General features: G+C 39.9%; 1 protein-coding gene across 2 annotated transcripts; it reads right to left on the reverse strand.

Moving 5' to 3' along the window:
• Positions 1 to 36,087: 36,087 nt before the first annotated feature.
• Positions 36,088 to 212,771, reverse strand: ARID5B (AT-rich interaction domain 5B). 2 transcript variants are annotated; one of them, XM_069460027.1, is made up of 10 exons: positions 212,740 to 212,771; positions 212,046 to 212,300; positions 181,044 to 181,269; positions 127,011 to 127,241; positions 78,889 to 79,001; positions 72,516 to 72,720; positions 70,507 to 70,559; positions 61,583 to 61,680; positions 45,931 to 46,129; positions 36,088 to 42,181 (listed from the first exon to the last, which is right to left on the reverse strand). In XM_069460027.1, the coding sequence occupies exons 1-10, from the start codon at positions 212,758 to 212,760 to the stop codon at positions 40,016 to 40,018; spliced, it is 3,567 nt and encodes a 1,188-aa protein (XP_069316128.1). In that variant the 5' UTR covers positions 212,761 to 212,771; the 3' UTR covers positions 36,088 to 40,015. The 2 variants fall into 2 exon arrangements, with proteins under 2 accessions (XP_069316128.1, XP_069316129.1); XM_069460028.1 differs by lacking the exons at positions 127,011 to 127,241; positions 181,044 to 181,269; positions 212,046 to 212,300; positions 212,740 to 212,771 and adding an exon at positions 80,426 to 80,636.
• Between the last annotated feature and the right edge of the window lie 75,587 nt (positions 212,772 to 288,358).

A 288,358-nucleotide genomic window follows, 5' to 3' on the forward strand; every position in this document is an offset into this window, starting at 1 on the left:
TTTTAGAATGGTATTTTAAAATGTCACTTTCCTGTTTGAGGGTGGGGAAGGTGGGAGTGTTGCCAGATAAAATACACGATGCCCTGTTAAAATTGAATTTCAGATAAACAACAATTTTTTTTTTTACTGTAAGTATGCCCCCAATATCACATAGGACGTACTCATACTGAAAAGTATCCATTGTTTCATTGTTTATCTGAAATTCAGATTTAACTAGGTGGCCGGTGTTTTTATTTACTAACTCCGGCAACCCTAGACCGTGGGAGGTGCTCATCAGAATCATCCGGGGAGCCCTTTTGAACCTGTCCTCTGTCCTCAACTTAGATGAGTCTACCCACCTACCTGCCAGCATTCAAATTTTGAAAACTTCTCCCGAGTTTACCCCAGACGCGGTGTTGCGTTGGGGGGCCGCGCAGCGCAGCGTGCCGGGGCCTGACCGGGCTTTAGGAGTATTGCAGCCATGTCTCTCCTGTTCTCCCAGGTGGAACTTAGTGCATTCGACACTGTGAGGACAGCTCTTTTGGAGGCTGCCAGGCCCTCCTGACTGTGTGCCGACTGGCCGGGGCTCTCCCACCCTGCTGAGGCTACGGCGCAGACGTGGGCAAGCTGGCTGGCGAGGAAGCTCTCTAGGCTGCCCTGAGGCCTCTAGCCTTGAAAATCCAACCCTGGATGTCTGGGTGTCCAAAGTCCCTGGGGTTAGACCAAGGGAGGGCGGCCTCCCGAGAGCACAGGTGTCTGGCAGAGCCAGCCACTCAAGGCCAGGAAGCGACTGAACTATCCCAGCTGCCTGTAAACTCTCTCCCCCAGCCTTGCCACCCCGGCCATGGCACGATGTGCTTCTGCCAGAGGACAAATGTGTCCAGAAAGAATGATCTTCTCTCCAGAAGGAGGCATCTGGGACCCATGGCCAGTGGCCACACACTGGCTTGACACCTTTGGAGAGCTGTGAGGAATCCACTATATTGTCCTTTTAGGAGACCATTGCAAATGGACTTGAAATAACCCCAGGTGACCACACTTCACAAAATAATACTGGAGGAGCTAAAAATTAGCCAGGATTTGTGAACATGGACTTCAAAAAGGCGGTAATTAATGAGGTGAGAAGAAAGAGTGGGCTTTGAACAAGGCCGCTGCATCCTCTAGACCTCAGTTTCACCATCTGCAAAATAGGTGGGATGAACAAGGTGATATGTGCCTTTTAATTTCAATGCTCTGGAATGTTAATTTTGGGAGTTAATTGGAGGTGTGGGAAGTCAGTTTTTCTGAAGCAGAATCATGACTCACATAAACCCAGCATCACTTACTAAGTCTTGCGGTATGGGGGAAGGAAAGGGTTAATATTTCTCAAGTACTTACTTGGTGCCAGCCATTGCATGTTTGCTCTCATTTCTGTGCTTTAGAACAGCTCTGGGAGGTCACTATCATTATATTCATTTTATATCCAGGGAAATGGAGCCACAGAGATGTTAAGTGATTTTCTTACAGCCACACAGTTAGCAAGTGTAGAGCCAAGATTTGAACCAGAACTATCTCCTGCTGAACTTGATGAACCATACCATGTGGACCTCCCTTGGCCACTTGTTTCCCAGCTCTCGCCAACACCAGGTGAGGTACAGAGATATTATGACATTGTGATATTAGCACAGGATAGACATGAACAGAATAGAGAGGCCATAAATAGGCCCACTCATAGAAAGTTACTTGGTTTATGGAAAAGGTAGCCCATTCAGTGCAGAACAGTTGGCCCTTTTAATAAATGGTGCTGAAACACATACTCATATTGTTAAAAAGGAATCTCAATCACAATTCACATCATGTACGAAAATTAATGCAAAGTGGATATAGACCTGAAGCTGAAATTTTCTAGGAGAAAAAATATGTGAGTTCATGTCAATGATTTTGGATTTGGCAAAGAATTTTTAAACAGGACACAAAAGTATTAATCATAAAAAGTTAATAAATTGGAGTTGATTTAAATTGAAAACTTCTGCTTATCAAAAGACTTCATCAATAAGCAAATAAACAAGAATTTGAATACAGACTATATAAAGAGCTCCTACAAATAAATATCAAAAATCCCAAAATAAAATTACAGTTAAAAATTAGCAAAAGATTTGAACAAGTAATTTACAAAAGATGATATCCAAATGATTAATAAGTATATGGACAAGAACTCAACGTTATTATTCATCAGAGAAATGAAAATTTAAACCTCAATAAAATACTAGTATGTATCCATTGGAATGACTAAATCAAAAAACAAACTGGAGATACCGGCCAGGCACAGTGGCTCACGACTATAATCCTAGCACTCTGGGAGGCCAAGGCGGGAAGATCACTTTGAGCTCAGGAGTTTGAGACCAGCCTTTGCTAGAGTGAGACCCCATCTCTACTGAAAATAGAAAAAATTAGCCAGGCATAGTGGCGTGTGCCTGTAGTCCCAGCTATTCAGGAGGCTGAGGCAAGAGGATCGCTTGACTCCAAGAGTTTGATACCATGGTACTCTAGCCCAGGCGACAGAGCAAGACTCTGTCTCAAAAAATAAAAAAAATAAAAACTGGAGATACCAAATGTTGTTGAGGATGTGGAACAACTGGAATTTTTATACATTGGTGGGAATGTAAATAAATATAAACACTTTATAAAATAGTTTGGTAGTGATCACTAAAGATAAGTGGGGTATGCCTACCTATGGCCTAGAAATTCCACTCCTAGATATATACCCAAAGTAAATATATCCACAGATAGTCATATATAAGAATGTTTGTAGCACTTTTATTCATCAAGCTCAAACCTAGAAATCATCAAATGTCCATCAAAAGAAGAACGGATAAATCTACTGTGGTCTCTTTATATATTCTGAGTGGAATATTCAGCAATAAATAAAGAATAAACGATGGATACATGAAACAACATGGACGAATATCAAAGAATTATGTTGAATAAAAGAAGTAAGGCACAAAATAGTGCATGCACTTTGATTCTATATATGAAGCTCAAAATAGACAAAGCTAATCAATGTCAGTAGGAGTCAGAATAGTGATTACCTCTGGGTCGGGGAGATGACCAGGAAAGGACTCCGACAGGAACGTCCGGTGATAAAATGTTCTATGTATCTGGGTTGTCTTTCAAGTTTGTAGACATATGTAAAAATTCATATGTCTACATGAGTATAGTACATACAGTGCATATAGATTTGTGCACTGTACTACATGTAAGTTATACCTCAATTTTAACAAAGAAGAAAAAATAGACCTGAATGTATATGTACCTTAAACTAGTGAGACTGTTCATGCCAGTTATAAAGTCAAATGTCAATGAGTGAAGCATTAAATAGATCATGACACATCCACACTGTGAAATATTATATTTCCTTTGAAAAATACCTTCAAAGAATTTTTAATGACATGGAGAAGTGTTCAGGATATTCTGTTAAAAGACAAAATCATTAGTATACAAAATTATACCAAAGTTTTATCCCAATTTAATTTTACATGTATGGAGATTTTTAAAAAAACTGCTAAGAAATAAACCAAAATATTAATGGCAGTTATATTTGGTTGGAGGGATTAGAGATTACGGCAGTTTTAATACATAGCTTCAAATTCTTTGACACTCCTCACATCTACGGGTGGTAACTGTGCCCCTTGTTTTTGAATCTGAGTGCACTTGGGACTACTTTGGCCAAAGAGTATGGTGGAAATGACACCATGTAATTTCTCGTATTTGTTCATAAAAAGACTTGCACTATCTGCCTTGGTCTCTGGAACACTCATTCTTGGAGTGCAAAGTAAAAATCCAACTCCCTTGAAAGTACCATGCCACGAGAAAGCCCACGCTACGTGGAGAGGACACGTACAGGCTCTCCAGTCCTCACCCCCAACAGAACCCAATCTTTCATATCCCAGCCCAGGTGCGAGTCATGCGAGTGAAGAAGTTTCCATCTGGAGATGACTCCAACTCCCAGACATTCAATCTTTCTACCTGAGGTTCTAGATATCCTGGAGCTGAAACAAGACATCCTCACAGTGCCCTGTCTGAATTCCAAAGAACCTGTGAGCATAATAAAGTGGTTGTTTTAAGCCACTCATTTTGGGGTGGTTTGTTATTCAGAGAACTGGAACAAAGATACTGTTTATTGTCTTTTTGTAGTAATTAGTAAGCAAAAACTAAACAAAGTTTTTTTTTAAGTACACAGAGTCTCAGCAGCTTTCCACAGTAGAACTTTCATTAGATAGGAAGGAAGAAGAAAGAGTTGTGTCACCCAAAATGGGCTTCCATATAAAATGTGTCTGATACCTCCTACTTGCCACCATATGACACACCTAAGGATGCATGTTCCCAGGTAGAAAGTGCTTGCTGTGGTGGGGACTTGATTTCTGCTGTCTCTTTTTAGGGCTATCCAAGACATATGATGAATTTTTCAGTTGGAGGACTGTTTGAGAAAGCTTGGAGTTGATTTCACAATACACTGAGTACATACCAAACAGCTCTGAGAATCATAGTTTCTCCAAAACACAACCATAGTTAATCAGAATGTTTGAAAAAATCAGCTCCACTTAATAAAAACTTATTAATCCAGGGTTAAACCAAAATGTCCCTGGTAAATCTTTCTGATACATATGGGGTTTAATTGTTAGGGTAATCATAGCTGCTACAACAAATAAACCCCAAAACGTACAATGCTTGAATCCCATAGACATGCCAAGCATTCTTATATATGTTACTGTCCTGGCAGGGTGATCAGGTTGGTGGTGCATCCTTGCTGACACAGGCTCTGCCATCTTCAACGTGCGGCTTCCAAAGTCACCTGGTAATTTTCTCCATTTCTGCCAATCACAAGTGGGGAAAGAGCACAGAAAAAGGCTTATGGAAAGTTTGATTGAGGCAGGGAATGGAACACATTCCATTCTGTTGGCTAGGACTCCCCTCAGTGTAAGCAAGCAAGGATTGGAGAAGTAATCTCTCTGTGAGCCCAGGAAGAAGAGGAAACAATTTTTGGTAAACATTTAGCAGGTTCTACCACAATAGTCTGTATGCTGACTTCCTAGGTGGATCAACAGAATAGACCCTTCTTTAAAGAAATAAAATCTGGCAGGTCTCCTACATTGTCATTCTGAACATTGATGCTTATTGTTCAAGAGTTAAGTGAATAAATAAGGTTAGCATGATCCCATTCCAATTCTATAGGTTTTATCTTTATTCAGTATTTTATTGTCATCCACATCTTTAAAAAAAAAAACCCAAAAGACCTAATAATTGCATTGCATATAGCAAGGAACATTCATATATATCATTTTGCTTCACCCTAACAGCAATCCTGTGAGTATACATTTTTACTCCTCCCATCCACATTGTATATATTAAAAAGATGAGTTTTACATAGTTGAATGGTTTGCCCCAAATGGTGAAGCTAAAATTCTAATCCCCATCTTTTTATTTCTGAATCCATGATCTATAACCCTCTTTAGAGGGTTCTAAGTAATAGACATAAACTGTCAGGGAACTACCCAGATCTGTCTGGGCTCTTCCATTTCAGTACAGTCTGCCCAGCTCCAACTACCAGCACCTGCCTCTCCTCACGTGAGGACTTTCTCTTGCTGCTAGAGGAGTGAACCCTCAACTAGTGAGACAAGGGTTGTGGTATAAATATCCCAATTTCTTGCCCCTGGGAATGAAAGTAACTCTGAGGTGCATTTTTACACTGGCTCCCAGAGTTCCCCAATAGGATCAAGCTCCAATTTCCCTCAGTGATGACTTGCTTGTAATGCACACTTTATTGGCCGCCTTCCCTGCCCTGACTCACTTTCCTGCTCCCTTGCTGGTATTTCCTTCACCTCCCAAATAGACTCTATTTACACTTAAATGCTTGTCTTGGGTCTGTTTCTGGGAGAACTCTAAGACAATCGAGTTCCTTGGAAACAATGTTTCTTAAACTTCCTAGCACTCATTACCATTGCTGGTTTAGTCACTGGGTGTGATCTTAATATTGGTCTTCTCATCCTCTGGTGGAAATAAGAACACAATCCCTTTCCTTGTCCATGAAGGCATAAATTTAAAAAGATACTAGACAATTTTTTTTTTTTGCCTTTTTGGTTTTCTTTAATATTAACTAGAAATTATTTTTACAACTGGCCTTTTTTATTCTGGTATAATTCACATACTGCAAAACTGAGCATTTAAAAACCTACAGTTCAATGGTCTTTAGTATATTCACAGGGTTGTATAACCATTACCACTGTCTTAGACCATTTCTGCTGCTATAACAGAACACCACAGACTGAGTAATGTATAAAGAATAGGAGTTTATTTGGCTCACGATTCTGGAGGCTGGGAAGTCCAAGTGGCCGCATCTGGTATGGGCATTTTCCCCACATCATAACATGGTGAAAGGCATCACATGGTGAGAGACGGTTAGAGTATGTGAGACAGGGTGGGAATCAGCCCAAACTCAACCCTGTTCGATAACTAACCACACTCCTGAGATCCATTCATAAAGGGCAGAGCCCTCATGACCTAATCACTTCTAAAAGGTCCCATGTCTTAATACTGTTACATTAGGGTTTAAGTTTTTAACGTGAACTTTGTGGGGAGGGGGCACATTCAAATAGCAACTACTATATAATTCCAGAATTTTTTCATCACACCAAAGGAAAACCCATACCTATTAGCAGTCTCCCCATTTTTCCCTATCCCCAACTTCTGGCAATCATTAACCTAGTTTTTGTCTATGTAGACTTGCCTATTCTGCACATTTCATATAAATGAAGTCTTCCAATATGTTGTTTTTTGTGCCAGGCTTTTTTTACTTAGCAAAATGTTTTCAAAGTTTTTCAATGTTGTAGCATGTATCTGTACTTCATTCCTCTTTGTGGCTGAATAATATTCCATTGTGTAGTTATACAATATACTTATTTATTCATCAGTTGATGCACACTTGGGCTGTTTCTACATTTTTAATATTATAAATAATGCTGCTATGAACATTTATGTACAAGTTTTTGCTTGAACATTTGTTTTCAGTTCTTTTGCATATATACCCAGGAGTGAAATTGTTGGGTTCTATGGTAACTCCATGATTCACCAGACTGTTTTCCAAAGTGGTTTCATCATTATACAGTCCCACCAACAATGTATGACAGTTCCAATTTTTCCATGTACTTGTCAACACTTATTTCCTATATTTTTGTTTTTGTTTTTTAAAATTATAGCCATTCTAAGGGGTATGAAGTGGAATCTCATTGTTTTGATGTACATTTACCTAGTGACTAATGATAGCATTTTTCAAGTGCTTATTGTCCATTTGTATATCTTATTTGAAGAAATGACTATTCAAATCCTTTGCCCATTTTTAAATTGGGTTGTTTATTGTTAAGTTGTAAGAATTCTTTATATATTTCTATTATAGATACTAGACCTTTATCAGATATTTCGATTTGCCAATATTTTCTTCCATTCTTTGAGTTGTTTAACTTTCTTGATAGTATCTTATGTTTTCTTCTAAGGGCTTTATAGTTTTAGCCTACATTTAAATCTTTGATCCATTGTGTTAATTTCTGTATATAGTATGAGGCAGGGGGTTTAACTTCATTCTTTTGCATGTGGACATTCAGTTGTCCTAGCACCATATATTGAAAAGACTGCTATTTCTCACATTAAATAGTTTTGGTATCCTTTTCAAAAATCACTTGACTATAGATATATGAGTTTATTTCTGGACTCTCAAGTCTATTCAGTTGATCTCTCTGTCTATCCTTCTGCCACAACCATACTCTCTTGATGCTGTAGCCTTGTATTAAGTTTTGAAATTAGGAAGTGTAAGTCCTCCAACTTTGTTCTTATTTTTCAAGATTGTTTTAGCTATTCTGAGTTCCTTGCATTTTCCCCACAGCTGGAGTCCCTTAATTCCTCCTACCGGACTCTTTAGCATGTACTGTCCTAGCTAAGAAAGCCTGAGTCCATGCGTCTTCTAGGAGCAGGTCTTCTAATTAGAAAGTGTTGTGTGGCCTCAGATATCTGCTCCACTACCGGAAACTCCGTTATTATACTTTTATTCCTTTAAATCAGAGACTGGAAGGACCACAGGAGCCAATCAGGGCAAAGCACAAAGGGCATCCAGGCAAGAATCCTGCTGAAGGGTTAAGAAGCAGTCTTGTTAAGGGCACAGGCTTCAGAAGCCAACAGGCCTATCTCCCCTGAAAGGCTTCTGCAGAGGAGACTAGCACCTGGGAAACTGTGGGAAGAACCAAAGGCAAAGGTGAGCAAATGAAAAGTAGGAGAGCTTCTTTCTTGAAGAGTCAGAATTAGGAAAGATGCAGGGAAGGGGAAAGGGGTCGTGGCTTTCAGAACAAGATTGAAAGAAAAAGAATTCAGTAGCACTGAAGATGGAAGATCCATAAGGAGCCTTCTGCCTTCTCAGTTCTTGTAATAGAAGAAAAATATTAGCAAAGAAGGCTCACACCAACACACAGAAAGCACTTTGGGGTTTGGGTTTTCTTCCTCAAGTACTATGTAATATAATCTTATGCAAATTGCAGGAGGAAAATGAAATTAATGTTGATTTTTATTTATATCTTCATTTATTCACTGGTACTTGCCTGATACCTAAGACTTATGTAAAGATCTGGCTCATGGTTAAGCCTGGCTTTGGATTCTTGTGAGACTACAGACCACACATCACCATTTACTTACAGAACACAGTAGTCAGTACTCACCCCTCCTTCTCCAGTAGGCCACATCTCCTGATATCAAAGCCAGCCTTGGGTTTGAATGTAATGCCAGCTGCCTGCAAACCCTGAAACATGCCCTCCATACCTACTGATGGCAAATTACATTTTGGTTCATGCTAACACCCATTTACTTGTAGTTGTATAGTTACAGAGATGTCAAGAAGGATTCTGAATCTGGATCTGGTCTCAGTGGGAAGAATTTGTGATTGATCACCAATGTCTGGAATGGTAGTAAGGAGTTACAAGTATAGGTCATGATTGGTCATGACTGAACTATGCAAGAACAATGGTTATTAAATCAATAAATTAACATGTTATTTGTTCCATTTAGAAAGAGAGGGACACAAAGTTTAAAGAATGCATTTAATCCTCAGGTTCCAAGGCAACAGGTGATATATCCACGCTAGACCCAACCAATCCCTGGAGGAAAGAGGATTTTGGAGAGGAGAGTTTCCCACAGCAAGGAGAGGGGTTATAGGTCCATGTTCTCTCTGACTGAGAAGGAAGGAAATTCCTCTCATCTTCTATTTCATATTTTAAAAGATTCAGTGAAAAAACAAGTTGTTTCTACATAATTTTATTGAATTTTTAAAAGTTTATCACCTCCTCTTTGTTTTGTTTTTTTGTGGCAAACTATACATAAAAAATTTACCATCTTAATCATTTTAAGTGTACAGTTTAGTGACATTAAATGAACCATCATCACCTTTCATCTCCAGAACTTTTTCATCCTCCATCACCACTATCCATTGCTAGAAATTTTTCAAATTCCCAAACTGAAATTCTATAATCATTAAAAAATAATTTCCCATTGCCCCCTATGTCCAGCTCCTGGCAAAAATTCTATTTTCTGTCTCTATTAATTTAAATACTCCCTCATATAAATGGAATCATACAGTAGTTGTCCTTTTGTGTTTAGCTCATTTCACTTAGCATAGTGTCCTCAAAATTAATCCATGTTGTAACATGTGTCAGAATTTCCTAGCCCTTTTAAGGTTGACTGATACACTATTATGTGTATATACAACATTTTGTTTATCCATTCACCCAGTGATGGGCACTTGGGTTCTCTCACCTTTTGGCTATTGTGAATAATGCTGCTATAAACATATTTTTAAGTCCATGCATTCACTTTTTTGGGAGTCTATATATCCAGAAGTGAAATTGCTGTATTATATGGTAGTTCTATGTTTAATTTTTTTTTAGGAACCAGTACCCTATTTTCCACAGCAGCTGCACCATTTAACATTCCTACTTCCTACCAGTGGTGGATTCCAATTTTTTTTTTTTTTTTTTTTTTTGAGGCAGAGTCTTGCGCTGTCACCCTGGGTAGAGTACAGTGGCATCATCATAGCTCACTGCAACCTCAAACTCCTGGGCTTGAGTGGTCCTCCTGCCTCAGCCTTCCAAGTAGAAGGGTTCTAATTTTTCACCAGCGCATGTTACTTTCTATTTTTTGTTGTTGTTATTTTTAATAATAGCTAACCTAATGGATTTGGGGGAAGTTTAAAGATCATACTAGCTGTTCCCAGAAGGTTGTAGGAAAACCAATGCAATAAGATATTTTTATAGAGCATTTTTCTTCCCCTTAAACTTTGAAATATCGTGTTATCATTCTTTGGGTAAAACACTGGATGGAGCATATGACATTTTTAAAAAATGTGCTTACAAAGTTTTTCCCAATAGTACCTGCCTAAGTATCTGCCTAAGCAGATAATTCTAAGAGCTTTTAAGAACAAAGAATGAACTTGAAAAAATTCCATCTGTCTCCCAAGTTCCTTAAAGCCTTAGAGGACATGTTGCCTTTGGAGAGGTTTTCCAAATGCAGATCTGGGAGTGTTGGCTCAGAGTTAGGTCATCATTGACTTCCCTCCCTGCCAGAACAGAAACTTCTAGTTTGACCATGAACCTCATGTTTATGGGGCAACTTATCATTTGAAGTACTGAAGGATTGACATTTGGACAAAGATGCATCAGACATCATCCTTTCCTTCAAGGAGAGCTGCCAATTTTATGAGATTAAAAGTGACAGGTGAAAAGTGTAGTTCAGGTTACTAGTGAGAAAGTAAATGCTGTAGGGCTTCTAAGGGCTCTCCTCAGGGCTATGGTCATTTGGAAAGGCTACCTGCACATAATAGAACACATTTTGAACCTTTGGGGCTGGGTAAGTCTGAGAAGAATGTGGTATAATGAGGGGAGAATATTCCTAAGAGGAAGAAGATCCTGAGGAATGGGAGGAAGAAATAAATCTGAGCTATTTGCATATGCTGCCTAGAAGCTTAAGGAGTGACCTGGCCAGTGTCCTCATCCCCAGCAAAGCTGTGCTGCAGCCTCCACAAACAACAGCAGCCTAGGCCACTGAGGCATTTGTAGACACCACTTATTTTGATTACAGCTGAAGAAATAAAGAGACTACACTACTGTGCCCACCCAGAATCAAAGCCAAAGCACCCTACTGAATCAAAACCATAAGACACAAGAAAAAAGTCTTTCCCAATGAAATCTACTTTGTAAAATTGGAAGAAGGAACTATTTCATCAGACACAAGAAACATGAAAAAGCAAAGAAACATGACAACTCCAAAGGAACACAATAATTCTCTACTAAAACATCCCAAAGAAAAGGAAATCCATGAATATGTCTGAAAAGAAATTCAAAACAATAATCTCAAGGAAAGTCAAGATTCAAGAAAACACAAATGGGAAATTCAAAAAAAAAAATCAGGAAAAAAATTATGATCTAAATGAGAAATTCAACAGATATGAACCAAACAAAAGCCCTGCAACCAAAGGATTCAATGAATGAATAAAAAATACAATTGAGAGCTTCAACAATAGGCTAGATTGTGTAGAGGAAAGAATTCTCAATTTCAAGATAGATCTTTCAAAGTAACCCAGTCATACAAAAAAGTAAAAATAAAAAAGAATGAAGAAAGCCTATGTGAGATACCATTAAGTGATAAAATATTCACGGTGTGGGACTTCCAGAAAGGGAAGAGACAGGAAAAGACATAGAAAATCTATTTAATTAAATAATAAGTAAAAGCTTCCCAAGCTGTGAGAGAGATATGAACATCCAAATGCAGGAAGTCCAAATATATTCAACCCCAAAATGTCCTCTCTGAGACACATTGCACTCAAACTATCAAAAGTCAAAGACAAGGAGAGAATTCTACAAACAGAAAGAGAAAATTATCAATTCACATATAAAGGAATCCCTACTAGACTAATAGTAGATTTCTTAGCAGAAAACTTACAGGCCAAGAGAGAATGGAATAATATATTCAAAGTGCTGAAAGCAAAAAAGTACTAGACAAGAATACCATTTCCAGAAAAGCTAGCCCTCAGAACTGAAGAAAAATTAAGTCTTTCCATAGACAAGCAAAGACTCAGGAAATTAATCACCATTAGACTAGATCCACAAGAAATGCTTAAGGGACTCCTACCTCTGAAAGTGAAAGGATGATGTCTACCATCATGAAAATACATGAAAATATAAAACTCACTGGTAGAACAGATACACAAATAAGAAAGATAAAGAAATCAAACCTCAGCATATATAAAACCACCAAACATCAAAGATAAACAATAAGAGAGAAAGAAAGAAACAAAAGATATGCAAAAGAACCAGAAAACAATGAACAAAATGGCAGAAGTAAGTACTCACCTATCAATAATGATCTTAAAGGTCAATGGTTTAAATTCCCCAATTTAAAAATATAGACTGGATGAATGTTTTTTTTTTTTTTAAAAAGACCCAACTATATGCTGCCTACAAGAACAAGAAACTCACTTTACCTGTAAAGACCCACAAAGATTGAAAGTAGGTGATGGAAAAAAAAATTCCATGTAAACACCAACAAAAGGAGAGGAAGAGTAGCCACATTTATATAAGACAAAGTAACCTTTCAGCCAAAACACATAAAGAGAGACAAAGAAAGTCATTATGTAATGATAAAGTGGTCAATTCAGCAAGATGATATAACAATTATAAATATATATACACCTAACACCAGAGCACCAAGATATACAAAGGAGATATTATTAGGGCTAAAGAGAGAGATAGATCCCAATACAATAATATCTGGAGCCTTCAATCCCTGACTCTCAGCATTGGCCAGATCTTTTAGGCAGAAAATGAACAAAGAAACATTAAACTACCTTAAAGGCCAAATGAACCTAACAGGCTTTTACAGAACATTTCATCCGATAGCTACAGAATAGGCATTCTTCTCACCAGCACATGGTACATTCTCCAGATAAACCATATATTATGCCACAAAACAAATCACAAAAATATTTTAAAAATCTAAATCCTATTGAGTGTGTTCTCTGAACACAATTGAATAAAATACTTAAAAAATCAATAATGAGAAGTTTGAAAAAAAGGCTACACAAATATATGAAATGAATCAACATGCTCCTGAATGATGATTGGGTCAAGGAAGAAATTAAAGAGGAAACAAAAAATTTCTCAAAACAAACAAAAATCAAAACCCAACATACCCAAACCTATGGGATACAGAAAAATCAGTGCTAAGAGGGAAGAGTATAGCAATAAATGCCTACATCAAAAAAATAGAAAGATTTCAAATAAACAATCTAACCATGAACCTCAAAGATGTAGAAAAGCAAGAACAAACCCAACCCAAAATTGGTAGAAAAAAAGAAATAATAAAAATGAGGACAGAACTAAATGAAATAGAGACTTAAAAAACAATTATACTGTTTTCTTTTGGTCAAAGAAATTAAAGCTGGTTCTTTGACAAGATAAGAAAAATTGACAAATCCTTAGCTAGTCTAAGAAAAAAAGATAGAAGACCCCCAAATAAAATCAGAAACAAAAAAGAAGACATTACATCTGATAATACAGAAATACAAAAGATCATTAGAGACTACTATGAACAACTAACTATATGCCAACAAATTGGAAAACCTAGAGGAAATGGATAAATTACTGGACACATATAACTTACTAAGATTGAACTATGAAGAAATTAGAAAACCTGAACAGACCAATAACAAGTAACAAGATTCAATCAGTAATTAGAAGTCCTGCATCAAAGAAAAGCCCCGGACTGAATGGCTTCAGTGCTGAATTCTACCAAACTTTCAAAGAAGAACTAACACCAATTCTTCTCAAAATATTCCAAAAAAATGAAGAGAAAGGAGTTCTTCCTAAATCATTCTACAAGGCCAGCATTACCCTGATACCAAAATCAGACAAGGATGCAATAAAAAAAAGAAAACTACAGCACAATATCCATGATGAACATCATAGACACAAAAATCCTCAAAAAAACACTAGCAGCCTGAATCCAAAAGCACATCAAAAAGATAATACACTATGATCAAGAAAGACCCTTTATAAGAACCAAAAATCAGGTAAGCATTCATGGTACCTGGTTTTAACATCAAAGAAAGGGACACTGAAGAGAATATGAAAGTCTTGCATTGCACATACCACCCCTCCACCATCCCCCAGCAGCACCATATTAGCAGCGGGTAAAGGGAGAGAATCTTTGTGCTTGGGAGAGGGACAGTGAAATGATTGTGGGACTTTGCATCAGAACTCAGGGCCATCCTGTCACAGGGAAACATAAAAGAGGGAAAAATTATGCCAGTGCCCAAAAGGGGGCATTTAGACCAGCCCCAGCTAGAGGAGAATCCTGTGCCCCAGTTTTAGGAATCTGAGTTCCAGCTAGCTCCATCATAGGCTGATGAAAAGCAGCCTGGATCCTGGAATAAATTTTTAAGGCAATCAGGTCACAAGACTGTAGTCCTTGAGCAATTCCTGCATTACACTGGGCTCAGAGCCAGTGGACATGTGGTGCATGTGACCCAGTAAGACCAGCAGAGGTGGGCAAGTGAGTGCCTATGTCACCCTTCCCCCAACTTTGGGCAGCTTGGGAAGAGTCTTCTTCCACTTGGGGAAAGGAAAAGGAATAGTACAGAGGACTTTGTCTTGCAACTAGGATACCAGCTCAGTCACAGTAAAATAAAGTACCAAGCAGATTCCTGAAGCCCATGATCCATGCCTTAGCTCCTGGAAGGAATTTCAAGACTCACTCGGGACCAGAAAGAACTGACTGCACTGAGGGGAAGTACTCAGTCCTGGCAGGATTCACCACCTGCTGACTAAGGATCCCTTGGGCATTGAATAACCATCAGAGGTAGCCAGGCAGTGGTTGCCATAGGCCTTGGGTGATACTGTGCTGGCTTTAGATGTGACCCAGTGAAGACCCAGCCATGGTGGTCAGAAGGGAATGCTCACATCACTCCTCCCCAACTCCAGGAATCCCAGTATAGGGAGTGAGACTCCTTCTGTTTGGAGGAATGAGAGGAAAGAGAGTGAGAGATTTTGAATGGTAATTCAGGGAATCTCCCATATCTTAACCAAGTCTTAACCAAGTACCACCAGGAGTCTACAAAGGTCATAGCATTACTGGGCTTGGCGTGCCCCCTAGTGCTGACATGGCTGCAGTGACCAAAGACTTAGATCACAGCACTCAATTCCATTGGAATACACAGAAAGCCTTCTCAAAAAGGATGGATACAAACAAGCCCAGATTTCAAAGATGAGAGTAAATATCTAAGTCTTCAATGTCCAGACATTGATGAACATCCAGAAGCATCAAGAATATCCAGGAAAACATGACATCACCAAATGAACTAAATAAAGCAACAGTGACCAATCCCAGAATGATGCATACATGTGACTTTTCAGAAGGAGAATTCAAAATAGCTGTTCTGAAGAAGCTCAGTGAACTTCCAGACATCACAGAGAAGATATTCAGAAGCCTATCAGATAAATCTAACAAAGAGATTGAAATAATTTAAAAAATCAAGCAAAAATTCTGGAGCTGAAAAACTCAATTGACAAACTGAAAAGTGCATCAGAGTCTCTCAAAAGCAGAATTGATCAACCAGAAAAAAGAATTAGTGAGCTTGAAGAAACATCATATGGAAATGCACAGTCAGAAAAGAAAAAATAAAAAAGAATAAAGCATACTTACAAGATCTAGAAAGTAGCCTCAAAAAGCCAAATCTAAGAGTTATTGGCTTTAAAGAGGAGGGGAGTGGGGGTGGGGGCCTGGGGTAGAAAGTTTATTAAAAAAAAATAATAACAGAGAGTTTCCAAACCTGGAGAAAGATATCAATATTCATGTACAAGAAGGTCATAGAACACCAGGAAGATTTAACCCAAACAAGACTACCTCAAGGCATTTAATAATCAAGCTTTCAAAGGTCATGAATAAAGAAAGGGTCCTAATGGAAGAAATGAGTTCCAATATGTCTGGCAGCAGACTTCTCAGTGTAAACCTTACAGGCCAAGAGAAAGTGGCATGACATATTCAAAGTACTGCAGGAAAAACTGCTTAATCCTAGCATATTATACCCTGCAAAAATGTCCTTCAAACATGAAGGAGAAATAAAAACTTTCTCAGAAAAACAAAATCTGAGGGATTTGGTCAATGACAGATGTGTCCTATAAGAAATGCTAAAAGGAGTTCTTCAAACTGAAATAAAAGGAATAATAAATCATCTGAAGGTGTAATACTCACTGGTAACAATAAGTACACAAATAAATGATGCTCTAGCACTATAATTGAAGTGTACTAACCACTTATATCTTGAGTAGGAAGACTAAAAGATAAATCTATCAAAAATATTAACTACAACTTTTTAAGAGATAAATAGTATAAAAAGATATAAATGGAAAAAACAAAAAAATAAACAACAGGGACATGAGGTTAAAGTGTAGAGTTTCCTTTAGCTTTCTCTTTGTATGTTTTTTTTTTCTTTTGTAAGCAGCATTAAGTTGTCATCTATTTAAAATAATTGGTTATAAGATTTTTTTTTCAAGCTTCATGGTAATCTCAAATCAAAAAACTAAAACAGATACACACAAAATGAAAAGCAATAAATTAAAACACAGTACCAGGAAAAAAATCACTTTTACAGGAAGGAAGGAAGAAAGAGAGGACCACAAAACAAGAAGAAATCAAATAATATTATGGCACTATTAAGTCCTTACCTATAAATAAAATTGAATATAAATGGACCAAATTCTCTAATCAAAAGAGGTAGAGTGGCTGAAAGGATATAAAAAACAAGACTGAACTATTTGTTGTCTACAAGAAACCCACCTCACATATAAATACACATATAGACTGAAATTAAAGGGATGGAAAAAGATATTCCATGCAAATAGAAACTACAAAAGAGCAGGAGTAGCTGTACTTCTATTAGATAAAATATATTTCAAGAATAAAACTCTAAAAAGAGAAAAAGAAGGTCATTCTATAATGATAAAGGGGTCAATTCAGCAAGAGGATATAACAATTATAAATATATCTGTACCCAACATTGGAGCACACAAATATGTTAGAGTTAAATAGACAGATAGGCCACAATACAATAATAGTTGGAGACCTCAACACTCTGTTTTCAGCATTAGACAGATCATCCAGACAGAAAATTAACGCAGAAACATTGGACTTAAACTGCACTGTAGACCAAATGGACCTAATAGATATTTACAGAATATTCATCCAATAGCTGCAGAATACACATTCTTTTCCTCAGCTCATGGATCATTCTGAAGGATAGACCATATGTGAGGCCACAAAACAGGTCTTTAAAAATTAAAAAAATTGAATGATATCAAGTATTTTATCTGACTGCAATGGAATAAAACTAGAAATCAATAACAAGAGGCATGTTGCAAATTATACAAACACATGGAAATTCAACAATATGCTCCTGAATGACCAGTGGGTCAATGAAAATATTAAGAAGGAAATTTAAAAATTTCTTGAAACAAATGAAAGTGAAAACACAATATTCCAAAACCCATGGGATACAGTAAAAGCAGTACTAACAGGAAAGTTGATAGCAAGAAGTGCCTGCATCTGAAAAGTAGAAAAATTTCAAATACACAGTGCAGAAGTTGAATATTCCCAACACAAAGAAATAATAAATGTCTGAGATGATGAATAATCTCCTGTTTTAGGTGATGAATGCGCTGATTATACTAATTTGCTCATTCACATTGTAATGCATGGTATTGAAATATCCACTCTGTAGCCCATAAATATGTACAATTATTATGTGTCAACTAAAAATAAAAATTTTTAAAAATCTCAGCTATTTGTAGCCTCAGTATAATGTTGCCTAAAAAATCGATCAATAAGAGGATCTTTGACATCATCTTTTTTCAAGGAGGAGGTTTTTGAGGAGAGGAGTGATACCATCAATCTACTGTTCAGAAGAAAGTTGCTAATAGCAGGGTGTGGATTCATCTGGCAGAAAGTAGAGAGAGGAGGAAGGAAGGTCTTTATATTCTATGATGGGAGGCTCTAAACTACAGAGTTGGCTGGCAGTAACACTAAAGGTTTCTCGTAAACATCCCCCTTTTTGCATATTTACTGTCTACTTCTGACACCTGGTGTCCTTAGGCCTCCAGCCCAGGCCCAGCCTCTGGTGAGCCAGAGCATCCACCTGCAATCTGCTCTGCCTTCCAGTTCTATACACAAGTTTTCTCCTCCTCCCTCCCTAGAAAACCACCCACTGCAACAGGGACAGGCCCATGGCCAGCCTAGACAAAGAGTCAAACTAGTCCTTCCAGTTTGGATACCCCATAATAAGACTTTAGGAATAATGCCTAAATCCTGCCCATAGTTTGGCCCTTAGCCAGAAGGGGGAAACCAGAAATTACAATAACTAAGGTAAAAGAAAAAAATAAAAATCAACTGTAATTTCTACCATCAGGAGTATAGATTAGGTTTTGCTGAGGTAACAAACAATTCCCAATATCAGTGGCTTAAAACCACTGACTTTTTTTCCTTCAATTTTTTCTTCATTTTTTTTTTCTGTCATGATCATCATGACAGAAGGTTGATTGGGGCTTCTAGTTAATGTCATCATCTTTCTCTCTCTAGGACCCAGGTAGACAGAGCTGCCATCTAATGTTTAGAACATTGCTGGTTGTTATGGCAGAGAAAAAAGAAGAGAGCTATGGAAAGTCTCACATGAACAATGAAATACTTGACCTAGAAATGATATCTGTTACCAGCACCCTCACATGGTCCTACCCAATGGAGATAGGAAGTATAACTGCTACTCCATGCCTCAAAGGTGGGAGCCAGGAATATTTAGTCAGGAGCACAAGTAACCATTATACCTGGGGCAATTAGAGTTATACAGATGCTCCTTCACTTACGATGGATTATGTCTTGATAAACCCGTTATAAATTGAAAATACTGTAAGTTGAAAATCCATTTAATACACTGCTGTGGTTTGGATGTGGTTTGTCCCCACCAAAACTCATGTTGAAATTTTATCCCCAATGTGGCAATGTTGGGAGGTGGGACCCAGTGAGAGGTGTTTGGGTCATGGGGGCAGATCCCTCACGAACACATTAATACCCTCCCTCCGAGGTGAGTGAATTCTCCCTGTAGGGAATGGATTAGTTCCACTAGAGTGGGTTGTTAAAAAGATCCTGGCTTCCTTGTCTTCTCTCTCTTGTTTCCTCTCTCACCTTGTGATTTCTTTGCACAGGTCTGCCCCCAGTGCTACTTTCTGCCACGAATTAAAGCAGCCTGAGGCCTCACCACATGCAGCTCCCCAATCTTGAACCTTCCAGTCACCAGGATAGGGCACCAAATAAGGTTCTTTTTTTTTTTTTTTTTAATAAATTACCCAGCCTCTGATATTCTGCTATAGCAACACAAAACTGACTACTAAGCATCATAGCTTAGCCTCACCTATCTTAAACATGCTCAAGACACTTATTTTAGCCCACAGTTGGGCAAAATTATTGAACACAGTGCTTATTTTATAATAAAGTGTTGAATGTCCCATGTAATTTCTTGAATACAGTAAATGCTAAGTGAAAAGCAGAATGGTTGTATAAGTACCTAAGTATGGTTTCTACTGAATGTGTGTTACTTTCTCACCATCAGAAAGTCAAAAAAAAAATCACAAGTTGAATCTTTGTAAGTCAGGGACCATCTATGCTGATAACATTTCAGTGCTTATTTTCCAGGCCTTTCTCATTATGCACAGGGGCCTACTTAGTTATCCATACATAGAAACACAGACGTTTTCGATTGACTTTGGTTTTTGTTTATTGTTTTTACAAAAATTGGACCACATTATTTGTACTATTTTGTAACCTGCTTTTTGCACTTAATATATTTTTGTTGTATTTGCTTATCATTGAACACATTTTATGACTGCAAAACATTCCACTCTATGAGTTCCATTATGTATTTAACCAATTTCCTACTGTTGGACATTTAGGTTATTTTCTAACTTTTATTATATTAAATAATTATGCACTGGACATCCTCAGACATATGTCTTTGTACTCCTGTATTATTATTTCCTTAGGATACATTTCCAGAAATGAAATTGCTGAGTCCAAAGATATGCCATGTTTTATATTTTAATAAGTACTGCAAAACTGCACCGTCACAATGCCATGCCAAGTTATGTCCTCACAAATGGCATTTAAGAATCCTATGAGCCTAGATTCCTCAGGAATGACTTGATTTCCCAGCAAGAGCTTTAACAGTAACAGTGATATTAATAACTCTTACTAGACCAGGACGTGTGCTAAGTACAGGTTGAGTATCCTATAACTGAAATGCTTCGGACAAGAAGTGTTTTGAATTTCAGATTTTTTTTGGATTTTGGAATATTTGCATTATATATACTTATTGGTTCTACATCCCAAATCCAAAAAAATTCAAAATCAGAAATGCTCCAATGAGCATTTCTTTTGAGCGTAATGTCAGTGCTCAATAAGTTTCAGATTACAGAGCATTTTGCCTTTTGGATTTTCAGATTAGGGATGTTCAACCTGTATTTAATCTCATTTAACCCATGCAATGTGTAAGAGAGATAGTATTACATCTACTTTCAAGATAAGAACTCTGAAGCACCAAGAGGTTAGATAACTTACCCAAACTTACCCCGCCAGGAAGTAACAGTTGGGAATGACAGAAACTCTCTCCTTAACCAACCTTTAGTCAGGCTCCTCTGAATCCTCTTTCTGACTAGACCTCACCCTTAGGGCTCTGTTCTTGGCTCATTTAGTCCAGTTTTAGTAAGAATCCTACCGGGTTAGTTTAGCAAATATCCCCCACCCTTGATATCTGATCAAATCACTCATCCCCACCTCTCCATATCTTGTCACTCTGGCCTTCCTTCAGCGAGAGCCCTGTCAAGTTGGTTTCGCCAGAATCTCCTACCCCTTACTTACCTTTAGACGTTTAAGATGTAAACTCTAAGATGTTTCCTTATAGTAATTTTGCATCCACTGACCCCCATCCTGTTTCTTGGCTATAAGTCCCCAATTGTCCTTGTTGGATTTGGAGTTGAGCCCAATCTCCCTCCTCTACTGCAAAACCTCATTGGACTAGTCCCCCCTTGAATAAAGTCAGCTTTACTATATTTAACAAGTGTCAGGCATAATATTTTTCTTTAACAAGGATTTAAACCTAGTTCTGTTTGACTTCACAGCCATTGTTACCTTTTTGAAAGATTTCCAATAAAACCATGAATATGCTTAAAAACAAACAAATTTTATACTTAAAAGGTGCACAGCATGATGGTGAAAACAAGTGACCATGGAAAACAAACACCACATGTTCTCACTAACAAGTGGGAGCTAAATAATGGGTACACACAGGTGCAAAAAGATGTAAAGGACATTGGAAACTAAGAAGTGGGGAGGCTGGGAGGAGAGTGAGAAAAACTTACCTATCAGGTAGATACAATGAACACTGTCCTGGTGGTGGATACACTGAAAGCCCTGACTTCAGCATGTGTCCATGTAACAAAAATATTTGTATCCCCGTCAATATTTTGAAATTTTCAACAAAAGTGACTATGGTATCAGACTGCCCAGCTCCAAGTCCCAGCTCTGCCACTCACAAACTGGACACATCACTTACCTGGCTGTGCGTCTGTTCCTTCATCTGTAAAATGGGAATAACAGTCTATACCTCATAGATTCATCAGGAAAATCAAATGAGTTCATATATGTGAGCACTTTGAACAATGTCAAAGTACTAGCAAGCACTGTTAAGTATTCACTATTACTGTTACCCCAGCAATATACCATATTTGATATAAAGAATACTCACCCCCTAAAATAACTCCAAAATGATGAGATTAAGAAAACTGATAAAATAGAAGTGCATTATTTTCTGCCTGCCTTCCCCGCTTGGCTTGCACAACCCCCAGCTTCCTCGTGCTCTTCATTGGCCACTGCTAGGTTTGCCGGCACCTGCTTCGATTGTTCCAATGGGCCATGACGAACCACAGTGTGGACCCATTAGGATGCCATCATGGACTTCGGTAATTACTTGGGAACCAAAAGACTCAAGGGAACAGGTTTGCAGTGAGGGTGAGTCTGAGTTCCCAGTCGAAGATGAGATGGGAGAAGGGGGTTGCTGGCTCCTCATTTCCCCTTCCCTGACCTATCTCTTTTCAAGCAACCCCCTCACCCTCAATCACGCTCTCTTCCATTGCCTAGTTATATTCTTCACTGTTCCTCTTATTTTCTGAAATTATCCAATTTCTTTATTTGTTTGCTCATTTATTGTCTGTCTCCCTCATTGGGACATAGGATGTCATCTATATTATTCATGATGATATTTCCAGTGGTTTAACCAGTGCCTGGTACAGGGTAGGTGCACCATAGACACGTACAGGATTAATGAGCAATTGAACGTCCTCTTCTGTGCCCCAGAGACTGCAAGAAACTAATAAATAGAAAAGAATGAACTTCAGAGCTCATCTATGTACTCCTTCCCTACGGCCCACCCCCTTCCACACACTCCCATTTTACAGATGAGGAAACTGAAGCTCAGAGAGGTTAGGAGACAATCAGAGAACACACACAGGGCAGGACTTCAGGCTTCTGACTCTTTATTTGACACCCAATGGCTACATCATGAGGCTTTTTCCCTTTGGGAGGGAATAGGAGAACACAGAAATTTTCTTTGTGGGTTCAATAGATTAGAAAGTTGAAACGCCAGGCGCCCTCACCTATCCATTTGAGTCAGAACTAATTGTGTGCGCCCTGTGTGGTTTTGAAATAGTTTTGATCTAGGAAGGAAGGAAAGAAGGATGTAAGGAAGGGAAGGAGGGAGGGAGGAAAAGCAGAAAAAGAAGCAAGGAAAGAGAGAAGGGAAATGCTAATGAGGATGTGTCTTTCCTTTTTAGTGATGGGAATTCTCCGGAGGGTCTGCTGTCCTGGGCTAAGGCATACCTTCTTCCGGGAATCTCCGGGGCCACAATTCCATTTGCCCCAAGGTTTCTATGGGAGACTAGATTTCAGGTCTATTTCAAGAGGCAAGATGATTTGCTCACTGCCCCTTTTTGCTACAATTTCTTGATGTTTTCCCATATCGACTTCTTCTGGGTTACATTCTACTTCCTCTTGCTCTATGTGTATTCCAGTTAGCCCTCACTTCCTCAATGTCCTTCCAAGTTCTTAAGGAAAGATTTATCAGATATTTATTGAGCCGAGACCTATTATGTACAGTTACTTTCACTTCCTCTTTCTACGGAGACCTCAAACATCTGTTCGAGGAGCTTTATTAGCCCCATTTTTTACTTATGGATACAGAGACCCAGAAAAGTTAAGTCATAATTTGCGCTTTTATATAAGCCACAGTACCAGAATTTGAAGCCAAATCCTTCAATTCCAAGGCCAATGCACTTTCCACTACATTGGAGCTACTTCCTCTGAAGACCAAGTGAATCAGTTAATAATGGATTTGGCTACAAATCACAGAACATCCAATTAGCAGCACCTTAAACAAATGGGAGGCTTATTTTTCTTCCATAATGACAAATCTGGATGAGAGTTATCAGGGCTGGTGCAGAGGCCCAGGGACGTGAGGGGAGACTCAGGTTCTTTCTGTCCTCCACGCTGCCCTCCTTAACGCGCTGGCCTCACCCTCACAGGCGCTGCCCCTGGTTGTCAGATGGCTACTCTACCTACAGCCTCGTGGCCACACCCCCAAAAGAAGAAAAAAGGGGAAGCAGCAAAAGGCCAAAGGAACATGCCAGCTGGGTCTGTCCTTTTTACACCACCTTTCTGGGAGCCTCATCAGAGATTTCTGCTTATATCTCTTTGCCCAAGCAAAGAGGTATCACAGGGATGGCCCTTGCTGTATGGATACAGAGGAGGAGAGCTAGAGGTTGGGCAGTCAGCTCAAAGCATGGCTGAAATGCTTTCCTTAGTCCTTACTTTCATATGGCTGCCTAATTGTTTTCTGAGCACCCTCAGAAGCATACAACAGTTCTCAAAGCACAGAGACTGAGTTTTATTATTAAATATCTCCCGCACCCCATATGGTGCTAAGCACAGAGCTGGTCTCAGAGAGTGACCAGTAGGGATTGATTGGACAGAACTGCCTTTACAGGAAGAGCACAGGAAAGGAAAAGCCTACGGAATGGGTGATGCAGGGGAGAGGACCCCGCCAGGATCACAGGACACGTCCCTGGGGTCCTGGCATCCAGCTAAAAGCTGCTGCATGGTTAGGCCCATGAGAAGGTAGGAGGGGTGTGAGCCATCTTTGTCTGCCCAGCCAAAGGGAGGAGAAGAAAAGGCATGAGGCCAGCCTGTATCTGTTTTTGTCATCTCGCTCAAGTTTATCTATAGAGAGGAAATGCTTGCACAAATCATAAACGACATTCTTTTTTAAGCCTGATTTCCTTTCATTTATTTTAACTCTCTTGATGCTGAAGCCAAGCTCCCTGACGATTATGTATGGGACGACCCTTATCTTGGGAGGCAGGTGGGGAAATCTGTGAGATGTTGGAAAGTCTTCTGTTCTCAAAATACCTCCTCCTCGGACCCTTAGCAGTGTCGAATGAGGCGCCCTTTGAACTTTATTTCTTTTGGTCAAATCTTACCTGGTGTCTTTTCCTTTATTATTCCTTGCTTGACCCCATTTTTTTTTTTTTTAACTATAGACACTTCAAAAAGAAGAAAAAAGTTCATCATCCCACTACCCAGGTAATTCATGTTCATTTTTAAATAAATGAAAGTAATCTACCTATGTATTTAATAACTTTCAACAGTAGAGCAAAGTTTAAAATGAAACATAAAAGCCTTCATCCCTCAGCTCTGCACCTCTGCTCAATGGTAGCCATGGATGAAATATTTTTTATTGCTTTCAGAGAATTTGTTTATACACTTACCAGTGTGCATGTCTGTCTGTCTGTCTATCTAGTCCTATAAAATTGACACGAAAGGAATGATTCTGGACATGCAGTCCTCTCTCTCTCTTCCCCCCCCCCCCCATATCTCTGTATACACAAAACTATGTCATTCTGGCTCTACAACCCAGTGTAGAGTGCAGTGACATCATCGTAGCACACAGCAACCTCAAACTCCTAGGCTCAAGTGATCCTCTGGCCTCAGCCTCCCAAAAGCTGGGACTACAGAAATGTACCACCAGGCCTGGCTAATTTTTCTATTTTTAGTAGAGACGGGGTCTCGCTGTTGCTCAGGCTGGTCTTGAACTCCTAAGCTCAAGCAATCCTCCTGCCTTGGCCTCCCAGAGTACTAGGATTACAGGTGTGAGCCACCTTGCCTGGCCATTCTTTTTCACAGCTGTTTAATAATCCATCATATAGGAGTGCCCCAGGCTGTCTAACTATCTCTTAAAGGTAGGTTCGTTCGTTCGTTCGTTCTTTCTTTCTTTCTTTCTTTCTTTCTTTCTTTCTTTCTTTTTTTTTGCTATGCTACAGTAAACCCATATCTCTTGACTAATATCTGTAGGTGAAATTATATGGGTAAATTCCTAACAGAGTAATTGCTGAGTAAAATGATATGTACCTTTAAAATTAGATGTATTTTGCCAAGTTTCCTTCTAGAAATGAACCAGTTCACCACCGCCTGCCCCACCAGCGTCTAACAGGGCTTGCTGTCCATGGCCTTCTCAGAATGGGGCCTCATCACTGTAGTTTCTCACAGTCTGAGTTAAAAAACAGTCTCTTGCTACTGTTTAATTTCCATTTCTTCCCTTATGACTAATATTGAGCATATTTTCATATTTACTGACTACTTATTTTCACTTTCTGGTTATTATTAACTACTGATATCCTTTGCCTATTTTTTTCCTTATTGGATTGTTCAACTGTTCTCTATTATTATATTTGCATGAGCTTTTTGGAAATGAAAGCAATTAATTCTTTTTATGTCATATAAATTGTAAATATTTTCCCTATTTGTCATTTTTTTTCTTTTAGTTTATGGTCTATTTTATTTGTTCCCCCCCCCCAAAAAACCTGCAATTTTTATATAGTCAAATATAAAAATATAAAAAATAGCTTCTGGGTTTTGAGTCCTTCTTAGAAAGGCCTTTCTTATTCTAGGAACATAAAAGCGATTTATCCTAGAACCTTTATAGTTCCTTTTTGACATTTAAATCTTTGATCCATCTGGAATTTATGTTAATATAATAAATGAATTAAGGATACAGTTTTATTTTTTTCTCTGATCAGTCAGTTGATCCAACGCTATGTAGTTCTTGGCTATTTTATTATGTCACCATTTCATATCTTAAGTTCCCATGTGAATTTGGTTTCATTTATGGACTCTTCATTTTTATTCATTGTTTCATTTTTTCCTAATACCAAACTATTTTAATTATTATAGCTTTAAAATAGCTCTAGTATCAGAGTCAGCTAGGTCTTCCTATTGTTTTCATTTGCAAGAATTTTTCTGACTTATCTTCATCATTAACTTTGCAAACAAACTTTAATAGTATTTTGTTAAGTTAAAAATTGCTATTTCAGTTGAAATTTCATTCAATTTATATATTAATTTAGGAGGAAATGATATATTTCCATCAAAGACCACAACTTTTCTTTCAATTTCTTAAGTCATTTTTAGGTCTGTCAATAGATTATTAAAGTGTTTTTAATAAAGATCATGTCTATCACTGTTACATTTATCCCTTGGACCCTTTTTGGTTGCAATTTGAAATGAGATCTTTTCTTTTACCACAATTTCTACCAAGTTATGGTTTAGGAAAAGCTATTGGTTTTATACATTTACTTTGTAACTCTTCTCTGAATTCTCTCTCTCTCTCTTTTTTTAAAAATTGTTTTCCAGTTCGTTCTCTCGGGTTTTCTGGGCCTGGTATTCTCTTTTACAATGTAAATTATCCCATGAGGGATAATACTTGTCAAATCATTTATTTCACTGATATTTGACAAGTCCTGTTTTATGTGAGGTTGTGCCCCAGCTGTAAGTCAGCCCAGCAAGTCTGTGCTTCTCATACTTTCCTACTTAGGGACTTCCCCTGAAAGTTCTGCTTTCCCACCCCAACCACTGCCCCTCCGCGCTCTCTCTCAGTTCCTAGAACACCTCGTGCTCTCTCTTGTTTGTGAGATTTCATGTATCTTATTTCCCTATTCATCACTTCCCAGATCTCTGCTTAAAAGTCACTTCCTTCAGAAAGCCTTCCCTGAGCCCTAGTTGATGTTACCGTCACCGCTCCCCCTGCTCTAGTCCCCTGTAGCTCTTTGACTACTTTGTTTTGGAACACTCCACACACTGAGAAGTACTGCTTTCGTGTCTGCTTTGCTCCCTGGACTTCAGACTCCAGGAGAAATGGAGGCACTGCTGTAGCCAGAGCTCTCACCCAGCCCAGCACACCAGGGGCGACCAATGAGCATTAGCTGGATTGCAGCCTAGAGCAGCCTGCGGCAAATTTGACATTTGTTTTTTTGATGTCTTTGGTTTTTATATTAAAACTCAAGAGAATTTTGCCTTCTATTATATAATATGTCTCTATTATTTTAAATATATAACTAAGGTTTTTTTTTTTTTTAATGGTTGAGTAGATTAACACAACAGGAGATGGACATGGTTTTTCCATGCCTTTGTGAACCACTAGAAATTTAAACTTTCCACCTTTAAGTTAAAAGATTAATGTTGACTTAGCTTCTCAATAAAGTTATATTATTGTTACGGACTGAAGTGCTCCCCGCAAATTCGTATATTAAAATATGGTCCCCGATATAAGGGTGTTTGGAGGCAGGGCCTTTGGGAGGTAATTAGATCCTGAGGGTAGACTCTTGTGAATGGTGAGTGTCCCTGGAGGAAGAGAGATGAGCTGTCTCTCTGTCGCGTGAGGACACAACAAAAAGATGGCCATCCAGGAAACAGGCCCTCAGCAGACTCTGGATCTGTAGCACCTTGATCTTGAACTTCCCAGTGAACTGATAAAGGCAATTAAGGATTTTTTTTTTTTTTCCCAAAATATTTGTTGTGAGGATCAGCATACCCAAGTTTGAGATGGGTGAAGGAACCGTATCATTCACACTGTTCTGTGGGCCTCTCCATGCCACCCACACGAGCCAAAGTGCTGATGGACAGGTAGTGGGCTACAGGCTGGCTGAGGAAACAGCACACACATGCCACAGACTGTGTGTGGCGATAGGGCAAGAACATTTGACGAATAAAAACTGAACTTTCCAAAGATGAACTTCCTAAAGTTGGGATGATAGACCTAGAGAAGCTAAGAAAAGAGCAGTCACCATGAAGGCTGGAGTGAGCCCAAGGGGACTGCGTGCAGGCCTCACCCTCCTCATGCAAGAGCCTGGTAGGAAAGGTGCAATCCCAAGGAGTGATTCTCTCTGTTTCAGTTCAAGGTAGAGGTTGGGCAACATGGACACTGGAGCCAGATGTCCCCTGTTCACAATCACAGCGCAGACACTAGTTGGGTGACTACGAGCCAGTTACTTATTCTTTCTAAGCCCCAGTTTCCTCATCTATAAAGGTTTTAATGGAAACACGAAATAATGTGTATGAAGAAGTTAGGGCCTTGCTTGTGTTGCAATACAAGATCATCAGATATTACTATTGCAGATTACTAAATCAGAACTTTCACAAAAGCCCATTTTTCATTCCCAGACATTGATTCCCCAGATCTGAGCTGGTTACTGATTTAAGAAGTTGCCCAATCTGGTAAAGACCATTGCCCGAAAACATAATTTGCCCTTTGTCTATCTTGCAGAATTTCCTGAATTAAAGCAATCTTGGATTCCTGAGTATGACTTAGTTTACACACATGGATAGAGCACATTCCAGGAATTACACAGTATGTTAAAAGTCGGGGAAGGATTCCAGTGCTCAAGGATTAAAAGAGTCAATAGAACATTTATCTTCTGTACAGGAAATCATCCTCCCTATTGGGGCCTCTGTGAAATGGAAGAGGTGTTGGATTAAGGTGTGCCCTTAGATTCTGGGCTTGAATTCCAGCTTTGCCATAAATGCTCTAGAGCTGTGAGTCCAAACTCCTAGATCACGGACTGGTATCCGTCAGTCGGTGGCCTACTAGGAACCGGGCTGCACAGCAGGAGATGAGCAGCGGGCAAGTGAGTGAAATTTCATTTATGTTTACAACCGCTCCCCATCACTCACATCACAGCCTGAGCTCCACCGCCTGCCAGATCAGCCATGGCATTAGATTCTCACAGGAGCGCAAACTCTACTGTAAACGGCGCATGCGAGGGATCTAGGTTGCACACTCCTTATGAGAAAGTAACACCTCATGATCTGAGGTGGAGCTGAGGTGGTAATGCTAGTGCTCGGCGGTGGCTGCAAATACAGATTATCATTAGCAGAGAAGTTTGACTGCACAATAAATGCAATGTGCTTGAATCATCCTGAAACCATCCCCCTCCCCAGTGTGTGGAAAAATTGTCTTCCCTGAAACCAGTCCCTTGTACCAAAAAGGTTGAGGACTGCTGCTCTAGATGACATTTGGCAAGTTATCTAACTTCTCCAACTTCAGTTTCCACATGTGTAAAGAAGGTATAATAACATAACCTCAGAAGATTGCTGTAAGGAGAAGCACTTGGCACAGTACCTCTGTGTGTGTGTGTATGTGTGTGTGTATTTACATACACACATATGCACACACACGTATCTGGAGAAGAAAGTGTAAGTGAATCCCCAGGCTTAAGGAAACCAGTCCCATTAATTTGCAGCCTGGGTTTCTTGGGAGAAAGTTTGCAGACCCTCACCTCCCCTGTCCTGAGCCTTCATTCTGGGCTGGCCTGTTTGCTGCCCATGCACATGGATTAGAAGCCTACCTTGGAAATCATTCCCGTCATAAAATTTTGCCACAGTAGAAAGCAGAAAGGCACTCCCCTTCAATCCTTGGGCACAACGGTCAGTCTGACTGTGAGAACTGCTTCCCAGCCCCACCTACCCTAAAGCAAGGGCCAGCCTGTTGCAGCCATGAACTGTGAGGCGTGAGGGGCAGGGTCGAGGTGCCGAGTGAGATGCTTCGTGGGGCATCTGAGGCCTCCTAATGTGATTGCAGGAATCAGGCCCTCATCCTTCTCTGGATTTGGCAGCCAGGAAAAAGTCCCCCTAGCTTTGAGATATACTAGGAGGAGATTAAGAAGAGAAGAGGGAGGAAGGATCCTGATAACACAGGCCAGAGTGTTGGGAGGCGTCTGTGTGTGAACACTGACGTGCCTGGGCTGGGACTTAGCCACCTAGTGATCCAAAGTAAGGGTTTTGCAGTGAAATGCACCAGGACCAAACCTTGTCTGTGTCCGCTCATTTTTCCTGGGACCTTGGGTCATGTACTTAGCCTTTCTATGTCTGTGTCTACTTTGTGAAGTGCGGGTAATGTTATAATAGCGTAGTACCTATCTTTTGGGGATGTTGTGAGGATTATGTGGGCTAATGCGTTTGAGGCTCTTAGCAAGGGGCTGACTCACGCTGGGGACTTGATACGCTCCATGGGAATGGAGCCTCCAGAAGTGGTGCAATGCAGCAATCCTGAACACCAGCAGTAATAGTGTTAGACCAGGCATGGGTTATTTATCCCCAGTTTATAGATGAGTTAATTGAAGCTCAGAGAATGCAAACCCATATGACTTTACTCCATGTGCAGTTAGTTTTAGAAAGTGGAGGCAATTTCAAATATATAAAAATGTGTCATATCACCATATTTTTTCCACTCGAATTCAATAAATATTAACATTTGCCTTTTGCTCCAGATTTTAACAAAAATAAAATTAAAGATCACTTCCTCCCCATCAGAGTCTCCTTCCTCGCTCCTGGAAATAACTTGATGCTGGTGTGTTGCTGCTTATATATTTGTTAAACATATCCATTAACAGTAATACCATATTAATTGATGGTTTTAATTTTTATTATACTGTGAGAATCTTTTTGCAACATTTTTTTCATTCAGCATTAGGTTTTATCGATACTTCTGTACATTGAAACGTAGATATTTAAAATACTCATTTTAAGGACTGTATGTTATTCATTTACTTATTTATCAATTCTTCAATGAGGAATTTTTATGTTTTTTTGAGTCTGTGTGTTTTCCTGTATGTGATGAGAACCAGCACTGCAACAAACATCCCCTACTTACACCTTCTGTCAGTAACACCAGTGTGAGCCCTCTCAGAGTATGCCTAGAGGTTCCTTCTGAGTTTATAGTAAGCCACAAGCACATCTGCAACTATACTGAATTTTGCCAAATTGCTTTTCAAATTATTTTGTGAGATTTATTTCTAGGTACCTTTTTATAGTATCGCTATCATGAATGGAAATTTTTTAAGGTATCATTTCAATTGTTGCTGGTAGATACAAATGTTATGGACTTTGATATTTTAATCTTATATCCAGAAAATTTGCTGAGCCTCGTATTCGCTATTATAATTTACCCCATAAATTCTCTAGGATTTTCTAGATGGATAATCATATTGTTTGTGAAAAATATCAACTTTGTTTTTTCCTTTCCAAATTTAATACCTTTTGTTTCCAATTACAGTCATATTATGCTGTAAAGAACCTACAGTGCCATGTTTAATCAAAGCAAAGATGTCATAGTAAATATCTTTATGTTCTTCAATTTTTAAAAGAATACAAAAAACAAGCAAAACAAATCTATACTGATAGAAATCAGACTAGTGATTGCCTTCTGGGTCAGAGTGGAAAGCATCATGAGGAGATGTCCTGCCACAGTGGAAGTGTACTTACTCTATTTTGGTTTTGGTCATGGTTATGCTTGCCAAAATTCATTGAACTGTATGTATAAGATTTTTGCTGCCATTTGTTCATTTTCTTCTTGATTTCTAGGAGCTATTTGTATATTAGGGATATGAGACCTTTCTGATATGAGTCACAAATATTTATTCCCAAAGTGAAATTTGTATTTTGGATTTGCTCATTTTTTGCATATAGAAATTTTTTATGTAGAGAAATGACCAATCTTTTATATTTTCTGAATTTTGAATTGTGGTTAGAAAGACTTTGCCCATGTCAAGGTTCTAAAACAGTCATCCCATATTTCTTCAAGTTTTTTTTAATAGTTTCATTTTGTATATTTAAATCTGTAATCCATTTATAATTTGTTTGTGTATTATTTGGGGTACAGATCCAACTTTATTATTTTTTTCAGATGTTACTTCATTAATAGAATTTCTAATATTTCACCATCCTTATATTTCTAAAATAAACTTCTTGGTCATGATGTAATATTATTTTAATACATTTCAAATACATATGGTATTTTAGCATATGTATATGTGCATACATACAATACATATGTATGTTTGTACATATGTATAAATGTAAACTTTTATAATTTGCTAATATTTTACTTAGGATTTCTGCATCTGGTTGAGATTGGTGAGATTGGTTTATATTTTTTCTTTCACCATCCTTTTTGAATTTTGGTAATGAGGTCAAATTAAACTCATAAAAATAATTGGATAGTTTTTCCTCTTTTTCAAGTCTCTGAAATGGTTCTTAAAACCATCTGGCCCTGGTGCTTTTTTGTGGGGAAATATTTGACTACTGATCAAATTTTTAATCATTACATGACTTTTATATTTCTTCTTGAAAAATTTTGTTTATTCTATTTTTTTCTAGAAAACAGATTTTTCATCTAACTTTTCCAATTTTTAATCTTAATACTATTCAATAATAGTTAACAAGTCTCTGCTACATCTGTTCACCCCCCCCCACCCAATACTGGCATCTTCTCTCTTTCTTCCCTTATTAATTTACAAAGAACATGAGGGAGTCCTGGCTCAATGTTTTTAGCCAATCACTTGAATTTCAGCGTTGGGGTGGGGGACAAGGAAGGAGAGGAGATGCACACAATAAGAACAAATGTAAGGAAAGAATCTTCTAATACTGCAGGGCAGGTACTGCTCATTTTGATTGGTTATCAAAAGCTCAATTACACCTGGTTTTACTCAACTGTAAAGTAGGAATAAATATAGTATCTACATCATGGGATGTTGAGGATCAAATGAATTAATTCCAAACAACCACGTAAGACAGTGTTTGGCACATATGGAACTGTCAGTCAATATCATTAGTTGTTGTTATCATTATGTGTAAAGGAGAAATAAAGTAACAGATTCAGGTTTGAAGAACTAGGACCAGGACACTCAAAATATGTTTGCTGTGGATTTCTCACACTTGGCCCCTAGATCCTCCTCTGCCCACCTGGTCATGTCCCTTGCACTGAATGCCCTCCCCGTCCCCATAGATTAACGTTGAATTACCATAGAGTGAAGCAGGGTGGCTTGAAAGATGCCACATCTAACCTTTCACTGCCTTCCTGGAGGTTGCAGTTAAGCCTCACATGATCAGATTTAACAGAGAAAGCAGGGCTGTATTACAAGATGCCGTAAGTGTAGACTTTTCTTAATACTTTCTCCATGATTTATCTGTTTATTTAATAAGTATTTAAATGCTGACGATGTGTACATTATAAATGAAAAAGAGTGCTACATCTGCTGTCACCTCTATTAGATTAACAAAGTTTTGCTGAGAAGAGGCACAAAATTGCCTGTTTTATTTTGTATGTTAAAGTTTATGTGCAAATATTGATCTATCTGTTAATTGGGTCTATCCATATTTGCACGTTGGCCAATTGGACCTTCTAGGGCAGTGCTATCCAACATAGTAACCACTAGCCACACGTGGCTATTTAAATTTAAATGAATAAAAATTAAATAAAATTAAAGAGTCAGTTCCTCTGTCACACTGGGCACATTGCAAGTGCTCAGTAGCCACATTGGCTACAATATTGGACGACTCTGAATTATAAAACATTTCTAACATTCTAGAAAGTTCTGTTGGACAGGTCTGTTCCAGAGGGAGTTTCATCAATAATTATAGTAGTAGTTCCTGCATAGGTACCTCAGGGAACAGATCACCTTGTTCTTACTATGTTGGCTGAATGCCTGTGGTTATGGCCAACATGATTGAAAATAATGTGTTATTTTAAGCAGGTTAAACAAGTGCTTTGGAACGTTATTTGCCTTGGGAATTAGCCTGGAGATTCAAAAATTCAGGGATTCTGAATTAGTGAAGCCCAAATTAATGTGATTTACTATATTCCCTAGGTCAATCCTGGAGGCTGTGCTTTCTTTCACAATGTTCCTGGCTAGAGGTCGCCTCCCACCTTACTCCCACCTTCTGCCACTTACATACTTGTTGATGTAAATAACCCCCTATTTCCTAGTCACTATCAGTCCTGAAACATTTGTCAACTTTGGCCACTTTCCTAGAACACATCGTTGGGCATCGTCATTGCTTTGCTCTATGAGTGACATCTTTAGCAAAGGCACCTCCTTCTGGACAGTATTTGCCAATTAGGCCTGGCAAAAATGGGTAACGATCTACAGATGCTGAGTGTGTCATGGATGGAAGGACATTCTGTTGATGTACTTGTAGCAAGTCACATGAAATGGTGAAATATACATGAATCAGAGTGAGGGCCAGGGCACTGTGGGGCAAGGGGTTCCTCCTGTGTTTGGTAGGTGCTGCATTAGCAAAGGGATGACAGCCAGGAAGAAGAGGGTGAGGGTCCTAACACGTTGCTGCAACTCCTGCTGACCTGAGAGGGCTGGGCAGGGTCCTTCAGAGTCAACCACGGTGCGAAAAGGGCCCCGTGTTTGTTACAGAAATGTGTTTTTCTTGCCCTCCCAGAGTTGTCGTGACATGCTTGCTAGCAGCCTACTCTCTCTGTCCTGTCTATTCAAAGCCATGCTGGTCGTAAGCCAAGGCACTGACCAAACTCCTGTCCCTGCCCCATCTCTGGGACTCACTCAGTAGGGAGCACACAGGGTGTTACTTTGTGAATGCCTCATTTCAACACATAACCGGAGCAATGCCAGGGGAGGTGGAGGCAGAGGATCAAGGGAAGGAAGGATCAGAAATATCTGTTCTTCACATCAGGTCTATGAACAAAAAGCCCAGACCTGAGAATATGCAGAGTATTTTCCTAGACTTCCTAGATTTCCAGAACATCCCTCCATTAATTGTCCCATTTAATCCATCACCAAGTCCATTCATTCTTCCTTCTGAGTACATCTGAAATGCGTCCATCTCCCCTTCAGTCATCCCCATCGAAATGCCCACCACCTTGATGTCAGGATGCTCTCAATCTGCCTTCACACAACCTCCAGATAATGATATTTAAGAAGATGAACTTTTCTTGCCTAGGATAAAGACCAAATTGATCAATCTTGTCTACTGGACCTACCCGGCTGGCCCCTGCTACTCTCTCTAACCTCACCTAACTTTACTCATTCAACATTGCAACCATGCTCCACTGGTTTTTCCTCCCAACTCCTCTATTGAGCCAATCCCGTTCCTGCCTCAGGGCCTTTGCACACGTGGTACCCTGTGCTTAAACTACTCTTCTCCCAATTCCCTCTTGCCTAGTTAACTCATACTCATCATGTGTCACTTTAGTCACCACTTCCTCTCTGTGGGTCATTTTAGTCATCACACGCCTCTCTCCCGGAACACAGTCATATTAAGGTTTTGCATTTATAACAGTGACTATTTGATTAACCCTCTTTCCTGTAAGATTTATAAGCCCCACAGACAATATTTACCTTTTACTTACCATTGTATTCCCAGCTCCTAACATTATGCCTGGCAATTGAGGCGTGAGTAAATCATCTTTGACCAAATAAACAGTAACGTTTGGGATCTGCCAGCAGAGGAGCGTGGTATACAAAGGAAGTTCACAGACAAGAGCCCTGGGTTCAAATCCTAACTCCACCATTTGTTAGTCAAGTGATCTTAGATCAATTCAGTTGATTTCTCTCTCTAAGCCGACCTTTCTCATCAGTAAAATGGGTATAACCAAATCTACAAGAGGTCGTGAAGAGATAATGTACGCCAATTGGGCACCCTAGACATTGTCATCATTATTATTGCTATCCAATTTAGAAATGACAGGGTGGAAAGTCCTCTGGTGAGGTCATAGGGCTCCTCAGGAAGAAGTGACAGATTACTCACACCCAAAAGGAAACAGATAGTAACATTTTTTATTAAATATTACAGTGGATCAAAAAGTACAAAATATCTCTTGCCTGCTATGTGATTGGGAAACTATTGGCACGTAATACAGTATCAAAAGCAGTAATAAGTACAATTTGGAAAACATACAAAATTGAGTGTTTATAGTTGGCTCAGCATTCTTCTGGTAGTGTTTAAACTAATGCAAAGGTTACTCAATAACCTCTCCATTGGGAAACTATATAATATCACTGGGCCATGTTGCTATATACAAATAATCACCTTACAGAGCATAGAGGTTACATAGCTGGAATCACCAAAAGTATACAATATTTACAACACAGGAAAGTTTAAAAAAGTATAAACAGCCAAGAGATTATGCTGCTATTCTTCAGACATATTTCAACCATGGGGAGACAAGCAGAATATCAAATACACCAACAGCCAACACTGGACTTTTAAGTGCTCAAGATAATCATTGCAATGGTGTGGGTCTCACCAGGGCGAAATCGTTCCCATTTCTCTTTAAAATTGGGACAAGAGTAAAACTAGACCAGATGGGACTTGGCTGACCACCACCAAATGTGACTTTGTGGGACAATAAGTGAAGAAGAGAAATAAATGGTTCTCTTTGAAGGCACACTACATAAAATATTTTTGTGGGACCACCTCAAAATTTCCATCAGACACACCAACACAGTGAAATACAGTACTTGAGAATTCATGCACCAGGTCAGAAAGTTGTAAAGTCAACATTGAGTTTTAACAAACCCTTCTGTATATGCCCTGATAAACAAGTGAACTTAAGAGCTTCTAGCTAGTAAATAAATAAGTCAGTCCTGTGGCAAATATTACAAGTTCGAATCACTTACTAGGAGAATACTTAATTCTGAAACTCTGTTGGGCTGTTTTTTTTTATTATCATTATTTTTTTTATTGAGTTGCCAAAAGTTAAACCAGAAATTGCATGGAAAGGTTTGTAAAAAATATTATTCAGAATCTCCAAATCTCCAATAAATCACAGACTTAGTGCATTTTGAATTGCAACATTTCTTGGAAGCCATACTCAGTAAATAGATTTATGACTCCATTGCCAATTAGATTCCACAGTTTCCTTTACAGAACTACCAATAACAATGGTTTGACTGCACAAAGAAAGGTTTGTGCAATTCCATTCAATAATAAGACCCCTTGAACTCAAACAATGCAAACAAAGCCCTATTAAGACTTTTTAAAAACGTAGTTCTCAGCCAATGAAGAATTCAATGGTCTTTTTGACAGATTTCCAAGATCTCTGTTCGGAGTTTTAAAACAAATAACACACTGCTTCTGTTGGGAATGTGTACCCCTATTTCTCTTTATTCGTCCTGATGTTCTGCTGAGGGTATGAGCTTCCTCGGACAGAAACAGTGAGTCTCCTCTCGGAAGAGATGAGAAAAACAAAAGCTGGACTATGTTAACATTGTTTGAAAATGGTGTGATCGAATTCCAACATGATGAAACCAGACTGAAATCATTGCAGTGGGGAAAACAAATGCCCCATATTACAAATAGATAGGTGAGCTCCGCCGGGGACAGACCTCTCCCCACCTTTTTTCTTTTTTTTTTTTTTTTTGAGAAATGAACTCACAGAAACCAAGTACGATCTAGCCCATGTCTGCTGCAGAACCACCGGAGTTTCCTTTTTCTTCCACGTCCTCTGATTCTGTGACCATTCCAACTAGTGCAACTTTCATACATGTGTCCTGGCTAACATTTTGCCAGCTGGAATTTGAGATTTTTTCCCCCCCTCTATCTTGTGCAATAGCAGGATAATCTGCACTCACACATTTATAATCTAAATTCTACTAGTCTACCTATGGTACTATTAAATATATATATATATATTATTCCACAGGAAGGTAAATAATTAATTGAAGCAAATGGAACTCTTAACACTGGATCTCTACATTCTTTTGTTTCCACCTTTGGATATTAAGTATGTTACATGGAATATTTGGCTTCATATCATGGAGACATTTCAATACAAATGCACGGCATGCATGGCTTTGTTTACGAGCCGCAGTTTCACTGTTATCAGTTTTTGATTATTTTGCAGTCGAGTTACCTATTTAGAAGTTGAAAATTGTCATCAATTTTCATAGAATTAAATATCTCAGAGGTAAAAGACTTGGATAACTATGGTTCTAAAGTCTACTGGTAGTGTTGGGGGAGGGAGAAAGTGGCCTGGGGAGTTCATCCAAGCAGTCTTCAGCAGGGATGGGACTTGGGAAGAAAATCCACTCTCTGTATCCATTGACCTTTAACAGGATTAGAAAATGCATCCACCCTGATGGTACATCCCGGTAGCAAAAGGAATAAAGTGGCAAGAATGACCATGGGCATTCTCCACCTCTTTTGACTGCTTGAACAGCTTGATCATTTATTTCCAACAATAAAAAAAATCATAAAGCATACTGTATTGCCAGGTGGTTAAAAACAAGACACAAACCACCTTACGTGTGTGCACACACACGAAACTCATGCCCCATAAACCCTACGAGGATGACTTTCTTGTGAGATGGCTAATCCAGTATGCCAATTATCCCCAAAGATGTGGCCTGGGAGATTCTTCTTGGGAATGACAAAAAACCAACTTGATGAAAGCAACGTGACTACTCATTACTCAAAAGACAGAGGCCCAGAGAAGCTGGGAGGACTTCAGCTGCTCCTCTTCTGATAGCTGAGCTCCATCCTCTTCCCAACCCCCTTTCCCAGACCATTTAAAGGGATCAGTGCCAACACCAATGTAAATCATTTTGGCTCCTGTTCTAATTTCTGAAATTCCTAAAATATCTGTGCAGCCCACAAATATGTCTTCTAGACTCTGTTGTTATTCGGCAGCTTGCTGCCAGTGAGGTTTTTGTTTTTATGATTCCTCTGGTATGTAGGACAGTTTCACAGCCTAGATAAGGTAAGTACAATGCTCAATATTTTCACATAACCCAATACTTCAAAGCAAAGCATTTGGCCGGGTAAGCAGTGTATAAGCTCTTTCAACTATGCCATTTATGAGGAACAAAATCCTTAAGTTGCGGATCTGCAAAGGAACGTTCTTTGCACTATTGTGTGCTCGACTGTTTCTTTTTCATTTGTTCCACTGAAATCAGTTGCTTCAATTTGTAAACAATAACTTTACCACCCAAAGCTGCTCAAAATAAGATGTGGAAAAAGTACAAACACACATCAACAACTAGGACAGTCAGTCAGCCTTTAAAACAGAACAAAACCAAAAACAAAAAAGACTTGCAAACAAAAGGGATACTGTTTAATTAAAAAAAAAAAAAAAAAAAGACAAGAAGGAACTGGGAGAAAATGGAACTACCTGCATATAAATTAGGTAAGCAAACAGTGATACTGGTAGTTTTAAGAAGCAAATATATACAGTCAATTGAACAGTGTTTACTTCTCTGGATTGTTTAATAGTGTCAAAATGAAAGATCTATTGAAGTTCACTATACATTGCATTGATTGAACCTTGGAGAGTTTTAAGAAAAGAGGGGCATCCCTTGGCGCCTGTTGGCCAGTCTTCCTCGCCCCTTCCTTTGAAATGCCTGCCTCCCTTTTTTTTGCCTAGATTGTTTCCTGACCATCGAACTCAGATGGGGTCCTCTAAGTTCTTCCTGGATATACACAAATCCCTTCACAAGGCCCACATGCAAAGTGAATAATCTGGAGGTGCCAGGGCATCCATCCGTGTTGGAAGGGGGTCAAGACTGACCAGCCAAGGCTGGAGTTGTCCCAGAAAAATGAGGCATGTTCACCTCCCCTCTCGGCCCCTACAGCTGGGACTGATCGTACCCCCAGATTAGAAGAAAAACTGACTTCTAATTCTACAAGCCATCACTCCAGGGTAAGGAGTGAAGCTCTGCTAGCCCCCTGCTCTGGGCTGCTGGGCCTACAGTTTTGTGCTGGGGTGTACAGACGACAGCTGGGAAGATGGAAAGGCAGCTTGAGGATTTATAGCAGCTAAAGGGTAAATGCTGTTGTGCAAAAGGTCCCCGTACGAACTTCCTACAGGTGTGGCCGCAGCCAAGTGTCTGTACAGCTGCTGAGAATTTGTCGGCGACGTAAAAATTCCTCTTTGCATCACAAGCGAATGGAAAGCCAGGGGTTGCATGAGCGGAGAAAGCACAGTCTGGTTTTTCAAGTACTGCAGAGAATGAGAATACCCAGCCGGGAGCCTGGAATTGAGGCCCGAGTTACACAGGCTCCCGGAATACAGACCTGGGAAGATAGGGGAGGAGAGGGGAAGCTTGTGGCCTTCTGATCCGCCCCCGGGATGCCCACCGTGCGCTGCCTTGCTGCCTTCGCTCTCCTGCTCGGAGGTCTTCTCCTTCCCAGAGACCTCCTTGGACGGGTCCAGGGGAGACACGGCCCGGGCCTTTTTCCCGGCAATCACGAGGTCCAAATCCTCCAGGCTGCGCTTTATTGGCCGCGCTGCGCCAATGTTCTGCGGGCTCATTTTCCGGTGCAGGATGGGGTGCACCATGCCTTCCATCTTCCTGAAATTCTCCAGTCTCACATGGTGAGATTTTCCTGATCTTGAAAGTGATTCGGGATATTTTTTAGGGGCCGACATGGTCATGGGCGATACCCGACAGGCTTTGGGGTGACAGTCTCGACTCTGGCTGCTTATGACCTGGAACTGGGGGACGCCTTTGCTCTCCTGGGGCCCTGGGGCCGAGTGGGCCAGGCCCAGGACCTTGCCGGTGGGTTTGTGCAGGTTCTTGGGGAGGCTCAGATCCGTCGGCTGGTCATCCGTAGAGGCTTCTGCTGCAGCTGACTTTTTATCTTGCAGATGCAGAGACGCGAGATAATTTACATGGAGCTTTTCTTGGTGTTTGTGGGAAGGAAAAGAACTGTTTTCCGATTCTCTGTACATGTCCCTGGCAGGGTACTTGGATGTCTGTTCATTGTGAAGATGGTGTTCAGTGTGTCTATAGAGGCTGTGGAGATGAGGGGACGAGTAGAAGTCTGCCAGGAAGCTAGGCACGTGGGAATGGGGGAGTGCCCTTTTCTCCAACAGTTTGTCCTTGCCCTCCTGAATTTCTTGCTTCAGGACATACGAGTCAGCAAGGGGGTTAAGGTGATGCTTGGAGAAGCTGCAGCGGTGGGGATCAGATCGACTCAGCTTCTCATGCTTAAAAATGTCATTGATGCTCTTCCTGTCTTCCGAGGGCTTGCTTTTGAAACTCTGCACGTGCTGAATCACCGATGGTCTGCTGACCGCCATGTGGTCAGCGCTCTGGCCGTGGTGGGCCTGGGACAAGCCTGAACACAAGTCATCCCTGGCAATCAGTTTCTTTTTGCTGATCAAAGGGGGTGGGGAACCATAGGGGTAGCTGCTGGAGAGGCCGGCCCCGCTCACTTGGGACAGAAGCTTTTTCTTGGCCAGTGGGGACATGATGCCTGGGTTGCCCCTTGAGTAGAGCAGGGGTGTGTAGTTAAGTCCATGGTTTTCGTTCATGGGCCCAGTCAGGTCTTTGTCTTTGAACATGTCAAATGACTGGACCACAAGGACCTTCGGGGTCTGCTTTAGTGCATTGTGGATGTCATCGCTGCCCAGCTGGTCCACCTTCACAGTGCAGTTGGCGATGTAATCTGCCATCGCGGGCAGTTTGTCATCCTCCATCTCATTCTGGTTGGCCAGTGGTGGCTGCGTGGCGGGGTAGCTGGGAAAGGATGCTTCTTGGAGGTCATTTTCAGAACTCTCTGTAAAACAGCAGGGTTTGGATTCTTGTTTGGAGTCCACCAGGGCATTGGGAGAGGTGAGTGACTGTTTACCTGCCCCAGGGACCAAAGCTGGATCCCTTTCAGGGACCAGAGGAGCACTTGGGGGCCGAGGTGCAGGCCCCTTCTCTCCCGCCTCCTCTGCTGCCTTCTCGCTGTTGGAACCTTGGTCGGTTTCACTGTCCTTTTCTGGGTCTGCTCTGGACGCCAGGGGCCTCACTGCAAAATCCTGGTACCCTTCCATTTTTTTCTTTATGTCTGCCGCTGGGAGAGGCTCAGGGATGCTTTTCTGGCTTAGGGTCTCTTGTTCTTTCTCTTGCTCTGATGAAACCTGATAAAATATTTCAAAAGACAGAAGAAAAATCAAACACACTGACATCCTTTGCTATGAAATACAGTATTACGCACAGTAGTTTTTCTTGAAAACAGGCTTGTCAATCAGCTCATGGAGCTTCTGTAAAGCTTTATTACTCCTCAATCATGGCTCTAAACAAAGAAATCTAAATTACAGAAACATTAGGGGAAATATGCATATTCGCTTCAGTCCCTTATGAGACACCTATCAAAATAGCAAAGTGTTATGTACTGATGGTATACAATCATATCACTCCTGATTCTAATATATAGTTTAATTCTAAGGTTGTCTTCTTGTCAAATCAGTCAATTATCCAAATGGGTTTTAAATTACATGTTGTGTTTTATGACACTCCTGAGAAAGATATTTTTTAAGCATCTCTCTTTCAAAAATCCAACCAACCCTGTGTCAACAATAAATAACAAACTTACTGTAACTCCTTGCCTTTTTTGGAAAGGGCAAATTCCTTCCTAATGTGTTCAATATAATGCATTGAAAATTAGTGATGCTCAAATGTTAATAATTTCTACTCAGTGCCAAGTGACATGTAGATAATGCTAAAATATTGAAGAAGTATGCAGATGCAATGACAGCCTGTCTACCTGAGGGACTGAGGACGTTCTCGGTCCTTCTAGGCTGTAGCAAACTACATTTCTATTAAAGCCAACAATAAAGTTGTTAAAATTCAGGCAGTGGGTGCCACCACAAATACAGCTTTTCTGTTCAATGAAATAAATTACAGTCAATGAGATGGACACTCTTTATCTACCCCTACTGACAGAAGTTGTGGTCACAATTCGACTCATTTAAATTGCCTTATGTAGCTGTGTAAATGGTGACCTTAAAAGGTCATCTTAACTTTCCATCTGTGACCCAGCTGGCTGACAAGCCCTTTCAAAACTGCTGTCCTTCTGCCCTGACATGTCTCAATACAACAGTCACAAAACAGCTATGTTGGGCTGGTCTCCCCCCACCCCCAGCTCATCCCTTGAACTTTGTTCTTTTCTGTTAAAAAAAAAGAAGTGTCAGCCACACTGGCATCTTTAGATGAGATCGAGGATGCTGGTTTAGGGATACATACGAACAAAAATTTTAGGGAATCATGCCCATTTCATAGATATTTCTCCTCAAATCCACTTAAAGATATGCCTGCTTTTTAGGGATGAGTTGTACCTGAATGCCTTTGCTTAGCTTCATATCTTTTTTATTTTTTATTTTTGGTAGTAATAGCTGCCTTTTCTGGTACAAACAAACATCATTACTTGTTCTAGATTAGTAATTATCATCAGTCTCTTGAGCTTATACACTACATGAAAATAGGGAAAAATGAGTAAGGGAAGGGAGAAAGGCAAACTGCATTTAATTGTTAGTTTCTTATGTAGCTAGAGTTTGCTGTGGGGTGATGGGGACGCTTGGCCCCACTGAAGTTTCTATGACCTAGGCCTTCAGTTATATCAGAGGCCCATCCTTCTGGTTATAACACTGGTTTAGGACTTTGAAAAGCTGGGCAGAAAAAAAGAAAATACCCTTTTTTTAGGATGACATTCTATGATCTGCTTTAGTATATTAGATGTTACCTTCCTACCAGGTGCCTTGCAATCCAATTACCCGAATATAGTGGGTTTGACTAGAAGGGGTTTATTACCCTTCCTATCTCCATTGTGTTCACTGTGTTCATACTGAAAACACCAAAAATTAAAAACAATGAAAACAACAATGACAACAATGAAATCCAAACCAAAAATCCCCAACACAGTCATTGAGAAAGAATATACCTGGCCAATAACATAGGTCTATGTTAGAAGTGGGGAGTGGTTCTTACTACAAGGTCAACCTCAGAGAGGGTGGGGATTCCATGAAGCTGAGATACCTCATCGTGACAACTTTTGAAATCTAAGACACTCACAGGTCCCCGAAGGGAACAGTTGGGGCCTACATGGAAGAGACAGCCTAACAGTTTTAAGGGGTTCTATGGACTCAGGGAGTAGGGCTCCACTCTTGGGAATGGTCATCTCCAAAGACGATGGACGCTAAGATTCCAGCCACAACCTCCCAAACCTACCACCTCAAACTCCATCCCCAAAGTGGAGTCATTCAAAGGTCAGCTGGCCCTTTGGTCTTCAGTTTGTCCCCTGGTACTCTGGCAACACTATACATATGGTAGGTAACAGAACTCACTGATCTGAATCCCTAAAATAAATCACCAGGCTAACAGAATAAAGGAAAAATGAAATGTAAGTCTTAACTTGGAATTTGCTTTTGGCCTTTTATGTTGCAAGCTTGCAGATGTTTAAAAATCTACATCATCTTCCCCCTGCCCCTTCTTTTAATTACTAGAGCTTAAAATAGTTATGAAACTTAAAAACAAAAACTAAAATTCTCCTCTTGCTATTAACACTATCTTCTCATATAGAAGTCAGTTTGGTGACTTAATGTCTGAATAGGAGGTTGGGTCTGTGTGTGTGTGTGTGTGTGTGTGTGTGTGTGTGTTTTAAGCCAGTGTTTAATTAGGGAGTCTCTTATGTGTTCATTATAAAGCTGATTTTTAGGGGGTATTTAATATTAGCACCAAAATTCCCTCTAGGGTTGAATCCTAGAACATGCTGTCTCCAAATGTGGCTGCTAAGTTTTTTTATGGGCAGCAAGGTTTTTTATTATTCATGTTGAAACAGAGCCCAGATCAGCCTACATGACTGGCTATAAGCTGATGGTAATGGCTTCTACAAAAGGGCTGTTGGGGGTTGTGGGTAGCTGGGGCTTGTTTTAAAAGGTTCAGAAACTACCTGTTAATATGAGAGATAATAATGGTTTCAGAGTAACCATTTTCAAAATTCCCCTATAAATAATATGCACTTATGATATTTCTAAATTGGTCTTGACCCAAGGCCGTTGCACAGAGGTTATGGAAGACAAACACATCTCTAAAATTTTCAGGAGAGTCCTGCAGAGAAAGAGCCTGTTGATTCCCATGTCCCTCTTTCCTAGACTCCCCCAAAGCATGTCACACCATTTAAAGTCACACCAATTCCTCAGATAGATTGGCCATGAAATAAATGGCCAAGAAACCACATTTCACAATGGAATCTCTTGATTTTAGAGAGCTGTAGCTCTTGCTCCTTCTCTAAAAGTCTGAGCACTTGCTATCAGTTTTCTTTTCTTTTTTATTTTTTTAAAGACAGGGTCTCTTACCCAAGCTGGAGTGCAATGGCACACAATCATAGCTCACTGTAACCTCGAGCTCCTAGGCTCAAGCGACCCTTCAGCCTTAGCCTACGGAGTAGCTAGGACTACAAGTGTATGCACACCTGGCTAATTTTTAATTTTTTTTTGGTAGAGTCAGGGTCTCACTATGTTTCCCAGGCTGCACTCAAACTCTTGGCCTCAAGCAATTTTCTTTCCTTGTCCTCCCGAAACACTGGGATTAGAGGCATGAGCCACCGTGCCCAGCCCTGCTATCAGTTTTCTACTGGATGTTTTCATCTTTCTTCTAGATTCTATTATTGGCCTACCCCATTCAATACCATGCATTGCATTTCAGCTCCTGAACAAACTGAAAGGTTTTTAGGAGTTGGGGAACTATTTGGGGAACTGTGAAGCTTAGATTTTTTGATTTCTTAATCTAACCACGCAACTGAGCAAGGATACAGCTGTGGATTCAGGCTTCCAGAATACCTCAAGGCAGGATATGTCTCATAGAGCTATTTCTGTGCAGCGAAGCAACTCACCTCTGAAGCATCCTGGGGCTTTGGGGCATTCTCTTTTTCTTTCTTGCTCTTAGGCATTTCATGTTTGATGCGTTTGGTTCCTGATACTTTTGTTTTGTTCTCATTTTCCTGTGAACTGTTCTCCTGTTTCCGAGGTTTGATTGGAGGAAGGGGCTTGTCTTCCTCTCCTTTAATAAACCTTTCATATGGTAGGATTAATCTAAAAGGATAGCAGAAGAGAGGATCAGTCAGTTAGGTAATTCCAGCAGCATCAATGCTATGGAAGTTTACTTTCTTTTTTTGAATACAAGCAACTTATTGAATGACTTCATCCCCAATGATGCTGATGCACTTCTAGAAACTTACTCCACAGTTTAGTGATCTACTTTCTTGGTCAAAATCAGTTACTTGGTAACTTATACATTTCTCTGCAAGACCTCTTTTTGGTTTTGTGGGTTCATTTACCAAGGATACCAATGGAAGCATCTAATGTTAACGTCATCACTGCCCATGGCACTTGGCTAAGTGCCAACAACATCACAACAATAATCAGTCCCCAGCCTTTTTGGCACCAGGGACTGGTTTCATGGAAGACAATTTTTCCGTGGACTGGGGGTGGGGTGGGGGGCAGGAAGAGGAGCTCAGGCAGCCAGTTCCTAAAAGGCCACAGACTGGCAACTCCTTAATCTGGGGCTTGGGGACCACAGACAATAATGATAGCTGCTGTCTATTTACCATTCTATCAACAGCTACTTATTGAGCACCTACTATGCACCAGGTAGTGTTCTAGGCAGTAAGAAACAGCAGTGAACAAAACATTCAAATGCCCCTGGCCTCATTAAGCTTACATTCTAGTGGGTATTACGTTGTGCCAGGTACATTACAAAGATGATTTCATGTAATCTCCACAACATCCCTATAAAGTAATATTATTATTATTGTTCCCTTTTTAACGTATCAGGCAACTGAGGTCCAAAAAGGTTAAACAATTTTTCTAAGAGTCACATCATTTGTTAGAGGGGGAATTTGAACTTAGTTCTGCCCATTTCCAAAGTTTTTATTTTGATTCAAGTCAAAGTGCAGACCAAACACTTAAGATAAAAAGGTGCATGGCAAGCACAGCATGGCAGAGAGAGAGCTGTTTCATTGCCATCAGTGTTGAGGGGGCAGGTGACTCCAGTAGGAGGAGTTCTGTTTTAGGGTGCCAAGTAAAAGAGGGCCCCAGTGAGAAGGAAAATGGACAGACTACTCAAGCCGCAAAAATCAGAGGGGCAGCAGATTTCGAGCATTTTAATTATATAATTTTTTTTTAAGCAAAGTACATAAAAATGCTCTAAAAAGAGAAACATCAAACAGCTCTGGTTTTAATCTGTTTTCCCTTTGCGACGTAGCTCTTTATCTGAAAGGGAAAAATAGCTGATGTAATTAAAAGGGATGGATTGCATTACAATCTCAGTTTCAACTTCAGTGATTAAAGTTTTTATAATGCATTTGGTATGATTAATGACTCACTGTGGGATTAATACAAGACTCAGCCTTAAAAATATGAACTTTAATACGGCAAACATAATTTGTTTTAAATAAGACAAGTTGACTCAATGAAGAAAATGTACTTGGCTTATAAACAACATAAATCTGTTCAAATATTGGGGATCCTAATTATTTTCAAACTAAGACTCCCAGGCAAAAATTTCTTTGGTTTGAATATTTGTTAGCTATCCTAAAATTGGTTTCTAACTCTGCGATTTGGATCTCAACTACTTAACCACACACGAGGGGTTCCGGTTTGCGAGTATGGGCATGGGGGACATTTGTGATCATAATATTTCATTCTTTAATAAAATACCAAGAAAATTATGGGAAAATCAAATCTTAATTTATAGCATATTAGAAACAAAATTCATTTACTGAGCATGCTCGGACAAGGTATGTGCGAGGAGGCATGAATAATACTTTGGAGCCCTACATCTGGCAGTGGGCCAGCCACGAAGATCAACACAGCCCATGGGGAATAGTTATCTTCAGATCCCATTACAAACTGAGTTTAAACATGTTACAGCTGCTAAAACTGGAAACTGCTCTCTCTGTGTAGACTTACTAAAATAATATATGGCTGCCAAATACCTGCTTCCCACTGTAATATTACAGTTAATGTTTATATAATAAAAAGCATAACTAAGCAGAAGAAGAGAGAAAAAAGCAATCTTGTTCATACTTGAATTTATTCCATCTCATCTGTGAAGTCCTCAATATTCCCCCCAATTCCTTTTATCTGCCTGGTTCTAACAGGGACTTTTATCCCCTTCAATATCAGCAGGTTGGGGATTTTTGTCTGGGAGCAAAATGCATTGAATATTTCAAACTGGAAAAAATCTTTTAAATGGACTTTAATGAAAACATATTTTATTGTTGGGACAGATAGGTTTGTTTTTACTTTTGTTTTGTTGCCATGGGAACTCGAGGAGCATTGAAGTCTGGATATTCCAGTGGTTACTGTTTGCTGGTACCACCCTTCCCCCAACTTCATTCCCTAATGGAGATGGTGACACTGGTAAGGTACCCTATTCACTGAGATAAAGGACAGCATTGCCTCTGAGTGTGGGGGGAGGTTGAGAGAGAACAGAGAACTGGGTGGGACAGACACCCAGTGGACCCCACAAGACTCCTCCCCCTGGGTTCCGATAATCTTGGGCCAACCCCCAGCTCTCAAGATGGGTGCTAAGAAGACTCTAATTTCCTTTTACAATTTTGCAAGTTCACAAGGCAGGGCAGCATTTTCATTTCAGGTTTTTTTTTTTTTTAATATCTTTTTTCATTTTTTTCTCCCCTTCACTCAACTCAGCAGCTGGCTGGCCAACGGCAGTAAAAAATACATTTCACTTTGCTGGTCAAAGGCCTAAAGCCAGAAGCAGGAAATCTGGAATTAAATGTTTCTTGTATCTGGAAAGAGGCATGACTAAGGTAAAACTGAATCCAAACACAAGCCCTGCTTGTTCAAGGCTTCCAGAGGGAAAGAGTTTGTGTGTGTGTGTGTGTGTGTGTGTGTAAAGGTCAATTGTTTTTTTTTCCTCCTTCTAAATCATTGAAAGATAATTATAGTGGCTTGGGGAAAAAAGGCTCCCAAAATAAAACAAGCAAGGCAGCGGCTTAAAGAAAGCAAGTAGAAATATGACCAGCTGAGCTTTGAAGAACAGGGCATGGTCTCACACGCACACAAACAGTCGCTGCTTCATATAGTGATTTCCGTTCCGTTTGGTGTGATTTTCACTGAATGTTTTTTCAGTTATCCTGTCATGGTACAACACAATTACCCCACAGGATGTGATCTTATCATTTGATTATTAGAAGTTTTTACAGCACAAGAGGATGAAAGCTATTATAGGTTTCTGAACGTTTAAACGTTCACCGTGCATGCCATATCGTTAAAAATAGGTTAGTCAATATAAGGTCAACATTGCCCAATGTAGGAAGCTGAGTAGGCTGGTATTAAATAAAGAATTTAGTATAATGCAACATGTTTGTGCCTTGAGGATGATTATTCCTCAAATATTTGTAGTACAACAAAGATGTAATCAGGTTCTAAACTGTACAGATAAAAGCAAACATGCGCTCCAGCCCCTAAGAATTCATGACACAGGAGAGATATTTTCAATGGCCTGCAAATCTAAGAGTGGGGTCTGGGTTTTAGGAGGGTGGAAGTAATGGGGAGGAAATGCGATATATTCATTAGAAAATCCAGAGAGGTTTTCCCCCCTCCTGATCTACAGCATGTCTGGGGATTGAAAGCTGGACAGATAAATGGGCCTTTATTATTATCCAGATTTCACATTTCAGATTAGCAAAATGCTTATTTACGATGCCATTAATGGATCTGAAACAGGTAAGCCATTATGTATTAAAAAATAACATCTTTCCATAGGCGTAAGATTTGTAGCAGCATGAGATTTTATTTTTCCCTAGGAATAATACAAGAATAACATTTTCCATCCCAAAGCAGAAACAGTAGGGGAGCTTTTTGCTATCATGGAGATTCTTATTAAATTCAGTCACTGTGAAAAGCAAGATTTTTTTTTTCTTCCTTCTCATTCTTCTTCTTTCTTTTTTAAAAAATAAAGAGGACTTAAAATCAACCCAAGTTAAAATTAACAAATCAATGAATGGCATTATAACCTTGATTTATTAGCATCTGAGCCATTAAATTATCATCAGACATGAAATTGCTGGTTTGAAAAGATTTCGGCTTTGCTAAATCTCAAGTTAAATAATGGTGCTCGGTATACTAGGTTTTTAGATCTGCCTCATCTGATATTATGAAAAATTCAATACATTTCTCTACAGCAGAAGTCAGAGGTCAGCAAATCTATTACTGTAATGTAAGTAATCTGGCAACCTGCCAACTCTTTCTCCCTTGTATTATTTTTTTAAACTCCAAGGCAGATAATTTTATATTTACAAAGTCTAAAATCCTACAGGGCCAGGCCTCTTTTTCTCAACAAAAAGCAGCAGCCTCACATTAGAGAAATGTATATCACACATGTGCTCATCATTTGCATTTCACACAAAAGAAGAAAAGACCCTTCATCTTTATTAGGCAACATTCCCCTCCCCTCATCATAAGCACGGGAAAAATAATGTCAGATCTCATCTGAACGAGTAACCACTAATGTCTCCTGTATTGATTAATGCTTGCATGGAATGACTGAACTTTTGGGCCAAAACATTTAGCAAACGGTGCCTAAGAGAAGAAATGAGAATCCATCTATTTATAGAGCACTGAAAAATGATATTTTAATAATGTCTGGAAGTGATTCAATCCAGAGAGTGGGGAAAAGAACTGGGAAATCTTTAGGGTTGCATTTGAATCTCAAACTCACCCCACCTGCTTTGTAGGCACTTTCATGGTGTCAAACCAGTGAGAAATTCCAGGAATGAAGATTTGCTAGTGTCCTTGGGGCAGAATATTTTAGAGGCAGAGGGAAATAAAGTTGGTGTGCATGTCAGGTCAAAAATGCTACTACTATTCTTATACTATTAGGGTTTCTTTCTTTCTTTTTTTTTTTTAGTACAAAAGAAATGACATATTGGTTCCACTGGGGCTTCAGACCTGATCTGATCCCAAATGAAGTCATTACACCTCTGAGTTGATTCCAGTCTTGATAAATTCTAAGGCTTGGCCAGACGTTTCCCTTCTCAGCCAGAAATAGAAAATACAACTTCCCTGTGAAGTGTGGGAAGCAATCTTTCACCAAATATGAAGCCAATAAAAGGTATATTTTTCCCTTCTCAAGATGAAGTACACACACTTGTTAAAGTTCCAACAAGTCTAGAGAATTTCTCATCTCACGTACTGCTCACCTTTCAGGGTGCTAGACCATGGCAATAAAAATGGCAGAAGAGCTTTTAGGGATAGGGAATGAAACCAAAAACCAAATACACAAATGTGCTATGTAAATATGCAGAGAAATGAGAATATTTCCTCAGTGGGCATAAGACTTGCTGAGCACGATAGCACCTATGACACTCTGTTCCTGTTCTTTTAAAAGCCAAGCTCCATCTAAGAAAGATGTAGGCTCCAGATAAAGATCTCTTCCATTTTGTGGTGTGAAGTTCAGTGGAGCAGAAAAAATAGCGGTGCCATGTGGAACAACAGATATGTAACTGACAGAGCTGAGAAAGAAGCCTCCAGTGTCACCTTCCAACAGACAAGGATGTGAACCGAAAGCTTGCAGCACCAAACCATGGAGTGAGCAGCCACACCAAGGTGGAGGCTGTGACAAAGGAGCCTATGGCAGGTCCCACCTGAGCCAACAAAATGGCACAAGAGTCCAACATGGATTCTGTGGGAAAGACTTAACTTGCCCAAGAGCTATCAAAGGTAAACTGTCCTGTGCGCTTTAAAAAGGAAAGTATAAATAGAATCATGTGCATTCTATGCTGAGACACCTAAAAGATACTGGGTCCATTATTACCAACAGGGAAACATGACCACTTGTCATCAGAAAAGCTCTCTTCCCTAAGAAAATGATCTGCTCACCAGGGGCAAGAAAATTTTTTGAAGGTTTTAGTACTCTCCATTTGCCCCTGGAAATGGTGGGAGAGTTGCTTCTTGGGCGGACTGATAATTCTCACACCTCCCTTCACGGTCCCCGAGTAAGTGTGACTCTAACTGAAGAGAAGAAAGGGACGTGATGCTGGACCCAGCAAGACGGTGGCTTGGCTCCCATAAGCATATATCAGGGTGGGAGAGTTAGCTCAAGGATGACAGGTCCCCTGAACTGGAGTTACATGGACTTTAGGGGCTGGGTTAGTGGCAACGTGGGAGGGTAGAGAGAGAAACTTCAGGTTGTTCTTATGTATTAATTAGGCATTACAATATTAATTGCAGCTACCACGCATTAAGTTCCTATTAACACTAGGCACTTTGTATTACAAAAAGAAATATCCATAGGTATATTATTTTATCCACATTTTATGGATGACAAAACTGAGGTTCAGAGCTATTAATAAAATGATTAAGTGACTAGTCAACAGCATACAGCTATTACGTGCCAAAATTTGAGTCCAAACACAGATCTGCCTGCCTCTGCTAGCCTGAGCTACCTTCACCTCTGTGAGATAGCTGTGCATGTTCATATACTGTCTGAGAAGTACCAATGTCAGGGAGATACTGCAGTGATCACCCCTGCCTGGGTTAAGTGAATTCCAAGCTCCTAGGAATTGCCTAAGAAATCAGGGTGAGCATTCTCCTTTCTCAGAGGCAACAGACCTATGGAATACACAGATGGCCATTCCACTAAGGGTCAGCCCACTGCATCAGAAGAAGACCTATGGCTTGGACACTGGGCACACTACTTCTCTTAGAATATGCAACAATACCCATGCCACACTCTTCAAAATGTGGTGACCTTGGTCGGATCAGGTCCAACTTAGGATTGGATAGTAAGAGAAACTCAACAATCATATCCTCCATGAATTCTGGCTTGTATTGATGTTATTCCCATACCTTTCAAATGATGACCACATTGAAGAAGGTTGGAATGGACTGAAGGAGGGCTGACCTTATGCCCCGCAGGGATTAAAATACATGCTCACAACAGAGACCACGGACCACAAACAGCACCCACCCCTCCACAATGCCAGCCGGCAAAGATGGCAGCAGTTACTCTTCTCAATGAAAAAACAGTGACTAACTCAGAATCAAGTTGCATGGATCCATTTCAAGGCCAGATGAACATTATTTCAAGAATAATAAACAAACATACATAGTGTTTTCCATGTGATGTGTGCATCCCACAAATGAAGGCAGGCAGTGTCCTTATGTAAAAATAGGCGAACAACTATTGCATTTAAGTCCCATGTATGTTAGATACTACTGGTTCCAGAGCTCCTGAAATGTTTAACACTCCCCCCACAACAATGATTATTTTGGTCAAACTTTATAATAACTTGTACAAAAACAAAATGTTCCAAGAGTTTTTTTCAGTGGAAGAGTTAAAGATATATTTTAATGGTAAACAATTACATTCTTCTGTCATATGATACTTTTTTTTCCTCTTTCTTTTTTGGAAACATGCTTTCTGAATTTTCAATAGTTCCTTTGTGAAGGCATCTGTTACTCACATAATTGAAAAGATGTTTGTGCAGTGGCATGCTTGAGAGTACAGTTATTTAATCTTAATGATAAAGCCCCGAGGACAGAAAATCATAAGTAGAAACCTTTTGCTATTTATCAAAAAGAAAAGGGGCCAAGATACCTAATATATTCTCAAATTTAAATTCATACTTGATAAAAACTATCAATAAAACATGGGACCTGCAAAGTTTCTTAAATACCATAGTTAGGCTCAAAGGGTATGGGGAGTAGAGCAAAAACAAAAATGAGACAATAAAGGAGCCTGACAAAGAAAAACTGCTGTTTGGCAAGCTTTTTTTTTTTGGGGTCAAACAAAGAACTTGCTGTAGTTTACAGCATGACATACACACTTGATTAGTTTGTGCCTGAGGGTGTTTTACACTCAACAGTGTAAACTCTAACTTCTATTAATTACAACTTACATTTAGAGGCAAATTTAAGAATTTTTAAATAGAGATTTTTCAAAGGCTGTTGTTTATTTTTTTTTAAATAGAAACCAGTTTTTCAACTCCAGGGTCTGGCTAGGGTTTTGTTTTCCTTTTTTAAAAGTTTCTTGAAATATCCAGGCCTTGGAAAGTTATCAGAGCATTTTAGGCATGCTGAGCGAGACAGAGCATGAGGCTCTTGTGTATGAAATTACCTGACTGTCCTTTGGAGAGAAATTCTTTACAGATGATAAGAAGAAGCTTCTCTGGGTGTAGGGCACTTGCATTGACCTGATTCAGGCCCCTGTGAGAACAAGCTTGGTGAGGTGTAGATGGAAGAGAAGCTGTACAAACTCCGTCTGCCTAAACCTGAGCAAGTTGCATTTGATTCCCTGGGCTGCTGGTTGTTGAAAAGGGCTAGGGGGCTTTCTGCGGATTTGGGCAAAAGGGAGATGAGAGTGCCTGGGTAGCAGTGTTGTAGAGGTAGGACCCACACAGTGGCCACTGGCCAGGACTCCCATGAAGAAAACAGTATCTGGAAAGGAGATGAAAGTCCACACGATTGGGCAACCCCACCATGGGTGAGGATGGGCATACTCTACCTGTTGGACCTAAGGGCTAGAGAGTTAATAGATATTGAGAGGATAAACTACAATACCTGCCTTTGGGGTACCTGGTTTGGAAATTCAGCCTTAGAATTTCCTGAAAGCCCCTTCTACCACCTCCTTCTACCACCTCATTCCCTACTTCTTTACACACATTTTCCAGAGGGAATTGTTCTTTCTGTTTGGATTTAATTTAGTTCATTCAACCCCTATATCCTGAGTCCCTGACATGTTCATGATGCTGTACTGGGTACACCTGGGAGGTTTCAATGAAGGCAATATCACATGGTCCTTGCTCTCAAGAACAGTCACTATTCTTGAATTCTATAACTGAATTATTTTAGGCAACACATAATATCTACCCTAAGTTCTAACCCTACGTCTTTAAGATCCAGTTCAAATTCTAGATCCTCTAGGAAGACTTTGCTCATTTCCACTGGAAATTCTCTCTCCTTCTTTGAATTCTCTCTTCCTGTTGAACTTATTATTTCTATCTATCATGTATCTGGTTTTTATAGACTTCAATATTTAACTCTCTTCCATGTGTGTATGGTCTTGTGATAAGATCTTGTGACAAGTTAGATAAACCAAGGATCACAGCACCTTCCAGGTCTAATGAGTTGGTAGTGGCTACCTGGGGGTGTCATAACCAGAAGGATTCTGAGGCTGAACCTGGGCTCAGGGGAAGTGGCAGCTCGTTCTCTTACCCTCTGCTGTAAATGTGGTAGAAAGGGCGGCACCTCACTGTTTGCCAAGACTATTGTAAACTCTTTGGTTCATACGTCCTCACTACCCCTGAGAGTGCTTTGCACGTGGTAGATGCTCAAACAACACCGACTGGCTCTTGAGAACAGCAGCAAAGGAAAAAGTCAGTTAATGGAGTGGCAAATCTATCCTACCCAAGAAAAAGAAATAGGCCAGTAGGAGAGGGCTTCTTACCAACTTCAAATGTAATCTTGGGCTGCGTTGATAGATTGACACCGCCTGCATCCCAAGAAGCGCTCACTATATGCCACATCTGGAGCCGCTTTGGGCATTCTGAGTGACACGAATTGGAGGCTTCTACGTGAGAGCAAGCCAAGCCGGGGAAAGTCCATAAATCATGCTCTGAGGCTTGGGTGAACGGAATAGGAAGACTGGCAGTGAGAGAGGAGCTCTGACAAGCATCTGGAAGCCCATCACAGACAAAAGGGAGCACACACGAGTCAGCCCCAAAAGGCAAGGTAGGGTCAATGGAGAACCACAGAAGGCCCTTTGCTCAGCACGTGGGCAAGTGTTTCGAGGAAGAGCACCTTCCACAGTGACGCCTCCTCCGAGCGCTCCCACTGCAGGGAGCTGAGACAGAGGCTGGGTGTCCTCTTGTCAAGCCAAGTTCAGTCCTCGGGGAACTTGGCAGCCTGCAGGCTGTATTTTTCCACGGGCATGTTCGGTTTAGCTTATATAAAGCCTTTTCAGAAATACTGGAGCCAATATTTGTAAGTTAGGTGCTATCACATAAATGAGAACTTGAAAACATGAAAGGTCAGGAAGCGCACAGACTGCACCTGCCTACACAGCAGGAGTGTCGGCTGGTCTCGATGGGCCTTTCCAGCCAAGGCTGTGTGAGCTGGTGTCCCACCTTCCCGGCTCATCCTTGCGCTCACCTATGCGACCTGCCCCCGTGAGTATCTGAGTTTGTGACTACGATGCGGACCAGCGCTTCTCCAATGACCTGGGTGACGGACTAGCGTTCTAAATTTCCCATCTGTTGCTGACTGATGCATTTGCAAACTACCATGAAAATGAATTACTAGAAAAATGAAGTTTAAAAAGGCATACAAAATACAAGCCCCGATTTTTTTTATTAGCTTCAACGGACATCATGTTATTCTGGCAAATTTCAGTGTTAAGTGTATCAATGCCTATTCGAAATTGCCGTGCTTAGCTCATTATGGGCTGGTGGCAAACAGGTCACAGACGGGTCAGAAAACCTCATTTGAGTAGCATTGGTCTCGGGAGTTGCCAAGGGATCTCGCAAAATATTAAATTCTGAGATCTGCTCTGTGACTTTCTGAATTGTATATTTATTAACTTCAAGGGTGTCAAAATGAGCAAGAATGCGCAGAATCATGTCCTGCATCATGACGGGAACAGAACTATAATTTCCCTTCCCTTCCCCTTGACCTTTTGCCATGATATGATTAATTGAGTTCCTTAGACCAAGATATATTTGTGGTCTTTATCTTAAAGTACATGCTTATCTTACTCAAAGCACGAAGCCTCTCACACCCTGCCTTCTGCCTTCGGAGTAAAAAGACAGAAGCAAGTGCACCTGGTTTGGGCACGGCCCACCCTAGATCCCTGCGAAGGAAGCTGCCTCAGCCAAGCAGCACGACAACCTTGCCTAAGAAATGCTTATGGGAAAAGCAAGAGGTTAGAATTTGAAATTGGGCATTACGTATGCAAGGAGATGAAGCATAATTGCTCATTTCCCTCACAAACAAATACATTTGTTTATGATTTTGATTTTCTAAATACTCAGAAATGCACATCATAAAGTACTTTGGCCTTAACGCTCCTTTTAAAATCTCTAATAACAACTTCATGTGCTCCACAGAAAAAGACCATGTAATTTATTCAGGAAAATTAAAACCAGTAATCTAGTATTCTGTGTAAAGATTTTTTTCCCCCTGCATGTGCTCAAAAAACATTTTTTTAAAAGAAAAGAAATCTGCATGTGAAAACAAAGCCTTTAAGTGAATTACCATTCCAGAAAATCAATCTAAGAGAATTCCGTAGAAGTAGCCATTTTCCTTTTTGTTCCTTTACTAACTGATAGAAGAAAGTGATTCAGTACCTAAAGTAAAGGGTTAGACAAGAAAGAAAATGTTCCATTTACAAGGTCCTGCCTGGGAGGCAATGGGCACTTTTCTTTGCATCATAATCTACAGGAACTTTATCTATAAATCCTGAGCAAGAAATGTCCAGAATAACCACATTTCATTAGCTTTGCTGAGTTTGAGACATCTACATAGTAACAGCCTTGCGATGGGAAAACATTAATGCTTTTTATATTGGTAATCATCTGTAACACGAGCAATTAAGTACAGTACTAATGGACTATGGCCAGGAGCCTGGTACTAATATTAAAAACTGACAGAGATGAATAGGTTTGGAAGCAAAACCAGGCTGACAAAGACATTTTTATGAAGTGCTTGGACCTATTTGATTTAAACCAATCAGAGGCAAGTTTGGACGAGTCAGGCCTGCAGTTGACAATGATGTATTCACAAGCATTGTACCATTTCTGCTATGCCTTAAATAAAAACACTCATTGATTCTTTTCAACAACCCACACTTTCATTATTACACTCATTAATAAACCAAAAGTGCCCAACTAATATACAAGTAACATTTTACTGAGGAACCGGCTACTTTTTTCTTGTTGTAAAATGAAAACATTTACTGGAAACATGGACCACAGTGCATAAAAAATAAATCAGTGGATAATGCATAGATCATTCATTTCTTCTTCATCTAGAGAGCAAAGTTGGTGGTAGGGAAATAGGAAGAGGAGCAATTCTCTTTAATAGAGTGAAAAGAATGAGAAACCGGATGAACCACCAGCCTACTGGGGACTCCAATCACTCTGATCTCTTTAGGAAGGCTTTAAAAATTTCCAAAGGCATCACCAGACTAGATGTTTGCCCACAAAGTCCTGTCCCTTCTCAACTCCTTGAACCTTCTTGAAAACAGTGGCTCTGCACCCATCCAGCCAGCTCTGTTTTATCTGTGTTCATGCAGCCTTTGACTAGCAAGAATGGATGAAATCCACCATAATCACAAAGTTTTAGCCAAGAGCTTCAGCCTCTTCTTTGACCAAAGTCCTTGGACACATCGGTGTGTCCTCTGCCCTTCTCTGGTAGAACCAGTTAAAGAGAAGACATCTAAAGCAGTAATTCCCAGCCTTCCCTTCCCATGCAGGAACTGTGGGTGATTCTTTTAAAATCATGATTGGTTCAAACTTGAGTGAAAGCGGTATTATTGTAAATAAAAGCAATGATCTTCAAATTTTGGTAGTTAGCTATTTGCATCTGATTACAACGTGAGGAGAGGGTCTGGGTGGCAAAAGGAAATGCCAAGGAAAGGTTAAGGACCTTGCCAATCACCCTGGAACAGCTGTGCTCTAGCCTGGATGTAGGTTCTGCACTGCCATTGTTGGTGTCACCACACATGAAGCAGGGCTCTGCATATGGGGGTTCCCACTTGGCAGAAGTACTATTGTCCCTCAGCACCACATCCACCCTTCTATCCTCTGCTTGGTGATGCCAGGACTGGGACTCTGTAAATCACATGTCCATTTTGTCAGCCGTCCTCTTGCTGGGGTTCTGTATGTGTAGGGGACCCTGGGAAGCAGGGAGAGGGGAGAAAGGACCGCCTTTTTTTCTATTTCTCTTGCTATTCATATCAGTGTCAACCCCAAAATAACGATGCATTTCCTCTGAGGTCTAGCAGCAGCCAGGCAGCACTGCTTCCTCAGGGTTGAGCCTGCTCTGTAGTGCTCCTCCTCTGAGCTCCTCAAGTACCAGGGCTGGTTGGGTGACTCCCTTTTTCCAGGGATCTGAGCCCCAGCTCTTTGAGGCGCAGTCTCCAAACTTTGGGGTGGTGATACCCCAACCTCTTCTCTCTGTTCTCTCAGTCCTAGGCAACCCAGATTACTATCTCCATCTTACCTTAGTGTTTCACACCAATACCTGTTTAAACCACTGCCTGCAGTAAATTCTCTTTGTTGAATACTTTGTGTGATTTCTGTCTTCCTTCCTGTACCCGGATACACGGACTACACAAATTCTAGATTTGAAAAAGTGACATAGCTCTTCAAAAAATTTAATCCAGTGGGAGATCGACCAAACCTTTATTAAATATCCATTCTACTCCCAAGAAGGAGGAGAGGAATTTTTAAAAAATTTTTACTAATGTTTCTTAGTTGCTAAAGTTTGTGGTATCTCTACTAGAATTTCCCAATTTGACTCATCCAGGGCTTTTGGGAATCTGCTACTCCAAGAAGTAAATCATGAAACAAAGTATACAATCTTCAAAAGACTGTATCTTGGCATTTCCTTTAAGACTGAGGCTACTTCTATTCACACAACTGCTTGAGTAGATTAAACACACGCATACAGCATCCCCCACGCACATAATACTACTGGGTTCAATCCTCCTCTCCCTCCCAAAACTTATCTATTTATTTTGATCATGTGATGCTTTGTAATTCACTTGATTGATATTTTCATTCTTTAACTAGGTGAGCTAGCTAACAGCTGAGATACACTTCTTTTTCTTTCATTTTTTAGAGATAGGGTTTCACTCTGTTGTTCAGCCAGGCTGGAGGATAGTGGTGTGATCACAGCTCACTGTAACCTCAAACTCTTGGGGCTCAAGTGATCCTCCCACCTCAGCCCCCCAACTAGCTAGGAAAACAGGAACATGCCACCACACACACTGCTAATTTTTAAAACATTTTTTTGTAGAATGTGGTCTTGCTATGTTGCCCAGGCTGGTCTTGAATTCCTTGCCTCAAGTGATCCTCCTGCCTCAGCTTTCCAAAGCACTGGATTAAAGGTGTGAGCCACCATGCCCTGCCTTCCTTGTTTAAATTTTAACTGCTGTCTGATCCTTTGAGTTTCATGGTTCAGGTGTTGAGAACATTTGCACATGGAGGAAAGGGATGTCCACTCTCAGAACAGCAGCTATTTGAAAGTGGAGATGGTGTTTCTAATAAAAATGTTCTGACGGAAGCCTTTACTCATAAGTCAAAAACAAGGAGACGATGGTAACCTTAGATGTTATTTTCAGAACACTCACCTGAGGTATCAATGCTATTTTGTACCAGCACATCAGTGGTGAGTGAGAATGTGTGAGCTTTCGTATTAAATATTGAGAGAAGTAACACTCACATTTAAAAAACTGATGCACTGTATTGAAAAACACTGTATTATAAAGAGTAATAATTTGAATGTCTTTGTCAATTTTTAAAAATCCTTCTGGATTACAACACTGCCAAGTAAGGCAATCTCTTGGGAATACTTCGTGGGAATTTTTCATGGTGTACTAAACCCAACTCAATGTACTCTGATTATTCTTACAAAAACATTTTAAGTTTTATTGAATGATCATACTAAAGAGGCTGAGTTAACCATAGTACAGATACAAGTACAATTGAACAAAAGAACCATGACTGAGAATTGATGTGTTAAATGGTATTGCCTGAAGATGCCCGTATAAGACACAAAGGGAAGTGCCAGTTATAAGGAAGTTGTCCTGACCTAAACAAATTCCGTACAGGCTTGAATCACAGAGGAAGGATAATGCATGAATTTGCTACTGGTCTTCAGGTGTGGGTAACAGAGTCCTTATGCAAAGGGGAAATCTCCTGTGGATACAGCCTCCACAGTAGGCTAATTTTGCATTACTTCTTATCTGCATTATCACCACTTTTCTGAAATAGGCTGAAAGTGTTAGAAAACTAAGCCACACAGAGTTTGGCAAGATTTCCTGGGTCAAAAGCATAGCTGAAGAAGAAAAAATACCAAGATAGAAAAAAACAACAGCTAATCTGAGGCCATTTCTCTTATTATAAAAATGTTTACTTTTCAATGTTAGTAACAGTTACACGGCAACCTCCCAGTAACATTGCAGATCTGTGTTTTCCAGAAGCTAAAGGTTCTCATGATAAAAGAACCTGCAAAGAACATACTGAGTAATCTATGTTTGGGGGATGGGGAGGCATTGTCAGGCAGGTGGTCACAGGATAAAACCAAACTAAAGAACATCTAATTTTAGCTCCTGTAACCAGAGAAAGCCATGTTCCCTGAAAATCACAAGGTGGTATGCAAAGCAAAATGCCAGAGGGATATTTTCTGTTTCCCAAAAGGTCCTTTAAACTTCCTCTGTCTTATCTTTGACCAGAAGCTCCTTCCAATTAACACACTTTTAATTATGCAAGGACTTTCCAAGAAGCGGTTTCTTACCTTTCATAATGTCTGCGGGTACAAGTGGCGGCGCTGGTGCTCCCAGGATTACCGCCTAATTCATCATAAATATGTTTCCATTGACGGCGGGCTGTTATCTGAAAAAGCGGCAATGGGAAATTCAACCTTGCATCATAAGAGATTCACAGTTCCAGGCTTCAATACATATGCAACATTCAGAAGGGAACAGTCTGTTCTGGAAACCCAGAAACAGAGAAGTCCAAATGAGTATATAGGGAGACTTATGGTTTTATAGCGAGATCTCACTTTCAGCACTTTTCCTTTACAATAAAAATGGAATTCTACTTTTGGATCTATATTTTGTCACTCTTGGTGCATTTCATTTAAGGCACCTCCCTGGATATTCACGTAGCTATTTGTCAAGGTCTCAAACTCATACCCTGTTCCTTTATGTCCTATGATATAAAGTATCAAAATAAAATCAGATTTTAGCTAAACTATATCTTAGTTCATCGGTTCAAATGAATCAGAATTAACACTGGTTGCCTGAGGCATGTGGAACTGGGTGGCAGGATACACCGGGTAAAAACAAAGACTTTTCACCAAACCTGCTTTTGTATCTCCTGATTTTTGACCCATGCGATGCATTGCCTATTTTAAAAACTAAATAAATTTACTACACAGATTAATTTAAATAATCAAGTTGGTTGTGGAACTTACAGTCATTTCAGGCTATATTTTTATGCCAGCTTCTCTAACCACCAAAACAAAACCAAAATCTGAAACTGTGTATGTCGCAAGCTGTTTATTTTTATTCACTTAGGTCAGGAAAATGGGATATCGATCAAATCCTAGGAAAACTAATGAATTCCAGAGTTAAAATGCTAGTTATGTATATTATCGAGTGAATAAAAACAAACAGCTTGCAATATACTGAGCTGCACACTATGGTCTCGTTTTATTTTTTCTTTAATTTTATTTTTGTACATAAATTAAGATTTTACAAAATAACAGATGCAAGATCTGGCAAATGATTAATTTGGGGAAATCATATCATTTACTACATCCAAGCAAGTCTACTGTTCCCTTGAAATTAGGAAGACAGAACAAGTTCGGAGGTCCTTGTGATCACTTCTAAGCAGGGTTACAGAAAAACTCTGTTATCGGAATGTGTAGGGGACAGGGCGTGGCAAAGGTGCCAGTGGCACTTAATACAATCAGAGCAGGAGGCTTCTTTTGAAAAATACCCACAGAGCTGCCAGTGGAGTTCACCCAGGAGCTAAAAGCAGCAATCAGAGGGAAAAAAACCTCAACTTGCAAGCCGGGCTCTGTAATTGTAATCTGAGGAGGAGGAGATGGTGGTTAAATATTATAGGGTAAATGGTACCTTTTCCATTTCAAATAAAAAGAACCCCTTCATTTCCATAAATCCTTCTCAACAGGCCCAAGTAGGACCTGAGACAATGTTAGTTTTGCATTGTTAGATTTCCCACGAAGCATTCTTGAACCAATTGGTTTCAATAGTTCTCATTAGACAAAACCACCTCTTATATCTACTAGCAGGTATAACTGGAAATAAAGTCCTCCTTATTTATGGCTTGGCTTAGATTACAACCAATGGTTTCAAACCTCTTTCAAAACACTCAAAATACATATTTTGGTAATTATTTTATATTTAATTACAATCTCCCTCTAACCTTTAAATGACACAATCTCAGGCTGATTTATTCAAGGCCTACCTATCAAGGAAGAAGAAACAGGATCTCCTTACAAGAGTCTACATTATTCTTCAAAGCCCTTAGGATACCAAGACCCCTTGAAACACACGTCCATGTTCCTGTCACTCAGATGAGGTGTGCGGGCCCAGGGGAGCACAGCAGGGCCGGAAGACAGCCTATGTGTGTCCCCACAATCACTCCAGAAGAAACCATCACTCGTCATCCTTGCGTCTCTTGCGTGCACTGTATTTTATATTTTATAAAGGACTTTCACATCCATGATATCATTTCATCCTCCCATGGCCTGTGAGGCCGGGTACAGGAATCTCGTTCACAGATGAGAGTCAGAAAGGTTGCACACTTGTCCAGTGACACACAGCAAGTGTCAAAACCAGGACCCATACTGGTTGTCGTAGAGTCCCAAGAGCAGACTTCTTTCCACTACATCAAAGCACCTTCACATCAGAATGACCTGATGAATAGCCCATGTTTGTAGCTAGAACTCTGGGGGACCTTTACTTAAAATGAGGCAGAAGACTGCGGGAATCACAGCTTCCGCTACGAGTTCTCAAACTTCAGCTTTGGGTCTCTCTCAATTGGGAAATATAGCTAAGAGGACAGCAAGAATCTAAGGGGGTGGGTTGGCTTAACAGTGCTCTGACATTTTCCTCTTAAAGTATGAAGTAAAATCATGGTTTCTTCCACTCTGACCACTTGTGTCTCTAGTTAGAACAGATGTTCTGTACCATGTCCATCACTGAGCTGCAGATAAGTCTCAATTACATCAGAATCCATCCACTCACACTCATCTGTTAATTCACTGAAAATCCATTGAATAGATATTGAATCTCTTGTTAGGCCCTGTACTAACAAATGTGGCAGCTCGGATGCAACAATGAAAAACAGAACCAACTCCTAAGACAACTGCATTCTAGCGGGGGAAACCCAAAATGAACAAGTGAGCAAATATACAAACAAAATAATACAGGCTGTGAAAAATGCAATGAGCAGGAGAGAGCCACTGCTGACAGGGACATTCAACGTGCAAAACTGCCCACGCCTCCCTCCATCTAGGCTAGGAAATGCCCTATTAAACACTCACCTATTGCAGAAATGACAACTGCTTAAGAATAAATAATGCATTATCAAAAGGGGGAAAAAGTCTACCTCACACCAGGTTTTAAACTGTGGCTGCGGGAAGCAGGCAGCAAGCATGGATGTTAATAAGCCGTGCGCAGCTTCCCAAAGGTCTGTGTGAGCTAGTAAGTGCTGGTGTTTAAATACAGTCTTTACCAGCAAGGGTTCACGTGGAGTGAAGACTGGGCTGGGCCTTCGAGGAAGTGCTTCCTCTGTTTACCGAGCTTCCACTGACCAGCCTGTGTGAATCAGGCCATTTTGATATATTTTCTTTCCACAGGAAAGTCATAAAATGTGCTCTTCCCAACGGTTAAACGCTTTTAAGTACACAGTTCTCCTGGGCACACATTTCTTTCTTTTTTTTTTTTTTTTTTTGGCCTCTAGATGTACTTTTAATTGGAATACTAACCGTGGACTCTAGATCTAGAAATGTCCAAATTCTCCCCCTTCATGTCAAAACCCACAGTGGATCTCAGAGCCCCATCAGGGAAGAGGAAAGGATGTGAGAACTTTTCCTGGCCCATCTACTGGGCTTCATGTAAATTTGCCTTCTGTATAAGATGTTTTATTTGTGCCTAATTATGTATTTGCTTAGGGTTTTTATTCTGTTGTCCAAAGTCCTCTCTGGATGTGTGTTAGCTTTGAAATTCCATCCATGGTAAAACCAATGTCTGCCTCCCAGTTTTCAGTCCCCAGCCCCATTCAGCTGGAAAATTTGATCTAGCGAAGGGGCCAGTTTGATCAACTCTCCCACTAAGTCTTAGGCCTCCTGGTTATGTTCCTGTTTCAACCTGCTCTTCTATTACATTAGGCTTTCAAGGGAACAGACAACTTTTCTGGCTCTCTGTTTCCTAAAGAAGATGGCCAAATTCATCCAAGCAGTGATTTCTCTTGGGTCGTTTCCCCGGTCTCCCCTTCAAGGTCCTCACTTAAGACAACAGGGATTCATGATGTCACCGTCTACCACTGCTTACCATGTTAGGGCACTGTACCGGTTGGTACAGAGGCATAGGGGTAAAAGGAGGGGATGGAGATGGTGAGATATCATGAAAAGAAAGAGAATGTTAGTGCTTTCGAGTGTTCATAATTTAGCAGGAGTCATAACCCCACACAATTAACCATAAAGCATGGTGAAAAATTGAGCAGAATACACCCAAGTGAAAGAAACCAAGCTGGGTGCATGTGAGACTTAATCTGGCTTTGAAGACACTTGAAAGTTATTTCTTTCCCTAGTGTAGGTAAGACCCAAAGAGCTCTGTGAACATCTATTATGTTCATACAGTTTTCATTGCTTATAAATATAGTGGTTTTCAAACTGGTCTTTAGAACCCAGGTGGTGTTTTAAAGGTAGCCTGAAACTAACTCCTCGCACTGCCAATCTTGGCCAAGAAAACAGATCCAGTGAGTAGAAAAGGAATCTGTCCCTTCCACAATTTTATTTGATGAAAATAATCCTGTCACTTTAAAACAAAAAACATTTGGAAAACCACTATTTTAACCCAAGACATGCTCTTGGACCTGGATTTCCCTACGTTTGAGAAATCAGAAATGACATAATCCTGGTATTTTTGTGGGCTGGTGAAGAAATAGAGATCAGAAATCTTTTTGGGCCTAAGTTCTTCCAATGGTTTAAGGATGTGTAGGAAATATGCAGTCAAGGGAAGAGTTTGCCTGCGAGCAGTGTTGCCCGGCTGGTCTGAGAAACAGCCTCTTTCTCAGGACACCTTGAGGGCGGACTGAATTCAAGGAAGATGACTTTTTTTTCCTGGTAGTACTCCAGGAACTGGAGCCTTTCAAAACTACATGACATCATCTTTGGCTTCGAGAATTCTGAATTTAAGCAAGAGGCTTTGTCTGTCCAGAGAATGAGGGTTAGATTCAGAGGATGTCTTGGAAATGATGTCAAAGCCAGAATTTGATGTCAAAGCCTAATCCTTCCAGCAAGAAAAGTGACTTCTTCTTCCAGATGAAAAATAATGGTCTTGTTTTCACGGGCGGGGAAAGGAGGGACTGCAAACTGACATTCTTAGAAGGCACCACTGTGCATCGTTTTCATCCTCAAGGATGACACTTACTCAAGACCCATTTCCCTACTTTACCTTCTCTCCAAATACTGCCTCTGGCTTGCCATCAAATGGTTAGCAAAATGGAAATCACTTTAGCAAACCACCCTCCATATGCTGTATCCTGGTAATACCCCGAGCTGCTCCTCCAGCGTTAATTGCTTCACCAGACACTGAAGCGAAGGCCTCTAGCTCATCAGCAAAACTTAATCCAGTTCTGCCTCTTCAACTGTAGGTGATCCGTACTCTAATATGTTTAGAAGGAAAAGTTGGGTACACGGCAAAGGAAGGGTCTTCACTGCCAACCAACCAAAGTGCCAGAATATTGGTTTTTAGGAAATCCAATCCATTCAATGTATTTATGATTTCTAAACCTAAGGATGAAGAGACACTCTATACATTTCCAGCAAAGGCAGAGGAGGCTGAGAGAATTGTGTATAGCCATTAGTCAAATGCTACAAAGGCTTAAAATAAAATTTCTACTCCTTTTTTTTTTTTAATTCAATTTGAGGGTTGTGGAGGACTGGAATGAAATAATCCATAATCCGCAATTCAAATCAGAAGGTTTGGAATAGTTTATAACCACAAACAAAAACAAGCCAATTAAGATGGCCTCTTTTTATAACCAGAAGGGATTCCAGAGAGATGTCTTTATCCAATCACAAGTTTTTAGCAGAAGTTGATGTATCTACAAATTTTACACTTGCAGTTTCTTACTATTATTGAATATTTATATTATCCAGACTTCTTGACCCATCTCCCAAATTCACATATATATATATTTTTAAGAATCAGATAAAATCTCAGCTAGCATTTAGTATATCTGGGTAAGGCTCATGTTAGGTGCAAAGAACAGACTGAACGATGCTACTAATGAAAGTGGGTTATTAGATCCCTTTTCCAAAACATCACCCAAAATCTACAGAAAGCACACTGGATATATGAGAGATTGCTGGAGATGGAAGGCACAAAGAGTGATCATTTATAACTCTCTCTCCTCCCGGTGATGCTATGGAGAGTAGACAATTGTGCACCAAATTCTCACCAAGTCAGAATGTGAAGAAAGCCACGAGGGTCCCATACAACTCATTCCATCTCCCTGTGACCCAGTTTTCTCATTTGTGAAATGAGAGTATGGAATGGAACAGAGCAAGAATCCTTTTTTTTGCACAAAGGCCAATTCAGAAAGAATAAAAACGTCAGAGCACTATACTTTCTCTCATTCAAAATGAAAATAGCTTACTGAGTCCCAACTTAGACTATCACTTTACTGAATGGAAAAATACTCATCAGAAACTTTGTGCTGCTCTTGAGCAGAGGAAATGTTAATATTCTCACTTGTCTATATAGCAATAGCATGAAGACAACTTTCTAATCTTTGATATTTGACCTAGACAGGGGCCACGTTTTGAAGCTAGAAGCCATGGGAACAGTTAGCTGAGTGTTAATAATCATTGTCATCACTGGCTTTGAATTAACATCACCTGCGGTAGCTTAAAAGAAAAGGATTCTCTGGTTCTCAGGCCCAGGCCCCACTGCAGAGTTTATAGCTTGAGGTTGGGGGTCTAGACAACTACTGATACTTTAAAGTTCCTCACTGAAAACTTAAGCCCCAGTTCCCGAGTAGCCTTTGGGAGCCACTGATCTAGAAGACTCTAAGATCTCTTTTGAGCTTTAAATGACTACAAGTCCACACTGGTTTCTGACATCAGATAATCTCAGAGGTAAGTGTCTTCTAGCAACACTGTGATGACAGCTTAAGTCGTCAGACTTTGGATATTATTCATACATCTCCTGGACGGATTTCAAAATTGAAAGCTCACTGAACATCTCACAGTTTTATTAGTCAAAATAGGCAAGAGAAAAATGTACTCTATACTTAGGTGGTTCAAAAGCTTAAATGTAGAATGGTAGTGGAAAACTTAAGTGCCTACAAGGCCAACAGCATGAAACAAAAGAAAGAAAAAGAAAAGAAAAGAAAGAAGGAAAAGAAAAGAAAAAGAAAGAAAGAAAAAAAAGAGAAGGAAGAAAAGGGAGGGAAGGAAGGAAAAAAGGAAGGAGAAATTTCTTCTAAAATTCTGGAGGGCAGTGAGCCTTTCTTCCTTCATCTCTATATGGGGAAGTCTCTCACCTGTACAGGGCACTGATCTTTTTCCACCTTGTCTAATAATTATTATTACTGCCTCTCCTGAGAAGAAAGCATCATAAGGACTGAAATCACTAGCCTAGGTATTTTTCATCTCCCACGGTGTCTAACACAATGCCTTGTACACATAAGATATTCAGTAACTATGTGGTCATCCATTCATTCAACAAAAGAATAAATACTGTTTGTTCAAAGGGTACTGCAAAATGCCTTGAAACTTATCAGAAGTTTCTTCTGTATGTTCTACACCAACTTGCTGTTGCATGGGGGAGAAAAACATCTTTGTGAAGATACAAAAGCAGGAAAAACTGATTCTGTGAAATTTGCTGGCACTCTCCCTTATCAGTGAATAAAAAACAGTTCCTGAGTTTAAAAAGACATTTCATAATATTGTGCAATATATGTAACTATCTGTAGTCACAGTTCATATAAAAATGTGTATTCCTATTCTTAACATTAAAAGCTAGACTTAAAAGTCTAAGGTTATGGGGTTTGACTCTTGAATTTATAAGACTAACCCCTGAATAAGTTATCATCTATTTCACATGGATGAAAGCTATAATTAGCTCAAGATGTTGCAAAACTATGAGCTGCAGTGGCAAGGATTCCATATCCTGCCCCTATCAACAGACCCAACCAAGTAAAAAATTACAGTATTTATTTTCACACAGGGCATTTGACAAAACAAATATTTCAAGTAAATTCGTGTCTATGAAATGCACATTTTATATGTAGTTCATGTATTATATTTCTTTATAAACACATATGTATACCCCATACATTAAACATATTACATGCACATATATTCACATCAAAGGATTTTTAGTCAGAATTCATAGCAGGTATCTTTACAGTAAATACCAGATTATCTAAATCACATAATGCTTCCCTTCTTTTCCCATCCCAAGCCCCTGACGTTAAACCATTATATTAGTTTGTGGAACAACATGTTTTATCTGGCCAGAAACACTGGTTATTACGTTTGGGCTAAAATGAATTTCATTTTCTTGATTTTGTGTCTTTTACTGTCATTTTACTATGGTACAGAGATATCCCAGATTACTTCTTAAGGAAAGAAAAAATAATTTCTTATTCAATTGCAGAAGAAACGACACAACTTAATCTGATCATTGTGTGGAGGAGAAAATATTTCCAGTGACGACATCTTCCTATGTCAATTGATTTTAGTATAGATGTCATCTCTGTGTGCTGTACTAACACAGCTCTTTCTTCTTATTTCAAGATTTTAATCTCAGTTTGTTGCTCTAACATTTTATTGGTTCAAAATACATGCTGTAAAAATCCGTGGCCATCAAATTTTCCTGTGGGCTAAAAATAACCCATTCCTGTCAGTTAGAATTAGCTGATAAAGACTGTCAGAGCCTGTTCTGAATAAGTTTGATAACTTCCTGTTTATGCAGCACTGACCCTTGTCTAATAAAGCTTCTTTGCCCTAGAATGAGAGGAGATTCTGCTGCATTCTATTCCTTAATGGCCAATACTGATTACTTTTGAAAGCCTTTAATACATTTCCCATATTAGACATGAACAGATGTCAGGTACATTGCCAAGGGAAATTTCTTTTATGCAATCTTGGCTTATTGTACAATAATAGCCCTTTCTCAACATGGGAAAAAATTACAGACCCAACTAATTTCCCTGACAGGGGAGAGTTACATATGTTTTCCACTTGTAGTTTTTACGACAAGTTTACAATTTTGCCAAACCTGGAACTAATTGGGACTGTTTCCAAAAGTGGCCCAATAAACCCCCAAAAGTATAGAGCCATTTGAAAAGGCAGTCAATGATGGTTTGCTTTTGTATTTTCTCCATTTTGGTCAAAGACAGGGGGAAAGTTAGATTGCAAAATTATTTCATTTAAGTTGCTTAAACACTTACTGTTTCATATCCTCCCAGTTTTTGAGCAGCTTGAAACATAGTCCAAAGGTTAACTGTTAGAGGGACAATAAGTATTTAGATAAGCATTGCATTAACATATTTCCAAGAAATGTCAATTAAAACATTTTGTTTTTGTTTTTTTTCAATGAGAAAGAGAAAAAAAAAAAAAAGAAATACTAAAGTACCCCAGAGAGCTAAGTTCTTAGGAAACAATTTGCCCAAGGCCATTCAACAACAGGATCTGTTATTACCGCTCAAAATATTTCTTAAGAAACAGTTACAAAGCCATGAAAATGGGTCTACTTTTAGGATAAGGGAAAGCAAAGTTTTAGTCCTGTTGCCATCAGCAGAGGAAGAGAAATTAAATTACAGTGTCTTTAGGAAAAACTGTGGGATTTCAAAATTGAAGTTGGTCTTGTTCAACCCTTAGAAGCCATTGATTAAATGGTAATATAAAAAGCTTCCCTCAGATAAGAACTCTCCATAATCAATAAATAACAGCCACTTTAATATATGACTACTTTCTTAATAAGATGTCTGATGGCAACGCTATATCAAAGGCTCTTACCATATTTCACTAACACATAGTGCCTTACAATCAGTAGGAAGACAAATATTTCACATGCAAGGCAGCAGTGATACAACAGATCAAAGGGAAGGAAGACATTCATTCAGAGAGGAATTGAGTCATGAGCCCACTTAGTCCCCTAACTGGCCTGTGTGATGTTGTAAATATACTTTTATTCAAGTAGATTTCTCTTTGCAGGGCTTGCACATGTTTATGCTGTTAAACAACTATGCCAAATTGCTAGCAACCCTGTTCATTTATGCCAAATACCATGGAATGGGACGGCTATGGATTGGCTTTTTTTTACAAGAGAGGAAAATTGAACTTCAAGTGATTCCTTGGTAAGGGAAATGAAGAATAAAATGAATTTTTTTTTTCTTTTTTAAAAAGGCTCTTTGACACAACATGTTCGCAAAGCCTCAATGAACCTTGCACTATTTCAAAGCTATCAAGAGCCCTGCCTCGGCCTTGATTTAATCTGAACCAATGCATAATGCAACAAAGCTGTTCATAGTACATTAATTTTACTTCTATTTCAAGCAACCAGTTTTCAGACAAACATTGTAATCATTCGTAGTTATATAAGTTTATAATGGCTGCGAGTGTTCTCTTGCAATCAGTGCCAATTGCTATTAGGTATGTAAATTGTTATGTAAAACATACAGGTTTGACATTCTTCATCAAAATGACACATGGTTTTAATCTAGGAAGATACGTTTGGAGAAAATACTATTTCAAGCCAGAGGCTCATCGCTTTGTGCACCACTAAATCCAGACAGAGGCAAAATATATGTTCAGTTGCAAAATCAAGGCAAGATCTGGATTTTTTTTCTCTTTTAATATGGAATTCCCCCCAGCTATGAGTTCCCTGTTCTACTCACAAATATACAATGACATTTATACTTAAATGTACATGTCAAAGCCATGCAAAATTAGGCCCCCTGTGCAAACTGTGTATTTCTTGTTTGCTCTGAAGTGAGATTTTCGTGATCTTTTAACAAATCTGGGGCTTAGGAAATGTGTTTTCTCTTTGTGGTTGTTTTGTCCATCTTTAAATGTCCTCCCGTTAAAAGCTGTTTTTTCACAAGCAACATCTGTGCCTGATAAAGCTACGTCATATTATTATCTCACAAGAAAGGCGTTACAGACACTCAAGATTGACAAAACAGAAAATGAGAAACTTTCAACATGTCTATTTCCAGTCATAATCAGTGGATTCAAGCCTATAAATATCTTACTGCAACTGTCCCAGAAGGGAACAACGTAGCGGAAAGAGGCAGGGAAAAAATTCTTGGCTTGGACCATTTGTAGATTCAGTATAAACAGAGAGCACCATCCCCAGATTAGGATTTCAACATAATCCTGAGTCAAAATTATTTCTTTCCAATTCAAAGCATCTGAGCAGTTTTGATATTTCAGAAATGAAAACAAGTATACTCACTCTGTTTAAAACCTAAATAGGGTATTCGTTCTATCGGCGTTTTCCTTTCTTTCATGTATTTATAAAGTGCCACCAGGAAGGCCTGTTCATCTGCCCTGCACTCTTCACCAATTGCAAGCTTTGGTTTTTCTTCATTTGAGACTTTTTTACAGTTATTATGGTTATTCTTCGGCTTGGTCAAGGCTGACCTGGCCTCACATTTCACCTGGAAAAGGGAAAATAATAGGTCATTTCAGACCAGGCACAGCCCTGGAATGCTTACAAAGACATCGCTAGTGACAGAGATAGTGACACTTTTCACTGGGTGGGAAGGGTGAAACAGTAAATTATCCCTCCTTTTAATAGCTTTTTAGAGGCACCACTGAAGATGAACTTAGACCAGGAGATGACAAATTTCTGTAAAGGGCTGCATACTAAATATTGTAGGCTTTTGGGGCCATATAGGCTTTGTGGCAACTGCTCAACTTTAGCAGGACAGCACCATAGGCTATATGTAAGTGAATGGGTGTGGCTGTGTTCCAATAAAACTTTATTGACAAGAACAGGTGGCCAGTGGACCATAGTTTGCCAAACTACACCAGCTTCTTTTAGGCTCCTTGTAAGTATGTTGATGTGAAACTAGAAAATAGCATTCGTACCTGGCAGGAACATTCTTCTGCCTCTTTATCCCCTCCTTCCTAAGGGGAACCAACAGTTAATGTCCTTGAACAAACCCTGCCTTCTTAATAAATAGTCCCATATTTTATACTTTGTATCAAAATGAAACGCAAGTTTATTTCTTGATAGTAAACTTATCTTGTTGCTACTCTGTCCAGCAACCTGGAAAAACAAGTCAATGCCAGTAGTTGTGCCGGCATCAAGAATACCAGCAAGGTCTCTGCTATTTGTCACCCGAGGGCGATGCCTGGATACACCCTCAGTAGGAAACAAAAGATCCCACTCTTTAATGAGGGCCTCTTGCTTTTCAGTCTGCTCTGACAATATAATCAGAGATGTTAACTTGCCACAAAAGAAAGAGCAGAGGTCAGCTCAAAACCCAAGCAGAGAAAGTATAACATAAAGTTCCATAATTAAAAAATAAATGGTGGTAAATGCTCCAGATGTTCTTCCTTCCATACTACACGCAGATAGGGAACTTGGCGTATCGAGTAGCTAACCTAATGTTCCCTCCTCACTGCCATGTTCTACAAGAGGCCTTTGATGGTTGTTAAATATAACACTAAGTTGCTGAGCTATTTTAATTGTAAAAGGGGGAAGTACAAAGGGTCAGACTCTGAGTTCAAGTGTGCCCATGGGGAATGTGTACATTCCAATATTCTTTACATCTCCATAGTTAACAGGGAGAGAAGAGGGCAAGTGGTAGGGAAATGTTATGAATAAAAATGCCCCTCATTCCTACAACATTGTCCATTTCAGATTTTTGAACTCTTTCTTTCCCTACAGAGCCTCCTACCACAGCACAAAAAACAAGAAAGACTATGTTTACTTATTAAAGGGAAGTGTTTTCTCTGTAAGGGTTTTTTTCCTTGCTTATTTTCTCAAGTGAACACACTAGTTTAATATCTTTAGCCTAGTCCTGGAAAAATAAAACTTCCTGTGCAACTCATTCAATGGGGCCTTCTAGATAAGATTTTAATTTTTAAGGGGCTGTGGAAATAGGATTAAAACATTTTTTTCCATGTAGAGTTTTTCCTTACAATATATTCAAACTTGAGTACTTTGTAACGTTATATGAAGGTGAACATCTTGTGAAACTTTATGTTGTCATCATTTTACACTGCCAAATTTTAGGCTGTTAGGCCTAAAGTTCTGATGACATCTATAATTTAATGGCTTATTAAATCATAAAATCACTCTAGTTTTCATCTGTATTGCTTCCTACGCTTTTTTGAGTGTTTACTAGGAAGCCAGGCTCTATTCTAAGCAGTGTTTAGATATTACCTCATTTCATACTCACAATCCTAATAAGGTGGTTCTTATTCTCATATTAGTGATAAAGAAATTGAGGTAAAGAGGATGAGCATCATCTAGAAGATCACAAGATCGTGTAGACATTAGTAAATGGTGAATTTGGCACTGGAACCCAGGCAGCTTCACTTTAGGGCTTACAGCTTTAAACATTACACTTTACTGGCACTCTTGATAAAAAAATATTAGATTGGTAGTCAAAACAAACTTCCAATTAAAAAGCATATCTTACTACTAGGCATTGTGAAACCTACTGCTTAGCAATGTGATTTATGAAATGAAAAGTAAAAGATAAAACTAGGTGGTTTCCAAAGTATAAATGAGCTCTATTCCTTCTACTGTGTATTGAGGAAAGGGAAGGAAATCATTATAAACTGAGCTCCTACAATGAGCTAGATACAGTGCTGTGTGGGCTTCACATATTCCGCCTTCATGTTCTTAAGAAGTATAAAAGGGAGATATTTAGCCCCATTTTACAGTCAAGGAAACTGAAGTTCAGTGACGCCATGTACCTTGTCCTATGGCTAGTGAGGAGCAGAACTCTGGGTTTAGAACTCAGGTTTTCCCCACCCCAAATCCCAATCTTATACAAGAAGGAATAGATCTAAGATTTGTGTATTAAACAGATGGAGTCTTAAATCGGGAGTGATAATGGGCCAATTATCCATATTATTAGGTCAGATGCACCACTGCCAAGAGTATGAGGTTTGCTCCTCAGTGTCTAGATAGCTGCTTAACCCTCTGCCTCTCCTGTGTAGAAACACCCAGAAACAGAAGGAAGGCACAGAGGAAACAAAATAGACCCAAAGTAATTCACACTCCCTGCTTCATTGCAAAGTCCCCAAGTGAAGCCAGGCTGCCACCTACTGAACTCCATCCTGAATCTCAGTGGGCCTCCCAGCACACTGCTCTTGGGGAGGCCGAGTACGAGGTAAGAAGTGAACAAGTGAACAGTGGCTTCCTTTCTTGTACCAGTTTCACACATTTTTTTTTTTTTTTTTCAGTTAACATAAATGAGCTCTTTAGGCTATGAACGAAGTCAAATTCCTTTCTAATGTTTTTTTTTACATTTACCCAAAACATTCTCAGCATTTCAATCTACTGAATTATCATAGTGCAGGTGTTAATGGAAATGGGAGCTGGTCTTCATGTTGACCTTAGAAAGCCCAACCTTTTGATGGCGATGGTTAACTATTAGATCTGTTCTTCCTGACCTGAACACTATGCACCCGTTGAGTTCACTGAGCGTTTTAGGGATTCCAAAATGATTGAGAAAGTACTAATTAAAGACTAAACATTTAATGTTTTCAATGAACCACCACCTATTTGATATTAACCATATCCTTCCACGAGATCGAGTTATAACTAATCCGGCCTTCAACTGGGGCCACAAGATGTGCTGAACCAGCAGTAAGAAAGCTAGAGTTCTAATTTTGGTTCGGTCACTAACTTGCTAGGTGACTCTCAGTTTCTTCCTCAGTAAAGCAAGGAGGATCATCCATGTGGGTTGTTCCAAGGACCAAATGAGAGGGAAAAAATTGAAAATAATATAAGTATCACATTTGTGAAATATTGAAAGTATGTTTGTGATTTAAATGAACATACTGCACACCATGGTTTCCGTTTTTTTGGCGTTCCTTTTAGAATATAAACCACCTGTTAAACACTTCTGGCCTCTGGAAAATGCTTACAGGATATGAGAAATCATTTGCCTTCTATCAACATAGGCCTTTCATTAGAGACCTAGGCCAAGAGGATTTCTCTGGCATAGATCACCCTGTGAACAGGCCTGGGCCCCAGATTTGCTCCTTTTAGACGATCCCAGGGAAACGGTAGGATTTGGTCTGGACTCATTCACAATGTCTTCAGAGAACTGGTAGTTTCCCTCCCCATGTGACTTTTGCTGTCTTTGGGAAGCCATGAAATTCTCTCTGTCTCAGAAAACGGAGTCTTACAAAGCTAGTTTTTGTGTTCTCATTGAGAGACCGCAACATTTTGATAGTGACAGGCAAATTACTTGACTTTTTTTTCCAGTCATGAACACAACAAGCCCAGTGGGTCCTACTGCAAGAGCTTTGCTGTGTAGAGCTGCATGAAGCTGGTGCTTATCAATAGCTAGAAATAGTCTGTTTGAGGCACTTTTGGAAAAAAACAGTCACATATGTCTTGGTCATAAAGTCAAACAGCTCACTGTCGCCTAAAATGCTGCTTCCAGTTTAGCAAACGATCGGATGGTCACAGGTTTATAATCTCTACTGTAGTGTTCATGGAAAAAGACCACATGAAGACACAAATGCCTTTTTAATGGCTGTCTCGGTCCCAGATGTGGCTTGTTCATTCTGTAGGAATTTTACATTTGTCTCTTGGTGCCAACAGACAAGCCATCACACTTCATCCCTACTCATCTCTTTCTTTTAGCTGAAGCAGTCTTCCCAGCCCCACTGGAAGGAGCCAGAGCAGGCCTATAATCCAAGACTCTGACAAGAGCTGAGCCATTAGACCAGTCCCCAGAAGCTGACTGCAGCAGGACATTCACCCATTCACCACCGAACACCAACAGTGGAAGGATGATCTGTCAGCTCGTAGATTCTGAATGGCAGCACTGTGGTGGCGGGTGGGGGTGAAGGGGCCACTCAGAAAACACAGGCTTGACTTCTTTTCCTCCTAAGGAGGATAAGTCAGTGAACATCGAATATAGCCCGTCTGTAGAGGAGGCTCCTGTCCTCAGTTTTGCGGGCCTGAGTGTGAGTTCTAAGCTGCTGTCCATGGAGAGAAACATTGGAGGTTCTGTTCTTTCATATGAATTGTATGAGTTTTGTAAAATTCCCAGAGGCATATCTCGGTAGGGACTCCAAAGGACATGGGAAGAAGATTCCTCCTGCCAGGCTCAGGTACAGACTGTGCTGGAGTAAACACATGGTGGCATCCCAGAGTACCGGCGGGGCAGGGTGCCAACATAAGGCATAGGCAGCAAAAGCTCTGCTCAGTGTTACGGTCCTAAAACCTTCTTGCTCTGTAGTATCTTGCAGGGACTTGCAAACTACATCGTAGGGAATGAGCTGTTCCTGCTGGCATCCTTCAAGACCATGGAGACCCAAGTCCTAGGTAGGTAGTTCTAGGGCTGAGACGTCCAACTTACAAGAAAATGTCATTCATGGTATCCATGTCGACTTACAGAAGGTTAAACGTGCAGAACAAAAATAATTTTAGGGAAAGACAGATGTTCTTTTAGCCAGAAAATGGAAAATACACATTTCTAGTAGTTGATTTCTTTTTAAGTCTTTGGAATCTTAGAAGCATGAAGAAATTATAACCAAAAAGCCCTCAGAACTTCCTGGCAAAACAATCACACTTGAAGATAAGATTTTTAGAATATCAATGGCTAGGATTTACTTCATTATCCTGGGCTGGGAGAGGGGTGGAGGACAAGACAGACAAATAGTAGATTGTCTACACAGAACTGAATTCATTTTTTTTTTTCCTACATCAGAATCTTCCAAATTCTCCACTAATCAAAATGCTCCCATTTTCAGAAGTTTAGTTTGTGGATCTGGAAACTGGTATCAGCTGAAATCTGGTCTTCAGTTCAGGTCCTAAAGGGACTATTGCTGTCTTTGGCACAAAAACAACACCTCAGCACAGTAAACGGAACCATGGAAATCTGACCCAAGCCCACAAAAGTCAAAAAGATAAGTCTAAAAATATGAAGTGATACTTCACCCTTCATGGTGCTAAATACTTCAGGCATGCACTTTCAAGATTCCAAAGAATGCTTAGGCAAAATGCGCCTGGGCCTTAAAAAACAGTCTAGAATTTAGGCATTTCATTCTGCATTAATAGAGATCTTTAAAAGCATATAAATTCTTTGGGGTCTACGTATACCAATAAATATTTTGCTATGTATCTTTAAATATACTCTAATGTAAATTAGAGGTGACTTTGAAAAATATGTAACTAAAAAGATTAATTCTAGCCATTTCTAATTTCATCCTCTGTTAATCTCTGAAACACATTTAGATGAACACATTTAGAAAGAGGATGGTTCAGCTGGTCTATTTTTGATACAAGCAGAGTAAACTATGTCATTGTGTCACCCACTATGAAATCTCAGCCTCAGTGACGTAGGTGCTTAATCATCTGTCCTTTACCCAACAGGCCAAGCTGGGAGGTGGGAAGTCTTTCTGTTGACTAATCAAAATGCCTACATCCCCTCCACCCTCCAGCAACAGGGGGGAGGGGAGGTAGGGGAAACAAACACAGCATAGAGAGCTTCAAAAGCTCTGAATACCAAAGTCAAATTCTGAATTGAAAACTGCCACCAACACACAAGAGCAGAGAAATAAAGAACAAAAAGGAAAAATAAAAAGATGCAGCAAAATGAATACCATGGAGTGAATGACTGTACCTTGACAACGGCTTTGCCATCAGAATTATTGTTGGAATCCTTAACACCACTGAATGAATCTCTTCTTTGTGGGCATGGTTTCTTTTTGCGTGGTCTGCCTTTAAGATTTGGCGCTGAAAACAAAGGGAGAACAATTGATATACATTTTCATTTGCATGGGTTTCCTTATTAAAGACCAAGAATCTTACTACAGTGGTCCCTTCTAATTGCTTTCAGAGAAATGTACACATCTGTGGCAGCCTTCATTATGTTGCTTTTCTTCACTTTCTGAAGGGCTGCATCTTAGTAGACTATACACTTCTGTACATGTTTCCCAAAGCTAGTCTATCACGCTTTAAAATATCTAGTTAATACAAATAAAATGAAGCCCTTTGCTCTAAAGGATGATGATAAGACAAATGTCCTTCCCCATTGTTAGAGAAGAAGCATTTGGGCTGAAAGACACCCTTAAACCAGGCTTCCAGATCATTCTTTGTTTTTTTGTTTTGTATCTTGTTTTCAGAAACCTAAGTGATATGCCAGCCCATTATGGTATCATAGTAATGTAACATTTGAAAACATCTCTCTTTGAAAGTGTTTGGAGACATGAGCATTTTCTCAAATTATCATACAGGTAAGTAGAGAAGATAGCTATAGAGAGGAGCATTCATGATAACACTGTGGAAAATATTATTACATGTATTTACTAATAATACTGCCACCAGCACGTATCAAATCTCAACAAATCTGGCAGATACATTTAAATCAGCATGCTGTCTTTTCCTTTTCAATGTAATTTTATGAAGATCTTGAGGGTTATTTACAATAACTTCCTAAGATTACACTGGGATTAGCCTGACAAGGGGGGGGGGGAGGTCACACTTTTTAAAAGCCGTAAACAAGATACAAATCAAAGTTAGTTTTCTTCCTTGATGTACAGTTCGGTTCCTTTTAAGATCTCGACAGAAAGTAGGGGAAAGGCTGCTGTTTATTGAGAGCTATGACTGTCCGGCATCAGCTTCCACATTTCATTTCATCAGTCACCCAAGTCAGGCAAAATTAAAACCAACCAACGAACCAACCAGCCCTTGAACCATTCCAACAAACGAATTATACCCTAAACAATTTCTTTCAGACCTTTCAAGGTACCAACACTTTTTTACTACTTAAGGGATGATTAGGACAATGTCAAATCTGAACCACACAAACCCTGTTAATTGTTGTTAATCTTACTTATGTCACGCACTTCACCAGTGGTTTCGGGACATTTTACATTGTCCTCAGTTTTGCAAACACAACTAATCCTACTAATTTGATTTTCTACTCTGGATAACAGTTTTACTGTTGGCAAAGCTCAGCAGAGCAGAGCTGCCTTTACAGTCAGAGACGCAAAAGTTTTAAAAAGCGGATTCAGGGCTCAGGCTCCCCTTCCCAAACCCGCCCTCCTCTCCTTCCCTTAAACGCTGGGTCTGAAAGTCCATCCCAGAAAGCCAGCCTGGAATTATCAAAGGTAAACAAGCTCACAAACAAAATCAAGCAAAGAGAAAGTAGTGATTACCCATTCCAGTCGACAAACATCTGCCTGATTGATGTCTGTGCTCATGAAAGCTACGGCATGTGACTGCTCCCCGGCCACATCCCTGGAAGTCTCGACTCGGTGTGGATGTCAGCGTCCCTCCGAATGCGAGCGGCGAGGCTCAGCGCTCTGCTTACAACTCCCCTCCCCCGGCAGCTCCATTACTCATGTAAACACACAGCAGTGACTAGCACCGAGTGTGTGGGATGAGCCTGAGGACTCTGCGAGTTGCCAGACTGGCAGGGAGGGCTCTGCTCTCCCCACCTCCCTGCACGGCACGGGGTTGGTGATTTCATCCTGCCTGTTTTGTGGATCCTGACCTCTTGCTCCCCTGTCAGAGCACGATGCCACGTTCCTTGAATCTGACACGGCCCACAGCCTGGAGCCAGGGCGTGGACTGTTTTGTTTAGAAGACTTTGTGTAGCACAGAAGTGTTTCCACAACTGACCCAAGTGCTAAGACTTTAATGACTGAGAGGGAAGGATGTACTTTCATGTCCCTTATCAAAATAATAGCCGAGCAGTAAGCTGACAGAAACAAACAGAACTTGGGGAGCAGGTCTGAGGCATTTCACGAAAAGAAACAAAACAATATCGCCTCTGTTCTAAGACTTGTTACTATGATCTTCCCTTTCTAGCATTTTGGTGAAAAGCACTTAGACCTAACAGGCATTTATTTCCAGAAAAGCTTTCAAATCCCAAAGGCCTTTTTGATAGAGAGAACTTGCATTGAACATGCTGTTTTTAAATAAAGGCAAAAGTTCCAGGAACCAACAAGAAGTCATCTCCAAACTCGGTCTATTTTCTCCATTCTTTGAGCTGTTTTCAGAACCCAGAGAAGCACATGTCCTCCCCCGGCAGATTCCGAGAATTACAAATTTAGAACAGACTAGCACCTAATATTCTGGTCACACGAACTTAAACTCTAAATGGGATTCGATCAAGAAAAAAAAAAAAAACCCTTTGTTCTTAATAAGGCAAATATAGAGGGATATTTCAGGTATGGTTGGGCAACTCTCTCCAGTAACTCGGGGCTCAAACTCAAACTCACATGCCTCTTTCCTTCTCTTTCTCTTACGGAACATACCACTGTATTCCTGTACTTTAGCTGTGGTGTGTTTTTTTTTTTTTTTTTGGCATATTATTATACTAGACTGGAGAATCCTTAAGGGCAAGACTGTGCAGGACTCACCTCTCATCTGCCCCAGCACAACACCCTGGAGGCAGCATTGCATAACGTGAATTTGTTGAATGAACAAGTGACTCATGGAAATAAAGATGCCCACATATTCCTCCTTCCTGTCCTCATGAGCTGGACCCGCCAACCTGACCACGTGGTATACGTGTCACACTGGACATCGGTAAAACCACAATCACCTTTACTACTTGCCTTATACTCTGGGAACATAAACCAGTGCCTTGAGTTTGCACTGGGAATGGAGATTAGACACCTAAGGCCTTTGGCTCCTGATAACAGCGAAGCCATTGAGTCTGGCATCTCAGTGGAGCCCACAATCTTGTCCCACAGGCAATGCACAAATGCCTGAAGAGTACGAATGTTCAAAGTCCCAGGAGACTGGAGAAGGCAGGACTAGGCAGGAGCCCCCATAATACAATTAGAGACCTTCTGGAATCTTAAGGCGAAGCTTTAGCATTGAGGGGCTAGCTTTTGGGGACAGCAAAAATTCTGCTCTCAAGTCATCTCGTTTTTTTTTTTTTTTTTCCTTTAGTGTCTTGAAAACAAATCATTTGCTAGGCCAGTGAGTAAAAACAAATGTGTTATTGTGTGGTGGTGTTCAGGGCTGAGGTGAGGCTCTGGACTTTCACTCTTTTACATAAGAAACAGCCACACCTCCTTCCAGACACCCTGGAGGGATCTATACTTGCCCTCTCCGTAAGAGCTCAGGGCTGTGCACCTACTGAGAGCACTAAAATCTTAAGACTCCAGAACTAGACCAGCTCTAGGGTTTTCGGTGAGACTGATCTCTATCAACAGTCTCCTGGGAAGCCAGCAGTGCCCTTACCAACAGCATACCTCGTGCCAGTCAGCTCTACTTGGGAAAAAAAATAATAGTGTAAAGTAATAAATGTACTGTTACTTTTACATGTGTATGTAATCCACTGGGCCTGGCTCATCAAAAAGTTCAGTAAATGCTCATTGCATAAATGTTTTCAATAGTATACACAAATATTATAATAAGAGTAGCTAATGCCTTCTGAGCACTTTGTGCCAGTCACTGCCCTGAATGCTTTGCATACAATAACATTTAAAACTCTCACAAGCCAATGAGGAAGGCACAATTGTTATCTCCATTTTACAGCCAGGAAGCTGAGATAGAGATGAAAGTACTTGTCTCCGGTCATGGAGTTGGTTACTGGTAGCAGGGGGACTCCAACCCAGGCAACTGGACTTTATCCAGAGCCCCTACTTTAAGCATCTTCTCTCTAACAGATACAGACACACACACACACACACACACACGCACACACACACACACACACTCTCACTCCCTCTGCCTTGTAATGAGGCTGGCAGTAAGCAGGGAGCTCTCCCCACAAGAAAACACTCTCAAATACCACACAGCACGCAGGTGCTGCGGTCCATCCCAGGCAGCAAGCAGCACCTGACACTCTTGCCAGCCAGCAGGGTCCCCATTAGTCCTGACTCAGCAGTAGGTGACAGGACTTCCACTAAAGCCACAAAACCCAATAAAACTTGGTCAGAGTGGGCATGCACATCACCTCCTTACCGTGGGCCACTAACTCGACTGCCTAATCAGTGAAAGATCTCTGTGGTTTTAAAGGAAATCTTTCCTCACTGACTGCCCATCTGTTCCTCTTACTCAGTGCCAAGAAATTAACAAGTATTCACCTTTGTGAAGTCACTGCTATTTCTACAGGCGTTAATCCCCGGAGATTCAAGCTACCTCCAGTGATCCAGGCTTCTGTGACATCTCACCCATGTTTGTTTTGTTTTTTTCTTTAATCCTTTCAAATATTAATGAATTATAGTCCATTTTCTTGACAATATAGCAAAACAAGTTTGTTTTTCTTGAAGGGTCTAGAAGCTCAGAGCTGCAAACATTCATTTATATATTTACTTCACTATGTGTTCAGACAAGTTACGTGGCAGGGCAGTGCAGGTGTGGGAAACTTTCATCTCAACCCCAAGTCTTGCAATAATAATAATAAAACAAAGGAAATGTAACCAGTTACTGGCAAAGTCAATTGCTTTTGGCTTAAATGTTCCTGTTTTTTTCTACTGTGTTCTTCCTGTCATGACCGTCTCTTTTTTTTATAGCATTTATGCTCTTGGAAATACCGCGAAGATAGATAAACTGCTATAAAAGCTGGATTGACTCATCAGTTAACAACTCTTTCTTCCCATTCTGCAGAGAGGATTTTGTTGCCAACGCAGCTACATAGTCTCTCGAGAAATTCTTTGTGAGCTTCTACTCAGAGATAGCTTGCTTGTTGGTGGTGACTGGAATCAGGGGATGGAAAACCAGGCATAATTTTCCTAAGAGTTTGACCCCCAGGGTCAATGTCTAGAGGAAGTTGGCAGAGCGTTAACTCATTTGATTTGCAAGTTGTGTGTGTGTGTGTGTGTGTGTGTGTGTGTGTTTTAAACAGGAGCCAGAAAACAAAACTCCACTGATTGACGTATTAGAGATGGATAAACATTGTTCTATGTATAGTATGCATTACTGATAATACTTTGCATTTCTGTAATGCCTTTCCTCTGAGGATCTCAGTTCTCTGGTACGTTTTCTTTACAGACAATAATCTTAAAATACTCTGGGCAAGTTTCAGCATGGAGCACTGCTCTTTCTGGAAAAAAAAAAAAAAAAAAAAGCCCTACCCTAATTTAGTTATCATTTACTGTGTTCTATTTTCAATGTTTCCCTTTTGACTATTCAGAAACTTCCTCTTTCACTACAACAAAAATAGGATGACTGTTTTTAAAGTTATTAACGTATGAGTAAAAGATTTAGAAACCAAGAATGGCAGAAGGCTTGATCAAAGCCACTCCTAAAATTTATGGGCGTAATAAAAGAAAGGCATTTCACAGATAATCTCTTACAGAATTTCAGTTTTCAAATATAGTTGGGGAAAAATGGAAAACTAGAAGCTCTCAGCCCTCATTTTGGCTTTAACTTAAAGCTAATATTTTTAACTTAAAAATTCATAAATGATTCTTTGAAATTTTTATTTCAAATCCAGTTATATTCCATTATAGGACCCCTTGGTGCTTGACTTCTATTTAATTGATTGAATTTTTCTGTGAATTCACAGAACACTGCTCATATAAAGATTTAAGAATATTCAAGTTTATTTTTATTCTGTTTTCCTATAAACAGTCTTCCACACCTAGAAATGTTTGAGAAGCAATCATATTGTCTGAGATATGAACACACAGGGCCATTAACAAGCACAACTCGATCTTGTGGGACATTCTAACTTAAATGATGAGTTTTAAACAATAGACATGGTGAAACAATGCTGCTAAAGTGTTATTATTTGGTAATTGTTCTGACAGTTCCCTTTTAAAAGCAATTTTTTTTTTCTCAAAGAAAGCCATTAAAAAAATGAGCCCAGAGTCTCAAAGCCAGACGCTAGAGCCAGACTTAAATGCCTTCATGTTCCAATGCCACCAAGACCACACAGCTCTGAACAACAGTGGCTGGATGTGCCATAGAGAAAGGATCACACTCGTCACACCGGGTATTGTGGCTGTCGGAAGACCTGGGCTTTGAGCTTCCAAGTTTGCTTTAGCCCAAGCCACACTCGAATGCTGCTTGAACCACAAACACGCTCTCACAGAATCCAGGTCCCTGTGCTACCTCCTGAAACAGTGAGCAGTTGTGTTGTTACAGGATGAAAAAAATGAAGCTGTCTTTATATGAGGTCCATTCACTTTGCCTTTTTCTCAAATCACTGAGATCCCCCAGAGACACTAATGAGAGTGAAATGTATTTACTGCCTTTGTCATACCTGGACTACTCGGGGAGTTTAAGTCCAAAACAGCCGTGGACTTCATTGACTGCTCAACAAACCATGTAAGTAAACACTCTTGTAATCCCTTCCCAAACATGCCCAGCTTTACTCACTCTTGTTTCATACTTGTGAATGCCGGAGCAATTGTTAATGCTCCAATCAAAGTTTTAGTAATTTCATAGGCATGCAATTTGCATAGCTATTTCCTGATCCGCCTTCTCTCTCTGCCCTGGAGGTCTTCATTTCTCAGAAACACTTAAAAACACAGATTATTTGACTTCAACCCTTCCCCCACCCCATAAATGGAACCGGACTTGCTAGCTCATCTATATTGCTAATTGGCTTGAAAGCATGTGACTCCATGCGTTCTTGCCATTAAAAGACAAGCAAACCTCTTTTGGAGTCAGGTTTTACCTGCAGTGATGGGCAGATTTCTAACTCTGTTCCCCCTCTCCCTTGAGGGGAGAGAGGAACTTAAATGAACAAACATTATTTATATATTATTTTGAAATAATGAAGTGAATTCCAAGGTGATACAAAAATGTTCTAGAAGTCTGTATAACAGGATTGTCCACAAGGACACTGGCAAAGAAGAAAGGGACTATAGGTGCTTTTCACTACCTCTTGAGGAATAAAGAGAAAATCTGGGAGCTGAGTCTAGGCGTGGAGTTTTCGGAGGATTGATTAGCTAAGGGTACAATCCATGTCAGACCTTTCAAACTCTCAGCTTTGCTCTTGTCTGTTTCAGCTACCCCCAGTATCCACAGAAAGAAGCCATTCTCAGTGGAGGGTCCCACTGAGGACTTGCAAGGGGGTGGTGGTGTAACTCATAGCTGTTTTGCAAAAGCTTATTCATCTCTGGGATACTGGGGACTACATACCACAGCACAGACAGGGCTGTGGCCCAGGTTTCCCTGAGGACCGGAGCCTATGGAAACGCTCCTTTGCCTTAGAATTCCACATATTCTAAAGAGACATCAGGGCAGAATGGACACCTGAGGACTTAGCTTGGTCCTTAAGGTGAGGGTGGCAGTGCTGTGTAGGTGCTAACACTGCACACACAGGGTCTGACCACCCCCCAAGCTCCCGCCTCGCCAGCTGCAACATCTTGTTATGAAGTCACAAATCCGGCAAAATCAAAAGTGGACTCTAAAGATGCCACAGTGGCCCGAACTTCCACTTTCACATTTACCTGGCAACTCTTCTCTCCTACTATTCATCTCTCCAGATGCCAGGTGTCCTCTAGCCATGTCCAGGCCCCAGGCTCCTCTCTCAAAGGAGAAGACCATGGACACAAACTGTTACAATCAGAATGAGCACGTTGTTTCAATGCTACACTACCTACTTCTTAGGATTTTGAAACATGTCCTGCATCCATTTTTTGAAAACTATTGTGTAAACACATATTTAGTCTTTCTTAGTATGGTACTATATATTAAGAATAGAATATTAACTTAAGATAATTGTCTCTCTCTTTTTTTTAAGGCTGTTTAAGGATCCACTCTGGCAATGCTTTTTAAGGACTTTTGATTTCTACAATTTCTGAAGGTTATAAAGACAAAACCTCTTAAATATAGAAAATTAATTTTTTGTCTCTCTCTTTCTCTCTTTTTTTCTTTTTGTTACAATCAATAAACCCACTCTTCCTAGTCTATGATTGATATGTGCTGTGGTGTTAGTATTGAACAGGACAACACAGAAGTGAAAGCTACATTTTTGTATTGAATATCCTTGCAAGGAACAAGTAAATATCAGAGCAGTTTTTAAACTCATATATAAACAGAACATTCTTGTTCAGCCATTCCTCCAGGTTTGGAAATGAGATATTCCATTTTCAACATTGAGGATAATTGATTTGCTACATCTCTAAAGAAAACATTCCCCACTTGGAAATAAGTAAAAGAAGAGGGTTTTTTTTTTTTTTTTTTTGGGTGTATGTGTATGTGAATTAACATGGTGATATTTAACTTATTACAGACTTGGATGACTATGTTATGAGAGACATTTTAGTATTTAAAACACATACACATAAGAGAAAAGAAAAAGTAAAAGGTCACCAAGTAATAGGCTTCCAATTTGTTTCTTAAAACATCCAAAAAGGAATTTGTACCAAGAGGGGATTTTTCACTCTCTTTATGGTTTTTTTCTACCTTTCAGAAAGAATAATTTAAGAAGTAGGATAGTCTCTGACTTAAAAGTAAAAAGATGCCTATTTTTGGTTGTCTGAGATTCTGAGACAGTTTTCTTCGTTCAGGTAAATTCCTCTCACCCTCCCTCCTTTCTGAGGTGCCAGTACCGTCTCTGACAAAGCACCACAGCGGTCACCGAGCTTCATTTGTTTGTGGAGGCACAGGAGCTAAGACACTGGAAAATGACTTTAAAACCTCTTCTGTGGCACCAAGGAACTCACGGATTGCATAGAAAAATGTGTGCATTGGAGGAGGGTGGGCTGAGGGGCCAAAGGAGAAAGGAAAGGGGACTGGAGTGAGAGAGGAAAGGTAGCAAGGTCCGTAACACCTGGTGACACATTAACCAAGAACAGATGATTACAGTCAGCAGAGCAAGCCAGAGAGCTCAGTTAATGGGAATGAGAGTGTGTCACACTATAGAGAAACAACAGATACCATCAGAAACCCTAAGGTAAATCTAACGATAAACGCAGAAGAGGTTAGAACTTCTTCGAATTTTTCTCAGTATCAGATAAAACACGTGACTATTGAGAGTTGCTCTACCCAATGTAGTCACCACGTGTGTCTGCTGAGCACTGGAAATGCTGTATGTCAAGTCCAAATTGAGATGTGCTATAGTGTAAAACACATACTGGATTTCTAAGACTTAGTACGAAATAAAAGTAAAAGATCTCACTAATAACATTTTATATTGATTGCATATTGAAATGATAATATTTTGGATATACTGGATTAAATAAAATGTATTATTAAAATTAATTCCACATGTTTCTTTTTACCTTTTATAATGTGGTTACTAGAATATTTTAAATTACATGTGGCTCGCATTACCTTTTTCTTGGGCGATGTTGGTTTAGTCAATAATTCAATGTTATGATTACAGATATGTTCTTGGAAATATGTGTTAAAGAGCAGACAGAACAAGATTAACATCCGAAGCTAGGATAATCAGCAAGAATCACAGTTCAAAGTTTCAGTACAATTTAGAATTTTATTCACTGTTGATGGAGGACAGTCACATAGAGATGTTAGTGTCTGAAAATTTTTCCAAAGCTGAGGTCTCTCCTTTGCTATAAAATTCAAATCTGGTAATCATTGACTCCAGGCTACTGAGTAGCCCTGATGAAGATGTTATTTCATTAACTTCCTTAACTAAGATGGCAACGCAAATGTTAAGCCTTGACAATAGACCGGAAGAAAGAAAGAGAGAGGGAGAGAAAGGGACTACATTTGTTTCATGACTTATTCTGTCCTGCCACCAACATGAGTAGAGTGTAACGTAAGCCATTTTCATCATCCAGTGCAAACTGAAGAGAAAATGGAACTTGTTAATAGTCTGACTATATTTTCCTTTTTGGGGATTTCATCTGAAAGTATGCAGAGAGGTTGGTAAGGCCTAAAAGCAAGGGGGTAGCCTCCTGGTTCCCATGTTTTTATATGACAAAAAGCAAGATTGTTCATTGAAGACAGGCATTCCAATCAAGCCCAGAAAAATGTGAACAAAACAAAAAGGTTTGAACTGTGGGGGGAAGAGACACATTCTTTCTCCAATCATTCTTGGCACCAAAAGACCACGAGGCATCACTCCTTAAAAGTGGCTGCCCAGGGCTCAGTGTGCCCAATGTCCCATCCTCCCGAATCACCAGTCACGTAGCTGAAATCAAAGCCAATTCCCGTCAGCTCCTCACCTCTTGATCCCTGTAGCAGCAGCAACACAGAAAAACATAACTAAACATTAACAGCCCTCCAAACACTACATGACAAAGGGCTACACACCCACCTGGTTAAAGGGTTTGCACTGTAAAAATAAAAAAATAGCAATGGTGGCAGCAGAAATAAGCTTAGGAAATATTTTCTTTTCTTAGAAGACAAGAGTTGCTATAGCATTTAAGGCAGTAACATGCAGAGTGATTAAGACCAAAGTCCCTGCAGCATCAACAAAACATGCAAAGAACAGTATACATCCTACTGTATAATGCTTATAACACAATAACTTTTATGAAATTATTTGGCTGGTTCAACCTACATGCAGTGAAGCAGTCTGCACACCTCTGGTATGTTTCTGATATCTAACTATAGAAGTATTTGCCTTTGTCCTCCAAACTCTTTTAGAGCACATGGTATGCATATTTCAGCATCCAACATTATTAACTCATGGCCAACTGTCAGTTGATGGTTATCTAACACATGGGGTCTCCACAAAAGGGATCCTTATTTGGGCAAAAGCTCTTGTCTGCACCAGTCTGCCTATATTTTCCCTCAGAAGAACTTTATTTGGATTATTATTCGCTGTTAGTGGAAACTCAGAGGCTGCATGTGTGGCAATCGGAAGGCAGAGAAATAAATCCTTAGCAAGTTAAAACACTTAGCTGATATTAAAACCATTTCTAGCTTTGTTAGCTGAAAGCAAACTCTCCATTGCCCTCTCGTGGTGAATCTATGTGATGCCGTGGGGTGACTATAAAAACCCAGAAACTAACAAGAGACTTTAATCAAATACAGGTAAGGACATTCATCGTGGATAGAAACAGCCACAAATCACAACCTTATGTTGTTTTATATGTTTTAGAATTTACATTTTGCAGCCCTCCTATATGGAGATGGACGGGGGTGGGGGTGAGAGTGGGTGGGGCTTGTAATATGGAAATTAGAACTTTGTCTTTCTAGAACACAATGACTTCACTATATTTACAACCCTAGCTGCTATAGATGTGGCAAATTGATTTTTATGAGATTTAGGACCTTAAAAAAAATCATGCTCACATTTTGAAAATTCCTTCATAACCAAAAATAGACTGATGTTCCAACTGGTTTGGAATTATAGGAACCAAGGAAAGAAGTCTGAATAATTCCCTAATATGGAAGAAAAAACGCTTTTTTTTTAAAAAAAAAAAAAAAAAGAGGAACCGTTTATTTGTTTCTGACAATAGGCAACATATGGGAACTTGAAATTTATAGAACCAAGTGTAGGTACAAAATTTATCTTTCCATAGTCTCTAAAAATAAAATTGTATAAAATTCTGGCCTGTAAATTTAATAATTGGTTACCCAATTTAGTATTTAATTTTATTTTTTTAAAACCCCATTTAAAATTTCTGCTGTATGCCTTTCAACAATTTCCTGCCTAACAGGCCCATCCCCAAAAAGCAAACAAACCTGGTATTAAAACAGACTGAGGAGCTTAAGAAAAAAGCTGGGGGAGAAGTCGGGGCAAAGTCCATGAGAACATAAACTATTTTTTATCTTATTACCAGTAAATGTACCATTTCTCTCTTTTATGTGTCTTCTTTTTAGATAAAAGCCACTCCTCCAACCAGCATTAACAAAAATGCTCTGTATTTTTAATATGATTTTAGGGGCAGATTAATTTTAACTTGGCTTTACTACTCACACGTGGAACTTCAGTTTTGCAACAACAGTTGTTTGATTTTTTGTCTTTGAATTAGCAAAGTTCTTAAAGCAATTTTACTATAAAATTAAACAGCTGGGAGTTCTTTAGCAAAACATGACGATTCTTGTTCTTCTTTGTACTATTGTGCAAGCTGAAATACCCTTTCTTTCATGTCTTTTTATTCCAAAATGAATTCCCTCGTTAGCCTTGTTCAGCTTTTAAAAAAATAATAAAGAAGGGGGGTGGTATTTGCTGACCTCTGAAATTCATCTGCTTTTAAGCACAGGGCGTTTACACAAGGTGCGTACTCAAAGGGCTTTTGTTTAATTCCTATTATGGAATGAAAAATGATATTCTGCCCCAATATAATGCCAATCCTTGTGTGCAACAAAGCTGTTTGCAAGTAATTCTGTGGAGTGAGGCAACCTATGCCTATTTTGCAGATGGGAAAACTGAAACATCGCTAAATGGTGAGGAAATACGGAACTAAGATGTTCATTCGAGGCTGGAATTAAATTTAGAATTTGACTCTTAGCCCAGGACTCTAACCACGTGAGGGCTTTGACTCTTTGGAATCAACAGAAGAGCAGTTTTAAAACATTCTTTTGACATTATTAACCACAGCCTGAGGGCTCAGGGAAGTAGGGGTGAGAGGCGGGGCCTGGAAACATAATACAGAGCTGCTAGGTGACAGCCTCTGTGACATTGCTAATAATATAGATTACTTGATCCATGCTGCTGTATATTCCAGGATTATTCAGTGGCTTAATGATTCCCTTTGTATCTCAGAAAATTAGAATCTGGATTGGAAGGCTAGTGTAGACAGCCTCTTAAAATGTGAAGCCAGAGAGTCATGACAAGACATGAATTGTGGAACGTGGTTCTTGGCTTTTCAAATGGATTTGGAACCAAAGACCACTGCTAGGAGTTAGTGAATCCACCAATGTGATGACAGTAGGATTCTTCATGTGAGTTATTTATAGAATGATGAAATTCCACAGCTTAAGGAGAACTTAAGGCACCAGCCAGTCCAAACCCTCTTTCTATGCATCAGAAAAGGCAGGCATAGTCACCCAAAGTCACACAGCAAGCAGCAGGGCTGCGACAGGCTCTGGCCTCTGCTGGCCGCGTGAGTTCGGTGGCAGCACCTTGGCAGCAGATGGCTTTTCAATGGCCACTGAGCACCTCCACTTGGGTCTCTCTCTGCAGGATGAGCTCTGTCATCCCCAGACCACGTTACTGAAACACACTTTCCATGGAACTGCAATTAATAAAGTCAAACGGGAGCTGACAAGGACATGCCCACTGTGTTCAAATGCCAAAACATACAACCGAGAAAGCTCACTTGGAGCGCAGGAACCGTGGGTCCTTCTGGCAGGACTTCTGTGCACCACACTCCCAGCTGTTTGCTCACACCCACATGTGAGGGACTAAGAGCAAAGCTTGTGAAGCCACCCGGACGGTGCTCCAGCCTTGGGTGTCCATGTCTGCCACCTGGCTGGCTTTTGTTAGGCTGGGCTGGGAGTCCTCCTCAGGGTGAGGAAAGGCTTTGGAAACTCAGGACCTCTGGCAGCAAGAAGAATTGGACCACAGTCTATCTTGCCATGGAGCTTGTTCCTTACCTTCCAACAGTACCAAATGACTTAGAGGTTCCAAGCACATCACACGGCTTCACACCTGTGTACGTTTGTTCCTGGGCTTCCTCTGCCAATACTCATCCTTTTTTCAGCTTTTTCTTCCTCTTGCCCCAACTCCTACTTGTTCTTCTAGACCTGCATTGTTTATCGCATCCCCCGCCACATCTCCAGCTGGGTGAGGAAACCTTTCTCTGTAGCTTCTGTATCTAGTATGCTTCTATCCTAGCACCTACCACCCTCTATTGAAATTGTCTGTCTGTGTATCTGTCTCCCTCCCCAGATTCTAAAGAGATTATGTCTGTCTTGGTCACTGTAGCATTGTTATATAGGTGTTCAATGAATGTTTACTGAACAAATGACTCTATGTCATGTTTCGAAATCAGTGTCTGGTACTTATTAAGAGTCTGGTAAATGTTTGTTAAACTGCACTGACTGCTGTTCCCACTAGAGAAAATAAATACCTCCGAATAGAGCAAGGTATCTGGGCTATTCTGGGTGGTTCACCTTCCTGTCTATATAGCACCTTCGCCTGACCCAATTACCATTGATAAGGGAAAGACTTGCATACCCATGTTTTAATTTCCACTATGTAACTCTAACACCCAGCTATTGTCCACCACCTAAATATTTAACAGAAACTTGCCTTGCCTGTGGACACACAGAACTGACCTGTTTTGCCAAGACCCTCAAACCCACAGAGACGCTGGCTCTCCTAGAAAGCCCTTAAACCAGGAAAAAGTCAGCAACATCTCAGAGAAAAAAGTTCCCTGGGGAAGATGGCAGACTGCCTGGCGAGAATTACTTTTTTAAGGAACCCCATCTCTGCAAAGCTGCCTAAAAAAATGTGCCTGCAGATGAAAGTCTGGGCAAATCTATAATGTACAGATTAAATTTAAATTCCAATAAAGATTTTTAACAAAGATCAATAAAATAGGAGATTGATCTGCAGTTAAAAGTACCCAGTAATGGGATAGTCTAGAAATTTCATAAATAATGCTTTTATCTTGATTACAAAATAATTCCCTGCCACAAAAACAAGGCGAATCAAGGTAGGAAATTGTTCAGCGGGAATTAAAATGTCACACTTTACACAGAATAAAGCGTTGCAATCACCAGGGAAACACACATTGCAAATGTGTTAACACAAAATTACATACATCACTTAATTATATAAGCGCATAGCTCCTGAGTAACCCATTAGCTAAACATGTCGGCTGCGGTTGAATATATACATGTAATATTTTTAGCACAGAGGGGATGTAACTATGTCAGGCCTGGCACCATAAAGCCTGAGATGGCAAGTGCTATTAAACTGAGATGCAATCATGTTGAAAAGGAAACATTAACAAACAGCAGACAATTGAGAAGAAAATACAGTGAGCTTGTGTTCTACTACATGTGCTTCCAAAACCTTATATAACTATTCATTGTCTATTTCATCTGGCTTGCATCCCAGGTTTGTTCTATGCTATACTAATTTTATAATAATAAACTGCTACACCAGTGTTATGAAATCATGCACGCACAGAGGTTGCAGATGACATTACATCTGATTATCTTCACCGGCAAAGGACCTCATCCTGAAGTGACACACAGCCTCGTGCAAAACCAGCCACTTCATTTAAAATGGCCCCTCTACTTCGCTGCTGAAAAAAGGGATGTCATATTTCCTTTCATCATCACAACACTGGTGAAGTTGGTAAAATTACTGCTGGATACCCACATTTCACAAGGAAGTAGAGAGGGCACAGGCTTGGAGAGCAGGCAGCTCTGCAGTCACTTTATAAATCAGGTAACTATATGACCCTGGGCAAGTCATCGTCTCTCTCTGGGGCTGAATTCACGCCTTCATAAAAGGGGGATTATATCTTTATCTTGAAAGAGTATGATAGAGAAAGAATGTAAATGAGGTGACATTACACGACATGCCCAGCACATTGTTTTATCCGGTCTACTAAGACACTAATAAATGGGGGATACCACTATTATCACTATTACATGAGCAGACATGTATGCAGATAAAGTGATAACAGGCAATAAATGAGTTGTTAAAAGACATGTCACATGTCACATGTTTGGGGATAACCGATTCTGTGTTTTGGGCAAATTTAAATCTCAAGGCAAAAAGTGAATAAAGTGTCGCATGAGAGAGAGACAGACAGACAGACTCTGACCATGCCAAGTATCTTCCTTCTTTAATCACTGAAAGAAGATTAATCTGAAATGTGCTTGGAAAGGCACCAGTCAACGCTTAAGTCCCCAGGCTCATCTGAATGATCTGAATCCCCTATATCTAGGAATCACCATACAAAGGCCTTTGCATGGTGTAGAAGATCAAAAATTAGACAACAAATTGAACAGAATTGAATATGGCAGACTAAGAAGAAAGGCAACCTGTCATTCGTAAGAATCCCAGTATAGACAAATCTATTTTTTATGAAGGCTGAGTCCCAGATAGGGTTCGAGCCTTTTCCTCTGCAGTTTTCACTAGAACATTCTTATTAATCAAATTTCACTTTAAACAAGCCCCTACGTAGCAAAAGAGAAGAGCAAATTCTACCCATGTAGAAGTTCGGGCAGGTCCCTTAGGAGAAGAGAAAAAAAGGAGCCACTTAAGAAACATTTAAGGTTCTGATTTCTACTGGCCAAACCAAGCCCTGGTTTTGCTTCTAACATCCAATATTCATTGATTCCATAAATATTTATAAAATTGCCATCATATGTCTGATACAGTGTTAGTCCAGCTGGGGATAAAATAGAACACACAACATAGTTCCTGACTTTAAGGAATTAATATTTTCATGATTTTTTTTTTTTTTTGAGACAGGGTCTCACTATGTTGCCCAGGCTTATCTTGAACTCCTGGACTCAACCGAACCTCCCACCTCAACCTCCAGAGTAGCTGGAATTGCAGGTGTGTGCCATCACACCCAGCTACATTTTCGTTGACTTTGAATAAGTATCCTCACTCACCAAGCCTCAGTTCCCTCATCTGTAAAATTACGGGTTCATTAGACAAGAGAGGAGGTCATGAACTGGCAGTCCACGTGCCAAATTTGTCTAGTGGTATAGTTGCTTTAGCTCGCATGATTTTTTTAATTATTGTCATCAACTGAAAATCATGAGATTTTCACATTAAACTAGGTATGTCTGGCTTGAGTTGGGAGATCTGGCAACACTGGGCTATTTCCACAACACAACAGAAGACTGGAGCTGAGAAGCAGCTGCCTCTTTCCACAGAGCATGGGTGTCTCTTGCTTCCCGTTATAGGTCTCCTCCTGCCCTTCTTCCTCCAGGTTCCCTGCTGACATCTCTGGGCACCTCAGTTTGTAACCTCTGACCTGGAAGGTCTCTTAGGTTTTTTTCATTTCAAATAAGAGATGACTGTGAAAGCCAACCAATGGTATAAATCAGTTGTCTGCAGTGAAGAGGCAATTCTTGATTAACCTACGTTCTTTACCTAATGGTCTCAGTTCAAAGGCTGCAAAATCCCAAAGAGAGTTACCAGAGGAGGTGTTATAATCCTGCTTCTTAAGAGTTTTCCAAAACTCCTTTGTTACACAACCATTTGGGATTAGGCAGAAAGCAGTCCTGCACGAAGGCGGAAAAATGGACTGAGGTACACTTAGAGATCCCTCTTAAAGTTTACATTTTCCCTTTTTGCATGTGTCCAAGATGAATAGGGCATTTCAGTGGGTTTCTAAGGATGCCAGACCAGACCTCTTTACTCTTAAAGATGCATGACCCCTGCCTGATTCCTGGGGCATATGCTTTGAAAGTATTATCAGAAACTCGGTCATCTCAGCTGCAAGTCACTGTATTTGCTCTTCATTCATTTTTAGACCCTTTGCACTCCCAAAATGCTTCTTGATGGTTGCTAGGCAACTATTGTTGAATACATGCAAGAGGCATTAATTGTGTGAACATTTTCAAAAACAGAGAAAAATTGTTTAAAACTGAGGACATTGCCATACCTAAAATAAAACATTTCTTCTTTAAGCAGCTGTCCATAATAGGGTCACTACAGGCTGCTGGCTTCCATACAGCAGGGCGGAGTGGGGCAGGGAGATAATTCACCAAAAATTATTCACTTACATTTCTTTGTCTTCTGTCTTCTCTCTTCAGCCCCTCCCCACTCAAATATATAAGTAGCCCCACCTTATAATAAAGCCTCACGCACAGGATAACCGGGACTTGTCTTATTAAATATTTTCTGCTTTTCCTGTTGCGTGGTTCCTCACTGCCTGCATTTCTCCTGACATGTGTATTTCATACTTGCATATCCTCAGGGCAGGACAGCCTGTGGCTCCTCAGTTATTACCTCTAGCTTTAGGACCCACAACACTTATCATGGAGCGATCACGTCTTTCTCTGACCCAAATGGAAACAACAAGAACTTTTCTATTTTCCACATCAAAGACAGGTTTCCGCTGATGCCAAAAGCTCTGTGTGCTTCTTACCAGGAAACGCAGATTTCATTTTATAGTGTTTTCCCTACATTTTTTTTTTTTGACATTCCAATGTTATGATTAAGCTACAAAGACTTCAATAAACTGATTCAAATATCTAAACTCAACAAGGGTAGAATGTGTCCCAAGGTGATTTCCCCTTTGTGTTGGATGTTAAGTGGAGTGGCACAAATTTTCATCAGGATGGAGTCGTAAGGGCAAACTAGGCTGAGTACACACTCTTTCCCCTACATGGTTCCCACAGGTAACCAGTTTTCTCATCTGCAAATTGGGGAAAATGATTCAGGGCTCAGATCAGTGCCTGGCACATAGTAAATAGTTTATAAGCACTAGTCATTATCATGATTTTATAATCATTATTATTATTATTTCTGGGTCTTAGATCCAACTACTATATTTTGGCTATATACTCTCCTTTTGGTTAATTCCAATCAAAGATTATGTCTTCCCTATGAAATTAATCTGGAAAAATACTGAGAATAATTAACCTGCCACAGGAAAGAGAGAGGTTATTAATATTGTCAGAGATAAAATATATTAAATAAATAAATATGATTCTCAACTTCCAAGCTAACTGTTGGGGGGCCATAGAGATCAGAGAGGACATGGCATCCCTGGAAGTGAGTCTAAGAGTTGGGGTGGCAGGAGGGGAGGAGGAGAATAAAACTGGAGGCAAGAATGTCACAGCTCAGGATTCTGGACAGATAAACCTTAGGCCTCTCCACGCACCTACTGCCACCCCAAACTGTCCCACCGACAGTTCTGGAGAGCAGACAGAGGCTGGCAGGTCTCCCCTGATGTAGTTGTGGTATGTACTGTAAATCTTTTGCAAGTGTTTTATGCTAGGCACTGTGCTAAGTGTTTTATGTGTAGCAATTCACTTAATCCTCACGTAATAGCCCCTCGAAGTGGGTCGTATCATGAGCGCTAATTTAAAAATGAGGAAATTGAGGCTTGGAGAGCTTAGGTGATTGCCCAGGGGGGCACACAGCTGGTGAACAAAGTGAGCGGAGACTGAGATGCAGACCCATACGTATTCAGAGTTCTTCTTCTTGGCGCTGGGCTCCCTGCCTCTGCAGAGCAGCCGGCCTCAAGACCCTACCCCGGAGTGGACTTTGTTCCCTGAGAAGTGGTCAAGGAGGAGAGAGGCTGGAAAGCAGAATGCAGTTACAACTGGAGCACACTTATCACAGGGTTGCTCATTCAATTCTATAAACTAGTATTTCTCTACTTACGTAACTCCTTCAAACTAAGAAAGAAAACAAGCCCAAGCTCGTTCATTCTTCTCCCTGTCCCCCACATCATTAAAGGAAACTCCTCTCATTCCTTGCTAAGGTAAACATCATGGCAGAATTAAGAATTATTTTCAGCAAATATTTCTCGGTCACCAATTAGCCTTGTGACCAAATATTTCTTGAGTCACCAAAGAAATATGAGATAGGATTCTTGTTTTGCAGGGACATAGAATCAGGTTTGTTTGCTGACAGTCAGAGTTGACACATCCCGTCCACATTCCTTGCCTACCTAGGATCAGCGGGCTAGACCCTGGGGCACAGTGTTTCCAAGGTGTCCCTTGTCCTGGCTCCCACATAACTGAGGTTCTGGCATGCAAAAGAGAGAGTCACAGCGAGGTGTGATGGGTTGGTGTGATAACATGGCAAGAGGAACTCTCAGGGCTACTGAACTCATTGGGACAGAGGGCGGTCCTCTCTGAGGACGTGGTATTGGAGCTGAGATCTGCAGGATGGAAGGGGAAGCTGGCCAGGTTGAGGGGTGAGACAATGATGAAAGGATTGCTTTTCCAGGAAAGGACATATACAAGGGTTTAGATTCAACGGAGAGAAAATCAAGTTCAAGAACTAAAAAAAAAAAAGGCCCACACTGCCGGCTGTGTCGAGCACAAGACAAGGGCTATTATCTTCCTATGAGATACTGTGAGAAAAATGCATGACTATGGCAAAGACCCTCCATGCTCCAGGCCTCCAGGAGACAGACAGATTCAAGGGCGCCGGTGCAGGATCTGTGGCAAGATGGGGCTTGATGGATTGGCAGGACCAGGAGAGATGGAGGAAGAAAGAGAAGAACACGGACTTTTCTTTCCTTCTGTCTTATGGACCCAGGGTGAAAGTAGCCCTGGCTGCCCACCCTGGCAAGAGCTTTCCCCAGCACCTTGTCACCATGACACAACCTGCATGTGTATGTATCATCCTTGGTGAAAAGGGCTCACAATTACTCCTTTCGTTCCCCAGTAGCCCACATTCAGTTCCTTCTGCGGGCTGAGGTTGCCTATTTTAATACATGATTCTTCATTTATTCATTTTCAGCCAGCAAACAATTTTTAATTAGCTTGTTCTTTATTAAGGACATGGAGCAGGTTATTAACTAGGTGCATCTTTGGGTCTTTAAAAAGAGTGGAAAAGACATAATCAATCTGCGTGTGATGTTTGGGGGTTTAAGTGGTATTAGTCAACATATTTAGAGCAAATCTCATCAAGCTTCATTTTTAAGCCCTGACTCAACTGATGATCCCACAAGGCAGAAGGGAAGAGTGGGATTAATACATTAGTCACTTGCAAAACCTGCCAGTCCCTCCATTACATTAGTTCCAGTAAAATATTCAAGGGAATAATAAAATTTTTTTTAAAAAAGTATATCCTCTATTTACCGAACTGGACAAGAAGGAGTCACTTAGCTCTATCAGAGTACTTAAATCCTGTTATAATGACTTAATTCAAGGGTTCCTCCACTAGAATGTGAGCACCTCTGAGGTTAGCATTGCATTGTGTTCTTTATTGTACTAGTTCTATATCCTTACAGGGGGCAACACACAATTACACAGTTGATAATAAATGTCAGTTGGACCCATAAATAAACAAACAAATTGATTGTCTACACTGCAGGTATCTGCTAACAGGTAACACTAACACAGGAAACTGGGGGATCAAAAGAACCACATGAGCTTCCCGTGAGATGGAGGAGAAGGTTTTCAGGACACTCCATTTGGCAACTCTGCCCTGGTCAGTTGTTCCCTGTGGTTCTGTTTCTTGCAACAAGACGAGTGTAAATACTCAGCATGAGTCTAACTCCACTTGTGGAAGAGCCCCGTGGAATCTGAACTGAATTGAAGGAAGTGAAAGAGGGAGGTAAATGCGTGGTGTCACTACCTTATCCAAAAGCCAGCCCATTAGCAGCGAGCTAAAGAAAGTAAGCAGTTTAGCTTTAGTATCCACCCGAGGCACCATCAGAATTGGCAAGGCCAGGGCCTTTGGTGTATCTTCACCAGATACAAACATTTCTTGAGCTTCCACTCAATGAAAGCCATTTTGGAATACATTTACCAAACTATTGTAGAAATCCTTCCAATTTGCCAGAGTTAAAAAATGCAAATAAGCTTTTTCTTTGCTTCAACTCTACTGGCCCTGGGTCAGCCTGCATGGAATTCCCTGCTTGATTATACACATAAAACTTGAAGGACTTATATAAATAGAGGAACTATGATATGGTCACAAGTTATACCTATACTTCTCAACGTGCAGTGACTTGATCAAGAGCGATTTGTATTTAGCATGTTTTTCTAATTACACCTCTGTTGTAACATCTAGCAGCTACTGCTGGAAGCACACAGGTAAACATAGGTTATTTAGCTAATTTCCAGGCAATAGATGCCAACTGTGGATACAATAGCAAGATCAAAACTTAACTACAAATGCTCAAGCTTGTTATAGGGAAATTTATAACAAGTAAAAGCAGACAGACACACCCAGATCACCTTTCCAAAAAGCCATTAGAAATGACCCCCAAATCTCCCTCTCTAAACTCTCTCTAAAGATAACCATGTAAATCTTCCCAAAATAACGTCACTGAATTCTATGGCCAAGATAAAGAGGTTCCTTTACTGTGAGATTTGTTGCGGTAAAAATAAGTCACAAATGAATCACAAAGATGTAAGATAAGAACTGGGTGGAAAACACTGTGATAGATGACACATCTCATTAAATATAATTTTATGTGATCGGTTACTGTATTGCCCTGTTTAATTGATTTATATACACTTTAAGAAGCTTTTTACTGTTCAGAATGCAATTATATACTTTATAATTGAGTACATAGTTGATTAATTACAATGTTTATGGTCATTTCAATTAAAAGCTGGTTATCAGGTCCGTGGTCAAAAACCTACTCTCCCTACCTCTAAAACACTGCTCCTACAAGTAATGTTCTGTGAAAATGAATTATACTTAACCTACAAGACTTTTACTTACAGCACTGTTTCCAGTAGGACATTTATACATAGTAATCAAGAAGCTAACTTCTCTTTGGATATTTGTCTATTCCTAAGTATCTTTGACACAGGGTCATTCTCAATATTTTGAAAGTTCTTTCCAAACAATTTTGGAACTAGAAAAGAATAACAATATGGATGACAATTTGCATCCAGTGAGAACTTGGTCAATATCTACCCATAAAAAGCTTTTCTGGATTTTCTTCAATTCAGTGGTTTGGTAGCTTTTGTGCTCTTTAATAAGAACAATGGGAAGTTAATTTCCCTTTTGAAAGAAAAAAAAAATCATAAAACATAATTTTGTCAAATCTCCTTCAAAGGAATTTCTTTCTTTGCTTCTTATCTGTTCGAAGCTGCTTAAGATATGGTAGCCAGTATCAATCAGGAAACATTTGACCCAAAGAGATAAAGTTCCGAGGTATGATCGTTTGATGAATGGTTTGCCCTTATCAGCTTGTAATTGCTATTATAAACTCAACAGAAAGGTTCCCTTCTACTCTCCTTTCTGAAATAAGCCTCAAAGAAAAAGGAGTGGTGGTGTCACCATTAAACCTCGAGCACGTGAAGTAGTCCCTGGCTGCGACAAAGACAACAGGTGTTGCTTCAGTAAAAATTAAGAGTCTCTTAAGTTCTACATTTCTGTGTGCATGTGTGTGCATGTGTGTGAATATAAATATATATATTTACAAGTTTACCATTCACATCCCTAGACTTGAGAATTCATGAGGGAGGGGGACTTGCGTCTGTTTAATTCAAGTAAGTTTTAATCAGGGCTTAATGCGGTGTCTGGTCCCTAATAAGTTTTCCCTAAATCTTTGCTGACTTGCTGAATGGTGGCCTCCACAGAAAGAATAGGTGGATGGATGAATCAGGCACTCTGTGCTGAGGAGATTATCATCCCCATTACAAAGCTAAGAACACTGAGACTTGGAAGTGAAGCTGCCTGTGCAGAGGGGACATGCCCTTAAATCCGTGTCTTCCTTATTTTTGTGTGTATGCTGAAGATGATGCTGGGCAGCCTTTTATCTTCATCCAGGGCTCGGATGCGTTGGGGCAGGAGGGGACACCACCAGCGTCATCTCTGTGCAACCTGGATCATAACTATTTTGATAGTTTTTATTTCAAGATCACTGCACCAGGGGCACAGTGTGAAACATTTCCTGTACTTCATCTTGGTCAATCCTTACAACAATCATGGGAAGCAGGTGCTGTTATTCTTGTATATGAGATGAGAAAACTCAGAGAAGTTAACAAACTTAGCAAAGAACAACAACAGAAAGAACATGTAAAGAAAACCAAGCATTAGGAAAACCGAGGGTAGTAAATGGCCCAAATACCCATTATCTATTATCTGAAGGTAAGTAGCCAACAGCCATGGAGAAATGATGGCTTCATTTCTAAAGGCCACAAGAAGCCTCGACTCAGCATCTCACTATCAGAATACAAGAAAGGTAGCAGTGGTTGAATCCACTCTACCATTAATGCAGTTTATTCCATGAGTCTCAATAACACTTTCTGTATCTGTGATAATGGGCTCATATTACGAGGTCTGTCCGGAAAGTATCCAGCCATGTAATATGAAAAATAGAGACATATTTATTGAAGAAGATACAAGATACAAGAAACATTGTACATAGGAAAATGATGTCTCAGTCCCCTTCAAAGTGTGAACCTTGGGACCTCACACACATAGGACAATGATGTCTCAGTCCCCTTCAAAGTGTGAACCTTGGGACCTCACACAGTTCTCCCGGCGTCCCTTAACCTAACCCGTGCATGTTCAACATTCTCAGGTGTTCTGCTTGTTGCAGGCCTTCCAGAACGTGGATCACTTTCAACAGATTCTCGACCATCTTTGAAGCGTTTGGGCCACGCTTATATTTGTGCTGTACTCATTGCGCCATCCCCGAAAGCCTTCTGAATCATCTGAATAGCTTCTGCGGAGGAATGTTCAAGCTTATTGCAAAATTTGATGCAGATCTGTTGCTCTACCCCTTCAGTCATTTTGAATGTGAGGGCCACACAGTACACATCTTCACTCAACGGTGTCTAGCGCCCCACTGACTAGCACAGTGAGGTCATCAGTGTTGATGCATGAGCATCCCAGTCTGCTGTTCTTGGCTGTCAGGTTATATCAATGTCATGCAAACCATTCTCATTATATTAACAATGGCTGGATACTTTCTGGACAGACCTCGTATTTTCCTCTGGCTACTGAAAGGACTCCTGGAGGAACAAGGAGAATTCCCTTTGCCAGCTAAATGCTGCCGTGGTAATCTGAAAGGGAGGTGGGGCACCCATAATCCAACCAAAGGTTTTATCTCAGTGGATTAGTGTCTTTGCATTTCACAAACCAGTTCACCCACAACTCCAACAATCCCAGTAGCATACAAAGAGCAAGTGCACTGACTGCCCTCCTTTAGAGGTGGGACACAGAGTCTCATCAGGTTCAAAGTTATTATCAACATCAGTGTGCCAACAGTGTGGACAAAGCTGAGGCTCTCTATCCCCTTCCAAGTTAAAGACCCTCCAGGAAGCTGCTCTAACCACCCCAGCCACTAGTATTATTTTTTTTACAATTGCATATAGTCTTCATACACAACTAGCTCCTTATTCTTCTATAGAAAATTTATTTCACGAATCAGTTCAAATAGATTTACTTAGTCTCCCAAATAGGCTGTGTTCTTCGATATATCTAGGGCACAGTTCAGGGCAGAACACCCATCATTCAACAGGTATTTGCAGCTTGACTGAGACATCAGAAATAGTCCTCTTGGCCGGGTGCGGTGGCTCACGCCTGTAATCATAGCACTCTGAGAGGCCTAGGTGGGCGGATCGTTTGAGCTCAGGAGTTCGAGACCAGCCTGAGCAAGAGCGAGACCCCATCTCTACTAAAAATAGAAAGAAATTATATAGACAGCTAAATATATATATAGAAAAAATTAGCCGGGCATGGTGGCACATGCCTGTAGTCCCAGCTACTCGGGAGGCTGAGGCAGGAGGATTGCTTGAGCCCAGGAGTTTGAGGTTGCTGTGAGCTAGGCTGATGCCACGGCACTCACGCTAGCCTGGGCAACAGAGTGAGACTCTGTCTCAAAAAAAATAAAATAAAATAAAATAAAAATAAATAAATAAATAGTCCTCTTAACTTTTTCAAAAAGGGCTACTGTTATTAATTTTATAAGAAGGTTTTCCTTCACTTGATTAATATCACATGTCACTATTTGTCTTTCTAATCAAGGTTGAAGTTATCTAGTTTTTCGTGTTTCCTTTTTTTTCCCCCCTTTCTTGTTCTCACCAAGAGTATGTTATCTCTGACTGGACAGTCTGCTAAATCCCTAGCCTCTTCTCCTTTCCAAATTCACTTTAAACTAACCAATCGCTTCAGCTCTGTAGTACTTTATTCTCCTGGTACAAGAACATGACTCAAAATGTAGCAATGACCTGTGCACATGTGCTTAAATAAGGCATTTGGCCAAGTCGGTGTGAAGATACTAAAAGGGACTTTATGCTATGTACATACATACATGGAACTCTGAAAACAATACTTCTTTCAGGGCTGGTCAATCATGTATTATACTAGGAACGATGGGTAAAGGAGGTAATATGGGAAAGAGCTCCCTAACCTAATTTTTAAGAGCAAACCCATGGAAAATCTGAGCTGATGAATAAATATTCTAGTAAGCATTTTGTTACTTTTAAACATTCCACTATCTGGTAACAAAGCTCGTCTAAAGAGAAGTGTTACTTTAACGAACAGATAAGAGTTGTCCACAGCAAGGGGTGTGATATGGTCTTCTCTGAATGACTGACCAACCGCTACTAAGTGTGTTGGGGAAAAGGCAGGAGACTTGGCCCACTGTGTGGAAACTCCAGGCAGGGGAAAGAGACAAGCACAGAGGCATGACTCTTTAACTGGTTACCAGAATTTCCTTGACAAGAGACCTCATCCAAACCCTTTACAACTATGGTTTTCCTTTGCTTGATTAGAAGTGAAAGAAAATGGATGGGAAGTTAGTGACACTGGCTCCATAGGTTTTGCTGCCCTGGTCAATGAACAAATTTAACCTCGTATTGCAGTTACAAAAGATCTCTGTGCATTGTTCACACTGAGGGTTTTCTTGGGTTTGTTTTTAATTTACATTTTGAGTCAATTTCCCTGACAGAAAGTATGCTCCCAGTTCTTTTCTGTCATTTCAGTTCTTTACAAGACTGAGGGACTATCTGCCCTAGTTAATATTTCTTTGAGGATGACCTCCAATCATCTGAATCCAGAGCCAAAGTCACAAATGAGGGATCACAAACGAGGGTGGCTGTGCAACACAGGTAAAGGGGTGAGGTTTTCAAGGGACCCCATGGCCTTAGAGGGTTAAAGAAAAGCAAGAGTGTCCCTTAACTCAAATCCATATGCCATCCAGAGAACCTCACCCGTAACATGGGTTTTAGAATCTCAAGAAAGTGGTGTTTGGAGGATCTCAGAGTTCTAGTCCAGCTCGCTGGACTACACTGGCAAATTTAATGGACTCTGCTCATATCACAAAGAACGAATTGTATTTCAGAAAAAGAAGAGGATTAGAGAACATGCAACAGGGAGGATGGCCCTGGGGCTTAAAGCTACTAGAGTGGTGACAAAATGTAAAATTTAGAAGAACCGAAAAGAGCTACGTGATATTGGGTCTTATTTCTACTTTTCCCAAAAGAAGAAAATATGTATACTTCGTTAATAACTTCTCCTCTCTGGTTCCCCTCTATGTTCTGTCATCTCCCAATTGCTGGGATTGTGCTTCTGGTGCCAGCTTCTTAAAGACCCAGCTATAAAATATATGGACTAATTGCTGAACAGAACCAGGGGCTATTTACACTGGAGTGGTGCAGCCCTTCTGGCGGTACTCTATTATATCTATGCTATTGGGTTTGCAAAGCTCCAACTTAAGCCTTGAAATGCTGAAATAAATTAACTCCTTTATTTAGACATAAACATCACATCACACCCAGAAAAGGGGCCAGAATGGACGTTTCTGGTTCACACGTTCAGTCCAGGGCAAAGGGAGATACTTCTCAGTAAATACCACTAACCATAATCTGGATTCTCTAATTTCAGAAACCCATTCCTCTGACACAGTAATATTTATAGAAGATGAAATTTGGGTTTTCAATTATGCCAACTTCCTTTTTCATATTCAAATGCTACATATATTTCAGAACATGTTTACAGAATTTTCCCATATTTCTAAATAAATACACCAAAGAAGTTCTGAAATATACACATTTTAAAGATGCCTTTGCGCACACCAAGTTATTCCCAGATGTTTCACATTCTGAATTTCTCAATAAATGAATAACACGCTAGGAAAGCAAACAAGAGCTGACAGTATTTAGTCTAAGATTTTTAAATGGTATAACATGTGCAGCTAAAAACAATTTTCAATAACTACATATCAGCAGTTATTAAAGATTTCAAAGTGAGCATTTGTAGATTGGGCTCTGAGCTCGATATAAATGTGCAATTCGGGATGAGTGTTTTGTGTTTCCCGCAACCACACTGCGGCAACAACTTTTGTCTTCTATCTTCTGAATTTTATATATATATTACATATATATATATATTCATGTGACAAACCCATGATCCCAGTTCACTGCCACAAGTGCTCATTAACAAGCATCACAGTCCCACAGTCAGTTCTGTGAGCTTTGAACCAGTTCCAGAATGAGGGATACAGCAAATGGCAACTTGGCCTTTTCACTTTTTCCATTTTTTACACTTAAAAAAAAAAAAAAAAGCAGAAAACTCCCAATAACTGCTCCTTTCACACCTTTTATCTCCTTTATAAATTCGTAATATTCACTCATTAAATCTCAAACTTTGCTATGTTCTTATGTAATGCTTAATTCTCTTCTCTGGCGTTGGCTTGTGAAATGTCTTTAATTAAAAAAGCTAAAAGCACTCTAAATCTGGATGGCAGACTCATTTCCAGGGCATTCAGGCATGTTGTCTAATTTTAAAACTCTGACAGGATACATGTAAATTTATGCAAGTTTCATAAAAGTCACAATTTCCTCCTTGAATTCAAGCTAAAGAAAATGCCCCTGAGCTCTTTTCAAAGCTGTTTGTTTTACTGGAGAGCTCATTTTGCCCATTGTGCTGGAGGTGATTATTCTGAAGAATATCCGATGTCAGAAGTCCCATCAATCCACTAAGAATTAAGGAGTTAAATTTCCCCAGTATTGATCAAACAGGCTCTTTGATCATTATTTTATGGCTTTTAAACACAGATGGGTGAGGGGAGAAAGAAATATCAGCATGCAAATTATTTTGGTTGACAGTAATTAAGAAATTACTTGTTAAGAAAATCAGTTATTGTTCACATGAGTCATTAATGTGTTTTCATTCTTTGTAAAACTTTCTGGCACGCCCTTCCTTTCTTGCTTTAAATAAGCAAGGACTGGAAAATATGCATAGTATTTGGAACCCAGGGGAGTGACATATTAATTCAAAGTTTGCTTGGAAGTGTAGCTTTGTGTAAGCTCAAATGTGTTCCCATCCTTTTTGTTTCTACCACCCTTTACCCAAGAATCCTCTCCAGAGAGTTGGGGTAGCCTTTTTAAATGTGAGGCAGGGTCTTTTATGGGCTGGGACCCTCCTCCCTTCAGAGGGTCAAAACTAGAAGACCCACTGCCTAGGAAATCTATAAGAAAAACCACAAAATGTGGGACTCAGAACCAGCCCAGCCCTGGGCAATTAACCAGTCCTAATTCTGTCGCTCCCTGGAAGCAAATCTTGACTCTGAATTAAACCTCTGCCAAAGTTTGTTTTGGAAAGGTCTTAAATCCACAGGAAAGAGACTAAAAGTATATGATGGAAGGCTCAGACAAGCTCCCAAATGGTTGGGACACCTTTGAATGAACTCAGGTTAGCTTACAAATCGCCGATCCTTAAAAGAGCACAAACTAAAATTACATTTGTTTTTACTGAAAGACAGCCTCAAGTGCTGACATGTCGTGTATGACATGTGATACATAATAATACTCTTAAACCAGTTCTGACATAATATCTCCGGCGGCCTAATAACCACAAATGATTGCTTTAGTTAAGAACTAGCCAGAAGCAAAATAGATCCATGTAAAAGTAGCTTGAATCATAAATACCTCAACAATATTTTATGTCACTTTGTAAAAGTTAAAGGAGTCCTATAATAATTAACAACAAAAACGCCATGTTCTTTACTATTGTATAGTGGTTGTGAAAGGTTAGTTCATAGTCCCCGGGCTGCCAGTGCCGTAAATTATGCAGGCACCAAGAAGCATTAAGGAGAAATAATAGCAATTTAAACGAAGGCTGACGTAATTCATGATAAACAGTCATTGGAAAATATTACAATGTTGTCTTTTTTGAGTGGGTTTAATCAGAAGAATGTGACCATATTCTAACATAAACCACTTCTCTTTTCCATTGTGCTAGCACTTGGAATGTTGGCACTCACCCTAGCTGCAAGGTTCTTATTCACAATAATTGCTGAATCCAGAGCTCCAACACCTCCAGGGAACCTAACAATGTAAATTTGGTATTCTGATTGATGGAAGGAGCTTCCAAGACAAAGCTCCAAAGCTCCGGGCTGCATGGTGGTCCAAAAGAGGAACTGAAATGTGAGACTCACATAACCAGGATACTTTAAATACATATCAAAAAGATGGCTAAGTCATGCAAACAGTGAAGGATTACTTTATTGTACATCTAACAGAACCTAGAGATGTGGTATAAATCCAGCAGCTGTCTTGATAAAAGCAAACCTTTGTCACAGATTGTTCTGGGTAAACCGTACACACAGCAACACATTAAGAAGCAAATACCGTGGGGAAGACCAAACCTGCCAACTTTCATTAATGCAAAATGCGGCCAGGTCAGGATCATAAGACACGATCATAAGATATGGTGGTCAAGCAGATGTTTCTATCTGAACATGCACAAGCATTACCTTCTGTGCATAAAAGCTGACTGGAGGCAGGTTTGGGAAAAAGAAAAAAAAAAAAAAAAAAAAAAGCTCAAGAACACATCTCATGCCAACATGGAGACTGGGCAATATTTACCTCTCTGGCATCCACCCAGTCTTTGGAAGTGTAAAGAGAATAATGACATTGCTATTATAACTGTAAAACCTTCCGACGTAGAGTTCATTTAAAAGTCTTTAAGCCAACTATTGATTATCTGTGCCGACGAAGGAAGGCAGGGATAAAAGGAAACACAGAAAATCCAATAGCTTATTTTTCCCACTGGTTTCTATTTCATTCATGATCCATTCTTTCCAAGGGCCATTAAGAGCAGCAGAAGTGATTTCATTTTTTCTTCCTTTCCTTTTCTCTGCCAACCTTCGGGTGGAGGTGCTAATGAGCTGGAATAAACTCAAATGAAGGGAGAGGAGGCCTGCCCAGGAAGTCAGGGACTTGGATAATCTACATAGTGGGGCCTGTGTCCCTGATAATCAAAAATTAATTGTCACCTTCCAAAGATCATTTAAAATATCCATTATATAGCAAAATAGATTATTTTGGATGCTGGATCTTTTCTTCTGCATCTATTTAAATAGTGTCTCAGAGGTCAAATATCTGGCCACTCCTTTAAAAATATTATTTCAAAATAAGATAAATGGCTTTCTCTGGCATTTATACTAATAAAAACGTATTTTATCTCCTCTTACCACACAAACCTTACTTTCTCTAAATAGCCCATTTCGAACATTATCAGTGAATTTTGCTCCGTGTACAAATATTTTATGTATTACAATGAGTGGCAGAACGCAAAACTTGCAAATATTTATTTTTAGACATATGGGAAAAAAAGCAATTAGAGCTAAAAATGTGAAGAATGAAGAGCTCACTTAGAAGCAATTACATTGGACATGCAAACTGTTCTGCCATCAAACTTTTATTCCAATGCTGTCGAGCATATTAAGAAATATCAGTTGCACACACAAAAAAAGAAAATATTATTTCACAACTGAAAATTTCCAATCACTATAAACAACATCTGGTGGTCATTAATAACTTACTCTGCCACTGAATTAGCCAAATAATATGTAGCCTGACTCAGAATTCCTAAATTTCTATTTTTGAAGGAAAAAAGAGAACAAAACAAAACACCATGACTTATTTTTGCAAATATGGATGCTCTCTGGGCAGTTTATGTGAGTACACAAACGTGTGGACATCATGGACAATTTGTGTACACATACAAGACATATATTATTTATGCATTAATCACTACTTCCCCTTACGTGGTGTCCTGTTTTTGTTTTGAGGAAGTTTAAAATTGTAATATTGAGTTCACTCTCTCTGCTCAGAGCCTTGTATATAATTAGCATATTTTTCAGACTAGTAAGAATCTGACCATAAGCGACAACTGAGAAGCTTCTTATTCTAAATTATTACAAAGCCTTTTGTACATAGCCTCATAACACACTTTAAGAACAGGCATACTGTTCAAATATTCCAGCCTTAGGATGAAAGAACTAACAATTTTACTGCCACACAACCCACAGTATTGAAACACCCCAAATATTTACACTAACAGGAGTTGAAAATAGTATCAGAGGGCAATGACAAAGTATTTCTCCCACTGATTAGTAGCAATAGTCTTTGGGAAGACAGATGCCAAAAAGTTGGCATTTTTCTAATTCATTGGGTCCCATCGCATGGTCTGTTAGTATAGGTTTCGTGGGGAGTCAACAGACTGGTTGACTTACGGGCAGAGTAAGATTGTCTTTACGACAATCGTCTTTACAGGTGTGTGGGTTTTTTTTTTTTTTTTAATGCCTCTAAAACATTACTCTGAAAAGTATCAAATTTCAATTGTTAGATGCACAATTCTTTTCACATTTCAACATCTCCAGAATTGGTGGCCTCTCCTTTGATGGCATTTTACATTTATAATCAGCAATACGTTTCATTGTATAGGCAGTATAGCACGCATAAAAATGATGTGTCTTACAAATGATGTCTTGAATTTGATGAGTTATAGTAAGTACCTCGGTGGTCTATACCAGAGGTCAAGACATTTTTCTGTAGAAGGTCAGAGTGTAATTATTTTTAGCTCTGTGGGCCCTACTCAAGTCTGCTGTGGGAGCACAAAAGCAGCCATAGATAAGACATAAGCACGTGAGTGTGGCAGTGCTCCAATAAAACTCCAACGGTCTGGCTGTGGCCCGTGGGTTGAAGTTTTTGCTCTGTAAACTAGACTGCAGACAGCACAGTGACCTACAAGAACGGACCCAGCCATGCACAGTGATGGCACCTTAGCCCTGATGCTGAACATGCTAAAGGCAGAAACTCTGTCATCCTCTGAGTCTGCCCCGTCTAACAACCCACCTACAGCAGATGCTCAGCTTATGTCAGATAAGGCTAAGGTGCATGACTGTTTAACTCACACAGTTCAGGGGTGGACAAGCAAAGACTGCACAGGTGAATTCAAAGAATGTACCCAGCTTCGCCTGTGGGAACATTGCCTTACATATTTGACAAAAGACAGTCCCAGAGATTTTGAGCACAAGTCAGATTCTTGTAATCAGTATTTAAATGAATTAGAATAGTTAACAGGTTCCTAAAAAGAGCAGCACCACACAAGCTGTAAGAGCACTACTCTGAAGTTCACAGAGCAGGGACTGAATCTCAGGTCCACCACTTAACTAGCTGTGTCGGGTGACTTCTTTAAACAGCTCTGAGCTTCAGTTTTCTCATCTGCAAAGCAGCAATAACAATAGCTACCTCAAAGTATTGTGAGAGTCAAAGGAGATAATGTACATAGTAAGTGCTCAATAAATGCTAGGAAAAATTAGCTTCAGTAAACCTTTCACTAATGTGATTGATCCTATTAACCACACATTAAATGGATTCATTAAATGGGTATCTTTTAGGGACAAAACTATAGGCACCTAACACAGTACCTGACACATGGTAAGCTGTCAGCAAAAGGTATACTTATTATTATATTTTAATTAACCAAAACTCTCAGGAAATGAGTTGCCTTAATTAATGAAAAGTTTATGGAGAATCATTAGAAATGCTTTTTTTGTTTCATTGATGGAATGCAAATATGGGAGAACAGAACCGGATCTCAAAGATCACCTAGCCCAGAAGTCCTTACTCTAAGGTTTCACATACTCTATGAATCCTGAAAAATATTACATATGCAGAATGTCCTATAGTTATTTGCTTGATATGTTAATTTTCACTAATAACTTTCTTCAAAGCCATTAGTATTTGCATTATGTTTGCATACACATTTTTATGAGGGGAAGATTCATAGCTTTCATCAGATTCTCAAAGGGACCTGAGATCCAAAAAAGCTTGAATACCTGGTCCAACATTCCAATTCACATATAACACACAGAGTCCTAGAGAGGTAAACTGAGTGGCTGAAGGTGCCCATTTGGTATGAGGGTCATATTCAGAATGCAGTTGTCCTGACTCCCGGTCAAGTGCCCTTTCTGATTTTCTTTGTCATTAACAGCATAGAGCATATCCCTCCAAAGTCATGGCTCTGCACTTTCCCCTATACAAAGCCTTTTGCCTGAGGCTGCAAGTGTCCAAGGAACATACCACTACCCTGGCCCAGCTCTGACTGATGCCAGTACCAGCTGCAGCTCGGCAGTTCCCTCAACACACCTGAACAGGAGCAATTACAGGAGGAGCCGGTGGAAATAATTACTTTGTCAACTGCCGTTCTCCATCACCATTGCAACCGACTTCAACTTTGAGGCATGCCTACAGCGCTGAGTCTCAGTCGTAAGTGTGCATAAAAGTGTGATTAAAATATTGGTAACAAGGGAATGTAAATTAGTACAGCCATTATGGGAAACAGTATGGAGGTTCCTCAAAAAATTAAAAATAGAATTACCATATGATCCAGCAATTCCACTACTGGGTATATATCCAAAGGAAATGAAATCAGTATGTCGAAGAGATATCTGTATTCCCATGTTCATTGCTGCATTATTCACAATAGCCAAGATTGTGAATCAACCTATATTTTCATCAAAGGATGAATAAAGAAAACGTGGTATATTGGAGAAATGATAAATGCCAGAGGTGATGGATATCCCAATTACCTTGATTTGATCATTACGCATTATATACTCGTATCAAAATATGACATGTGCCCCATAAATATTAACATGTACAACTATTATGTATCCATAAAAATTCAAAATAAAAAAATTTTTAAAGGGAAATATGGTATACACACAATGGAATACTATATAGCCTTAAAAAAGAAGGAAATTCTGTCATTTGCAAAAACATGAATGAACCTGAAGGACATTATGTGAAGTGAAATAAGCCGGGCACAGAAAGACAAATACCGCATGATCTCACTTATATATTGAATCTAAAAAGTTGAACTCAAAGGAGTAGAGAGTAGAACGGTAGTTACCAGGGGCTGGGGGAGTTGGGGAGAAGTTAGTCAAAGGATACAAAATTTCAATTAGATGGGAGGAATAAGTTCAAGTGACCTGTTGTACAACATGGTGACTATAGTTATTAATAATAACAATGTATTAATATCATATTCTTGAAAATTGGTAACAGTAGATTTTAAGTATTCTGGCTACAAAAAATATAAGTGTGAGGTAATGCATAAGCTAATTACAATTAGGTCAATTTAGCCATTCCATGATATATACATATTTCAAAACAATTTGCTGTACATAATAAATATACATAATTTTTACTTGTCAATTAAAAAATATTGGTAACAAGACATTACGCATTCAAATTCAGGAGGTCCCAGGCAGACCCCAAGAATCAAGTTTTTGGTAAGTTCTTCAGGAGAGGATGCGGGAGTGAAAATCATTTTCTGAGCTCACTTTCTCGCCCATGCCCAGTATTCCCTGAAGAAAGTTTCTCCTGTCGTGCTTTAGAGCCATGCAGAAACTCTAGATCTTCATTCTGAACACTGATTTGATCATTACACATGATATGCTTGTATCAAAATATCACGTGCGTAACAATGTGACTATAATCAACAGTAAGTTAGGGTATGCTTTAAAATAACTGAAAGAGTGAAATTGGAATGTTCCTAACACAAAGAAATGATAAATGTCTGAAGTGATGGATACCCCAATTACCCTGATTTGATTAATTCACATTGTATGCCTGTATCAAAACATCACATGTACCCTATAAATACATGCAACTATACACTAATAACAATTAAAAATAAAAAATGCATTCTTAAAAATACGTCACATCTTCCCCAAAATAGCTCAGTGTCCCCACCCACAGCTGTAAAAAGTTCAGTAGATATCCTAAGTCCATAGTAGACTCTGATTATCTGATCTCTTTGCTATTGCTTAGAAGCAAAATAATTTTGGCAATAAGAGATTCCTGGAATCTATCAAATGCTGATGCTTTTATGTGTAAAGATTTTCATTACAGTATTAATTATACATTGTACAGGACAGCAACAAAAACAAAACCATGGAGGAAATGATCTAGCTTTCTAATAGAAAGTGGTTTTGTAAACTCTGATAAATTCACTTTATGCAATATTATGCAATCATTAAAATGGTGTTCATAAAATATTTGTAATAATATGGGGAAATGTTTATTTTATAATAAGTAAAAATTTAAGATATAAAATTTGCATATCAAAATGTTCTCAAGTAAATAAAAATGCTTTGGAAAAAGACCGGAAGGAACTAGATAACATTGATGAGATTATAGATGCGATTCAAGAGCACGAGTGGATACACATACCAACTTTGAAGCCAGACAGACCTGACTAGGATCTGGCTTGACCACCCACTCATGAGCTGTGTGACTTTGGGCTTATTTAACTTTTCTTAGCTGCAATTTGCTCCCCTGTTGAAATGATGGTTAATATGAGCTTCCATATAGGAATGCTATAAGCAAGACAATGTATGTAAAGGGTTAACATAAGGCCTGACATACAGTACATGCTCACAGAAGAGTTATCATTGCTATACTTGCACTTTTCATAATGAAATAATTTCAGAATGAGAAAAATATTTTGAAAAACATATGAACTGTTTCTTACCATTCACTTTTTTCCCTCCTTGAAATATTGTACCAAGAGGATGGGGGCTGGAGCTGGTTAACAGAAGATTCTGGCGAATCAGGGTTTGCTGTACGTACTCGTGCAGCTGTGATGCCATGCCCTTCAGCCCTGGGCTGCCGTCGTGGGGATGGCGGTAAGAACACAGGCTGAGCAGCTGGCGCCCGAGTCCCGTGGCGTTATCACCACTACTGCGCCAGCATTTAGCCACTGACTCATCTGATCAGCTTCTTCAACTGCCCAACGGGGTCAGTGACACTTGTCCTCCAGTTCGGCAGGGTTGTGCAGGGCAAGACTGGGTGAAGGTGCTTTGAAAAGCGTAAGGAGCCCTCTTAGACATGTGTTTGGACACTCTTCTTCCGAAGTGTCAACAGCAGGGCTGAGGGTGTGATGAGCAGTCACCAGGGCTGGGAGTGGCATGGCCAAGCTCTCCGCATCTCTGAGACACCCTCCTCAGCTCACATAGGGGGAACTGGCACCCAGGGTCAGCGAGACAACTTAATGGGGGCTCCACAACAGTCCCTAGGTTTGTTCTAGTCCCAACACATTTCAACTTCCTTTCTTTCAACAGCTGCGGGATGCAACGCATTCCCTGTGACATGGTACCTGCCATCTGTGCTACAGACCTCAAGAAAACCAACTAGCACCAACATCCTCTCTCTTTCTGAAGGGAAGTGTCCTGGGAATGGAGCAGGACTCAGCTCCCTGATAAACGACTGTTTCCGGTACTGTGTGCATACCCTTGTGCTATAGTTTGGATATCTGTCCCCTCCAAATCTCATGTTGAAATCTGACCCCAACTTGGAGGTGGGCCTGGTGGGAAGTGTTGGCTTGTGGGGGAGGATCCCTCATGAACAGCCGGGTGGCGTCCTCCTGGTAACGGCACCTCCCTCCCCTCTGTCCTCTTGTTTCCTTCCTCGCACCATGTGCCGTGTGATGTCTGCTCCCCCTTGACCTTCTGCCATGAGTGGAAGATTCCTGAAGCCCTCACCAGAAGCAGATATTGGCACCATGCTTCTTATACAGTCTACAGAACCGTGAGCCAAATAAACTTCTTTTCTTTATAAATTACCCAGCCTCAGGTATTCCTTTATAGCAAAATGGACTAAGATGTCTTGTTAAAATATTTGATCTCCTACTTCAAAGACATAATATTCATGCCTGGGAAGGAGGGGAAGAAAGCGTGACCTGCTAAACCATGTGTGTTATGAGTTTGCCTATACAGGATCTTCCGTGGAGCTCTCCTGAGAGACATTCTCATCTTCACCCATCCTATAAATAATGTGGAGTGAGGAGATGATCCATAAAGGATCCTTGGGGTGTCAGTGCCATCCACCAAGTAATCTTCCGTATAAGCACTTTATATTGGCTAAGGCTTTTTTTTTTCTTAGCACTTTCTGATATGATTCTAGCCTGAACTGTGATCTGTATTATGTTCCTGACCCTCAGATCCCACATTTAATTGGAACCTGACAATGCCCTATATGCGAATGGACCAGCCACTGTTGCTTGACTTCCACAATGAATTCTGATACCTGTGAGTAAGAAGATGGAAAGGTCGACATGGTGACCTCTGGATATAGGATACCATTTGTCCTAACGTAAGGATGCTTCTTTCTAGAAAGAGCACCATTCTAGGTTGTGCAGACTAGGGGGTCTTCTAAGTATTGTCACAAATGAACAATTTTTAGCCAAAGACACTGACCAATTTAGGAACAATATCTCTGTGGTTTGAAAAGATAAGTAAATGCTGAGAAAAACCCAGTCCCTTTGAGTTAGACACCCTGCCTTGAGAATTAAATCAACTGGCAATAAACTAAAGCTGAAAGATGAAGGTCAAAAAATACTTGACTTACCTAAAAAAGAAGACAGAATGGAGATATGAAGCCCTCTAGAATCAAGCAGAGTTTTTATAACATTTCAATAACATATGTTGATACAAAGATGAGTAAGCCACAATTCTTACCCCCTCAAGGACCTTAAAATCTAGTAAAAAGAAACACAATTGAAGCCTTTAATTTTAATAACAGGCAGAATGGGGGGGGGGGGGCGGGAAACAAACTTTGGAAAAGTACTGAGTAACACAGAAGGAACAAGGAGTGAAGTACTAGAGAAGATTATTCTGAAGCGACTCTTGGAGTCTAGAAGCAGCCTGTTAAGCAGCCAGGAAACCAAGAAGACGCCTCCCTCCTTTGCCCACTACTGCAAAGTTGGTGAATTCCTCCTTTTCCTTCTCACAGACCCAAGGGAAAGATCCAACTTAGTAAGAGACAGGAAGATTTTTCTTCCAAGAGGATTCCCCTGGTCCTAACCGTGATGGGGTCTATGAGAGAAGGGCCCAGGGGCACCTGCCCTCCTCGTGGGAGTGTAACATCTCCTGGGAAGAAAACAAGAGTTTTGCTGGTGGAGGCTGCTCTTTGTGTACACAGAAAGCTAAAAATGGCAGGGGAAACAACTTCTTTCTTTGAGCTTCAAAGTCCAGAGTATTTACCTCCTCACCTGAAATAACTTCCTCCTTCAAGTTCCAGTTGAAGATCTACTTCCAGTTCCTCTAAGAGGCTTCCCCCGACATTAGGGGCCTCTTTCCTGCATCTTTTCACTCCAGCAGCACCTACAGTTTGATATCCTCTCTTAGCCCTTAGCAGACTGCTTTGCAGTGTCTGTTATATGGCAAATTTTCCCATTTATTATATAGAGCTTTGGCAGATATTTTCTCCTTTGAACTTCAGAATAACTCCCGACTCTTACTTCCATCACTTTGCAGTAGAAAAGTGTGCCCACTGGAACCAGCAGACCTGGGTGTGTGTGGGGGGTTTGCTTTGCTAACCTCCTACTTCAGTAACATGCTAGGCCTGTGACCCCTAAGGAGCTGCTTAACCTCTCTGAGGCCACTCATGGGTAAAATGCAGGACTGTTAGGAGGATTACAGATAATGTCTACAGTGGGCCATTGCTCCATGTCTTATCTCAGACAACTTGATTTTTAAGTATCTAGACAGCAGAGACCAATACCCCAACAATGCCTGGAATTCTGTCTTTAATACAGTCGGTGCTCAATGAATGGCTGAATCAGCACCCAAGGAGCATTACTGCACCAGTCTTCTGCCTAAGCCCCATCTGCTCTTTGGTCCTCCAAGATGGCGACCAGAGAGCCAAAAAGGCCGCTCAGAGGCGAGATTCTTAGGGAGAGAATTTCTAGGCAACTTCCAAAGGGAGCATAAAGCCCAGATGATGGAATCAAGGCCCAGGCCAGCCAGCAATGAGGAGATTTCCTGAGCAGGCAGCGCAGCCGGCTCTTGTGCCAAGAGCTTGGCTCCTCTGCCTCCTTTGAAAACCCATTACCAAATCATGGCCGGCGAAATTTAATTTTAAAAAGGGAAATGATTTATGTGCTACAGGAATAAAGAAGTGACAGAAGCAGGAAAGCTTGCATACATTTCATTTTTTGAAATTAGACCTATAATTTTTTCATTAAAGAAGGATGCCAAGTTGGGAAAGCCAATGCATTCTAAGCAGAAAATTACGGAGAGGTGCATAATGAAAGTCCTGTCAGCATGGAAACCCCATGTCTTACAGAGTCCATGAGAACACAGGGAAGTTCACTATCTGCCCCCTTCAACTCCTACGTAGCTCCAGCTCTTAAAGGGCCCTACCCTCACTTCTGCTTCTCTGATGAGACGGGAGCCCCGGGAGGTGTGAGCAGGGAAGTCACGCTCACCTGTGAACTTGGGACAGTAATGATACTGACACACAATATACATATCCATCCATGCATTGAACCAATACCCATCACATGCCTACTATGTGCCCAGTACTGTTCTGGTCCTTGGACACACTGTTGTGAACAAGACAGAAAATTCTCTGCTAACATTACAAACAGCTTAAGTTATAGTGTGTGGGGGGAGGGGAGAGACAGACCATCAACACGTGAAGAAACAAATACAGGAGTTAATATCAGACAATGATGAGTTTCAGGAAAATAATGACACTCTGGGTGATGGGAAAGCATCAACTTGTGGAAGAGGGGCGGTCAGAGAAGACTTCTCTGGGGAGGAGACATTCGAGCTGGGCCCAAATGACAGCAAGGAGCCAGGCAGACCCATATCTGGGAAACACTCTGTGCAGAGGGACAAACAAGTATTTCTGGAATGAATGGATGTCGAATGATTTTCATTAGCAAATGATGCTTCATTTTTCCCCCCAGTCTATATAAGTATGAAACAATTTTGTGGGTGTTTTTAAGGAACCATCAAGGAGCCAGTATGTGGTTAAGGTTCTGTTCGGTGGTATAAGGACTATAAGATGAATTGGTTAACAACTTAAATAGTACTTGTTGTGGGCCACCAAAGTGGGTGTTTTTTCAGTAACTCATTTAATCTCCACAACCATCTTGTGAGGTCAATACCTGTGAGCTACGGTCCATGGTCACTTCACATTTTGTCATCCCCTTTTCCACATCCTAAAATGTATGCTCTTTATGAGTGGGGGAAATTTCTGTCTTGTTCACAACTGTCGTGCACAGGGACCTAAACAGTACTTAGTACATAATAGGTGTGTAACAGACACTGGTTAAATGCATGAATGAATGAGGGTGTACCGTGTGTCAGGCACTGTACTAGGCCCTAAGCATCCCCAAACAGCCTCACCTACAACCCAAGGAACTCAAATCCATCTAGTTCTCCTGACAGGGTAGAATAAAGGGGATTATACAGAATCTTCATTATCAAGAAGATTTAAAATCAAGTATATATAGACTTATTCTGAACCTCATTCCACCACCCCTGACCAGCACTTTTGCCTGTGATTTTTCAATGACCTGGCTCTTTCCTACGGTGTGCATGTGTATTTCTTAATTGATAAAAATATCTCTTTCGCCTTAGAGAGGAATATGTTGATCTTGCTAATGTAATGATATATAACTTTCTTGCTTTTCTGGGTGAAATGCTAGGTGAAATATTAGCCAATATAGACACAAATCCTTTCTTCTGGGGTGAACAAGAGTTTATTGCACCCATGAGTCCAAATAGTTTTTAATAACCCATTGAGTCCACTCAGCTACAAAAGGGGTCCAGAGTTATTTTTAAATCTCCTTTCAAGCTCCAAAAATAGAAAAGAAATCCACTAATCCTACTCATTGCATATATTATGACTCTGCAAATTAATTTACAGTAGCAACATAAAAATTCTTTTTCTAAATCTCCAAGAGAGATGGCATCCTAGCTTCCAAGGCCTCTGCCCATATGGAACAGAGGCCTTCTCTCTTTTCATCCTATTGTCTTGGAAGCTGAGCCCGTATGTTAATCATTCCATGTACCATGGAGCGCATCCAATACACCTCTACCAGCCCATTGTGTGGGGCTTGGTTCACTATGTTGTATGGTGACATTAACATTCTTTCTGCCCCCACTTTGGCAGCACATGCAACAAGGAAAAGGTACTAAGAGTGACTTAGTGTGACCATTCTCCAACAATAAACAAAACCTCTAGAAAACTTCCAAGACAAAGCAGTCCTCCAAGTGAGGTCTCTGAAGGTTAAGGTCGTCTGCATAAACAGCAATATATAAGAAACACGCCTCCTTTCCCACTCAGCTCAATGAAAGAAAAATGTCTGCCTTGTTATCATTTGGGAGATCAGTGGGCAGCATAGGCAGGCAGGGAAAGCGTGAATGTGGACAGGGGCCAGGGACACAGCCATCTGATCATCAAAATCCACTGTGACCATGCAACCTACTTTGGCAAGGAAAAAAATGTTTACTCAATTACAAATTCCCATGATCCTTAACAAAACAACTCCCTTTCCTTTCATTTCCAGCAAAACATGTGATATTTAGAGTGGAAGAGGCAGAGCCCAGCTTGTCCTTTATGCTTCAAAATAATTTCTTATGTCCTGAGTTTTCTTTCATAAAAATTCAAAGTTTTGTCCTCTCATATGTTCTCTTTCTCCCTTTGTTTTTTTTCAACCTTTGGTCTAGAATGTCATTATTTCAGGAAAAACGGGAATAGAAAGTTCAGTGCAGAGATAGAAAAGCTTCTTCAAAACATATTGTAAAAAGTAGAAAACTTTTCTTTTCCAGCAAGACCCCAAGAACCTTATGGAATTGGGTTCCTTTATTATTCAAAGAGCAAGATAGCTTTTGGATGAATACAAGTTATCCAAGACTGAAGGCTCTGATAGAAACAGTAAAGAATCTCCATTTATCAAGAGGATTTTTTTTTTTAAATCAATGAAAACAGACTTATTCTGAGTCTGGTAAGTGGCTGTTATCACCTGATTTTATAGATGGGGCAAGTGAGAGACCTTATGTCCTGGCCCAGAGGCACAGAGAATGCGATGATGGAGCCCTGAATTAACCTGGGCTTTTTGCCTGTAAGCGTAGCACTCTTTTTACTATACCCTGCTGTCCTCCTCTCGGGCCCCCAGCAGAGTGTGTTTTAATACTGACATAGCCAACTTCTTCTCCCTGAAGATCAGCATTCATGGTGTCTACACATGGACCAAACACCTGATGACAGGCCATCTCATCTCTTTTCTTTCTAGGGGAATTACCACATCCTCCCTTTTACCCCATCCCATTCCCTGGTCAAGAAACACACGCACACACACGCACACATTGCAACTGCCAAAAAATTTAGAAGCATGACTTGGACTTCTTATGCCTTTTTGCAATTCAAAACTCAGACCAAAATAAACCATGCCTCCTTTTTTAAGTCAACCATATCTTAATCCATTTAGTCCCACACACCTTTAGGAACTGATTTCATCTCACTTATGTATATTGAGCCGCCCTCCCTCTCTCTCTGATGGAAGCCAGTGCCTCAACGTTATCCATTTATCTACTGTACTGCGCGTGCCCCTGTTTGGAGTTAGCTGTCAACACTTCACACATGTGAAATCAATCTATGTGATATTAACGTAAACACTGCGCATTACAAAGTGGTGGACACTTTATTGTTCTAACAACAAAAATAGGCAAAAACGTTTGCCTATGTGTGTTTTCTCCATGGCATAGATAATAACACAATATAAATGACACTATGCATTTTATAAGAGAGGAATCATAACATAAAAAAAGGTAAAAGCAAAGTAGGGGGTTGTTGGAAAATGCCTGATGTTAGGACGTTCTAACAGGACAGCGACGGCAGGAATTATGCACAGGGTAAAGATTTGTATGAAGAAAATTACCATTCCCATTCCTTTCCCCTCGTTGGTATTACGATCTCATTTCCTAATTGCAAGTGTAATACAATGAGTTTTCATAATGCTTCAATGCAATGGGGAGTCTGTTGCTTTAGTTTTAAAATAGACAATTCTCTGGTGCTAAGAAAAGAGCACATTGCCTTTAAGAGCAGTGTAACTGACAAAATGCAAGAATTTGGGTAGGATGTCAAGGCTGAAGCTTTTCAATCACCTGCCATTAATATGATTCAATTTATGCTTATGTCATAGGTTTAGACATTGCACAGTGCTGTGAGTGAGGAAGGGGCCTGAACAAAATACAGTGAAGAAAGCAGATGGTATGCTATCAAAACCCTTCAAGCCTAAAATAACCTTTTCCAAATAAGGAGGATAGTTAATTAAAACCAGGATATATTTACTCTATTCTGAATATCTCAATGTAAATAAAAATCAAAATGACACTACTCTAATGTCGGACTAAATGATGAAATTTCATCTATTCTATTTTTCTTTAATAGTTTCTAATCAAACTTTTCATTAAATAGCTTCATAAAATTCCACAGAGGGTTTATTTACAGGGACTCGTAGATTTAAAAGCCTTACTTTTATTGTTCAATTAAACTTGTTATTCAGTGGACAACATTAAAACAGCAGGGAGGGGGAGGTGTCTGGGCAGTTGGGCAAGGTCGTACCACAGAGCAAAGTCTATTTTCAGAGACGAATCCGGGGAATTTAGGTAAGTTATTCGGTGTACGGAGGAAATGTGGGGGTCATCTTGAGCCAAGAAAGAAAGCCAGTTCCAGGTTCAAAGCCACTGCCTGGGTTCTTGCCAGGCCTAACCCACTGATTCACATCCATGTTCCACTGGTAAGAAGGACATCAGGCCAGTTATAAAACCCACCCAAAGGGTAGTGACTCAGGGCAGAATAAACCTAAGGGTAACCAACAGTTGGCCCAGGGCAAAAGCAGCCATGACCTAACGTGGAGAGTCAGCACATGCTTTTTAAACAATCGTGACCTTTCCAGCAGTTTTCTAACAACCTGCTCCCTGTCTTTTAAAAGCAGATCAAGGCCAGGCATGGTGGCTCATGCCTATAATCCTAGTGCTCTGAAAACCCAGGGTGGGAGGGTCACTTGAGACCAGGAGTTTGAGACCAGCCTGGGTAATATAGAAAGACTCCATCTCTGCCAAAAATTAAAAAATTATCCAGGTATGCTATGTGCCCGTAGTCCCAGCCACTCGGGAGGCTATGGCAGGAGGATTGCTTGGGCCCAGGAGGTTAGGCTGCAGTGAGCTATGATGACACTACTGCACTCCAGCCTGGCTACAGAATGAGACACTGTCTCAAAAAAAAAAAAAAAAAAAAAAAAAAAAAGAAAGAAAGAAAAAAAACACCAAAAACAAAACAAAAACAGATCAAGTCCTGCCTTTTTCATGAGGCTTTCCCTGACCCCTCACCCTGACTGCCATCTCCAGCCACCGCCCACCCCACCCTCCCAGCTCACCGCTAAATTCCTACCAAACTTGCTTTCTGTAACACTCACCAAATATTAAATTTAATCATTGACTTTCTTGTAACATTAGTTCACCTTTCAGGTACGTTAATCCTGTCTTCCCCAATCCGATTTTTAAATCCTCAAAACAAGCAAGGACTATGTTTTATTTATCTTTTGAACACTCCCCTCCTACCCTTATTCCATAATCCCATTTAATAGAAGAAAGCAAAAAGTATATTAGTTAATAAAATAAACATTATTCAATCATAGGAAAGCAGACACTATCCTTTTGAGAAGGACCTTGGAGGTATTTTACGACAATTTATGAATTTCATGTGTCAAAGGTGTAGCTGCTAAATGCTATAAAGTCTTTGCCATCAGCTCCACCAACCATCCACCTGGTGATATGGCTAATAAAATTTGATTTTTACAGCCCAGGCATACTGTTACCTAAATTACATTTGACCAATTACTGAAGTCACCAAACGTGTGGTACAGAATATATACTGTGTAGAAAATTCATCTGTGGGCCCCCTGGCACTCTCCGTAATCTGACAGAAGTGTTTCAGTCATCTGGCAGTGTTTAATATTAGGAACATTTGTTTAATGCTAGTCACTAATTAAATTTATGTTCTTCCACCAACTGTTAGCTGGTTGGAGAAACCCACCGCCACATTTTAACAAACTCTTTAAAGCGGTGCTCTCTGGAAACTCAGATGTGTGACCAAAAGTGGGAGGCTGGGTAAGGGATGTTGGTGAAAGTACTCAAATCGGGTCAAAATAAGCTTTTCTGTTCATTCATTAACACGAAATACTCTAAGAAGTACAAACTAGTTGAAGGACAAACAACTAAAAAAAAAACAAAAAACTAATATTCTAATTATTAAACTAGCCATCTAGAAGCTCTTTAAAGGTACCTTTATTCCAAAAGAAAGATTCCACTTTAAGAGGCTGGAGGAAAAAAACAGTGTTAAAATTAGCTATACCAGAAGAAAGTTCAGGAAAACATTCAAAAGTCAGATGCTTGTGTTTGGGAGAACATTTAAAATTAATTTAGTAACTCTTAACAACCATTGTGATCCCTGTTGAATTGGAACTTCTTTCTATTACCAATTCTAGATGCAACAGCTTTGAAACTCCATGACTAATAACTCTTAAATTAGCCAAAAAGGTTAAAACATTTTTTTTTGTTATGTTACATTGTGAAACTCTAATTTTGAATACTCTTACATGAGAGAAAACACTCTTACAGTTTTAGTCTGTGTCAGGAAATTAGAGACCTCCTAGGCAGCAAGGAGGAAGCAGGGTTTCAGAGTGGGGCATACAAGAGAGAAACTCAAACACAAGTATTGAAAAAGGGAAGATTTGCAAATGCTGATCTCAAAACAGAGGGTATGTAAAAATATGTATTGCACCCATTTTTCTACTTGAATTAAAAGGTTATTTGAATATTAAAAACATGACAATAACTATCTCCTCGGAGAAGGAAAAAATAACTCGTACAAACACTAGTACCCTCTTACAGATTGACAATCATTTGATAAGCTAGAGTTGTGAAAGACATCTGGAAAAACAATTTATAAGGAAAAAAAAAATGTCATGGCCTTTAGAATCCAATGCACTTAGATCTTTTTGTTCCCCTTCCTCTCTCTCTCTCCCTCCTTCTTGGATCATCATATCCCTTCCCCTCATCCTCACCTCTCCTATGACCACACATCTACTTACAAAATCCATCCAGTAGCAACAACAGGGTTGCCGGAGTCAGGAAGAATCACATTTGAGAGGCCACAGTGGACTCCCCAAATCATGCTGAGGTCTACAATGTTTAATTAGAATAATCTGAATTGAATAATCCATAAATTTGGGATCCTTGGGGAAACATTAGCCAACAAAATCAAGGGATGTTCCAGCTCTAAGGGACCCTTGGCCAGGTACCCAGGAAGGATTCAGCAGGGCTCAGTCATCCCAGTGGTCATTCTACAGTGGTGATTCCCAGAGAAATGGCAGGGTGAAGGTAGGGGATCTTTATGCCTCTGTAAGCATAGGAATCCCATAGAGTATAGGAATTCCCTATACTTACAGAAGGGGAACAAGTACAATTTGATAAAGCTCCCTGGGGTGTTCCGACATCCCTGCCCAGGCTGTTGAGAACCACTGATAAGATCCAATCTCTTCAACAAACATGAGAAAATGAAGATGTAACAGAACAATGATCTTGGCCTGCCTCCCAGCATTCACTGCACCATGCAAGTTTCCCAAACTGATGATGTGCTATCTTCGCCTCCTCTGCCTATAGAAACACAGGACCAGTCAACTAGGCAGAGATGCAGCTATGTGGGCACATATCCATCTCTGGTGGGCACAGTATATGTATGCTGCGTGTGTACAAAAAAATTCAGGGACATGGGTATCCATCATCTATCTACCCATCTATCTACCTACCTACCTATCCCTTTATCCACCTTATAGTACTGAAGTGGTTACAGTTGGTGCATTTTTACAGAACCTTATAATACTGCAAAAGGAGTGATCAGTTAAACAACAACAACAACAAAATCTGAATAGCCAAAACCTTTTGAGAGAGAACTGACGTGAAAGCTTTCTGTCCCAAAGTCCAATTTCAAGGTCGATCAAGCAACTTCAGACTCTCTACTGGACAACAAATTCTAAATAATAATCTCTTCCTCATGGTAAACCGAGGCTGCCAAAGAGGCAGTGCCGAAATAGTGTAGGGGGCTGGGGGACAGCGCGGCAGGTGCAGCTGGTGGACTCCAGCCTGCCCCCCCATCACCGGCTCTTCTCAAGAACTGAAATTGACCAGGCACAGACGCGCAAGTATCAGATAGGAAAAAAAAAAGACTCACCAAACTCATCGCATATACTCTCGTTTTCTATGAGAGTCGGGTGGTCAAAGGTGTCCCGACAGTACAGGATCTGAGGGTTCCTGCTGACCACCGCAATGCCGCCCAGGGCTAACGCAAACTGGTCCGTTAGAATGGAAGATGGCTTATCCTGAATGCGTTTCAGCATGGAGCGGTACCGGCAGTACTGGGGGTAGCTGAGAACTATCACGTTCGTTTCTTCCTCGTCCTCCCCTAGACAAACGAGAAAACACTTCCATTACCCTCTTCCCTCCGACAGAGAACGTCCACGGCCATGGCATAATTTCAATAATCACTTCTGGTTTGGGACCACAGATGCAGTCTTCATCAAGACTCCCAGGCCAGCCAGTCCATCCTTGTCACAGTCTAGGGGACATCAGCATCCCTCCCCCCCACCTGGGCCCCACCTCACCCATCCAGCCCCACAGAAAACCTCAGGCTGCTTGCAGAGCCTCTTTATGGAGAAAAGAAAGAGTGTGAAGGCCTTATAGACATAGTAAGCAATGTTTGTGTCACCAGCAAGCAGCAGAACAAAAAAAAAAAACAAAAAAAAACTGTTTTGAAAGAAACTGACATATTTTGTAAGCATTAAAGTCATCATCATGGGGAAAATGCAGAACTTTGTTGAGCTTCTTTACAATTATTTCTACAGTTTGGTACCGTTCTTATATTGGATTCTACAGATGATCCCCAACTTCAGATGGTTCCATTTGAGATTTTTGACTTACGATGGTGCAAAAGCCACACACGCTTAGTAGACTTCCAATTTTGAAGTTTGAGATTTTCCACGGCTGGCGATAGATCCTGTCTTGCAATGCTGGGCAGCGCCAGCGAGCCACAGTTCCCTCTCAGCCACACTCTATAGTGCACCAAGTGGCCACAAGGTTCTGCCCAGTGATGGGCTAAGGTAGGCGAGGCTGAGCTATGATGTCTGGTGGGTTAGGGGTATAAACACATTTTCAACTTATGATGGTTTTGTTGGACGAAACCCCAAGGAGCATCTGCATAATCTTTGCAGGGCCTGGAGCCTCTGAAAAGGTCATCTGGCCCCAGAGAGCTGTCCATGAGTCTAAATAGCATTACCATCTGCTGGGGGTCATTAGTGCTGTTCAACAAATATTTCCTGTTGTCTTTATGGGCTTGTGGAAAGACTGTTCTTCCTACTCTCTTGGAGTTCAGTAGCCATAGCTTTGTGACTTGTTTGGCCAATGAAATATGACTGGAGTGGGTGGCTACTCTAAGAGCCTATGTGCCACTGACCACAATTTCTCTTTGCCTTTGTTCTGGCCATCTGTAATGTTTCAGATAGCATCTACTCTGGCAGTCTGGGTTTTGGGAGCAGAACCCCTGGTTTATCCAAAGGAGACATGTAACATAAGCAGAAAATAAACCTCTGTTGTTTTAAGCAACTGGGATTTGGGGGCCATTTGTTATTGCAGCATGATCTATCCCAACTTGATGGATACATCCACCTTCTCCACCCTCCCCATTCCCGTACCCCCTGTCTTTTAATGTTCCTCAAATCCATCTGGTAGCTTGGCACATCTCAGAGAACGATGCTGAGAGGTCTCCCCAAGCATCCTTATGAGAGAGTTCCATCAGAACCAACTTAACTCAGGAGAACATTTCAGCAGATTTAGTGAAGCTTCCTCTTACAATGATCTTAGTGCTTATTTACACCTCACTATATTTTGTGCTCATTTGTAAAAACCAGATTCTGCATGGATGAAGCCTTCCTTTATCTTAAGCTAGAGAAATGGCAAACACCCCCTTTAGGTAGCCCTGATGCCCGAACATCAAGCTGAATTTAGGCTCCATGACCCAGTTTGCTGTTACTCTACAACCACACCATCAGAGCGGTTGTGAGCAATTCTCAGACTTGTCACTTGCTTATCCAAAGAAAAAACACTCAATATTTCAAGCCCTTACCATGCTGCAGGGAATTGCACAAGACAGTTGTTAAGGATACTGACATTATTATAGCCATCTGGTAACCAGTGGGAGACGAATGAGCAAGGACAGAACATAATGATGGAACATAACTAGTACCAATGGAAGGTGTGCATGTGACCTTTTCAGATAGGAGGCCAATACCCAGATGCATTTCTAATTATGTTCACTTAGTTCCTCAGGCTGGAGGCTCCTCTATGGATGGAGATGTTTAGCGGCTTACAAGATGACATCTTCTAACCATGTACATTTCTTAGACTCCTGCCTGGTTTGTGGGTAGCCACTTCGTCAGCTGGCACACTTAATTAAAAGGAACTATATTTACATTTAAGGCAAATTTCCAAATGAAAACAAGTTTTGAGATGCATATATATGTTCCAAGATACTCCAATCTGAGATTTTTACAGCAAAGACATTAAGTTCACGCTTTGGGTTCAGATCTGTGCTTTTTATACAGTTAAAACACAAAAAGACTAAGTGGAAATATTCACCAAACATGGTCAGAACTCCAGAGAATCTAAGCGTTATTTCAGTCTAATTGTATTATTATACTCTATTTGTCCAAGACATTGTGAATGAGAGTGTGGGGTATAACCAATAACTGCCAGGACTTACTCCTTTTATCATGTGCAACACCTAGAACCACCTCCTGTATACAGTAAATACTGTGCAAATACCTGTTGATCCCAAAATTCTATCTTGGTTGTGCCATTGGCTTTCTGTGATGGGGGGAAAGTTGCACCAGTTTCTCCAAGTGTTCTTGAAATAAAACTGAAAGAGTTGTGCTTCTCAGGTTAAATGAATGTGAAAGAACAGTTACTCCAGATCTAGTTTCATGGAAGAAGATATCCCCTGGACTCTTGGGACCATTTCACTTCTTTCCTATCATTTCATTCTTCTTCTGGTTTTCTCTGACCACTTTTCATTAGGATGCCATCTCTAATCTCTTCCTAATTCTCTGTTCTGGATGGAGTCAGCTCCCTGGCAATCTTATGTGCTTAGAAATGGCCTCTTTTTTCCTATCCATCTCATCCTAGCACAAAACATGTAACCCTTTTTCCTTCATGTGCTTCCTAAAACACTAGCCAAGCCATGAATCCTTCTCTTTCTGCTGGAAGAAAAACAGCAAGTTCCCTCCACTCTCACGGAAACTAGTCCTACAACTGTCTACTCATTCTGGAATGAATCAGATTTGGGACTACCTGCATCAGAATCACATAGGGTGCTTAGACAAAACCAGAATCCGGGTGCCACCAAGAACCACTGACTCAGAATCTTTAAGATTGAGGCATAGGAATTTACTCTTTTAACAAGCATCTCAGGTAGCTCATGCATACTAGACTTTGAAACCAGTAACTCTAATTCTGAGGTTAGCTTTTTGCATAGATTTATAGTAATATATTTATTTTGGACTTTGAAAAAATATATATATATTTAATATATCTATTCAGTTGTCAGATACATATTTCTCTTCTTATTTCTCTTCTAACACACCTAGTACATAGGGCAGAATACACCAAATTCCCTTCTCCTTTCTACTTTTTCAGGATTGTTTCAGGTATCACAGAAGATAGAAAATGAAAAAAGCCCTCTTAACTAAAAATATGAGGAACTGAGGGACTGTTTCACTATTTAGAAAGCAGAGCAAATATTAATATTGATTATTATTAATGTATTAACATTAATATTGATTATAATATATTAACATTAATATCAATCATTATCACTATATTGGCATTAATATTTATTAATATGTTGATATCATATATTAATATATAATATAATATCTATTGCATAATATTGTTATACATTAATATGTTAATATTATTGGTACTGATAATAAAACACTAAAATTTATTAAGTTCTTTCACATAACACACCTCTTTTGTTCCTCACAATAACCCTGTTAGTAGCATTACTACTTGTTACTATTCCCCAATTTAGGGATGGGAAAACTGAAGTTCAGACATACAAGTCATCAGTCCAACACCTCAAAGAACTAAAAAGTGATGGAGTTGATGCTATAACCCAATCTTTTAACTCCAAATTTGATGAACTTTTCATTATGACAAAATTCCTCAAAAAATAACAGTAAAAATAATAATAACGATTTAATTAATTTACAATATTAGGGATGAGGATGGTGGCCTTTGATCAAATAAAATATGAGACTCCCGTTTCTTGTAAAACTGTGGAATTTGACCAGTTATAAGCCAGAATTCTTCTACTCTGGTTTAGTTAGCTTGTTATTATTTTAAAACACTGCAATCCCATTGTAATGATTTAACATTATCGATACACCTTTCATGTATATCAACTTTCTACTCTCTACCCACGTGATAGGAAACAGTGCCAACTCTATGTTTTGCCAGCCTGGAACCTACTTCTCATTAACTTCCTTCCATGCTAAGAAGCTAAAGGCACAGGTGGGACCTGGTCTAATGTGGCGATGCTTGGGGAGGTCAAAACAGAAATGATGATAACTTTGTTGCTTATGAACAGAACCACCCATTTGGACCAGAATTTTCACAGTGTTTGGAAAGAAGCAAATTTCAAACCTTGCAATTAGACATCCCCAGAGGAGTTTCCTTAATATTTACAAAGCCACAGAAAGCCCATGAGACCTTCAGGGCTCCTCTGAAAATGAACAAAGCATTCTGGATGAGAGTGGAGAGAAGACCCAGAGAAAAGGTGGGGCCTGGAAGAATCAACAATTCAGTGAGGTCAAAGTTTCACTGAGTGAAGTCATTGCAGTTTAGGTGACATGTTTATTTTATTGCAGAAAATATTTTTTTTCCCTCACGACAAGGTGTGGTCACTTTAATATGAAAAGTGTCTGAACAGAGCATAGAATTCTGAGTTTAGGTAGAGCTTTCCAGATACAGAATTCCATGCTCCTAGAACTGCCTCCTCAGCCTTTGCATTAAATTAACTTGCTTCTGATAACAGCTATAAAAATATTACACTGTTCAACAGCTAGCATGTTTTATTTTGCCCTAGTACACTGAGAAACAAATAAAGCCAAATAGTCCTTTAAAGAATTCTTATTTAAATTCCTCAGCTACTTCTTTCTTCCTTACCCATTTCATATACACATAAGCAAACACTCCTATACAACGTTACCCACAAAACAAGGGCTGCCAATAAATGCCGTGTAGGATATTTTCCCCTTTCCAGTTCATAACAGGACCAGCAGATAAGTCTAAGAATGACTAAAGAATGGATAAATTGCATATTTGTTTAGCAAAAGACAAACAAAGTGTTCCTGGAACAAAGATTTTCTTTCAACCCTACCCACATAGGAAAAGAAATCAAAGTACTACCCTAAAGAGTATTCTTCTAACACACTCTATTTGGTTGTAGTTGGTTGAGTTAGATATACATTACTTGATTGCAGTCAACAGAAAATGATTAGCAATAAATTGCTGGTACCCAAAACTGAAATTTTAAACCATAATTATGATATTCTATTAAAATGTCACCTCATTCCTTAACTCCCCCCTACCAAAAAAAAATGTGAATATGCCCATTTTAAAACGAAATATTCAAAGGGAATAAGAGACCCAAAATTACTAAACCTCATTTCAACTTCAATAAAAAGAACTTTGCCTATTAAAAGTTAATACCTAAAGTACACTGCTTGTAATGCTCAACCAAAATTACTCTAATCCTGTGCTTATATCATAATTACACGTTTTGTTAACCTCTCTCAATGTCAATTTTTCACTTATTTATATATTTTCAAAGTCCAAAACAGAATTCCACAGAGAAACTGTAATTATAACGTGAGACTCCACCCAAGCTTTTCAAACAGTAACTGTATACCATCGCTTTAATCCTCAGAGTTGGGCTGGGGTGGGGAAGAGGTGGGGGGAGAGGGTAAGAACAGGCATTCATTCTGAATTGCGCGTTGCTCAAGTTGTCTTTGTACAAAGAGAGATGCATGAAATAGCAAACACAATGAATTAATGGAGCATTGACTTTCAAATATCCATAATGCTATTTTTTTAAAAATAGATAATGGTGGCCAAATGCACAGAGGCTGAAAACATAAATTCCGGAGGAGAAATTTGCTTTTATCTCTTACACAACAATTTAGAAATGCAACTTTCTTTTTCATTCTTGGGGGAGGAGAGGAGGCTTGTTTCGGAAACATCACACTATTATGCTCACTGAAAACCACTATAATCTACTTCTAACATCAGTAAGCTTAAAAAAAAAAATCTTTAAAAAAACCTTCGCACCAGGATTTTATAGAGCCTGGTGGAAAAAATATGCATGTTCCTTCCTGCACCTAATTACCTCAACTGAAAAATCTGCCAAGTATTTTGCCCTTTAGTTCTCTTAATCGTATTAGGGCAAATGCATTTGGATGCCAATAGAAACAAACATTTAAAGATTTTCACTTAAAAGATTCCAAATATGTATGAAGGCTGTTTGAGACACAATGTCCCTTGTGCTTCAAAGACAACATACAGTTTTCTTTCCTTTTTTAAAGTAAATATGAATTTGCTCATGTTATAAAACTTGATGTCTAGTTTTGAAACAATTTAAGTAAAATAATGTCAATATGAGAGGCTCTCACAATGATTTATGCTTCCTTCTGTTACTTTATTACATTAGACATTCTTTTCTCGAAGCTTTATACTTTTCACTGTGCTCCTAGCAACCAACCAACGGCAAAGCATCAACTTTATATACCTGGCACTATTCCAATTCTTACTACTATTGACAATTATATTGAAGTTTCCATTTAATTGCTGCTCTGTTGTGACACCAAATATTTGTCATAATTAGGCATTTCCTATTTTTCTGTCCATTTACTTTTGATTATTACTGAAAATGAAATTTTTTATTCCAGAAAACCTAAGCATGAAAATTCTACAGATAAGAGTAGCTACAGCTGTTACTATCATTACCAACATTGTAACATGCAGTATAAAAAAAAAAAAGAGAGAGAGAGAGAAAGAAAGAAAAAAAACAGAATATAATTTCTCGGAAGGTAATTTTCCTTTCAGTCTAAGTGCTCTTATTCATCTTGCAGTTACTCAATGATTTCCTGTTCTAATTACAGGACATTATACAGAAAGACATTTGTAAAAGGAAAATGCAGCAGAGCATATGACTAAATAGCTTGAATTGGTTGACAGTGTTTAAAATTCCAAAGTTGTACATCAACTTTATCAATTTGTGGTTACAGCTCTGTGTAAATGTGTGCTGTGTCTCACCATAGTTTTAAATACCTCTTAAGGCAGTAAACTTAGTACCCAAAGTTAGTACACATCAAAGGGGGAAAATACATTTGCAGTTAAACTGATGTTCGAGAGTCGAGGTGGGGGAAGATCTGTTGGGTTTTTTTTTGTGTGTGTGTGTTCCCCCCCCCATCAAAGCTGTTACATTGGAGGCATGCCAAGGCAAGGAGTGGAAAATATTAATAATAAAAATAAATTAAATGCCTGATTAAAAGGGAGCGAGAACAAGATTCCATCCGGAATAGAAATGAGAATGCCACAAACTATTTCATAAAAACAAGCTGTGACGTAAATTACACATCGGTATTGCACTATTGTGGTTATTTTGAGAAATGGTTTGTACTGTAAGTCAGCTGGTGCCGCCCCACCCTTAATGATTTGGTAATGCTCGACACAGTAAGCAAGGGGGGGGCAGCCCTGAGATCGCTGAGAGAGAAAACAGACCTAGCCATACAGAACCGGCAATAAAAAGATAATGTACTTTTAACATAACAGAACAAGGAGATTGGCTTGGCTTTATTAACTAAAAAAACTGCTTTAAATGGTCCCCAGCTTGCCATTTGTTTTGATAAATGGAAACACAGATCTTCCCAGGATAGGCAACAAAAACATCAGTGGAGAAGTTAAAAAAAGGAAAATGTGGGAAAATATATCAGTGCATGGTTGCAAACGGAACAAAGAATATTTCAAATGCAAAAACCAAGGGTTTGAACCAGCTGTTTCCAAAAGCAAGCCACTTAAAATAGACGGACACGCAAATATAAAAATATGTATTAAAATATCAATATCAGCTTTTGCCCTTCCTGTTGCTTCATCACTCAAAAAAGAAAAACAACACAAAGCTAAACTAAAACCTAACACTGCCATTCCTCTGAGTAATGAAATTAGTGGGACTCAAGCCAGCTACACCTCCAAGGTGGTCCCAAACGGCCACTGAATTCTAAGACACATTCGGGAGCCACTCTGGATTTCATCTTGAGAATTTTGCATCTTATTACCATATGACTCATCTCAACCAAATTTAAATGTCACACGAAACAGGGATTATGCAATAGGTACTGTATGTCTACTGGTGAGACCTCACAGCCAGACTGACCGCATTTGAGATGTGATATTCTATGCAGCCTGTCCTACCTTAACTTGCCTCTTCTTCACAAGGGGTACCTTTAAGCTACAGTTAGCCATTCACTTTTAGTATAAATGAGTTTCAGTACTAAAGAAGAAAATATAAAGAACCTATGGACATCAGGGAGTCAGGGCCTAGACAAAATTTTTCCTACTCTAAAATTATACTGAAAATTTTCTAAGAGGTTAACTAATATGTTTGTTTGTTCACTAGTGACCCAGATAAGGCCATTATTATATTGGATTTAAACTTAGTTAAGCTCAACCCCTCTCTTGATTTACAAGGAGCTACCACTAGGACCCAATCAGCCCCTACGGTTACCATGACAAGGTTGCTATGAGAGAAAGAAATCTGACCATCATTAGCAGAACTGGCCTTAAAATCGTAACAACTTCTGCTATACTTCTCCTGAGACTATCCACATGGCTTTGTATCTTTCAAGTTGTATCTTACATCTGCCATCACTGCAAGAATTCCAGTTCCATTGCTGCAGCAGCTGTATAAACCTTTGGCATTTGAGAGACCCTCCTAAACTCCAAACTCATGAATAAACCTAATTAAGGTGCAATACTGGACAGATCAATAGCTAAATGATTAACTTCCACACATCAGTTTCTCAGCATGTAAGATCCAAATGTGGGCCTTAAACAAAATGACAAATCACTACTTGTCGTGACTTTCACTGACATGATTATTCCACAAATAGTCAACACTGATCAAGCTACATCTTATAATTGCCAACACAGTTTATATCAGGAAAAAAAGTATGTATGGAGAGCTAAACGCTAAACAATGTAGGATTGACTAATATTGATCATTTAATGCCTAGCACTTAGGAGGCATTCTATACACATAATACACACACAGACACACACACCCACGTGTATGTGTGTCTGTGTGTACATATAATGATACCTCTACTTTCATTAAAACTGTGTGGCCATTAAAATAATTGAGTTAAATAACATTTCAGGTCTTGTTATATTAGGTTACAAAAAAAAATGAAGGTATGAAATAATATATTCAGCCCCATGTGTTTTGTTTAATAGACTTACTGAGATATAATTCACATACCATACAATTCATTCATTTAAAGTGTACCAGGTTTTAGTGTATACAAAGTTGTGTATCTCCCACTATGATCAAATTTAGAACATTTTCATTACCCCACAAAAGCTGAACACTTCTGCCCCCACATCCCCACCCCCACCCCAGTCCTAGCTAACCATTAATCTATCTACTTTCTGTTTCTATAGATTTGCCTATTCCGAATATTTAACATAAATGGAATCATACAGTATGTGGTCCTTTGTGACTAGCTCAGTTCACTTAGCACGACTCTTTCAAGGTTCATCCAGGTTATAGCACATATCGGAACTTCATTCCGTTTCATGGCTGAATGTTTCATTGTATGTATATACTACATTTTTTAATCTGTTCCTCTATTGATAGATACACGGGTTGTGTCCACTTTTGAGCTGTTATGAATAATTTTGCTATCAACATTTATGTGTAAAGTTTTTTGTGTGCACATATGTTTTCATTTTTCTTGTGTATACCCCTAGGAGTAGAATATGCTGTGTCATATGGTAAGTGCATGTTTATTCTTTTGGGAAAATGCCATATGATTTTCCAGAGTGGCTGCACCATTTTACATTCCCACCAGCAGTGTAGGAGGATTCTGATAGCTCTACATCCTCACTAGCACTTGTTACTGTTTGGGTTTTTTGATAGCCATCCCGGTGGGTATGAAGTGGTATCTCATACTGTCTTGTATAATACCTAAAAATAATTAACAGTGGGTGCCTCTAGGTTGTGAGATTATCTGCAATTCTTATTTCTCCTTTGGTTGCCTTCACTTTCATCTGTGCAATTTTTTAAAAAAGGGAACATCTGGCAAATTTATGTGGAATCTTGAGGGACCCCAAATAGCCAAAACAATCTTGAAAAAGAACAAAATGAGAGGACTCACACTTTCTAATTTCAAATTTTACTACAAAGCTACAGTATCAAAAGAGTATAATACCGGCATAAGGTAGACATATGCAACAAGGGAATGGAATAGAGAGCTCAGAACTAAACCCTCGCATCCATGGTCAATTGATTTTTGACAAGGGTGCCAAGACCATTCAATGGAGAAAGGACAGTCTTTTCAACAAATGGTGGTGGGAATGAATACCAGATATCCACAGGCAAAAGAAGAAAGTTGGACCCTTACTTCCCACCATATATAGAAATTAACTAAAAATCAATCAGCAACCCAAATTTAAGAGCTAAAACTATAAAATTCTTAGAAGAAAACATAGGAAAAAAATCTTTATATTATTTCCCAATGGTTTCTGAAGCATGACACCAAAAGTACATACAACAACATCAAAAAACAGATAACCGGACTTCATCAATATTACAATCTTTTGCGCATCAAAGGACACTATCAAGAAAGTAAAAAATCAGCCACAGAATGGGAGAAAATATTTACGTATCATACACATGATGAGGGATTAACATCCAGAATATGTAAAGAACTCCTGCAACTCAATAACAAAAAGACAATCTTATTTTAAAAAGCATAGGACTTAGATAAATATTTTTGCAAAGAATAGATACAAATGACATGTGAGAAAATTCTCAACATCATTAGGGAAATGCAAATGAAAACTACAATGAGATACTATTTCACACCCAGTAGGATGACTACTATAAAAACAAAAACAAAAAGTACCAAGTGTTGGCGAGGATGTGGAAAAAGTGGAAAACCCTTGTGCATTGCTAGGGAGAATGTAAAATGGTGCATGGTGAAAGAGAGTCTGAAAGTTCCATAAGAAATAAATACAGAATTGCCAAATGACCCAGTAATTCCACTCCTAGGTGCATACCCAAAAGATTTAAAAATGGGAACTCAAGTGGATACTTATACACAAATATTGATAGCAGCATTATCTCAATAGCCAAAAAGTGAAAACAATCCAAGTGTCCCTCAATAGAGGAAGGGATAAACAAAATTTGGTGCATACATAATAGGATATTATTTAGCCATTAAAAGGAATGAAGTTCTGATACATGTTACAACATGAATAAACCCTAAAGACATTATGCTAAATGAAAAGAGTCAAACATAAAAGGACAAATATCATATTATTCCACTAATATGAGATACCTAAAATAGATAATTCATAGAGACAGAAAATAGAATAGAGTTTGCTAGGTGCTATGGGGGCTGAAAAGCTTGGAAGGAATGCAGAGGTATTATATAACAGGTACAGAATTTCTGTTTGGGATGATGAAAAAGTTCTGGAAATAGTGGTGATAGTTACACAATATTGTGAATGCTCTTCATGCCACTTAATTGTACACTTAAAATGGTTAACATGATAAATTTTGTATTATGTCTATTTTACACAATAAAAAAGGGGGAACATCTGGCCAGAGTTATAATTTCTGTGTAGATGCATTCTTTGCTGTTTTTTGGAAGGAAAAGAGGTGTCTCTCCACTCAGCAACTACAATATATCCTGGAGGGCACAGAATCAGTGTTCTAATTCCTTGGTATCCCTCCTAGACCTTTGAGAATGTTAACAAATGTAACTGCCTATAGACACTGTTGCAATAAACACCTGAGCCGCCTATCAAGGAGTAAGAGCAGTCACCCCATTAGTTCACCCTGGGCTGCACTAATAGCAACAGCGCTTCCCAAAAGGCAGAAGGAGTCTGGAGAAAGTTCTCTGCCCAACATCACTGCAGTCATTGGCTAGCAGGCCTTTTAAGACAAAGGGTCATGAGTTTACGTTGTCATCTCATTTTGGTGACTCCTTTTTTAAAAAAATAATCTTACTACTTGAGGAGTTTGTCCACTGCCCTCAAAGTGCTGAGCTATCTCCCTGCAACTGCACTGCCTGCTGGGAGCTCGCATGTAAGGTGTCGAGAGAGTTTTAGAGGTTGCATTGTTTTCCTTCACCTTATCACGGGGCTTCTAGAGTGGCTCAACAAGGAAAGGAGGGCAAAGGCCTCTTTCTTCTATCAGTGACTCATCTTAAATCAGTCGCCTTCAAACTGGTGAATCCCTACCCTGTGGGTACAAGAAGACTTTCTGAGGGGAACCCACACAAGGATGGGACGATGGTCAACTGTATATTACTCACTCCTCAATTCACCTCCCAAGAATGGGTCAGCACTCAGTGCAGCCAATCTCCTTCTTCACCCATCCTCCACCCCCGGTCTTATTATGACCACTGGAGAGTCAAATCAAAACATTGGTTTCAGAGAATCTTCCTTTAGTGATATATCAAGACACCTCAAACCATAGGCTTTTTATCTTTTCTTTCTTGCACATATTTCTGTTAAATGGGAAGCTTAGCAGTAGAAAGACAATACTTTGGTCTGTGTTAGGATGCTCTGAATTCAGAAAAGCCAAACCAATAAAGGTTAATGATGCGGATTCCTTAAAATGTAGCTGGAATGCTCTGCAAGGATACCAGACTTTTTGACATAAATTGTATAAACCTATGGATAAAAGTTTCAGATGATTTATTTCGGAACTGTTAGGCTTCATGAAATAGAGATTTTTAAATTTAAGATTTTCTCAAATCATATATAATGTTTATTCTAACTATGGTTATTCACCATATTATTCATCATGTTCAACATTTTTAAACCTATTAACAAAAAACTTATTCAAACTTATGATAAAAAAAATTTAGATATCCACCTAAAATTGGGCAAAGGAATATATAGGTATATTTTTTTCCAAAAATCTTTTAGAGCAGCACAATTCAATAGAAACGTAAGGTGAGCCAAGTATGTAATTAACATTGAAAATGTAAAAAAAAAAAACCAAGTAAATTAATTTTAATAATCTATTTTATCTAACTCAATATATCTAAATTATTATTTCAATATAGAATCAAGATAAAGAATTACTAGTAATATATTTTATGCAATTTTTTTATACTAAGTTTTTGAAATACAGTGTGTATTTTACATTTACATCATTTCTTGATTGGACAAGCCACACTGCAAGGGCCTAAGAGCCACATGTGGGTAGTGGCTACAATATTGGGCAGCAGCATAGTTTGAGAGAGTCCACCAGAAAAGAAATTTGAAAACCATTGTGTTAGACAACCCAGGCCTGAAGAGGCACCTGGCAGAAATGGAGTTGTTCTGGGTCTACAGCACAGGCCTCAAGGTGCCTTTTAGTCTTGGACTCCAGGATCCAGCCATCTCGAGAAAAGAGATTCAGAAACATAACTGGGAGAAGAGAACAGAACAGGAGGGAAAGCCCCAGAGTGACTGTCGTTTCATTGTTTTGATACCCAAAACCCCATTAAAGGCCAAAAGGTAGCAATAGTGTCATTTTAGGAAAGATCCTTGTTTGCCACCTTTGGTTCCTGGTAAGTAATAAAAATCAATTCCCAGTAAAATAACAATAATAAAAATCTTCAACTGTAAAACCTGGTAAGAGCTCTCTCCTCTGGGTTAAACCTACCCTCCTGCTGTAACTAGCTGTGAGTTCACCTGGTGCCATGTCCACAAACCATCTGCTGTTTTCTGTCACGACGCCAGCAGAACATCAGTTGTTCAGAATGGGTACTTTTTTCTCTTCCTTTTTTCTAGTGTGCGCAATACTAAAAGTAGTTTAACATCTGAAGGAGATACTTATAACCCACTGGAAACTGAAACTGCTATTCAATCTCACGGCAATGCAGTCATATAAAAACTCCAGCACCTTCTAATATACTCTCGCAGCACGCTGAGGAGAAACATCATTGAAAGCTGATGATACGGATATGCTCTGTTTTACTTCCTTTTTGTACAGTGTTAGGACTGAGTAAGCTGATGTAAGACAGCAGGAGGAGGAATCTGGTTTATTCACATTTCCCATAACACTTATCATCCGCTGAAAGTCATTTCCACGGCCAACGTCTTCCTTTCTTCAATCCCTCATATCCAAACCTACTTCCCTTTTCACACAAAAGACACAATAAGCAAATTGCTGGTGACTAATATATTAATTCCAGTTATAATTCTGCGGTTTCACACCACGAGTTACCAGTGCTACAGATGCCTGTGCTGGGTATCTCTTAGCTATTTCTGTGTGATGGTTTATGTTTGCAAGGGGGTGGCAAACTACGGGCCAAATCCAGCCCGATGTCTGCTTTTGTGAATAAAGTTTTATTGCAACACCGCCATGCCCACTCATTTACAAACTGCACTCCAGAGGCACAGTTGTGTAGTTACGGAGTTGTGCAGCTGCCACAGAGACCCTACGGGCCACACATCTAAAATATTTACTATCTGACTCTGCTGGCACTTGAATATATTATTGCTTCCAGAAATCTGCTAATTTGGATCATTCATATCAGCTTAATTCCTAAGATAAAGTTACTCGGCAACATTTCACTGTACTTATTTGCTCATGTGGGGCTCCCCTTTCCAGAATCTGGGTTCTCTGCAGACCAGAAGCTAGTCTTTGGCGTGCCTGAAACCCTAACGCCCTGGAAACAAGTGAAGCAGGTGACAGACTTTTAATTAGCGTTGGTCTTTTTCCTGGTTATTCACCGTGTGGTGTGCTCCTGTCCTAACCCTATTCCCGGATCTGTTACCTATTCTCTCTGCCTTGCTCTGTGACCCCTGCTGCAATGTTTCCTCTGCTTCCTGTCCCTGAACGTCTCAACCACCCTTCTGGGTTCTTTTCACCCTAACCGCACCTGTGTACGTCTTCCTTTGGTTCCCTTTGTTGAGCCTTGGGTTCCTAATCTATAAAAAGCACTTAAAAAATGGTGACTTCCTGGGAGGATACATGAGTTAAAAGGTTTCAAGGAGTTGGGTTAACCTAGGGCATAATAAACACTCCGTAGGTATCTGCTATTATAATATTACTGCTTTGCAAGTTTTTTCCCAAAGTATGCCAAGGAATACTAGTTCCTGGGGGGAGAAGGGAGCACATGACCAAGTGTTATGTGGGAAAAGGGCACAACAGTATGGAAAACACTGAGTTTAACAAAAAGTTCTGCTGACTGTGTCCTTGGAGCCTTGAACATGTGAAAAGGACATTTTGATCCACAAGAGGGAATATGCTGCCTTTCCATTTTACCATGAAATCCTCTCCCTCCTGCAGCCTCACCCCCAACACACTTTTTTGTCATTCATGGCTTACCTTGACAAGTAGCGATCCTCTGATCATATTTTGGGGACATAACATGTACCCAAATTTGACTGTGGTGGTTGCCTCCCTCCCTTGAACTCCCCTTCTCTGCATACACACCCTGCTTAACCCTGCATAATTACAAATAGTTTACTATGCATTGTGCAATCACTCATCTATATAACAACTGAAAACTTTTAAAGCCTTTTTGTGTGATTAGATTCACTTAATCCTCCCAGAATCTCCCTCGGGTCTGTCAAGAATGCCCCCATTTTATACACAAGGACACGGAAAGCTCAACGAGGTGACCAGGGTCATCCAGCCATTGCCCCAGGTTATCCAGCTAATGGCTGGGACAGGTCACCTGGCACTAAGTCCCACACTGTTCTTGTCACACCCAGGCTGCCTTCTGCTTGACTCCAGACCTCCGAGAAAGACCCTGGCAGAGTCATGAGATTCCTGGTCGACTGACGGAGATGCTCAAGTGGGCTGGTGGCTTGAGAGTCCTCGTGACTCTATGAACTAATGAGAAGCAAACTTCTGGTTTCAGGTTGTACTATTAAAGGATCCCTTCCGGTCTCGTGTTCAAAACAGTCCCCCAAGTGAAGTTTGGTTTTGCCTTATTTGACAGATCATCTCAAAAAGAGATGACCATTGCATAAAACAAACTTCACCAGCACAATTATCCACTTTTTTTTTTTAAAGACAGAGTCTCTCTGTCGCCCTCGGTAGAGTGCAGTGGTGTCACTGTAGCTCATTTCTCCATTTTTAACCCCTTAGGGAGCATGTTCAGCCTCAGTGAAGCCAGTGGTGTTATCTCTCTCTATTACTTGCCCTCTTTGGATCCCAGGACGAAGATACACAAACCATCTGACTTTCATCACACACACATAGCTCACATAAGTGCACCTGCTGCATCATCAAAAAGATAGAATTTGGGCCAGGCACAGTGGCTCACACCTGTAATCCCAGCACTTTGGGAGGTCTAGGTGGGAGGATCACTTGAGGCCAGGAGTTCTAGCCCAGTCTGGGCAACACAGCGAGACCTGGTCTCTACAAAAAATAAAAATAATAAATTAGCCGGGCGTGGTGGCATGCATCTGCAGTCCCAGCTACTCAGGAGGCTGAGGCAGGAGGATTGTTTGAGCCCCGAAGTTGGAGGCTGCAGTGAGCTATGATGACACCACTGCACTTCAGCCTGGGTGATAGAGCAAGATCCTATCTCTAAAAAGGAAAGAAAAAAAAAAGGATAGCATTCAATGTCAAAATGGCCATCCATCCCCTGACTGGTCAGACACCAAAGGAGACTTCCTGTGGCTTCATTCCTATGGCTTTGAAGGTAGCACGTGGCTGGGGGTAAAAGATCAGAGAGCCACCACTGTCCCTTCAAGAATGTACCACCTGGAAGAGGTGGTGGGCATGTGAACAAATATACTAATAACTGTTCTGACAAGAATCTCAGCAGAGGAGGCAGATTCTTGGTACCAAAGAGTGTCAAGAAAGTCTTCACAGGGAAGAGAAAGTGCACAAGCTAAGTTTTGAAGGATACATAGAAACTCCCCAAGGAGATTAACACACATCACTCACTAAAATTTCCAGTGTTGTCAGTCACTGCACACATTCTCCCTCCTCCTGTATACAGCCCTATAGGAAGTTATATTATTAGCCCCATTTTCCAGATGGGGAGACTGATGCCAAAAAGAGATTAAAGTGACGTGCCAGCAGTCACGCTGCTAAGGAGGCCTGGAGAATGGATTTGAGCCCAGTGCTCAGGTCTGCCTGCTGCTGCTACCTCAAAGGGTCTAAAGGAGAGAGTAGCACCTCTATCCCCAGGGCTGAAACCGGTGTGAACCAGCGAGGACTCTGGTATTACAGTGCTGTGGCTGGAGTACCGGCTTGGAACTCTGAGAGTTGACAGGAAGCCTCAGTGGCCATGCTGTGGGGTTTCCACTAAACCCTGAAGAGGCTACCATGCAAGTGTGGCAGTGATAGACCCAATTTCCACTCCAGCAAGAGTGGAGGATATACTGGAGGCCAGATGGATCTAAACGCTGGCCTTCATTTTCCTCCTTTCACTGTGTTGACCAAGGTCCCCCCCACCTGCCTCTGCCACATGAGTGAGCTCCACTTGCCCTGGTTCAGGGAAGACCAAGTTCAATGTCTCGATGAAGTCTCTTCCAGGGAGAAAGAGGCTATGGCAAGCAGCATTTGAGGGTAAGATCCCAGAAAGGGTAACGTAAGTCTGATTAACTAGATATACAAGAATAATGTCTGTGCTTTTGGTTCATTCAATAAACCTTTATTTGGTTTCTACTCAATGCCAAATGGTGTGTTCAGCAGTGGGCTTACATGGGTGAACACGACAGCACCCACTTCAAGGAGCTCCCAGTCCTGTATTCCAGGGATGGAGAAGACAGGAGATGAGACTCCAGGCCTAGGAAGGGGTGGTGGCTCCAAAAGGAACAGCAGAGCCCAAGGGATGAAGAATTAAGATGTAAAACACACCATGGAGCTGAGCACTTTGAAGGTGTTTATGCTCCAGCTCTGACAAAAATGCTTTTTAAATTTCATCTTCGAGTCTGAAATTGCAAGAGCCGTGGTCAGCGCCACAGTCAGAACAAAAGAGAGTTTAAAAAAAATGTAATCTGGATTATGACCAGGTTAATGCAGAAGAAAAACGGATACGTCAGCTACCTCGCCTACAATTTAAAAGCTTCCTTTTTCATTTTTATTTCTGGCTCATGAATCGCCACAACTTCCAGGGGCAAGCGCTTCACACTAGGTATGGGTAAGCAGCTGAGATCTCTTTTAATAACGAAAGATATTGCTAATATATTTTGCCTCAACTGAAATTCAAACCCAATTTGATTTTTTTTCCCCTCAGGTGGGATGTGGACAGAGAACATCTATATAATAGGTGTTATCATTTACGAGGCCAAGGCTGAACCAATACTTCGGAGCTAAATGTAATTTGCAAAGCACAATTTAACAGCTCCATTTAGCAACTCTTCACAATCAAGATGATTTCAACAGTCTCTGAACGCCAGCCAAGACACCACCAAAGTATACTTAAATACCAGCAAATATTACATGTTATAAAAATTCTGTGTTTGTCTCCTCCGACTTAAGAAAACTGCCTCTCTCTCTCTCCCATCCTTTTAAGACAAAGCCATTGCAACTCTTCAATTCTAAATGGGAGGAGGAAGGGAAGGGCTTGGATGAGGAAACTGAGCTCTGTTCTTGCCTAAAATTAGCATTCATCTTCCCCCAGCTCTCATTTTATTGGCTGTTAAGCTTTCAGGTCCTTACTTCAAGCCAAGTGGGACACCCAAAACACCCTTTTCTTGCTCCACTAACAAATTTTGAAACTTAGAGGACTTCCAAACGACAGTTATTCTAAGGATTTAGTCAGACTCACACGCGACAGCATCTGAAGGAGCCTCAGTACATGGCCCTAGGCAGCCAAGAAAGAAGCTCCGAGATCCATCCGATCCCCTACCTTGCCCCATCCTTCAAATCAACCTGGTTGTTTAAAGTCATCCTTGCTCTTTCTGTTCAGAGGGCCAGTTTCTAAATTAAAAAGCAACATAATTTACCACCTTGGGGACTTCTTTCTTATTATAAGTTTGTTCATGCTTTGGAATTTAGAAATAATATCTCATCCTCGCACACAATAAGAACAAAAACAAGGCGTTTCCAGTGCTGCGTTTCCCAAAGCTGCCCAAGGCTCCTCCTGCCTTTCTCTAACAGGGCTGGGCTTCAGAGCTGGGGCAAATGTTCTCGTGCTCAGGTCAGCGGAAGAGATTCTTCCACTCAAACTTCCCACCACATGTATCTTGGGTGAGAATGCTCTTTTATACGTGTCAATAAGTTACTCCTTCATGGGTAACCATGGAGAGACTGTGCTTCTCCAGCTAGAAGAAATAATTCTTTCATCTTTGCTCACATTTTTTGAAAAACATTTTTTTATAAAAAATCCAGAACTAATGTACAATACATCCTTGTTGTAAAAGATAAAGTTGACAATCCCCTTGACCTCGCAAACCCTCATACTTTAATAGAGGCCTCCTCCCCCTTCCACTTCAATGGAGCCTTCTTGAAAACTGGAGAACAATTGTTCTCAACATGAAGGGTGCCTGGAAGACAAGAGGAGAGAACTGGTCCTACAATTCTGCTCAGGTACTGAGGTTTCCGACTCTCTCAAAAATCACTGCGAAATAGCAGCCCTCTTAATTCTCCTAGAGTATAATTTACTGAGCACAGACACAAAAACATCCCAGCTACATGGTACACTGTGACAAGTCAGAGCACACAGCAAGGATGCAGGTCTGTGTGAAAACAACCAGCTCAATCTAACCCCAACTCTCCAGCTGTAATACAGCTTCTTCCAACACATGGAGAAGTGAGAATGATTACATTTTGTTGAAAGTGTCTCATTACATGGATTTAAATAAGATTTCTAAACCTGCAAAAAGAAAAACAGTTTAAGATACCATTTGTTTCATACAAGACTCCATATATAGGCAGGTAGTGAAACCCTTCAGAAACTCAGGTTGGTGGGGACCGAAGTCTCTCCCACCGTGGACGCCTGACAGGAGGATAATGGAGTTAGTAACACCCAAGTGAGGTGTTTCTTTTCTGCTTAATGCAACCTCATGTACCCAAATAATGTAACAGACAGGTGTTAAGAGACCTGCACGGAGGAATAGACATCGTAGGCTTTGAGATCTTAAACTTGACGAACTTGCTTCATGTCTGACCACATTCAAGTGCAACTGATTTGGAACCATTTTCGGAGAAGATCTCACACACCTGAACAGGTAAGATAAGGTCCAGTTTGCAAAATGCCAAGCACACTTCCTGATATTTATTAACACCGCAGTCATCAAAATGTTTTATGCCAAACTACAGAAAAAAAGACAAAAATCTCAGGCTACCGGTCGGAGTGATCAGTTATTGAACATTGTCCTGCTAGAACACAGCTGCCTTTTATTGAACATACACTATAGGCAGGCAAGCGCTAAGCCCTTAATGTGTATTTAATCACCGTAGCAACCCTAGGAGGGATATGTTTACTGCTTCCATTTTATAGATGAGGAAATTGAGGCTTAGAGAGACTAAGCAGCTTGTTCAAGGTCACTCTGGAACCCAGGTCTGTCTAATTCCAAAGCCCATGGTCAGAGCCGCTGCTTACGAGTTTCGGAGAAGCCTGTGCCCAGATAAACCAATGACACAAAGGAAGATGCCATCGGGGCAGCACTGAGAACAGAGCTGTGTGCTGGGCAGGAAAGACACCCAGAGGAGCTGGATGGTGACATTTGGGATCCAGGCATCATTTGAAGCCGAGGACAGCTGGGAAGCCATGATCTTCCCCATTCCCATTCAAGGGTCAGCGCAAAACCCGTGACCTCGGAAGAGGCAGGAGGGGACCCATTCTGGTTTTGCAATTATGATTCCTTCACTCTCCGCTAAGTGGAGGCAGGTATTTACCGAGAGCAGCAACACTTATTATTATTTTAAGAGAGGCCTTTAGAACCAGGAAGTTTGATGAATTTATGAGATCAGCAGCTATTTTTCCAAGACGGGTATAATACAATTCATTTCATTTGCAGCTGGTTTAACGTGAAACATTGTTTAAGAGAGACAAATAAACAACAATTCACATTTGCTGGGTTTCTCTCCTCCCTAATTCTCCTGGTTGTTCCACAGGAAATTTTTTATTGATTAAAGGACAATTACATTACGTTTGGGAAAAAAAAATCAGCCCTGGAATAAATCGTTTTAAGAAGAAATCCTGGTGGTGTCCTACAAAGAAGCAGCTTACAAAAAGGAACTGGGAAGCAGGCACCGGCTTTGTAACCGTGGGCAGACTCCTGGCCTTCTGGGCTTCCATCTCCTGCTCTGGAAGATGGTGGGTCACTGTCGTCTAGGGAAGGTGGGGCCAGTCAACACATTCACTGACACGTGAGTTGTATTTAACTCAGGCTAGTTTTGACCCCCAAGGCCTCCTGAAGCAAAACCCTGCAGTTGGTTCTTGAAAATCTTACTTGATGTTCTTACTGTTACAATCAATATTGACAATTTAATTCTAAAAATGTGGATTGCGTTGCATATAACTCACACACAGAAAACCGTAAAAAATAACATATTAGAAAGGACCGTTTTGTCTCAATAAAATACCATGGCCCCAGGGAAAAAATATTTCTTCCTAGTGTGACAGTCAATGTGTTAAAGGCAGCTCCGCATTAAGACTGCCACTGGCCCTGGACGCTTTTGCCCTCCTGAGCTCCTTCCTCCATAGAAAAACACTAAAAGTTACATTTTAGGACTGCATGGGTATAAATATTATATATTAAAACATTTCCTTCGACTGTAAAAGTCACTGTATTTGCTTCTGATTTTCAAAGGATTGGAAGCATTTTGGTGGGACCCCAATAAGTATCGCCGGCCTAGGCACCGTGGCTGTAGTGTTGACTGCATATGCCGGCCCTGGGTAAAGCGTAGGCCCCCTGTTTGCTGAGAGCCTGGTGCTGGAAAGGCAAGTTTGGAGGGGCTGGGCCCCAGCAGTGTTGCTCTGCAAAAGGGGGGCCCCGTGTGGGAGAAGTTCGGAGAGGAGACTTCAAATTGGTGGCCAGCTGAAGAGATGGGGGAGAGGTGTGTGTGGGGGGGTGGGGTTGGTGACATGAGTCTTTGTATGGCATGTGGGATATAAACCAACCCCTCCTCCAGCTCTCAGACCAACTCTGGGATAGGTAAGCAATGTGTAGGATCTACATTGCTTACCAGGAGCGTGGAATTTTAAAAATAAAAACATAATAAGGAGATTGGATTCCATGATGTCTAAAGTCTCTCTGTTCCCGCTCTAATATTAGACTTTTCACCACAAGTATTTAAATAACTGTTCCACAATGCCAAAAGCTGCTTCCTCTCCCAGAGGAAACTCGCTAATGTAGGAACTAAGAAAGGACTTTGAGGAACCCGGATGGCTTGCAAAGATGCATCGCTGTGCAATGCCGCAGAGGTTTGGGTGCAGCGCCTACCACGGGCAGGCCACTCACGCTCGGCCTTCTCGTGGCGGCCTTGCGTGCTCCGCGTGTTCAAGTCACGGTTGGCTGGACATCACTCCCAGTATCTCTGGAATTTCTGTCCCACGGACATGCATGAACTCAAAATGAGAATGTGAAGTGCTATCTAATTTAAGAACCTATGTGGCAGGGAGGGATTTACTCTGTAGTTGAACATTTGTAAATCTTTTACATCTATCTATTGGGTGCTGATGTTCCCAAGCCGCTTCCACTCACTAAATGAGCATTTTCCTGCTGGCTGCGTGGGGGCTTCCCCCAGTCAGCAGTGCTGTTTTAGCAATACCACCATCTTCGCCTGCGTACCTGGGGTTAGGCACTGTTTGAGTTTTTTGTTCATTTTCCCCATCAATATGTACCAATTCCCTGTTTCAGCAACATATACACTAAAAAGCAATCTGTCCATTTTTTTCCCACTGGCATCATACAAACACCAATTTTCTGAGCTTTGGCATTGTGCTTCATTAAGGAGAATAGAGACATGGTCATTTAGTTTCCATGTATTTACAAAATATTCAGCTTTATCTTCCAACCTGGCAATTAAAGCAGCAAATCTTTACTCTGGAGCTGGGCTGTCCCATGTAATAGCAGCTAGCTGCATGTGGCTATTTAAAATTAAATTAATTAAAATCAAATAAATTTTTAAAGTTAAAAGTTCAGTTTCTCAGCCACACTAGCAACATTTCAGGTGGTCAACGGTCCCAGGTAACTGGTGGTGCCTTACTGGAAAACAGAGATACAGAACACTTTCATCATTGAGGAAAGTTCTATCAGCAAGTACTACCTGAAGGCGTGGGCATTTGCAAAGGCCAAGACGACCTCCCTTTCACCACTGTATCCCTCCCGCATAACCCAATCCCTGCCTGACATGTAGCAAAAGCTCCAATAAATAGTTAAGGAACCAAAATTCTTCCTCTCTATATTATTTTTATTTGTTAGAGACAGGATCTTGCTATTTTGCTCAGGCTGGACTTGAACTCCTGGGCTCAGGGGATGGATACCCCCGCCTTGGCCTTCCAAGTAGCTGGGACTACAGGCACACACCACCATGCCCAGCTTCTTCCTCTCTAAACATGGGAACAAAATATGATCCCCAAGAAATGCTGAGTTAGATAAGGATGAAGTAATAAATATAAAAATAAAGTCATAGTGGGAACATTGTTTCCATAAACAATAGCTAGAATTCCAGTGTTAGTACAAAAAATTATTTCTAGACATCTTTCTATGAAAGGAAAAAATGAATAAGACTGTTGTTCAAAATTCACATCCATGAGCCACTCACAATATTAATAGGCAAAGTTACCAAAGCCAATATAATACTAACACAATAGCAATAGTAGCAATAATAATGATGGTGATGATGATGATGATATTCATGCAACATAGAAACTTTTATACTTATAAAACCTTTTCACATCTTTTGAATCATTTGAATCTCACAACAACTTTTTGAGGTGGGAATTCTTATACCCATTTTATTGGTGGGAAAAAAGAGGACCGGAGACTCAATGACTTGCTTAGGATGACCCAGCAGGTAAATCAGAGAAAAAGACATCTGCCCCCAGGCTTTCTAACGCCAAGTCTTTCTGTTCTATTGGAGCTGCTACACTTTGCCCAGAATCTACCCACTGGGCTACTCCTACTTCTATCTATGCCATGAGGGGAACTGAGATCCCTTAACAAAAGCAGACCTATACTTCCAGTGCCTCAGAAAGCCAACTAATCGATTGTCCTCCTTAATAATAAGTTTTGGCTTCTGCAATATTGAAGGGCTAATCTTTGGTAACCAGAGAAACATTAAAGTTAGAGAAGCATTATTAATTTATCACCCAAGAAACCATTTGTTCTGTGGATTATCCATCTCAAACAGTGGTTCTGAGGCACAAGCGTGATATACTGTGCTCCGGGTCGCACAGCTGCTTTGCATTTTGAATTCTTTATTTATAGAACAAGTCAAATTAATAACTCAAAAATGTTGTTTCAGGCAAAGTAATGGACACACAATAAAACTATTCATTTCCTAAAAGGTCACTCCAGGAGATGCATACGTTGTTTAAAAGCCTACCAACAATGCTATTATTCCTTCGAAAACTGAAAATGTCTAATAAGCAGTTAGAGCACATATCTGCCCCCAAGACCCCAGGCTAATTTAAAGTACAATCACAAGGCAATCAATCATACTCCAAAATTACTTCATTTTCCAAACTGTTTACACTTTTTAAGTTACAAATCCACTTTCTGCTATTTCGACTCACGATTTACAACTACAGATTTAGACCGCTTGGCAAGCAGCCAAGCACTAGTCATGAGGGAACTAATGATATGAACAGATCAGTGTTTTATAAAGGAGAAAAGCGCATGTAAATTTCCAGTGTGTCTGCAAGTAATCAAGGCACTGCTGACTATAAATGAGACCGTCTCAAATTTATTTTAGGAGAAATATCTTAAAGCTGCACTTTTTATCCAGGCCAAAAAAAGCCTTTAGAAGGAACTCTGAGATTACTCAAATTATTGTAAATAAACGGTTTATGTGAACAATATGGAAAGAATAGTGAAATAAGCGACTTATTTCAACAAGCGACTTATTTCGACATTCCTGTCCCACATGCCCTTATCATGATTTCTGGAATGCCAGGGTTAGTGGAAAGGGAGGGAAAGATCTGCTTCTCTCTCTCTCTCTCTTTCTCCACCCCCTGCCCCTTTAAAATGCTGTTGTTAACCGTCATAGCAAATCACATTTGTTTTAGTAGCCAAAAATGCTCAGAATAAAAAAGAAGACCCTGGGAGATACTGTTTTAAATTAAGTATGATCTTTATTTCATTACAATGGCACAGCCAAATAATCACTTTGTGCTATTTGTACAACTAATGTAGGATGCTCGTTTTCTTGCGGAAATAATTATTCTAGTCTATCATATCCTGCTTGTCATCAAAACCTCCCCCTTCGCTGTCACCAAGCATGTGCATTAGACTCCAGAGGCTAAATTTAGCCAAAGTTTCATGTGTTCTTACATGTTAACGAGTAAAGCCAAGTAAGCATATTCAGATGTGAGGGTGCCTTGAAGAGAGAAGCTCAAAATAGCCTTACACACTATATATATCTCACAAAAGTCCATTCACTGTGATTGATATTTTAGTTAGAGAATCATTACATGACTAAACTCAATTTTATGATTGGATAAGGCCAGGTAAAATGAACCGGCACTGCACTGCTAAAGCATCCTACATCTTAAAACTATCTGTAATCATAAATCAACCTAATTATTTGAAATACTGTCATGAAGTGGAAAAGAAAAGAAATTAAAATAAACTGGCTGCCTGAGTATCTCATTTTAGTTTCAAAGGATCAACCAAAGCTTTTTATTGCCCTTAAAGCCTGGCCCCACAATGGCTGGTAAACCATCCTCTTTAGATAGAATTGTACACACAGAAAATCAATAACAAAGATTAAAAGCTTCCCCCCCTCCCATTTTTTACACTGGCATCTGTGGGGTGTGTGTGTGTGTGTGTGTGTGTGTGTTAATTTAACTGTGATTAAAAATAATGATCTTTGGGAACCTGGAGCAACAAATGTAGCCCTATTCTATTAAAACTTCAATTTATCCTTGTTTTTGTCACACTCCAGAAAGCCACTAGGAGTGGAATGAATGTTTCCAGTTCTGAGTGATTTCATAGTACACTCCCTGGAGCCTCTGATATCAGCACTTTGACATCATCAGGATAAATACTGATTGGCTGCAACAGCCTTTCAGGCTAACCTTTTCATAGATGCCCCAGCCTATCACTTGGCTAGTTTTCTAAGGTGGTTCCTCTATATTCACCTGTAAGAGCACAGACAGAATGGAGAAGAACCTACCCCACCACACACACACACACACACACACACACACACACACCACGGAGCTATAACATTGTAAAGGGCAAAGGTGTGTCTCTTCCACCGGAAGGCTTGGTGCAAATACAGGGCCTCAAAGGGGCATTGTGGAAGGTTCTGGCAAGTGGAGAATGGAAAGATTAGAAGCTCTCTTAGTGTTGGGTTGTCTCTCCTCATTGTAGTCTGAGAGCTGGAGATAGAATTCTGGGCATAGAAACATGCTCACCAAAGAAAGTACAAGTCTGCCCAAGATTGACTGTATCTAAGATTGCCCGACTTCTCTTGAAACTTGATGGCAAACATGGTCATTTTACATTGGCTTATCAAATGCCAAGCATTGAAGATTTTAAATGTACACAAGAACCTCATTCTACTGAAAATGTTCTTTACAATTTGACCAACACCTAGCAAAAGCTCAGAATTCTGCTTTGACCTTTGATCTCACAAGTTCCATTTCTAGGAATTTATCCTAAGGAAATATAATCAATGACACAAACAATGATATAACTTCAAGGATGTCTCTGAGAGTACTATTTATAATAGCAAAAAGCTGGGGGGGAGGACCCAAAGTTCAACAACAGAGGAATAGTCAGATAAATTATGACACTTCCATTATGGAATACAGTGGAGTCCATCACTAAAAATGATGCTACACACACTATCTGCTATGTAAAAGACTACATTAAGTTAAAGAAAAGCATGATATAAAATTGGAGATACAGCATAATTAAAAAATTAAAACTCACATATAGACAGTGGAGGAAAAACTGGAATAATAGGCAATAAATATCAACACTAGCTATTTCAGCATGGTAGTATTATCGGTAATTTAAATTTTTTTTCTTTCTGTTTCTTTGTATTGTCTTAACATGATAAGATTGCGCTACTTATATTGTAACAAAATAAGCACAATTAAAAGAGATTAAGAAAAAAAGTATAGATAGAGAAGGAAAATGACCCCACATAAATTCTCCCATGTTAGGATGGTTCAAATATTTGCTCAGAACCTTTTTGAAATACACTCAACTTTGATGTTTTTGTAACTCTGATAAATCCTCCTCAACACACCTAGCAAAGGGGTGACAATTCAATAAATATATCCAATTAATAATAATGATAAAATAGCTGTACCCCAAATTAAGAAAAAAAATTGGATTCAGGTTTTCATGCTACTGACACATCTTTTATTCTTTTGCTGCTAGTATCTTCACATAAAATTTTTTTAAATTAACATCTTGTATTAGTGTGGCACATCTGCTACAACTGGTGAAACAATATTGATACATCATTATAACAACATCTATAGTTTACATTAGGGTTCACTTTCTGTGTCCTACAGTTCTTTGGGTTTTGCCAAAAGCATAATACCATGTATCCACCATGACAATATCTTATAGAATACTTTCACTGCCTGTTTTCTTAACTGAGATTACAAATTTCCTTCCAATAACACATACTGACTTTGCATTATTAGAATAGACACAAACATATCAACAAGCCTCTCCACGCAGTCCAAGGAACAAAGACAACTACAGAGTTTCAGCAAATTAAACAATCATTTTTCCATACCAGTTCAAAGGGTGGCTGTGAAAAAAGATAAAACTTTGGGACCAGCTAGTCCTTTTCTCTGAAACATAAGGAGGAGGAGGAGGACCGACTTAAATTTCCTTCTTCTCCACTCTAAATCCAGAATTACTATTCAATTACAAGACAGAATGTCAAGATATAATAAACTGAACTGAAAAAGGGAAAAGAAAACATGCTCTTTTTTTTCCCTACAAATGAAGTTCAGATCTTTTGCCCATTAAAGTAAACCAAATATGTTTCTCTCAAAAATTCCAGCCAAAAGGCAGGATGCCAAACACACTTAACAGATAAATCACTGTTCCAGGGTCTCTATTTTACGTTTTTCCCCCTTTTCTTTGTTTCTTCTTCTCTCTTTCTTTTGTTTTACACACACACATATTTTAAAAGCAAACTAACACTCCTCCCCCTCTTCTCAATCTACTCACAGAAAAATAAACCAAAGGAAACAATTACTTTTGTTGAAGAATCCATTGTTTAGGGGGAAAGTCCCATAAAAATAAGTTCTACCTTCTTCATCAGAGATTAGCATTTCATATCTTGGGATCTAGCCATTGTCCTGCGCACTATGTGTAACTTATTGTAGTTAATTTATCACTAAGGTCACTGTAAACTAGGAAGGAGTTTGTAAACAAAAATGAATCACAGGTTTCATTTTTGTATCCTTTTCAAACTGGAAGACCTAAGAGTTTCCTGTTCCAACATACAAAATAGTATTACTTCTATCAACCTCCTCGCTGCTCTTGCCAGCAGTTTCCATTTAATTAAACTGACAGCAAAACAGGGCCTTCGCTAATGGGATCCAGACCATTTTTCCTTCAATGTAAATTCTCAGGCATGAAATTACATCTGAAACAGACACAATAATCCTTCTATATCTTCTACATACATTTAATCTATAATAACAATTCCTTTGTCTATATTACAGTGTATTTTAGATTTCAGTCAACCTTGTTTTAACTGGAATTCTCGAGTGTTATCCAACTGGAATTCACCTTAGCATTCCTCCAACACCCTGGCTATATCTCGCCATAGATTATGGTTAAAGACCAGATGCCAAGGCTAATGTCCACAGCAGGGAGGAACAATTATAAAATGAATGAATTATGTTTCTGTTTGCATTCTTGTTCTCAAAGTCAATTTATTTAAGTAAGAGTTTTTTCATCAGTTGTTGACTCTAAATAAAACCTATTGGCATTTATAAGTATGTCTGAATTTCATATTATAGGTCAAGGTTTCAAGTATTTCAACACGGTTAATCAAGGCAGAATATATTGATTAAATGTGTCTGGGAGACGCGACCATATGAACATAATTAATGGACTAGCTAACTATTTTTCTCTGCTTAGATGTGAAGTCACTTTTCTGGTAATGGTAAGCCATAATATATGCTAAAGACTTGACTCTTTCCAGTGCTTAAAGCATAATTACATATATAAAAAAAATCCTCTTATTGGATGTATTGGTTGGAGAGAAGGAGTCTTGTTAGGTAATTTAGTATGGAAATCAGGACTTACAGGGCACAAAAATCCAAAAGAATCATAAGGCTACTTCTAAACAAAATTAAAGCACCCAGTAAACTGAGTAGGAAGATGTCGATTTTTTCTGACTGTGAGACAATAGAATATGATGACTCTTACGTGAAAATTGGTTGAGTCAAGTGTCAATAAAAAAGTAAGCCTCTTTCACACCCACGGCAGGTCTAGAGATCAGCAATGCAGGTGAATGAGAATACAAATAATCTGAAAATGCTAAGCTGAAGGGTCAAGAAAGGCTGATTGGTAAACTCAATTCATTCCTCCTCAATACCTTCATGAAATTGGGAGGTGCCTTGGTATGGTCTGTCCAGCTGTCAAGAAAAGACCTGTCTATTTCAAGGAAGGATGGGAGTTTTGTTGTAGATACTAATGACCCTGACCCTGAAATAAAAAGAAAAGGATAGTAGTGCGCATATTTTAGGTTCAATTATTTCTCCGTATGCAGAGGGCTACTGTTCTATTCAACCATCTCCCCGAACTGGCTACTCTTGGCTGTAAGTGAGTCAAAGAAGATACTCCTAAGAGCAACTCGATGAAACAAAGAAACTGCTAGCAAATAAGCATTTCAGGATTTGCTGAAAATTGTATCTTCCAATCTAAGAAATAATGCCATTGTTCTCTTGGAAAATACAAAGCAAAGCACTTTAGTTGGGGGGGGGGGGGTATTGCAGAGCACTGAAGGAACTCTCTTCAGAATATCCTGACAGTCTCTGTGAAAATGAAACATTTCATTTATACAGCAGAAGACAGTTGTGGCAAGATTAGAAATCATTTCAAATCTCCCAGGCAATCAAAATACAGTCTTTTCATGTGGATGGAAGGTCTCTTGTTTTACAGAAAATGCTAAATAAACAATTCTATGGGCAGAAATGTGAAAGCAATTTATTATTGTTCTATCCACTTTGGTTAAAACTTTAGAAACCATATGAAGCCTATAAATAGAAGCTTTTCTTTGTCTTTGGGATGTTGAAAACAGTTTCTCTTAGGTACAGGGCAAAGATGAAGGAAATTATTGCTCTTTCTCCACCGAGGAGGAATACACTGATTCAGACAATGTCTAAAAGATGGATTCCTTAAAAACACTATATATGGGAAGAGCAGCAAACCTGTCCACATATTTCGAAAAATCAAGGGCATTATATCATAAATGGGCTTATGTGGTGGATTTTCCTTCTGTTTTAGACATGGGCAGCTTAATTACATATAACAATTCCTTATATTAGATTGATTACCAAAAAAAGAGCATAGAACTGTACCAGTAATGGTGCCTTAGAAATAGGATACTTTGGAAGGGTTCACTTTTAGAATTTGGAAAAGAAATACAAATTCTGCAGGGATTGTTACAGGGTGGGAGAACCTAAGTATCAATTAACCAAATTTAGATCCATAAACACTTAGTTGAGTTTGGAAATAGCATGCTTAACCAGAAAGAGACATCATACAAAATGATTACTTCTAGGTTAGTGTTTTCTAAACTGAGGTTTTTAGCCCATTAGTAGAATTGTAAAACCAATTAGATGGGTTGCAACTAGCATTTTTAAAAATGAAATAGCGTATAGTAGAAAAGAAAATATCAGAGTGCATTACTGGTTGAGGGGTAAGTATTGTTTGGTAAAACTCTTATTTACAAACATGTGTGCATGTGTGTGTATACATCCATATAAGGGTGAGAGTGTGTGTGTGTGTGTGTGTGTGTGTACTGGTTCACCATATTAAATTTATTATTAGTGTGGCATGTTAGATTAGGTGTATTTATAGACTTACAAATTCTTACCTAGGCAGTTTTTATGACACGAGCCATCCCCAATTCTGCCATACAATAAGAAAAGTAGTATTTTCAAGAATCTTTCTAAAAAGCTAAAGTCTAGTGAAACCTGAGCATAATAGGCCCTTAAATATTACTGAATAAACCAAAGAATGAAGAAATAAATATAAGAATGTACAAACAAATGATAATTTCCAGGAATGTAACAAGCATATGAAACCAAAAGGTTACATGAACTACTCTATGGGCCTGGGCAACTCACCTTTGCAACATCAAGCTGTACTTGCAACATTCTGTTGAAATAAAATGCCAGCATTATTTTTTCTGTTGTAAATGGCACACACATTAACAGAGACATTAACATTCACAGGCCAAAAAGGTTATCTGTGGAGGCTTTGTCTTACATTCTAGCAAAATATCTGCTTGGAAAAGGAAAAACTAGAGTTAAATGTTTGGGCAGTTTGCACAGTAAAAATCATTTAGCAGAAAGATGAGCATTTATTCATCAACCAGCTCTGCTTGTCATTCTAAAACAAAACACGTGGATGCAAGAAAAGGACTTTTTTGCTTTAGGGTACATGACGTCGTGTAAACCATCTCCAGCTAGGTCCACTGTGTTGCCTCCTATCACATATTTCCCCTTTGTTCATGTACAAAGAATTGTGGTGGCTGAAAGATAAACAAGGTAGACACATGATTCACTAACGGCCAATAGATCAATTAAAAATTTACTCTGAACTAAGAGCTCTGGATAATACAAATATTGACCAGCAAGATAAGCTTCTTCCTGTAAGACACTAACTTGGACCTAAGTTAAGCAGATATATCTTAAAAAGAAATCCAAGTAGAAATATGGCAACATTCAAATGATAAGAGTAGTTTGTATTTGTTTGGAGGTTGCTTATTTTAATTAAAGACTTGAATAAAGATACAGACGACTTCTCAAACTTGCAGATGACACAGTTGGAAAATATGATCTAAATATATGTGAGTTAAGAGCAAAAAGCTCTTAAAAGGCTGAAAAATGGCCTAAAGCTAGTAATGCTAAATCTAATAAGGGAAAATGCAATCTTACACTTAGTTGTTTTTTTTTTTTTTTTTTAAAGGCCCAGTTTTCTTAGCTAACTATAATTTCTATATGAGCCTGTACAGAGTACTGCTAGTGAGAAATAAAAAAACATGAGCAGGCCGGGTGCAGTGGCTCATGCCTGTAATCCTAGCCCTCTGGGAGGCTGAGATGGGAGGATCACTCAAGGTCAGGAGTTCGAGACCAGCCTGAGCAAGAGTGAGACCCCGTCTCTACTAAAAATGGAAAGAAATTAGCTGGACAACTAAAAATATACATAGAAAAAATTAGCCGGGCATGGTGGCACATTCCTGTAGTCCTAGTTACTCAAGAGGCTGAGGCAGGAGGATCGCTTGAGCCCGGGAACGTGAGGTTGCTGTGAGCGAGGCTGATGCCATGGCACTCTAGCCCGGGCAACAGAGTGAGATTCTGTCTCAAAAAAAAAAAAAAAAAACCCACAACAAACAAAGAAAGAAAAAAATGAAAACATGAGCAGAATTCATGGACATTTAGGTCCAAGATAAGGAATGTAATAGATCTTATTATATGTCACACTGGTGAGACAATATCTATGGTCTACAGACAGTATTGTAAAATGGGCATTGATTAACTGAAGCACACTGACAGAGGGGGAGTGTGAAAAATACTCCAGGTAGAAAGTGCCCAGGATGTTTAACTTGGAAACTAGAAGACACCAGAAGGACCAAGATTTCAGGAGCTCTAGAAAGCAAGAGAGAGAGAACTGCCTCTAAAGTACGTGAAGGACTTTCATGTGGGAGCAGAGTTTATACCCTTATCTTGTGGGGTGCCTAAAGGGAACTGGTCCCAGTGGGTAAATGTGGCAGAGCCAGAGTATTTGGTCCATATAGAAACAAAGAACTTTCTAAAATTCAAAGCATGTGGAAAAAGAAAATCTATAGTTGTATAAGGTAAGCTCACTATTGCTGTGAGAACAATGGAAGGACGGCTGTGACGAATGCCAAGGGATAAGATTGAATTGTCATGCAGGTCCTTACACTTAATTTTGAGAGTCCTAGACTAGGAGAGGATTCCCGGTGAGTGGGGAGCCCAGGGAGAAATATGGCTCCTTGAGGAAGGAGGGCCAGAGCTGGCCTTTTAAAGTCAATTCTAAAATGAGCTCCCTGGCCCTCTTCATCACTTTTTAATTTTCTAAAATCAGTATGTACCTTAAGATCGTGTATATATTTAAAATGAAATTGTTTCCTGCTCTCCAAAAGCTGTTACAAAATCAATGATGCATTGTTACAAACCAGTGACACCTTAGTGTCAAGAAAATATAGTAAATTGGAATCAAACTGTGAACAGTGGTAGCCTCTGGGTAATGGGACTATGAATGATTTTTATTTCTTCTTTTTGTATATCTTTACTTTTTGCAATAAAAACATATTACATTGGTAATGGGGAAAAACATTTGAAAAGAATGATTTAGAATGAGATTAGATTTTTATCTAGAAAAGTCCCACTGGTGAAAAATGAAAGTGATGTTTAAATTAAGACATTTCAATGTTTCCCAGAGAACACACGTAACGTTAGTTCAGCCAAAGCGTTTACTTTGGTCGACCATGAAAAACAACCCACGGCCTACCTCTTTGAGATTATGGCCTCAAATCTAATTTTAACATCAATGACTGAAAAGTTGCCTTTATGTTACTACTCCTCAAATAAACCCATATGTTAACATTTTAGTGGCCAATGTTCTACTGCCATTCTTTTATTTACTAAAGTAGTTAATCTAAGTTGTAAAACTAGAGCCCCTAGGGACTCCAAAAAGCCATTTTTGTTTTAAATAGAAAAAAAATTATTTTTTCTGAACCGGCCTACATGCACAAAAGCCGTTCACTTCAGCTAGGGACACATCCTGGTGGCAGTAATGTACTGAATACTAACTCATCTGCCTGACAGAGGAATCATTCTATCCTTGACACTTACTAATTTTTATTTAGCAGACGGTAGAAAGGTGTTTTCATTATATCCCACTCTGTGTGTTCAGGAATTGAATTTTTAAAAATATTTCTCCTCTTTAATATAATGTCAAAACCAGTATACATTTAAAATCCCCCTCTCTCACTACAAAATGCAAATGAATGTGGCAAATATTTCCTATTATCATTAAAGAAGGATGTTCAAAGGAGGCATACATATACCTCCTTTGAACATATATAACTGAAATATATAACTGTGAATATACAATGTTCTTTCAATAAAGGCTGGGCAAGGGTCATAAAACTATAAAAAAAATACCCTGCCCCTTTGGACTGTAACAGCTAATCATTAGCCATCCATTCGTAATGTTTACCTTTTAGTGTGTTATTTTCACATTTTTCTTCATGGGGACTAACCATTAGTATCCCCCTAAGACTAACAAAAGTACATTCATTGCCTGCTGGCAAATGATTTCCGGCCCCAAAGCATTCACTGGTAGAAAAAGTTAAAGTATATCTAGGCTTATATTTCTATTATTGTTGGGCATTAACAGCAGCATAAATTTTTCTTCCCAAGAACTTCACTCTAACCGGCTTCACATATGATGGTAAAGAAGGCATTCTGAATTCACACATACGATTTACATGTCTGTGAGTCAAATTTAGGAAAATAAAGAAATTTTAAACATAGTAGATGCCACAGAAATCTTTTACTAAAAGCACAGATTTTAAATTCATTCCCTACTCAACCTTTCTACTTTCACCCCCCACCCCCAAAAGACTACCCCAAAGCACCATTACCTCCCAAATTAATATTCGTCTGCATTTTAAAAAGGCAGCTTGTTTGCATTTAAACATGGCTGTGTAAACAAGGTGTTTGACTGGGGGAGATTTTCTTCTCAGAGTATTCCAGAGCTGGAGTGAAGCTATTTAAAGAGTGGAGTATTCAATTCCTTAGGCCAGATGCTAGTATAAATATGAAACTATGTTCACACTGCAGATGAAACTATTTTTAGTTGGTGCATTTTGAAGAGCACTATTCAGTTAAGCATTGTAGGGTGGGATTTCAGCAAGCTACAAAAAGCATCTAGACAGATTCCTGCCCCTGTGTTAACTCGCTGACACCAGGACTGCAGGGAGGGCTGCCCTTCAGCTGGTCCCACACCAGTGCTGCCTCCTCAGTTGAAAATACCAGAAGGCTTCCATGCAGGTTAGTGGATAGCCCCTGCCCATCTGCTCTTCCCAGTGCTCCCTGACTCTCCCTCCTCACCCTGGGGTCCTCCCGTGGGAGTTCCTAGACACCCCACAGTCCAGGCCCTGAAAGGTTAACTCTTGGCACACATCAGGGGTCCCTGGTTGCTGTTCTAGCCCTGAGGTCTGGGTCCATTCTGACTGGTGCTTGCCTGTGCCCTGCAGTTGTTAATGTTCTGATTCTTTCCCCCAATCCCACCTGATTCTCTAGTAAGTTGGACTTTGTATTTGACCCCAGACTTCAACATCAAGAAAGGTGCAAATCTAAAAGGGATTTGAGGACCATAGAAATGTGCAAAAATAAAATTATTCTGGGGCACATCCTGGCAATGTTTTCCATGCCAGACACCTCCATCCCCGTTGGTAAGCTCCTTTGACTATTGCTAATGACGCCAAGGTTGTAGGTGTGCTGGTCACACAGGTCATTTTTTCCCAGTGCCTTGCACATACTATATAAAATTATAGTAAGTGCACACAGAAAGGACTCCAGAAATGCCAATAGTCAAAGATGACCAAAGTCTCCTGAAACTGGGATCCAGGCACCAAAAGCAAGAGTGCAGCAAGCAATTCTCAACATCCTGGCATGCATCATTTCCCATGGAACAACACCTGGCACGCATCATTTCCCATGGAACTTTCTGTGGGACTAATGGGATTTACAAAGAATTGTCCTGCTCCTTATTCAAATGTAGGATGCTCTGTGGAGCAGCGACACTGGCCTATATAGATCAGCTGTCTGGACCTTCAACCAAGACACGAGGCTGTGGTCCTGGGTGTGGTCTCATTCTTACTGCCCTACTGACAGGCCTGGGTGGGTTGGTGCCCCTTCCAATATCTCCGCCATTAGCATACCAGGAAGTCATAGGTAGGGAAACAAAGTTCAGGGCTAGAATGATTAACATTTTCCTTTTCAGAATCTGAAACAAGAGATAAACCAGCCAAACTGGAGGCAGGGAGGTGAGAGGCCCAGGAGGACCTTTTGTTGCTGTCTTTTTTCACTTATGGAAGACCCATTCAAAAGAAAAGAATTGGAAATTAGGGAACTAAGAGGGAGAGGAGGGAATATTTTATTTCCCTTTAAATGTGTTTTCTATTTGTTGAAAGAGTCATTATACAAACTGAGGACCTAATCTCAATCAGGACACTTCCATTGGCCCTAATGGAAAAGAGTTGCACATTTTTTGATAAAACACAAGTGACACACACACACACACACACACCCCCCAATAAAAAACACAACTGTGGTGTTGCAAACACAACTCTAAATATTTCTCAAGGTTCTACTAACATTAGAAACCACTCTAGCTTCTCTCGCGGTTTACTGTGATATTACCAAATCCCCTCCATGTATTTATAGCCTTGTAAGTCATAATTACCAATCATTTACTCTAAGACCATAAATGGTTTTTGGCGACTTACATGGACAACTAATACGATTAGTCAGTGGACTAAGGTACTGCTCATGGATGGGAAAATTTATTCTAGTCCAAACCTGAGGAATTCATTTATCAGATATTTTATGCTACTATTCTTTTAATGATTCATTTACCTTTACAATATTTGTATTCAGAACTGCGGTGTTTCTAGCCAATGGCAAAATGCTCAGCTGAATTATCTTTTTCTTTCACAGCGTAACAGAGTGAAGCACAGTCAAATTGAGGATGGCCTTCCCTACACTGTTGGAATCAGATTGTCTGGCAAATGCGTCCAGGCCCATTTCTCAAACCACATGTAATGTTCTGACTACCAACCTGCCCGTGGAGTCATTAACGAACCTCCTAAAACGTGCTGTACATATTTAGATGATTAGGAGAGTACTATGGATGATGAGGCTATTTCCAATGGTGCTTCAGCTTTTATCAATTATGCAACACAACACAGATGTGAGCCTTCACCTTTGTTTGTTGTGTGCCACTAAAGTACACTCTCTTTTAAAGCAGTGTTTATTTCCTTTTGCTGCCAATCTGGACAATCTGAAGGATCCAACCTCAGCAAACCACCTTTGGCTAGGCAATTTCTAAAGAAGTTAGTTTTACCCAGGACTCAGTTTTGAAGGTTATGTAGTAACCATTTGGGGCCAGTTGGCGGTAATAGTAATTCCCCTTTTTTCCTCACCCTGTTGAGATCTGTGTTCAGAAACTGCCCAGAATTGAGATCCTAGGCAAATGCAGTACCCAACCCCAATCAGGGGCTGAGTACTAAACCATCCGTAACAGACTAGGCATCTCAAAGGTAAGATTCGTATCTTTATTCTACTGTTCCTACAGCATCTAATCTACTAGTGCTCCATTAACACTGTAGCTAAAACACAAAAAGGGTGGGTGCACAGGGAGTTATTTTCAGATTTCACGTCTGTGTGGCAGTTATACTTCTGAGTCTATAGATTAATTCAGTGGTTCCAACTCTTCCTAGCTTCTTGTTGACATGAGGCTTGCATGGGCTGAGAAGGTCTCATTGCTGTCAGTAACCTAGGTTGGGCTGTTGCCCAGGAGAAAAGCCTCAAAGGAAATGACTTAAGTGTGGTATACAGTAGTGGTACCCAAGTCAATTTTAGGTGGTATACGGATAAACATATTTTTTATTTTAAGGATCGTGTATTTATCTTCAACATTATTTATAGCAGGTGATACAGGTTTCCCATTTACAGCAGTGATATACAATTTCCTATTTAAAAAAGCTATTTAAGTAAAAAAGCAGTTAGTGTAAAGAAAAATTAAGTAAGAAAATAGGGAGTTATCAATAAGGCAAAGATTGTGAAGTTGGCTTATAAATGAGTGAAGTGTAGGATATCCTAATCTAAGGCTTCAGACTTTAATAATCGAATTGATTATTGATCGAATGCTTTATTACAACAGACACTGTGCACTAAGCATCTGGAATTCTACATGCTATTAAATCCTAGAATATCCCTGTGAGGTAGGATTTATTATCCCCATTTTACAGGTGAGAAAATTGAAACTCTGCCACTTGTCCAAGGTCAGAAAGCTAGAAATTGGGGATCCAGGGTTTAAATCGAGGTCTTCTAGACTTCTAGCCCTTATCACTACCTTATGTTGCCTCCAAGTATAAGATTTAAAGTCTAGTCATCCATCCATTTATCCAACATACATATTGAGCACCTACTGCACGACTGACAGTGTCCTGGATGAAAGGGGGGAGTTCATTTCCTTCTCTTTAATTCATTTCATCTAGTAAATGGCAGAAGAGATCTTAATCAGAGAAAAAAAGAAAAGGTCTCTCATCTTGGGCTTTAACTCATGCTCACGGGAAAAAGTCCAAATTTAGACGAAAAACAATGTGCAGAGCTCCCTACATGAAAGACAAAAAACTCATTCTTTTATAAATATTTAGAATATTGAGTGTGTGACTGATTCACATAATAAACATATTGCTATTAACAGAGGCAAAAGGCTTTCCAAAGAATCCTCAGGAAGGCCCCACAAAAATTTGGTATATAAAAATTAAGCCATAGAAAATGTTATTTGCACTACAAAAGGTGCTCTACTTTACCAAAAGGGGTTTTCAAAGGGCTTCCCACTGTTGTAAGCTTCGTTGGAGCACTCGACAGAGGAAGTAACTAAGGAAGACATGCACACAACATATCCAGACTGTCCAAACAGTAGAGAATGGGTATTACCTATTGTCCATCCCTGCTGTCAAGATTTATAATTTGACAACACAAAAGAAAAATATATGACATGAGACAGGCATGGCCTTCCTTCCCACATGTGCATGAAAACCAGAAACTCTCCTGTCTGAAAGTGGAATGCCATCAATCTCATGGGTGGACACACATCGTCCTTTTTTCCATCTTCACAGCATGATGGTCTTGTCCTCTTAAAGGGAATCAAACAGCAGTCCGTAGCCAGAGTACACGGACCAATTTCAGGAGGGGGCGGGGCTCATAAAATAGTCTCAAATGCCATTCAGATTTTGTGGATGTAAACATTTTCTGAAAGTCCATACCGTCTTTAATTCTCAAAATCATCTATTCAACCCTGCAAAGATTAAGCACCACTAGACCCGGTGAATCCAACTACCTGTCCTGCCTATCATGTATCATCAAATACAGTAAATAAATCTTAGCTGAGATGCCTGAGTGGCTTTTTAGGGAGAGAAATAACTGATAGTTAGGCATTTTAAAAGTTATCTCATAACCTTTTTATCATCACAGACCCCTTTCAAAATCAGATGAATGCTATGAATGGTCTCCTGAGAAAATGTGTCAGGCGAACGTGATAACCACGACACTACGGAAACTCATGAGAAAGTTTGTATTTACATACAGAATTCTGCATGTGGATTTGGGCAGGGAAGGGGGTGGCATCCCCACAAAAATTTACCCATCGGTTCTTAATTAAGAACCCAGGACTCAGGTTATTTCCCAGTGGAACATTTAAGTATTTGACATATAGCCTAAGTTTTAGTTTTTGGAGATGGGGCAGGGATGGTGATCACCAGGATGTCTCCTGCCACACCTTGAACCCACCATGTGTGGCACAGAGTCTAGGACTATCCCTCCTTTCACCTGCAGGGCAGAGATAATAACAGAAGTTTTATTCAGCCACGAAGCTCTGCCCAGGCTGAATTCTAAGATTTTTTGAGATCCACCACGAACAATGACTTTGGGAGAAACTGTTTTATATGAATTGATTTGATTAACCACACCAGCTCCATTTGTAACCACGAATAATGTAACTAGGCAGAAAGTTGAAACTTAACATTTTCATGAAAAAGTTCTGTCATTTGCAATCTAAAATTGCTAACTTTTTTTTCTTAGCTTGTGGGTTATACCCAAAGAATATGATATGAAAATATTGCAGTGATGAATCAAGGACACCCAACGAGAGGATAAGAATTTACCATTTTGAGACTCAATAATAGCCTTTCATTGCCAAAGCACACATTGGTAGGCATGGAGAGCTAGAGCTTTGGCAGAATATTAGGAATTTCAACTAGGAATACACGATATACGTATTTCTTCTGTTAGCCAGTCAGCCTCCATATGAATCACTATGCATTTATCAGAGACAATGAAAGGTCAGTATTTAACATCAAGTACAGGATTTCTATTTGGAAAGCCAAGTTTGAACTAAGTCCAAGTTCCTAGTGGAATGAATAGGTCCTTCAAAAAGAAGATCTAAGTCAGAGATGATCATGAGATTCTTCATTCCTAGTAATATCCTGGAAGAATAGAAAGAGCATACAGGATAGGAATCTTCTAAGTTATTCAATAATCATAGATGTGAGACTACCGCCAAAGAAACAGGGGTCACAATTTCTGTTCTTCAAGCATTTACAAGTTTGCACATGGGCAAGACATGTACCCATGGAACCTTCGTCCAAGCTCCAGAGACAAATTACTTAAACCTTCATCCATGCATTGACTAAGCTTTACATAGCTGTATCTATCTGCCCTGCTAAAACTGTGAGTTCTTGAGGGCAGGGAATGGGTCTCTTTTATCTTCATATCCGTTCCACAGCAAATATAATGCCTGGCCTTATTAAGTACTCAGTGCATAAAATAGTGATTCTACTTCAAAATAAAAGACTGGGCTAAACATCACACCTGTCCAGATCTCTCTAGATCAGCACTATCCAATATAAATATAAAGTGAGCCACACATATATTATTTAAAATTTTCTAGTAGCCCGATTAAAAAATGTAAAGGCAAAGGTCAAATTAATTTCAATAATGTATTTTATTTAATCTGACATATCGAAACTATTATTTCAATATATAATCATGATCAAAATTATTAGTGTGATATATATTCTTTCTTACGCTAAGTGTTTGAAATCCAATGTGTATTTTGCACTTACAGTATAACCAATTTGCATGCTAAATATTCAACAAAGTGATATGTAGTCCTACCAAAACAATAAAGTTATGTTTAACAAAAAAATTTTATACTGCTTCTGTTTTTAATTTTAAACTGAAATTAAAATTAAATAAAATGAAAAACTCAGACTCTCAGTTGCAGTGGCCATATTTCAAGTGCTCAGCAGCTATTTGTGGCTAGAGGCTGCCGTACTGGACGGCAGAGCTCCAGGCCAGTGTTGAACACTGACAAAAGCAAGTTACAAAATAACACACACAGTAAAATCTTGTCTTTTGGGCAAAACAATTTATACACAAACACACACACACACACACACAGAGATGACTGGAGGAATAAACACCAGTTGTCAGCAATGTGTTACTTCTGGGAGGAAGACTAGAATTGGAAAGAAGGTGAAGAAAGATTTTTACTTAAATTTTTACATGTATTGTATAAAAAGTAATATTAAGGGGGAAAACAGATTGAAACAGATTGAAGTATCACCTTTTCTTTAAATAGAGACAAATGTAGTTATACTTTGAGAGTGAGAGGGACAACAGAGATTTCTTAAGATAAGGGCCACCAGAAGGGTGAAGGAACTAGAAATCACACTCCATAAGAAATGTAGAACTGGGGATATTGGTGTTTGACTCATAGAAGGGAAAATTGGGAATGGGTACAGAGAGTGGTGAGAAGGCCTGGCAACTATTTTCAAATATTTGAAATGCTATTAACCACAAGAAAAATTTTACATATTCTATGTTGTTACAAGAATAGAACTAGGGACAATAGTATACAGTTAATGCAATTTTTCATACTATATAAACCACACATTAAAATTTTATTTTTCAAAAGTAAGAATTCCTAACAAAGAGGTCAAAGATGGAATAGGACAGCCTCATAAAGTAATGAATTTCCAAACGTTGTAAATATTAAAAAGTCAAGTAATCAAGATTTCTCCAGGGAAGATTGAAGATGTAGTAAGTGCAGGAAAAATGTCACATTAGAATCTTGTAACTAGATTATCTGTAGTTCCTTTCAACCCTGAGATTTTATGACCTTATAATATTTGTCATTATCCTAAATGCATGTGAAAGATATTACTAATGGTACCATCTAATTCCCCTCTCCTTATAAGAATGCTGTAGGATTATATATTCTCACCTCCTTGAAGTATGACATGGCCACGAAATTCAGAGTTTCATTGATTAATGAAGTGTGAGTAGAAGTGATGCATGTTACTACATGTTATTAATGTGTAAACATTTAATTGCTAGTCCTCAACTCTCCACCTCATTTTTCCCCTTCCTATGTGAGCACAGAAGCATGTGTTCGTGTGGAGGTCCAACGAAACGCTGCACTCCTGTACATCACAATGAACTGTGCATAAACAAGAAATAAGTCTTTGTTGTGTCAAGCCATTGAGATTTTGGAGATTTTGTTACTGCAGCATAATGCAGGCTATTCTAACATACATTGAAAATTCTTACTCATAACCTCCAAGAGAAAACAACATACAAAACCATGGTCACATCCGTGTGCTTTGGTTTCTTTTGGAATAAATAGACACCCCATGGACAAAAGTGATTTCCAGTGTGGACCATCCCACAAACACACAAGCATATTCACATGCCTACCTATCCACATCCAGTAAACCACAACAAGCCACTTCACAGCCAGAGAAACAGCAGAGGAGGCCAGTAAAACACACATGTTTTACATGGGATCTTCCAAAGCACCTTCTGAATCCCAGGCACCAAACTTTCTAGCCAACTAGGATCAGCTGTTAACTATGATCTAAAAGTGATCAGAGGAAGTAAAAAGCAGATGGTGTGCAAGACAATCTACACTTTAGGTAAATTCTAGCACAGAAAATTAAATTTAAAGACAATCACATTAAAAGCATTTCAAAATAAAACCCTCAAGGTTTTCTGGACCCCTAGAGAATTGGGAGCATGGCTTATTTAATCCTGAATCAATTTCAATGCCTTCTAATAGATAATTCCAATGTTTGTGAATTAAATAGAATGAAATCCCATACTACTGTTACCTATATCTTGGTATTCTTTTTATGTTTATTTTCTTGGAGAATGTAATAGCATTTTATAAGATTTACTTTTCTAAAGGAAAGAGGAAAGGAAACTAATATTGTTGACTAAGTGCTCCTACTGTGTGCTTGGTGCCCTGTATACATGATCTAATTTAATCTCCCTCAGTCCTGTGAGACGGGTGTTACTAATTTATAGATGAGCAATTAAAGTAGAATTAATTTTTAAGGCCATACAGTTTATGGAGCAAAGATTTGAATCTAGATCCATCTTGTTTTAAAGGCTAGGCTCTTTCCACTACAACGTAACTGACTACCAAGGTTTAGTACAGTGGTCAAAAAGAAGCCATCCTAAGATGGTAGCTTCCACGCTGGCTCATTCTTCTACATCTTTGACTGAAAATGTTAATACAAACCAATGGGAACTAAGCGAACATTTTCAATTAAAAAAAAGAAAGAAAGAAACCCACACAGAGGCTGCACGAGCGAAAAACCTATATTTATACATACAGCCATCACATGGTAGTTAATTAGCCAGGTAACTATAGGTTTTTCTCTGCTAGGAAAGTATATGTTTCATCGTGCTTTGAACTCTGCCTTATTATCAGCACTGCTATGAAAACAATGTTTTATTTCTTATTGCGAGAATAGGCCAGACATGAAGCATTGTTTTTGTAGGGCCTAATAGAATACTTTCTTTGTGAACCAAAGGAGTAGAATGTGCAGTTAGAAGGTGGAAAATATCCTCCACCATGATTAGCAAGTAACCATTTTAAGGGAGGCGAGGATTAAAACAGTGCAATTGCCTAGAATAAGAAGCACCGGATGTCGTGCTAAAACCATCTCCCTAAGAACCTGTCACCTAAAAAAAGAGACAGATTACAAACAAGCCGGAAATAAAAAAGATAAGGCAGGGCAAGTCCAGTCTGGATTTGTTTATTTCCCTGCACATTTTGTCACTGCTATAATCCTGAAACGTGAAAAAGCTTCCCTTGTGGAAGACAGGCATTAATAGGTGCCATAGTAAGATGTAAAATGTCCACACACACACACACATACACACATGTCCCTATAACGCCACCTATAATCTTCAGGCCAGCAGGTGAGCTTCAAGCATGTTCTAAAGTTCTCTCCGTGAGTTTTCCAAAATGAGTGACAAATGGTTGACTAATTAGACCAAGAACTGGTTAGCAACTGATATCCCAAGTATGTTGCTTCTCTTACCAGGTCCCAAGGAGACAGCCCCTCCACCAGAGGGTGTCCTAGAAAGTGCTGGAATAGAAGTCAAATCAACTTTGAAATACAGGTAAAGTGTTCCAAGTAGTCTAAGGACAGAACTTCAGAGATTTCAGAAGAAGCTGATCATAAAAGCCGCGTGTTTACTTAACCTACTAGGTATAGCTTTGAAGTCAGAGTGCCAACACTGTAGAGTTAAGATTGTTACTGGGAAGATAAGACAAACACATGAAAAAAAGACACTGCATTATACTGGTGGTTATAGAGTAAGGTGTTCAATAAGGTGGTAGAGACATTAAGTGTGATAAGATAAGAGCTCACAATAAAGCAAGGCAAATCCTATGAGCTGGATAGCCGAGAAGGGCTTCAGGGGCTTAAGCTGAGTCTGAAAGGAAAGGGAGGATTCCCACAGCTGAGAGTCCTAGAAGGAGGAACATTCCAAGAGTGGAAAGGCATGAGCCACTCAAAACATACTGGAGAGTCTGCAAGGCAGGGGAGTGGGTGTAGGCGGTTAAAGAGAAAGAAAACCAAGCAGTTAGACTAGTTAGACTAGAGCAGAAGGTTTACATAGGAAGAGGAGATAAGGGAGGAGGATAGGCTGTCTCTACACTGTGTACACTTTGAGCCAGCAATCCCCCCCCTCACAAATGTTTAAGGAAATAGTCATATATGTGCATAGCTACAAGAATTTCTTAGAGTTTGTGGAAATCAGAAGCAGCTGAAATGTCCAATAATAATTAAAGTATGAAACACCTCTGTAATGAAACATTCTGTAGCCAAAAAAAAAGCCAAAAACAGTGTAGGATATTTTACAACATGGAGGCATATTTACAATACCTCTATACAAAATTAGTGTGTGGGGGGGGGGTAGGTTCTCAAACACTAGATTTTATTTTTATGGGGAAAAAGTGAATGCATATAAATTCTCGCCAATGCACGCATTCATATTCATTGGCACATATATAAACACTAACAGCACTTACTTCTGGGTGGGAGGAAAATAAGCAACATATATTTTTCTGCTTTTTTGTCTGTATTGCCTACATTTCCCAAAATGAATGTGGATAACATTAGTAGTAAAAAAAAAAAAAAACAATGAAAGTTATTTAATAAAAAAGAAACAAAAACGAGGCTGGGATGACGCAGTTTACTGGATGTTTGCCTACAATATTTGTATTTTATTCAGTAGATATGAAGTTATCGAAAAGAGAGATGTACTACAAGCTAAAAACCAGTATTTAAAGGTCAGAAGTATAAAAGACAGTAAAAATGGTTAAAAATTCAAAAAGCAAGTGGGAAGGTCCAAAAGAAGAGAGTTCTAGGCAAGGCAGAGCTCCGGGATTTTAGGGAAGAAAGAAGCAACACCACTTCTTTCAAGCACACTAAACGAAAACACAGTTAGGCAACCAGGAAAACCCCAAATCAGCAGCACTATTTGCTCAGCCCCTACTGTGCATGAAGCACTTCATAAAGCCTTTGAAAACCCACTATTATTCCAATCTGTCCTAAATAAATATATTTATTCAAATGGGCTAAAAGTCCAAACCTCAGCTTTCCTCTGCAGTGACCTGTATAAACTACAGATTCAAACACATAATGTTAGAGGAGAGAAGAGGAGTGAGTCTTTGACATTTAGGAAAATTAACATTTTGCAATAGAACTTCGCATTTAAAGTGCTCTAACAGATAAATGAGCAGTTCAGAGGGATCGTTGTCAATGCTAGACAGTATTGAGACTAAATGCCCAAATCAAACATCTGCTCACAAAACCTTTTGGAAAAGCCACATCATTTCACATGTAGGATGTATGCGCTTTGTGTTTCAAGGTGATGCTATTGTGGTAACAGCTATAATAATGGCCTACTGTGGGCAATCATGCAGTGGCTAATGAGATAAGAGGTAGGCAGCAAACAAAAACAATTCAGAGTTATGATAAGATGAGAAGAGCATCATACACCTCCAACTGAAAGGGGAACTCCTGAATCAATCCTTATCTTAAAAGCACATCTGAGGGACAGAGTCAACGTTGCATTTTCAAGAGCTATTTCAAAGACCATTGTGAACCAATCAGGTTTGTTCCTCGCAGCAGACCGACTCCTATCACCAAGTGCCAATCTACCTTGATAATGGAAATACATGAGGCTTGTATGAAGCCAAGACTGCGTAAAAGACTTTTTCCAGTAGACCGAAGGTATGTAGCAAGAGACTAAATTTAGCAAGGGAATTAGACCACAACTGAATTTATTCTTTCATCTTTGACTATCTTCTCATCAGATGATGATCACCACACACAGTTCACTAGAAAATTAGCATTTCTCATCAATGAAACTAACACAAAAGAATGACAGTTGCTGTCTTCATCTTGGTCTTTTATCACAGATATGGCCATAAAGTACCTGATCCAAAAAAATAGTGCCAGAAAAAACAAACAAACAAACAAAAACAAGAACAGCTGAAGTCTAGGAGGATTATGAATTAAACTACCACATATGATAATTTAGGGAAGACTTGTCAGTCTTTATCTTGTTTGGTTGGAGTAGCTTAAACAAGCTGGACAGCAAGCTGGTCTTCAACAGTGGGTCTTTACTGAGGCAAAAACCGGTTTAGGGAGGTCCTCCCCTAAATGCTGCAGTATGTAACTATGGGAACTAAAGCAGCTCAGGAGGCACAACACAGATATGGAGTCACAATGGCTGCCATATTAATTAACAATGATGTTCATCAGATAACAGGCTGCTCTTAATACTATTGTGTAAAACAAAACAAAACAAAGAAACAGGTAAGTAAACTTCAGGGGTGTAGTGGCAGAATAACATTTTCCCCTTTTTGCTCTGAGCTATAGAAAAGCCAGGGCCACGCAGCTCTAGGGAAGAGAGTCTAATAGTTTTGCTGGTGTCCCATCATGTCTGGAGGTTGCCAAGCCAGCTCCTTAGAGCTCTGTTTGTGGGTGATGATGTGCCATGGCCTCTATTTCACTAGAAGTCACTCCTACTCTGGCTCTAGGATTCTTAGCAAAAAGGAGCTCCTGCAACATAAATGAGTAAACTGGTATACAGTATCATCCCAAGTGTGTCCTAAGACGATTAATGAGGATGGTGAGGAATTTCAAAACCTCATCTTGGGGACGAGCTGAAAAGAGAGAACCGGCGACTGTTACAAGGAATGGGGGGGGGGAACATTCATGGGACCAATGTCCCTAAAGGCCCCTTTCAGCCTGACAATTCGATAATGAGCTCCAAAGAAGCATGAGTTTCTTAGTTTCTTCATCCTAGAGATAAATATTGGTAACCTGGACACTAAAAACAGCACAAAAAGTTCTAATTTCACTTTTTTTCCTACTTCTGCAGGAATAGCTGAGATAGCTGAGTATAGACAATGTAAATAAATGTTACTTATTTAAGACAATTTTTACTTGTTCATGCTATCATTATTTTAAGCCAATTTTCAACTATTTGATTCAACAGTCAAGCTGAATTTTAAATTTCAAATGAAATGAATAATCTTATTCCTTATGTGTTCCCAGTTTCTTAGAAAATATCCTGTTACTAAACTGTTCTAAAACTTTGAATGTCTTGGTTGGAGATTCTTGGAAGTGTGAACTTGCTCCATTTAGAGGTCCTATGGGTTGTCACTTTACAATGGCACGAGACCACCTATTGAAGAAAGAGCCATGTTGGCACTTGGAGAGCATGCTTCTCCAACGTTATTCTGCTACAATGACATTCTTTAAAGAATGCATGGTGAACACAACAATATTGTCAGAGGACCTTGTGAGAAAATCCTTTGGAAAGTATCTTTACAAATTTTTGATAAATTCCATATGTAATTGATTTCTATTTTGAACTTAATGATACTATGAAGGCCAAATTTGTTTTAGTGCGGAGGCTGTTCTGTAGGGATTCCGCGTGATATTCATGACTAGAATAATGCAACAGTGTATCTCACCTAAGAAACTCCTCAAGTTTCAGTGTTAAGGAAAATGGTAGTTAGGCCAGTAATTGAACGTAAAATATAAGCAACAAATGCCCTCAAAAGACTCTTTGATATGTATACAAAATTTAAATAGGAAGGGAGGAAGGAAGGGAGGAAGGGAGGAAGGAAGGAAGGAGGGAGGGAGGGAGGGAGGGAGGGAGGGAGGGTTGCCCTAGTAAGAAGCATGTTTTCAATCCTAATAAAGTCATTAGATGTCTCAGGTGAAAAATCTTTATGACAAAACGTCAGCACTTTAGCATGCTTCTTATGAGAGACATTTAAGCTGTTGTCTTCAACAAAGAGTGAAAATCCTTTCCATGTCCACAACCCAGGAAGCTGCTTGACATATCATAGTCAAAAGCAATCTGAAGCAATCATTTAAAATACAAGGCCTCCAGAATTTCCAAGCAAAGACCATAGTCAATTTTTAACCAAGAGTACCTGAGAGATCACTGGCCACTCACGGTTCAGCTTTTTTTGACAGAATTTGCAGGAGGAGAAAAGTTATATAAAACATCAATATATGGTCTATAATTATATAATTATAGACCATATATTTATTAATTATTTAAAATAAATAGATGTTAAAATAATATATTTATTAATCATAGAAAACATATTATGTTTTACGTACATAAAAACAAGCAAGCGAAAGACTTTTATAATAGTTTTCTACCGAGGCAGACAATAATGAGAGTAAACCCCGCCCTACATCACTAGCACATGTGTGTGATTAGGGACATTCAAAAGGGACAAATAAGCTAACATTGTGCCACAGAGCTCTCTATCATCTAGAACCTCCTGATAATAATATAATGATAATATCACCATTTAGACGTCAATATCACAAATGCATCCCTAGATATTAACTAATTTGTTCTCAGTCGATCTCAAAAATCCAAAGAGATACAGCAAAGCACATATATTGCCCATTTTACATACAAGGAACCTGAAGGTATAAACGCACAGTGACTTTCAATGACTTTTCCAGTGAGTGACAGATCTACAGGCGGAGCCAGGATTCTCCTTGTCATCCCATCACTGCCCTTTCAACCCCACCAGGCTGTCCTCTCCCAGAAGTACAGTTTGAGTCTCAGCAACAGAAGAGAGAGCGGAAGCCACTCTTTCTCAATTCGATGGGACTTTAGAAACAGAATTTGAACTGAATCATTAAATTCAGCCAGACCTACGCACACAACCTTTTCGTCTTTTCTCTAGTTCGGCTCAGACCCCTCTCTCTTCTCTTGCTCGTTCTAAAGACACATTTGGAGATGAAACCATTCATAACTGCCCATCCACAGACAGTTGGTGGCGGCATAATTGACAATGAGTCTGCTGCAAAAAAATGAAAATGCTGTTTTAATAACCTTGGCCTAAAATACATTCTGTTGTACGCCTCAAAGGGTTTCAATAAAAAGTCAACCTGTAGAGACATATTTTCTTGGCTTAAACAACAATCCAAAGCATATAAATGTAGTCCAACTATAATGACATATTTATAGGCCAATAAAGCTTACACTGCAGCTTTCATACTTCACTTAAAGGAACTCTGTAAGAAGCAGTGTTATATAAAATAATTTGATTTTTTTTTTCAAACTATAGCCCAAGGAGTAAAAAATGCAAGTTTGCTCTGTTTAACTGATAGTGTTTATATCCTTAGTTGTTAAAAATTTTGTAAAATGAAATAATTCTTCATTTGACTACTTTCAACTGCCATACCAAATATGGGTATCAAGTCCACTTTATTACAAAAGCTAAGTACTATAATTCTAAAGACAAAAATAAATAACTAGAGGCTTGTGTAGTGAATGATTTAATCAACCTGATTCTTCTGGAAAAACAGGTTCTTGTGTTCGTTATGCTTATGAATAATACATTCCTTAGCCCTTCTATTTTAACATAGTTATTTTTCTTTCTTTCTTTTTTTTTTTTTATAAACTTCAGTATGAAACAGTCTGAAAGAAGGTAAAACATCTCACTTGAGTAAAGTCGTAATTTGCATCGGTTTCATATTGAGCTTTCTTTCTTTGAAAAAGACAAAGAGGAGGGAAGAGGATGAATGTATTTTACCACATCTCAGAAGTGTTTTTTCAGATTATTAGTTTTTCCACTATCCAGATCTGTAGTTTTTAGTCATCAACCATTTCGTCTTAAATGAAAACTCTAGAGATTTTTAAAAAGCAAACATTGACATCCTCAAATATTGTCCTAATGTGTTTCTTCAAAGGGGCAGAGGATAAAAAACAAGAGAGTTGTGATTTGAATCAGAGCAGTTATTGGAAGCTGGCATTTGGGGCAGAGTTTCTCTTGGTAGAGTATTAATTTGTTGGCAGACACACATTTGTGAGAACATTCTTGTTTTTTTTACTATTCAGAGAGAAACAGGAAGTGACACAAACTGGGATTAAAGGGAGCTTATTCTACTTAAACATTAACCAACAACAGTTCTTTAATTGACTTTTATATTTTAAAATCCCTTCTTCTAAGAGTCAGCTTAATTATTTCATCGTTATTGATTTTTAACATGGTGAAACAACCCAGTTAAAAAAATAACATGTTGGAGTTTTCCTTTATCCATAGAAAGGTGAGATCTTTCCGTTCTTTACTTACTTCCACCAGCAAAAAGGGAGGGTCTTAAGTAATCTCACAGTTCATCTTCATTCTTCAGTAAGAACAATGAGGAGTTGTAAGGGTTTACAGAAGGAAAAACCCAATAAGTGTGTGAACTTCCATTAACAATGTGGTATTGGAGGTGGTTTCAGTGTGACCAAGGGAAGGGGAGATAAGAAAACCACTGTGTAGAAAGAAAAGTACAGACAATAAATATTTTGATGTTACAGACAGAAAGAAAGAGGCTCAAGAGAAAGTTGCTGGGAGAGGGGTGTGACACCCCCAATCTCCCCAATATAAGTCCTGACAATGTAGAAGCAAACCTTAGATCAGGCAGATGATGGAAACTCATTACATTAAGGAAAGTTTTTGTTTCTCTTTCCACATTATTACAACACAGTGTGCATTCCAATTACAAAAGCTATTTGTCTCAAATTCCCCGCAGTTCATACCGACTGAGTAGAATTTCAAGGCCCTAAATTCTATCCTTAAAGGAGTATTTTACATTTAAAATTTTTTAAGGTATACGGTGTTTCTTGCCCACCAGAGGAGAGCCTCACAATCAACACAGTTGATTCCTCAGCACTGATCATAGCGCTCTCTCTGAAATAGGACCAAAAATAAATAAATAAGAAAATAAAATCAGAATCATCTAGGAAGCCTTTTATCAGTGCACATTCCTTGGCCTTGCCCCAGTCCTACTGAATGAAGAATCTGGGGGAGCTGGACTCAGTAATCAGTATTGTTTTTTAAATTCCCCTAGTAAGTCTCATGAGCAGCTAGATTTAAAAACCACTAATACAAATTTTTCCAAGCCAAACCACCTGCAAGTACTTTGAATATTTATTATAAACCAATTTCTTCTGAAATCATTTGCAAAAAGGTAGATTATGGACATTATTTTTAGAATCCAAGAAGATCAAAACCTCTTAAATCTCTTGATGGAATGAAGAAATTGGGCTTCGTTTCATGTTCCTTAATAAACTCAGTTCTAAACACAATTTTAAACATAAACCTTGCTATAAATACTCTTGTTTATACGTGTGACATCAAGCTTAACCATCTACACATCCTTTTGTCCCCTGTGGGTTTCCTGTTTAATTTTTTATTAGTAACAGTATATTCTATAACTCAAAAAAAAAATCAGACAAACAAAAGAAAAGTTTTAACGTTAAGGAAAACCTAAGACAATGGCAATACAACTTAGATCATACGTTAGGAAAGTAACACAACAGATGTATTATTCAGCATTATCGCACGTCAAATGACTAGTCATTGTGAGTTCACAAAGTTGGGGAGTGTAAATAGCACATATAGGAATGCCATTAAAAATTTATTTGGATTTAGAAGGAAAACCATTAGTTTAATAATTTTTTCTAAATGTGCACATGACAATCAGGCTGCCGTAGCCGAAGTATTACCACCTGACATCTACCAAAAGATGTCAGGGAACTGTTGATTGTTAAACTCAAACTGCAAGAAAATATTAATGTTATTCCCAAAACACAGCATAGCTCATCACAAACCAGAGTCACATGAAAGGCACCGTCACTTACTGGTGTTATTTAGTTTCTTTGTGCCAATTAAAATAAATCACCTAGGTTTGTTGTAATAGTTAAGTTCTAGGTTAAAAAAAAAAATCAGGAAGTTGTCACATTAAGGCATAAAATAGGACTGCGAAAATCAGCATTATGCTCAAATGAAAGAAAAAGATGCCTTTATATGTAAAAGTGAAGTTCCTCTTTGCCCAAAGAGGAAATAAGTAGTCTAAATCAGAGGTCAACAACTTTGGTCTTAAGCAATGCTAGGAAAGTAAGTTAGTAAATGCCACAAGGGGATACAAACAGAAGGGGGAAAAAAAAACCAAGGAAAGAACACAAAAAGCCACTGGAGAAGAAAGTGTTAAGAAAAAGCAATAGAATTAATTATAGAGCCCTTCATCTGTGCCAGTTCCCTGTGCTACACCCTCTTTATCTTACGTGTCACAATGACCTTATTTTTTAGATGGGGAAACTGAGGCTTAGAGGGTAAATTATTTGCCTAAGGCCACAAAGCTAAGTAAGCAGCAGAGTTAATATTCAAATATTAATCACAATAACTACTTCAGAGCCCAAGCATGAATAAACACCAAAGCCCAAGTTCTCCTTTAAAGTTTAAAGTTCTCCTTATAAGTTTAAACTTGTACGTGGAAGAGGGGAAGGCAAGAAAAAAAATATATAGTTGATGTGGACCGCCAAATGCTAAAAGCTCAGGGAAATCTATGCCATCGGTTGCCCCCAGTGGTTCCCCTGCCTTGACACTGTTCTCTTGTTCCACTCATCTCTCTTCCTCACTTTGCTTTCCGCCCAACACAAAACATGACATTCTGACATGGTGTTAATAGATGTCATGTGATCTACTTATAGCAAACATTTTTAATTAATTCCATTTTAGATGCCCTAATTAAGTCTTGTGCCTTGGTACCACACTGGAAGTTGTTTGAGGCCACTGTATCACCCAGCACGAGGCTCCACACATAGAAGGCCCTGGGATCCAACAGGTAACACTCCTCCCTGTCCCACCCAGTCATCTACCCCATCCAGATTCTTAGGCCTCTCTCAGGTTAAAGACATTTAAAAAATATATACATATATATTTAAGAGAAAATATTCATATATATATACATATATATATGAATGATAGAGTTTCCAGAAAAATCTGCAACCCAAAAAGTAAGTTACTATATACACCCACATGTTGAAGTACAAGTCATATTTACCAAGGTCAGCCTTTTCCTTGAGAACGTCTTTGAAGTTGAGCCCGCTGTTCAGGGTTGACTGCCTGTATTTCAGCAGAGCTTCCTTCTGTCCATTCCTTCCCAGGGCCTCAGTTTTCACTGGCCCAGCCTGGAGGCCACATCTCCACTTGGAGAAATCAGAATGTACCCACTTGACCAGGTCTTCAAGCTTCACAATCACCTTTTCGGAAACAGCAATGACTTCATCCTACAAGGGATGATTGGGGAAGAAAAAAAAATTATTGATGGGTTTGAGGTAAATGATCCATACTCAACAAGGTACATCTAAAATGCCATGTGAGTGGTTTAACCTTATGTAAGCAGGCAGTGTGTGTTTTTCAGTGATAGACTCTTCAATAACTTGCTTCATTTCAATAGTTTTTCACCGCTAGTTGTTTAGTTAAGGAGTAATTTATGTATTTGTTATATGATTAGAAAGTATCCAAGAAAAGGGCAATAATTCTAATAGCCACTTTTAATACTGGTTGCCAAAATTCACTCCACCTATCTGACCACTTGGGTGAAAGCTAATTTTTAGGTGCAATTAATTGCAAATATAAAAAGTGAAAGCTAGATGACTAATGGTTAGCCTGTCTCTACATAAATGGTCTAAGTAAATCTAGGATTCTTGGAACTCTGACTCACCCCCAAATTCCTATGTTTATGGTACATTTTCCCTTGGCTTATACACAAATATTGAATTTAACTTTTGTCCTAAAAATTAAATAAAACTGTGATGTAATCCCAAAAGAAATACTTCATAAATGTTATGTGCTTCCCACTGAAAGAAACTTACACATTCTCATGTTTCTCAGAAACTTTGTAAGTTGAGAAATGAACTGATTTTTTCTTTTAATACATATGGGGTGGGGGAGAGAGGCTAAGGAGAAAGTCTTTGAATCTCAGAAAAGTAGTTGAAACTTAAGTTGCTCCTATGATTCATAAATTTGAATTTTAAGCATTTCTAATTGCTTCTAGGAAACAACCAACTTTTCTGAGTCAGAATTAATCCAGCAAGATATTTAATAGATACCCATACATGGAACAAAGGGAGGGCCCTCCTCACCAGAATATTCTCTGGAAAAAGCTTAAGAAGATCATCTCACTGGGTTTTAAGTTATTTAAGCATTTGACATTTCAACTTGAACTGACTTCTTTCATTTCTTTTATTTCACATTTCTGAAGAAAGCTTAGCTGTGAAAACCCCCAAGCTTACAAAATCTTAGAAATATTTTTGACAAACAACAACAGGAAGATGTCTCTAAGCTATTAAACAAAAGGAATTCACAACTGATTTTGGCTAACTTCACTGTTAAACATGTCTCTCCACCCCACCCCCACCTACACACACACACACACACACACACACACACACACAACTCCAATTCAAACAAAAACGGGTTTATTAAGATAAGCTTCACAGAATAAGAAGCCCTGGATTGAGTTCTTAAAAATGTTTTAAGGTACGATCTAAAATTTCACCTTTCCTCATCCAGTTCCAGGCTGCTTCTGAGAAGAAAGTTTGTTAGGCAGCAGCAAAGTAATAAATACTGTATCAAAAATGAAAAGTAAAACTTTGGTAATGGAATCCTTTCCCTTATCACATTTAAATATGAACTTCCACTAAATGGGAGACAAAGTGAAAACTGTGTTTTCATCCTCTGCTCAAGGAAAAAATTTCAATACTTTATAAACAATGGGGCACATTACAAAGTACCATTTCAACAGATGATTTCACTCAGATTCACCACACCATCCTCTTGAAAGAAAAGATCTGTAGCTGTCATGCATTTTATAGCTATTTCATGGTGATTATTAAATGTCAGAATAAAAATTCGGGCTGGGTATTGTTTCAAAGCATATGGGAACAGCTTCTAGACAGGGCACACCAGAAGTCAAGTTTAGCAAATACTGGAAAATAATTAAGTAGCATAGTATATCAGTCTCAACATTAGTAAAGATGGAATTTGGCAACGTTTTGACCAAATATAGTTCCCTAGAAGAGACAAGTTTGTAGATGAGTGGTATTTTCAAATAGCTCTATGATCAAATGATTATCATTTCAATTACTAGTTGCTTCAGATCTTTTCCAAGAAATGGCATGACTAGCTCTGGCTGGCTTACAACACCCGCCAAACAAACACTTTATTAACCAAGAGAAAATAGAAGCCTTATGATGTCATCGATGAATAAACCCATCTTCCAAGATTCAGTCTATAGATTTTGGCTTCCCTCCTTTTATCTCTCAAACACATATTCTGAATATACACACATACATAAAAACAAATGCAGGAATTCACATAAAAATGCAGAAGCCCTAAACCCAAGTTTGGATTAATTGTGAAACCACCAGTATGTTTTACTGCGGATTCACAGAGAAACTGGCCCTGCAACATCGTCAAATGCCAGGATTTAGAAGGAAATCTGATAAGCGGAGGAGAGGGAAACAACAAACCAACCCAAAAAACAAAAAACAGCCAACATATATATAGAAAATGTCTCAGGAAACATTACTTTGTACACATAATGGCATAAATCACATGTTCACATTTACTATTCTGAGCAAGTGCTGACTAAAGTTCCTAATACTCACCATTCTTGGGCAAGTCTCTATGTCTAAGAAAAGAATTTCAATAAGCTCATCTCATGATTACATTAGCTCTCTACAAACTGAGAATTAGCACTGGATAAATATTGCTGATCTACTCTAATGCAACACAAAAGGAACACAAAGAAATACACTTTGTTATTCTATTAATGTACCCTGGCTTTTCAATTAACCCAGCTCTTAATCAATATTTACGTAGGCAGTGTTGAGCTACTTTCTAAGTCCTTATCCCCTTTCATCATTGTTTTAAACTGCCTATTTATGTAATTGGGATTTGGTTTCTACCACTGTCCAAAATAGCTCATTTAATCATAAATCCTCTAAGTCAGAGGAGCTCATCTCGTCAAGAAGTCACAAACCAGCTAGGCCATGTGTATGGCTGGCCCCCAAAATGGGAAACTTTACACAAAAATATTCAGACTTCAATCTTCTCTTATGAAATAAAATAAAGGCCAAAAAACCCCCCAAAACAAACAAAAAAACCTAGTTGAAAATGAGTAGGAGTTGCCTTCCTCAGACAAGATGTGAAATCCCCACCACTCCCTACTTCATTGTATTTGGTCCACTTTTCCCTTGCCTGCCTGGCCCCTGGTAGACACCAGACATATAAGCTGTATACCCTGATTTAGTCCACCTTCCTCATTTTATTGATAAGGACAGAGAGGTTCAGTGACATGTCCTAGTGCCAACTTATGGCAGGACTTGGATGAAAATCCAGACTTCCTTTCTGCCAAGACAGCATCTTGTAGCCAGTCTGTAGCCAGACTGCCTAGGTTCAAATCCCAGCCCTGGAATTTACTCATTGTGCAACACCAGGCCACTTCTCTAACCTCCTTGTGCTTCAAAAATTTTTTAAATATGTTAAAAAAATAGGATAATAATTATATCTACATCTTACAGTAATTGCCAGGATTCAGTGTGTCGACACGTGTGAAGTAGTACGTCAGAGTTACCTATCATTATCACTGTCATTCTGTCTCTACATTGGTGCTTTCCAAAGTGTGGCACACAGAGATGAATTTAGATGGTTCATAGGTAAACTTGTAAAATACATATTAGGTTATTCATCGCTTAATTATTTGTGTGGTTACTCTCTATTTATGGGAAAGTGGTACTGGTTTTCTATTTATAGGAGATACAGAAAGTTTCCTCTTTAAATAAGTTTAAGTTTAAAAATGGGTCAATTTGAACAAAGCCATTAAGTAAACACAGGAGATGTGGATATAGCAAAAAATAAATAAATAAATAAATAAAAGTCAAGATGGTATAAAAATGACTTAAATTCAGGACACAGCATTGTATTATTGATTCTCAAACTACAGGCCAGGAACACTTGGGAATCCCTGAGACCACTGCAGTTGGCTCAAACAGGTATTTAAAGCTATTTAAAGCTAGACAGTAAAGAGATTTACGAAAAGAAAAATGTAAAACAACGCCACTATTCTTACCAATTTTTTTGGTTTTGGAAATATGGTTAACTTCCATAAAAATGTGTTACATTTATGTAATAAGTTTATATTGTTATTTAATTTTATTTTTAAATTAACCTATAGTAAAATTTCTTTTCTTGGTGTATAGTTCTATGAGTTTGAACCATGGACAGTTTTAAAAGCCACAATCACCACAATCATCAGGATGTGTAGACTGGTCCATCACCCTCAAAAACCCCCTGTACTGTTTCTCAGTAGTCACTCTCTCCTTCCATCCCCCACCCCCCCCCAAGTCTTGGCAACTACTGATTTGTTGTTGCTATGGTTTTCTTTTTCTTCAAATGTCATATAGGTTGACAGTATGAAACCTTTTAGATGGCTTCTTTCACTCCAAATAATGCCTTTGAGGTCCATCCATGTTGCTGCATGTATCAATAGCTTGCTCCTTTCTGCTGAGTAGTATTCCACGGTATGGGCGTGTCCCAAACTTTGTTTATCCATTCACTGATTGACGGACACCTGGGTTGTTTCAATTTTGGTGATTACAAACAGAGCTGCTATAAACTTTTATGTAAAGGCATATCTATTTTATCGCACTTCACTTTATGGTGCATTTTTTCTACAAATTGAAGATCTGAGGCAACCCTGCACCAAGCAAGTCTATTGGTGCCATTTTCCCAACAGTATGTGCTCACTTTGTATCTCTGTGTCATATTTTAGTAATTCTTGGCAATATTTCAAACTTCGTCATTATTTTCGTATCTGTTCTGGTGATCTGTGATCTTTGATGTTACTGTTGTAGATATTCTGAACCACCATAAAACACGCCCATATATGATGGCAAACTTAATTGATAAGTGTTGGGGGTGTTCTGTCTGCTCCACCAACCAGCGTTTTCCCCCTGGTCTGTCTCTCTCCCTCTCCTCAGGCCTACCTATTCCCTAACATTCAACAATGTTGAAATTAGAATAATTGAGAACCCTACAGTGGCTTCTACATTGTTCAAGTGAAAGAGGAGTCACATGTTTCTCGCTTTAAATCAAAAGCTAGAAATGACTAAGCTTAGTGAGGAAGGCACGTCAAAGCTGAGACGGGCTGAAAGCTATGCCTCTTGCTCCAAACAGTTAGCTAAGTTGTGAATGCAAAGGAAAGTTCTTGAAGGAAATTCAAAGTGCTTCTCCACTGAACACACAAATGATAAGAAAGCAAAACAGCCTTACCGATGATATGGAGAAAATTTTAGTGGTCTGTATAGATCAAAACAGCCACCATATTCCCTTAAACCAAAGCCTAATCCAGAGCAAGGCCCTAACTCCCTTCAATTCTATGAAGGCTGAGATAGGCGAGGAAGCTGCAGAAGAAAAATCTGAAGCTACCAGAGCAGGGTTCAGGAGGTTTAAGGAAAGAAGCCTTTTCCGTGACTTAAAAGTGCTAGGTGAAGCAGGAAGTGCTGATGTAGAAACTATAGCAAGTTATCCAGAAGATCTAGCTAAGATGATTGATGAAGATGGCTACACTAGACAATGGATTTTCAATATCAATGAAACATCTTGATATTGAAAGAAGGTGTCATCTAGGACTTTCATAGCTGGAGAGATGTCAATGCCTGGCTTCAACACTTCAAAGGACAGGCTGACTCTCTTATTAGGGCTAATGCAGCTGGTGACTTTATATTGAAGCCAATGCTCATTTACCATTCTGAAAATCCTAGGGTCCTTAAGAATTATGCTAAATCTACTCTACCTGTGCTCTAAAAATGAAACAACAAAGCTTGGATGACAGCATATCTGTTCACGGCAGAGTTTGCTGAATATTTTAAGCCCACTATTGAGACCTACTGCTCAGAAAAAAAGATTCCTTTCAAAATGTTACTGCTCATTGACAATGCACCTGGTCATCCAGGAGCTCTGATGGAGATGTACAAAGAGATTAATGTTGTTTTCATGACTACTAACAAAACGTCCATTCTGCAGCCCATGAATCAAGGAGTATGTTTGACTTTAAAATCTTATTATTTAAAAAATACATTTCATAAGGCTACAGCTGTCACAGATAGTGATTCCCCTGATGGATGTGGCAAAGTAAATAGAAAAATTTCTACAAAGCATTCACCATTCTGTATGACATGAAATACATTTGTGATTCATGGAAGGAGGTCAAAATATCGACATTAACAGGAGTTTGGAAGAAGTTTATTCTAACCCTCAGGGATGATGACTTTGAGGGGTTCAAGACTTCAGAGAAGGAAGCAACTGAAAATGTAGTGGAAATAGCAAGAGAACTAGAGTTAGAAGTGGAGCCTGAAGATGTGAATCAATTGCTGCAATCTTACGGTAAAACTTTCAGATGAGAAGTTGCTTCTCATGGATGAGCAAAGAAACTGGTTTCTTGAGATGAAACCTACTGGTGAAGATGCTATGAACACTGTTGAACTGACAAAGGATTTAGAATATTACATAAACTTAGTTGACAAAGTAGCGGCAGGGTTTGAGAGGACTGACTCCAATTTTGAAAAAAGTTCTCCCCTGAGTAAAATGCTGTCAAACAGCATCACATGCTACAGAGAAATCTTTTGGGAAAGGAAGAACCAATTGATGCGGCAAACTTCATTGTTGTCTTATTTTAAGAAATTGCCACAACCACCCCAACCCTCAGCAACCCACCCTGCCTGGTCTGCAGCCATCAACATTGAGGCAAGACCCTCCACCAGCAAAAAAGATACAACTCACTGAAGGCTCAGATGATAGCATTTTTTAGCAATAAAGTAATTTTATTAATATATGTACTTGGTTTTATTGCAGTATTCCTTTTATTGCAATGGTCTGGAACCAAACACGCAACATCTCTGAGGTATGCCTGTACAGTTTTTGGGTGAACATACATTTTCAGTTCTCTAGAATAAATACCTACGAGAAGGACTGCTGAGTCATATGGTAAGTGTGGATTTAAATTTTTTAGAAACTGCCCATCTGTTTTCCAGAGCGGCTATATCATTCTGCATTCCCATCAGCAGTATAAAAGCTCTGTTACTTCTCATCCTTGCCAGCACTTGATACTGCCACTGTTAATTAATTAATTATTATTTATTTACTTACGTTCTAATATGTATGTACTAGTTTCTCATCATGTTTTTCATTTTCATTTCCCTAATGACTAAAGATGTTGAATATTTTTTCAGGTATTAATTTGCCATCTGTATTTCCTCTTTGGTGAAATGTGTGTTTAACTCTTTTCCCCATTTTAAAAATTAGGTGATTTGTGTTTTTTACTGTTGAGTTTTGAGAGTTCCTTTACCTTCTGGATACAAGTCTTTTGACGAATATGTGGTTTGAAAATACTTTCTCCCATTTTGCAGTTTGTCTTTTCATTCTTGTAACAGTGTCACAAAGCAAAAGTTTTAAAATTTGATTAAGTCTAATTGGTCAGATTGTTTTCATTTATGGATTGTGGTTTTGCTTTTGCTGTGACAATGTACGAAACGTATACACTTAGATGCAGCCTGGGTCCAGGTCTTCTTTCTCTGCATATCATTCCTTGAAGAAATAATTCTCCATGGGAATTCTAATGCTCAGCTCCAAAGCCTATGACTACCTTCTACTGTTTGGTTCCAAAAATTCATCCACGCTCCAATCCTTTGTTGTCCATTTAGATGTCTCAGAGTCAACTCAAGTTCAGTGGAACTGCACAGCTCTTTGGCTTATTTGTAAGAAAATATCTCACTTGGCACCGGGAAAATTTAACACTTCCTAACTGTGGCTAACTTTTCCACAATATCTATTCTTCCTTTCCTCTATAATAATAAACTATTCGTTTGTTGGAAGCAGAATAAAGATACCATTGTCTGCTTCCTTTACAGCCAGGCGCAGCCATATGACCAAGTTATGACCAATGGGATGTATATAATGATGTGTGCACCTGCCAGGCCTTGCCCATCAAAGGGAATGGATAAGACTTTGAACTACACAAGTAAGGGCAAATCCCTTAGGAGAAAAAGATAGAAGGAGCTTGGTCTCCAGCTATCTTCATGGAGCAAAGACACCACACTAGCCCCGAACCATCTACTCCTAGGTGGTGACAGGAGAGAAATTTAACTCCCAACTTATTTAAACAACTATAATTATAAGTCTCTAGAACACACAGCTGAATCTCTACCTTTACTATTACATCATCACTTGGGAGGGAGAACAGGAATGGAACCTTTCCTATCATACCACATGGTACCCAAGAACAGATCACTGCTGATGAGAGCTGTAATCAGCTAGAGTCCCAAGGACAATAAACACACAAGTGTGGTATCAGAGTGGCTGGCAGGGAGGGGACAGTAAGCACAGGAAAGCATGGCATATTCACCTCAATCTTCCCCAAACATCTCAGATTTTCAAAATGTGAAAGCATTTGTAGCATTTGAAACATGATAAATCTTGGGAACACAAAACGCCACAATTCATGGTGTCAGCTAAATACACTGTGAAACCAAAATAATAGTCCAATTGGTTCTACGAGAGTGAGAAATTTTCATCAAGATGGAAATTGACAATGAAGAAAAACTGTGAAGTTTCAACCTTTAGAAAGCCCAACTACAACCACTTCAGCTTGTCCCCTGCGTGGAACCATTCTGGGCAGGCGTGTGTGCCTACGGCGGGCCCCAGCGGAGTCAGGTCAGGGGGAGAAAGTGGCCTGGGGACTCTGGCCACTCCCTTGCCTTCCGGCCTCCCTCAGACACGCTGCAGTCTGAAGCACCAGTTTGCCCACCTGTTCAACTCCCTGTTCCCTATTAGCGTGTTCTGCTAATGTGACACCTACAGAGCAAGTAAAAGGGTTTCACTCTACAGGTAAGTCGTGGCCACTCAGCATCCAAGAAAGTCGGGAAAGTAATGTGGGTCAAAACAAGATGAAGCTTGCACTGGTCAGCAGTGAAATGAGAAAAATCAGGACAGTGCAGTGAGGCTTCATGAAGCTACATTTGCTAGATTTCAAGGACTGACCTTGTATCGGTCAGGATCCCAACAGGAAATAGATGGAATACTTGAGTAATGATAATCCAAGGGGGGATTTGCAAAGGTATTATTGACAAAGGCGTTGGTGGAATGTAAGGGAAGCCTAAGAGAGAGATAGCGCAGGAACCTGGGCTAGCAGCAGCTCAGCCTGCACCACTGCTAGGCCGGAGGCTCAAAGAGGGGGCCGTCTACCAGAGGCAGTGACTCTTCCTCAAAGGGATGCCACCAGCCTGGAGGGACCTTCCAGGAAGGCACAGGGAATAAACACCTGCCTTCCCTCCCCTCTCTCCCCTGCCCTCCTGGCAGGGCACCTCTATGCCTAAACCCCACTGGAAACCACAAGGCCTAGGGACTCTGTTAATGCAGTGCATAGAGGTCAGCCTCCCAGGGCAGAGAGCGAAGAGAAGAAAGGAGTGGCGCTGACATGGAGAAACCACCCCCCCTCCCTCCGACTCTCCATTTAAACCTTTATCGCTCCTCCTTTTGCCTGGTATTATAATGTCCTTTTTCCCCAAAAAACAAGGATGTCAATAAATTGTAGTAGTTGGTTTTTAATGTCCTTATTAGGCAAAATAAAAACCTATCAACTCTAAGTTGATCCCTGAACTGGGAATTACTGTTGCTATTACTTGTGAAATAATGTTAATTCTTTATTAGGCATCAGTAAGTATTTGATGCTGAATTTCATAATTTTGTCTTCTACAGTAAACACCTGAATTGCAACCACTTTTTAGACACAGGTACCCTTGTTTAACCTCTACTTCCCTTATACTTAGAGCCAAGGACTATGTTGGGCCTAACGCACACAACACCTACTTTGATGGTATTATCATCTCTGAATGTTCCATCTTGGAAGAAACTAAGGGAGAGGTGAGAAGGCAATGGCATTGGAGTCTGACCAATCAAGGCTCAAATGCAGTTCTACTGTGTTTAATGTTCACATTAATCATGGGGTTCGCCAAGATCTCATCTAAAAAATGAGGAAAATGGAATAAAAGGACCAACCTCGGAGGATAGGTAGGATGCTGTAGTTGTTATATAGAACAATGTTCAACACAGACTGGGCATGGAAGAAAGAAATGATGGCTAGGATGTTCATATAATACCATTTGAGTAAAAAATTAGGGAGTTGGGGGTGAATGGTATTCAAATATTCCCTGTAAGTGTACATGTTCCTAAATCTTCTTCATTCCTTGTGTAGGAACACAATGGCCCTGTATCTCCTGCTGGGTACCTCCATGGGAAAGTTGAGCCAGAAGATGATTAAGAATAAACACCTGGGCTTCTCATTCTCCTCAGCTCTCAGAGATTTGCAGCAGTGGAGAATAGATATGGTTTACTTGACTCAGACACTAATCTATGAATTTAACAGACATTATCTCATCTAATCCCTACAAGGACTTTCTGAGATAGGTGTTCTTAAGCCATTTTAGAGATGAGAAAACTGAAATGGAACCAGAAACCAGCTTTCCACCACTTCTGGAAAAGTGGTCTCCTAAAGCCCTAAAAGTAGACACATCCCACCCTACTCCCACCCTGGGATAGCTGCACCTTTTCCTACCTCCTGCCAGTTGCCTGGGGTGGGTGGGACTCAAAGTCACATCATAACAAAAAGGATTTGAATTTTTACGTTTTATTAGTTACTGTCCCAAAGAAATCACCATTCACGGGCTGGTTAAAAGTGTGAAGGATTTTCAATTGTCTGAGCATGAAGACAGCCTCCTGAGTATGTGCTAAGATTTAATTCAACTCCCTTCAAGTGACAAAATGGATTTGCCATGGGGGCTCATTAGTGTATAGAGTTCCAATTTCCCAAGCCGGTCCCTCCTCTTCCAACCTTTTCCATCCCCCTCACCAGACCTCTGGGTGAGGCTTGCGGCTCTATGAATTTTGGAAATCTATCCTGGCACAGAGAGAGTACACAAATAGAAGACTGCTCTGAGGCACAATGTGTCAGATGTAATGTGACCATCCTTCATGGTTATAGCCAATGGCATTTGTGTATCAAACAAGTAATTCAAAAATCCTAAATATTTTATGTTCCTAAATACATTTTTAATACACGTTAATCTAAAATCTGTTAGTCTCCAGCCTGCTCCCCTGACTGGGAGGCCATCTCCAAAGAAAGCTCAAGAAACATCCTCTCATTAATTCCCCGTTCCACTTCTTTCTTCTTGGACTTACCATGCATGTACCTCTTTCCTGCCTAAAATTAAAGACAATTTACACAGAGAGCAAGAAATTGCATTCCAGTGTCCCAGATATTTCCTCTCTAAACAGGCAAGCACTTGATATGTAAAGAAGGTATCTTAAGTCAGTGTGGTAGAGCCTGCCCACCATTTCTCTGGCCAGATTAATATGGTGTTAGCTCCATCGTCCATTTCTTAACTGCTTTCTGGTTGCCATAATAAAAACTAGCTTGGCACCCAAATACTTTTCTCTGGCCATTAAAACATTAACAAAAGAAGATAAATGAGCCCAATTCTCGTGTTAAGCTCAGTTGAGCTACTTAGAATACTCCTCTATAAAAAGCAAAACCAATAACAATAAAACCCAGACCCAATCACTACCCAGCCCAGCTGTTCTGTTATGCTCAATGACTCCAAACCATTACTTTTACATCTTCTGGTCCTTTTTCCTACCCAGTTTTGCAGGCACAGGACCCTCTTCCTGGGTATATCATTGAGCAGGGCCTATATCCCATAAAGACCCTCAAAGGAAGATGAAACCCCTTTGCTCCTGTTGGTATATGAAAATCATGGTGGAAGCAGTGTGAATTATTAAAGCTTATAGGTCATCTGGCATGGAGTCTTGACATACCGTTGCCATTAATTAGAAGAGCAGTCTTCACAGAAAATCAGCAAAAGCCTTGTGCCTGTATAGAACACTTTAATGTACAAACCAAGTAAATCTTCCTGTTTTGTGTAGCCTCTGTTTAAACATAAACATATGATTTAGACATGCTCCCTCTTGTTAATTTTTTTTTGCTCTGTTCATTTAGCACAGTTCACATTATTATCCTCACATGTACAATGGCAGTGGAATAATTTGAGACCCACAGCTTTATTTAATAATGTAATTATCCTATATTGGATTACTTAAAGGGGCTTTGTATTTCTGAGTTCTGGTTTTTCCTATACTAGCGATAGGCTCTACCTCAGTAAATGATTCAGGCTTCAATCAAAAGCCCTAAACTCAGTCTGGAAAAATATTGAGTGTTTTTGAATAAGCAGGATTAATGCAAAAGCCAATTTGCAACCACAGTTGGTGACCTTTCTACTCCCGTTCAAAGACTGTGGTGTGGAGACCAACACAGGGGACAGACCCAAGCAACTGCAACTGCCTTATTCCCACTCTCTTCCCACCTAAGGAAGGTTGTACAAACCAGAGAATAAAGCCTCAGTTTTCTTCAAGATAAACTTTCTAAAGGTGGGGCTGAAAACTTGCATAGTTTTCCATGCCCAATGCCCTGTACACTCTTAGGTGGAGCTTAAAGAAAGAATGAATGAATGCACTCATGCATGCACGCATGCAAACTACTAGGCTTTCTGACAAACAGTCGCAGAAGGGAATCCAGAAGGAGCCATCTCTGCCACCTTTAAGGGAGCATTCACAAGTTGAGCTTCATCCAATGTTGTTGTCAGGAGAGATTTTGTTCTAGCTTTTCCCCCACTCAATTCAATCTGATCCAATTCACTTGTATTGACTCTCTGCTCTGTGCCAGGCACTGGGCTGAGTATCAGCAATGGAGAGAGAAGGATGAATAAGACATGGTATGGCCCTTCAGAAACGGGCCGTGCCCAGGCAGGGGCTGCTGTTTCCTGCCTGGGAAGTGAAGGCTCTTTCTAGCCCTTTGTCAGAGGTTCCCTCACTCTTTCTTCCTCAGTGCCCTGAGCATCTATTTAGTCAAAGCTGTGCTAGGCACTAGGAACAGCTGGGGAATAAGCCTCCGACTCATGGAACACCAGCCTAGTGGGGGGAGACAGATAGTCAACAGTAAGCTCGCAGCTAAATTTGGTTTATGTAATGATAAATGGTCATAAGTGATTTTATTCCTTCAACAGATATGTATTGAACACCAACTATGTGCCAGGCATTGGCGTTACAGCCAGCAACAAAAGAGATGAAATCCCTACCCTCCTGGAGCCTACAGCCATGTGGTGTGTGAACTGGGGCAGAGGGAGTGGGGCAGAAGAGCAGATAGTAAGCAGATCTGAAGCAAAGGAACTAGAAGGGGCAGAAATGGGAGGCAGGGTGTGGAACCAGGGATATTTAAACCAAGAGGTCAGCAGAGAAACCCTGAGGAAGAGAAGGAGCCAGCAGGGCTAAGAGGGGAGGGAGGACAGGAGAAGAATGCAGGACATGGCAGCCAGAGGGAACAGAGCATGCAAAGCTGCTGGGAAGAACATGGTGCATTGTCAAAGTGAAGGCTAAAAAAGAAAAAAACCCACAACATGCCCCATGCATACATCTTCTAGTTGATGCATGCTCTTCAATTTAAAGCCAGACCTTTTTTTCCTCTAAGTTCCACTTGACTTAAACATGGAAGCTACCCCATAAATCAATTTCGATTCTTAAAAATTGATCAGAACATCATTATGTATTTTTTAAAAAAGAAAAAGAACAAAAATTGACCAGAATCTGTTTCATGCCCTTTTCTCCAACCTCTAATGCTTACATATATATGTTTTGAGCACTTAGTTGAAGACCAAGCTGCACCCTTCCTGAAAGAGAACTAGATGAGTTTTCCCATGAAACAGTTAATTTCCACAGAATTTTAAAAGATGGCAGGCCAGCTGCTCTCCTGACATCCACACAAGGTGGAAGTACAGCCAAGAGATGCTCAGCTCCTGTAGATACACACCTGGACAACGATCCCTCCCACCTGGAGTGTGAGGTCTTCTTTACCTGGGCATACGCCAACATGATTTAAAGCCCCTCCTCAACCACTGTGCATGAAACATGCCTATTTGCTTGTGTATTAAGGAGCCTGTTTAGACTAGCTACGGGCTCCTCCTTTCCTTTCTCTCTGCAGATGTCTCATCATACCAGACACAATGCCCTTTCCAGCTAAACTCTCCAAATTCACTGATCAAGACATTAGGTATAAAAAAAGACCCAATATGGCTTGTTGACATGCTGTAAGACTAACACATCGTTAAAAGACGAAAGCAATCTGTTGTCCACTATGTATATCATCTATAATTATGTGCTCAGAAGAGGGGGGAGGTATTTGGGAGGAATCACCCAAGGAGACTGCATAACAACAATAAAAGGAGAGGAAAAAAAAAAACTCCAGCAAGAAGTGTAAGAAGAATACTTTTCGACCCTCATCAGATTAGCTGTACACTAAAGTCATTGGTTTTGTTGCAGATTGTAGTAGATGGCCTCTAAGATGACCCCCAGAGACCCCCCACCTCCTTGAAGGCACATCCTTATATAATCTCCTCCCTTTGTTAACGTGGGCTGGACATACTGTCTCCTTTCTAGCAAACAGAATTAGGCAAAAGTGAGAGGGTGTCACTTCTTAGATTAGGTTACAAAAGGACTGTGGCTTCTGTGTTGCCCACATACTCCGAGGGAAGTTGATTGCCCCGTCGGGAGCTGTCACACAGAGAGGCCCGTGCAGCACAGCAAGAACCCAGAGAGGTGCAGGTCGGCTGCCAGCGAGGAACTGAGGCCCTCAGTCCAACAGCCAGGAAGATCTGAGACCTGCCAGTAAAAGTGTGTGGGCCTGGAAGAAGATTCTCCCCCAGCAGAGCTTTGCGATGGGGACAGCCTAGGTTGACACCTTGACTACAGCTTTGAGAGCCCCCGGGCTAGAGGCATCCAGCTAAACTCTACTCATACCCCTGACACACAGAAACTGTGAATAACAAGCATTGTCTTAAGACACCAAATATGGAGTAATTTGTCACACAACAATAGATCATCAGTATACCAATCTTTAACATGGGACAGACCCATTTACACAATATTGCATGACAATGAAATAGAGTTTGTGAAATAAGATGCTTAATACCATTTTCAACTATGCCTAGAAATTTGATTATTTTCTGCACAGAGGATAACAAGCCAATGCAAAAATGCAACTGCCTAAATCCCGAATCAACTGCCTACACAAGAGATCTTTCATTTTGGGAAGGTATCCATAGAAATTTCCAAGAATACTATTTCACAATGTGAGCATACTTTTCAGGATGGAAGAGAGAAAATGAGGCTAACTTGTGTATGTTTCATCTACCCTAAAGAGAAAGGGGTTGATCTCATTCATCTCTTTATTACCCCCTCTATTACCCTGGTGCATACTAATAAATACTGATTGAATTTAACTTAACAAAAGGTTACAGTCAAATGGACTGTAGTTAAAAATAGAAATGTTATGTTTTACAAGAGCAACATCATATTATGGTCTCAGCTACCACACAAGAATCCCAAAGCCCATCTCTCTTTTCCTACTTCTACTCATTTAAAATTCATCTTTTAAAGACCCTTGGCACAGCGGATCGGTGACTGTGCTGTCTCTGAGCACAATCTGCAGATTCCATCCTCCAGCCCTTTAATCCTCCTGGCCAAGACTGAAGCAAAGTTTCTCTTTGCTTAAACAGAGGGGGAAAAAAAGGACACAAAAGAGCCTGTAAAAATTAAGGCAAAAAAAAAAAAAATTAAGGCAACTGAGATATCTCAATATTCTGACATGCTGAGAATGTTTTCACTCCACTGCCTTGAGGGGTCATTTAAGGAATTCTGGGGGTCACGAGTGATTTGAACACCTGCTTAGCTGTCTATTGAATTACTGATCTAGTAACATCAAAAATGTGGAGTGAGAAACAGGACCTATACTGTAAAGAAAGAAAGAAAAAAAAAAAAAAAAAAAAACCAGCGCCTGTTGATAATTTTAAAAGACACTACCATTTATAGGATTCATACAATTTGCATTAAAAAAAAAAACCTTCAGCCTTTTTACTAGAACCTTCTTTTTTGCCTGCCCAGATAGTTGGGCATGCATATTTTACAACCCAATGCATTGTTGCTGAACGCACATCCGGCCCCCAGGAGCACAAAACACAATTAGACTATTATGGGGAATATTCACAAGAAACAGAATGGAACAAATTATTTTCACTTAAGACATACAGAATTCAATTATTTTCTGTATTTATAACCCATGGATTTTGGAATAATTTGGTGAGGAGCTGGTGAGCACTACAGCAATGTTTTCATCTAAATTCTAGTAATCTGATATACACTGTGGGATTAACTCAAAGCAAAAGGATTTAATGACCCAGCAGGCAGCCTCTATTTTGAAGATTCTTCTTCTAAGATCCCACAGCCATTTTGGCCGAGACCCATTCCCTTTACATCCTTTTGCTGATATTTTTGGCATATTTCAAAGAGGTGGGCTGGAACACAGCCCCTACCACCACCAATACCGAAAGAGGAAGGTGGGGAGTTAGGGAAGGGGATGAGGAGATGAAATCACATTTCAAATTAGGGGTATTTTTAAGAAGAGGAAATAGGAGAAGCTTTCTTAAAATGGAGGGAAAGTGGATGTATTTAAAATAAATTCTGCATTTTGCCCATTCAGCAGTTTAACACCAGGTTCCCTGGTGGGACCCGGGAAGCACCATGTTTGAAGTCAATTTGGCACACTGAGCTCCAACATCTGGAAGGCAGGTTTTGTACCTTGACTCCATCATCCTCCCATCTCATTTAATTTTTTTGTGGCTCATGAAGAGATGCCCCTAAAGTTCCTTACTTACACGGAACAGACCAGAATGGGTTTGACTGTGTCCCCTTCACAGTGATTGGAAATCTCAAACATGGGTCAAAACTTTGAGCCTAAACATAAGAAAAATCTCTGGGCATACATGAAGAACCAGGAAGCTTAACTCTATCTAAAATGATAGTTTTCTTAGTTACTGTTTTTCAAACAATAGTCCAGTGACTCAACCAATAAATTACTAATTAAGGGACTATTAACAGTCCAGCACCATGACAAGCTTCAAAAGTTAGGATTTGGCCCCCGACCAGGAATGGCAGGGTCGATAACAAACATCTGCTATAGGCCTGGGATAAGCCAGGTCAGCGTTTGGTGCTCTGTACCCATATATATCTCATCTGATAGTCTCAGCCCAGCAAGATTGACCCATTTCACAGATAAAAAACTAAGAAGCCAGAAAGATTAAGCAATTGGGCCAAGATGACATAGAGCTACTAACTGGCAGAGTAAATATTCACACTGTGCTCTACCAGGCTTCAAGAGTAAGGGTTTACATTCTACCTATAAAGAGAAAACACACATGTGAAATTATTAATCAGCACTGCATTCAGATTCAAGTCCAAATGACATGGTAGACTCCCTGAGGTCTGGCCTCAGTCTACCATATTTCCCACTAGACTTCTGCTCTCTTCTCAAACCCAGACCTTATCCCATGCTGGTATGTCCTTCCTTCCTATTTCCCTATGATTTTCCTTCTGCCTAGGATTCTCCCTCTCACCCCCATCCATCCCTAGTTATTTTCACCACAACCTCCCTGTCTCCAGGGTACCTTCCAGGAAGCCTATAGGCCACCTTAAAACTCACTTCTTTCTTTCCACATCTAAATCCCTGCACCCTTCAAGCCTAAGTGTAGGCCCCAGAATGCACAACCATTCCTGCCATCCCTCCTGACACTGGACCCCTGGCTAGAGAGAATGGCCAGGACTTTATCTACCTGGCTGTCTCCACTCCTTTCTTTGCCGCCCCTCGAGGACCAACAGATTCTTTTTCATTTAATTACAGAAAATGGGCCAAATATGAGAAAGTTTTAACAATTGTAATAGTCCAAAGCATTGCTCTAGACATTGCAAGGTGGCAGCCTGTGGGCCACATCTGGACTGAAGACATGTTTTGTTTGGCCCACAGAGGGTGTTTTAAAAGTTGGTTTGAATGGCCAACAAAAACTACACAAAAATTGGGATTTCTGGCTTCTTTAGAAAAATGGAAAGATCTGGCAATAGTGGAAGACATTCTTGCCCAGCAAAACTAGGTAGGACCTGAAAAGCAACATTTTGGAGGCATGCCTCAAACAAGTCATGTGTGCCTCAGTTCCCCCAAATGTCACATTGTCTCCCAGAACTGGCTCCCTTGACTCACTGATCTTACCTGCCTGGCCCAGCAGGCATTTACACTTGTGCCTCTGTCTATGGCTCCTTTTTCCCTTGACAGTCCATGGAAGACCTCAAGGAGGAGGTGGCTTTTGAACAGGACCCTGAAAGATGGACACAGCTGTTGTGCAGTTTTCTTCACAGAGTAAACTTCAGCTAATTTAGCCACCCTTTTCTGATACTGCCCCTGTTTCCTGTACTTGTAAACAGGATAGTATAACGTTTCTGCCATCTCCATTTTGGAATCAAGACAGGTCGAGTTCCCACTGCGTCTCTGTCATTTACCTGATGAGTGAATTTGGAAACTGGACAAGTTACCTAACAGCTCAGATTACCCTCCTGCAAACTGGAGATGACACTAGAACCCACCTTGTGGTATTATTGTTGTGAGGAGTACATAAAAGGTCACATACAGAGCTGTCAGCACCTAGTTTTATTACCACTTTTCTTAATATTATTTTAGATCAGATGTTGGCACACATTTTCTGTAAAGGGGCAGTTAGTGAATATTTTAAGCTCTGTGTGTCATACGGTCTCTTCTGCAACTACTCAACTTTGTGACTAGAGTGTGGACACTGCCAGAGGCCATTTGTAAACAACTGGGCATGGCTGTGTGCCAATAAAACTTTATTTACAAAAACAGACAGGAGGCCAGATTTGGCCTATGGGCCTCAGTTTGTCTTAGCTGTCCTTGTTTTCAACTATCTCAACAGCCAAACAATGTAGATCCTCTCTAAAGATGCTATCTAGGCATCTACAGGATATCTCGAACAACAGATGCCTCCAGTAGGCATTGGTGGGCATCTCTAACCTGGTTACGGATTTAACAAGGCCAGGCCCAGCCTACTGATGCAGAGGTCCTCCTGCAGGGAGGTTGCTCCCACCTCTATACCTTGCCTCGAAGCCTCTCCCCAGTCTTCACCCCTGGGTCCCTTAAGACCTCGACTCGAACATTATCTCTTCCAAAATGCCTCCTCAGGCCTTTTCCAACAACATCAGGTACCCCTCTCATAGGTCCCTGTATTTTTCCCTTTGTCACTCTGACCACAACACAAAATCATGCCTTTATTTGAGACAGTCTGATTTACCACCTGCGTGGTCCCCATCTGATGGTAAGCTCCACGGGGGCAGGTTCTGGCTGGTTTTCCACCTCTGTCTCTCCAGGGCGCAGTGCTGGGCTGCACACAAGGGCACTCTGGAGGTACTGAGGCTGAGACTCAGCCCTTGTGAAGTGTATGGCACACGTGTGCAGTATCACTAGTGAGTTATCTGTGCATCAGCCAACTGCTAACTTGACTGTAAGTTCCTGAAGAGCAGGCTAGAAGCTTTCATAAAGGCTCAGTGAAAGAATAGGGCAGTATATAACGAAAGTCCCAATGTTGGGAGGTCTCAGTCTATTCTAAAGTTATAGGGAGACACAAAGGTCACTCATCAGTTCTGGCAGAATCAGGGAGAATCTGGGTTTCAACCCCGACTCTTAAGTCTCATCTATCTAGAACCTTGGGCAAGTTACTTAAAGGTCAGTTGGCCTCAGCTGCATCATCTATAAAGTATGGAAATGTCAAAATACTACCAACTTTACAGAATGCCCAAGAGAATTAAATGGGAAATTTTATTTATATTTAATTTACATATTAATGTATACTCTGCCTGACACATAACAGTTGCTCAATAAATGAAAAATGTGACTTTGATTTCATTGAAAACACTGTGGGTAAAACTTTTGCAGACAGTTTTGGAAAAGAGAAAAGTGGGAAATTTTCTCTGGGTTGTGAATACACAGAGAAGACAAGAGAAAGCACTCTGGAAGGAAGAGTGAATGTGGTTCTAAGACTAAAATGTTTGGAGATGGTTTTCCCTCCATTTTGGATGTATCAATCAAGTTGCTTCTCTCCTTCTTATTATAACAAAGTAAACACGCTCTATGGATCAGAAATCTTTGTGTATTAGTCACTGCTCACTATTAATTGCCTCATGCAGAAAACGGACACATAGTCGTCACTCATTAAAAACTTCTGAATGAATGAAACCATCCATGAGTGTCAGATATTAGCAGAAATGATGATTCCACTTATCACCAAGATTGCCACCTTTTGGCAAAGCTTTTATTAAACCAACATAAACAGTATCCTGATCAGAGGGCCCTCCTGGCTTCAGGAAAGATTATGGAAATGCAGGAAATGAAGATGAGGTCCAGTCTGGGACCTTGAATATCAAGCCTGGCCTCTAGTAAGCATCTTGTCCTTCCAGTAAAGCACTTAGTGATTGCATAAGTGATGCATAAGTGATGTACCTCTGTGGCACCATCTGTTGATGCAAGACAGGGCACTGCGAGACCCACCCTGAGCTTACCCACGAGAAGCACTTGCCTACTTTGCTTGGGGCATCACCTCAAGAGAGCGGCCCCTTCCCCAGAGCAGCAGACCAGACTGCCATGCCTGAGGGCGGGGTGCTGGGTTCTAGTTCTGCTTCTGTTATTCTCTAGCTCTTAGCACATGCTGGAACTTTTCTGGGCCTCAGGTTCTGCATCTATTAAATAAAGGGGGCTGGACTCGTTCTTTTCAATCCCTTCCATCTTATGTATCCTGCGAGTCTATTCAGACATCCATGGCAAATTAGACATGAGCCTTTTTCTTAAATAACCACAGCAATTCTTCTCCATCATCTTTATCAACACCATCAAGGGACCTGAAGCTAGTCACACCTAAAACCAAACATACTCGCAGCTGGCAAAGCCAGAGGGATCAACTTTACCAATGGATACACGGATGTGCCAGCCACGAGAAAGTCTCCGAGAACGTTACCGGTGACTTTTTCTGCATTTGACCTTCACTGGTCTGACCTTTACCTCGTGTCAAGAGCCTTTGTTCCATAATGCAAGTTTTCAACCAGGACACTGCCAAAGTTGGGTAGTCACAGAAGAAAAACAACTAAACTTGGGCCTATCATTTAGGAAGGTCTAAAGAAAAGGCAATGAGTGTGAAGATTTTTATTCCCGGGTACAATATCTGACTAATTTGCTTTATTTCCAATGTTACTCTGAGCCCAGCTCAAACTACACTGAAGCAAAGACTGAGCCAAAGGGAAAGCAGGACTCTGTCAACACTGTTTCCATCTAATGTTCCATTGAGAGCTTAGGGCAAGCCCAGGGACAAGCAGCTAGATGTTAACTTGGCCTGTTATCTCTATGCATGCAAGCCTTCCCTTGTAGGGGTGAAAAAACACATATATACATACGTGTGGATGTGTGTATATCACCACTGCATATACATAAATACATATATACATACATGTATATATACATGTTTATTTTTTATTTTTTCTAGCTTTATTGGGGTATAATAACAAATAAAAACTGTTAATGTTCAAGGCGTACATGATGATGTGATATATGTACACATTATAAAACGACTACCACAATCAACTTAATTAACATCCATCACCTCACATAGTTATTTTTGTGTGTAGTGAGAACACCTAAGATCTACTCTCTTAGCAAATTTGAAGTATAACAATACAATATGATTAACTGCAGTCACTCTGCTGGTACATTAGATCCCCAGAACGTATTCATCTTATAACTGAAAGTTTGTACCCTTTGATCAATACCCTATCATACATATTTTTAAAATGATTTAAAATTTCTTCTACCCCCAAATACATATTTTTAAAACATATTCCTCCCTTAAGAATACACAGAATTAAAATTTTAATTTAATTTAAATTATTTGCACTTAGTTCTTTGTCTCCGATTATACTGTGTTCTTTTGTGCTGGTGAAACAACATGTGCTTTAATTAGCAAATATCTGTAAATAATTTACTTGCTTTTCAAATACAACAGAACAATGGGGTCAGTTTTCACATACATTTACTGAGCATGTATCCTGGGTCTTAGGCCAGCCTCTCCTATCGTTCAATAACTATACCAAGCTGTCTACCTCTTGCTGCCTTCCTTGGTGGAGGGTGGGGGTGGCAGTTCCAGTAGCAATATCCCATCTCACGAGTCCCCAGAAGACAAGCACGTAGGGTCATCCAGCCCAAGATAAAACAAATTCCTGTGATCTCTAACCCTGCAAACTTCCCCAAGGAACAGGGAAGCGTGCCAAGGGTGAAGAGCATTGGAGTAATGGCTGCAAGACCAAAGCGCTCTTCTGACCCACCTGCCCCCCAACCCCGGACAGTGTGAGCCAAAAAACATAGGGTGCAATGTATGAGGTCTATGAATCACAGAACTTCATCTAGACCCTGCAGGGTTAAAACTGGGCGCCGCGCATGCAGTGCAAAGAAAGATGTTAAATCAAATGAGAATGACTGCTCCAGGACTGGAGGCACTATTATTTTGAATAAGATTGAAAAGGCCAGAAAAAGCAATTCAAAAACATTTCAATTATGTATTTCCCAGAACTACATCTTTGAGCAAATAATGCAAATGTTACCACTATAATAAAACTTCTTCCTACATATAAAACAGGTTGGACAGCATATACTTTATATATCATATGCATATTTTTGACTATTAATAAAAAATTCAAAATCTATGTATGCTTTACTCTCCTAAGCAATACAGTAATTATGATTAAGGGACAAGCAGCACAAAAAGAGCCAATTTATCTTACTCGTGCTCAGGAATACTATTGTGTAACTAAGCAACTAAAGACAAAATATGGTCTAATTAATTCACTCCTATGCTTATTTAAAAGACACAATTAGAACATTTTTATTTTCCAGCTTGCACAGTAGCTCAACATGCTTGAGGGTGTAGAAAGCAAAGCCCATTATTCTCAAAGACAAGAGTTTAATGTTTAGTGCCACTGATCAGGCTTGAAACTCAACTATGGGGAGGAGGGGATGGTTCACAGCAGGGTGTGCCCGAGGCAGGAGAAAGGAAAGGTGTGAGGAAAGATGTTTATGGGGTCACTTGATTGACTAGCAGTGTGGCCTCTGCTACCTGTTTTTCTTACTGGGGCACGAGAATGGAGATGAGACTGTAAACTTGATGGTCATATGCCAAGGACACAAGCCACCGTGCATCTATTTATACAGCCACAAAGATCCTACAGAAAATTCACATAATTAAACCACCCGTCCTAGTCTGCGTGATAAATGTCAAATATCCATCTTTAACGCTGCTAACAGTGCATCTGATTTTAAAAGCAGAATTAATTTACGCAAGTGTGTGAAGGAGATTGATGCCATTAGCATGATTCTAAAGCACCCTTTCAATAATCATCATCATCTGCATGTTTGAAATGTGTTGTCAATACTGATGCTCATGGTACAGGATGTGAGTGACACACTCTGAGGGCTTAAGCCCAGGTTCTAATCTCCAGCAAGACAGCGTGGACCACGGTGTGGCCGGAAAAACCCACCCTTGGGCAAGGGCAGGGGAGCAGACTCTTCAAGAAATGCAGGAATCCATGACCACATCTCTGAGAGGTAAATGGATCCTTAAGCCAACAATCAATAAATTTGTTTTAAATTTCTTTAAAAGCCAAGTTGATGGGTAATCACTAGCTACAATATTATTCTGAGTAGAAGATGGCAAATATCCAACTACACTGGCTATAAAAAATGACAAGTGAATGCATTTGATTTGAGCAATTATATTCTGGATATTGGTTAAAACTAGACTTTGATAAATGAGCCTGAGTCATGTATCACTAGATGCCACTATGAACAATGGTATGCTTTATTAATAATTAATAATGAAGTATTTACATGTGTGGACTCTTGTATTTCATAAAAATAACATTTCCTTAGTATGTGCCTGACAGTCTAAATGTCAAGAAAGGTTTTAATTGCTTAGGATTTTTGAGTCATTATCAAACATGTGGCCTAGTTAAGACGCTCAGCCTGAAAAACATGCTGGCTCGTGGGAACTGCCATCCAACACTCAGGAGGGAGCGACTCTTCTTCCCCAAAGTCTACTCTCTATAGGTTGCCCCCCCAAACCCTCACTTTTTATGGGCTGAATGATGAAGAACGGAAAAGTACCCAGAAAAATAGAGATGCTGGCTCCGGCCTAATCACTAAGCCCCAAATATTTGTTCCTATCTTTGGTCAGTGCTCCTAAAAAAAACACTTCACATCATACAGTGCAAAATGACTATGGATGCTAGAAGAGAAAGAAAAAGTATGAGATGGGGTCGTGGGTTGGGCACACATGTGAGTCACCCACAACCAGAAAAAAACTGGGTCAAGCTTAAAGAAGGTGGACAGTGCCCAAGAAAGCATTTAAATGAGGTGGTTCAGTCCTTCAATAAACACTCACTGAATAGCACTGAATATTGTGGGGGACCCAGACGTGCAGAAGGCACAGCACTATGGAGAGGGTGGAGCGTGGGCCACAAGGCAAAGGAAAAGAACACAAATAACTGCAATACAAGGCAGGATGCGCAAAGTCCCTGAGAGGTTAAAAGCAACCACTGGGGACGCTCTCTGGGAGCAGGGATCCTTGTCTACCTTGTTCGTGCTATATCCCCAGGGCCTAGAACAGGATCTGGCACATAGTAGGTACCCCATAAATATATGTGTACAGTGAGTGAGAATTCAAAGATGAAGACAGTACTTTCTAGTTTCTAGAAAGATTATGAAAGGCTACAAATAAATAGTGGTCTTCGTTAATCTCAATTTTACGTAAGGAACCCAGATGGAAAGAGTCTGAAGGAAAGAGGCTTTTCTGTGACCAATGTCTGTGTATAGAGGTAGTCTCTGAGCTCCCCAGGGCAGGGGCCATCTCCTTTTCTCTGTACCCAAATGTCAAGCACACAGTAGGTCTTCAATCAGCATCTGAGGAACTGAATGAATTCTTTTTCCAAAAACACTGCAATTGTAAGCCTTGCTCTGAACACACATTACATGTATTAGTGCAATTTATCTATGCATTATTTAGTGTCTTATGTTGTTTTCACATTTTTTAAGCATGTTGATCACATGTCCCTATCAAGATTGGTAAACTTCTTGAAAAAAGGGTCAAATCACAAACTGTTTTGCATCTATCTTTTCACTTAGCAGAGTGCTGAGCACAGGCTTAGCACCCAACAAGTAGTTTTGGATTAACTCAAAATAGACAATACCAATATCGGCTAGAGTTTGGATCTTAACCACACAAAATATAATTTACTATATATTTCAATCATACTCAAGTTTTAACATCCTAGACTCAATGTTGAAATAGAATTTTAGATATATAAATGTTAATGACATAATATTAATGTTAAATTATTTCTTATATTACTGGATCTTACCCAAAACCCAAATAAGAAAGGGAAACAGGTACACAATCATGTACCTTTTTTCAGATCAACCCCATAAGCCAGAGGTCAGTAAACTTTTTCCATAAAGAACCAGATAATAAATATTTCCATTTTGCCAGAGATATAGGAATTATCAAACGTACTCAACTCTGCTGTTGTAGCCTAAGCCCAGCTATAAATAATACATAAATAAATGAGTATGGCTCCATTCCAATTAAACTTTATTTACAAAGGTAGGCAGTGGGCTGGTTTTGGCCCTGAGGCCGTAGTTGACTGACCCCTGTCATAGTCCAAAAAATTCTCTCCATGTAAGTCTTTAGTCCTTACCCTAGTATTAAAAGGCCTGCAAGGTGGAGAGTAAAGATTTTCCTTTTCCTAGCTTAAGATGATTACTAAATATAAATGATTAACTCTGATAACTGCAGCCATTGTTCACAGAGTTCTCATATACATATGCTACATTCCAGGCCCTTCTATTATTATCTCTAATTTTCTCAGCGAAGTAGAGATCATTAAATCCATTTTACAGATGAAAAGACTGAGGCTCAGAAAAGCTACAGCAATTTTCTAAAGCCAGTGTGGTCATTTAAGAGGTCTCAGGAATCTCTAAAATAATCAGTTTATGGATACAGACCAAGACCGAGGAGCTATCCAAAGAGAAGAACAAGGCCAATCCAGTACCTTCTAGATTCCAGAATGCGTCTGCCTCAACTCCAGATATAATCAAACCAGGCAATCTTTTAAAAAATCCTGCTAATCTAGTTGACAGTATACTTAAGTAGTAAAGCATAAATCCTTAAGAAGCCTTTTATTTTGGTGACATAGCTAAACCCAACACAGAGATGAAAGAGCCTGATTTGGGGAAACCTGGATGGCCACGTGTTCTAGCAAACTAACCTAGGTGCCACCCTCTCACAGAGAGAAGAGTTTGTTTTCAGCAAGGTCTATGGTAGTGGTCTCAAATTTCAATGAGAACAATTATAGTATATATTAATGATAATAACAACAGTTAACTATTACTGAAGTATCCACTATGTGCCAACCCCAGTTGTACGCATTTTATGTGTATTAACTCATTTAATCCTTAAAATAATCCTAGGAAGTAAGTATCATACTTCCATTTTACAGATGAGAAAACAGAGGCACAGAGAGTTTAGAACTTGCCCAGGATTGCACAGCTAGAGTAAGACTGTTTAAATATTTAAAATTTAGAATTCTGGACCCAACTCCAGAGATTCTAATTGAGCTGATTTCAATTAGGGGCCCCAGAATATGCATTTTAAACAATTTTTAACTGGTTGGTGATAGCCAAACCACTTTTAGAAACCCTGAATGCATACCAGAATCTGTAACACCCAGGTATGCTTACTGTTCACCCCCTGACATGACATTCACAGCTGCAAGTGACCAGCAAATCTTATTGTAAAACCCAAGCCATGACTGGTCGGGCTGAAATCCAAGCTCACACATCCACCTATTTTAAGAGGGTATACTGCCAATAGATTAAGCACTTGGCAATCTGAAAATGAATGTAATCAGAAGTTTCCCAGTAACAAAACCAATTACCCGCCTACTTTGCCATTTTCCTCCTCTGAAGAGCTACTGGCTGAATTGTGGCAATTGTAGGTAATTACTGAAGACACTTAACTCCTTGCACATGGCCCTTGCTATTCACTTTCATGGTAATTTAAGACAGCATCATGATTAGGTCCAAGAACCTCCAACAGACATAACAGTTATTATGTTTTGGCTTTGTTTATAAAGGTAAGAATATCTACAACTATAATCATAACTCCTTCTATTTATTTAAGCACTTACAGCATACAAAGCACTTTTGTCCATATAATGCCTCTTGATCTTCACAACAATCCACTGTCATCCTTCCTAGTGTTCCCATTTTTCAGCTGAAGAAATTGAGGCTCAATATATTTATGATTGTTCAAGGTCAAACAGTAAGTTGCAGAATCAAAATGTGACTCTTTCTGGAATGCTTTTCCTCAACACCAGTTGCCAGCACTGGATGTTTATGAAGACAGCAGTGTATATAAGCATGCAAATCATCACCATCATTATTAAAACTAATAATAAATGGCTAATGATTATTAATTACTATGAAAATATAACTGATTATTATGTAACACTGGCCTGTATTAGCTGAACTTTATACAGTAAGAATGGTTTTGCTACTTAAATATCTGGTGACCTTTGGCAAAGCTGATTAACTAGTCACAGTTCTGAAATGTATGAGGAATTGAACACATTAGTACATGCTTTTAAAATATGATATGATGCATTCGGGCTCTGGTTTCAAGAGTAGGTTTCACTAGAGGGGGGCAGGGGAAGGGGGAAGCAACCTTCAAGTTTAAGGATGCCTGGGTTCTAGCCTGGTGACCTTTGACAAACCACATTATCTTTCTAAGTCTATGTCCCCTCTGCAGAATGGGTATACAAAGTCCTGCCTTATCCAGTCTCATATAATTATTGCCAGGGTCAATGAGAAACTATTCCCCAAAAAAGCCCTCTTTAAATCATAGCAAACCACACAGGGACGCTATTCCTAATCTTGTACAATGATCATTTTCCTGCTTTTAGAACGGACGTCTTTATATTTCAAGAAATCATAAAAAGGCAGAATGATTCTCTTAAACCAAAAAAAGCATACTGAGTCCTGGCTGTCCTTTTGAAATGGATGCTGATGTCAGCTCAATCAAGAAATTATTAACCTCCATTTGGTTACTTAAAATAAACTGTACTGGCTGATTAAATGTGCTGAACATTTTCTCCAAGTAACAGTGCATGTCACCAAGAAACATTTCTCTTTCGGTTACGCATTGCAAATGGCAAATGCATCATTCAAAACTATTTAAAATCAATAATAAAAATCATTTAAATGTATATAAACAAGTTAATGGAGTAAGTGAAAATAAAGCAAATTTCTTAATGAGAGGGCCCTGTTGCCCCCTCTAGGTGCCAGCAGTAAATGCTGGTTTCTGTAGGCTCTCCTCCACAGGAGACTGCTGCTGCTATTCTGCTAATGAATGACTAACTTAGGCCAGGGGGGAAATGACATCACCAGGGTGGAAAACCGATCTGCATTGGGAAACTTTCTACCTGCTTTACATCTGTCATAATTATTTTGCACAATGCAGTCTGCATTTGCATAATTTTGAGGCGTGTCATTATCTCAATTGAAAATTGTTTTAATATGGCTGAATAATTCACAATGACATCAGCCAAAGTCCTAATGAAATATACAAGTATAATCATACAGCTAATTACCAGCCGTGTTAGCATTAAAAAACAAATCATGCATAATATTAGACGATGTATATGCAGCTGAGGATTATAAATAGAGCCATCTCCCTCCACAAACCCCCTAGAGTTTACTTTTAAATGGCAAGATTAATTTTCTCAGGTACGGCTCATATAGCAGTGACGAAATGCACAGATCATTACAATGGTTCGCTTTCAATTCCCCATAATGAACAATTAAAAAGAAATCACGTATTTAAAAATATATCTATTCACTGTCAACACTTCTAGCAGATGCACCCTTCAGCGAATATAGCTTTTATTCTTAAATCAGAATTCACTATTTAATTACACCAACAGAAATTAAAACAGGACCAAGTGGGGTCAACTGGGGGTCTTTAAAAAATATTCCAATTTTAATTCCAAAAAAAAAAAGTGACCACAAAATATCCCATAAAACACTGAATAATTTTCTCCTGGGTTTAGTCAGAAGTCTATTAGGCACCAGCTCTTTTCTGGATATTTAATCCTTCCCTTTTCCAGATCACAGGCCATGTTGAAGTAATAAATTTGAAAAGCAAATAATAAGAAATCAGGAGGGGGAGGGGGAGGAGGACAGCTGCGCAGGAGAGTTGGGTCGGGGGAGGGGGTCGAGCCAGACCTTGGGAGGGGGAAAGAGCTCAACCTGTTGGTAGGTTGCAGGATTTTTCACAGTATTTCCAAACAACACCTTTGTAAAACTGCAGGCGGACGTAGCGAAATATGAACGTTTAAAAACCAAAGCTGACCGGGGAGGGCGGAGGAGGTGGGGGGGTGCGGGGGAGGAGGGAGGGGCTTATTTCTGAAAAGGCAGATTCGAGGGCGAACGTTTTGACGAACTCCAGTAATTAACCGGCATAGAGCTCTGACGGGTAATTCGATCCTAGGGAGAGGGAGTGACCTGGCGATGCCAAAAGTACAATCAACTCCATCAGACCAAGGAATTCTGGAAGGACTGGCAGCTCGGAGCCCCAGGATGAGTTAAACGAGAAACCATTCATTTAACAAAAAGATCCTCACACCTACCTCGAAAGCTCGAGAGCCTGGCACAGAGCTGGCTGCCCTCAAAAGTCTCAGTTTGATTACCCTGCTCTCGCTCTGGCAACACAAAGCCTTGCCAGGCGGCCGTGCGCCCTCCCTCCCCGCCGCGCCGTGGGCACAGACTCCCCAAAATAGTTCCCCGGGTAGGTACCACGGCGCTGAGGTCGGTCAGCTGACGAGGGGAGCCCGCAGAACTGCGGTCACACATGAAATGACAGAGCCGAAGGGAGGCGGCCGCCCCGGCGCCCAGTGACAGCGGGCTCACCTCCGGCATCCTCCCGGGAGCGCGGCGAGCGCCCCCGCGGCCGCCCAGAAACGTGCCGGGGAGGCTCGGTCCCTCCACGCCCTCCCCGGGAGCGCCGTCTGGGCACGGAGGACGCCGGACTCGCAGGGCCGGGGGGCGAGCACTCACCCCTCTGCCCTGCCCTCCCCCGCCCCCGTCCCACACACCCCCAAAGATCGCGAAGGAAGACGTCCACTTTGCGTGGAGTAATTGGAAACTAGAACATCAAATGGCTTGTCGCGGGCGGGGGGGGGCGGGAGTGGGCGAGAGATAGTTGTTAATGCTTAACGTGTTTGTGCCGGTTACACCACCGCTTTGAAATCCGCCCGGGCAGATCTGCAAGTTATTTGAATGTATTATTCCAGTACCTGTCATTTATCACTTTATTCAACACGTCTTTGCCAACTCAATAGCTTTTGATCTCATTCTGCCTCCATTTCGTAATTTCCGCCCTCTTAAACATATCAAATACTTACTTTAAAAAAAAATACGTGAACAATATCGAAACCCACCTAAAGAAATCCACCCAGCCCCGATCGAACCAGACACGAAGGTAAATTTTCAAAAGGCAAAAAAATATAAAAAGCATGTGATGTTCAAGAGGCAGTGGCAGGAGAGCGAATGATCTGAGACACACACACACATACACACACACACACACACACATCCTTGAACAAAACCCTTCTCGAACAAGTTATTTGATCTTGACTAAAATCAGCAGTTGGATCCTCTTTGTAAAGCTGACAGCCAAACTCTGACAATGGCAAAATACTCGAGCCCCAGCTAGTGGCGCTACCCCTTTAAAAAAGGAGTCGATCCTGCTCGCCTGCAGAAGTGAATACAGTATTTTCAAGCTTGCCCTGTAATAAGCAGTACTAGGGGGAAAAAATAATAAAGAAAGAAGAGAGGGAGAGATAGGTTTACCACCTCGCCATGGTCGCTATTTCTGCCCTGGGGAGTGTCTTCTGGGAGGAAATAAAGTTTAGAGCTGGATAAAAGTTGCCGGCTGGTCCTCTCTTCCCACAACAGCTGGAGCTCCGCTATGCAAATCGGATCCTTTGGCGTACATCTTACAAAGAAAAAGTCGCCAAGGGACAAAATTCTTGGTTTGCCTTCAAGGTGGAATTGAAAAGCCTTGTAGAAAATGTAAGGTCCGTGCAAGCCACACGGTGAGCCGACCCACTGCAGGGGGAAAAAAAGCACCAAATAAATAATGTAGCCATCAGAACACAAACATCTATTCCCAGACACATTTACACACAGACATCCACACTCTTAATACAGACGACCCAACAGATATAACGCTGGGTGAAAAAATAATAGAGCCCACAAATTTTCTGCCTCCCTCAAAAAAAAAAAAAAAAAAAAAAAAAAAAAACTACGGGCCCCCCACCGCCAGTTCTCCCCACCTCCCCATCTGAGGCGGTAAAATTACATTATGTATGTATGATCAGTGCGGGGATTTTTTAAACAATAAAAATGATTTGGGGGGATGCAGAGGGTAAAAGTTTGGTGAAAAGTTTGTGGGGGGTGTGGGTGGGTGCAGAGGTGTGGGTGAGCTGGGGGGCTGGGGGGTACCGGGGGGGTGCCGGGATCGGAGGAGCGGAGGAGAGCGAAATACCTGGAGTGAGTTGGGCTCCATCTCGACGTTCTGAATTGATTGAACTCAACATTCTCTCCAAACTTGTTGGCTTGAATGGATTGCATTAGGTCCTGGCAGGGTAAAGCATTTTCTGCCTTCAGCCGGCGTAATGTCTCAATATAAAACTGAGCTCTTGCCTCCCCTTTGGCACCAAAATGATTGAAAATATGTCCTAATATTTCTCTGACGACTCAATTTTAAGCTCCTTTAAAAACTGTGTGGGTTTCCTTCCAAATACGGCTTGATCAAATTCATAATCGGGAGAAAGGCTCCGTACGATCTCGGCGGGAAGAGGATGGATCAAGGCAAAAAACATATAGGAAGATTTGTAAAAATAAAATCCACCATTAAACTGTGTGGAGATGCGATCTCTCTCTTTCTAATACCCCTGTGTAGGGGTATCGTGTGATGAAATTTTTGGAGGACATGAGGGCTAGTAAGCTCCGCTGTGCATCTGACAGGACCTGCTTGTATATGTCTAATATAAAGAACATTTCCTGCAGAGATTCCGGGGCGCTGCTCCTCTTTCTAATGCTCCTTAGCAGATTTGCTGTTATTAGACATGTAGATTTGTTTGATAGTTAAATTACGCTTCCTCACTGCCATGTTTTCGAGAACTAATCTGTTAAATTATCTTTTGATGCCTATTTACATGGAAGGGAAAAGTGGGTTATCGATTATATAAACATATAAATATTAATGCATTTGTTCGCTTCGCAAAAAAATACTCAGCAAAAAAAAAAAAAAAAGAACAGAAAGACAAGTGAGCAGTGCACACACATCTCAGGATTTTGCAAACAATATTGAACGGACAGCGACTGCATTTAGGGACTGGAACAATAAACGATGCATGATAAATCAATAAATGCGAGCAGTGAGTCTGCTCAGAATATGAATTCGGGCTCCTGGTTCTGCGTGTGCATTCTTTAATTTTGAAGTATATACACTAGTACGTGTTTACAATGCTGATGGACGCCAAGGGCGCTCTCAAATGATAATGTGTTTATATAACCCAGCGCTACAGGAATAATATACCGACTCCTACCCCACCCCCACCCCTCCCCCGCCAAAAAAGGGAGGGGAGCTTCCTCAATAATAGTTTGAAACTGAAAACATCCATTTGCAAAGTAGTTAAATACAACCAGAAATTAAGCTGTTGAAAACCGGGGGCATGAACCGTAAGACAATAAAGGCTTTAAATGTGTATATTTATTGTTCTGGAGCCCTGGAGCATTGCGAGGTTTGCATGCACGGCTATTATGCAAACACAGAGAAACTTAAGAGCGACAGAACAAGGAACAGGCAGAGACTGCAAAGCCCTAGCTCGCTCCGACCCAGCTGCCGGTCCTCCGCCAGGCTAGATTGCATTTTCGCAGTGTTGATGTAAAATGGTGTACTCGTTTCCCCCACGTTCCCCCACCCCCTTCCCCCCGCTCTCCTCCCACTCCTTCCAGCACCCCCCCCCCCCGATTTTATTATATTGGCACCAATCTTTCCGAAGTGGGTCTGGCATGCTAAAAAAGTAAACATGTACTATATGGGGAATAAGGTCTGTATAGTATGACAGTTGAAACTTGATCTGTGATAAAATTACAGGATGTTGAAATTACTAGTAAGCTATTTTTAACGCTTTCGCAACGTTTCACCTCTAGTCACAGCATCTAGTTGAAACAGGATTACTTTAATGAAAATTATATTCACATGGCTGAAGTTAATACACCCGGCAGAGCACAAATGCCTCATATTCAGTGACTTGAGGTGGAAAGACCCTCTGTGTGTATTTTTATGCCTTTTCATAACGTCTGCGTCCGCTGCAGTAAGAATTAGGGCACTTAACATTATCTAAACCACATTTTTGATTCAGAACATGGGGAAGTAATAAAAGGCAAGATCTATCTCGTTTCTATACACACAGAGATAAACGAAAGAAAATGGCAGATCCTCCAATTACAATAAGTAATAAAAGCCCATGCCAAAGAGCCGGTATTCTGAAAGCTGTCGAAAAGTATTTCAATAATTTAAAGTAATATCACAACTCTGCACCATGGAGGACGACAATGTAACAATTCAGTCTCCTATCTTTTGCATTAGCCAAATTATGACTTGTACATCACTCTTTAATTATCTTCCTTGAAATTTCATCTGATCTTCCTATTTTATAAACATGGGTTACAAAGAGAAATTACAGCTCTCCCATGCTTTCTCGCTCTCTTTTTAACTTTATGATGCATAGTGCAGACGTTTGATTAGAATAACCCATTTTGTTCATTTTTAACATATGAATGGACTTGACTGAGGGGCATTTTACATTTTTTTTTTTAAATACACGAGATATGCTTAAGGCTCCTGTTAGTCTCTGTCCTGTTAGCATAAATATATACATCGAGTTCAAGAAATCCTATATTAAAAAACTTGAGTTGCAGTATTTTGACAAGATCGTATTTGAGATCAACTCTGAGTCAGTTTCCTGTATGACCAATGCAGCAGCATTTATGCAGGAAACCTCAACAGAATGCCTGAGGGTATCCCTCAATTGTATAATAAATCTCTCTCTTTAAAAATACACAGCTCTTTACAGCATCTAAGCAACTTCTGCTGTCTTTGGTGCTATAAGTATTTAAGCGTCTGTAACGAACTTCATCTAATTAGAAACCCTTTTTCTGTGTCTCTTCAAGGTAAGCACTGAACTAGGCTGCATGCTGCCTAATCTCTCTGATAAGGTTTTTGAGATGTTAACAATTGCAGGGATCTAGGTCTGAGTCTTTTTGAATATCTGCAGTCTTGTAATCAGATGAATGCTAAATTTCAAAACTGAATCACAGAGGTACCTTTCCCCTCTTTTTACAGCACTACCCCCCATGAACATAATAAATCTAATAAATCAAACCTCAGGTCCAATACTGTGAATGCCTTTTAAAATTACAGATCACAATGGTGTTTACTCCTCCCCCCCCCCAAAAAGAAACCCCTCTATTTTAACTCTTCTTTAATGTAATGCTTGATAGGCACCTGTAAATTATCTGTGTAGCAAATATCCATACAAAGAAAGTTTCAATTAAGATAAGGAGATTGTATTGAAACAGTTCTTTGAAGTAATGTAGTTAATAGCCTGTTTGATTTCTGCTTGTGAGAGAGTAATAACGTGGATTCAAGGCTCCATCAATCACAGAGCAGATGTAAGACTTGAGACACCGACACCCAGGGGAATAGAGAGCAAACTCCTGCAGTGCAGGGTCCCTGGGCTAATGTAAAGTAAATACTCATAAACAGATTGAATGTTGTAAGAAGACAATCCATTCAGGACAGTTATAATCATGAAAGCAACTGCTTTATTTATCTATAAAAAAGCTTGTAGCTGGGACTCGCTGTGTATAAAAGGGGAGGGGGAGCAGTATATGTTTATGACCCACTATTTCTGGGCTCTTCCTGTACTGAAACACAGGAATCTATACCCACACATCTATGTTCCTGCTGCTTTGCTAGCCAAAAATGCAACTATCTGTTTTATCTGGTATATTTAAAAGGAAAAAAATTAAAAATTATTCTCACCCCTCAAGGGGGTGGGGGACCAGTAAGACACATTATCCAGTCTCTGTGAATCGTTTCATAAAGGATCAGGAGGATTAAATTAGTTGCAGAAACCAGCAGTGACATAATTAGGCAGCTTGGACTATAATAAACAGGATCATAAAAAAGAAAAAGAAAAGAAAAGGAAAAGTACAGTTTGAAAAAAGAAGGCAACCATTTCGAAAATGCCAACCTCTCTGTGCCCCCCTGGGCCTCCCCTCCCCCAAATTGCAAAAGACAACTGAAGCATTTTTGACCTTGGCTACAATAATACTTCATGTTTTAGCACTTTAGTCAGCATTTTATCTACTAATTGCTACACACTACCGCATGTGGCTCGAATCTGCCACTGCAGCTTTCTCTCATTGGTGAGCGAATTGCTTGATAAAGACTGGGAATTCAACCTGGCTGTTTCCTTTCTTGCTCCCCCTCAGCTCTCCCTCCCTCCCTCCTCCCCCTTTTCTTCTTTCCTCTTCCAGCTTAGGAGCCGCTAATTTTTCCAGAAAATACCACATGGATCAAAAAAGGGACGGTGAATGTCTCCCTGATCTCCTTCCGCTGGTTAAAGCTCGGGTCACTTTGGCGATCGGGAGGCAAAAGGAGGAGAGAAAGGGGGAAGGAGGCGGGGAATGAGTGGGGCGAAGCGGGGGACGGGTGGATCCTGGCCAGCGCGTGACCTGATGCTAGGTCATTCTGAACACTGGTCCATCGCTGCTTGGAAGTCCGTGGGGCTCTGCGCTGCCCACCTGGGGACTTCGAGTTAGGGCTGCTCTCCCCTCTTGCTTGGTCAAGAAGTGGGGTTCGAGACTGGTAGCCCTGGAGTCTGCAAATGGTTTCGCAAATTAAAAAGCCACACTGTCTGAGGGTCAGCCACCACCTGGTCCCATCCCCCTCGAAGCCTGGCGCCATCATGAGCGGTGGGGTGGGTGGTGTTATTAATAAGCAGGCCTTCAGCAGAGCAGGCTCGCCAAGTGTGCAACAAGTCTATTGGTTTGAAGGAGGATAAACCGGGTTATACGGGTCATTGCTTTCCAGGAGACCTCTAGTGGTCAAAGGTTGAGCTACATCTTAAATTTGGGGCTCCTGTTTGTCGCCTGTCTTCAGAGCTGCGGTGAGGGTGGGACTCCAGCTCATGTCGGGGCAGTAAAGCCTAGTAGCTTCAGAAGCACGGGAATGGGGACAGATTTCTCATGAACTTGGAGCTAGAGCCAAGGGAGACGCAGGAATTCGAAGACATAGCTCCCCCCGGGCGGGGTCATGTGATGCCCTTTGTGGGCACTGGAAGCCCCAAGTTCCTCTGCCCTCAGTACAGATGGAAACTTCCAATCTTATCTTGATTTTCCTCCCGGGTCTGAGATTAATCAACTATTCTCAGGGAAGTTGGATTAAATTTGCTCAAGCCATTTCCAGTTACGATACCAATGCTGAGTCTGTTTATTTTTTCTAATTTGTTTGTAAATTAAAGCCAAGTCCCACTCCCTCACCCCAATCACAGATACACCCAAACATCCCTTAATTTTAACAATTTCATTGCCTTCAAGTGCCCTGGACATTTATGGGTTACTTAGTTTAGAAATAACTAAGCTTTTTTTTTAATTGCATGCACTGCAGGGGTACATATATGACTTTTGACTAAATAGTAACCTTGTCCCTCTATCTGGAATGCCACACCATTCCATCTCAAGTGGCCGGGTGCTGGGGCAATGGGTGAGGTGACTCAGAGCCTCCTTCAGACTCATTTGTGATCTACATATCAATAAATAATTCGATCAAACTGCCCCCCAACATGGTATTAAAGAAATTACTGGGAACAGCTATCTTAAGTCATACTCAAAACAGAGGTCCCAGCCATCCGAGGTTATTAAAACATCTTGCCATACCTGATTTTTAAAACAGAAGACAAGAAAACGTACAGACATGGAGTCTTGGCTCCACTGGGGGATTCATATATTGCCTACTAAAAATTTCTCCGTAAAGTTTCAAATGAACATTAATGATGCCTTGTATTTGGTGATTTACAACTTAAAATTACTTGACAAGCATTAAGTAACTTATTACTTAGAAACAGAGTGGGTACGGTAGGTAAATCACTAAACTGAAAGTCAAGGGGAACATTCTTCACTGATTTTCTGTCTGTCCGTGTCCATGACTATAATTATCTGCAGGACTCAAACCCTAATTCTGGCTTTGTCCGAATTTCTCAGATAATTGTGGCAGAATTACCCAGGCTGGTCATCTGGGTCACAGCAGCACCCTGTGCTGGGTCGTCAACCAAACCCATGGAAGCACCGGTAAGTCCCTTGGCTGCCTCCACCTACGTTTTGCCATGTCACAGACTGATAATTTTATGACTTGTTATTGCAGGTTGAAATATGTAAATGTGGTAATTCACTCAGGGTGTAAAGACATCCATGTAATTCAGTAGAAAAATAATACCAAGAAGAATAGTGAGATTGTTTCTGTTCTCATCTTCAAAAATCTTTTGGCCAAAGTTGTTTCTGTTCTCATCTTCAATGAGATTTGGATGGGGTTTCCACAAAGAAGACAGGGGACCACATGAATCTCCCTCAGGGCTTACACAGTGCCATTCTAGGGGTGTTCTGGAACTAATGCCTATGGATTCCTCAGAGCTGATTATTACATTTTCAGGAATTTTGCAAGCTAGCTATTAAACACATCTATTACTAAACAATTAAATTATATAAACTCACAATTAAATTAATTATATTTAAAAACAAAGGTAATACACATTAGAAACATCACTTTATAATTATTTTACTACATTTTACAGTTGGCTATACTCTTGAGGTTATTTATGTCTTTTTTATTTTTGTAGTCACAACATAGTATCCTGGAAGGATTCATTCCAGGACCCCTGCTAAGATATCAAAATCTATGGATGCTCAAGTCCCTTATATAAAATGGTATAGTATTTGCATATAATCTACCCACATCTTCTCTTATGCTTTAAATCATCTCTAGATAGCTTGTAATAACTAAAACTATGTAAGTGCTATGTAAATAGTTGTTATACTATATTATTTTTACTATTTGATTGTTATATTGTCATTTTTAATTTTTCTTCCAAATATTTTTCATCTGCAGTTGGTTGGATCCTCCAATGTGGAACCCGCAGACATGGAGGGCCAACTATGCTATATAGTTGTATGCTTTGAAATTGACCACAGTGGGAATTTTTAGACCATGGAACTCAGCAAACTTTGCAAATCAGGGCTTGATTTATTGTTTTATTCATTGTTTAGACTTAAGAAAGTGATGGAGAGAATGTTAATACTGCAGATTGTGATGACTAATTTTATGTGTTGACTTGACTAGCAATGGGGTATCCACATATTTGGTTAAACATGATTCTGGGTGTGTCCGTGAGGGTGTTTTGGGATGAGATTAACTTTCAATCACTAGACTGTGTAAGATAGACTGATCTCCCTAATGTGGGTGGGCCTCATCCAATCAGTTGAAGGCCTGAATAGAAAAAAAAAAAAAAAACTGAGTAAGGGGGAATTCCTCCTGCCTGACTGCTTGAGCTGGAACACTGATCTTTTCTAGACTTCAGACTCCAACTGAAACATCAACTCTCCAGGGTCTCCAGCTTGATGACTGCAAATCTTGGGACTTAGAATCTATAATCTATCATGTTAGCCAGTTATTTATAATAAATCAGTTTCTCTCTCTCTCTCTCTCCTCCCCCCAACATACCCACATCCACCAACACACACACCCCTTATTAGTTCTATTTTTCTGGAGAACCCAGAGCAATACAAAGATTAAACTTAAAAGTTTGTCAAGTCTGTAGCCAATTATATTATGAATAGCACAAAAATTAAGGAAATGTTTAAAAGCTATTACCTAATATCAGCAAAGAAGTTGTTCATGACATTAATGAAAAAGTGAAGTTCTGGGATACATCTTTGTTTTTTTCACTTTTGTCTTACTCTTTAATATAAATGAAAATATCAACCAACATTCAAGCTGGAACTACCCTTATTTATTCGTTGTAGTCATAAGTCAGCTATGAATAGGAGAGTTTAGCAAATAGTAACAAAAGCATTCTATGAGAATAGCTTACAATGAAGAGTGTTGTATATTTTATTATTTGTACATTTGTGCTAACTTCCTGTATATCAGCAATAAATATAATCAACTTATATACACATATGGGTATAACTAAATATATCTATATCTAGATATACATATGTATAAACACATACATATTTTTAGGGGGTGAGGAACTAGTTGTTAAAGATTTAAAAGCACAACACTGTCTAAAGGTAGCCTTGAACATGATATGCAACTCAAACTTCTAGAGCAAGGATCAGCAAACTACAACCTACCACCTGCTTTTGTTATGCAGCTTACAGACTAAAAACATATTTTAAAATTTTAAATGGTTTAAAAATGACTAGAAGAATATTTTGTGACATATAAAATTGTATGAAATTCAAATTTCTGTGTCAATAAATAAATTTTATTGGAACACAGCCATGCTTATTCATTTATATATTGTCTATGGCTGCTTCCGTGCTAAAACAGCAGAGTTGAGTAGTTGTGACAGAGATCATATGGTCCTCAAAGCCTAAAATATTTACTATCTTGCCCTCTGTAATAGCAATTTGCTGACTCCTGTTGTGGAGTATGTAGGTGCATGTCGTGTCTGGGAGGAGTAGACTCAGCCAAATTGCCTTTGGAAGTCTTTTCTTACCATTGGTCCTAGAAATACTTCCTCAGTAAACAGATAGAGAAAATGGAATACCCAGAGTTGTGAGGCATTCAAATCCTTGACTCAAGGTCAAGGAGAGAGTCCATGCCATTATAAGAATGGAGTGTGAGATTTCTCACTAGATGGTTTGTGTTCCAACCACTGGATGACAGCGCCTTTCTTCCTTACTGCTTGTCCTAAAGCACTGTATAATTTTGTTGGGCGCTGTTAAATATTTATTGAGTTTTCTTGTCCAATGTGTTTCAGTTACTGTGTGTCTCTGTGTGTGATGGGACCCTTCAGGATTAAAGGTGCTATATAAATAGAGGATTATTTTATGATTTGTTATTGCAGGTTGAAATATGTAAATGTGGTAATTCACTAATGCTATATCAGTGCATATATCTGGGAAACTGGAATGTATTATCCTGCCATTTGAATATAACATCATTTACATTCTTTTAAAAAAATGCCCAATCAATTTTTTTTAAATGAGGAAACGCAGTAGAGGAAAAAAACCTCCTTTAATGCAATACTTCAGCTGAAAGTTTAATGACACAAAAGGCAGGCAATTCAAAGTTACAGTTCCCACAGCAACTGTAACTCTGCTATATAGCACATTTAGGCATAGATTTCACAGCATGTACTGCAATACAAAATACTCCACACTGGGCATGCAAGGGGGCAGAGTTATGGTTGCTATGGGTACCATGACTTTGAATTTCCAGATTTTTTGAGAGTTTAAATTCTCAACCAGAACATCACATTAATAGTTCATTTTTTTTGCATTGAAAATAATAAAGGTTGTATCACTGTTTCCACTGTCAAACCCATCTCCAGCTCAGTCCACTGCTTAGTATAAATACCTACCCAAACATATTCACCCTACTTGCTAAAATTAAACACATGACCTCAGCCCAGGGAGTATTTTAGTTTGCAAATTTATATGTGATGACTTTCACTGGATTAACTAAATCTGCTCCTTCGTCCTTTCTCAAAATCACCAATAAATTCAGATTAACCCTCTCCGCATACTGGTGTATTTTATCTGTTATTCATAGGCCGAGAGGATATGATAATCATATTCATTGTGTATGAATGTGTGATGTATATATTTATAATTTATACTCTACTTCCAAAAAGTAACTAACTATACTTATTCATTTATTCATTTATTCCTTGAACACACCATGCAATTTTATGTCTTTATGCTAGTGGTCTCAGGACCTCTTTTCACTTTTAAAAATTATTGAGGATCTCAAAGAGCTTTTGTTTATGGAGAACATTATATATCTACATATACACATATATAATATTAGAAATTAAAATTGAAATATTTAAAAATATTTATTAACTCACTTTAGAAGAATAATCTGTTACATGTTGATAAAACACTTTTTTATTAAAAAACCCTATATATTCCAAAACAATGAAACTTAAGTGAGAAGAGAGGCATTGTTTTGCATTTTTACAAATCCCTTTAAGGAAGATGGCTAGATTCTTATAGCTGCTTCTGCATTAAATCTGTTGCATATTACAGGTCATGCAGTTTCTGGAAAACTCCACCATACTTTTGTGAAAAAATGAGAGTAAGAAAAGAAAATAATGTCTTAATATTATTGCAATCATTGTTTTGATCCTGTGGACCACCTGAAATTGTCTCAGGGATTCTCACAGGTCCTTAGATCACTGTTTGAGAACTAATGTTCTGTGCATTTGTTTGTGCTATTCTTGCAAGCCATATGCCTCCTCTTTACAGAAAAACTCCTATTCATGTTTCAAGGCACTAGAAAGAATTAATTGCTCCCTTAGCTGTATTCTCATAGCACTTTATACAAATGCCAATCAGACCATTTATGATGTGGTATTATGACTGCTTGCTTAAATGTCTGTTTGTTGTTGTTGTTAGCCTATGAATTCCTTAAAGGGGAACCATGTCTTATGCATGTTTTCCTCATTTTCCAGCCCCATACCTGACAGTCTACGTGTATGAAATGTAAGAATTAATTCAACTAGTAATAAAATAGCTCCCATTTATTAAGTCCATAATGTATGTTAGGAACTATGTATAAACTGTCTCAAATTTAATCCTCATAATAATGCTATGAAGTTGATACTGTTGCTATCAATATTTTTTGAGTGAAGAAACTAAAGCTTGCCCAAAGCTAAACAAATGGCGACCCTAAGGGTATTAGCATCACTGCAAGAAATATGAGAGATAGCAAAAAGCAGGGAAGAGAGTCTTTGCCTTAAAGGCATTTACAACTTACTTTGAAAGACAAGATGTATTGCACAAAGGAAAGGCAAATAACAATATAGAAGTTAGCTAACAGCAGACCACAAAGACTATAATTAAAGAAATGCCTACTTACTAGAAATGGCTACTTACCCAATGATTACCATTTAGATTCAAACTTTTGGAGAATATACTTCTATCAGAAAACTCTTGTTTTAGCATGCACTCCAGATAAATATGTATTTATTTGTAAATTATATATTTGCTATTGCACTAATCTGTTACAAACATATATCAATATACTCAAAGATAAAACTTATAAAGAAATTTAAAAGAATCTTAAAATATATATAAAAAGATATTCTTAAGATTTTTTCCAGCATGCTGATGAATTATACACTCCACTTTGGAAGCAATTCATCTAGACTAGTGGTACCCAACTATGGCTGCAAATTGGCTCATCTGGGGAGTTTTTAAGATACTACTACACTTGGGTCCCACCTCCAGGTCAATTAAATCAGAATCTCTGGGGGCGGGGGGGGGCAATACACAGGTCATGGGAATTTTTTACCCCTTCCCCCTGCAGCAGGGAATTCTAATGTGCAAGCAGAGATGAGAATCACAGGTCTAGCCAGTAAGGACTGTGGCACCCATAGAGATATCAATGGACTGCAGGCAGAGAAGATGATATTAAAAGCCACTTTGATATTTTTACATGAAAGTGTTGAAAAGTTTTGTTTGTGAAGTTAGGCAAGCTGAATTTTTAAATACCCCCTTGCCTACATTAGTGCCTATGTTTTGATTGTTTGAAACAGTACCCATTGTGGGTGCACATGGCTTGTCAAAGTCTGGGAATGAGGAGCCCTGAGTTGTGTCCTGTGCCTGCCTGAGAATTTGTGCTGAGCCCTTGGGCTAGTTTTCAATAATGGTAGTTATGGGGGTGATAGTTTTCTGTAGTTGGTCTCAGGAAAGTACATTCCTGTGGTCAATATATAGGCCTGTAAACGGAGACATGAAATGTTTGTTCTGGAAGGCATCTTTTAGAATAGCACCCTTGTTTCATGAATGAAGAAACTGAGACCCAGAGATGCTAAGTGGAGCTAGGTGATTGATGTGAGGCAAAGCTCTGAGAAGAAAGGTTTAGGACATTGGTTGGGGGAGGAAGAGGAGGCTGATTGGCATGAGACAAATAGTTCTCAAATTATGCTGTGGAATTCCACCTTCATAAAGTGCCTCAGCCATTCCTGGACAGGATGTATGGGCAGAATGGGGTACAGTACCTGTGGCTCATTTATCTCTGGCTGATCGCATCAGCACTGGAGTTGGGGTTAAACACTTTTTAACAAATTATGTAGAAGATTCTCAAATTCCAAAGTTAGATAGCTGCTATCCCTCAAGCTCTCTGCTTCCTCGTTCTTGGATCTGTTTTGAATGTAGTGATCCAGAACTTTCTCTGTGAATGAGGAGGTTAACGTAGATGAGTTTTGAGGTTCCTTTTGACCCACCATGAAACTTCTGGGTCTGTGTGCATTTCTAGAGAGTGTCATCCAAACCTAAGGACATTATTAAAGCACAAAAGTGTGTTCTAATAATTGTGCTGCATAAAGGGGAGGAGAGATATTCTTATATAGTTTGCATTTGAGAATACAGGTGCTTGGACCCATAGGATTCTGGGGCAAATGAGGTCATACTTTACTTTGCCTGCTCAACATGGATCATTATAGGTGAAAGACAGCACAGCTGGGAGCTGCTGGACCCCAGGGGGACAGCGTCATGCATCGACTAAGAAAACTTCACGTTGATGACTTGTCAAAGCTTGTTTCCTATGGTTTAAATTGGGTTTCACGTAGTAAAAAACAATGCATGAAGCCATTCTTGTTCTTCATTCTTCAAAACGTGGAAATATTGGAATGGTTCAAATGTAGGAGCTAGCATGACATTTCATGGCTGTTTGTGCCTTTGTTTATGCCATGACTTCCAGATGTCCCTCACCTTGCCTTCCTCACCATAGCCACCTAGGGAAGTGCAACGCGGTAACTGAAAAATGGGCAAACAATAACTAGCTCATTGTCCTAAGAGCTTGCACACACCTTACTTTATGTAGTAAGCACTCATAGTGTCCCCCAAGTTAGATGAAGACACTGAGGCACAGAGAGGATTGATAACTTGCCTAAGACCACTGAATTCAGAGGCAGAGCCCGAATTCGGACTCAGGCAGTCAGTCTCCAGTCTGTGCTCTTAACAACACACTTTACCATCTTTTTGATGACATTATCAGGGATGACACAGAAGAAAAAATTTATATGTTCATGAACATATTAACATTTTTCATCATTACTTCTGATACAAAAATTTTAATTAAAAAATAAAATTACGTTTGTGACCTGTCAACTTGGTGAAGATTTTAAATAGTAGCCAGTATTGAGATGGAAGTGAGAAAATGGAATTTGCCTCACCGGTGAGAGTGTCAATTTGTACAGTCCTTCTGAAAGACAATTTGGCAGTATATAATAATGTATCCCTTAGAAACAGCATACTCTCAGATGCAGAAATTTCGCCTCTATGAATTTATCCTAAGGAGAATTTTGGACAAGTTCACAAAATTTATGCAAGAACATTGTTTAAAATAGCAAAAAGTTGGAAACGACACAAAAAATTGGCAATAGGTTGATTGGTTAAATAAACCATGCCACAACTTTAATAAGGAAAAATATGCAAATATTAAGAATGTAATAGAAACATATTTACTAACATGGAAAGATGTTCAAAATAATGTTAAGTTTAAAAGGGAAATTGTTTTTAACTTAAAACGTAAGTTTATATTGGTAGTAGAATTAAAGCGATTAACAAATTTCTTTGTACTTCTTGGTAGTTTTAATTTTTCTACAATGTATTACTTATGATATGTAAAAAAAGAAAAAGAAAAATAGTAGAGCTTGCCTTAGCCATTGGAAAACGTTTTTTGTGTGTGCAAAACAGGTAGGGTCTCTAACCAGAGTGGATTTAAAGTAAAATTGATAGCTAACATTTAATGAGCACTCATTATGTGCTAGGAATTCTGCTAAATACTTTGAATTGTTTTTCATCCTTACAACTGTTATGATGTGAGCGCACGTCAGTCACCTTTTTTACAATTGAGGAAGAAGAAGCACAAGGAGTTTAAATAACTTGCCCCAAGTTCATTGAGGAGGCAGCTTCTAAGGGGATATACATAATTTGCAGGATTCAGAAATAAAGGAATAAAATTGGCCCTTGGGCGTTAAGGGACCATCTCCTGGGGGAAGGAACATTAGCTAGTTAGCACAACAAAGAGGATCAGTTTATCTGCTTAAAAATAAAACCATTCATTGAGATTGAGCCCTAAGGGAACTGGGAATGGATAAATAACTATATTGTGTGACTTCTGACCTTGCAGTCAACTTCTTAGCAAGATAGAAAGTGCTTTACTGGTAGTTTTTTGTTTTTGTTTTTATTTAATTGAGTCTACTGCAAGGGGTATCCCATCTGAGGGGGAGCCTGTGAGTAAGTCAATTCAATTCAATTTTGGTAATTTAGAGATTTTGCTTGGCTTGGTGCCCCCTCCCCTACTCTACTTCCAATCCTTGTCTCTCTAAACATTGATCTCCTCTATATCCTTGAGGTCTCCACCTTTGGTATCTTGCTATTCCTCATCATTTAGTGGCTGGGATATATAGACACAAAAGTCCTAAATGCCATGGTAACTCTGGAAATTCTAAACAGTAGGGCCCTGGAGGTGGTGGCACAGTTAGAAGGAGGTGGCTAGACACTGTCTTTAAGTTGTGCTTGCATAGCACTCAGCACAAGAATGAGAAAGCATCAACTGTGGGTCTGGGACTGTCCTTACCCCAAGGACAAGTAATGAATTAGTGAACAGGTTCAAAGAAAATGTGCCTAGTCCCCTAATACTTGGGTCTCTGCCTAACCTCAGGGTGCCTTCGGACACAGAGGAGTTGCTTTCACTGTTGCAATAATGACTGTCAATATTCTATCTCAGATGGTGGGAACCAGGATCTTGAAAGGACAGAACAACCTTCATGACTGTCATTCTTTTGTTCATGACATTTATGTTCCTGGAACGTCTCTACTTACTCTTCCTTCCTTCACTGAAACCCAACTCAAGGGCCCCTCTTCTGTAAAGAATTCTCTGGTGCTACCAACTGAGAATGATCTCAATATACCTGGAACTGCATGAGAGGCTTGCACTGTTTCCTTGACTGTGGCTTTTTAAATAAGTTTTATAGTTATATTCCTCTTGCCTTAAGGGACAGGAACTCTATTAAACAGCAACAATGACAAAACATCACCAAATGACTAGCATGGCTCAAACCTATTTATTTCAATAGAGAGAAGCCTACTGGTTTAAAGTAGGCATCATCTATCAAACTAAGCCTTCAGTACGTGAGGCTGCAAGTGGTTTGAAAAGTCCAGTGCACTGAGAACCTATTCTATGCACAGGGTTAAGGGGCTTCTAGCTCAAGATCGAAAGATAGGTGATACCACTTATAGGCTTGGGTTGGTCATCACTAAGACATATTCTCAGTTACTTCTTGGAACCTCAGTTTCCACATCTGTCAACGGACACAGAGCCATTCATCCCTAAAAGAATTATTATGAAAACAAAATAAAATAATAGAAGTGAAAGGGCCTTTAATAGTTGAAAACACTAGGTAAGCCCAAGGCATTATTTGGCATTATTGTAAACCACAAAGTAAATCTCATGTTGCAGAGGAGACTGCACTTATAAGGGTGGGTGGTCAATACCTAGGATTCTCATATGATCAATGAGACCAACTATCTGTGGAGATGACATCCACCAAGAAAAAGCCTGAGTGGCTGAGAAGGTGATAGGATGATGAGGAAGCCCATATTCCACCAAGGAGGAATATTAATATTGCTGAAAAATTTTCCTGAAGTCCTACCTTAAGCTTGATCTGTGAAACAGATTTTTCAGAAAGAAGATTGGGGCGAGTAGGTTTGGGTTAGACCAAGTCAAATAGGATTTTCACTCACAGCCAACGTGACTTTTCAGAGGGGAGGGGCAGGAAGCGTTAATCTTCTCAAGGGCAGCAACCTGGCCAAAGCTGAAATTCAGCCCCTTGTATTAGATCTGACTGAGGAAAGTATATGTTTATGGTCTGCGTGGAGTTTCTGAAATGAGAACCAAAAGAGGAAGGCTTGAATGATGTTTATCCAGCACTATAAAAAGGTGACTTTGATTTTGGCAGTCACGGGAATTTCAGTCCTAGGGAAGCTGGAGAAGCCGGGGTGTATTATGAAGAAGGAGACGAATCAGGCACACTTGGGTCTGGGGGAAATCTCCCTCCAGACAGCTGCTACCTTTGACCCGATTCTAGGCTCACCCACCAGCCTTGGCCCCCCGACTCAGCTTCCAGCCATGGGCTAATGGGAGCAGTCTAAAGGATGGACAGCAGCACCCAAGAGAAAAAGACCACGAATTAAAAATTATTAAATCAGCGTTCATTTTTCTTATTAATTATGAAGCGTAAAATAGTACGTACATAAAATTTCAAATGGAAGAAATGCAGAGTAATAAGTGGATACTCCTTCCCCACCTATCCCATGCCATTGAAATATAGTATAATTTTACTACCTTGAGAAACAAAATGACCAGGAGCCAATTAATAATACTCCATAACTATTTAACCAGTTTTGTATGGCTGAGCATTTAGGTGGTTTCCAGTTTTTCATCACTACAATAGGTGTTGCAATAAACTTGGACGTTTATTCTTGTGCAAGTATTTTCTGTGATATGGATACACAGAAGCGGAATTGCCATGACAATGTGTAGGTAAATTTATAATTTGACTATGTACAGCCAAATTGCACCCCCTCCCAAACAGTACCATTTCAACTTCTACCAGGAGTATACGAGAGTTGCTTATGAGTTGGATCAGCTGGATAAGTTGCTTCAGACAGATCACGTACAGCAACAGCAAAATTGATTATCTGGACTGCAGAGTCCCAGGAACTTGGTGATGAAAGAGCTGCTCCCATGTGGGGCCCTGCCTAGGTGGTCAGCAGTTCACGCTAAACAACGCTGACCTCATATCTCTCTTTAATGTAAACTGGACCATATTAGGGCTCCCAAAGTGTATTAGAAAGACACTTCTAGTTGATTAGAAGTGAAAGTACTTTCTAATTGATTAGAAAACCTTAATCAATTGCTATTTTGGGGAATTTTAAGGGACCCTAAAATATCACCCTGTTTTTTGGCCTAAGGTCTGAATCAAAGAAAACCAGGCAAAAGGGTAAGACATGTGAGAGAGACAAATGATTACCTTTGTTATTGTTAAAGTTGCTATTAAAGAACTGGAGTGCTGCATAAGTAGGTGGGCTTCCCCATTGTTAACTCTGGCATTACAGGAACCACACCCAGTCTCAGGTAGCACTGGACCACTGCTGATCTCCCTACAGGCCAAGAAGAAAATTCACTGATAAATTCATTAGCTGGTAGAGAAGTATAAGGAGCACATGCTGTGTGTGAGTGTGCACTCTTCCCAAGGAAAGGGCTTGATAACCCATTGCTAGTGTCTCTTTCAACACTCACCGATAAGATTATGTCTCCTTTCCTTCCCTGGGGAAGAATAAATGAGGAGATAGAGGGAAACTAGGAGCACTGCAGTAATGGTGCTCCCACCACAAGAAGGAAAAATCAGGAATAGGAAGATTCTTGCCCTTTCTGCTCTCCCCCCAGCTTTTCCCAACAGTAGTGTCCACCTAGAATGTTTAGTAGGAACGTGGTCCATGATTGATTAGTAATGTCTGCCATGAGTGTGGGTGGGGGGGTTATGGCACCTTTGTCAAACATTTTCAATCCTGCAATAATTATGCAATGAGTAATATGTGGTTAATATGGAAGTTAGGTGTGATCGTGTCTTCTAAATTATAAAAGGGCTTCACTACAGATCAACCACCCCCACAGACTTTCTGTCTGTGTTTTCTAAGTGTTCTGAGTCTCTCTTTTACAGTAGTGTGGAGAGATAGTCTGCTTCCAAATAATTCATAACAGTCTAGGTCTTTATACCTCTTGGTGCTATTCCCAGTGCAGAGCTGATATTTTTATTGTAGTGGTTTATAATTAAGGACTCACATACCCAAATCTCCAGTTTTTACACTGGGGTAACAGAGGCAGAAAAGAAAAAAAAAAAAAAAAAAAAGCAGTGTTTGCCAAGTGGGCAAGGATAAAATTGGTAGTGGAAAAAATTAGATTTTCAAGCTATTAAGAATTTATTACAAACAATGGAGCTTTTAAATAAAATGAAGCTAATGTTGTCTTTCTAAACACTTGGCACTTTCTACTTTGTGTTCTTGTTGATGTACTTTCTCACAGAAGGAATTTTTACTTATTTATTCTAGTTTTTGTATGCAGATACTTTTCATTCGCAGTACTAAGGAGAAAAGAAATTTTTTTCCTTGATTGGGTGACTTTGGTGCTAAAGAGAGGAGCCAGATATGTCAGTGTCCAAGTAAGGTGGATTTGCAAATGCATGAGTTTCCTAACAGAAAAATAATAGATGCTGGGTAGGATGGAGTTAGGGGACAGGATGGGATGCATTGAGAAGAAACATTGAGAATAGAAAAAGAGAAGATAACTTTTCTTTGATTAACATCTTCCCTTATAGATACTTCATTTTTTTTGTCCCTTTCCTGTACAATTTGCCACTTGTAATGTTTTCCCTCTTAATTATTACTAGTGCATTCATATTGACTCACTTTTAAAACTGTTTATGACTGAAAGAAAAAATCAGTATCCACTTGCAGTAAATAGAAGGTAATCCTTAAAGTACAATGGAAACAAAACTTTATTAAAAGGTTTTTTAAAAATAAAATTCACCAGTGAAAAACAATTAAGGATAAACCTGATAAGTTTACAAATTTCTACATCTAAAATAAGTTTATTCATGAGAAAAAGAGATCTATTTATTCGTAGTCAGTGATGGAGTGATATTTAACTAATTGGTGCTTAGTTGTACTTAAAATAATGTCATTGCCTACAGTTTGGGAAACAGACTTTTCAAGGACGTATGGTAGGAAAAATGTATGATTTTGAATCAGACCACAATGGGATTGATTTCTGGTTCCAGCTATTACTGGTTCTTCATGGCCCAAGTAGGATGATAATATCTACTTCACAGGCCTGCTGTGAGGCCCCAAATACAATTGTATTGGAAAGCATTTAGGACGTATTTAGGCAATTTTAGTTTTATTCTTTTCTACCAATATATTAAATAATATTTGTAGAATATCCCCAGTTTTGGAGTATTTTTGTCCTGAGTAGAGAAAGGCATAGCAAAATATAGAATCACAGAATTTGAGAAATAGAAGGCATTGCTTGGAAAAAATAAACAACATTTATGGGCTGTATTTATTTTCCATTCAAAATAAAAATAGCTTTATTGAGTCCCATGGGAAAAATGTGCCGTCTTAAAACTTGTATTATCTACTTCATTGACTAGAAGTATGTCAGTGAAAAAATTCTCACAGTTTATAGTCATGTATTTAATGTTAGTATCTGGGAGTCTTTGAGAAGCAGCAACAGAGGTAGCATTATAATCTTTCAGCCTTAAATCCAAAGCTGTGGTACCCTGGGCCTCAGTATCCCCCCCATTTAGAATCCCATTCCCTTCATTACTGATGAGGACACTGAGATGCAGAGCATCAAGTGTCCCCACGATCATACAAACAAATAAATCACATATAGCAACAGCACAGAGTTTTACTCAATGCACACACTCACTCAATGCTTAATAGACCCAATACCAATTGACAGTATTTCATACAATTTTGGAAAAACAGAATACTCAATATTGAAGAAATTCAGGGCTCACCTACTTCAGGGTCAGGTAGCTAACATTAAGGAGTGATGTGCATCTGGGGCACTGGGAGATCAGAGAGACCAAGCTCTCTTGAAGGAGGGCAGCCCCTAACTGTTCCCATGTGAGAATTTGGGCCCAGTGTTGCCAGATATGATTTCTACTGAGAAGCTAGGAATCTGGATTTTTGGACTTTTATGTGAAAATTTCCTTATGTATTGACAACTATAAACACCCCTCCCATTCCACACATAGACACACACACACACACACACACACACACCCCTCTATGCAGGTCAGATAAGACATGTCTATGGTTTCCATCCACTTTGAGTGTCTGCCATGTTGGTGCCTATGATCTGGCCTAACTGCCTTTTATGCTAGATGGGAAATGGAGGCTCAGAAAGGAGAAGTGACTTAACCAAGGTCATATCAGAAGTCTCTCTTCTAAAACCTCCTCTGAAAAGCTGACAGTTCATTCATTAAAAAAAAAAAATATGATGGAATAAAACTGGAATCTGATAATCTAGAGAGCAATAATTCTAAGCACAGCTCTTTGTTCAATTGTCTGTAACCTATATTATCCAAGCTGGTGAACATAAGAAGTTAAGAAAGTAGACCACTGCATTAATAAGTTGGTGTTGAGGGGGTTGAAAATTAAGTGGAAGTATTTGTTGGTACAAGATATTTCCAGAGATGAACTCCTATTCCAAAATCATGGACCAACACTTAAAGTAATATGGAAGTATATCAGTGATTTACACATGGCCCCAGAGATAAAATTGAATGAGATAATGAGTATCGTTTGCAATCTCATGGAAGGAAACCCCATGAATATTTGGCAGTAATCTTTGAGGATGAATGAATGGAATGGATGGTTCATTCATTCATTAATGCCACAAATAATGACTGACCTGTTGCTGTGAACAAGTCACAGATTCAGGCACTGGGGATGGAGCATGAAAAAGAAAAAAAATCTCTGCCCTAATGTGACTTATATCTTAGTGGGTTGAATAAGCTCTTAGGCAACTCTTAACTGGCTATATAAAGGATCAGCTCTTCCATCTCTTTAGTCATGCTAACAAGAACAAGAAAGTTGATGGTGGCATTGGGAAGGGAAAGTTGATTCTCTTGCTCCTAGGCCAACATTCTATTGCCATGGCAATGATATGCTCACTGGTCTGGATCATGGCTTAGACTTTTATATTTTGAAACAAAACTCTAAAAACATTAGAAGGCAAAAGATGCTATTACAGGACAAGGTAGGGGGACTGATATCAATTTACTTCTTTGTTGCCCATGCCTCTGTTAAAAAAAAATCTGAAACCCAGCACAAACAGGGTGTGCCCCTAAATTAAGCCCGTGGTCAGCTCTGCTGGGGAGAAACACAATTCTGTGAGTGATTTGTCTTCAGCCCTGTTGGCTCTGGCAGATTTATAGGGTTTATATTTTCACACACAAACTGTCCTTGAACAATTTCTTCACTACCTGAAACACAGCTCCCTCCTCCCTGCCCCGTCAGATGTGCCCATCTGCTGTCTCCCACCCATATTTTTTTCTTTAATAACAAAGTAATTGTTGACATTGTAAGAAAAATCCAATTCTTGCTTGAAGTTTACGTTCCAGAGGGTCTCTCTTTGGGGAGAAAATCAGCAGTGGATAGAGTTGCACATTCCTGACACTGGGGCCAGCTCCCTCTGAAGCCCGCATTACCTTGAAACAACTTCCCAGCTGGTTCTTTTTCTTTCTTGGAGGGGATCAAGAAAGACTGATGCTTCTTGTCCTTTACCATCCTTCTAAGTGTCAGGGCTGCTGCATGAAACAATGTCAGTAGAGGGTCAAAGAGAAGATGGCAGATGAGCCCAACAGCCCCCTGATTTAGCCTTCCCATGCCCACCTCCCATTTGCTGGATGATTATGTGACCTTCTATGGGTTGTTTCTTAAGCTTATCAGGAACTTGGAAGTCATCATAAGTATCCAACCTCCCTGTGGCAACCACAGATGATGGCACCCAGCCAGGCTGAAGGGACTTAATAAGGACATGGTCAAGGGTGGCCACTGCCTTCTAGGAACATGACAGCTGGTGGCCTGGAGACTGACCCTTTTAGCACAATTCATCGCAGCAAAGTCCCTACTAAGTTGGGCTATCTGGATAAAAGGTAATCTTAGTTAAGAGACAAAGTCGAAGAATGGTAGGAGAAAGGGCTTTAGAATCAGAAAATCCTCAGTTTGTATCTCTGCTCTGTTACTTTCTAGCTTTAGGATACTGGATGAATTACTTAAACTCTCTGAGCCAGGCTTTCCTATGGGTCAAAAGGAAACAATTGCCTCATGGAGTTGTCATAGGGTTAAATGAAATGATGTGTGTGAACATGCTTAAAACAGTGGTCTGGCATCAGTGAGCACTCAATGAAAGGCGATTTTTATTCATAGTGTAAAGTTAAATTATAGAGTATTTTAAGCAACTGCATTTTTAATTAAGAAAACAGAGTTAACAAAATCTTTTTGAACAGGCCCTTATGGGACTTGCCATAACAAAAAGGTAAGAATATTCAGAATTGCTTTATCACTTATTTATAGGAAGTAGTTGTTTTGGAAATATTTTGGAAAGTTCTGAGCAAAGTACTTTGAAGACTTACACTAGAGTAGGGTCAATACTCTCCTTGAAGCCTTGTTTATATAGTAGGTCTTTGTTTTATAATAGGCACAAAAGTTTATATCAGTTTAGCTCCCTCTAAGAAGTGATGAATATTGAATTTGCAGTGTCTGAATTCCTGAGACTTTACTATTATTCAAGGCCTTAATTTCAAAGAGATCATGCATATTTTAAATCTGAAATAATGTAGTCTTACATCCAGTATGGTTGACCTAGATTATGTCCTGTCAATGACTTGATTTTTAGGTAGTAGTCTTGATGGTGGTATTCATTAAGATTGTGATAAAGACAATGATAATGGCAACCCCTCTCCCCACTTGTCCATGGTGGAATGATTTCATTTGTGCTTTACAACATCCCCACCTGGCAGAAAAAAAAAAAAAAAAAAAAAACCTCCGCAAATATTATTACCCATATTTTATGGCTGGGGAAATTGAAGTTTGGAGAGGTAGGTCACTTGCCTCAGGACATTTGCTTCAGAGGTTTACAAATCTTTATGTAGCTATTTAGTTGCAGAGCTCTTTCTGAAACTAAAATGTATTCTGGAAGAGAAAAAAAATGAACCAGATAACAGCCTGCTAGCCTTGCCGTCCTGTCCTGTCCTCATATTCCCTGGATCCTAGTCTAAGGTAGGATGGCAGCCTCCTTTGAAATGACTCCGGTAACAATGACAGGTGGTCCTGCGAAAGTGCAGCGCTTTGGTTTCAGATTTCTACATGGCTTCAAAATCTCGTGAGAGTTGATGAGACGAGATCTGCCCACCGAATGCTGGTGGAGCTGCCTTGGTGAGTGGAATGCTGACTTCGCGGAGGTGATTCCGCACAGAGCTACAGACGTACGCACTCTACTCTTCATCCACCATTGGCTGGAATTCTGATTCTTGCCTATTTGACATACCTGGGGAGTGGCAGTCTTCGTAAAAGAGAAAGGGACCTAGTGTCGGTGATGCTCATACACGTGGGGAGGGGAATGAAACCTGGGGTGTCAAAGTTGAGGAAATGGCAGAGTAGCCAATGGGACATGGGGGCCAATTTTATAAAACTCTTTTTTGCAGTCTCCAGGATATAATGGAATCCTTGGGGTAAAATGGTATTGTGTATTTGTACCTCTCTTACTGATTTCAAACACAGGCACATGTTAGCAAGAACCTCACTAGCTAAAGAGATACATTAACATAATCATCAACCCTTGGTCACTTACCAAGCACCTCCAAGTATTCATGCTTATTTCTTTACAACACTACAACCTAATTGGTGCATCATTGAAGGAATAAACAACACCTTCTGCAAAGTGGGTATCTTTATCCTTATTTTACAAATGAGGAAATTGGGAGATTAGGCAGTGTGCCTGAGGCCATGCAACTGGAATGAGGTCATCTGACTCTGGATCTGGTAACCTTTCCATTACACCAATGTATGCTCTCATTGACCACTTTGTCACTGCCTCACAGGAGCAGACTTTTCATGCTACAAAGAGGCTTAACCCTTGTCTATTCCATGCTCTTCTTTACCTATTAAAAAAATGGCACCCAGAGGAGTTTCAAACACGTATGTGGAAGCATGATCTCTTCTCCCAAAGAGACTTGGAATATGTCTTATTAATAGCTAGTCTCCTGAGATTATATAATTTATGGTATACAGAAGCTAGAGATGTACAAAAAGCACACAGAAAAAATTCAAATGTGTACAAGAAAGGGAAAGATGAGATGGCTCTAATAGAGAAAGATAACTGTATTAGTCAAGGTTGTAACAGCTCCTGTAACAAATCCTAAAATATGAGAGGTTTGATGCCATAAAATTTTATTTCTCACTCATGTAACAGTCCAATGCAGATGGTGCATACTAGTAGTAGTAGCGGTGGTGGTGGTGGGTTTGCTCCATGCAGTCATTCGGGGATCCAGCTTAACGGAGGCTCAGCCAGTCTCAGTGTGTCACTTCTCAGCTGATGTCATGCTGGGCATCAATATATAGCAGGTAAAAGAAGAGAATGAAGGGGTCTCACGGGGGGAGTTTGTTTTATGGGCCAGGTCTGGGACGTGTCACTTCTTTCCACATATTGCTGTTAGAATTCAGTCGTATAGCCGTATCTGATGTAAAAGAAGCTGGGAAATGTAGCTGGTTCACAAGAAGAGGAAAGAGGTTTGATGACTGGCCAGCAATCTCTGTCACAGGATCCAAAGGCAGGATGGGCATTATGGGAACGTGACAACCTCTTTTCTTGTGAAAAAAATGCCATGTGTCTCCTCTTAAAATGGAGTCTGTAGAAGATCATAATTCTCAACTATTGCTTTGAAGGGGGAATGGATAGAGCAAGGAATATCCAAATTATGTTGATCCTTTAATACCAAGATCATGAAGTTTTTCTTAGCTCATCCAGAAATAATTATTTTCTCCTTCATTTCTACATTACTACACTTCCTCACTTCCCATGGACTCTTCAGGTTTTGATGATCATGAACCTGTCTTTTTTTCTTTCCTCCATAACCTTTGACCAATTTATACCAGTGAAATACTGTTAAAACCTAATTTATGTGTTGGAATTTTACATACGATTTCATTAACAAAATATTTAAAGTTTAAAGGCTGTGGGGTAGGATAATCTCTAAAATTTGTTTAAGCTCCTTCAAATCTACAATTCTGTTGACCTAACAACATAACCCGGATTTGTAGGATAACTGCCATCTTCCCACTTCACTTTGTACTGGGACCAACCTTTTGAGCAAGAAGAAACTGGAAAAAATGGCTGAAGGAAAATTAAGCCGAACTTATTGAAACCTACTCAGTCCTTCCAGAAAATAAAGAACCAAGTGGCCAGATTTAAATCACTGTTTCCTATAGTGAATTAGGAAATGGATTCCCCTTAGTGGGCCATCTCTGTCTCTTGTAAATGACTCTAATTCACTTGGTCACATGGGTATACAATGACGTCCAGGGACTGTTTTGAACTGTACCAAACTGAATTCTACTGGCTAGCCCAACCTCTAATTTTCCTAGATTAACCTTAATCTATCAGGGTATAAGTAGATGCTTTTTGCTTTCTCTGAATTTGCATAAACTCCAGCAATCTTTCTTTCTTCTTCTTTTTTAAATTTTCTGGTTGATAATAGTGTTTGTGTTAAAATCACACCTTCTTTTGATTTCTTGCATGCATATAGACTTTTCTCATGTTTGTGGATATAAGTGCTTTTATCTTGCTCTGCAATCAGTCACAACCCAGGGTGGAGGCAGGGAATGTTTGGTACAATATTTCCTATATAAACAATTTTACTGTAAAAGGAACAATATGGCTCTAATTTTGATGTATGATCGGTTTAGAAATATGCAAACACATTTGAATATACATCCTGTACATGACAACAGCAATATGAAATTGGATACAAAAAAGAGGGTTTTTTTTCCTCTAGTGATTTCCCCAGCCCTCCCCAACCAGATAATATCAGCTTTATTTTCAAGCTTTTAAGTGAAAATGCCTGCTTTGATAGCTTTCCCAAATTGATAAAAATATATGTAGTCAAATAGAATTTTTTTTAATGGTCAAATTGTCCCCTGGCACACACTCTGTCTTTGTCTGAATACAAATAGAAGCAGGTTAAATTGAAGAGGGTTTAAAATTTTCCAATGTAGCTATGAAGTAAAATTGGAAATGGCAATAGTGGATGTACTGCCCATGGATAGTTAAGATGCATTTGTGCTGTGTGAAAAAAAGCACTTGGATCATTAGGTGCTATTTGACTGTGTCAGGTAGGAGATGAGTCTTCCTCCCTCTGATTCAGTCTCAAGCTGCCCGGGTGTGGTTGGGCATTGATGGGGCAGCCTAGTGGTGGTGGTAGCTTTGCATTTTTATCTCTCTGCCACAGTACAACCTGGGGGTTGAACAATAATACTCAGTGACATGTGGTTGTAATTGGGCTACTCAACAGTTTCTATTAGTGAACAAAGAAAGATCCTTTTGTAAAAGGTAACAGTATCACCTATAATTCTACTACCTTAACTCTAGTACTAGATATTGCAAACTTGCTAAATATCAGAGATAGCTAAATCAACCTATGAGGTTGATACTATTACTAATAATTCTGTTTTTTTCTGAAAAGGAAACTGAGGCTTAAAGAGATACAATGTAATTTCACTAACATAATACAGTTAGAAAGCCTAGCTGGGATTAAAGCCCAGCTGGGAGGATTGAAGAGCTAATGTTCTTAACTTCTATTCCAAATTGCCTCTCAGCCCCAATACACCGAAAGTTTTATTTTTCCATGTTTTTAACTTGTCTGTCCATAAATATGCATAATTTTCTTACTTGAAATCCGAGTAAATACGCACATGGAGGAGTATATTAAAATTGAAATAATGGAATACTTGGCATATTTTAAAGTTATCTTAAGGATGTATTACTATTACTTTTATAATCTTCATTACTATTATTCTATCATTTCTGCATGACAGAATGGACAGTGGCTGCATAGTTCATATTAAAAATATACTTACTGTGTCATTTCAAATTATGTGCTAGACATTATGCTTTCCCATTTACTGGGCATTTTGTCCTCCCTACCCAAAGGAAAATGGTCAGAAGTGTCTATCTCCATTTTGTCTCCATTATCTCCATTTTATAAACGTGGAAGTTGAGAGTTGTAGGACTCAAGTTACTTACCCAAAATCTAACATCTGGTCAGTGGCTGGGCAGAAATGCCAAGATAGACTTTTTGATTTCACATCCTGGGTTCTTTCCACTATCCCATAGCTGCCTCCAGAAAATTATCAAGCCAAAATATCCAATCCCTGGGGCATGGATAGTTATCATATCGTTTGTGGGTGCTATAAGCTCAATGTGTCCCCTCAAAATTTATAAGTTGAAACCCTAACTCCCAGGGTGATGGTGTCAGGAAGTGGGGCCTTTTGGGAAGTGATTAGGTTGTGAGGACAGAGCCCTCATGAATGGAATTAGTGTCCCCATAAAATGTCCCCACGGGACTTCTTGCCCCTTCCACCATGTAAGGACGTAGTGAGAAGGCACCATCTACGAACCGGAAATCAAGCCTTTACTGATGCCCTAATCTTGGATTCCCAGCTTCCAGAACAGTGAGAAATACATTTCTGTTGTTTATAAGCCACTCAGTCTATGGTATTTTGTTATATCTGCCCAAATGGATTAAGAAAGTGGGCAATAAATTTACTGTGTGGATGGCAGCTGAATGTAACAATGAGCATTGATTTTTTTTACAGTGAAAGCTTATTGTACAACTCCAACAATAAGATATGTGCTTGGATGGGTGTTCTAGTGATCATGATGAATCTGGGCAGATCTATCCAGACAGACCCAGCAACGTGTTAACAAACAGTAAGAATTTGCAGGGTCTGGATCTTAAGGTCTCCTGGGGGTCTGCTCTGGGGACAAAAAGACGACAAATGGGAATCAAGGCACCTTGAGTATCAACCTCAGGGCTTCATTTGGGGGGTGTGTGTGTACTGATGGGAAGCCCCCTGACCCCCACTCCCCCAACCAGACACAACTGGGAAATCGTTTTTCTGTAAGTGCCAAATTGTAGCTATCTTTTCTTTCTCCCTTCCTATTTTTGGTTTCATTTTCTATGTCCAAGGCAGGGTTTCCCTAAATGTCTTGTGGGGATGACTGAGATAATTTTTAGTGATGTAGATTTCTTTATTTTAATGGTTATATACTTATTTAATGTATGTCAGAGAGAAATATATAGCTAGCTCGTTCAACGGTGACTTTTACCCACATTATTGCTTAAGATGAGATGAAAGTAAAAAAGTGAAACATCTAAAGAAAAATATTAAGTAACTAATAATACAGGTGGTGTTAGGATGTGCAAAAATCTTGAAGGTGGCTTGTGAGTGAGGGAAGTTTGGGCAACACTGCTTCAAAAGATGCATCAACTTTGTCTTTCCTCTGATCCTGCGTTGGCGGCTCCATCTCCTACTCCAGCTCCCTGTCTGCATGGTCTTTCTGGCAGGAACCTTGCCTTACTTGCCCTTTGAATCCACCACTTCTTCACCCCAGCACTTGACACAGTGCCCAGCACATAGTAGGAAGTGAATCTGCTTATAAAGTGACCAACAGGCCAACCTGCTGACTGCCTCTGGGCTCTGCCTCTCAGCTGCAAGCCTAGGGATCCAGGGCTCCCAAAGTCTGATCCTCAGCTAAGAGAAGGAAACAAGGGACAGAAATAGAACAAAAAAAAAAAAAATCTTGAACACAGATAAAAGGCTTTTTGATATTTGCATGAAATATGCTTCTTAAAGAGGAACTATTTTTACAGTATTATCTATAAGAGATTATAGGCAAAAATTAATTTTCTAAGTCTTTATAGTTAAAACAGTCTGTGCACAGAAGGAATTTAAATTCCTCTTTTAATAAAAAACCATGCATTGTCCTGCAGGCAAAGGGCTAGGTTTCTTTGTGTGATTATTTTGTGATTTCTGAGGCCAAGAGAAATTTGTAAAATGCCATAAAGACTGCTATGCTTACTTCACTGCATTCCAAACTTTGTCTATGCTTCCTCATAAAGGATTATTTCGGGGTAGGGGTAGGGCAGAAATATTATAATATAGCAATTCAATAAAGTATTGTAAAACCATAAAATACAGCCAGGATAGGAACTAAAGCTTTCTAGATGAAGAGAGACGAGGCTGGACTAACTGTCTAAAGTAAATGAATAGGAAGCCAATAATTGAGCTTAGACAAACTGAGAGTTGAACCGAAGGCATTTGAAGTGTTAATTTATGAAATAACCCTTTGCTTTCAAGGCTTACAATAAAAAATATTTGTGGTCAGGGAAGTTAGGAGACAGGAAACTGGAATCTTCTAAACCCATTTTTATGCTTGGAATGAAACCAAACCTTTATCCAATCATAAACCTTGTGTGTTTATCTGCAAGGGAGTGGAGAGGGAGGAGGAGAGGGTAGCAATATTTGATTTCTATTTTCAGTACCTCTCTTCACCCTGATTTCAGTACTAACAGGGCATCTTCATATGGCATAGAGGAGGCAGCTGTCTTCCCTGCCTTCATTCGCGGCACCCACCCTCTGAGTCAATGAGCACACATTGGCTCAGTTTCCCCACTTTGGTAAAAATTCACAGGGAAGTGGGAAATGGTTTAATGATCAAAGCTGAACTTGATCTGTATCAAAGTGATCGCTTCCATCCTGGAAATCTGAGCCACTTGAAAATAGTTTAGATCCAAGAGAGAGACTACTCAACTGTCCACGCAGGCCAGCTTGAAAGGAGAACGGGGCAGATCACCAAACATGACTTGTCTTTCATGCAATTGTCCAGAACAGTGTGTTTGAGAGCAAGTCGCTGTCTTTACGCTCCTTTTCAATGGTGGTGGGTCCTGATCCAGTCTCCGTGAAGATTTGATGGGGAAGATCCCCAAGGGCAAGGAGGAAAATATGAAAGTATAAGAAATATGAAAATATAAAAAATATTTATATGGCTAAATATTTCAGATATCTTTATTTGATGGATGAAGAAACTAAGACCGCAGGAGGTAAAGTGACTCGCAGTGGTGTGTAGCCACTGAGCAATGAGACTCTGGAGTCCTAGTTGAGAGTGATCATGAACAAGTGAGTTAAGCTCTCTAAATCTCAGTTACCCCATCCTTAAAATGGGGTTAATGATCGTTTGCACTTCCATGGCTTGTTTGCAAATGTCTAATTTCTTGATTCCAGGAGCAGGGTGCTTTCTGTTATCGCACATTCAGTGGTATAATTTTTCCTTCTTCAAAGCTTGGAAAAGAAATGTTTGTAGGTTTGATATAATCTGCTCACTTCTTGTCCAGCATCATTCTGGGACAAGGTCAGAGGTGGTATAGGAATAAAAACGGTGCTTAAGGAACCATTGATGAAGTGCCTACTATGTATCAGGTACTTTACATACATCATCTCATTTAATATCTGTAAAAACGAAAAGAAAATTTAGGAGATAGGGGTTTTATTCTCACTCTTAATTGGAAAAAATTGAGCCTCCAATAGCTCAAGTGATACAACTGAGGTGGCACAGCCAGCGGCAAGCCAGGTTCCAAACCAGGTTGCCCTGGTCTCCAAAGTCGAGTCATTTACAAGAATGGAAATGGTCACCCTGGGACATGTGGCACTGCCCAAATGCCATGAGACTTCTCCTTAATTAGCTACCAAGAAAGGTACATTGTGAATCAGCTCTCCTGCAGCATTCAGAGCCAAGGTTGAAACTGGACTAACTTGAGCCCAAAGCCGGTGCCTTTAGTCATTTCATTCCATCATCCTCAGGCCTCAGGGTGGAGCCCGTGCTGGGGACAAGATAGCACAGTGCTCAGGAGGCTCATGTCACAAGTTTGAGCTTTTGGACCAGTTGGATTTGGCTAGAGGGAGACTCTTTTCAGTGGTTATGGGTGCTTTCTCTCTTTTTCTGGAACACAATGCAGTGGCCATGGAGCTGGGGGACATCAGACAGCCTGGGATGATTTGGGCAGGACTTGGTGACAGTACCCACCTCTGTGTAGTGGGCTTTGGAATCAGTCATTCCTGGTGTGAATCCTAGTTCTATCTCTACCCAGCTGTATACGGGGAGTAATTTATCGAATGATTCTAAGCCAGTTTCCTTTATGGTAAAAAAAAAAAACCATAATAGCACTTATGCACCTCACAGGGTGGTTTTGAAGATTCAGTGAGAGCATGGTAGTAAAGAGGAAGTAAACTGGAGCCTGATCCAGCCCATGGGTTGCCTAGAAGGGGTTTTAAATGTTTTAAGTAGTTTCCAACTTTTAAAAATTATGAGATATCATCAAAATTATATATCTATCCTTTTCTCTTCTTTCCTTAAATATAAAACCCCCACAATGTGAAAATTTTCTTTTGAGTATTCAGAAAATCTGGCAAGATCTTCATGGGATCTTGTTCCCATGAGGTAATAAACAAATAGGGATAAACAGAAGCTGTTGCCTTAGAAAGGGCCTGTGTGTGTTCCCGTTTGTCCCGGTTCCCGGCACACCTCACTGTCTACTTTTTTCCTCTGGTCTCTGTAAATGCTAGTGCTGTGCTTGGCATATAGTAGTAACATGCAGAAAGTTGCAGAGTCAAGATCTGAACCCTGTCAGTCTGACTCCAGAGCTAACGGGATTAATCACGCTGCTCTCTGGCCTTGCTACTCAAAGTGTGGTCCACGGACCAGCATCCCCAGCACTTCCTGGAGCTTGCTGGACTTGGAGAATCTCAGGCTCCAACCCAGACCTGCTAAATCAGAATCTGCATTTTAAGAAGCTCCCTAGGTGCTTCACATGCACATTAAAATTTGAGAAGCACAGTTCTTGTTGCTAACCGAATGTCTGGACCCTGTGCTTTACGGATAAGGCCAGCATAACTGATGGAAGACTGGCCTGGGAATTGAGAATGGAATTCAAGTATATTTGCTTTGTGACTTTGGTCAAGTTCTACTCTAGGCCTCATCATCTTTCTCTGTAAAATGAGAGGACTGAGCAATATTTATACTTTGCATTCCACAAAAACACTTAATAGCTGTGTGACTTCTGGGCAGGAGTTTCTAACTCTATGCTGCGTGCTGAGGCTACAAAGTCCAAGCATAGGCGGTCCATATCAGTCCACTGGGGCCTCCCAGTTTGGGATGCCACAGAGATAAGCAAATGAACAATGACAGCACTTATGACAAACACATGTCGGATTGCACCCGATGCTAATACTCTGTGATCCTCAAATAGCACTTAAGATGCTCTACATGGTCTCCAGCATTCTGACCCAGGTAAAAGAGCCCCCACGTGTACCTGAGCGACTCCCCAGCACAAAACACACGCTCAGGGAAGAAATGGACATGCCTTTTTTACAGCCTGGCAGCCAGGTGCAGCCCCAGGAGAAAACGTATGTGGGACTGACATGCATTGTAAAGAATGTAGATCTCACAGACCTTTATTTATTAACATTTATCCTCGGGGAGAATGGTTTTTTATTTCATTTAAAAAAATAAAAAATAATGCCTCTAAGCTAACACTGAATTATAGATAGTGCTAATTTGGTTCAATTATTTTGCTCATTATGGGCAGAAACACAAGTGACATTACAGACCCAGGACTGAGAAATCAAGTCCCAGATTACTTGTGTGAAAATACAAGTGGGATTTAAAATTGTATCAAATAACTAGCTGTCACACCTGATTAATACCACCCAATCTAAGAGAAGCGGCCATTCTATCTTCTAAAATGTCATTAAAATATCAAAAATAAAGAGTTCACGTAATTAAAGAAACATTATTTTGTTCACACAACCTGAAAAAATGTGATTAGGCAGCAATTCTGAAATGGTGATATTCAATCAGGTAGGCGTTAGTAAACCAGCTCGGGGCAGAGACTGCCGGTTATGTAAAATGTTGCCTTGTCATGTGCTACGTTAGGACAGATGCCAAGGAAAGAGATGGAGGTGAGGGCACAGAGTTGGTTCGCTCTGAAGTCGCAAGAGTGCAGTTTTTTTGTTTCAAAGCCAAAATAGCCTTGTTTTATCAAATAAGCTATCTGGGTTACGTTTCCTGTCAGCAAAGCGACAGGATCCACGTTGACGCTTGGGTTCCAAATAAGACTGATTTAGTTATTCTGTCACTAAACACAAGCTAAATTTCCATTCAACAAAAACAAGAATAATTGGTTTGGTTTTAGAAAGACAAGCAATCATTTTTCATTAGCGTATGCGGGAATGAAGCATGCTGTTGGTTGCTAATGTATGCTCACAATGATGCCAGGGGATGGGCATGGAAACTCCACGTAGCAATCATCTTCTGTGAAATAATCTTCTTAAAGTGGGAGCGCTCTATATAGCTGAGTCTCTTAACCCATGTGTACACACACACACACACACACACACACGTGTGTGTACATGCCTTGTGTATGAGCTCAGGTCATTGGGCAAAAATAAATTCCCATTTGTTGTGTCTTGTTCATAGTAGGCACTTGGGGAACGGTAGTTGAATTAATTTGCAGGCATATGACTAGAAATTGATTTAAGAAAACATCATTTTTTTGTAGCTTGTGGGCTGCACAATTTAGCCTTGGAAATAGAGGATGACAAGAATACTGATGCTTCATAATTGAAGGCCTGGTTGGAGTGTGCAGCCAGCCTTGTCTAGGTAATGTGTTTCCGGGGAGAATGCACTGGAGATTTTTCTTAGTCTCTGGGTTTTCCAGCACTGGTCAATGAACCAGCTATTCTTGGTGTGTAAGGAAGATATTTCGTGAAGAATATTCACTCAAGCAGTGTGTCTACCCAGTGCCAAAGCAAATGGTTGCAAAGTGAAACCTCAATCAGTCCAAAAGCTGGCTTGACTGTGGTTGCCCTGAATTCAAGAATGGGTTTAGGTATCTGCAAATCCCAGACAGGATCAGTGATGGCAGCCAGGCATGGACAGGTGACTCCCTGACAGAAATAAGAAATATTCAGCCCCAGCCTAGGCCCAGAGTGTAGGGGCCTGACCATACCTGAACTTTTTTTTTTTTTTTTTTTTTTTTAGAGACAGGATCTCGCTTTGTTCACCAGGGTATGAGGGCAGTGGCATCAACATAGCTCACTGCAACCTCAACCTCTTAGGCTTAGGGGATCCTCCTGCCTCAGCCTCCTGCATAGCTGGGACTACAGGCGTACACCAGCACACTTGGCTAATTTGTATATTTTTTTGTAGAGATAGGGTCTTGCTATATTGCTCAGGCTGGTCTTGAACCCCTGATTTCAAGCGATCCTTCTGCCTCGCCCTCCCAAAGTGCTAGGATCACAGGTATGAGCCCCTGGAACTCTTTATATTAAATTTTAGTCTCATCCTTTTTACTTTCTGTGGTTTTTTTATTTGTGTGTGTGTGTGTGTGTGTGTGTGTGAGTTTGTTTTATAGTATACATATATGAAAGTAGTGCAAGTATAACATTTATAAACTATATACATTTATTAGAAGAAATGTGCACTCAAAAGTTTTTCTAATAATAGAGTGCAACAATAAAAAATTCAGAGATATACTTGGTCAAGCTCTGTGAGGGCAAGGATGATACGAGCTTTACCAATCTCTGTAAACACAGTTTCTAGCACAGCACAAAGAAAGCATTTATTTTTTATACTATGAACTCCAAGAGCGTAGGCTCTCTTGTTTTTGCTTAATGTCATTTCCCAAGTCCCCAGTAGTTACTGGAATTTAGTAGGTGTGAATTTTTTTAAATGAATGCCTGCTATTAATAGATAAATTAATTGTTCTAACAGAAGGTTTTACCAGGTTCTCCTTACACAGTTGAGGATCTCTACCTTGTGAGAGCTACGGAAGCATTCTGGACATTTCGGATAACCTACTTGTCTAAACATTTGAAACAAGTGTAAAATGCTCTTTTACACGCGACCTGCACCCGGCCATATTTCCTCTCCTTTAAATTGTAAGCCAGACTTATTTTGAAGCAATCCCAATCAATGAATGTCCAGATTTAAATTAGGGCACCAGTTTGCTTTTCGAAATTAAGATTCTTTGCTTTGCAGAAGGATCTCCATAGAATCTCTTTAAAGAATATTGTTATGCAGTAAAATTTGACTAATAAAAAGTAATGAGTACTCACATTTTTAGGGATGCTTTTCTGTATTGTGTGAGGCAGACCTTCAGCATTGTCTAGTGTGACAGCATGCCTTGGCTGGAGAGAGGACAGCTTGACCCACAGAGGTCATTTAAAATTTCATGGTTAACTATAGAGAGTGTAGGGTGTGGGGGTGGGTGGGTGTGGTATGTTTTCTCTTACCCATGTTGTGCAAGTTTTTAATCTCATGATTAAAAACAGCAAAGTCTAAACTCAGGAAATCTCAAATTCAAATCTTAGCTGTGCTGTTTATTTGCTATAATTTGCCTAACATGATGTTTTGGAGCTTTCATTGACACTAATTATTTCCAATAATACCTCCTTTACAAACATATGGATAGGACTCTTTTGGATTGCAATTTACAGAAAACCTGATTCCAACTCACTTCAGTTGAAACAAAAAGGGAGTTGATTTGCTCATGTAAATGACAAGTCCAGATTACAGAAGTGGACTCATCCAACATCATCACGACTAGCTGCCTCTTCCCCTCTTGGCTCTACCTACCCGTGCGCAGGTCTCATTTTGAGGCTTGCAGGGCGGGGGGCGGAGGTGAGATGGCTGTAGTGGTTCCAGTAGTACATTTTCTTGGGGGAAGAGAATGAACATCAATCTTAGCAGCCCAGGCACACATCTCTGTGCCTCTCATTGCCTCATCTGGTCATGTACAGGTCCCTGAAGCAATTACTGGGACCAGGGCAATGTGATATGTCTTTTGACGTTAGTCTGGGTCATATGCCCACCCACCCCCACTGCTGGCTGTGTCAGCACCTTTCCCCCCACCCAAATCACTTGGTCCTAAAATAGGGTATAGGTGGTTCTGCAGAGAAAAATCAGAGCAAGATTATGAGACAAAGGAAGAGCAACTGCTAGAAGGAAGCAAAACTACTAGCTGTCTATTACAGCCGGTTCGTGGGCAGATTAAATGAGGTCATATATGTGAAAGTGCACCACACGTAATCGGTAAATGATCAAATGTAGATGATCAGATTAAGTAAATCTCAAGAAATGAAACTCAGAAGCAATTTAGGGCAAGTTTGAGATTAAGCATACAAGGAACCTTATTTACTTGGAATAAATTAGCTGAGTTCACTAACATTTCTTCAGCATCTATGATGGGCTAAGGGCTGTATGTAGGGCTGGGGGGTGGTGAGATTAAAAAAGGAGTTGGTCCTTGCCTTAGACTTTCTTCTAGGCCAGCAAGGGATGCAGGTGTGTATGTCATTTCTACACAACGCGGAAAGTGTCCGATGGGTATGTACTCCGGGGCCTGTGAGAGCACCAAGGATGGGCTCCTAACACAGCCCCGGGGGTAGGTGAAGAGTTGAGGGAGGTCTCCCCCAAGGAGAAGCTCCTGATCAGAGTTTTGAACAATTAACAAGAGCGATTGTGGTGAAGAAATGAGGTGGGGGAAGGGCTGCTTCTGCATGGGGGGAGGTGGGAGAGCTAGAAATGCACAGTGACTTGGGAGGGTGGCAGTGGGCTGGGTGCCCTTTGCCATCTCTGCTGTGTAAAGTTGGAGGCCGACAGTGGCAGGAGATGAGGCTAAAAACATGCTCCTAGGGGCTCCATCAGCAAAGGCCCATATTCCATGTAATGGAGACTGCAGATTATCCTGAGGTTAGGGGAGGCCACTGAATGGCTTAAAAGCAGGAGAGTGACAGGCATGGTCCACCTGAAGTGTTTGAAAGATGACTCTGGCTGGTGTTGGCACGTGGATGCGCCATCAGCCTGGGTAGACACTAGGGGGCCCAGGGAGGAGGCTATGAGAGTGGCCCAGGTGAGGGATGTGGGAGGGCCTGGGCTGGGCACTGGTGGTAGGTACGGAGGGGAAGAGACTGGGGCAGGAAGGGAGGCTCCCAGACAGCAGAACTCAGCGACTGGTCAGATGAATGGCCAAGTCATGCCTGTGACACACATGGGGTGCCTAGCAACCCATTCTCTTCTGATAAAAGGTGAAAGGAAAGGCAAACAACTGAATTGGACAGGTCCGTCAGTTAGGAATGGTTGAATATATGACGGTGCTTTCATATAGTAGGTTAAACTTACTGTGCAGAAGTAAAAAATAATATTTTTATCAAATGTTTAATGGTTTAGAATATGATCATGATATATAAAGTGAAAAAAGCAGGCTATAAAATGGTATAGCCGTATGATCTCAATGTGTGTAGAGTTCGTTGTAGAAACATCTGTATTATATAATTCCAGATGACTTATACCACAATGTTAATGGCTTTTATCTCAGAAGTGAGGAAGCATTTCTGTATTTTTCATTTTTAAAAGCAATGAATTTGTAACACTTCTAGAAATTAGAAGAAAATGAATGGTACATTTATAAGAAAACAAAAATACCATTTTTAATAAATGTCAGCCTTCCAGGAAAGAGGTTCCAGGGAAGACAGGCAATGGCTTTTGGCTCACATTTGGCCTAATGCACTGGTAGTGATAACGGTTGCTCACACTACCACGTTGAAGAGAGACAATGGGAAAAACTGACGTCTGAAGTCTCTGCCCCACTGAAGCCTGACGTCCACCACTTGCTATTGGTCAAGCAAGAGTCTCCCTCATACCCAAAGGCCCTGGGATCAGAAGACGTGGAGATGCAGCTTCACTCTGTGGTTTATAAGCAGTGAGACTGTGAAGAAGTCATTTTTCTTCTCCAAACTTCAGTTTTCTCATTTCTGAAATGGGGTTAATACTCCTTGCCCTGCCTAACTCATGAGGTCGCTGCAGGAAGGAAGAGATGACGCGAAAGGCCTCGTTGACAGTAAAACGCTATCTGCCTCTGAGCTGCTGGTACCTTCCTCTCGCGATGGCTTATAGCTCAGCTCTGCTTCCTCTCGCCAAGATGCCTCCCACCCCACCGTGGGACGCTTTAGGCTCATCAGTGTGAACAAGTTTACAAATAAATCCGTGAGTGTACTCACCCACATCACTCTCGCTCTCCCCACACCAGCAAAGAGTGTGTCACATTTTCTGGCTGAAAAGCGTGGAGAAACGTGTTTGCTTTTTCTCCGTTCTCCTAGTGCTATCTGCTGGCCTACACCTCACATTCGGTCCGATGCACCAGGGATAGTAAAATCTAAAAAGTCACGTGACATCAAATGGAATGGGAAGGGGAGGGTCACCTGCAGATGACCTCCGGGTGATGAGAATAGAGGGGTTTGTTTTACTATTCTCTCTTGTTTTGTAAATGTTTGAAGTTTTCTATAATAAGTAAACGTGCAAACAAGACAACCAAAAAGTCCTTCCAGCGGCTGCAGAACACAGCTCAAGCTCTCCTGCGTGGCCTGCGGATTCTGCCCATCTGCCTCCCACCACCCTCACTCTTGCTCCCTCTACTCTTCCCTCGCCCACCCTCTTGCCACTCTACAGGCACCGTGCTCTCTGGGCTGTGGGGGTTGCTGTTCTCTTTGCCTGAGGCTCCTTCCCAGGCCCTTGACTCCTGCAGCCCTTTGCCTAATTCCTATTTCTTCTCTGGCCAGTCTACATGGTACTGTGCTGCCCCTAACCCCCCACCGTGTTAATCATGCTTTCTATTTTCTATATTGTAAAATGCTTCCACATCTTGGAGACTTGCAGACCCAGAAAGGGACTATCTCTCCCAGGGCTGGCTAGTTCCCAGAGACAGCAAATATCTCGGCTTTGAGCATGCCTTTGATACGCAAACCAGCCACTCCAGAGTTCACACCCCCACCCACCTCCTTTGTCAGGCTCTGTAGTCTGGAACTCAATCCTCCTACCCTAAATCACCCCGGACCAGGTATCAGATAAGAAGAGACTACTCTTGTAGCCCAGAACCTGTGGGAATCACAGCCTCTCTGAATCTTAGTTTCTTTATACTTAAACTGGAAAAATTAATTCAGAATGAATGAGTTAATGCAAGCAAAAGTCTTAACATAGTGCCTGGCATATGGTAGGTGTTTAATAGATGGTAGATCTTATTATAAGGGTGGTGCCTGCTACCTTGACTGTTCTCTCCTAGGGTCAATAAAACAGCATCCTGATCATTTTGCTTTACTGATCAAACTGCAATGGGGATGTGGTAGTCCTAAATCCATTTGTTAACAGGAATCAGGATCGTGTCCAGGGCAGAGCCTCCTAGATAGCAAGCCGTGTGGAGACCATGCCATATGAGAGAGGGCTGACACATTGGGGGTGCTTACACCTAAAAAATAAGTCCTGAAGGAGATACAAGAGATGACTTCAAGTAGATGATGCGTGACCATGTCGGTGAGATGGTAGATATATTCTGGGGCTCTTCAAAGGGGAGCCTTATGACTTTTCTGGCAGATAACTTTCTCCTACTTGGAGCTGTCCTGATACAGAATGTGCGGCCTCCAGTAGAATGCAGACTTCTGAGACAGAGTCAAGTCTGTTTGGACCTCTACTGCCTCTTCAAGGCCTGGCATCAAACTTGGTCACAATAGCCACCCAGTAAGAATTTGTCTCATGAAGGAGAGAAATAGAAGCTGGACAATCATTTCATAACTTGAAGGTCCTTTGTTTCCAACCCAACCTTGACTTTCTGCCCCAACCCTGCCAGCTTACAGAGAATATTTAGCTCTCCAGCTCTCAGTTAATTACCTCTTTTAACTCATCATATTTCTCTGGTAAAAGAATTCAATAAATATGGCTTCTCTTAGATAAATGTCATTAACAATGTTCTCCTGTGTATTATCCTAAAACTATCAACACACAGAAACCTCTGAAATTGTCTACTGACATTTGAGATTCATGAGACTTGTTGCAAATAAGCAATTCTATTTTCAAGGAATGAATGAAACTATAAGGTTGTCAAAATTGCAAAGGATTTAAACGGTCCTTTGATTTAACGCCACATGATGCTTGAATCCGTTCTATAATATCATTGCCAAGTGGGTGTTCAGTCTGTGTTTGAACCTTTTCAGGGATGGGAGACTCACTTCCCTGGAAAAGGGGTATAGCACAAGGTTTGAGATCCTGGGCTTTGAGTTCAAATCCCAGTGTTACTACTTATTAGCTCTGTGCCCTTGGTAGTCACATAACTTCTCTGGGCCTCAGTTTCTTTGACCACAAAGTGGGGAAAATAATATTGCCTGTGTCCTAGGGTGATTATGAACCTTAAATTAGATATAGAATGGTTGTAACATTGCGTGGCTCATGACAAATACCCAATAAATGGTAGTTCTTTTGCCTTCTAAGGCAGAACTCCTTACTAGATTGACTAGATTTTCCCTTCTGTAGTCGAAGATTGTCTTCTTCACCTTTCAGAACCTTGTTCTGGAAGATCATATAGTTCTACTCTCTAAGGCCCTCTTTAGCCAACTGATAGTGGGTTTCTGGAGACCAACGCTTAGGAGGATTGTAAGGCCTTTTCCAGTGGGAAAGAAAGACAAGACACAGATGTCTGCCATGGTATGAGAATTGAGGAATGAAAAGAAGAAATAGGAAGGTAGTAAGCGAAAACGTTTGTGCAGTTCATTTGCCAGTCCTGCCTAGTTTTCCCCTCAGAATGTGCCTGTTCTCTCAGGTCCCACTAATTCTTTTCATCTCATGAGCCCTGCAGCCAAAGCTTATGTAATATTTTTTCCAGTTCTGTTGGTGACTGGCTGTTCTCACATCAATAATGCCCCTCTTACTTGGAAAGCAGGAACAAGCTCTGAGTAGCTGTCAAAAAGCCCCTGCTTTTTAACCAATTCATCAAATTCAACAATGACTTATTGAAAGCACCATATGAATAAGGAGAAACAGGTCTCACTTTATGATGCTAACAGAGCGACAATTAGACTTTGAATAAGGAAGCATAAAAGCTCCAAAACAAGACCCAAGCACTAAAAACACAAAAATCTTAGGGTCTTTTGGTGTTGAGGCCAACAACTCTACTTGCCTTAATAGCCCCCAAGGGCTTCATTATATGATATCAGAGTCCAATAATTGGTGTGCATGAAATTGCCTAACTCATCAGGAAGACAATACATTATAATCATCGTACTCTGTTTAAAAAAGCAGGGAACTCTATAATGCTCTTATAAAGGTTATCAACAATTAATTAAAATAAGGAAATATTGCTGAAAACTCTGAAAATTTTCATTATGTGGAACACCCTGTTCTTTGATGATATTTCATAATTATAAATGCTTTTAATTTCAACCACATTTAGGTAGCATATGAAATTTAAAGACAGAAACATTCAGTACATAGAGAAATTTTAAATAAAACAGATAAGAAAATAAATATGGGGGAAAATGAAGAGTTCCTCAGGAGAGGTGATTGATATCCACTTTGTTTTCTACAAGCATTTTATTAAGCACTTATCCTATGTCAGACACTGTATTGGGCCCCAGGGGTGCGAAAGGAATGAGATGGGGTCTCTTGCTTGGGGAATTCATAGTCTAGCAGAAGAGGCCAACATGTCAAAAATATAGCACAAATGAAGGAAAAAGACATGAAGGATAAAGGATGTGGCGGGAAAACTAAGAGAATATATAATATAATACTAGAGCAGGGTTTTTGAAGGATAAGCAAGAATTTGCCATTTTCCAGATATGTAAAAGGAAAGGCATCCCCAGAAGTCATCGTTTTTTCTGTTCTTTAGATATCACCCTCAGCTATAGTGTCATGAAAGGAATAAGTAACTCAAAAAGGGCTTTGCTGGGGGAAAAATGGATTTCGAGGATGCGTATATTACTAGGTAGGAAGGGAGTATTGAAGGAGAGTCTGGACGCTTGCTTCAGTTGTAACAGGCAGCATGGAGGTGCACTGATGGTCAGTGGAACTGGAGATGAACCAAAAGGATGGAGGAATCCTAAAAACACTTAACCAAAACGAAAGACAAGAGACGGAGTTGACTTTACCTCATGGAGGAAAATATGTGCTTAGACCACATCAGGAGAACCACATTTTAGTGGGTTTCTAGCCCTTATTCCAATATGGTACTTTGCAAGTCACAGACACCTAATTACTTCCTCAGGTGTTTAATAAGGGACTGAACCAGCTTGTGATCTGCAGGTTCCTTCTAGATCCCAAATGCCCCAATGTTCTACAAGACTAAAAGTGAAGCACTTGGACAGAGATGGCACCTGGAACACGTAATAGGTGCTCTGTAAATTCAAAGGAATGATTTCATGGCCTTTTCGTCAAGAGCTGGAGGCAACCTGAGGGGTCTTGTGAAAGGTATTGGAATGGCATAGGACAAGTGGCTGATTTTGCCTGGTCTTCTGTAAATAGACTGGGAGTTGTAACTCAAAGAGAGGTGCCTGGCAAGGAGATGATGGCATTAATTATAAGGGAAATATCTGAGCAGTTATTGCCCTGGGAATGGCAAGAAGGAAGAGACCCAATGTTGGTAGGAGTGTCAAGATGCAAGAATGTGGTTGAGGGACTCAAGGAAGTGGCTTACCCTGCAATATAGCATTTATGTCCCTATATTGAGGCTGGGACCCTGGTTCACGTGTGACGATCAGGCGCTCTGTAAATGTTCAAGGATGATCATGAGCCACATATCCACCTTGTCTAGCAGAAAATTTATGGGACTTGGAGGGGAAGCCAGGACAGGCTATTATGCAACTAACGGAGAACATTAAACTCAATGCCAATCACTAGCCCTTCTAATGCTTCTGATTGCATTTTATATTCTTCTTAGCAACTCAACACCTTGATAAAGACCTCATCTGACTTGTCGTGGGATCAGTGACTGTGTGTCATGGGGAGAATCTCAGGAAGCCAGGAACGATTCACAGATTATTATAGCTCAGCAAGAGCACACAGCATCCCACCCTCTGAAGCTTCCTCACTTGTCAGAGGCAACATTTTTGTTGGAAACAGCATCCTGGAGACCCAAACAGAAAGAAGCAATAGTGTAGAAAGGCTCCTCAGTGCAAGGAAAAAGGTATCTTGAGGAACATCTTACTGTGATCACAGAGGCTTTGAGTGCTGGAAGCTAAGGAGTAATTGTGCAAATACCAAGATCAAAGTGAATAGCAATTACTCTTGGGCACAACACTCTCCCGTATGCACCTGTGATGGGCTTAGAAGAAGGAACTTGATTGATTTATGTCAAGCTCTTTGATAAACGATATTATTTCAACCTGTGTGGACGTTGTGGGTTTTCTGTTTCTTCTTTTTTTGTGGGATATTATATTGAAAGCCAGAAAAACAGCTAAAACTACTCATATTGTCTTTACTTTTTATGAACAATTATGTGGAATTAAACATTAAAATGAAAAATGATGTTCCCATCCCATCTACCAAGGTTACTACTCTGAATATTTTGCCATGTATCTTTTCTGAGTTATTTTTAAGTCTGTCTGTCTGTCTTGCTGTCTATCTATCTATCATTTGTACATATAAATATATGCATAAAGTTGGGGTCTTTCTATATATTTATTAGTCTGAAACTATAAATATGTTATGGATATTTTTACATATTGATATAAATTTATAAAATTAAAAACGCTGCATAACATTCTATAATGTGTATTATAATTTATTCAACCAGTGCCCTAATAATGGACATTTAAGTGTCTTGTTCTTTCTAATTTTGTGTAAACAATGCCACAACAAAGTCCATATATATGCGTGTGTGTGTGTGTGTGTGTGTGTGTATACATATATAGTATTTTTGCTTTCATTTCTGTAGACTGGATTCCTAGAAGTGGGATTATAAAGTCAAAGGGTATACACATTAAAAATTTTACTTTCCAAAAAATTGGGTCAATTAACATTCCCAACACCAGTGTTTGAGAGTGCCTATTTCTGTTACCTCTAGCACCACTTGAAGTTTAATTCTCAAATTTAAATTTTTGCCAACTTGAAGGCTAAAAACTAGTATCTCATTAGTGATTTAATGTGATTGTAATTCCCTGATGGCTAGAAGGCTGAACATTTTTCTGTGTTTATTGTATACTCATATTTTCTTTTCCTCAATTGCCTGTTCAAGATATTCAAATATCTTGCCTATATTTCTACTGAGTTATATGTATTTTAAAATTAATTTGTAGGAACTTATATATTCAGTATTAACTCTTTATTAATTTTTTTCCCAAAGACAAGTGACTTTCAAAGAAATGTTTATGTAGCCAAATCTTTTATTCAATGGGACTCTCATGCGAAAGCTCAATAAATACGATAGATAAAAGTGGAACTGCAGAATGTGGTCTTTAAATACCACTGCTCACTAAAAATAAGCCAGGGCTCTTTGGACAAATGGCTAATTCCAGATCTGGGGCAGAGAAGGTACAAGAGGCACCAAGAACATCTTGACATACTAGCAAGAAAGTTATCAACAACTACAAGAGTCATATTTCAAGGACTCAGGAGCCAATTTGAGTCAGTTCCCACTGCACAAAGATGGAATATATATGTCAGAGAATCGAGAAGGATATAACTGCAATAAATGAAAATACATCAAGTTGTTTAAATTCATGGGTTCATAATGATACTTTAAAAAATCTTTGAATGATGCTAAGGAAACGACTCATTTTGAAAACTGATGAATAAAGAAATAAATCTTTGATCCTGCTTTTCCTGCATCTCAAGGTAACCACAGAGTTGATGAGGAGAGGTTTTCATCATAGAAATATTTCAGCTGATAAAGTTATTAAAATGAGAATATTACCCATTGAAATAAGGGATCTAATATCATGATGCTAAGGAAACTTCCTTGTGGTTTACAAATCATTTCATGAACCCCCAATAAAATAAGCGGTGTAGTAATGATCACACATGGTTGCAGCCTCACAAAAAGATCAACTAGACATTAAAGGCCCCCTGAAAGATCTTTGAAATATTTTTGCCAAAAACATCAAAACAAACTCTGAGAAAACTTGTGGCTCTAACTACCATCTTGCAGGAAATACAGTGAACAAAAGAGAAACATGGTAAATGATACCATGGGGATGCAATCAGAAAAATCCAGACTCCACAGAATGAAGGATATGATTTTAAGGGGGAGGGAGGAAGAGAGAGAGAGAGAGAGAGAGAAGAAGGAAACCTTTAGATTAAAAATAATGTATGGATCTTATTTTGATCCTGATTTGAAAACATACATGTGAAAAATGCGAGTTCATTGGGAGAATGTTAACACTGATTAAATTGAATGATATTACAAAATTAATGTTCACATTTTAAGTGGGATAATGGTATTTGGTTATTTTTTAAGATTATCTATGTCTTAGAGATCCATGCTAACAATATTCACAGGTAAAACAATATGTTAGGATTTGCTTCAAAATAATCTAGGTGATGAGGGTGAAAATGGATATGAAACAAGATTGGCCATGAGCTGGTAGTTGTGGACACTGGGTGGAAGTATATGAGGGTTAAGTATACTACTCTCTCTAATTTCATGTATGCTTTAAAATTTCTGTAGCGAAAGCATGGCTGTCTTGTTAAAGTGCAGTTGGGGTGTGCAAGCCTCTACTGACTCCATCCTCTCACTGCTTGAGATGCCTAGAAAAATCTCTGGGGTGCCACTAGCGTGAAGCTCCATGAGAGCAGGGAGTTCTGTTGTTTTCATCCCCGATGAATCCCCAGTGTTTGGTAGCGTGCCGGCACATGGTGGGCCCTCAGTATTTTGCAGAACTAATGAATGCTTCTCAACATGACTGGTGTGGGGCGAGTTTCCTCAGGATGACTCAGGGAGCTTGTCACACCACAGAGCCCCTTGGATTATGTGCACCATGGGCTTCTTCATAGTCTCGTGACTATTGGTACAAACAAATAAACTCATGGCATATTTATTTATTTATTTATTTTATATCTTTTTGTCTTTTTTTTTTCTTTTTAGGCGACATCCACCAGTCCTACTCATGGCGTATTTAAACCTGGAATGTCCAAGATCTGCTTCACCCTGCACACCTTGCAATCTGAGGACCTTGAGGGCAGGCTTGTGGCCCCACATGGCAAGGGTGGCCCAGCCCACTAGGTCTATAGAGGTTCTACTTTATTGTCACCAAACTAGAGGTTCTCCACAATGACCATGCAGCAGAACCACCTGGTGGCCCATTAAAAATACAGGTTCCTGGGCCCCACCTCCAGAGATTTGGTTTTGTGAGACCCAGGCAAGCTATTGTTTAAAAAGAAAAAAGCTCCACAGTCCATAGGTGATTCTGAGAGCTATAAGCACAGTTACTTACTCAGATTATTTCCTCAGCCCTGTGCTGGCCTTGGCCTACAGAGCTGTGGTCTAGTAACAACATTCCTAGATGGTCTCCTTGGCAGGAGGCTGAATAACCACTTCTCCCAGATAGCATCTGCAGAAGTTTCCCTCAGACACATGGATGGAGTTCCGGGTCCATCCTCATCCTCCTCTGCTCCTCAGCTCAGCTGAGAGTGTTTGTTTTCTGAAGCGAACATTTTGCTTCTATGGGACCTTACTCCATATCCTCAGTAGTCAGTCCCCTGCCTCAGTGATGGATTGTCCCACTTCTGTGCTTTTAACTAGCATGTTTAACTAGTTTCTGGAGGTGGGGCTTCCTGCTGCTGCAGTTGCTCTCTGGGCTGGTGCTTCCAACTGACAGTCTCCCTTCAAGTTACCTCGGAGATGAGACTCCTTCATGGCTTGGAAGTCTGGTTCATTCTTCCTGAGGCCTTGACCAATTTTTGCTTTCCTATTATATAATCTTATTGATTAATCAAAACTATCGCTCGCAGCTGCTGGTTAATGGATGATGGCTCTGGAGTTTGCCTGAATACAATTATTTATTGCTTTATTGATGTGCTACTTATTACTCTGTTAAATACCATAGGGTGTTTAATTATGTGAAAGGGAAGTGCAAAGGCAGCTGCTGAAAGCTGGCGTTAAAGAGGTCCAGTACCTGAGTTCCTGACAGTGTGTCATAAAACAGCTTTAAAGCAAATGCACACCCAAAGGACAAACCCCATTCCGAAGTTTAACGAGCTCAGAAGCAGAATGGGCTTGGGGAACTGCCCTGCCACTTTGTGGCTTGATGTTAGCCACAGCACAAGCAATGAAATCGGAGTGTTTCAAATGAAAAGGAGACTTTTTGGGGGGGCTTTTGTGCATTTTGTACTTATTGCTAATGATTGAAGTGGAGCCCATGCTAAAGGCCACAGCTAGAAGACAAGTAAAAAGTGGCCCTTGTTGCACCGGGGGTGTGGATGTGGCCCCTGGGCTCCATGGACTCTGGCTCCTTTCTGGCTGATGGTCAGTCGTGTCTTCTACAGGGCAGCTGTGTTGCCCCAGGAGAAGCTTTTGAAAGAGACACCACCAGGGGACTGTTGGAGTACTCACCGCACTTTGCATCCCATTCTGTCCCTGCCAACAGGGATGGATTCCCTGACATGGCACCAGTGAGGGCAGTGCCACTGAGGCAGAAGTTGTACCTGTGTTTAAGCAACCTCCCAACTGCTAAGTCTGAGCCCTCACCTGACAAAGGAGAAGATAGGTCTATTATTTTAATTCTTTAGATTAGAGGTTCTCAAGTTAAGCTCTGAGCAATCCTAGAGTTCCTTATGTTAGAGATGGGCAGCCTATTCACCATGCACTAAGCCGAGGCATCAGGATCTTTGGGTAGAACACCTGGCCCTGGGGCCTGGTGGGTGCCTTCGCTGGGAGTCCAGCACCCACACCCGCCTCCAGCAAGCCCGGGTCTTGGCCATTCGTAGGTCACCTCCACCCTAGGAATCTCTCCTGTCTCAGGCAGGTACCCTCCACAGTTTTGAAAAAGATGCCTTTTTTTCCTTCATCTCCTACAAAATCAAGAACAAACTGTAAATTAATATCTCAGTAAATGATCTTGTCACAGAGGTATGTACGGATGCCAATGTAAATAATATATATCAGATGGGAAGTGTTGCAAAGAACTCTCAGCTGGAGTAAGAAAGAGGTGGGATCCTTCTTTTGCCACTGTTCAGTTGTATGAACCTGGGACAGTCCCTTAATTTCTCCCAACATTGTTTCCTTATTTATAAATAGGATAAAATAATAGCTACATATAAAGTTTATTGTGGGCATTGGTTGAGACAATAGATATGGAAACCCCAGCTCTCATGACTCATGATGAACAAATATTAATGTTCAATTTTTTCTTTTTTTTGTATTTTTTATTGTCTCATCTAAAATGTCATCAATTTTTTCCTTGATAATACATGTAACACTTGTTCTTTTTAGATAAGAAAAGAGAGAGATCATATTTTGACATTTAATGGATTCCTTTCTGGAATTTTTTTCCATGTTGAATATTATAGAGATTGTATATTCATAAAGTAATGGTAAGTAAAAAGTGTCAGGGTTATAAACTTGCATATAAAATATAATGGTTTCTGAAAATATATTTTTTATAAACATATATTTACTAAAAGTTTTTTTTTTTAATTTACAAAATTAGAATCATATATCATAGGCAACTGTATAACCTACTTTTTAATACTATTATATCATGAACAGGCTTGTTTGGGGGAGAGCTTTGTTTTGGAACTTAAACTCTGTTCTCATGAATTCCTAGGGGCTACATTTGCTCAAGTACATATAAAAGAAAAAAGCAGACCATGCGTGATGGCTCACACCTGTAATCCCAGCACTTTGTGAGGCCAAGGCTGGAAAAGTACTTGAGGCCAACCAGGAGTTCGAGACCAGCCTGAGCAACATAGCCAGAAATAAAAAACAATTAGCTGGGTGTGGTGGCATGTGCCTGTAGTCCTAGCAACTTGGACGCTGAGGCAGGAGGATCATCTGAGCCCAGAAGTTCAAGGCTGCAGTGAGCTATGCCATTGCACTCCATCCTGGACAATGGAGTGAGAGACATCGTTTCTAAAATAAATAAATAAATAAAGTTATTTACAATAGTTAAAAGCCCAAATTTATTCTAACTAATAGGGAATGTCTAAATGAAAATGGGGACTTTTCCTTTACTAGGATTCAAGACTCTGTGGCCATAGCACCATGGATGAATGCATTGGTCCTGAAAGGAGGCAGTTGGGATTTTTCTTCCACTTATTAGCTTTAGCTTGACTTTGGACAAGTTCTTCAACCTCTCTGAGCTCCAGATTCATATCTGTAAAGGAGGAAACTAATAGCACCGAACCCAGAAGGCTGTTGTGAAGGAACAAATGCAATAACTTAGAGAAGGTGTCCAGCCCAGTACACGGTCAGTGAATAGTAAGTTAGCAATTACTGTTGGATTCCTAGATTCCCCTAAATTAAAGTGAGCTCGTTGAGATGCAATGAATGGAAGCCATCACAAAGAGGACTAATTACTTAAATTTATTCTTTTTGACCTGGTTGAATTCTTCTGGAAGTCTTAAGAATACCTTCAGATAAGAGCATCAGTGTTATGCAGTGGTTTAAAACCCTCTCTTGGGCATCAGGAAGAACTGGGTTTCAGTTTTGTGTTGTCTGGACAAATAACTTATCCTTTCTAAGCCTCAATTTTATCAACTGTGAAATAGAGGTAGTATCCTCCACTCTGCGTGGCACATCATTAGTTCTCAGATATTCAGATGGAATCACCTTCCTGGCTAAGTTTCAGGCTTCTCTCTCCCAGTTTGGTGTAAAAGAGGCCCCACTGGCCTGCCCATTCCAGTCAACCCCCCTCAGATGACTTCATCGGTTCCATGGTTCCTGCTATAAATTTTACTCTTAGTTCTTTTTGAATCTTTATAAACACTCCATCCTGAACATGAGCGTGCAGGACTCTCTTGGGAATGTCCCTGCCAGACACTGACTCTCATGCCCATCCTCACTTCTTGGCCAACCATTGATGTTTCAAACCCAAATCCCTCTGGGCGCCTCTGTACAGTTGTTAGGGGTCTCTGGGTCTCTGGGTCATCTCACAGTCTATAACCTAATCCAAACACAAATCAGACTTGGGACCATTTGGAGAACTGGAGAAGCACTCCACCACACTGGCAGAATCATCTGCAAGTCCAAACTCCTTTCCTGCTCAGAAATGAGATGACATATATAAAAGGGTTGTGTAAACTGTGAAGTACTTCATAAGTGTGACTTACTCTGCCATGATATCTGCTTAGGGCCTCCCTTTCTGCAATTTTTCTCCATTTTAGAGATGAGGAGGCCTTGCATCAGACAGGCTAAGTGACTTGCTCAAAAATATATGGATAATTGGTGACACAAGTGAGATTTGAAGTCGGGGAGCTGACACTTGAGCCATTGTGGTGGTGCTGAGTACTTACCATGTGTTGGTTACTGTACCAAGCCTAATGTCATTGACTTTTCCATTCTTATATCATTAAATACTGTGATGTAGGCATTTTGCAAAGCCCCACTTCTCTGGGGCTCAGAGAAGTGAAGTAACTTGCTCAAGGTCTCACAGTTAGAAAGTGACGGAAATGGCATTTAAACTTTGCCTGACACCAAGCCTAAGCTCATGGTGTGTAGTTTCCTGAGAAAAGTTTGAACTATTCTGACATTAAACAGAGAGTAAACCATATCAGTAAAGCATTTAAAAATTTCATTAACTGATGTCTTACTCTATCTTTTCTTCCTTCATTCAACAAATATTGATTATGCTCCTACAGTGGGTTGGCCACTATGCTATACATAAAAAGAACTGCATTTAAATCTCAGAAATTACTGCTTATATCAAGACACTTCCCCCCAGGGGCCTGTCAGGGACTTACCCATAGCCCCTCACGCCGATGACTACAGAGTGGGCCAGCCTGCTTTTCAACTGGCAGCTACTGCATTTCTCTGCTCCAGAGTTCCCTTTGGCCACCAAAACCTGCTTTGCCTGCCTATGTGGACAGCTGTTAGTGCCAGGGCATTAATGTCTCTCAGGAACAACCTCATCCAGAGACTGATGGCAGCTGCAGTATAAGTACCTTAGCTCCCACCTCTCTGGTGGGGTAGTTCTGAGGTATGTATTCTACACTGGCAAACAGAGTTTCCCCACTGGGATTAAACTCCCGTTGCCCACAGTAGTAGCTGGCTTGACAATACACCCCACATTGGCTGCCTTTTCTACCCTATCTCACTTTTTTTTTCTTTTTACTCCACAACTAGTATTTTTCTTTGCCTCTCAAATCAACTTGCACTCAAATCCTTGTCTCAGGGACTACTCCTAGAGGAAGCCATTTTAAGTCAGGGCTCCCAGGGATTTCTTTGTTCTATCATTTACAGTTATTTTGAATCTTAAGAAGATGGACAGCCATGTTTCAATTGTCCTAGGAGTTAATTCTCGGTCTAGTAGTGGTTTAACTTGTGTGTACCTCAGACTCTCCTTGAGTTATGTGGGGTTGTTGATAGCTGTCACCTACTATATCCTGGAACCTTAGTGGATATCCAAGAAATAATGTACCGAACATTCTCGTGGGAGAAAATCGTGCTTACTTTGCAGGGATTTGTTTTGTGAGACCTGCTGGGGCAATGGGTACTTAGAGAATAAGGACTTAAATATAGTATTATTTTCCTTTCTCTGAATCTTACTATTTCCAAGGAAGTGCTCATTGCTCTTGTTGAGAAGAGAAGTACACACGATTTTTGTCAGGTAAAGAACAGGTCTGAATGGGTGAGCCTGGGAGCCATCCTTATCTTCTTAGAGGGCATTTTCATTCTGCTGTTCAACAAAAGTTTATTGAACCTTAACGGGGTGTGAGCCCCAGGCTAAGCAGCATGGAACACACATAAACACAGAAAATGGCTAAAAGGCACAGCTCCAACTAAGGGTTCACGGATCTGGGAACAGCAATCAAAATACCCTTTTTCAGGGTTCATTTGGGTGGTAATACATTTCATCCCGGAGAACAATCAGAAAATCAAATTGACTTTAGTATGTTTGCTTGATTTTAAAAATATAATCCCAGGGGAAAATGGCCTGTCTATGGAGACAAATAGTTACCAATCTCAAAATAGTTTCCCCTTTATTTTTATTCAGCCAACAAACATTCTCTTTTGGAGTCTTAACCTAATTTCCCAGAGTTGCCTGGCCTATCTTTCTCCTCTAATTTTAATGTTTTGCCCAAGTCTTTAAGGTCTCAGTTAGTTAATGTTTAATGCTCTCCACGACCAGTGTTTGATGTTTACACTTTATTGGGCTAACCAAATTTGTAGAGCAAATTAAATGTGTGCAGGTCTCTGGCAAGCCACGTTTAGATATGTGTTGCTCAGAAACCATCTCCTTGTTCAATACTGCATGCCCCAAATAGTTTCAATTAACTGTTCTTCTTTCTTGGCAATATCTGCAGCTATCTGCATTGCTTTTAGGGAGCTATTACTTCCTGGATTTACGAATGTTGCAGCCTCACACCCTTCTGCTTCTAGAAAACATATCACAGCAGAGACCTCCATTTCTATATGAAATGAGAGCATCAGCAACAGGTAACCGATTAAACCAGATTGACCAAAGACCAGAAAAATACACATGGGGTAGAGCAGGGGAAGCCGGGAGGGGAGGATTTGTGCAGAGAAAGGAGGGGGCAAGAATTGAAGAGTTGGTATTTTTGTTAAAAAAAGAAAATACATGCATACTCTAAGAAAACATACGAGTGGAATAACACACACAGTATAGTGAAGAATCATTACCATAATTTCTATATTTGAACAAACTGAAAGGGCGGTATGGTACCTCACGATGAACAGGGTTGGGGAAACCAGAGCCTAAATTTCATGTCCAGCTAGGTTGGGTCTCCCAGTGTGACCTCTGCCAGGCTCTCTCCATAACCTCACTGAGTGTCATCCGCGAAAAAAGAGAGTTGGCTATGATCTCAGAGTGTCTTCCAGTTTGGGCATTTGGGGGATTCAATCCTGTCTCTTTAGCCCCACTTATAAAATTTCTGGGGAGTGAAAGATGTGGCTTACAACAGTCTTTTTAAAGGAAACAAGTTTTACAAATAATTGCCCAGTAGACTACAACTTGATTTCATTTCATCAAAGATTGTGGCTACTAGCAATTCTTTCCCCATCTTTGCAAACCAGTATTTTCTTTTAGCCTTGCTGAGAAACACTGGGTTTTGACATTGTACGAGAAAATATTAAGAAAGTTCTGGGATTTAATCAATAGATGAAAAAAGGAATGCCCAAACTGCAGGGTCATTGATGGACTTTGGGGCTCAGGTTTCTTGGGGGTCAGATTTCCTCTGTCTCAAGGCTACCAGAGAGTCAGGCCAAGTCTGCAGTGATAGCCGCTTTTCTGGCACACCAGCAGGGACTGAACACTAATGTGTTTAACAGTTGGACTTATTTTTAATCTACTGTATTAGGAGCACAAATTTAATCAAGAACAAAATGTTACCAATGTTGTTTTTTGTTCCTGCATATGCATATATCCTTAACACTGTTTTACATTCCCTTGTGCTAGAAAGCTCTCCATCTGACATCTGACTTATTTCATAACATTAGCTTTTTTTAAGTGCAAATATATGTGGAGGAAAAAAGAGAAACAAGAAGCTGAATTTCCACTCAATGCAGCCCCCCTGCTTAAAGAAATAGCTGCAGTACAGATTTTAACAATTAACATTCCTGCCGTGAATGTCGTTATGGAGGGAGCTAATAAATGTTTTCAAACACTCCTCGGCTCAAATACACGTTCAGCTTATTTTCTGTCATCTGATGGTATGGGTGGGTTGAGACATTCCTCTAAGCTTTTTTTACCCCTCCCAATCAAAGAAAGAGATCTTATCTTCCTACCTACCCTAACCCCCACCCCTTTTCTCCGTCCTCCCCCACCTTCCTGCCTACCTCACTGAAACCTGACTTGCAGGTCAGTGGGCTGGTAACAGATTAATTTTACCCTGCAAGGAACAACAAGCATTTTGGCCAGGACACATGAGAATCCTGTTATAATGTTACCGTTTTCCTAAATTAAATATTAGGAAAAATTAAACCAAATTGTGGCACATAGTGCAATGGAAAATATTTCTCTTCCAAACACTTCTCGGTGATAAATGCTTGTGTAAGTGAAAGCACAATAAATATGCGCTATGTTAAAAACCTAGATTATTCAGGTTTTAAGACGTATAGCTAAAAGTGGTTTAATGTTTCATGCCTAATAATAGATTGCTCCTATCACATTTCTAACCTTTATTTCTCCTCGCTTTGAAGTCCAGCCATATAAAGGTTGTTTGTAGAACCACACGAAAGTTAAAGCAAATATTACTTAGAGTGATTCATACCAGCAAGAATTTGCAATGAAGGCAGAGGCTTTGTGTGTGTGTGTGTGTGTGTGTGTGTGTGTGTGTATGTGTGTGTATGTGCGTCTGAATCAAAGGAAATGAAATGTTTGTAATATTTTTTGGTTGATAAATTTATTAAAACATTTTAGAGGCTTGTAGTAGAGCCACAGCTGAAATAAACAGACTGACTGGAAACAGATTATATTCTGCTCTGTGGGGGAGGCTGAATTTAAAGGGGGAAAAATTCCCTGGATTTCAAAAATTGCCACCAGGTCACAGCAATACTTAATTAACCGAATACATTAAGGGAGGGCTATAACATAGATGCTAAAAAAAAAAAAAAAAAGGGTGGGGGAGTAGTCAAATTCATTTAATCCTCTGTTCTTTGCTTACAGATTAGCCTTTCAGAATGAGCAACCTGATTTTTTTTTTTTTTAAAGGATCCATTTACCTTCCAGAGCTTTTCATAGCAAAACATTTTGCATGGTTGCAAAAGAAATTAATTTGTTGCCAGTTGCTCCATACTGGCAGGAATTCTGAATAAAGAATGTAAGCAATCTATCTTTGTTTGCAAGATATAATTAATCTGGCAGTTAAAATTCTTTGGAAACATTCTGATGACTTATGTGGAAAAGTAGCGCAGCATTTTCAAAGAAAACTCAGAACTGTATGCAGGGGAAGATAAAAGATATATGAAGTGTTTGTTCTAAGCGATACTATTCATTTAAAGATCATAATGTAACCCCACCCTAGCAATTATTGTGAAAAACAAGACAAATCTCCGTCTATAGCTTTCTGACACAGTCTTGATTTGAGAAACAAAATAAGCACATTACTGTTATAGTCTAATAGACTGCAAGCTGTTTTATTAGAGTCAGCTGAATCCTGTTTTGCATAAAAAAGAACTCTGTTTGCTATCAAGAACACATTTACATTAATATGACTTTGACAAAGTAAAATAAAATCGCATTAAGATGATGTAAGTAGATAAGACAATGAAATCTCTGTGAGAGAGTTTTGGCACACGCTAATTACAGTCAAGTCCCTGCAGGAAAAGAACATATTTTTACACCAACTATCCATGTGTTTGAAAATGTAGAGAGCCCAAAATGCAATCCTTGGTTAGGTATTTCCTGAATACATTGTGTTTCTGTTTCGGAGGTAGGTTTCTTTCTTTCTTTCTCTCTTTCTTTTTTTTTTTTTTTTAAAGGAGCCTGTCTGATAGATAACACTTTCATTTACCATAATACAAGCAAGTTTCTTTCTGAATACTAGCCTGTAATCATCCTGATTATTTTAAGGGACTTTCCAATATAGGGCAGCTGAAAACAAGGTTTTAGATTACATGGTAATTTAGGAATGCATGAAAAGCTAAGCAGTTACCATAATAGGGTTCTGGATAAACTTCATGCTTTTTAGAGCAAAACATAACAACATATGTTTTGTGATTTGTTTCAATGATTTTTCTATATATTTTTGTTCAGGTTCTATCAAAATATTTGGAGGCCTCGTCTGTGTACAGCATTTTTATAACCTTATTTTGAAAACTTTGATGTCTCTCTTTTTAGTTCAGTCATTAAAAGAAAAGCAATGATGGATGATGATAATGCTTTGGATTTTATGACTAATCAGTTCTTGGCAGTGGCCATATTTCTTCCGTAGTGAAACTTTAATATTCCTTTGGCCTTGTATAGGCTTAAAAAAAATTTTTTTTTGGAACTGTGCTACACCAGCTACTTATTAAGTATTAGCAAACAGTTATTCCACAAAAGTTAGCACCCTGATTTAACACCTGACAAAAGGAAACAACCATGAAAGAGGATTTCTTCTCTTTTCTGGATTCTCACAAATTTTGGGTGCCTTGTGATTGTGTTTTCTCCATGTTTTAAAGGCAAGAATATGAAGAAAAACTATTCAGGTCATAGAAATATTGAGAGGGAAGAAAGTCTCCTAGAGGTGAGTTGGGCTGCCATATGCATTTCCTCTTCTCCAGTTGTATTTGTGATGATGCAATTTTTATGAGAAGCCTGGTTTTCTGTCTGGAGTCTTTGATGTCTTGTTCTTGAAGTTGCAACAACAAACACCAGGTGTCTCCACTTAGCTGAGCTAAAGGTTCTGTAAAGGAAGGCCACTCCACGGGGAAGAGGTGAAGCTGCCTTCCCTTTCCCCAATGCTCCTGGAGCTGGCTGGATAGAACCAAAAAGGCTGGCTGTGGGCAGGGGAGCAGAGTTCATTCTTTCTTGAGTGTTCAGGTTAAAGCCTGTTGACTCGTATCAGATCTGTAAGGGAACATTATTTTGGTGCAGAAGCCATGAAGACTGGTGCCCCTGGAAGTACCCATATGGTGGGGAAGGACTCTAGTGAACCAGGCAACCAGGGTGACAGTCCTGATCTACTCCGACAGGGACCTGTCATTGTGGCTGGCAAGAGGCCATTCCTGGCTGGATGGGAGACTTCTTTTGGGAGAACCACCTCCCTGGGGACCTTCTGACTGAGAACCACCAGATCGAAGACCCAGAAGCTGATGCTTCTCTACCAGCAGCTGATGCCACAAATTCCAAGTTGCCCTTTCCAATGAACATTTATTTATTCCCTCAACAAATATTCATTTAATCTCTACTCTGTGCCAGGTACTGTCCTGAGCAGTAAAACAAAAACAGAAACAAAACAAAACAAAACAAAACAAAAACTAGACAAACCTGCTCTCTCACAGAGCTTGCATTAAAATATGCCCCTTCCATTTGATGCCAGCGGTAGCGATTGACGTCCGTGGTTTCCCAAATGGGTTCCGTGGCATTCCAAGGATGGTGGTAAGTATTGTGCTGAGAAACGTTTCACATTTCCTTATGCTCTGGAACTGCTGGGTTAAAAGGTTTCTAGATGCGAAACTCCTTAGTAACCTCTCTACGCTAATTTGCATTGTCCCTTTCTAAGAGATGTCCTATTTCTCAAATGTATTTCGCCAAGGAATACTTTCTTTAAAAAAAAAAAAAAAAAAACTAAATATGTCACTATGACCCTAGGGAAATATTCCAAAAATTTTATTCAGTTACTCAAACACCATCTTTATAATTCTTATCGTGTTGGTTGGCCATCCTCATTTTTTCTTTAACCTAGAAATTACCTTCTACATAAGTGAATATTTTGAGAAATATACTTTGGGGAAAATTGCTTTGAGTGGTAGACACTTAGGACCTTCCTCCTTCTGGAGGCAGACATGAGGTAAGATTTGGAAGGTGGAAGGAGGTTTAAAAAAAAGCCAGGGGTTAGAGGCTACCTGTCAGAGGAAGAAGGTGCCCCCCAAAATATGGGACTTTGGAAGCAGTACAGGTCTCCTTGTAGAGGAAAGCTCTGCTCCCCATCAGACAACAATATGGAAGATGTGAAAGCTATAACACATGGGTTCTAGTCCCAGCTCTCTCTAACTAGCTGGGCCACCTTGAGTAATTCACTTATTACCCTTTTTGGTCTTGATTCTTTATTGCTAACAATAAGTGTTGAATAGACAGTAAGTCATTTAATCATCAAACAGTTTTCTGAGGTAGGTCATGCTATTGCTTCTATAAGATTCCTTATAGATAAGGAATCAGAGTAACAAACAGATTAAGGAACTCACCCCAGTTACACAGCTAGAAAGTAATGGACCCAAGGATATTAATAACAATCTTGAATCAGGTGATCCCTTCTGGATCTAACATAACAGAATTTTATGACAGTGACTTTTGCTATGTCTCAATATCTATAGTGATTGGCAGTCAGTCCTCCACGCAGAAATCATTCATCAGGCAGCAGATTTAGTGGACATGTCTTCTGTGCCAGATACCAGTCAAGGCCCTGGAGAATCCACAAGGAACACAAAAGTCTCTGCCCTCATGACTGTCCATTCTAGTGGGGGTCAGGGGTGGAACACACATAAATAGATAGTCCGCCTGTATGACTAAGATATTATTACTACTGACATTTCTATAGGGAATCACATCTAAACATGTTACGTTAGACTACTCACAAAAGTCAAAAGGTGGGAACAACCCCAGTGCCTATCAACAGATGGATGGACAAACAAAATGTGGTATATCCATACAATGGAAAATTGTTTGGACATAAAAAGAAATGAAGTACTGATATATATTACAACATGGATGAACATTATGACAAGTGAAAGAAGCCAGACACAAGAGGCCACAGATTGTATAATTCCATTTATATGAAATGTTCACAATAAGCAAATCCATAGAGACAGAAAGCAGATTAGTGGTTGCCAAGGCCTGAGGGCAGGGGAGAATGCGGAGTGACTTCTTAATGGGTACAGAGTTTTCCTGTGGAGCGATAAAATGTTCTGTGGTGGATGCATGACATTGGGAATGTACTAGATATTACTAATAGTGAGTTTTATATTATGTGTATTTGACCACAATAAAAAAATGCAAAAAATAAAATCCGTGATGGTAGATAAGGCCAGGCTTAATACTGTCATTTCGAGTTAATAAATCAATATTCAGCACCTGCATTATGAAAAACTGGGCTTAGCAGTGTTGTGGATATAAAGGTGAATAAGATGTAGTTCCTGTCCTTGCAGCTCTTACAATATACTTATTGGAATAATAGAAGATCAACAATGAATTACAATAAGGCATAATTAAATTAGCATTATAATGGAAGAATGGACAAAATGCTGAGGTATATTTGGGAGGAACAATTCATTTCTAACTGAAGTTATTGAAAAATCCTCATGGAGGAGGTGATAGGTTGCCACATTCAACCTGTTTGAACCTTCTTCTTGAAGGTTGAATAGAAATAACGAAGGGGAAACCAGCAGACGGGCAGGATGAGTAACTTGCTGAAGGAGACACAGCAGTGACAGCAGGAATGGACTCTAGTTGAATGTCAGTAGAGCCTTACCATGCACGCATTCTGTATTTGTGGATTTGCCTACTTGCTAAAATTTATTTGTAACCCCAAACCGATACTTGGGGCTCTTTCATGGCCATTTCATGGCCATGTGCAGAGTAGCAAAAAGTGTGAGTCACCTGATACGCATGTTCCCATCTGAGGTTGCACAAGGCCACATTCTGCCTTCTTGTTTCAGCTCTCATACTGTAAACAGGTGTACTTTTTGCAGTCATAGTGTCATGTTTTTCGTATTTTTGTGCCTTTTTTTTATTGAAGATTTCACACAAGTGAAAGTGTGAAGTGCCTTACGGAAAAAATTAACTGTGTTAGATAAGCCTTTGTTCAGAGATAAGTTACAGTGTTGTTGGCTGGGGTTCAATGTTAATGAATCAATGATACATGTGAAACACGATGCCTTTAAACAGAAACACGTATAAAAGAAGGTCCTATATTGGTAGACTGATGAAAATGTTGTGACCAGAGGTGCACGGGAAACTAACCTTGTATTTCCTCTAGGAGCAATGGTTCAGTGTTCACTCATTCAGCGTTTGAGGCAACTTTGTAGAACCTAACTACCGCAAAAAACAAGATTCCACTCTACTTCTATTCCACTCTACTTCTTCCACTCTACTTCTATTGTCTATTTTTAGGTTTGAAATTAAACTATTCCTTCTTCACTCACCACTCATTGTCAGTCCTTGACCCCTGGCTAAACACACACACACACACACACACACGTATGCATACATGTGTTTATGTGCACAAATGCAGGCACACTCACACATGTATGCACGTGCACACACACACACAGCTCCCCAGAGATGGCTACAAAATTTTCAGGATCCAGAGCAAAATATAAATGTAATGCTTCTTTAATCATTCTTTGAGACAGCAGGAGCAGAGTATGAAAGCACATATGAGGCTCTGTGTGCAGGTTGCACAGAGGTTGCACAGAGGTTGCACTGGTGCGGCTTCTTCTCAACCTAATCAGTTATGTCCTCACTTAGGCTCTTGTACCTTTTTTTTTTTTTCCCTCTGGGACAAAGAAATCTGATCATTGTTTACCCCACATCATGTGAGATAAGAAGTTTACCAAGCCACGTATGTCTCTGGGGAAGAGGGTAATAAGCTCGCAGACACACAGTCTGTGACCGGGTGGCGGAAGGGCTGGTCTGGCCTTTGGCCTCCGGGAGTTCTAGTGACTTGGAGGGGGTTTCATTTTCTCACTGACAATTGGCCAGAGTCACATGGGCTTGCGGGTCAGAGAAAAACAGAGCTGCAGAGCTCTCCTCTGCCTCTCATGAGTCCCCTGGGTCACATTCCCTGAAAGAAGTTTCCTTCATGTTGTGATAGGTCCCAGTTTAGCCTTCTTGAAGTTCCTGGACAAGGCGCAGGTCTTGGCAGTCTGTCGCAGGCAGCCTTCCTTCCAGGGCTTGGGCTTTCCAGACCGAGGGTGAGACGTCCAGGACAGAAGTAGAAGGAGGGCGTGGCAACGCGGTCCTGAAGAGGATTCGCTTGGCTCAGAACTTGCTCTAAGTCATTAGAGAGGAAAGGCAGGGAGGGAAAGAGTTGACATTCAAAAGCAGCTCACTAAAGACAGATCCCTGGAGTTGAATATCCTTATCTCGGCTTCCTCACTCCTGCCCTCCCTCTGACCAAGGAGGAGGGGTATGAAGCTGGAAAGTGCCTCGCAGACTTTCGAGGAAGCAGATGTGGCTTCCTATTGGAAGGGAAGACCCAGGCCAGCTCGCTGGGTTCACTAATTGCTCCCTTGCTGTTCACAGCTGTCATCTCTTCCTCTAGAGCGCCACATCTCACATGGCCTTTGGAGCCACCTTCTTCCAGAAAGTCTTCTTAGCCTTAGACAGGTAGGAGGCTGTATGAGTTTCCTAGGGCTGCTGTAATAAGACACCACAAACTGGGTGCCTTACACAACAATTTATTGTCTCGAAGTTCTGGAAGCCAGAAGTCTGAGATCAAGGCATCGGTGTGATTGGTTCCTTCTGAGGGCTGTCGGGGAGGATCTGTTCCAAGCCTTTCTCCTAGTTTCTGGGGGTTTGCTGGCCATCTTCAGCGCTGGATGTAGCTGCATCCCTCAGATCTCTGCTTTGATGATTGCATGGTGTTTATTCTGTGTCTCTGGTTCCAAATGTTCCCTTTTTATAAGGATACTTGTAAGGCTCACCCAACTCCCAAATGACCTCATCTTAATTACATCTGCAATGACCCTACTTCCAAATGAGGTCCTATTTTGAGGTACTGGGGGTTCAGATTTCAACATATGCATTTTGTGGTGACACTATTCAATCCCTAACAGACGCTACAGTGGGAGTGAACAACACAGGTGAGATTTAGCAAGGTGGGTGCTCATGGAGATGGGCCAGATCAGAATGCCCAGAGTAGAATGGGTAGAGGTGAGACTTGACATTTTACAGGCACTGTAGAGCCAGACTGTGAGTGTTTTAAAAGCCAAGCAGAACAAATTCAGACTCTGTGTGGACGGCAGCTGGGAGCCACTGTAGGTTCTTGAATTGTATTGTAATAGTATAAATATGGCATTTTAGAACATTGACACAGGCAGTGGCAGAGAGGGTGGATTGAAAGAGTATGTCAGTTGAGGCAGGAGGCCTAATTGGAGCCTGGTTACAGTGGGAGTGGACTACAAAGGCTGTGAGAGTTTTTAAAGAAAAAGAAGATGGTAGGATTTGATGCCAATTGGATTCAGAAGATAAGAGTATTAACAACAGGGACCTGGATTGAAAGTGAAGTTGAGAAAGAAAATGTAGGGGTTGGGGCTGTGTGCGTGTGTGTGTGCATGTTTGCGCATGCATGCACATGCTCAGATGAAAATCTTAGTTTGGGATATATTGGGTTCGAAATGATGTTTAGCATCTAAGAGGACATGTGCTCTTTTCAGAGGTCAGCAAACTTTTTCTTTAAAGGACCAGATAGTAAATATTTTAGGGTTTGTGGGCCACGTCAGCTCTTTTGTAACTACTCAACTCTGCTGTTATATCAGGAACATAGCTGTAGACAGTATGTGAATGAATGGGTGTGGCTGTGTTCCAATAAAACTTTATTTACAAAAACAAGCAGCACGCTGGATTTGGCTCAAGCGCTGTAGTTTCTGACTCCTGCTCTAGATAACTGGAAATATGGTACAACCAGAGGTTAAACGGAGAGAGAAACTAGCCTTTAAAGGCTAGTTTTGTGAAGTCTTTTAGAATGATGAATGTTCAATATTCAGCCGGAATTTATAGTACCAATTGGAGCTTATTCATTTATTCATACATTATATTGAGAGTCAACTATGGACCAAGTGTGCTCACATGTTATCACAATCACTCTCCCCTGAGAACTCTGTGAGTTGGTGGATTCTTATTCTCAATTTACAGATGAAGTAAAGGTTCTGACCTCAGTAAGGCAACTTGGAGTTGTTAGACTTTCCTCCTGACTGGGAAGTTTAGCCAGTCTCTGTGTGGAGGCCTTCAACTCAGGCCAGAAGGCCACAGTAGTCTGCATGAGGCAATGACACATTTAATATCTGCTTATGTGTTGTCAAAGTTTTAACTTTGCACTCAGTAGTCTTCGAGAGAAGTGTTATACTCTCTGTATTCTTGCTAGAGAGTAAGGCCTTGAAATTGTGTAATAGCTAGAACCTATTGAGAAAATTTGAGAGAAGATAATTTAAGAAGGCTATGTAATTTGCCCATTTTTCTAGATTACCTATATCTTTTCCATTGGTAAGTTAACTGCTGAGTCCTTCACAGAAACTTCCTCATATTATTCAAGACAAATATTGGTCTTTGTTAGAACTGCTAAAAAAAAAAGTTGTGTGGGTTTTTCTCTGGTTTAGCTGAGAATTATTATTGAAAATATTGTTTATTATATCCCCATATATTGTTCCTTGGGAGATAATTATATTAGAATTTGACATAAGAAACATTCTTTTCTTCTGAGAAAATATGATTCTGTTTCTCAGCTAGAGAGAACCATGTCACTAATTGTGTTTCCCTTTTTGATTGGACTTCCAAGAAGCTCAGAGCCACATTTAAGGTGCAAAGACAGCTACTATTGTCACTATCAACTTATTTTCATGTTTTTCAGGCTATATCCCCCTTTTCGCTCCCATTTTATTAATTTTTATTTTCTTCTCATAGGCTGCTTCAAATACTTCTGGGAGAGAGGTGAGTGTTTAAACCAATTAAATTGAATTTATTCAGAGTCTTTCAGTCAATCAAGGTAGTAACTTAAGTTCCACTAGGCCCAGGAAGAAATGTTAAAAGTAAGAGCAGATATTTGCTTGGGTGGCTCTTAGAAGATGTTAGTATTTGTTCTAGGATGACAAATTATTTCATATCTATTGCATGATCTACCTAAAGGGACTATTATATACATTTGTCCTCATACTAGGCCAGGGGTGAGGTACTAAAGGCATGAAACAAGCGTAAGGTTTGGAGTTAGAAGATGAGGACTTGTTTCAACTCTGCCACTAAATACTCAGGTGACTCCATGTGGGACACAGAACCTCAGCTGGATAATTTTGAATGTCCCTTCAAATGTAACCTTCTAGGAAGCTGTTGCCTGTTGTTGCTCTCTCCCATTCACTCTCTTGAGTGTTTCTTTGAGTCAGTCTTATTTTTCTAAGCATCTGGGGGTGGGGAGCAGGATCTATGTCTAGGCTAGGTCCCATGTCTGTGTTTGGCATTTCAATTTATTCTTACATTCATTGAGTTATATAAACCACCTTCCTCCAAATAGATTCAAGATGGCTTACAAAGATAAATGCAATAAAATAAGATAAAATAAATTTAAAGTAAACGAGAAAAAGGTTTATGCAGAAGGAAAAAAAGATTAGGACTAGAAAGCTGAGAAGGTAGGTAGGTAGTAGGCAGGCACCTGTAGAATAAACACCAGTATCCATCTGCCTGCAGAGAGCACATTTGGTTTCTGTGCAAACACAAATTGCCTTGGAAACTGAAGCAAAATGGAATAAGAGTGTGAAGAAATCTCTTTGTCTTAAATTTAACCATTACATGGTAGGAACATAGCACATATTGATTGAGTGTTGAAGTCAGGTGCTGAGTCATTGATCTTTAAAGGTATTTACTGGATGTAGTAAATAGAAATTCCTTCAGTCAAAAAGAGTACCATGAAAGTTTGGGAGAGATTTGCTACAGAGGGACAATAGAAAAGAGAGATTTTTTTTCAGAAGGAAAGTGTTTTGCTGGGAAGAAGTTTTGGTTCACGATGGCTCCCTGTGGTTCCCAGGGCTGCTTTGGAGCAAAAGTGAGAAATATGGAGAAAGCAGGTTGGAGGAATTCAGCAAACAGCAACTTCTTACGAAATTAGCGAGTAATAAGGTAATAGAGGGGGCTGTTCGTTTTGATGGGGAATATTCTCTGGTGAGCTCTTCAAATGAAAAATTCTCCAATACTGTAATGCATTGATATGAAAGATTTATGTAGCAAAAGGCCTTAACAGATAGCAGAAGAAATGTGAGGCTATGAAAGTTGGCAGTGCTGCCGTTAATACTTCATTCATTTAACAAATATTTATAGAGCCCTTACCATGGACTAGATACTATGCCAATCACTTTAGGGGATGAGAGCAAGGGAACAAATAACAAGTAATACACCAGGTCTGTCTTTCAGAAGCTCACATCCTAATGGGGAGATGGCATATACAAATCTCATTAATTCATTAAAAGTATCTATTGAGCACCCATTATACACCAAGGCTAGTTTCAAATGCTAGGTATACAATGCAGAACCCAAATGAACATGATCTGTTTTGAAATGTTACATTAGAAGTCTATAAATCAGTAGTTATTTTTTTTTCTGTCTCAACAGAGAATGAACACGAAGATTTTGACTCCTGAGAACTGCAGAGATTAAAAAGAATTAGAAAGGGTCCAAGTAGTATATAATAAAGCAATAGGAAGAGAAACAGGCCACAATTTACAGATTCCCTTTCCCTCCTGAGCAATTTTTATGTAGACATTATAAATATGTGTTTATCCAATTTCACATAAATAGTAAGATTTTCTTACTTCTAAAGATTGAGGTGGTTGCTTACTTAAAATAGTGACCTCATACCTTATCTAGTGGCAGAGGCTGGAAAAATTATCTGAGTTGCCAGAAGAGGATCCAGAGATAACAGATATGTAATATATGTTCCAAGATATCCTACCCTGTGTCCATGGCAGACATTAGTAATAGATCACAGCACTTTTTCCTGCTAGGCCTGCATGTGGCTTTTCATGAGGGTGTACCAAGTGGCCAGAACTGGTCTTGGCACATAAGTTGAAGTTTTTTTCAATGCTTTGATTATGCTCCAGGCCTTCATACTGTGAGAAACAACTGAATACTTTTCTCTTCTAGGCTTTTTCCTTGACTCTGTTACATTGTATTTTCAAAGTTTGGTTGAAATTGCAGTCTGACAGTGCTTAAGAGGTGATGACCGATATTATGACTCAGAACTTTCATAGCTTTAGAAAATATTAACAAGAATAATAATTTTTATTTTATGTAATATGTGATAATTTAAACAATTTTATGTAATTACAATAATTTTTATTATAGTCATCATCAATCCCTAGCAGGAATTAAGTATATATAACCTCCCATGCACTATACTATGTGCTTTACATGCATATTTTATTTGATCCTCAGTAAGCCGTGATCACAGTAAGCCGTGAGGCAGGTGCTATTATTGTCTCCTACAACTAATTTGCCCAAGGTCCCACTAGTAGTAAGTTGTGGAACCTGAATTCCAATCCACACCATGTGTCTGATCCCAGAGCAGAAGCTTGTCCCTGTCTGTAGAATCAGGACTGTGAGATCATCAGTCCCAGGAAGTAAGGTGGTTCTCAATGAAAAAAAATCACCCCCTCTTTTTTAAAATCAAAAGTATCGTCTGCATTTTCAGAAGAAAGAACAGAGTTGGAAAATCCCTTAAACTCATGTTCCCTCTCTGTAATCTGACAGAGGGAGGAGGAAATAAGATGCTGTGTCTGTTCTCAAGAGTTAGTGGCTGATGCAGTACCGGCATTGTGCACCCCCAGTCCCTGCCCCATCTCCACTGCCCATGGTCATGGCCATTACTTGGAGGCAACAGCTGATATAGAACAGCTGGTCTAGGGGAAGAGGAGTAAATGCTTGGACTGCTAATAGATTTGTCTTTGTCCAGGGGTGTCGATAAACTGATTTAAATTTCAACTCTCATCCTGTCCCATAGTCACTCTGGGGTAAAATGGACAAGAGGTCAAGGTAGGCATTAGAAAAGAGAAGCAGTAGACAGAGACTCAGAGAATCATAATTCCTAAGTAATCAAGAGTTGACATTAAAGGAGCAAAATCTCATTTTCTGTACAAATATTCACAGGGTTAAGGTGGGGATCAAATGAGATAATATAGGAAATAGCAACAATAATACTATTTGTTGAGCTCTTACTATATGCTGAGTACCTCTTAATGTGCATTCCATGGGTTTTTAAAAAATTTGAATGGCTAGATAAGGTGGGTATTGTTTTTTTTCTTTAAGAGTTGGGGAAACCAAAGATCAGAGAGGTTAAGACATTTGCCTAAGGTGACACAGCTATCAATGGTCCACCCAGGTCAAAGCAGTGTTCCTTTACAGGCTCTTAATCAATCTGCTAAATTTGAGTTATGTGAAAACAGTCTATAAACTATCAAGCACAAAAGAGTGAATTTATCATAAAGCTATTAAGTTTAAGCTTCAGGGACCCTCACCTGCCAGAACCTTTTCCAAGACCCTGGGAGGGACCATATTAATTGTTATTTACAGTTTTGTATTCTTTTACTTAAAGAGTCTTCCTCGCACTAATTATATAAGCTTCAGACCCCACAATACTTGAATCTGCCCCTAAATATACCATTTTATTTTAGGCTAGATGATCACATGGTCTTTTCATTCTTACCTCCTCCCTGCACCATGGAGAACATGGTATGAGTAGAGCCTTTGCTATTATTTCTCTTTGGTATTATTCATCATCCAAATTCCCATTGTTTGTCTTCTCTGGAATCTTGTGGGTTTTCTTTTCCCAGACAGCAAGCTGTGTTGGGGGCCGACAGCTTCCAGCCACTCAGCAAAAAAGTATTAATCTTTTTTCTGGCAGCTTACATATGACATCGCCAATGGTGTGTTTGCAACCCCTTGTGAGAACGGCCAATCTTCTAATTATAGTAAATGCAGTCAAGGAAAAGGGCCTAGATTTTAAACAAACAGCCACGAATTCTGCATTTGCATGTCATGCTCTGAAATCATCTTTTTCTGAGTCACAGATTATCCATTTAGATCAAGCCACAAAAAGCATCGTGTTTTGTTAATTTGGTGCCTCTGGGAAGGACAAAAACATTCTAGACAAATATCCTAAGAGATTTTGTACTCTTCAAAGTAAAACATCTTGGTAAATCATTAATAGTTCTTGAGTGACTACACATTTAGGACAAGAATATATTCATGCTAAGTGAACTACATTTTTAGAAATGTGACAATGTAGAATACGTGATTATTGGAAGATTCAATGAGCACTTGAAAATACTGAATTACTATAAAAGTTGGTTTGGAAACTAATTTGGAACATATGGTTATTGGGACAAAATTTATAAAATATTTTTTACTGTCTATAAAAGTAAAGCCAGGTCTGTGTAAGGGAGTATCAGTTTAAGCAAGAACAATGTTGCTAATGAGCTATGTGACTTTAGACAGTGATGATGATGATGATAATTATGGTAATAATAATAATGATAAAAGTTAGCACTATTGATTATTTGCTAGGTCAGGAACTGTGCTAAGCACTTTATATCAATTATTTCATTTAATCCTCACAAATTTATCCTTGTTCCCATTTTTCAGATGAGGACACTGCAGGCCAGAAAAGCTGAGTGACTTGCCAAAGTCACTTGGTACATTGTGGACCTGGGTTTTGAGCAAAGTCTGTCTGATAGCAGAACCCAAGCACCTAACCACACTGCACGCTATTTTGCCTCTTTGGGGCTCAGCTTTCCTATCTGCAAAATGAGGGGCCCGTCTTCCCTGATCTCTGCCATTTCTTCCAGCTTTAAAGCTCTAGGATGCTATGATTTCAAATTATAATCCTCTGGCAGCAAAAGAGCTCTTAGTAGTTTACTAATATGTTTGTTTTTCTAATTGATCTCTATCAGCTCGGGGTAATTAAAACCCCACAGCTCTTACATTCTCCAAACAAATAGAGGCACGTTCACCACCCCTCACAGCAGTGCACATGGCATTGTTTATGCATGGCACCTACGATAAAAACCAAATATATGGTGGAAAGTAGCGAGCTCTGTGCGAACAGGAATAAATGTGTGCACAGCCCAGCCTAATGGTCTGTAGGTTTTTGCTTATTTACTGACAGCGCTAAGTGTTGACCTGATCCAACGCTCCCATCAACAACCGCAGACGGTCTGTTGGTAAACAGTACTTTATATTCATGGTAAATATGCAGTGGAATGATGGGCAGAGAAATGCAGAATATCATTCAGCCACTTGAGATCTAGGTAGCCATTTGTTATGGCCACAGTAACAGAATTAACAGTATGAAAAAAGGCTCAGCCTTTCTGGATTAAGATACTCTCATGGCGGCGTCCTTCGAGCACAGCCCTAGTTACCATGGGGATCACGACGCAGAATGTTCTAAGTTCTTGGCATCTCTGGACTGTGAGTGCTTATTTACCTTTTGTGTAAGGGAGGCAGAAACAGAACAGGATTTCCTATGAGGAGTGCGGATGAGGTATCTCATTATGTAGCTGGCGTTCTTCGGGTATAGTCTATCGGGACAAGGAAGAGGACCCTTTCTTCGTTTCATGGAGAGGTAGAGAGTACTGCCTTTCCTGGATTTGAGTTGAGTGCCACTGGCACTACGAAGATGCAGTGTAGGAGGCAATGCCCTCAGGGGCTGATAGAACAGCGTGGTGAGAAGATGTGCCTGAAAATCTATCTGTATGGTCACCATGGCACACACTTCTTGCTCTAACTTCTCTTACTTTCGTGACAAGGTGGCATTGGAACTAGGTCTTAAATGTGGACATACAGAAGTTGAGATGAGAATGGAGAGGACGGGAAGGCAGGAGGAAAGTTTGGGTAAGGAACAGTCTGTGCCTAGGATAAGCCTGTTGGTATTTTTTCCTTTGTAGCATCAGTATACTTGTCACATTTGTGTTACTATTTGCTTATTTACCATCCCTTCAGACTGGATGTAGAGCTCTTTCAGAGCAAGGACTAGGGACAAGGTCTGTCCTCTTTATTGATGTATGCCAAGTGCCTGTGACCATATATAGGTACATAAAGGGGCTCAGTAAATATGTATCCTATAAAGCGAGGAAGGGAAGTTTGGAAAGGGACTGATTAAGAGCAGAGGCATATGCAGACTCTTAGGATCAAAGACATAATAATAGTTTAATTATCCAGAGGGTTAGAAAAGTCTTAAAAAAGAGTCTTATAATGGTCATAATTCTAGCTAGGCAGATATCAAGAATTAAAAAAATATTAAGGAGCAGACATGAAGACTAGGTGACAGAGGTCAGAATGGGGACAGTTTAATTCAATTCAGCAAACATGTACCGTCAACAAGCCAGGCATTGTGGAGAGGCAAGGGTGTGAGGGTGCAGGAGAGAGGGCAAGATCAACCTCAATAGAGTTTCAAAGGAGGGAAGATTGTGTCTTTTGGGTAAATAGTAGCTTCACAGAAGAGGCAGTGTTTCAAGTAGAATTTGAATAATGAGTAGGATTTTTCTAGAATGGAAGTGGAGAGAAGGGCAATTCCAATTAAAAAAAAAGAGGTGGGAAGAAAAATAGCATTTATGAAGAACCTAACTGTGTGCCAAATACTTTGGTATGTGCTTTACTTAAATCATCTTATTTATTCTTTGCAGATCTAATGGAGCAAGATTATAGATAGGGAAACTGACCTTCCTAGTGGAGCTGTGACTGGAATCCTGGTCTGTCTGAGTCTAGGCTGGCAAGAATGATAAATAACAACAGTGAAAAATTATTGAGCTACCTGTTTTCTTATCCACTTGATTCTGCATTAATCAACCCAAACATCACCTCCCTGATACTTTTCCCTGCAAACCTCTACATCGAATGCTCTGTAGATGCCCTAATTAGTTATCTTGCTACATTGTAATTGTCCAAGGACACCTATTTGGAACACACTAGACCACAAACTTGATGAGGAAATGGACTGAGTGCATCTGTAGCCTTCTGCAGATGGACTCCAGGGGGCACTTCTTCAAGTGTAACCAACACTTGAATTCAAAGTCTCATGTGAGCTCATCAGATGAGCAGAGTCTGGATGACATAGCTGTGCCATAGCTGCAAGGGAGGCTGGGAAAGTGCCCTTCTGGTATCAATTTGTAGTGAAATGGACTAATAAGGTGAGGAGTCTCCCAATATAGGTGTGGGTGTTCAGATGAGCTAAACATCCAAAAAATAAAGACAGAGAAAGCAAAGTTGTTAAATCATTCCCTGAAGCAGCTCTGAGTTATGGGTAATGGATAAAGGAAGAATGGGAGAAATGACAAAGGAATTACCATCCTTACGATGACTCAGGTGAGCCACACTCCGTGGAGCGAGCAAGAGGCAGAGTTTACCACCCCGAGCTTGGTTTGGGCATCACTGATGGGACACAAGATGATTTTAGGGGGTTATGAACATGCTTGAAAATATTTGAATAGTTGTTTATTTTCATATCTACTAAAAAAATAATTGGCACATCAACCCTGTGAGTTCACAGCTGTTATTGTTTAGGAAAAGGCTAAGTTTAGTTTAAAAAGAATAATTCAAAATTAAAAAGATTAAATAAGCAATATAGCAGGTGGCACGATTTCTGAAGGTAGCATGGGAATGGCTAAAGTTTGGGGAAGCTCGTATGTGGAAGGAGGAGGTCAGACCATCACTCACCACTTATGTGTGTTTCATCTCACTGGTGCTCAGTTTCACACTTTAAAGGGTGACATACCTTGGCTTCCTGAAGGTAGGGTCAGGACAAGACTAGACTTGTTGCAGTGTCCAGGTGACACTTCAGCTGGTTTGCCATGCTTGCCAAGACTGCTTTTACATTTTGAGGAATTGACTCTATTTATCCTCATCATTCAGCCAAACCTGGGAAACGTCCAATCCCTGAGTTATCAGTCTTTAAATGTGAGTCTGCACCTGCGTGGCCTTTTGGGGAGAGGGTCATCACCAGTGGGAGTGTTTCTCCATTCGATAAGTGATTGCAGCTCAAGTTTTGATGTGCTCTAAATATAGAGGTCTGCTCCCTAGCTCTACTGGCCACTCTCTTTCAGATTGTGAACCACTGAAAAGCGCATGTTACCTTCTCAGTGTCTAGCTCGCAATCTGGCTCATCGCTGGTGCCTGGTGGATGTAGAAACAAAACGCTTCAGAGTGGACATTATTCTGCTACGTAATTCTCTCAGGAAATTGTAGTAGGTTTTTAAATTACCCCCTCCATCCCCAAGAATCATATAGTTACTTATTCCTTAGGAACATTTATGGTTCAGCAAAACCTGCTACTTCTGGAAGCACGGGAAGAAAGGAAGGGAGGCTGGAAGAACAATGTGGGAGGGGTACTGCAGAGCACTTTGCACTTGTTAAGATGTGGGAATAGCTTGGGAATGGGAGAATTGGCTGAAAATGATGTCATAGCAGTGAGGACAACCTGGACTCAGACTCGCTGCTCTGAGCACTTGTCAATTGGTAGCTAGAATTGTTTCATGCTGGGATCTGTATATCAGAGAGAAACATGGATAGTTGCCTTAAATGTAGGATCTATTTAGAGACTATTCTTAAATATAGCTTGGAGGACTGCACTGGCAGGGGCTTTTGACCCTAGTGGTTAAGCTGGGTCAACAACTAGACTAAAGAAAATAGGCTAACAATTGTACTCTCAATAAGCAAGCCCAAACATTCTACCTTCCCATGCATGAATAAACCTCGGATGACTCATTTGGTAAGTTATCTGCCTCATTTTATCTTCAAGTTAGAACTAGCGTGGTTGATAGTGTTAGTGCTCACCAAGTATTCCATTTTTCTTGTGGTACTTTTTTTTGCAGGGCATTTATACATTTGCACCTTGTTAAACTCATGAGTAACCAAATGAGTTGCTTTAGCCAATGGAGAATGGGTGAAAGTGATGTATAACTCCTGGGCAAAAACTTTAAGAGCTAGCAGATCTTTCTTCACTCTGCCACTATAGCCAGCAATATTTCAGCTTGGGTCCCACAGCAGAGCCACTTGGAACAAAGCCACAGATGACCATATAGCAGTGGTCCCCAACCTTTTTGGCACCACGGACCAGTTTCATAGAAGACAATTTTTCCATGGACCAGGATGGGGGGCTGGTTTTGGGATGATTCAAGAACATTACATTTATTGTGCACTTTATATTTCTATTATTATTACACTGTAATATGTAATGAAATGATTATACAACTTACCATAATGCAGAATCAGTAGGAGCCCTGAGCGGTTGTAAATCGAGATGAAACTTCACTCCCTTACCCCACCACTCACCTCCTGCTGTGCCACCGGGTTCCTGACAGGCCACAGACAGTACTGTCCATGGCCCAGGGATTGGGGACCGCAGCTGTAAAGGACACGTAGTGAGTTCACGAAATAAATCTTTGTCGTTGTAAACCATTGAGAGTTTTTGTCTTATTATGGCAGCATAATTTATCCATTCTGATTGATAAAATAGTAATGGTAATAACCCTAGCAATAAGAATATTGTCAATTTTTAAACACATACTACGTGCTGTATCTTTGTGCTAAGAATTTTACACGTTCTATCTCATTTAACATGGTAACAACCTTGTGGGGTAGATATATTTCTTCAGTTTGTGGATGAGGAAGTTGAAAAACTCAAAGAGGTTGAACAAAGGTTTCTTGTGGTCACCTCACTTGTGTGTGGAGTCAGGATTTGAACTGGCCTTTGCTCTTCACTCTTCGCTTCATTGTACATCTCCATCTCAGCAGCTTTTGTTAAGCTGTCATCCAACACAAGTGCAAAGTTTTGGCACTTGTCCCTCAGGTTCTGATGCCTGCAGGGAACAAACCTACAAAAACAAGGTGCAGCCTCTCGTAATCTGGGGAACAAACTAAGAAAATGTAACTAATCTATTGCTCACAAACCGTAACAACCTATTATTTATCTTAAAAGAGAAGGTTAAAGCCATATACACATAACTTCTTATTATAAAACAATGCCCTACATCTATAAAAATAACTCAATAATTATATTATACTACTAACTTGATAATACGTTAGAAGCTATATAAAGAGCACAAATATTTATCACCAATAAAATGTCATTGTATAAGCAAATTTAAGGGGAATATAAATATACTGTGTATACTTATAAAAATTGTATACTATATATGTATATAAAATCTTATTTGGAAATAATGGTCTGGATGACACATATTTAAACCACAACACATAAATGCCTTAAAGTTTAGTTATTGGATAATAATAGGCCAAAAATACTATTGGAGCAAATATGAACATGGTAGGGTTCACCAAACAATGACAACAAACTAAATTAATAATGATGTAACTAAACCACAGTTATTTTAATTAAAACACAAGAACAGCAGCAATTTAAAAACCACAACCAACCAGCCCACGACAACACTGATAATATGCTGAGAACAAAGGATCCTTCCTGAAACTTGGGAATTCCAGTAGTTTGTGCCTGAGCTTGCAAAGTTGCCAAGCATCGTGTGGGAGCCGGAACTGTTAGCAGAGCAATGAATTTGTGTTTTAATAAACTGATAAAGTGCTAACTTGAATGTATGAAGACTGAAATTTAGTGACCTCTAATTGCCCACTTTGTAGTTCTCATGTCCATGGATTAAACCAGGATCAGTTTCTATCGGTTCGAATGACAGCCAATCAATGGGTCTGATTGGTCACAGTTTGATAATCATTCTTCTACAAGTCTGGTAAGTCAGGTTTCCCTGCTTTTCCCACTGAGACCCTTATGTTCATAGATCTTCTGGCAAATCGCTCCCTAATTGAGGGTCCAGGCACAGGGCATCTACTTCCTATACATTTTCACAAAGGTCTTTGGGGATCTATTGCTCACCTCTGAGAATGCATTTGGTTTGCCAGGTGCTTCAGTATTGAGAGAGTAGTGTCTCGTGTTGAGGGCTTGCGTGGTTTGCCTTGACACACTGGTTAGCCCCATGTCTCCTAAAGCTGGGAGAATGCCTGTCCTATCGGGCCAAGATCGATAGGAGCATCCTGTTGGTAGGACCAGCCTCTGTCCTAGATACAGTGCTGAGTATGGGATGTTTCAGTCCTTGGTGGAGAAATTTTTGCATACCTGGCTGGGAGAATGCCGTCCACAAGTCAAGGGATGTCCAAGGATATCAAGAGAGAGGCATGGGACAGATTCTCCCTTAAAACACTCACAAGGAATCAACCCTGACAACATGTTCATTTTGGACTTTTAGCCTCTGGAACTCAGACAACAAAGTTTTGTTGTTTAAGCCACCCAATTATGGCAACCCCAGGAAACTAGTACATCATGTCATTTTGCCTCTGGTATTAATTCATTAAAATTTAATTCAATTTTCACAGTGCCACACCCCTAAGATCCCCAGCCACTCAAGAGGCTGAGGTAGAAGGTGGTTTGAGCTAAGGAGTTTGAGACCAGCCTAAGCAGCATAGTGAGACCCTACCTCTAAAACTAACTAAATAACTAAATAAGTAAATAAAAGAGAGAAAGAAAAAATTATTTCAATTTAACAAGGGCCTGTAAATGAATTAAGACAGAGGTGTTAAGATCTGATTGCCCTCCTCAAGTTCTTCACGTCTCTTCCCTACTGAAACCAGCACTTTGTTTATCCTAGGACATTTCCACTAGCCCTCAACCCCTCAAGATTCTCAGTTCACTCTCTACCCAGCTTAGACTCCCCAGGCCATCATTATAGTCACTTTCTTGCATTCCATGAACTACTTCACCCTCTCTCTCTTCATTGTACTCTTCTGGAAAACTCCAGTCTAGATTAAATTCCATTCTGCCTGTACGAAGGCAGTTCAATGTGGCTGGAGAAAAAGCACAGGATGAACAATGACACCTTAATTAATAACCACTAGGGCTGTAGAACCGCCTGATCTGGTCTTTCCTTCCCTTTACAAAGGACTATTTTGCTACTTTTTCCCAAAAATTCTAGTATCCCTCCCTTCTTCTTCCACTGTTTACTCTCAGCTAATGAACTCTGCTTCCTGTTTCACAGGGAAGCAATCAAAAGAAGTCTCCATGCTCAAATTTCCGCATCCACCAGAATCTGTGCTGCTGTGCTCATGGGCCTCCTTTTTCTGCGATGGGCTGTCCATGTGCCCAGCTAAGGCCAGCCCCTGCTCCTGGCCACCAGACCTCAGCTCGGCTCCCTACTAAAGCTCTCACTCCTGCCATTGCTCTCTTCTCTCCCATGTCATTGACATTCCCTGTTTACTTGTCCCTCAGATATTTCCCATTAGCACACAGATATACTGTGAGTTTCCACATCTTAAAAAAGAACCTCTCCTGACACACACCTCTCCCAGTGGCCACTCCATTTCTCAGACCTCCCTTACCGAAAAACAAGTTGAACAAATTGTCTTTGTTTTCCTCTAATTTTTCTCCTTTCCTTCTTCCTTGAAGTCCCACCAACCAGTCTTTTGGTCCCAGTGCTCCACTAAGACTAATCCTGTGAAGGTCACACAACAATATCCACACTGTTAAGTCTGTTGGCCAATTCTCAGTTCTTGTCTTACGTGACTTAACGGAAGCACTTAACGCCAGTGGTGACTTCCTCTTCCTTGAAGCATTTTCTTCCTTTGGCTCCAAGACTCTATGCTGTTTTTCCTGCCCTTTCAATAGCCACTCCTTCCTCATCTCCTTTCATGATTTCTTCTCATTTACCAAACACCTAAATGTTACCATGTTTCAGGACTCAGCCCTGAGAATTCTTATC

Source organism: Eulemur rufifrons, chromosome 28 (assembly GCF_041146395.1).
Source record: "Eulemur rufifrons isolate Redbay chromosome 28, OSU_ERuf_1, whole genome shotgun sequence".
NCBI classification, from domain to species: Eukaryota; Metazoa; Chordata; class Mammalia; order Primates; family Lemuridae; genus Eulemur; species Eulemur rufifrons.

Excerpts from the sequence above, each read along its gene's own strand:
- ARID5B (XM_069460027.1), bottom strand. The coding sequence starts at position 212,760 with ATGGAGCCCAACTCACTCCAG. Across the intron at positions 79,002-127,010 it reads GAGTATATGCGATGAGTTTG|CGCCAAATCTTAAAGGCAGA; the intron begins GTGAGTCTTTTT and ends CTTTGTTTTCAG. Across the intron at positions 46,130-61,582 it reads ACCCGCAGACATTATGAAAG|ATTAATCCTACCATATGAAA; the intron begins GTAAGAAACCGC and ends CTATCCTTTTAG.